We start from the raw sequence: 288,358 nt of genomic DNA on the forward strand, positions 1-288,358 counted from the left end.
TACATCATAACTTCCAAACAACTGAGAATCATGGCCTGGCCAAGTTGACACCCAACCTTAATGATCACACTACTCATATTACATTAAGGCCCACTCTACTTCAATGTGATCACATGTTAACTGATAACAAATTTAAAGATCCTAATTCAAACAAGGTCACATTCTTGGGCACCACAGGTTAAGACTTCAACATATATTTTTGAGGGACACAATTTAATTCATAACTGCTGGAGATGGGCCACCATCTCTTTCTCTTCATGTTGCCTCTTTACGTGTCTAGATTTTACTTCCTCATGACTTGGCTATCCAGAATATTTGTATTTCTTACAAGATTACCAGCTTCATCCACTAAGCTTTCTAAGACACACGGAGAGAAATCGCAAGACATCTTATGACCTTGTCTCAGAAGTCTTTTTCACCACGTTCTATTTTTACACAAAGCCAGGCTATTTCGACTTTGGAGAGAACTGTACAGTGGTGTGGAAACCAGAAGGCGTGGTTTGTTGGGAAGTTATTTTGGATGTTAACTACAACAATTACTTTTTAATGGGATTAATAACAGTGACTATAAAAAAATAATAATAGTTATTAAATGGAGGTAATTTTCTATAAACTATTTCATGAAAAAATATATCATAAGAATAGAATTCACACTGGCATAAATAGGTTTTATCTAGTTGTTAATGAAAGACTGAGTAGAAAAGTGTGTACATTTTCTTTTATGCTATTGATAACAACAACACACTATAAAATCAGAACAGTCACTAAGGTATTGCCCTTCAAGCACCCATACGTCCCATGTGAAGATGTCACATACCATTAGCAAGAAGCCTAAATGTGCCAGTCATTCAGTTAGACTCTGAATAAATTATCATATCCTCACTAAAGTCATGAAGTAGTTTTTATTATGCTCTTTTTACTGATGAGAAAAGTGAAAAGAGGAAAGACTAAATAATTTACTCTAGTATGTATAGCTAGTCTATGTCAAAGCTGGGATTTAAACGTGTATTTTGATGACTCTTGAGCTCTGGTGACACAGTGGTTAAGAGTTGAGTTGCTAACCAAAAGGTCAGTAGTTCAAATCCACCAGTCACTTCTTGAAAATCCTATGAGGGCGGTTCTACTGTGTCCTAGAGGGTCACTATGAGTCAGAATCTACTCCACTACAATGGTTTTGATGTGTATAAAATATATATATATATATACACGCACACACACACACACACACACATAGTTATGTATATATACACATATATTCCATAGCCATAAAGGTTTTCATTGGCTAATTCTTTTCAGAAGTAGACTGGTGCTTCTTCCTAGTCTGTCTCAGTTTGGAAGCACAGCTGAAACCTGTCTGCCACAGGTGACCCTGCTGGTATTTGAATACTGGTGAGATAGCTTCCAGCATCACAGCAACACCCAAGCCCCCTCAGTACGACAAATTGACAGACGCATGTGGGATTACACAGATGGAATACACAGGAATCAAATTGACTACATCTGTGGAAAGAGATGATGGAAAAGCTCAATATCATCAGTCAAAACAAGGCCGGGGCTGACTGCAGAATAGACCATCAACTGCTCATATACTAGTTCAAGCTGAAGCTGAAGAAAATTAAAATAGGTCCATGAGAGTCAAAGTACAACAATGAGTATATCCCACGTGAATTTAGAGATCATCTCAAGAATAGGTTTGATGCATCGAACACTAATGACCAAAGACTAGTTGTGGAATAACATCAAGGACATCATACATAAAGAAAACAAGAGGTCATTGAAAAGACAGGAAAGAAAGAAAAGACCAAAATGGATGTCAGAAGAGACTCCAAAACTTTCTCTTAAACGTAGAGCGGCTAAAGCAAAAGGATGAAATGATGAAGTAAAACAGCTGAACAGAAGATTTCAAAGGGTGGCTCGAGAAGACAAAGTAAAGTTTTATAATGATATGTACAAAGATCTGGAGATAGAAAACCAAAGGGGAAGAACACGCTTGGCATTTCCCAAGCTGAAAGAACTGAAACAAAAATTCAAGACTTGAGTTGTAATACTGAAGGATTCTACAGGAAAAATATTGAACAACTCAGGAAGCATCAAAAGAAGATGGAAGTAATGCATGGAATCACTCTACCAAAAAGAGTTGGTCGATGTTCAAACATTTCAGGAGGTAGCAAGTGATCAGGAACCAATGGTACTGAAGGAGGAGATCCAAGTTGCACTGAAGGCATTGGCAAAAAAAAAAAAAAAAAAGTCTCCAGGAATTCAGGAATTGAGGGAATACCAGTTGAGATATTTCAGCAAATGGATGCAGCACTGGAAGTGCTCACTCGTCTATGCCAAGAAATTTAGAAGATAGCTACCTGGCCAACCAACTGAAAGAGATCCATATTTATGACTGTTCCAAAGAAAGGTGATCAAACTGAATGTGGAAATTATTGAACAACATCATTGATGTCACACACAAGTAAAATGTTGCTTAAGTTCATTCAAAAGTGGCTGCAGCAGTATATCAACACAGAATTGCCAGAAATTCAAACTGGATTCAGAAAAGGATATAGAACTAAGGATATCATTGCTGATGTCAGGTAAATCCTGGATGAAAGCAGAGAATACCAGAAAGATGTTTACCTGAGTTTTACTGACTATGCATTCAATTGTGTGGATCAAAACAAATTTTGGATAACATTGAAAAGAATGGGAATTCCAGAACAGTTAATTGTGCTCATGAGGAACCTGTACATAGATAAAAAAGGCAGTCATTGGAACTGAATGAGGGAATACTGAGTAGTTTCAAGTCAGGAAAGGTGTGTGCCCGGGTTGTATCTTTTCACCATACTTACTCAACTTGTATGCTAAGCAGATAATCCGAGAAGATGAGCTATATGAAAAAGAATGTGGCATCAAGATTTGAGGAAGACTCATTAACAACCTGCATTATGCAGATGACACAACCTTGCTTGTTGAAAGTGAAGAGGACTTGAGTCACTTATTGATGATCAAAGACCACAGCCTTCATTATGTGTTACGCCTCTATATAAAGAAAATAAAATTCTTAACAGCTGAACCAATAAGCAAAATCATGATAAAACCAAACCTATTCCTGTTGAGGGGAATCTGACTCACAGCGACTCTACAGGACAGAGTAGAGCTACCCCACAGGGTTCCCAGGTTGCAGCTGGTAGATTCTAACTGCTGACATTTTGGTTAGCAGCCAAGCTCTTAACCACTATGCCACCAGGGCTCCAACATCATGATAAATGGAGAAAAGATAGAAACTGTAAAGGATTTAATTTTCTTGGATCTACAATCAACATCCATGGAAGCAGCAGTCAAGAAATCAAAAGATGCATTGCATTGGGCAAATCTGCTGCAAAAGACCTCTTTAAACTGTTGAAAAGCAAAGATATTACCTCAAAGACTCAGGCACTCCTGACCCAAGCCATAGTGTTTTCTACCACCTTATATGCACAGGACATCATTATTCTTTAATTTGTCATTCTTAGCTTTTTTAGCACAGTAGGCTATATGATTGCCCAATTCAAAATTGCCAATACCAGTTAATTCCAGCTAATTAATGCTTGGGATACCAATCTTTATGCTTTCCATTTCATTTTTGACAACTTTCAATTTTCCCAGATTCATATGTCATACATTTCCCATTCCAATCATTAATGGTTGTTTGCAGCTGTTTCTTCTCATTTTTAATCATGCCATCTCAACAATGAAGGCCCTGAAACCTGTACTAGATCCATGTCATTAACGTTGACTCTACTTTGAGGAGGCTGCTCTTCCCTAGCCGTACCTTGAGTGTCTTCCAACCTGAGGGGCTCATTTTCTGGCACTGTATCAGACAGTGTTCTGGGGCTATTCATAAGTTTTTTCCAAGCCATTTTTTTCAAAAGTAGACTGCCATGTCCTTCTTCCTAGTATGTCTTAGTCTGCACGTGCCTCTGTATCCTGTTACCATGGGTAACCCTGCTGGTATTTGAAATAATGGTGGCATAGCTTTCAGCATCACAGTAACACAGAAGCCTCTTCAATACAACAGACTGATAGATAAGTGGTGGTTTTTGAAGTTAAAAATTTTAATTGAAAACTTTCATCTTATATCACTTCTTCCTTTCTTCCCTCTTTGCTTCACTGGTTGCTTACCAGTGAAAAGAATTACATTAATTAAGTTCAAAAGACTCGATTTCATTTAGGAGTTAGAGTAAAGAAATGTTGCCCCATTGCAGTAATAAATGCTTAAACCAAACCATGTTACCAAGATTATTTTGAGTTTTTTGACTAAATTTGATGTACCGTCCAATGCTACTATAACATCGACAACCTAACAACAGTTCAAAATATGCATTTTAAAGTTTTTATCATTCTGTTTTTCATTAGTTTTAAAATCCTCCATGCAGAAACACTTCTAACAGAATTAAGATGAAACAAATTGACCAAAGGAAGACTTTTTTGACTTTTAATTAATGTGTTTACTTATATTCTGTTTTGTTTCAAAATGAATCTAAAAAGACTCTTCAAATGGCTTAATCCCTCCTCAGTGTAATGCTTGAATATACAATATTATTACCTGGCCTTGAGTACAAAGCTAATATCTGTAATTGAAAACAATAATTAAAACAATAACAAAAAATGACTATCTAGATATACTGATCTTGTTTAATTGTTAGGAGAAAATATCCTGTTAATCAAAATTGGAGAAAGGACCCTAATCCAACACTTTATCTCTTGGTATTCTGGGTAGGAATGACTGGGTGTTAGATTTTCAAGAGGAAGTGGATTTCACAGCATCCCTAAATAACTCATTCTAATACTTAAAAGTCTACTGTCAGAATATATTGGTTAAGCAAAGTTGAAATCCATTCTGTTGGCTTCTTGGCTCTGTTCAATCCTTAACTAGAGAGAAGCGAGACAGAAGGAATGTACTGTTCATGTTCATACAATGTCCTTGCATGCTACTCAGGCAATATAATTCCATCAACTTTTGAGTCTCTAGATTCCCTGTGTGGCATTGTGATGAATGAGGCTTCAGATATCTCCCTATCTAGGGAAGAATGTTTGTCAGAGCCACGGACATACTTCCTAAATCAGTATGAATACATACATTAAACATTGCTCCAAAAGAGTGTAGGAAAAAAAAAAATGTGATCTGTATCATTCTTAAATACTCTTGTCATACTCATATATCACATTTCTGCAGTTTTACAAAGCATATATATATAGTTATATGCAATCACCATCTAGTTTGAACATATGTAATTTTTTTTTTCTTTCTCTTGGTATTTGTACTTATTTCTGTGGACACTCACTGTGTGGGTTTTTGAAAGTTTATAGCAACACTGTCTGAAGCACACATATATAGCCATAGAACTTCGGTCCACTAAAGCGGAATTATTGCTGTGAAGGCTTAAAAAGAGCATGCACTTTACCTTCAAAGATTTACAATTAAATTAGGGAAATTACATGAAGTCATCAGAGAACTCTTTAAAACTATATGGGCTTAAGTGATCCATTGTTTAGTACGCAGCCCTGTGAACACTGGAATTCTGAGAAGGAGATAAATGAGACAGTTTTCCTTTTTTAAAGGAAAAGCTCTTTGCTGCTAGGTAGCTGATAGAAGATAGCCTTCTAACCAGTGATAAGCTGATGAGTTTGGTTCAAAAATGTAAACCTGGAAGGGCACATTTTTACTCCATTTCTGGAAAGATAAGCATGACAAGGTAGATCAAAACAAAATAAAAAAATACACAAGAGGAGATCTTTGAAACTAAACAGATCAGAGATTAAAACATGACATCAGAAAGGGCCACATACACCAGAGGCTACATCAGCTGAGACCAGAAGAACTAGATGGTGCCCCAGTTACTACCGATGACTACCCTGACAGGGAACACAACAGAGAATCCCTGATGGAGCAGGAGAACATTGGGATGCAGACCTCAAATTCTCATAAAAAGACCAGACTTAATGGTCTGACTGAGACTAGAGGGACCCCAGAGGTCATGGTACCCAGACCCTCTGTGGGCCCAAGACTAGAACCATTCCTAAAGCCAACTCTTCAAACAGGGACTGGACTATAGGACAGAAGATGATACTGGTGAGGAGTGAGTTTCTTGGCTTAAGTAGACACATGAGACTATGTGGGCAGCTCCTGTCTGGTGGTGAGATGAGAAGGCGGGGGGACAGAAGCTGGTTGAACGGACACAGGGAAGAGCAGCTAGGAGTACATAGTAAGGTATGTATAAGTTTTTGTATGAGAGGCTGACTTGATTTGTGAACTTTCACTTAAAGCACAATTAAAAAAATGACACTGTCACTTCTTAGCTGTATGGCTTTACACAAGTCAAGGAAACACTTGCATACTCAGTATCTTTAACTGTAAAATGAGTATAATGTTCTTTTAAAGGGCTTATATAAGGATTAGAGATAAACATCAAACTCTTTGTCTCTCAAGGAGAAGTCACTCAGTACATAATAACTATTAAAAGTAATTATCACAATTATTATGGAAGTCACACATACACAAGCTGTTGTTCTTGGTTGCCATCATGTAGGCTCAAACACATGGCAACCCCATGTATGATAGGATAAAATGTTGCCCAATACTTTGCCATCTTCATGATTGTTGGTATGTTTGAGTTCATTGTTATGGTCATTGTGTCAATTTGTCTCTTCGATGATTTCCCTCGTCTTCGGTGGACCTCCATTTTACCAAACATGATATCCTTATCCAGTTATGGGCCCCTCCTGATGACATATCCAAAGTAAGCTAGTCAAAGTCTTAGGCAATATTCTGTGATCCATTGGGTTTTCATTGGCTAATTTTTGTAAGTAGATCGCCAGGCCTTTCTTCCTAGTCTTCTTAGTCTGTAAACTGCTGAAACTTATTCACAATGAGTGATCCTGCTGGTATTTCAAATACCAGTGTCATAGCTTCCAGCATCATAGTAACATGAAAGCCCCCACTGTATAACAAACTGACAGATGAATGGTGAAATACAAACTGTACCAACACAGAATTACCCAAACATCCATTCCTAAATAAAAGCATCCCTGTTCATGAGACACAGAATTAGTGCCAGTGTTGGAAAATACATGTGGAACAGGTAAGTTCCATGTTAGACAAAGGTATGATACTAATGGCCTTTGAGATTTATCCTTAACAGTAAAAGACTAATAAGTCAGGCAGAATCAATAAATTCAGAGTTCTATGACAGGAGTAACTTTTGTTGTTGTTGTTCTGAACATTTTTGACAGGAGAGTTTTAAATCCTAGACAATAGCATCTTTTGGAGTGGCCCTTAGATTTCTCTAATGTCTACTGTATAGGTAGAAAGATCTGGGATATATTCCAAGGAAAAAAATAGTAGTTTGGCTTCGTGGGCTTCTCACTTCAGGTCAGGGGATTTAAGTGAATAATGATGGGGACATTTAGGGCCTAATTTAGTGACAGAAATGCTTGACTGAATACAACTCTGCTATGATCTGAGTTTCATTTATTGAAGCTGATGAATCACGCAATAAGGAAATGGCATTATGCTGACAACAATTTAAAGCCGGAATCCCTGTGTATGAAAAGGATAAAATTTCCCTTAGTGGAAACACAGATGGTGAGTCCTAAATTCTGCTTACCAATCTCAGTGAACCTACACAGAGAGATCCATATTTTCTTGCATTTTTATGAACTGAACACATAACATGCACTGGATTTGTCCCAATACCCTGACTGATCCATTATGATTTTCTAGGCTTTATACTTGCAATTCTGAGGCAAGTTCTAGCTCAGATTTCAGAGTTGCTGAACATAAGGCACAACACATCTTATGTCTCAGTGACTTCAATTAAGCCAAGTACTAGCCTTCTATAAATGTCCGTTCTGCTCCGTCTGGGGTACCAGACACGGATACAGGTTTGAGTACTATAAAATTCCTATTCTTTTCAGGGGTGGGTATAGCAGGATTTTGAAAATGAGCATGAGGAAAGATGAATCAAAGCAAGAAATGGTTGCCCCCAGTTGATGCAAATCTCCTCTAGAACTTCCTATCTGTATATTTTACAAATCGAAGTGCTTGTTTCAGCTGCTGAAAAGTGATCACAACCATGTTAAAGCTTCTGGAAAAAATGAAGATGTGAGAGTAAGTAGCAGAGTCAGCTGTCAGAAGTCAGAGAAGTTTAGATTCGTTGTTTCCATGTTTCCAAACTTTTACAAAGTTACTCTACAATAACATCAACAAACGATGACCTGAGGTCCAAACCTGGCCTGCTATCTATTTTTATAAATCTAGGTTTATTGGGATTTGCAGTTATTTGGAAGAGCATCAGGTTATCACATCTTTCCACTCTGAACCATTTTTTCAATCTTATCAATCCATGTTTTTATCCATTTTATTACAGAGAACAACAGACATTTTGGACACTGCTGTCTTCATAATGGAAACTCAGGTGGTGTAGAGGTACAGAGTATAGAGTATAGTAAACATATAAGAATGTTATTTATTTCCCCTTGTATGTGTGGGCCATGTTAAAAATCAAAGCCAAATTCTTATAAAGCAATCACAAAATGTGACCTAATTCACTGAAATAATTACATTTTACAGTTGGTATTTTCATTCGACATCTGGCCCAAGTCAGGAATGACTCACAGGTCACTACAAATAAAACTGCGAAAACTGAGGGCAAGATGGAGGAAAAACTCATCCATCATCTTCAGTCGAGAAACCAATGTGATATGGATTTGTCCTGAGCTAAACCTAGAATGCAACAAATTTCTTGTTGTTTTGTAATCATAGCACAAATTTAAGTCTGCGGGACTTTGGGTAGATTTCCAGAAAGATTTCTGCTTAGATGGTGTCTCAGCTATAGGTTGTGCCATCCCAGGTAATTTGTATTCCTTTAATCCTTCTGATTCCCACCTATTGCTTTATGTAAGAGGGATCATAAAGCTTTACCTTTATGAAGCAAGAGTTAAACACCACAGTCACCAGACATTACTTCCAGATATGAGTTGAATATGGAAGGTATTCATGAAGAATAAAGCCAGTAGTCATTTTATATTCGCTCTGCAGACCAGAACATAAAAATGAGGAAACTCTATGTCCTGTGAAATCTCAGGAATATTAGCTGGCAGTTTTTGCTGCTGCTTTAACAAGACAGAAAAAGGTCCCTGGGTGGCACAAGCACTTTGCAATTGGCTCCTAACCTAAAGGTTGTCAGTTCAAACCCACACAGCTATGCCACAAAAGAAAAGCCTGATGATCTCGTTTTGTAAAGATTACAGCCAAAAAAGCCCTATGGAGCAGTTCTACTTTGCACACATGGAGTCACAGTTAGTTGGAACTGACTCAATGGCAACAGGTTTGGTTTGAGTTTTTGTGGTTAATAAGAGAGAAAAAAACACACACATGATTAAGTTTGCTTAAATGATTGATTAGGCCTGTTCATATAAATGTATCATTGTCAGGATTTCTCAAACTAGGTTCCTTAAAATATCAGTTGTGGCAGCCATGGAAATGCACCATATGGGTCTCATATCAAGAAGAAATTTAGGTGGCAAGGAGTGCAGTTACCTGATAGCTTCCAGCAATTAATGCCTTCAAAATCTGCCCCAGCACTCAAGCCAAGGCCATTCTTCTTGAGCAACTCCCAACCAATTACTGATCATGGGGGCACTGAGATAAGCCCACTTTTCCCCATTATGGAACTCTTCTAGCAGGCAGTTTTTGTTCCAGACATTCCTGGGGTTTGGTGAAGACTCTGTCATATTTTCATCACAGTTTAACACACTCCCTGTCTCCCTGTCTGATCTTGCTATTTCTGCTTTTTTTTTTTTTCCTTTCCCACAAACATTTCTCCTAATAAAACTCTTGTACTATTTTTTTTTTTTTTTTTTTTTACTATTTACTCTACCTCAAGATCCACTTCCTGGAGGACCTGACTGACACACAGATGTTTGATGAGATTTTAGAATGTTTCTTGAATAAATAGTCCTAGTGCCAAAGAAATTGATTTCACACTTTGTTATTGTTAACTTCCATTAAGTTGATCCCCTACTAATGGCAACCTCATACACAATGGGATAAAAGGCTTCCTAGTCATATACCATTCCCATGATTCATTGTGGATGGGACAACTGTGATTCATAGGGTTCTCATTGGCTGATTCTCAGAAATAGATCACCAGGCCTTTCTTCTCAGTCCATCTTAATCTGGAAGCTCCACTGAAACCTGTTCAGCATCATAGCAACATGCAAGCCTTCACTGACATACCACTAGTGGCTGCTAATGAGGTATAAATCAAACCCAGATCTTTGGCATGGAAGGTGAGAAGTCTACCACTGAACTACCACTGCCACTATTGATTTCACATACATATTCAAAAATACACATTAGTTTTGTAAAATTTCTGAGAAGTCCTGCAGCATTACATTTGCTGAACTTTGTTTTAGCCTGTATTCCTACACTTACTTAACAGCATAAGGCTTTTTGTAAAATTTTCCTTTCAATATCTCTAGTGTTCTACAGAGCTAATATTTGATATAATGTTGCTTCAAAAACTTTTAATGTCAGATAGAAAGAAAGCTCTCTCCTGTCCTTCTTCATGCCACCATGCCTCACATTCTCAAACTTTGCTTCTTCAAAAGGAATTGGTACAGGCCCCAGATAAGTAAAGCATTACTGAAAAAGGAGAACAAAGTTGGAGGACTCATGCTATATGATGATAGAACATATTATACTGCCACAGTAGTTAAGACAGCCTGATACTGGTACAACATATACATAAACCAATGGAACAGAATTGAGAATCCAGACATAAATCCATCCACATATGAGCAGCTGATACTTGACAAAGTCCCAAAATCTATTAAACGGGGAAAAGACAGTCTCTTTAACAGATGGCGGTGGCATAACTGGATATCCATCTGCAAAAAAAAAAGAAAAGAAAGAAAACCCATACCTCACACCATGCACAAAAACTAACTCAAAATGGATCGAAGGCCTAAAAATAAAATCTAAAATGATAAAGACCATGGAAGAAAAAATACCGCCAACACTAGGGGCCCTAATACATGGTATAGACAGTATAGAAAACATTACTAACAATGCACAAATGCCAGAAGAGAAACTGGATAACTGGGAGCTCCTAAAAATCAAATACCTATGCTTATCCAAAGACTTACCAAAAGAGTAAAAAGATTACCTATAGACTGGGAAAAAGTTTTTAACTATGACATTTCCAATCGGCGTCTGATCTCTAAAATCTACATGATACTGCAAAAGCTCAACAATAAAAAGTCAAATAACCCAATAAAAAATGGGCAAAGGATACGAAAAGGCACATCACTAATGAAGACATTCAGGTAGCTAACAGATACTTGAGGAAATGCTCATGATCATTAACTATTAGAGAAATGCAAATCAAAACTACAATGAGATTCCATCTCACCCCAACAATGTTTGCGTTAATCCAAAAAGCACAAAATAATAAATGTTGGAGAGGTTGTGGAGAGACTGGAACACTTGAACACTCCTGGTGGGAATGTAAAATGGTACAACCAATTTTGAAAACGATTTGGTGCTTCCTTGAAAAGCTAGAAATAGAACTACCATATGATCCAGCAATCCCACTCCTTGGAATATATCCTAGAGAAATAAGAGCCTTTACACAAACGTATATATGCACACCCATGTTTACTGTAGCACTGTTTACAATAGCGATAAGATGGAAGTAACCAAGGTGCTCATCATGGCTGAATGGATAAATAAATTATGGCACATTCACACAAAGGAATACTATGCATCGATAAAGAACAATGAAGAAACAATGAAAAATTTCATAACATGGAGGAATCTGGAAGGCATTATTCTGAATGAAATTAGTTGCAAAAGGACAAAAATTATATGAGATTACTACTATAAGAACTCAAGAAATAGTTTAAATGCAGAAGTAAATGTTCATTGATGGTTACGACGGTTGGGAGGGAGGGATAGAGAGGGGTATTCACTAACTAGATAGTAGACAAGAACTACATTAGGTGAAGGGAAAGACAGCACATAATAGAGGTGAGGTCAGCACAACTGGACTAAACCAAAAGCAAAAAAGTTTCCTGAATACACTGAATGTTTTGAAGGCCAGAGTAGCAGGGGCGGGGGTCTGGAGACCATGGTTTTCAGAGGACATCTAGGTCAATTGCCATAACAAAATCTATTAAGAAAACATTCTGCATCCCATTTTGGTGAGTGGTGTCTGGGGTCTTAAACGCTAGCAAGTGGCCATCTAAGATGCATTAATTGGTCTTAACCCACCTAGAGCAAAAGAGAATGAAGAACACCAAAAACACAAGGCAATTATGAGCCCAAGGGATAGAAAGGGCCACATTAACCAGAGACTACATCATCCTGAGACCAGAAGAACTAGATGGTGCCTGGCTACAACCGATGACTGCCCTGACAGGGAACACAACAGAGAATCCCTGATGGAGCAGGAGAGGAGTGGGATGCGGATCTTAAATTCTCGTAAAAAGGCCAGACTTAATGGTCTGACTGAGACTAGAAGGACCCCGGAGGTCATAATCCCCAGACCTTCTGTTAGCCTAAGACAGGAACAATTCCCAAAGCCAACTCTCCAAACAGAGACTGGACTGAACTATGAGATAGAAAATGATACTAGTGAGAAGTGGGCTTCTTGGCTCAAGTAGACACATTAGACTATGTAGGCAGCTCCTGTCTCAAGGGAAGATGAGAGGGCAGATGGAGACAGAAGGTGGCTGAATGGACAAAGGGAGTACAGGGTGGAGAGAAGAAGCTTACTGTCTCACTAGTAGGAGAGCAACTAGGAATATATAGCAAGGTGTAACTTTGTTAATGAGTCTCCCTCCAATCTTGATGCCACATTCTTCTTCATATAGTTTGGCTTCTCAGATTATTTGCTCAACATATAGATTGAATGAATGAGGTGAAAGGATACAACACTGATGCACACTTTTCCTGAATTTAAGCCAGATCTGGGAGGGGTCCTTGTTTGAGGCTTCCATTGTCCCCAGGATCATACCACCCTCCTGAGAGCAAATGTTCTCAAAGACCCAGGAAGCCTCATTAACCTCCCAATTCAGTACCTTTTATTGGTTTTATTACATAGACATGACTGATTGAATCATCAAATATGCATGATTGACTAAATCATGCCCCCCTCCTTTCCTAAGTTTAGCTGACCAGGTGTGGCCTCTGTGACCCCTACTCATTTGCACAGATTTTCTTGTGTTGCCCAACAGTTTTAGATAACAAAGACATCTTGGTTACTTGGAAAATTCCAAGGGTTATCTTTTAGGAACCAAAAACAAAGGCCAGATCTAATTTTTTATCTCACATAAAGACACTATTATTTTTCAACTGACTTTTTCCACTCTTACTTATTCAAAAGGAACATGTTGACACAGAGCAATAACGAGAGATACGGCGTGACAAATTCAGAATATTTTACTTAGGGAACTTTGAAACCCAGTCATATTTTCTGAGATTTATACCATGGCTTTGGTGAATAGGTCCTGAAAATGTACACTAAAAACTAAGGTCTCATTCAAAATTCTCTTATAACATCAGTATTTGGGTTGATATCTCAAATATGCTACCTGAAGGGCAATTCTTACAATAATTACAGAGATGGAAGAAAATAAAGTAATATGACAGATATCCCATGATATCTGTATCATCCGAAAACATCAGTTAAAATTTTTTTTCACCTTTCTTATTTGTGGATACCTCTTCCAATTTGCCTGCTGTGGGCACCATATAGTCATAGAATGAGCTTCCTAAATGGGGAATTAGTGGGTCCTAAGGTAATTCTTGGGAGTCCCTAGGTGATATAAGTGGTTAATGTGCTCAGCTGCTAACCAAAAGGTTGGAAGTTTGAGTCTACTCAGAGGCATCTCAGAAGAAAGGCCTGATTATCTACTTCAGAAAAATTATCCACTGAAAATCCTACGGAGCACATTTCTACTCTGACACACATAGGGTTGCCTTGATTTGGGGTCTACTACCGGTTTAAGATAATAGTTATAGAGATTGTAAGGTGCTTATTAAGGCAAATTTTACAGACCATTAAGCTTATTATCAGCAACTCCTTGGAAACCCTATGGGGGAGATTTACTCTGTCTTATAGGGTCACTATGAGTTGGAATTGACTGGAAAGCAATGGGTTTGGTCTTGGTTTCAAGCTTATCACAAAAACAGAAACCAAGCCCATTACCATAGAGTTGATTTTGACTCATAGGGACCCTATAGGACAGAGTGAATTCGAACTGCCAGCCTTTTGGTTAGCAGCTGAGCTCTTAACCACTGTGCCACCTGGGCTCCTGAACCTTATTATATGTGATATCAAATTAAGGACAGAAGTCAGAAAAATCTGAGTTAGTTCCTAGCTCTACCTCTTATTCCCTATGAGAACTTGACATAATGATTAATCTCTCTGAAATTCATTTTCCTCACTTTGAAAATGGAATGATACCCTTAATCTGCCACAGGAATGATAAGAATAGCCAGATTTGAAAAAGTATAAAAAGTACTTTGTAAACTGGGAAGCAGTGTAAAAAGTGAAAAAGGTTTCTAGGTGGTACAGTTTACGCTCAACTGCTAACCTAAAAATTGATATTTCAAACCCATCCAGTAGTACTGTGAAAGAAAAGGCTTAGCGATTTGCTTCTGTTAAGATTACAGTCAAGAAAACCCTATGGAGCAGTTCTACTCTCCACACGTGGGGTTACCATGAATTGGGATCAACTCAACAACGATTAACAACAACATAAAAATGAAAATGGAAAATCTTGGGATAAACCTCTGGCAAAGGTTGTAAAGGAACTATTTTTGTTGTTTGTTCTTGTTCTCAACTTTCACTGTAGGCATCTTAAACTCTCTCTGGCCATCTACGATCTCTCTGGTAGTAGGCAAGATGTGGTAAACACAGTTCTAACATGACTCTGAAGATCTCTGTCCACTGTGACATGCTTCTAACCAACAGAATATTGCAAAGATAATGGGGTGTCACTCCTTTGATTAAGTTACACTGTGCAGAAAAGGTGATGGGATGTCACTCCCATGATTACATTGTGTTAGGTAAAACTCCCTCTACACAGACTGGGACTACAGAGACTATTCTAGTGGCCTTCAAGAAGCAAGTTGTCACTACATGAACTCCCTATGGAGGGCTATGGGGGGTCTCTAGGGGCTGAAGACATTAATTCTACAGCCACAGGAGCTGAATTCTGCAAAACAAGCACATAAGATTGGAATAGGACCCAGGGCCTCAGACGAGACCACAGCCCCAGCTGACACCTTGATTTCAGCCTGTGAAACTAAGCAGAGGATTCAGCTAAGCCATGCTCAGACTCCTGATCCATGAAAATGTGATTTAATTAATGTGTGTTTTTTAACTGTAAAGTTTGTGATAACTTGATGCACAGCAGTAGAAAATGAAAACACCAGGTTGTTAGCCTTTCCTCTCACATTCAAACTCAACTGTTTGGTTTTCCAAAATTAATCTGATCTGTGAATTAAAACTGTGCCAATAGTTCAATATTTTTTTTTTTCTTTCTAGTTGCTATACATGAATGGGTCTGAAAATGCCTTAACTGGATGGTTTTCAAAATGAGTTACTCAGAACCTTAGAAAGGTTTCATGTAGGTGGCTGAGGTTACAGATGGGTAAGTATAGAAGAGGAACATGCAAAAATAGTTCCATGTCCTGACCCTACGTCTCTGCACAAATACAGCAACTCTTTCGGTAGTACAAGTTAAAAACCAATTTAAAAAGAGTTAGTTCTTAGAATATTAAATATACCGTGGACTGTCAAAATGAATAAATCAGTCTTTGAGCAAGCACAGTCAGAGTGCTCCTTAGAACCAAGGATGGCGAGACTTGGTCTTGCTTACTTTGGACACATCATCAGGAAAGACCAATCACTAGAAAAGGACATCATGTTTGGTAAACTGGAGGGTCAGCGAAAAAGAAGGAAATCCTCCACTGACAAAATAGCTATGTCAATGGGCTTAAACATACCAATGATCATGAAGAGGGCACAGGACCAGGTAACATTTTTTTCTATGATACATAAGATCGCTAAGAGTTGGCAGCAACTAAAAACAACAACAATCATAAATATTTGAAAATGAGCATTTAATGGATGATGTGGAGTGTGAGGAAGGGCACGTCATCAGAATTCCAGTTCCCAGCATTCAGTAAAGAAAAAAAGGATAAAAGAGAAAAAGAAAGAAGAGAGGACACAAGGGAGGAAGAAAGAGAGGGAGGAGAGTAGAAAGAAGGAAGGAAGAAAGAAAGGAAGGAAGGAGAGGAGAGGAGAGGAAAGGAATGGAAGTGAGAGAGAGAATGAATTAATACATACAAAAGCCTAGGCTCGTAGTAGACACTTAATAAGTGGTAGATTTAAAATAATTTATTTTGTACACTTTTAGAATTATTTTCTCAAAAAAATGCACAAATCATGTGAAACAACAATATCTACCTTTTTAAGGGAAAAGGCATTAGCAGGATTAGAGAGCAAGCTACTTTTTTTTAGTTTAAAGGTGCTGGAATCAAATTACGGTGATGATAGTCAATGGATAAAACAAATTATTTTTATACTTTGTTTATATAAAGAAGGAATTGATGATATATGAGTGAATTACTCAACATAAGAATCTTTGATGACTGTTGACCGTCAGACTTTACATGTGTGCTAAGACCATGCACTTTGACCACTGAACACAGTGCTCACTAAAAGACATATTCAAAGGGATGTGAATTTGTTTTCTAACTCATTGGACTAAGAGGTAAATGCATTAGAAAATCTAAAGCAATTCAAGAAGTTCACTTGCGCTCACTGATTGAGATGCTTTTAGATAGCGACTAGATTTCAAAAGGCAAAATGGAATTCAAGTTCCTATGAAGGCAGAGAAGTAATTCCTGGCATGTCAGCAGCGTACAAGTATAAGGCAGCTCTGGAGATGGGCTGCAGTTTTTACGTAAGTTCACAAACCAGACCCACTGAACTCATTATAACATTTTATATTAGTTACAGGGCTGGAAATAGCAAAGCACTTAAATGTGTCAACTCCTTTTATCTCCAGCATGTGTAACCTGGAAACAATGGAAACCTACCCACTGGCTTTTATCTAATACACTTGCCCGTGTCTTCAAACATTGCCTTTGACATCTTTGCTGTTAAGAAGCCAGGAACTTCTGTAAGTTGAAGACTTGTGGAAATCTATTTTTTACTATTCAATCAAGTATGACAATGCTTTAAAATGTACAGGAGATTTTAAGCCTCTGAAAAACAAATAAGGATTTTTCTCTTTCAGGCTGCTAACTCTTAAGATTTTACTTGCCAACTTTTATACTCTTTTCTAACTATATTTTTAAAACCAAGCTGTAGGGAAATTATTTATGTCAGTGTTCATGACTATATGAATTTTAGGAATTATTTAATAGGATCTTATGCATGAGTTGATGTGTACAAATTTATGCTGTAGACAGTTCAGTGGTAAGAGATGATAACAGAGCCAAAGGCTGGTTCAGGGAAGCTATATAGGTCACTTATAATGTTCATGACTCATTTTGAACAAAGAAAAAAAAAATTACATGTTCAATTATTTCTGTCCTAGAAAATTAGTGAGTTAAAGGAATTTCTATAGAACACAAAAGTAGAGAGTCATTGGAAAATAACTCTAACTGTTATGAAAAGTCAAATATAATTGTGGTGGCCACGGAGGTGTACTGCTCAACCTTTTCATCAAGAGAACATGCTGTGAAGAGTGTATTATTGGCTGACGGTCTTCAGCTGCTGCACCTTGGAATGTGCTTTGGCATTAACGCTGAGGCCATATGCACCTCTGGGCTGCTCCCAGCCACTGATTAAGCATGGTGGGGGTACTATTTCTTCCAAATGCTAAGCCCCTCTGTTAGTTTACTTTAGTAAACTAAACAGAGTGGATTGCTTATAAGAACAGAAATTTATTTTCTCACATTTCCAGAGGATATAAGTGCAAATTCAGGGTGTCAGCAGAGCCATGCTCCCTGAAGGCTCTAGAGGAAGATCCTTTCTTATCTCTGCCAGCTTCTGGTGACTCTCAGCTATCCTTGGCATTACTTCTTTTGCAGCTGCATTCGCTTCCATCATTACAAGGCATTCTTTCCTCTGTGTGTCTGTATCTCTTCTCTTCTTTCATAAGGACACCAATCATACAGGATTAGGATTCACACAACTCCATCCAATATGACCTCATGTTAAAATAGTGGATGATATCCTCAAATACTCTATTGCCGAACAAAGTCACGTTTACAGGTACCAAAGTTCAGGACTTCAACATATCTTTTTTGGGGGAGGGGAGGAAATAATTTAATCTATAACACTTTCTAAAAAGTAATATTTTCTAGGAGACTTACTCCCATCATCCTGGACGATATTTTCTCAGACCTGTTGATTCCTTTTATCTCTTTTGTGTCAGCAGAAACTCTGTACAGAGGACATACATGATTATAATATTGAATTTATGGTACAGACGTGCAGCTTTACTTTTCCATAATTTATTGAAATAAACACAACACAGCAGCAGCATTGGTGTTCTGGCTGCCAAAGGAGTGATGTTTAATTTCGTTGTTGTTGCTTAGTTTGCTTTTTTTTTTTAAAAAAAATAAATGAGAAATCCTAGTACACCATTAGCCAGGGCATCGGTCTTAGTGAAGGTGGACATGAGTTATTGCATTAGAAATAAGAATGGCCAGTGCTGGATGGCCTGACTAGAAAATAATGTGAAATACTTTCTTAAATCCTGCCATTTCCTTGTACAGTGTTCTGAAATTGACAGTTCCTTTTGCTACAACAATGGTGGGTCACTCTTTTTGTAAGCTTATAAGGGTGAAAGAGTGCCTTCATGCCTTTCCTGCTTTAAATATATGACTGTCTTTTGAACTGACAGATCCAACAATTTCTTCTTTGGTGTTTAGGATGCTTTTCAGTAAAAATCAACTTTATTTTATATTTGAACAGTCATTACTTTCCATAGTTCTGTTATACATTATTCCAAAGAATACCGTACAGATGGCATCTGTTTCATGAATACTAAGCAAAATTGTATTGATTTCAGTTGCACTTTGCCTACTAGCATTTGCATCATAAATGAAAAGCTTAGATATCACACAATGAGATGGGAGGGAACACACTGATGCTTCAACTCCACCAAATGACAGATTTAACAGCTTCATTTACATTACTTTGGGTCTAAAGAAGCAGAATCAGTAGTTGGAAAATATGGCCTTGGTGATTGAATCATATGATAGAATTTTGCAAGACCAATGACCTATTATTGGAAATACCTTTTTTTCAACAATATAAATGGTGACTATGAGTGCACCTTGCCAGATGGAATACACAGGAATCAAACAGACTGCATTTGTGGAAAAAGATCATGGAGAAGCTCAATATCATCAATCAGAACAAGACTGGTGCCCACTGAGAAACAGACTATCAATTGCTCATATGAAATTTTAAGTTGAAGCTGAAGAAAATCAAAACATGTTCATGTGAGCCAAAGTACAAACTTGACTATGCCCCACCTGAATTTAGACACCATCTCAAGAACAGATTTGATGCACTGAACACTGATGGCCAAAGACCAGGCAAGTTATGGGATGACATCAGGGACATCATTTATGAAGACAGAAAAAAATCATTAAAAAGACAGGAAAGAAAGAAAAGGCCAAAACAGATGTCAGAAGAGACTCTGAAAGTTGCTCTTGAACATAGAGTAGCTAAAGTGAATAGTAGAAATGATGAAGTAAAAGAGCTGAACAGAAGATTTTTGCCCAAAAAGACAAAGTAAAGTATTACAACGAAATGTGCAAAGACTTGGAGTTAGAAAACCAAAAGGGAAAAACACACTAAGCTTTTCTCAGGCTGAAAGAACTGAAGGAAAAATTCAAGCCTCAAGTTGCAATATTGAAGGACTCTGGGCAAAATATTGAATGACATAGGAAGCATTAAAAGAAAATGGAAGGATTACACAGAGTCACTGTACCAAAAAGAATTGGCTGGGGTTCAACCATTTCAGGAGATCGCATATGATCAAGAACTGATGGTATTGAAGGAAGAAGTCCAAGTTGCCCTGAAGTCATCAAAAAAATATAAAATAAAATAAAATAAGACTCCAAGAACTGACAGAATACCAACTGAGATGCTTTAGCAACGGGTGCAATCCTGGAAGTGCTCACATGTCTGTGCCAAGAAATTTGGAAGACAGCTACCTGGAGAACCAACTAGAAGAGATCCATATTTGTGTCCATTGCAAAGAAAGGGGATCCAACAGAATGCAGAAATTTTTGAACAATATAAATAATATCATATTTAAGTAAAATCTTGCTGAAGATAATTCCCAAATGGTTGGAGCAGTACATCCACAGGAAATTTCCAGAAATACAAGCCAAATTTAGACAAGGAAATGGAATGAGGGATAACATTGTTCACGCCAGATGGATCTTGACTGAAAGCAGAGAATACCAGAGATACTTAACTGTGTTTTATTGACTATACAAAGGCATTTGACCATGTGGATCATAACAAATTATGGATGACATTGCAAAGAATGGAAATTCCAGAACACTTAATTGTGCTCATGAGAAACCTGTACACAGACCAAGAGACAGTCAATTCAAACAGAACAAGGAGCTACTGCATGGTTTAAAATCAGGAAAGGTGTGCATCAGTGTTGTATCCTTTAACCATATTCATTCAATCTGTATGTTAAGCAAGTAATCTGAGAAGCCAAACTATATGAAGAAGAATGTGGCATCAGAATTGGAGGGAGACTCATTAATGACCTGCAGTATATAGATGACACAACCTTACTTAAAGAAGACTTTAAGCACTTGCTGATGAAGATCAAAGACTAAAGCCTTCAGTATCAATTACACCTCAATACAAAGAAAACAAAAATCCTCACTACTGTATCAATAAACATCATAATAAACAGGGAAAATATCGAAGTTGTCAAGGATTTGATTTTACTTGGATTCACAATCAACATCCATGGAAGCAGCCATCAAAAATCAAAGGACAGAAGATGGCAGAGTAGTCAGATGCTTCCAGTGATCCCTCTTACAACAAAGACAAAAAACAAGTGAATTGATTATATATGACAGTCTGGGAGCCCAGATCATCAAAAACAAAGTTGAGGAATCAGACTGAGTGTCATCGGGAGGGAGAGATGACTCAGAAGCAGAGAGGAGTTGCCAGAACTGACCCAAAAGGAACCAGCACCCTGCAGATCGGATCAGCCAGTGTGTGCGGTGAGGCAAGCAGTGGCATTTGGGAAGTGTTTTCCACATTGGGAAAGACCAAGTGGCAGATGGTCTACTCATGCCTTCAGAACCAGTGAAAAGCAGTGGTCAATTGGCAAAAAATAAGTAAATGCATCTAACCTACCATGCAGATCAAAAAACATTCCCTTTGGGAAGAACATCTGTCCCATTTACCTGCTCCCTCCCCACTCTGCACCAGGTCCCAGGTCAGCTTCAGAGATTGCCACATTCCCCGGGCCTGAACTAAGACCTGTCACATATCCTGAGCCATTTTCCAGGCCTTGGAGAGGGAACAAATTAACAAACAGGAAAAAAACAATCTGCCAGCTCCCCAAAGCCAGGAACTCAGGGCAGGCACATCTTCTTCACCTAGACACAGGCATAAGGGGTCCATGGACTTTGAATGCCTTTCACCCCTGCATAGACTTGTGTGGGCCCATTTTAACAGCATAGGCCCGCATTAGCACCGTAACACAGGGTATGTACCTTAAGTCTAAATTCACTGTATCAGCTGTATGGTGGAGTGGCAAGTTCATGAGATTTGACACTGTTCTGCCTCTTAAGCAGGGTCCTCACCTACCCACATCAGTTCAATCCATGACAGTGACTGTCTTTTGAGATCTACTTTATGTGGGGTTTGATGAGCATCTTCAATAGGTATCTTCTTGTCTTCCACGATACTGGGGAAGTTTTCTGCCAAGAAACCTTCAACAATTCTCTCTGTATTTTCTGTTATCCCCTCCCCTCCCCATCTGGTACTCCAATCACTTATAGCCTATTCCTATTGATAGAGTCCTACATGATTCTTAGGGTTTCTTCATTTTTTAAAATTCTTTTATCTGATTTGACCTCATATAAGTTGGTGTCAAGTGCTTTATCTTCTGTCTCACTAATTCTGACTTCCATTGCCTCAATTCTGTTCCTATGACTAGAATAACCCTGATACCAAAACCAGGTTAAGACACTACAAAGAAAAAGAAAATTACACACCTATATCCCTCATGAGGAAACCCTGGTGGTGTAGTGGTTAAGTGCAACGGCTGCTAACCAAAGAGTCGGTAGTTCGAATCCACAAGATGCTCCTTGGAAACTCTGTGGGGTAGTTCTACTCTGTCTTATAGGGTTGCTATGAGTTGGAATCGACTCAACGGCCCTGGGTTTGGGTTTTTTCTTGGTATCCCCCATGAACATAGAGGCAAAAACCCTCAACAAAATTCTAGCCAGTAGAATCCAACAACATATTAAAAAATAGTAATTCACTATGACCAAGTGGGATTCATACCAGGTATGCAGGGACAGTTCAACATTAGAAAAACAATCAATGTAATCCATTACATAAACTAAAGGCAAGAACCCTGTGATTTTATCAATTGATACATAAAAGGCATTTGACAAAGTCCAACACCCATTCATGATTTAAAAAAAAAAAACTCTCAGCAAAATAGGAATAGAAAGGAAATTCCTCAGCATAATAAAGGGCATTTATACAAAGCCAACATCATCCTAAATGGAGAGAATGTGAAAGGCTTCCCCTTGAGAACAGAAACCAGACAAGGATGCTTTTTATCACCACTCTTATTCAGAATTATGCTGGAGGTCCTACCCAGAGCAATTAAGCTAGAAAAAGAAATAATCATCATATTTGGTAAAGTAGAATGTCAGTGAAAAAGAGGAAGATGCTCAAGAGACAGATTGACACAGTGGCTGCAACAATGGGCTTAAATATAGCAATGATTGTGAAGATTGTGTATGATGGGGCAGTGTTTCGTTCTTTTGTAAATAGGCTGTCTATGAGTCAGAACCAACTCGATGACACCAACAACAACAGCTCTAAAAACCTGAGTGTTGATGTCCTGAGATTTTGAATCTATTTCTTTTGTTTGTAGTATTGGAAGGGATATCTTCGATGTGAACATGAAAATTATGAAAATATGATATCAAATGATTATTTTTTATATTTCTAGAATTTTAAACAAGAGGCATTTGTCTCTTGCACCTAAATACACATCTGCAGGTGTTTACCTGTGTTTTATTGATTATGAAAAGGCATTCAACTGTGTGAATTATGGATTATAACAAATTATGGATAACATTGCAAATAATGGGAATTCCAGAACACTTAATTGTACTTATGAGGAATCTTTACATAGATCAAGAGGCAGTTGTTCAGACAGAACAAGGAGGTACTGATTGGTTTAAAGTCAGGAAAGGTGTGCGTCAGAGTTGTATTCTTTCACCATACCTATTCAATTCTGTATGCTGAACAAATAATCTGAGAATCTGGACTATATGAAGAAGAACGGGACATCAGGATTGGAGGAAGACTCATTAACAACCTGCGTTATGCAGATGACACAACCTTGCTTGCTGAAAGTGAAAAGGACTTGAAGCACTTACTAATGAAGATCAAAGACCACAACCTTCAGTATGGATTGCACCTCAACATAAAGAAAACAAAAATCCTCACAACTGGACCAATAAGCAACATCATGATAAACGGAGAAAAGATTGAAGTTGTCAAGGATTTCATTTGACTTGGATCCACAACCAACACCCATGGATCCAGCAAACAAGAAACCAAAGGACGCATTGCATTGGGTAAATCTGCTGCAAAGGACCTCTTTAAAGTATTGAAGAGCAAAGATGTCACCTTGAAGACTAAGGTGCACCTGACCCAAGTCATAGTATTTTCAATGGCATCATATGCATGTGAAAGCTGGACAAGGAATAAGGCAGACAGAAAAACTGATGCCTTTGAATTGTGGTGTTGGCGAAGAATATTGAATATACCATGGACTGCCAAAAGAACAAGCAAATCTGTCTTAGAAGTACAACCAGAATGCTTCTTAGAAGCAAGGATGGCGAGACTGTGTCTTACATACTTTGGACATGTTCTCAGGAGGGATCAGTACCTGGAGAAGGGCATCATGCTTGGCAAAGTACAGGGTCACAGGAAAAGAGGAAGACTCTCAATGAGGTGGATTGACACAGTGGCTGCAACAATGAGCTCAAGCATAACAACGATTGTAAGAATGATGCAGGACCGGGCAGTGATTTGTTCTGTTATGCATAGGGTCACTATGGGTCAGAACTGACTCGATGACACTGAACAACAACAACAGGTTTCCAGTTAAGACCTCCAGGGTCTTCCATCGAGGAGCATGGCCTCATTCTGGGGCTATGACCATGTGATTCACCCCTGTGTTATGGTCACATGGAGATAGCTTGCCCACAAAGATGAGCTCAGTGATAAGGTATATTCTGGATATTTTCATCTCAAATTATAAGTTTTATGACAGTCAGATTTCATACTCTAGCATTTTCTAATCAGTGTCTATTTTGAGAAATAGTAGTAATACTTGAGAATGAACATTCCTCCACCCACATAGCTTAACTATTAGGAATAAAACTTTGTTCCAGAAAATTCTTGCTGATAGATAAGGCTATGCCCATAAATTACTTCATTCAATGCTTTAGGAATTTACCAGAAATCAATTTATCTGTACAATAGTCCACTAACACAATCACCTTCTCAGGACAATAAATCACTCAGCTGGAAAGCTACCTGCTCATCAAACAACTATTAACTAGTCAGCACTCAAATCCTTTCATCCCTGTGTCAACAAATCCTGTGCTGTCACTAATTTTGACCAACCCCAATTAGATCCCAATAAGGAAAGCCCAACCTTAAACCACTGAATCAAAGACATTAAATTCCTTTAATTATCTAACCCTACTCCCCTTTCTGAGGTACTACTGACTCTCAACCTGAAATAAGTTCAGCTTTGCATGATCAACACATTATTCTGATGTTCTTTTAGTGGAGTCTGTAGTCACTATATTGCTTTTACATTCTGATAATAAAGCATTTACAAATTGCTTACATATACATCATCTTCTTTATTTCTAAGTCAGTCCCTGTGAACTCTGTTTTCATATCCACATTTTACAAACAGGGAAACTGAGGAACACAGAAATATATGGCTTGGCCAAAGTCAAATAGATTATAACTGGCTTTAATTCCAGGTTTTTTTTTAGCAAGATTACATGTTACATTTGTGTGTTCTGTGTAGGGATGGCTATATAAATTGTACAGCCCAGTGAAAATGAAAGTCACCTTGTTCAAAAAGCAGACAAAAGTGCTATTAAAGCTACTAAAATATAAAGTTTTTTCTTTAAAAAATACAAGAGTTTGCATGTGGGTAGTTTATTTGGGATGTGGGCCTAGTAACTCAAAGGGAGGCATCAGTAGCAGTAAAACATGGGAGGAAAAGCCAAACAAGGATGTGACATTTAACTGACAACCACTACAGGAAAGTGGGAGTCTCTGGTGGTACAGTTAATACACTTGGCTGCCAACAGGAAGTTTGGAGGTTCGAATCCACCCAGAGGTACCTGGGAAGACAGGCCTGTTCTGAAAGGTCACAGTCATTGAAAACCCTAGGGAGCACACTGCCTTGTGCTGGGTTCTCCAGAGAAGCAAAATCAGTAAAGTGTATAAATATGTATAGAGAGACATTTATGTCAAGGAAATGGCTCACGTGGTTGTAGAGGTTGAGACATCCCAAGTTCATGGGTCAGGATAGAGGCTTCTCCTGATTCACATAGCTGCAGGGGTTTTCGAACTCAAGATCGGCAGGTCAGAGAGAAGGATTCTTACTCACAGGCTGAGAAGATACATAAATTCCAAGATAGTCAGGCAAGACCATAGGTAAGCTGCTAGTTCAAGTCCCAAGAACCCAAAGTCAGATGAACAGGAGCCAGGTGCAGAATCCATAGCAAGAAAAGCCCCCCAGCCTTGTCAGAATGTCCACTTATATTCAATGAAGGCCGTATGCTCAAGGAAACTCACTTTCAACTGATTGGCTGCTCAGAGCAGATACCATCATGGAGGTGATCACAACATTATATGACTGCCAAACCACTGAGAATCACGGCCCAGCCAAGTTAACATACGACCTTAACCATCACAAGCACCACTCTACTCTGACATGCATGCTGTTGCCATGAGTTGGACTCAACTCTATGGCAACTGGTTATGGTTTACAAGCAAGTAGTGATTGATCCATTTTATTACTTATAAAACAATAGGAGTAATAGTGATACATGGGGGGCAATATAAATTTACAAATTAAAAAAGTTTTGGCATCGATTTTATATAATACAATAAATTAAAAAAATAAAAATATGTTACTAATGTGCCATCTTGATTGATCATAAGGTTTTTCTGGCTAGCTGTTCTGAAAATTCATTTATTAGATGATCAAAATTTATATTTTTAGAAATTTCATTTTATTTTAAATAGATAAATGAGACAATGTCGGTCACACTTAGCAAATGAAAAGTCACAAAAATATATATTTTTTTTTATTAACTTTTACTAAGCTTCAAGTGAACGTTTACAAATCCAATCAGTCTGTCACATATAAGTTTACGTACATCTCACTCCCTACTCCCACTTGCTCTCCCCTTCTTGAGTCAGCCCTTTCAGTCTCTCCTTTCGTGACAATTTTGCCTGCTTCTCTCTCTCTCTATCCTCCCATCCCCCCTCCAGACAAGAGTTGCCAACACAATCCCAAGTGTCCCCCTGATATAATTAGCTCACTCTTCATCAGCGTCTCTCTCCCACCCGCTGACCAGTCCCTTTCATGTCGGATGAGTTGTCCTCGGGGATGGCTCCTGTCCTGTGCCAACAGAAGGTCTGGGAGCATGGCCGCCGGGATTCCTCTAGTCTCAGTCAGACCATCAAGTTTGGTCTTTTGATGAGAATTTGGGGTCTGTATCCCACTGATCTCCTGCTCTCTCAGGGGTCCTCTGCTGTGCTCCCTGTCAGGGCAGTCATCGATTGTGGCCGGGCACCAACTAGTTCTTCTGGTCTCAGGATGATGTAAATCTCTGGTTCATGTGGCCCTTTCTGTCTCTTGGGCTCTTAGTTGTCATGTGGCCTTGGTGTTCTTCATTTTCCTTTGCTCCAGGTGGGTTGAGATCAATTGATACATCTTAGATGGCCGCTTGTTAGCATTTAAGACCCCAGACGCCACATTTCAAAGTGGGATGCAGAATGATTTCATAATAGAATTATTTTGCCAATTGACTTAGAAGTCCCCTCAAACCGTGTTCCCCAGACCCCCGCCCCTGCTCCGCTGACCTTTGAAGCATTCATTTTATCCCAGAAACTTCTTTGCTTTTGGTCCAGTCCAATTGAGCTGACCTTCCCTGTATTGAGTGTTGTCTTTCCCTTCACCTAAAGCATTTCTTATCTACTGATCAATCAATAAAAAACCCTCTCCCACCCTCCCTCCCTCCCCCCCTCGTAACCACAAAAGTATGTGTTCTTCTCAGGTTTACTATTACTCAAGATCTTATAATAGTGGTCTTATACAATATTTGTCCTTTTGCCTCTGACTAATTTCGCTCAGCATAATGCCTTCCAGGTTCCTCCATGTTATGAAATGTTTCACAGATTTGTCACTGTTCTTTATCGATGCATAGTATTCCATTCTGTGAATATACCACAATTTATTTACCCATTCATCCGTTGATGGACACCTTGGTTGCTTCCAACTTTTTGCTATTGTAAACAGAGCTGCAATAAACATGGGTGTACATATATCTGTTTGTATGAAGGCTCTTGTATCTCTAGGGTATATTCCCAGGAGTGGGATTTCTGGGTTGTATGGTAGTTCTATTTCTAACTGTTTAAGATAATGCCAGATAGATTTCCAAAGTGGTTGTACCATTTTACATTCCCACCAGCAGTGTATGAGAGTTCCAATCTCTCCGCAGCCTTTCCAACATTTATTATTTTGTGTTTTTTGGATTAATGCCAACCTTGCTGGTGTGAGATGGAATCTCATCGTAGTTTTAATTTGCATTTCTCTAATGGCTAATGATCGTGAGCATTTTCTCATGTATTTGTTGGCTGCCTGAATATCTTCTTTAGTGAAATGTGTGTTCATATCCTTTGCCCACTTTTTGATTGGGTTGTTTGTCTTTTTGTGGTTGAGTTTTGACAGAATCATGTAGATTTTAGAGATCAGGCGCTGGTCTGAGATGTCATAGCTGAAAATTCTTTCCCAGTCTGTAGGTGGTCTTTTTACTCTTTTGGTGAAGTCTTTAGATGAGCAGAGGTGTTTGATTTTCAGGAGCTCCCAGTTATCTGGTTTCTCTTCATCATTTTTGGTAATGTTTTGTATTCTGTTTATGCCTTGTATTAGGGCTCCTAGGGTTGATCCTATTTTTTCTTCCATGATCTTTATCGTTTTAGTCTTTATGTTTAGGTCTTTGATCCACTTGGAGTTAGTTTTTGTGCATGGTGTGAGGTATGGGTCCTGTTTCATTTTTTTGCAAATGGATATCCAGTTATGCCAGCACCATTTGTTAAAAAGGCTATCTTTTCCCCAATTTATTGACACTGGTCCTTTGTCAAATATCAGCTGCTCATACGTGGATGGATCTATGTCTGGGTTCTCAATTCTGTTCCATTGGTCTATGTGCCTGTTGTTGTACCAATACCAGGCTGTTTTGACTACTGTGGCTGTATAATTGGTTCTGAAATCAGGTAAAGTGAGGCCTCCCACTTTCTTCTTCTTTTTCAGTAATGCTTTGCTTATCCGGGGCTTCTTTCCCTTCCATATGAAATTGGTGATTTGTTTCTCTATCCCCTTAAAATATGACATTGGAATTTGGATCGGAAGTGCGTTAAATGTATAGATGGCTTTTGGTAGAATAGACATTTTTACTATGTTAAGTCTTCCTATCCATGAGCAAGGTATGTTTTTCCACTTAAGTATGTCCTTTTGAATTTCTTGTAGTAGAGCTTTGTAGTTTTCTTTGCATAGGTCTTTTACATCCTTGGTAAGATTTATTCCTAAATATCTTATCTTCTTGGGGGCTACTGTGAATGGTATTGATTTGGTTATTTCCTCTTTGGTGTTCTTTTTGTTGATGTAGAGGAATCCAAGTGATTTTTGTATGTTTATTTTATAACCTGAGACTCTGCCGAACTCTTCTATTAGTTTCAGTAGTTTTCTGGAGGATTCCTTAGGGTTTTCTGTGTATATAATCATGTCATCTGCAAATAGTGATAACTTTACTTCTTCCTTGCCAACCCGGATGCATTTTATTTCTTTGTCTAGTCTAATTGCCCTGGCTAGGACTTCCAGCACGATGTTGAATAAGAGTGGTGATAAAGGGCATCCTTGTCTGGTTCCCATTCTCAAAGGAAATGCTTTCAGGTTCTCTCCATTTAGAATGGTATTGGCTGTTGGCTTTGCATAAATGCCCTTTATTATGTTGAGGAATTTTCCTTCAATTCCTATTTTGGTAAGAGTTTTTATCATAAATGGGTGTTGGACTTTGTCAAATGCCTTTTCTGCATCAATTGATAAGATCATGTGGTTTTTGTCTTTTGTTTTATTTATGTGATGGATTACATTAATGGTTTTTCTGATATTAAACCAGCCTTGCATACCTGGTATAAATCCCACTTGATCATGGTGAATTATTTTTTGATGTGTTGTTGGATTCTATTGGCTAGAATTTTGTTGAGGATTTTTGCATCAATGTTCATGAGGGATATAGGTCTGTAATTTTCTTTTTTTGTAATGTCTTTACCTGGTTTTGGTATCAGGGAGATGGTGGCTTCATAGAATGAGTTGAGTAGTATTCCGTCATTTTCTATGCTTTGGAATACCTTTAGAAGTAGTGGTGTTAACTCTTCTCTGAAAGTTTGGTAGAACTCTGCAGTGAAGCCGTCCGGGCCGGGGCTTTTTTTTGTTGGGAGTTTTTTGATTACCGTTTCAATCTCTTTTTTTGTTATGGGTCTATTTAGTTGTTCTACTTCTGAATGTGTTAGTTTAGGTAGGTAGTGTTTTTCCAAGAATTCATCCATTTCTTCTAGGTTTTCAAATTTGTTAGAGTACAATTTTTCATAATAATCTGAAATGATTCTTTCAATTTCATTTGGTTCTGTTGTGATGTGGCCCTTCTCGTTTCTTATTCGGGTTGTTTCCTTTCCTGTATTTCTTTAGTCAGTCTAGCCAATGGTTTATCAATTTTGTTAATTTTTTCAAAGAACCAGCTTTTGGCTTTGTGAATTCTTTCAATTGTTTTTCTGTTCTCTAATTCATTTAGTTCAGCTCTAATTTTTATTATTTGTTTTCTTCTGGTGCCTGATGGATTCTTTTGTTGCTCAGTTTCTATTTGTTCAAGTTGTAGGGACAGTTCTCTGATTTTGGCTCTTTCTTCTTTTTGTATGTGTGCATTTATCGATATAAATTGGCCTCTGAGCACTGCTTTTGCTGTGTCCCAGAGGTTTTGATAGGAAGTATTTTCATTCTCGTTGCATTCTATGAATTTCCTTATTCCCTCCTTGATGTCTTCTATAACCCAGTCTTTTTTCAGGAGGGTATTGTTCATTTTCCAAGTATTTGATTTCTTTTCCCTAGTTTTCCTGTTATTGATCTCTAGTTTTATTGCCTTGTGGTCTGAGAAGATGCTTTGTAATATTTTGATGTTTTGGACTCTGCAAAGGTTTGTTTTATGACTAATATGTGGTCTATTCTAGAGAATGTTCCATGTGCGGTAGAAAAAAAAGTATACTTTGCAGCAGTTGGGTGGAGAGTTCTGTATAAGTCAATGAGGTCAAGTTGGTTGATTGTTGTAATTAGATCTTCCGTGTCTCTATTGAGTTTCTTACTGGATGTCCTGTCCTTCTCTGAAAGTGGTGTGTTGAAGTCTCCTACTATAATTGTGGAGGTATCTATCTCACTTTTCAATTCTGTTAAAATTTGATTTATGTATCTTGCAGCCCTGTCATTGGGTGCATAAATATTTAATATGGTTATGTCTTCCTGATCAATTGTCCCTTTTATCGTTATATAGTGTCCTTCTTTATCCTTTGTGGTGGATTTAAGTCTAAAGTCTATTTTGTCAGAAATTAATATTGCTACTCGTCTTCTTTTTTGCTTATTGTTTGCTTGATATATTTTTTTCCATCCTTTGAGTTTTAGCTTGTTTGTGTCTCTAAGTCTAAGGTGTGTCTCTTGTAGGGAGCATATAGATGGATCGTGTTTCTTTATCCAGTCTGTGACTCTCTGTCTCTTTACTGTTGCATTTAGTCCATTTACATTCAGGGTAATTATAGATAAATAAGTTCTTAGTGTTGTCATTTTGATGCCTTTTTATGTGTGTTGTTGACAATTTCATTTTCCACATACTTTTTTGTGCTGAGGCGTTTTTCTTAGTAAATTGTGAGATCCTCATTTTCATAGTGTTTGACTTTATGTTAGTTGAGTCGTTACGTTTTTCTTGGCATTTATCTTGAGTTATAGAGTTGTTAAACCTTTTTGTGGTTACCTTATTATTTACCCCTATTTTTCTAAGTAAAAACCTAACTTGTATTGTTCTATATCGCCTTGTATCATTTTCCATATGGCAGTTCAATGCCTCCTGTATTTAGTCCCTCTTTTTGATTATTGTGATCTTTTACCTATTGACTTCCATGATTCCCTGTTATGTGTATTTTTTTTTTTTAATTAATCTTAATTTGTTTGTTTTTGTGATTTCCCTATCTGAGTTGACATCAGGACGCTCTGCTCTGTGACCTTGTGTTGTGCTGATATCTGATATTATTGGTTCTCTGACCAAACAATATCCTTTAGTATTTCTTGTAGCTTTGGTTTGGTTTTTGCAAATTCTCTAAACTTGTGTTTATCTGTAAATATCTTAATTTTGCCTTCATATTTCAGAGAGAGTTTTGCTGGATATATGATCCTTGGCTGGCAGTTTTTCTCCTTCAGTGTTCTGTATATGTCGTCCCATTCCCTTCTTGCCTGCATGGTTTCTGCCGAGTAGTCTGAACTTATTCTTATTGATTCTCCCTTGAAGGAAACCTTTCTTTTCTCCCTGGCTGCTTTTAAAATTTTCTGTTTATCTTTGGTTTGGGCGAGTTTGATGATAATATGTCTTGGTGTTTTTCTTTTTGGATCAATCTTAAATGGGGTTCGATGAGCATCTTGGATAGATATCCTTTCATCTTTCATGATGTCCGGGAAGTTTTCTGTCAGGAGTTCTTCAACTATTTTCTCTGTGTTTTCTGTCCCCACTCCCTGTTCTGGGACTCCAATCACCCGCAGGTTATCCTTCTTGATAGAGTCCCACATGATTCTTAGAGTTTCTTCATTTTTTTTAATTCTTTTCTCTGATTTTTTTCCAGCTATGTTGGTGTTGATTCCCTGGTCCTCCAGATGTCCCAGTCTGCATTCTAATTGCTCGAGTCTGCTCCTCTGACTTCCTATTGCTTTGTCTAATTCTGTAATTTTATTGTTAATCTTTTGGATTTCTACATGCTGTCTCTCTATGGATTCTTGCAACTTATTAATTTTTCCAGTATGTTCTTGAATAATCTTTTTGAGTTCTTCAACAGTTTTATCAGTGTGTTCCTTGGCTTTTTCTGCAGTTTGCCTTATTTCATTTGTGATGTCTTGAAGCATTCTGTAAATTAGTTTTTTATATTCTGTATCTGATAATTCCAGGATTGTATCTTCATTTGGGAAAGATTTTGATTCTTTTGTTTGGGGGGTTGGAGAAGCTATCATGGTCTGCTTCTTTAAGTGGTTTGATATGGATTGTTGTCTCCGAGCCATCACTGGGAAACTAGTTTTTCCAGAAAATCCGCTAAAAAAAAATGCAGTCAGATTCCTATCAGAGTTCTCCCTCTAGCTCAGGCTATTCAGATGTTAATGAAGCTGCCTGGGGAGGGTGGGGGAGGGAACAGAGAGATAGGAGAGTAGCACCTCAGAATATAGCCAGAGTTGCTTGTCTTGCTTGGAATGACTATTATATCTGAGATTCCCACGGGGCGCGTCGCCTATGTGTGCTGGCTGTATGGAGATCGCCCCCGGGGGGTCTGAACCGCTGGAGTCAAGGTCAGATCTTCCGCTTCCAGCCCCACGCCCAGCGTCAAGGCTCCCCTACTGGGACGGTGCACTCTGAACTCCAAAATCAGTCGCTGCCTCCTGGGGACTTCTCGTCCCTCCAGCCGCTTTGCCGTGCAGCCTCCGCAAACCATTTGGGCCGCCTCCCGGGGTTAGTTCAGGTGGGTGGAGCAGCTCCCTGAAAAGTCACAAAAATATTTTATGAGAAGGATTTTTCTGCTGATGCAACTGTTACTGGAACTTTTAAGAGTATTTTATAATTCTATGACAATACTGGAATAAGTTTCTAATAAAGATTTTGAAATACACATTTTAGTACACTTAGAACTAATGATGAGCCTGTTACCGTCGAGTCAATTCCAACTCATAGATAGTACCACGAGAACTAATGCTGGAGCCCTGGTGTTGAAGTGGTTAAGAGCTTAGGCTGCCAACCAAAAGGTCAGCAGTTTGAATCCATCAGCTGCTCCTTGGAAACCATATAGGGTAGTTAGTTCTACTCTGTACTGTAGGGTTCCTATTAGTCAGAATTGACTCGACGGCACAGAACAGCAACAGAACTGATGATTCTCATGGAATGATTTTTCTAAAATTATTTAGCTCCTTAAAAAAATCAGTTTTATGAAAGTCTGAATTTAATTATAAACGTAAATTTTACAGTGGCATTTTAATGTTTTCTTTGACATTTCTTGTAACTTGTGGAGGTCTTACGAGAAACTGAACTTGGCTTCGGGATTTGTATATAATTCAAAATGCCTGTTTATGTATTTATAGGTGTATCGTCTATTAGTACAAAAACATTGATTTTTAAATTGTCTTCTTTGTTAAGAATTAGTTCATCCAAAGCTTTATGGAAAATCACGGTCTTTTCTCTGGAGTGCAGTGATCTTTATATTTAATTTTAATTTTTAAGCCTGTAGATATTTACTTTGCAATGTCATGGTAGTTTTTTTTTTTTTTTTTTAAACAGAGACTCTCAACTTTTTGAAGAATTCTAATAAGGCCTTATTGCAATGTCCATGTGCATGCTTTAATTTTTTAAAACTTTACTGGCAAAGTTTACTGTCTGACAACCAGCACTCTAAGACAGTATTTGTGTAGATGCCTTGGAGATCCTAGGTGTTGCAAACAGTTAACTCTACTGGCTGCTAACCAAAAGACTGGAGGTTTGAGTTCACCTAGAGGCACCCCGGCCAGGCAATATATTTTAGAAAAATCAGCCATCTAAAATCCTATAGAGCGCAGTTCTGCTCTGACACACATGGGCCACAATGAATCAGAATCAACTCTAGGGCATCTTGTAGTAGTGCTGGTACTACAGACATCTCAGGGATGAGTGCCTTCAGAAGAAAGTCCTGGGGATCAATTTCTGAAAGATCACAGCCATTGAAAACACCACGGAGCTCAATTCTACTCTGAAACACCTGGGATCACCACGAGTCAGAATTGACTCGATGGCAAATGGTTTGCTTTGTGTTATTAAATTGAATACTACTACAGGGAGTATATTGTCAGGTCCATCGGGAGGGTGGGCTTCCTGCCTAGTTCTAATAGTCACACTGTTTTTGATTCTAAAATAACCAATAATGGCACTACTTCAACATAGTTTTTAGGGTTCTTCAGTTCTTCTAAAACACTTACAAAACACATTTTTTGGTGTCTTAAAATAATCCAGAGAAAGTGAAGTGGTAAAGAATACTATTGCAAGGATTCTTTCTCAGTGTACACTTTCCAAAGGAACATGGTTGCAAAAACATTTGCCTGGGAATGTTTACAGATATAACAACAGTGCTATTTGCCATTTATTTCCAGGACCCCGTTTCTTCTGGAGCTTGTTCACAATGCCCCATATCATCTGGTAATGTGTCCAGAGGCAGCAGACTTTCCCAATAATTTCTTCAAATCCTGGCCTTCCTGTAACCCCAAGTTAAGAAGTGTCTTTTCCAACCTTTGGTTTTTGTCTTCAAGTATTCTGAGTGTACTTTTTTTACTTCACACACTTCCTTCTTGGGTTTTTCAAAAGCTCTTTTCACAAATGCAAGTTGTTATTCAAATTCCAGCAAAGTTTAACTTATTGTACCTCATTTCTTTGGACACCATTTCCAGCTTCAGGTTGGTCTGCTCATGAACTTGCTATTTTTCAATCTTTCTAACTAAGAGTACTCCCCAAAAGAATACCAAAATCCATTGCCATCGAGTCAATTCCAACTCATAACAATTCTATAGAACAGAGTAGAACTGCCCCATATGGTTTCCAAGGAGGGGCTGGTGGATTCAAACTGCTGACCTTTTAGTTAGCAGCCACAGCTCTTAACCACTGTACCACCAGGACTTCATACCAAAACCAAACCAAACCCACTGCCATCAAGTCGATTCCGACTCATAGCGACCCTGTAGGACAGAGTAGAACTGCCCCATAGAGTTTCCAAGGAGCACCTGGTGGATTCAAACTGCTGACCTTTTGGTTAGCAGCCGTAGCACTTAACCACTACGCCACCAGGACTCCATAGGGCTCCCCAAATGCTATGCTGTCAGGACAATAGGTTTAAGTCAGCCCCCAGCTGAAAGTCTTTAAGCCATGATCCCTCTAGCTCCACAGCACACTGAGTCATCGGAACTGTCTCTGAACACTTCTGAGAATTAGGGGATCTTCAACATTCGGTTTAGATACCCATGAACACCTTGTAGTGAGGCAGCAAACTCTTCCTTCATGGTAAACATGGACTTGGCTTCCCCATTGCAAGGCACATTTCTGTCTGTGCTAGTGGCTGCAAATTTTCCCTTTTTGAATAATGATGCTGCACTTTATTTGATTCTGGTTGTTCTTTCAGCCCTGTTTCCTGGTCTTTCACCTGTTTAATGGAATGATTTTCTTGTGGCCACACAGGAAGGGTCAGTGTGATGACTTCTTCCCTTGCTGGCTGTTAGGGTACAACTTGGAGCCAGGGACATGGCCAGCATCAACCTATTCAGGAGGCAGAGGGAGGCTCTCACTTGCTGTAGCCTCATTCTCAAATTTTCAAAGAGTAGTGTGGTTTTGAGGCCCTCTGAACTGGTCTGAGGCATTTCACATTAGCTACGTAGCAGCTATGTGCACAGTGGCTACCTGGCCCAGACAGTGGTGCGGGCAGCCCTAAGCAGATCAGGACTGGGAGGTGCATGCTAGAAGGTAAGACCCTGGGACTAGAAAAGTGGTCCCCAGGCAAGCAGGGGTCCAGGGGTATCTGAGTGAAGGTTCTGCTGGTTGTTCTTTGCTGAATGGTGCATAAAAGGTGGAAGCCTTGGATTTTCGGTTTACTGGAAAACAAACTCAAAGTGTGTGTTGCCGGCTTCCATTGGGTGTGCAGGGATTCCAAGGTGGAAAGCTCTGATGTATTAACTGCAAGCAGTTGTGAATTCAGAGGATCTTGATTTTTGATTGGCAGTTACCCTTTGTTAAGGTGGGAGGGAGTAATGAAGGAAGAGGGTGAGGATGAAGGGGCTGCAGTAGGGTGGTTGTCCATGGGCATCTGAATGTTTGTCCTCAGCTGTTCCTGGATGAGTGCAGGGTCTAGGGTGGGAAAATTCTATGGTGGATCCACAGTCAGGCAGGAGTCCAACAGACATAGAGTGGCTGAACATGAAGTCCAAGGCTGAGAGCTCAAATACAGGGTTCCCAAGCTGGCGCAGGTATAGTGGATGCTGAATACTAGATGGTAGCTGCCTTTTTTAAAGCAGGATAATGAAAAAATAGATAGAGGATAAAAGCATCGTAGAGAGAGGAGGTCCAAGGGCTTTTGAAAACTGCTCTTCAGCTGTCTTTGGTTGAATGGGGATCCAAAGAGGAGGTTGGATGTGGACACCACAGATGAGCGAGGGTACAGAAGACATGAGTGCAGGTGGTCAGCTACCCTTTTTTAAGCAGGGGTATGTGGGTTAAGGGTTGGGGTGGAGGCATGCAGCAGTGCAGGGGCCCATGCACCTCTGAATGCTCTTATGAGGCTGCCCTTGGCTGCTTGAGGAATCCAGAGTGTCCAAAACCAGGCAGAAAATTCCAGAAGATGCTGAATGAGGGTTGGTGACTTTCCTTAGCTGAGCTTAGAGGCCAAGGATATGGACAATACAGTTAAGTGCTGGCCCAGGGGAAGCTGAGTTCCTGTTGGCAGCTGCCATGTTTTAAGCAGGAGCTAAAGGCAGAGTTTGTGAGTAGAGGAACTGCACTGGAGTGGGAGTCCATGGGCCTCTGAAATCGAGTCCATGGCTGGTCTTGGCTGAGTGGGGACTCGAATACAGAGAGCTTGGAAATAAGATCTCAAAAAGGGCACACTTCCAGGGGAAGCTGAGAGCTAGTCAACAGTTTCCCTTTACTAACCAAGGGGATGGAAGCAGATGGTGGGGGTGAAGGGGCTGCAGTGGAATGGGAGTCTGTGGGAATCTGAATGCCTGGTTGTGGCTTCCCTTGGCAGTTACATTAAATGCAAGTTCCACAGGTGAGCGCATGTCCATGGGCCCCTCTGAATGTAAGATCATGGCTACCCTTGGATAATCGGGGAGTCTTGATGAGTGGTAGGTAGGTGGGTGTCCAGGGGATGCTGAGTGAGGGTTAGTGAGTGCACTTGGTTAGTCATACAGTGCAAGGCAGAAATATTAGATGGGCAGTTCTCAGGTAAGTGCAGATCCATGGGTCTCTGAACACAGGATTGTAGCTTACCCTGGCTAATTGGGGAAGTCAAGATGATCTGCAGGTAGGTGGGAGTCCAGGGGATCCTGAATGTGGGTTAGTGAGTGCCCTTGGTTAAGCATGGTGTCCAGGGAAGATACTTTGGGTTGGGGGTCCCCAGCTGAGTCCAGGTCCATGGGCCTATGAATGCAGGTTCATGGCTGCCCTTGGCTGACTGGGGAGTCCAAAGGAACAACTGGCATGTAGGAGTCTAGAGTAAGCCGAATGAGTATTGGTGACTGCTCTGGCTTAAGTGTGGAGACAAAGTGGTTAGGATGTAGACTCTACAGGTGAGCTCGGGTCCAGGGCACACTTAGTGCTTTTCAATGGCTGCCATTTTTTAAGCAGGGAGATGAAGGAGGATGGTGGGAATTGAGGGGTTGCAATGAAGGTGAGGGGTCATTCATGGGCCTCTGAATGTTGGTCCATGTTTGCCCTTGGCTGAGCTTGGAATCGAAGATGGAGAGAGTGGATGAGGACATGGGTCCAGGGGACACTGTGCTGGCTGATGGCTGTCATTGGCTAAGCTTGACATCCAAGGCAAAGATATTGGATGAAAGATCCACTGTTGAGTGTAGGCCGATTGGGCTTCTTAATGTTGGATTGTGGCTACCTTTGCTAATTCGGAAGTCCCGGTTCCTCAGGCAGGCAGGATTCCTGGGGATATTAGTACTGGTCTAAGACCTCCCTAGGGCTAGCAGTCCAAGGTGGAAAGCTTGGATGTAGGATCTTCAGATTGGCACCAGTATGAGAGAAGTTGAGTGCTGGTCTGCAGCACAGAACTTGATTGAAATGGAGCCCAGCAGACTTTCGATGCACATCAGCCCTTGTTCTTTTCAGAGAGGAAAGTCAGAAGTGGAGACCTTCAAATAATGTTCTACCAGCAAGCCAAAGTCCAGCAGACTCGAAATGTGAGTTGGTCGCTGCCCATGAGTGAGTTCAAAGTCTTACAGGTAGAGCTCGTATGAAGGATGCTGAAACATGTCTAGGCTAAGGGGGTTTTGAATGTGGGCACAAAGCTGTCCATTGCTGACTGGGGCAGAGAGTTTAGATTAAGTGTCCAAAGACAAAGGTCCAAAGATGAAGTGGTAAAGGCAAAGGGCGGACTACAGGTGGGCATGGTTTCAGGTGACTTCCAGTGCAGATTCTGGTTGCTGGTGGATGAGCAGAAGTTCAAAGATGGTGGTTTGGGATAAGGGCTCCTCAGACTAGTGGGAATCCAGGGACTCAAAGAGGGGTGAATGTGTGTGCGAATGCAAGCTGAACAGTAGAGTTTGGGCAGGGGTGCAGGGAGAGAATGAGTGGGTGAGGGGAGACTTCTCAGCAGAGAAGAACAGAGGGGCCTAGAACAGGAATGTCAGCAGCAGTGTAGTTGTCATCTCTCCTAGCTCAGCTTCTGTGTTTAACCTTATGCCCTGCAACAGGCCTTTCGTCCCTTCCTTCCACCCGCTCTGGCTGCTCCTGGCTATTCCTGCCCTGGGCCGATCAGTCCCCAAGACAGTCTTTTCCTCCTTCCAACCTCAGTCTCTCTCCTAACAGATCCTAGAGTACAGATGTAACAACCTGAAATACACATACGTGTAGCCCATGGACCCTTCGCTGAAGCTCTGCCAGCAGAATTTGGTGTTTCCTAAAGCTTGAATGCACAGAGATCCCCAGGGACCTGAGAAATGGGCAAAGGCAGGGCTTCTTTGTCCTGTGGTGTGAGTCTATCTCTGGGACCCTGCCCTCTGCATCATCTCCGCCCCCTCCTAAGCCCCAATTCCACTAACTGCCGCCAAGGCCTGGTGTTTCCATGGTGACCATAAACCAGCTTGGTGCCCTCATGCTGCACACTCTCCCTTTGCCACTGCTGCTTCTGAGGCCTGACATCTGTGTCTGAGGATATGGGACTGCAGTTAAAGGGGTACCGAGTGCAGGGGTGAGTGGGTGCAGGAGGCCTAGGCAAGGACAGAGAGGCAAGACTCCATGATCAGACAGGGGCTTAAAGCTGACAGACTAGGATGACAGGAACCAGAGGGACAGGGGAGTAGGCTGCTCATCTGAGATCATGGAAATAGCCGGTTCCTTCACGGCACCTGTCACCCTCCTGTGCTTTGGTCTGCCCTCCTTTCCATCACCCCCATCATCAGTGAAGACTTCAGCCCCAGCTGCTGGGCCACTCACTTCTCTGTAGTCAATTTCAGTGACTTCTACATCCACAAAGACTATCCATTCTATATCTGGACATTTGGGTCCTTGACCTCCTTGCTACCTATTAAATTGTTGGTATTTTTCTCCAACAGCCATTTCTTTATTTTTCCACACTAAATAATAGTCATGATAAAGAGGCAACGTGCTTAGAAAGCAGGCTAGTCCCCAGGCAACGAACTGTGGCTGGAGGAAACCAGACACTGTCCTCCTGGTCCTCTTTGTGGGGGACAGTTGACCTAGATTAGGACAATATGACCTGAAAGGAAGTTGGTTATAGGAAGCTGGTGGTATTTCCTTCTTTAACCAGAGAAAAGTATATGGTAAGAATGAATCTTCACTCTGCCTTTGACCTGGTAGGGTGGATAAGTGAGGTTTAGAGCTATAGCAGCCAATGTGAAACCATGAGGAAAGAGGTCAAGAAAATACTGGAGAAGCTATCACAAAGGCCTGTCTTTGCTGAGCAGTCAAATTAATCAACCCTGGAAACTCTTGCCTCTGGACTTTTTGTTGCGGAGGTTAAAACCACCTGTGTTCAAGTCACTCTTGACCAGATATTATGTTACATGAATCTGAAGGTAACTTAGCTTATCTAGCACATATCTAGAAAAATCTAAACACCTAAATGTCTCATGTGCCCATCCCACTTTCTTACTACCAACATTTGCATTTATCCTGAGGAGATGTGGGCCTTTTTAAATCAAAGTCAAATCTCATGAACTTTGTATCCTCCTGTCTCCTAGCATCTTGCTCACTCTGTGGTCAGTGCTAAAGGTGTGGAATGAATAAAAGTGAGCAACAGAACATGGCCCTTCACACAAATATCTCACTAGTACCAAAAAAGGAAAAAGAATCTGAAAGATTCAGTGTAATCCTTGTGGTCACTGTTGTGAAAGTAAGTCAGAGGGCAAATCAAGGTTTGGCCCAGAGGAGTGTGGATTCAGAAGATGGCAGGGGCTGAGCCTCTCAGTCCCTGCAGCGAGGGAATCTACATGCAGACCATGAATTCATCTATGGGCCAGTCACATGAGCTTCTAGTGGAATAAGCCAGTAACCTGCTGGTGGTTTTAAAATAGTTTCTGTTATCTTTATGTCCACTCACTCCTTTTCCATAACAAAAAGAATTTATTGTGGGCAGCCAGCACTCATCTACGAAAGATATATTTCCTTAGCTCCCTTGCACCCTGGTGTGGCCACAAGATGACGTTTTAAAAAAAAGAAGGGCAGTGTAGGATTTTTGGAGAGTATCTGAAAGGAAGGAAGCAGCCCCTGCACTGCTGTAACTTCTTCCTGTTAAATGCCTGGAAGGTAGATGTGACGGCTGGAGCTCCCCAGTCATCATGGAGCATAAGGTGACTTGATGATGGAAGCCACATGGAAGATGGTGGAGCAGAAAGATGGAGATAGCGTCTCTAATGTTGTTATTGAGTACCCAGACTTCTTTTACATGAGATAGAAAAATTTTGCTTTCTTTTTTCACAACCATTATTCGTTTCTTTGCTACAACAGATGCACTGATTGCCAACCAATTAGGAGATCTTTCCCTACAAAAAAGCTTCTCAGGGATGAGGTCTTCCTGACCTATGTCTCCTGATCAACTGCTACAGTCCCAGGAATGGGGCTGCTCATGTCCCCTCTCTCGCAACTTCTACATCACCCTCCTCTTCAATCTTAATGACTCTTAATGACTTTTTTTCCAAATGCTAGAATGGACTCAACTCCCTTGCACCACTGAACATCTCCGCATGTTGTTCCCTCAGCCTCCGATGCTTAACCACCTGTTTGCATATTATAGCCATGTCCTCTGAGGTGCTTTCCCTGGCCCCACCACTAGTGTATAGATGCCCTTGACCTCTTCACAGTTCTTATCACGATTGTCATGAAGCACTTAACTGTCTGATTCATGTCGGTGCTTCCCCATGAGACTAAGCAAACTGAAGGCCAGGCAACCCGTTCTTCTTTCACCTTCATATCCCCAGTCCTGAGCACAGTATTTGTGTGTGGAAGCAGCTCAAATATGTTCAGTCATTGCATTATGAACCATGAGATGCTTCTCTTTCTATGAGATTGAGATGTGCCATACCTGGACTGGCGACACCAAGCAAGGGTTTTGGAGTCAGATGGATCTTATGCTCAAGCACTTTCTTGCTGTGTAACTTCAGGCAAGTGACATCTGCAGCTCTCAGCTTTCAACTTTGGAAATGGGGTGGATGAGAGAACACAACTCACGGGGCTATGAGGAGAAATCCAGGAGATGTGCATGAGAAGTGCTTGGGTACACATCTGGCAGAAGCCACTCACTCATGCATTATAGCCAAAGGAAACACAGAAGTAACTCTAGATTCCCTTTCCCCAGGTCTGTGGTAGCTTGAGGACATTATTTTACTTTCCAAACTCAGAGGTGCCTGATGATGAAGGTCATGGCAGTCCACCAGCTCCCCAATATTGAGCAAAAGATGGAGGGACACACAATGACTGCACCCCACCTTCCTGTCTGCTGGCTGGAGATACCACCCCTGCTTAAGAAGACACAGAGTAGAGATCTTGTGGGAATGGACTCTGGATAAGTGAGCAGACCCATCTGTACATGGGGCTACTAATTGAGTCACTGAGCTTTGGATGGGTGGAGATGACTGACAGATATGGGAGGATGGCACAGGAAAAGCTCTTGAGTAGCACAGACTTTGGGAATCAGTGAGGAGACACAGGTGCAGGAGCACCATGAGCAGGATCTGATCTCTACCCAGTCGGTTTGACGATTAGTTTGTGGGTGGGGAAAGCATCAGGAATTGGTAGGTGGTCTCTAAATGCTGTTGGTGTGAGTGGACTCTGGGAGGGAGACTGGAGGTAACTGGGCAGCACTACAGGTTTTAAGGTGAAGGAAGACAGAGCCCTGGGGTTTAGTGAGGGCTGACAAGAAGGCAGAAGAAAGGAAGCATGTGTGGTGCTTCCTTTGGCATTTAAGATATTTCTAGATTGGATCTCCCTTTCACTCAGATCCTCCTCCTGCTCTCCCAATCCTATGCCTTCCAAGGATATAAGTACCATCCTGTTTTGACGCCAAACTCTTCAGCTGGGAATTCAAAGCCTTAAAAGATCAAATATCCACCATTCCTTCCATTGTTCCTGCTCCCTTGATGTGTTGGGAGAGACATTGTAATCTCCTATTTCAATCAACCCATTCCACCCAAACAACCACACATCTGTCAATTTGTCTTATTGTGGTGGCTTGCATGTTGCTGTGATGCTGGAATCTATGCCACTGGTATTCAAAAACCAGCAGGGTCACCCATGGTGGATAAGTTTCAGCAGAGCTTCCAGGCTAAGAAAAATTAAGAAGAAGGATCTGGCAGTCTATTTCTGAAAAAGGTGGCCACTGAAATCTTTATGAATAGCATCAGAACATTGTCTGATACAGTGCTGGAACATGAGCCCCTCATGTTAGAAGGCACTCAAAAGACAGCTGGGGAAGAACTGCCTCCTCAAAGTAGAATGGACCTTAATGGCATGGAAGGAGTCAAGCTCTGGGAATTCGCTGATGTGGTATGACTCAAAATGAGAAGAAACAGCTGCAAACATCCATTAATAATCAGAACATGGAATGTACAAAGTATGAATCTAGCAAAATTAGGAGTAGCCAAAAATGAAATGGAAAGCATAAAGATTGATATTTTAGGCATTAGTAAGTAAAATGGACTGGTATTGGCCATTTTGAATCAGACAAGGAATGACTATGCAAGGAATGACAGACTGAAGAGAAATGGTGTCACATTCATTATCGAAAAGAACATTTCAAGATCTATCCTGAAGTGCAAGAAATCGAAAGACGCATTGCATTGGGCAAATCTGCTGCAAAGGACCTCTTCACAGCGTTGAGGAGCAAAGATGTCACCCTGAAGATTAAGGTGCTCCTGACCCAAGCCATGGTATTTTCAATCGCATCATATGCATGTGAAAGCTGGACAATGAATAAGGAAGACCAAAGAAGGAGAATTGACCCCATTGAATTGTGCTGTTGGTGAAGAATATTGAATATACCATGGACTGCCAAAAGAAGGAACAAATCTGTCTTAAAAGAAGTACAACCAGAATGCTCCTTAGAAGCAAGGATGGCGAGACTGCGTCTTACATACTTTGGACATGTTTTCAGGAGGGATCAGTCTCTGGAGAAGGACATCATGCTTGGCAGAATACAGGGTCAGTGGAAAAGAGGAAGACCCTCAACGAGGTGGATTGACATAGTGGTTGCAACAATGAGCTCAAGCAGAACAACGATTGTAAGGATGGCTCAGGACTGGGCAGTGTTTCGTTCTGTTGTGCATAGGGTCGCTATGAGCCGGAATCAACTCGACGGCACCTAACAACAACAACAACAACAGCCTGAAGTGCAACACTGTCAGTGATAGAATAACATCCAAATGCCTACAAGGAAGACCAGTTCATACAACTATTATTCAAATTTACAAATCAATCACTAATTCCAAAGATGAGGAAACTGAAGATTTTTACCAACATCTGCAGTCTGAAATTGATCAAACATGCAATCAAAATATAATGCAATAAAATTGCTGGTGATTGGAATGAGAAAGTGGGAAACAAAGAAGAAGGATCTGTAGCTGGGAAATATGGCCTTGGTGATAGAAACAATGCTGGTGATCAAAACCCCAAAACCAAACCCAGTGCCGTCGAGTCGATTCCAACTCATAGCAACCCTATAGGACAGAGTAGAACTGCACCATAGAGTTTCCAAGGAGCACCTGGCGGATTTGAACTGCCGACCCTTTGGTTAGCAGCCGTAGCACTTAACCACTACGCCACCAGGCTTTCCATGCTGGTGATAGTATGATCAAATTTTGCAAGACCAACAACTTATTCATTGTAAATACCTTTTTCAACAACATAAAAGGCGACTACACACGTGGACCTCACTAGACGGAAAACACAGAAATCAAATTGACTACATCTGTGGAAAGAGATGATGGAAAAGCTCAATATCATCAGTCAGAACAAAGCCAGGGGCTGACTGTGGAAAAGACCATAAATTAGTCGTATGCAATTTCAAGCTGAAGCTGAAGAAAATTTAAAAAGTCCACGAAAACCAAAACACGACCTTGAGTATATCCCACCTGAATTTAGAGACCACCTCAAGAATAGATTTGAGGCACTGAACACTAATGGCTGAAGACCAGATGAGTTGTAGAATGATATCAAAGATATGAGGTGAACAAAAGGTCGTTAAAAAGGCAGGAAAAAACAAAAGACAAATATGGATGTCAGAAGAGACTCTGAAAGTTGTTCTCGAACTTAGAGTAGTTAAAGCCAAAGAAAGAAATGATGAAGAGAAAGAGCTAAACAGAAGATTTCAAAGGGCAATTCAAGAAGACAAAGTAGCGTATTATAATGAAATGACAAGCACCTGGAGATAGAAAACCAAAAGGGAATAATATGCTCAGCATTTCTCAAGCTGAAAGAACTGGAATAAAAATTCAAGCCTTGAGTTACAATTTTGAAAGATTCTATGGGCAAAATGTTGAATAACACAGGAAGCAGAAAAAGAAAATGGAAGGAATAAACATAGTTATTGTACCAAAAAGAATTGGTCAACATTCAACCATTTCAGGAGATAGTATATGATCAAGAACCAGTGGTATTGAAGGAAGAAATCCAAGCTGCACTGAAGGCATTGTCAAAAAACAAGGCTCCAGGAATTGATGGAATGCCAACAGAGAAATTTCAGCAAATGAATGCAGCATAGGAGGTGCTCACTTGTCTATACCAAGAAATTTGGAAGACAGCTACCTGGCCAACTGACTGGAAGAGATTCATAGTTGTGTCCATTCCAAAGAAAGGTGATCCAACAAAATGGGGAAACTATCAAGCAATATCGTTACTTTCATAATCAAGTAAAATTTAGCAGAAATAATTCAAAAAGGGTTGTAGCAGTACATAGACAGGAAAGTGCCAGAAATTCAAGCTGGATTCAGAAGAGGATATGGAATGAGGGATATATTTGTGCACTTCAGATGGATCTTGGCTAAAAGCAGAGAATACAAGAATGATATTTACCTGTGTTTTATTGACTATGCAAAGGCATTCAACGGTGTGGATCATGACAAATCACTGATAACATTGCAAAGAATGAGAAATCCAGAGCACTTAATTTTGCTCATGAGGAACTTTTACATAGATGAAGAGGCAATTGTTCTAACAGAACAAGAGGATACTGCGTGGTTTAAAATCAGGAAAGGCGTGCATTGGGGTTGAGTACTTTCACCGTAATTATTCGATCTGTATGCTGAACAAATAATCAGAGAAGCTGGACTATATGAAGAAAGCAGAATCAGGATTGATGGAAGACTCATTAACAATCTGGGATATGCAGATGACACAACCTTGCTTTGCTGAAAGTGAAGAGGACTTGAGGCACTTCTTGATGATGATCAAAGACTACAGCCTTCCGTGCGGATTACCCCTTAACATAAAGAAAGCTAAAATTCTCACAAATAGACCAATAAGCAACATCTGGGATCACCATGAGTTGGATAAATGGAGAAAAGATTGAAGTTGTCAAGGATTTCATTTTACTTGGATCCACAATCTACCCCCATGGAAGTAGAAATCAAGAAATCAAACTACATGTTGCATTGGACAAATCTGCTGCAAAAGTCCTCTTTAAAGTGTTGAAAAGCAAAGATGTCAGTTTGAGGACTAAAGTACACCTGACCCAATCCATGGCATTTTCAATCACTTCATGTGCACTTGAAAGCTAGAAAATGAATAAGGAAGACCAAAGAAGCATTGGTGCCTTTGAATTATGGTGTTGGTTAATAATACTGAATATACCAAGTACTGCCAGAAAAAGGAACAAGTGTGTCTTGGAAGAAGTATAGGCAGAGGGCTCCTTGGAAGGGAGGATGATGAGACTTGGTCTCATGTACTTTCAACATGTTATTAGGAGGGACTAGTCCCTGGAGAAGCACATTATACTCGGTTAGGTAGAGGGTCAGTGCTAAAGAAGAAGATCTTGGAAGAGGTGGATTGACATTGTGACTTCAACAATGGGCTCAAACACAGCAACTATTGTGAGGCTGACATAGGACTGGGCAGCATTTTGTTCTGTTGTACATAGGGTTGCTACAATTTGGAACTGACTTCACAGCACCTAACAACAAGAACCAAAAAAAAAAAAAAAGCTGAACCCATCGACAATAAGAAAAAGCCCTCCAAAATGAAAGCATATCATTATCTCTTTTTCATCAAACCATGTTTCTTTCCCAAACCTCCATGTGGTGACATTGTCGTAATCTACATTTTTCTATCAACTACTTTACCCTCGTAAATTCCCATGGGAATTAATTTATTATACTATGTTCTCCATACTCCATAAACTCTCTTCACCCTCCCAACCACGCAAGGGGAAGGCATATCCTACTCTTCTTTACTTAGCAAACTATATCTTACTCCCAACCCTCTATGGGGTGGAATTGTAATAATATACAGTTTCAATCAACCCACTTTACCCTCTCCACAACTCATGGGGAAGGCATATTATAACATTCATTTTCCATCAACACACTTCATCCTCTCCACCACTTAAGAAAATGGCATTGTCATAACCCTCATTGTCATAACCGTCATATTCTCTTAACCCTCTTCACCTTTCTATACCTGTGAAGTAAGTGCTGTTACAATCTCCTTTTTCGATTAACACACTTCACTTGCCCAACAACCCACAGAGATCAACCCACTTCATCTTCACACCATCCATTAGAAAGCGATTGTTATAACCTCCATTTTCAGTGAAGCCACTTCATCTTCCCAATCAAAGAAGATGCTGTCATATCTCCATACTCTGTCAACCTTCTTAGCTCTCTTGACAACTCACAGAGAATTTACATCATAATCTCCTTTTCCATCAAACAATTCACCCTTACAACCACCTCCAAAGAAGGTACTATCAAATCTCCATATTTTCTTAAACTTCTTCACCCTCCCAACCACCCACTGAGAAGGCATGACATCATCTTCATTTTACTTCAATTCTCTTAATTTCCAACCACCCATGAGGAGGTGCTGTCATAATCCAAGTGAGAAAATGCAGGCACAGATAAGTTAAACTTCTGGCCTCACTCATCTAGCTGATAAGTGGTGTCTTTAAGATCAAATCAGGCATCTTGTTCCAGAGCCCACGCTTCATTGCCTCCTAGTGACAGATGGGCTCCAAAAGAACACCTAAGAGAAAACAGATGAGTTGGAAAAAATACCCGATAAAAATCTGGAAAAAAAAGTATTAAATTATCTGAGCAAAGCCTGGGAATTGGGAATGAGAGCAAGAATGGACAGTAAGAGTTCTAAATATCTCATAGCCAAACAGGGGGTGGGAGAAGGGGAATGTTTTCCAAGCATTTCATTCTGATGTAGGGTTTGGTGGGGGGAGAGTCACACATGAACTCCTGCTTGTCTGTTGAAAATGACCACAAGGATGGCTGTTTCCAATCACCTGACACCCTAAAATTTACACACAGCCTGAAGCCACCTGAGGATGATGCCAGGAACTAAAGAGCTTGCTGGTGGCCACACCTCTCCAAGGTTTTTCTTAGGAAATTTTAGCATAATCAGTGGTCCCTGAGTTATAAACATCCTTTTAGGTCAAAATGTTACTCACTACTGGACAAAAGTCCCAGGATATCTGGGGAAGCTTCCTTGACATTCCTGGAAAGTTTTCATGAGCTGGAGACATTTTCTTTCCTGAGTTTGTGGATTCATTCCTTGGCCTATAAAATTGCCTATGTGTGGAAGCAGATGACTCTCTTTGTCCTGTTCAGGCCTGTAATTACTGTCACAGGATATTTGAGTGCATTCCTTCCCCACAGTTTATATTTGAGGATTTGAGAGAAGAACTTCTTTGCTAAGTGAGAAAAGGCTTCTATCTACTCCTCACTTCCTCTCCCAGAACAAACTCAATGATCTGGAGGCCCTTTCCACCCTCTTTTTCATTTTTGCCAAAGTTTGACCTGCCATCAGCCAAGCACCACAAGCCTGGCCCTCCATTAAAATAAAATAAAAAAAAAAGAAGAAGTAGAACATGAAAGAAAAACTGAAGTTACTCCAGCATCAGTGTACTAGGTATGCTTCAGGTAGGTTGGAGAGCAGATAGAGGGCACTATCTGAAGGAACAATACCAGAAATTTCCAAGTCATGATTGGCAGATTGATATGACCTGACCACTGCTGTGCAAGGTAAATTAACATAAAGAAAAGAGACAGCTCTACTTCGATACATTTTGATGAGATCTCCTTCCAAGAGTGTTCTCCTCAGATCTTTGCAAGGTTACATTGCTTACTTCATTCAGAGTGCTCCTCAGAAATGTCTTCTCACATTATCTTGACTTCTTTTTGGCACCTTTCCCTGCTGCCTTTTCTTTATGACACTTATCACTGCCTAGCATTATATTATTTATTTTGTTTATTTTTTTGTGCCTGTGTCCCCTGTAGATTGTCCAGCCCCCTGAGAAGGACTATGACTTTTTTGTTCACCGCACCAATATCTACAGCAGATTCAACCCACAGTAGATTCCCAATGAATATTTTTAAGTAAAGGAATGAACTAATGAATAGATGTTCCATATTAAGTCTATAAAAAGCCACCAAATATAAAAGTTACATTGCCTACAAATGAACAGTAATGCCATTGTCAGAAGCCTTCTTGTTAGCAATACTGAATACAACGGAGCAATATTTCCAAGTGCTTAGGAAAAAGAACATGAAGCTAGAAGTCTATACCCAGCCAACCTATCATTCAAGGGTGCATGGGAAATAAATATATTTTCCAACACGCAAAGACTTTAAAAGTTTATAAGCAGTTTATCTGACAAAATGTATTAAAGGGTACACTCAGCGAGAAGAAAAACAAATTTGGGATGTAAAAATCACTGGTGAGCAAAGAATTTACTGAAGTTTACAGTTATATCTAAAGGGTATGTTAGTGAGCTGAATGATGTAAAACTTTTTTTTTTTAAGTACTATTTGTAACCTTAATTTTAAATGATATCAACATAGAAGGGGCATGTGAGCAAATTAGCATGCGGTGAAGGGGAGTAGGGTGACATCTCTTAATACAGAAAGGGACTAACAGCAGTATATCTTGTTCAATGTACCCATGTAGTGGCCAGGCAAGGAGCCCTCTCGGTTGGCAGTTCAAACCTACCAGCTGCTCTGTGGGAAAAAGACGTGGCAGTCTGCTCCAGTAAAGATTATAGCCTGGGAAACACTATGGGGTATTCTACTCTCCTATAGGTTTGCTAAGAGCTGAAATCAACTCATGGGCAGTGGGTTTGGTTTTGGTTTGAAGAGGCCAGGCTAAGCAGCAATTGAATCGTCCTGTCAGTGCTCATGCTCTGATATCTCCACACCTGCCAATCATTGGTGCATTGCAGAATAGGGGGCAGTGATCATCTCCTCTATTACCTTGCAAAGTTATGGGAGGAGATGGGTGAGATGAGGAAGCAACAAAGATCAGATATATTTGAACCCAAACCAGGTTAAGATGATTTTTCTACCAGGATTTGAATCAGAGAAATAGTATACTGGATCCACTTACCATGGAGAAAGAGGGACTTCCATGGGGAATTTTCCCGTGAATAATTATCTACTTCCAGGGCTGTAATGGACTATCATTAGGGTAAACGTTCTTGGGAATTGTTTCCCAAGACTCACTAAGTTTCTTTAAATATGTTTAAATAGTATTGATTTTATAAAAATGATGCAATTGTATGATAAAATTGTATGAAATATAAAAAAGTACAAAAAATAATAAATCATTCACTTTTCTACCATTCTTATTTCATCAGGTCATCTCTCAATAAATGATACAACAACTAAAAATCAGCAAAGATACAAAAGAACTCAACCATACCATCAACCAATAAGTCCTAACTGCATCTATACAACACTCCGCCCAACAACCACAGAACACATGTTTACAAAAGCTGATGGAACATTTACCAAAATAGACCCTATCTTGACCCTTAAAACAAAGCTCAAAACATTTAAAAGGAATCAAAATCACACAGTGTCTTTTCCAATCACAATGGAATTAAACTAAAAGTTAATATAAGAAAGACTATAAGAAAATCTCCAAATACTTGGAAACTAAACACCACACTTCTAAATAATATATGGGTCAAGGAGCAAGTCTCAAGGTAGATAAATATGGAGCTGAATGATAATGAAAATACAAATAACAAAATCTGCGGCATGCAGCGAAAGCAATGCTGAGAGGAAAAATCATTATCTTTAAATTCTTGAAAAAGGAAAGAGGAAGGGTCTCAAATAAAAAAAATGTAAACTTCTACCTTAAGATACTAGAAAAACAAGAACAAAATAAATCCAAAATGAGCAGAAAGAAAGAAATAATTAGAGCAGAAATTAATACAATTGAAAAAAGGAACAATAGTTAAAATCAATGAAACAAAGATTTGACTCTAAATCAAAAAAATTGACAAATTTCTAGCAAAACTGACAAGGGAAAAAAAGAAAAAAGATACAAATTATCAATGTCTGGAATAAAACATAGGTTATCAATTCAGACACTGCAGATATCAAAAGAATAATAAGGAAATACTAAGAACAACTCTAAATACATAAATTTGACAACTTAGGTGAAATGGACCAATGTCTGGAACAACACATACTCCCAATATGAAATAGAAAAATTGAAACTCTTATACCTATTAAAGAAATTTTACAGGTGAAGGAAAGGTTGATCATCTCTGGATCACCCTCAGGTTCCTGGCCCTTTTCTGCATCCAGGAGGCTGATGTTCCTGGGTATGACGGTGTAGGGGTCTATACAACTGATAGGAGGGATTCTTGGTATCACTTTGTAGTTATCACAGTTGTACCCACTCTGTTCTCTGACCCCACCCCTCAGAACTCCACCCAGTGCAGGAGGCTGGGGTTTCCAACCTGACATGAAATGAGTCTGAAATGCTTCCTCTGCCTAGTTGGGAGTCACAGCCCAGATGTCCAAGTGTAAAAAGTGGAAAGTCATTACTGTGATGTTCAGCCCCACCTACTTCAGGTTGTCTCCAAATATTCCTTTTCAGTTTGTACCTTCCTCCCTTTTCCTCTTCTTTCCTTTTCTAATTTTCCCCATAAACTTTATCAACATCTGACGTTATGCTATTGTATCACTATATACTAATCACATCAGCATCACCTCTGAAACCAGGAGTTCACCTTGGCTGAACTGAAGCTTGAATATAAAGAGCTTGAGTGGGGAGTCTGCAGGCAGGTGAAGGCCCAGGGGACTATGAGTGCTGCTCAATGCCTACCCTTTTATAAGCCAGGTGACAAAGGCAGGAGATGGGGATGGAGAAGCGCCAGTTTGGTGTGGGTCCATAAGACCCTCAGTGTTGATCCATAACTTCCCTTGACTGACTGAATGGGAAATCCAAAGTTTGAAATTTCGATTGGGATCTGCAGACGGATGACATTCCAGGGTAATTTCAGTGTATGTCAGCTGTTGCTCTTTGCTGAACATGGAATCAGCGATGAAACATTGGATTTACAATATGCCAGAAGGCAAGTGTTCAGTGGACTCAAAAGGCAAGTAACTAGCTACTCTTGGGTGAGTGAGAGTTTGAAGGTGCAGAGCTTGGATGGAAGATCCCAAGGTGGGAGGCAGTCTAGGAAATTCACAGTAGGTGTCCACGGCTGCCCTTTTTTAAGCAGTATGGCAAAGGCAGAGGGTGGGAATAGAGGGCTTGCAGGTGAGTAGGTGTTCATGGATCTCTGAGTGCTGATCCATGACTGAGTAGGGGCTCCAATGTATAGAGCTTCAAATGGGGAATCCAAATTTGGTGACATTCCAGGGGATTCTGAGTGTGGGTCTGCAGCTGCCATTTTTTAAGCATGGTTATGAAGGAAGAGGTTGGGGATAGAGGAGCTTCAGTGGGGCAGGGTTCCAGGGACCTCTAAATGCTGGTCTGTGGCTTCTAATGTACAAAGCTTAGATTTACAGTCCATAGGCTGGAGAGGGCCCAGTGGACTCCAATTACAGGCTGGTGGCTGCCCTTGGGTGAGCAGGGAGTACAAGGCAAAGATATTGGATTGGGAGATCTACAGTTGAGTACAAGTCCATAAGCCTCTAAATTCTGAATCTTGGCTTCCCTTGGCTGATTGGAAAGTCTGAAGAGTCTTAAGCCAGGAAGGAGTCTAGGAGATGTTCAATACAGGTTGAGTGACTACCCTTACTTAAGCATAGAGTCCAAAGTTGATATAGAGTTCGAAGACGGATGATCCAGGAAATGTTGGGTGCTTGTTGGTGGTTTTTCTTTTTTAAGTTGGTAGAGAAGGAAGAGGTTGGGGGTGGAGAGACTGTAGTGGTGGTTGGGGCCCATGGGCCTCTGAATGATGATCTGTGGCTGTCATTGGCTGAGTGGGGGCCGGAATGCAGAGAGCTCAGATGTAGGATATGCAGGAAGATGGAGGTTCTGATAATGCTCATTGCACTTCAGTGATTGGTCTTTGCTAAGTAGGAACATAGAAGAGGAGACCTTGGATTTGAGGTCATTAGTTGGGCAAAGGTTCAGTGGATGCTTGATATGGATTGACGGATGCCCCTAGAGTGAGTGGGATTTCGAGGCAAAGGTGTCAGATTTGGGTTCAGCAAATGATTGCATGTCCTTGGGCCTCTGAATTCTGAATCTTGGATGCCCTTGGCTGATTAGAGAGTCCAGAGGATCCTCTGGCAGGTGCAAGTCCAGAGGACAGTAAACACAAGTTGGTGACTGCCCTTGGTTAAATGTGGCATCCAAGGTGGGGAGCTTGGATACAGATTTTGAAGGTAGACAATGATCCAGGGGATGCTGAATAGAGAAGACAGAGGTTGGGGGTAGAGGGACTACAGTGGGGCAAGAGTCCACGTGCCTTTGAACGCTGGTCTGGGGTTGATTTTGGCTGCGTTGAGACTTGAAAGCACAGATCTTTGATGGGAGTTCATAGGTAGGTAAGGGCCCAAGGAACGCTGAGTGATAGCAGCTGCCCTTGTATAAATGAGGTGGTAAAGGCAGAGGTGTGAATGGAGGGGCTGCAATTGGGTAAGTGTCCTTGGGTCACTGAATGCTGGGTGGTGGCTCCCCTTGACATGGGTGAGAAATCCAAGTTGGAAAGCTTGAAAAGAGGTTATGCAGGCAGGTGAGCACCCAATGAACTCTCAGTGGACATCAACAGTTTTATTTTCTATGTGAAGAGTCAGAGGTGGAGATGTTGTTTTTATGGTCCATAGGTAAGCAGGGGTCTAGTGTACTCAGAATGATGGTCAGTGACTGCGTTTGGCTGAATCAAGGGTCCAAGGTGGAAAGCTTGGTTGTTTCATATGCAGATGAAAGGGTATTCAAGGGACAATGAGTGCTGGTCAGTGACTACACATGTAGGTCAAAGTAGATAGCCTGGATGTTTGGTTTAAAGGCAGACAATGGTTCAGGTGAGGCTGAGTGCTGGTTAGCAACCAACCTTTTTTAAGTAGGGTGGAAAATGTGAGGGTGGAGAAGGAGGGACTACAATGGGGCGGGGATCCATTGGACTCTGAATGCTATTCCACTATTGACCTTGTCTGTGGCTACCTCACCCAGACAGTTGTGCTGACAGCCCCAAGCTTACCAATATTAGGAGGTGCAGGCTAGAAGGTAAGACCCTGGGGTAGGAGAAGTGGTTGATCTTGCTGGTGGGTGGGATGCTGAGGAGTATCTGAATGCAGATGCCTGGCTACCCTTTGCTGAGTAGTGTCTAGAAGGTGGAGGGCTGAGATGGAGAGGCCACAGTTGAGGGGGGAGGCAGGTCTAGGGACTCCAAGTGCATCCAATTGCTGCCCTTGGCTCTGAGTGGAGTCTAAGGTGGGGAGCTTAGATTTTGGACACGCAGGTTGGTGAGCACCAGGGAACTCTCAGTGTACATTAGCAGCTGCCTTTTGCTGAGCATGGAGTCAGAGGTAGAGATAGTGGATTCATGGTCTGCAGGTGGGTGAGGATCCAGAAGACTCAAAAACGCTGCTGGTTTGTGGCTGCTCTTGGGTGGTCTGGGAATCCAAGGTGGAGAGCTTGCGTGTATGGTTCACAGGTGAGCACTTGTCTAGTAGACACTGAGTACTGTGAGGCAGCTGCCCTTTTTTTAAGTGGAGTGGTGAAGGAAGAGGGTATAAATGTAGGGGCTGCAGTTGGGCTGCATCCACTGTCCTCTGAATGCAGGTCCTTAGCTTCCTTTGGCTCAGCTGAAATACAAGGTGGAAAGCTTGAATGTAGCATTTACAGGTGGATGAGGGTGCAATGGACTATCGGTGCGCATAAGTGGTTATTCTTTGCTGAGTAGTGAGTCAGAGATTGGGGCATTGGATAAAGTACAGGTGGGTGAGAGTCCAGTGAACTCAAAGTGTACATCAGCAGTTGTTCTTTGGAGACTTTACAGACAGTGGCCCATGACTTCGTATGTATTTTCTAACATAACCATCCCAATATAATTCTGAAGGATGCGCTATTATTACATAGATCAGCTGGCTAAATATCTATTCTAATTTTCTTTTATTTTGCTTTCTTTGGGGAGCTAAAAAGTTAATTTTTTGGGAGCCTGTTTATAACTGAATTTCTGGATATTCTTGAGGCTTTGCTATTATGATGTACTTGCACATGACTAGAATTTGAAACAAAGTTAGGTGGATGGAGAGACAAGCTATAAGGCATCTATATTCATCACCATATGGTCCTGTGGCCAAAAGCTTCTTGATTCCATGACTTGCTATGGCTATGTGTCAGTTTTAGAGATTATAAAAAAGGAAAAGAGATTCTGGGGTCTGAATGTTGTTCCTTGAAGCTCAACCTAATATTTATTCTTTTGTTCATTTAATGGATTTTGTAAATACCTAAAATCTTTGTGTTTCAACTAACTAGAGGTTTTCTTTTTGTCTTTAACAGAAAATTTAAGGATGCACTTATTAGTTCTCTATTTCCAGAGATGAAAATGGAGCTTAGAGACCTCAAGTAAATTACCTCATTATTTCATTAGTAAACACTAGATCTCAGAAATGGATTATGTCTGCTTACAGAACCAAAACCCAGCCTTTGCCCTATATCCAATTATTTATTTATTAATAATAGACAATTATTTATAGAAATTTCCCAGAAATTACAGCAGGTTTGGACAAAAATTATCCAGAAAATAGAGTTCCATGTATTCCCTTTGTCCCTTGCACACTCTTTTATTACTAACACCTTCCATTTGCAGGGTACTTTTGTTACAACTGATGAAACACTACTGATGCATTATTATTAACTAATGTCATAATTTAGTTAATACTAGTCATAACACTCTTAGTGCTGTACAATCCTGTGTGTTTTGCTAAATGTATAATGCTGTGCCCACTAGACAGCATTATACAGACCAGTTTCATCACTCTAAAAAATGCCCTGTCTTTCAACTATTCATTCTTCCCTTTTCCTCCCCGAGCCCCTAGAAACTGCTGATCTTTTTACTGTCTTTAATTTTGCCTCTACCAGAATGACATATAGTTGGAATCATTCCGTATGTAGCTTTCATACACTGGCTTCTTTCACTTAGCAATATACAGTTAAGGTTCTATGCCTTTTCCCAGCATGGTAACTCATTTCTTTAACACTGAATAATATTCCATGGTATGGATATACCACAGTTTGTTTTTCCTTTCACCTGTTGAAGGATATCTCAATCACTTCCAATTTTTGGCAATTATTAACAAAGCTTCCTGTGCAGGTTTTTATGTGCTCATACACTTTCAACTTCTTTGGGTAAATACTTAGGACTGTTACTGCTGAATGATAAGCTAAGCCTGTATTTAGCTTTGTATAATACTGCCAGGCTGTCTTCCAAAGTGACTGAACCATTTTGCAGTTTTGCCCACAACGAACAATAGCTCTTTTCACTCCACCTCCTGGTGAGCATTTAGTGTTGTCAGTGTTTTGGACTTCTCCATTCTGTTTTTTTTTTTTTTTTTTTTTAAGTTTCCTCTATTGCTTTATTTGGTATTTTATACAAGTGACTAAAATTGAGTAAGAAAGGCATCTACATGGCCCCAAATACCCCAGCTTCCTTTGACACTGTCTGGGGTGACCAGCCCCCTTTTTCCTCCCAGGGTACCACCAACAGCTTGCTATCCCCCACAGGGTAGCGCTGACTGGGTGACTGAAGTGCGAGGTCACACTTCTGGGTTAGAAGAGGGGGCCAGAAGATGGAGATTCTTCATACAGAAGAGGAATTATCTAATTGTACTCAGGTGCAACCTGTACATAGAACAAGAGGCAGTTACTCAAATAGAACATGGGAATACTGCATGGTTTAAAGTCAGGAATGGTGTGTGTCAGGGTTGTATCCTTTCACTATGCTTATCCAATCTTTATGCTAAGCAAAAAATCCAAGGAACTGGGCTATATGAAGAAGAATGCACCATCAAGATTGGAGAAAAACTCATTAACAACCTTTGATATGTGGATAAAACAACCTTGCTTACAAAGTGAAGAGGACTTGAAGCACTTACTGATGAAGATCAAAGACTACAGCCTTGAGTATGGCCTATACCTTAGCATGAAGAAAACAAAAATCTTCACAACTGGACCAATAAGCAATAAACAGAGCAAAGTTTGAAATTGTCAAAGATTTTGTTTTACTTGGATCCACAATCAATGCCCATGGAAACAGAAGTCAAGAAATCAAATGACATGTTGCATTGGGCAAATCTGCTGCAAAAGACACCTTTAAAATATTTAAAAACAAAGATGTCACCTTGAGGACTAAAGTTTCCCTGATCCAAACCATGGTTTTTTCAATCATCTCGTGTGAACGCAAAAGCTGGACAATTAGTAAGGAAGACCAGAGAAGAATCGGTGCTTTTGAATTATGGTGTTGGTGAAGAATATTGACTATACCATGGACTGCCAGAAATGAACAAATCTGTCTTGGAAGAAGTACAGCCAGAATGCTCCTTAGAAGTAAGGGTGGTGAGATTTTGTCACCTGTACTTTGGACATGTTATTAGGAAGGATCTGTCCCCAGAGAAGGACTTCGTGCTTGGTAGAGGGTCAGTGAAAAAGAGGAAGTCCTTTAATAAGATGAACTAACACAGTAGCTGCAACAATGGGTTCAAATATAGCAGCGATTGTGAGGATGGCACAGGACAGGTCAAGGGTTCATTCTCTTGTACACAAGGCCGCTATTGTTGTTGTTAGGTGCCTTCCAGTCACAGTGACCCTATGCACAACAGAAGAAACCACTGCACAGGCCTGCGTCTTCCTCTCGTTGTTGCTATGCTTGAGCCCATTGTTGCAGCCACTGTGTCAATCCATCTAGTTGAGGGTCTTCCTCGTCTTCACTGACCCTCTACTTTACCAAGCATGGTGTCCTTCTCCAGGGACTGATCCCTCTTGATGACATGTCCAAAGTATGTGGGATGTAGTCTCACCATCTGTCATGAACTATGTCCTCCCAAAAATGTATGTATCAATTTGGCTAGGCTATGATCCCCTGTATTGTGTGGTTGCCCTCTATTTTGTGATTGTAACTTTACATTAGAGAGGATTAGGGTAGAAATGTGAGTTTATGTTAAAGAGGATTAGGGTGGGATTATAACGCCCTTACCAGGTCACATCCCTGATCCAATGTCAAGAGAGTTTCCCTGGGGTGTGGTCTGCAAGACCGTTTATCTCTCAAGAGATAAAAGGAAAGGAAAGCTAGCAGAGAGTGGAGACTTCATGCCACCGAGAAAGAAGCACCGGGAGTGAAGCGCATCCTTTGGACCCAGGGTTCCTGCACAAAGAAGCTCCTAGTCCAAGGGAAGATTGACGAGAAGGACCTTCCTTCAGAGCCAACAGACAGAGAAAGCCTTCCCCTGGAGCAGATGCCCTGAATTTGGACTTTAAGCCTTCTTTACTGTGAGAAAATAAATTTTGCTTCGTTAAAGCCATCATTTGTGGTATTTCTGTTATAGCGGCACTAAATAACTAAGACACCATCCTTGCTTCTAAGGAGCATTCTGGTTGTACTGCTTCCAAAACAGGTTTGTTCATTCTTTTGGTAGTCCATGGTATATTCAGTATTCTTCACCAATGTTACAATTCAAAGGTGTCAGTTCTTCTTCGGTCTTCCTTACTCATTGTCCAGCTTTCCAATGCATATGAGGTGATTGAAAATAACATGGCTTGGGTCAGTCAGGGCACTGTAGTCCTCAGGGTGACATTTTTGCTTTTCAGCACTTTAAATAGGTCTTTTGCAGCAGATTTTTCCAATGCAGTGTGTCTTTTGATTTCTTGACTGCTGCTTCCATGGGTGTTGATTGTAGATTCAAACAAAATGAAATCCTTGACAACCTCAATCTTTTCTCCATTTATCACTATGTTGCTTATTGGTCCAGTTGTGAGTATGTCTGTTTTCATTATGTTGAGGTGTAATCCATACTGAAGGCTGTGGTCTTTGATCTTCATCTGTATGTGCTTCACTTTCAGCAAGCAAGGTTGTGTCATCTGCATAACGCAGGTTGTTAATGAGTCTTCCTCCGTTCCTAATGCACTGTTCTTCTTCATATAGTCCAGCTTCTCAGATTATTTGCTCAGCATACACATTGAATGAATAAGTAAAAATACACAACCCTGGCGCACACCTTTCCTGACTTTAAACCTTGCAGCATCCACTTGTTCTGTTCAAATGACTGCCTGTTGATCCCAGTACAGATTCCTTATGAACACAATTAAGTATTCCAGAATTCCCATTCTCAGCAATGTTATCCATAATTTGTTATGATCCACACAGTCGAATGCCTTAGCATAGTCAAGAAAAAACAGAGAAACGTCTTTCTGGTATTCTCTGCTTTAAGCCAGGATCCATCTGACATCAGCAAGGATATGCTTGGTTCTATGTCCTTTTCTTAGAAACCCTGGTGGTGTAGTGGTTAAGTGCTACAGCTGCTAACCAAAGGGTTGTCAGTTCAAATCCACCAGGCGCTCCTTGGAAACACCACGGGGCAGTTCTACTCTGTCTTGTAGGGTCACTATGAGTCGAATCTACTCAACGGCACTGGGTTTGGTATTTTTGGTTTATGTCTTCTTCTAAATCTGGCTTGAATTTCTGCCAGTTCCCTGTCAATATACTGCTGTAGCTGCTTTTGAATGATCTTCAGCAAAATTTTCCTTGCCTATGATATTAATGATATTGTTCAATAATTTCTGAATCAAAAAGGTGATTAAGTTGAATCACCTTTTTCGGGACTAGGCATAAATATAGATCTCTTCCAGTCAGTTGGCCAGGTAGCTGTCTTCCAAATTTCTTGGCATAGATGAATGAGCACTTCCTGCATTGTATCCGTTTGCTGAAACATCTCAATTGGTATTCCGTCTCTTTTTTTTTTTTTTTTCAGTGTAGCTTGGACTTCTTCCTTTAGTACCATTGGCTCCTGCTCATATGCTACCTCCTGAAATGATTGAATGTCGACCAGTTTGTTTTGGTATAGTGACTCTGTATATCCCTTCCATCTTCTTTTGATGTTTCCTGCATCATTTAATATTTTCCCTGTAGAATACTTCAGTATTGCAACTTGAGGCTTAAATTTTTTCTTCTGTGTTTCAGCTTGAGAAATGCTGAGTGTGTTTTTCCCTTTTGGTTTTCTATCTCCGGGTCTCTGCACATGTCATCATAATACTTTACTTTGTCTTCTCGAGCCATCCTTTGAAATATTCTGTATAGCTCTTTTACTTCATCATTTTTTCCTTTTGTTTTAGCTACTTGACGTTCAAGAGCAAGTTTCAGAACTTCTTCTGACATCCATTTAGGTCTTTTCTTTCTCTCCTGTCTTTTCAATGACCTCTTGCTTTCTTCATATATGATGTCTTTGATGCCATTCTGCAACTTGTCTGGTCTTTGGTCATTAGTGTTCAGTGTTCCAAATCTATTCTTGAGGCGGTCTCTAAATTCAGGTGGGATTTACTCAAGGTTGTACTTTGGCTCTCGTGAACTTGTTCTAATTTTCTTCAGTTTCAACTAGGACTTGCATATGAGTAATTGATGAATCTGATCCCCTGGTCTTGTTCTGATTGATGATTGATGATACTGAGCTTTTCCACTGTCTATTTCCACGGATGTAATTGATTTAACTCCTGTGTATTCTATCTGCTGAGGTCCATGTGTACAGTTGTCATTTATGTTGATGAAAAAAAGTATTTGCAATGAAGAAATCATTGGTCCTGTAAAATTCAATCATGTGATCTCTGGCATCGTTTCTGTCACCAAGGCCATATTTTCCAGCTACCAATCCTTCTTTGTTTTCGACTTTTGCATTCCAATCACCAGTAATTATCAGTGCATCCTGATTGTATGTTCAATCAATTTTAGACTGCAGAAGTTAGTAAAAATCTTCAATTTCTTCATCTTTGGCCTTTGTGGTTGGCTCATAAATTTGAATAATAGTCTTACTAACTGATCTCCCTTCTAGGCTTATGGATATTATCCTATCACTGACAGCATTGTACTTCAGGATAGATATTGAAACGTTCTTTTTGACGGTGAATGCAATGGCATTCCTCTTCAAGCTGTCATTCCTGGCATAGTAGACCATATGACTGTCTGACTCAAAATGAACTATACTAGTGCATTTCAGCTCACTAATGCCCAGGATATTGATCTTTATGCATTCCATTTCATTTTTGACGATTTCCAATTTTCCTGGATTCACACTTTGTACATTCCATGTTCCAATTATTAATGGATGTTTGCAGCTGTTTCTTCTCATTTTGAGTCCTGCCACATCATCAAATGAAGGTCCCCAAAACTTGACTCCATACACATCATTAAGGTTGACTCTACTTTGAGCAGGCAGCTCTTCCCCAGTCATCTTTTGAGTGCCTTCCAGCCTGGGGAGCTCATCTTCCAGCACTATTATCAGACAATGTTCCACTGCTATTCATAAGGTTTTCACTAGTTAATTCTTTTCAGAAGTAGACTGCCAGATTGTTCTTCCTAGTCTGTCTTAATCTGGAAGCTCAGCTAAAACTTGTACACCACGGGTGACCCTGCTGGTATTTGAATACCGGTGGCATAGCTTCCAGGATCACAGCAACACACAAGTCCCCACAGTATGACAAACTGACAGACGCTTTAGGGGTGGGTCACTATTAGTTGGAACCAACTGCATGACACTTAATAACAATAATATGTGCTCAATGGTATTTCACATTTTTTTAATTTGCAATTCCCAAATGATGTATGATGTTAAACATCTTTTCTTATGCTTATTTGTTATCTGTATATGTTCTTTGGTAAGGAGCCTATTCTGATCTTTTGACCATTTTGTAACTGAATTGTTCAGTTTTAAGGGTTCTTTGTATATTTTGGATACAAATACATTATCATATATGTGTTTTGGAAATATTTTCTCCTACTCTGTGGTTCATCTTTTGATCCTCATAGCAGTGTCTATCTATCCCAGAAGTTTTTTTTTTTTTTTTTTAAATGAGGTCCAACTTATGAATTTTTTATTTTATGGATTGTGCTTTTGGTATTGTATCTAAAAAGTCATTGCCAAACCTTAGGTCACCTAGATTCTGTCTTATATTATCTTCTGTAGGTAATATAGTGTTGCATCTTATATTTAGGTCTATCATTAATTTTGAGTAAATTTTTGTGAAATATATAAAGTCTAGATTGAGATTATTATTTATTTATTTTGCAGGTAGATGTCCAATTGTTCCAACACTGTTTGTTGAAAAGACTGTCCTTCCTCCATTGAAATGCCTTTGCTCCTTTGTCAGGGATCAGATGACTTCATTTGTGTGGCTCTATGTCTGTGTTTTTATTCTGTTCCACTAATCTATTTGTCTATTTCTTTCTTAATACCACACTCTCTTGATCATGGTAGCTTTATAATAAACCTCAGAGTTGGGTAGTGTTGGTCTTCCAACTGTGTTCTTCTTCAGTATTATGTTAGCTCTTCTGGGTCGTTTGCTTTCCATATGAGCTTTAGAGTCAGTTTGTCAATATCTACAAAATAACTTGCTGGGGTTTTGATTAGGACTGTGCTTTTACTAAAGGTGTACAGGAAGGCTGTGTATTCCTAAGGACTGACATTTTGAAGTAAACAATAGTTAAAGCAAACAATTAAGAAGATGGTGAGGAGTAGAAATGTGATGTTGAAATGCTGAGCAAATAATCATTTGCAACTGGAGATTTTTCTTCCTACATCAATCTTAGAAGAATCTAAATTTTGCTTTTTTAGTGGATTCAGTTTTCTATTACATTGTTGTACTCCTTACTTGAGATAATGGTATTATGGTTGGGGTATTATGCCTGTCTTCACATACAATGTTAATAATTCAAGAACTTTTATATTTGCCTCTATTAATATTATTCTGAATGGGAGAAGGCCAATGATGCAAGTCAATGTATTATATTTATTTAAACTCTCCTAAGTTAGGCAGCCACCACCTTTCTGTTTGTCATACTGTGGTGGCTTCCATGCTGCTGTGATGCTGGAAGCTATGCCATTGGCATTTTAAATACTAGCAGAGTCTTCCATTATGAACAGGTTTCAGCAGAGCTTCCAGACTAACACAGACTAGGAAGAAAAGGCTGTCAATATCAAAACAAATTAGCAGATAAAAACCTTATGGATCACAGCAGCACATTGTTCAACTCACTAGCTTTGGACTTGTTATAAGGAAGGATCAATTGTTAGAGGAGGATATCCGGTTTGGTGAAGTAGAGGGCCAGAAAGGGCGAGGGAGACCTTCAGTGAGGCGGATTGGCACAATAGCCTCAATGATGGACTGGAACATACAGGCAATTATGAAGATGATACAGGCGGGGCAACATTTTGTTCTGTTATAGGTAGGATTGCCGTGAGTCAGTGTAAACTCCATGGCAGCTTATCTACCTATCATTTATCATCAATCTAATCTATCTTATTTATCTATCTATCTAAATGGACAGAAGGGAGAGTACGTTGAGTGGTTTAAAGAGGATGATATGTGGAGTTAGAAACTTGAGTTCTGGTCCCAAATTCACCACTTACAATATCCAAAATCTAAGTCATCACTTAATTTCTTTGAGAATCAGTTTTTTTTTTTTTACCTATAAAGTAAAATAATGGTGTTGTCTACCTCTGGGATGAGATGCAAATCATATAAGGTGGTATGTAGTCAAGTGCTTTATAAACTGCAAGGCCTTCTCTATGTGCTCACTCTTGCCAATATTTAAAAGATTCAAGAAAGTATAAAATTATCCATTTACAATAAATCTAGTCTTGCTGGATTCTTATAAAAGAATGTTTATTAAATTCTCTCGTTCCTTCTAAGGCCATATTTTGTGTATTAAGATATAAATTATAGGATGGTGATTTTAAATGTATTTGCAATACTGAAGACATAATGATTATCAAATTTTAGACATTAGGTACACACATGAAAAATAAAATTCAGAATTCAGAGGAGGCAGGGCCAAGATGGTGGAGTAGCTAGACACTTCTGGGAACTCTTTTACAACAAAGACCTGAAAAAACAAGTGAAACAACTGCATTTATGACAAACTAGAAGCCATGAACATCAAAGACAAAGTTAGAAAATGGACTAAGTGGCAAGGTGAGGGAGAGAAGGCTCAGAAGAAGAGAGAAGTTGTTGGACCTGAATCACCAGGATTCTCCATGCAACATACCTGGGAGCAACTGCAGCAGGCTAGTGGTAGTGTTCTGCCACAGTTTCCTCAGGGAGAAACAGCCAGCCACACAGCCTACTCACATCTCCAGAACCAGAGACGGAACGGCGCTGTCAGCAAAAGCTAAGTACTTGCGTATGTTTTACTATGCCTCCCACCCACAGGCTGGCTTCAGTGGCTGTCAATTTCTCTGGGCCTGAGATAGGTCCTGTTGTGCACTCTGAGCCATTCTCCCAGCCTTGGAGAAGGAATAAATTCACATCAGGGGGAAAAGATAATCTGTCAGCAATACTAACCTGGGGAGCTCAGGACAGAAACGGCTCCTGTCCAGACATAAACGAGCCATGGACTTTGAATAACTTCCTCCCTGCATGGACCTGTTTGGGCCTATTTCAGGAAAATAGGTCCTTGTTGGCAGTCTGCAACTGTTTCAGCTGTGTGATGGAGAGGTGGGTGTTTCATATTTGACACTGCTTTTCCTATTAAACAGGGTCCTCACCTACCCACATCAGGGGTCTAAGGACTGGTGGCTCCACTCAGGTCACCCAGCCACCCACAACAGGGGTCCAAGGAAAACTGGTGTCTCCCAGGCTTACAACCAAAAGCACTGGGTGCCCAAGGTCTGTCTGCAAAACCCACCCACCTGTGCACTCTAGGGAACAGGGATGCCCTTTCCTCACAGACACTCAGGGATGTTTGTCAGCCAACTGCCTTGTTCAGAGCGTGACCCCATGCTGCAACCAGATACCTGTACCTACACCAATCACCCTGCCTCTCTAAGACTGTAGGACAGAGCCTGTATCACACACTTCATGACCAACTACCTGGACACCTGAGCTGAATCCATACAAGAAAAGTGAATGGACTTCTAGGCTGATATACTTGAAAACAGCTCTAGCCATCTGGTGACAGGACATTAAAGCTTCAAAGTCAAAAATAATCAAGCTAGCTCACTCAAGCAACCTATTTGGGCATATCAAAACAAAACAAAACAAGAAGCTAGGATACAGTAAACAAACAAACTAATACAATAACTTATAGATGGCTCAGATACAACAGTCAATATCAAATCACACAAAGAAGCAGGCCACGATTGCTTCAACAGCCTCTCAAAATAAAGAATCCAGGGATCTTGTGGATGAAGGTGCCTTCCTGTAATTACCAGGTGCAGAATACAAAAAATTAATATATAGAACTCTTCAAGACATCAGAAACAAGATCAGGAAGGAGATCAGGCAATACGCAGAACAAGCCAAGGAACACACAGATAAAGGAGTTGAAGAAACTAAAAATGTTATTCAAGGACATGATGAAAAATTTAATAAGCTGCAAGAATCCATAGAGAGAGAGCAATCAGAAATTCAGAAAATTAACAATAAAATTACAGAATTAGACACCTCAATAGAGAGTCAGGGGGCAGAAATGAGCAAGTGGAAGGCAGAATTGGTGAGGCTGAAGATAAAGCACTTGGCACCAATATATTTGAAGAAAAATCAGATAAAAGAATTAAAAAAAAATGAAGAAACTCTAAGAATCATGTGGAAGTTTACCAAGAGATAAAACCTATGGGTGATTGGAGTACCAGAATAGGAAGGGGTAAGAGAAAATACAGAGAAAATTGTTGAAGATTTGTTGGCAGAAAACTTCCCTGATATCATGAAAGATGAAATGATATCTATGCAAGATGCTCATCGAACTCCATATAAGGTAAATGTTAAAAGAAAGTCACCAAGACATATGATAATCAAACTTGCCAAAACTAAAGATAAAGAGAGAATTTTAAGAGCAGCTAGGGATAAAAGAAAAGTCACCTACAAAGGAGAGTCAATAAAAATAAGCTTGGACTACTTGGCAGAAACCATGCAGGCAAGAAGGCAATGGGATGACTTATACAAAGCATTGAAAGAAAAAATTGCTAGCCAAGTATCACATATTGAGCAAAACCGTCTCTCAAATATGAAGGCAAAATTAGGACATTTCCAGATAAACAGAAGTTTAGGGAATTCATAAAAACCAAACTAAAACTACAAGAAATAATAAAACTGCAAGTTCTCTGGTTAGAAAATCAATAATATCAGATATCACCCCAAGAATAGAACACTGGACAGAGCAATCAGATGTCAACCCAGATAGGGAAATCACAAAATAAATCAAGATTAAAAAAAAGTTCAAAACAGGGAGACAGTGATGTCATTATGTAAAAGAAGACAACATTAAAACAATAAAGAGGGACTAAAAAATGTAGTTATAGAACTTTCATATGGATAGGAAAACAAGGCAATATAAAGAAATAAAAGTTAGGTTTAAACATAGAAAAATAGGGGTAAATGTTAAGGTAACCACAACAGAGACTAACAACCCTACTCATCAAAATAAGATACAATAAAAAAACAGAGACTCAGCAGAAACAAAATCAACAACAATGAATAAGAGGAAAAGACAATATATAAAGATAAACCACTCAGCACAAGAAATTAAGTAGGAAAAAGAAACCGTCAACAGCACACACAAAAAAAGGCCTCAAAATGACAGCACTAAACTCATAAAAAAAAAAAAATACCTATCCATAATTACATTGAATGTAAATGGACTAAATGCACCAATAAAGAGACAGAGAGTGGCAGAATGGATTGCAAAACATGATAAATCTTTATGCTGCCTACAGAAGACACACCTTAGACTTAGAAACACAAACAAACTAAAACTCAAAGGATGGAAAAACATGTATCAAGCAAAAACAATCACACAAAAAAAGCAGGAATAGCAATATTAATTTCTGACAAAATAGACTTTAAAGTTAAATCTACCACAAAGGATAAGGAAAGACACTATGTAATGATTAAAGGGACAATATACCAGGAGGATATAACTACATTAAATATTTATGCTCCAATGACAGCAATGCAAGATACATAAAACAAACTCTGACAGCACTGAAAACTGAGATAAACACCTCCACAATAATAATAGGAGACTTCAACACACCACTTTTGGTAAAGGACAAGACTTCCATAAAGAAGCTCAATAAAGACAAGGAAGATCTAAATGCCACAATCAACCAACTCAACCTTATAGACATATACAGAACACTCCACCCAACAGCAACTAAGTATACTTTCTTTTCCAATGCACATGGAACATTCTCTAGAATAGGCCACATATTAGGTAAAAAATCAAGCCTCAGCAGAATCCAAAACATTGAAACATCACAAAGTATTTTCTCTGACCATAGTCCGTAAAAGTAGAAATCAGTAACAGAAAAAGCAAGTAAAAAAATCGAACACTTGGAAACTGAATAATACCCTACTCAAAAATGACTGGGTTATAGAAGACATCAAAGATGGAATAAAGAAATTAATAGAATCCAACAAGAATGAAAACACTTTCTATCAGAACCTTTGAGACACAAAGAAAGCAGTGCTCAGAGCTCAATTTATATCAATAAATACACATATACAAAAAGAAGAAAGGGCCAAAATCAAAGAATTACCTGTACAACCCGAACAAATAGAAAGAGAGCAACAAAAGAAACCTTCAGGCACCAGAAGAAAGCAAATAATAAAAATTAGAGCAGGATTAAATGAGATAGAGAACAGAAAAACAATTGAAAGAGTTAACTAGACCAAAAGCTGGTTCTTTGAAAAAATTAAGAAAATCGTTAAACCATTGGCCAAACTGACAAAAGAAAAACAGGAGAGGAAACAAATAACCTGAATAAGAAATGAGATAGGCGATATTACAACAGACCCAACTGAAGTTAAAAGAATCATATTGGATAACTATGAAAAATTGTACTCTAACAAATTTTTCATAGTTATCCAATATGATAACTATGAAACAATTTTTCATAGTTATCCAATTCATCCTAGAAGAAGAAATGGATGAATTCCTAGAAACACACGACCTACCTAAACTAATACAACAGAGGTAGACCAACTAAATAAACCCATAACAAAAGAAGAGATTGAAAAAGAAATAAAAAAAATTCCCAATGAAAAAAAACCCTGGCCCTGATGGCTTCACTGCAGAGTTTTAACAAACTTTCAGAGAAGAGTTAATACCACTATTACTAAAGGTATTTCAGAACATAGAAAAGGATGGAATACTCCCAAATTCATTCTATGAAGTGAGCATATCCCTGGTACCAAAACCAGGTAAAGATGCCACAAAAAAAGAATACTACAGACCTATACCCTTCATGAACATAGATGCAAAAATTCTCAACAAAATTCTAGCCAATAGAATTCGACAACACATCAAAAAAAAAAAAAAAAAAGATTCACCATGACCAAGTGGGATTCATACCAGGTATGCAGGGTTGGTTCAACATTAGAAAAACAATTAATATAATCCATTATATAAAAGAACCACATGATCTTATCAATTGATGCAGAAAAGGCATTTGACAAAGTTCAACACTGATTCATGATAAAAACTCTCAGCAAAATAGGCATAGAAGGCAAATTCCTCAATATAATAAAGGGCATTTATACAAAGCCAACATCATCATAAATGGAGAGATTCTGAAAGCATTCCCCTTAAGAATGGGAACCAGACAAGGATGTCCTTTACCTCTACTCTTATTCAACATTGTGCAATTAGGCTAGATAAAGAAATAAATGGCATCCAGATTGGTAAGGAAGACGTAAAAGTATTCCTATTTGCAGATGACATGATCTTATACATAGAAAACCCTGAAGAATCTTCAAGAAAACTACTGAAACTAATAGAAGAGTTCAGCAGAGTATCAGGATGCAGATAAACATACAAAAATCAGTTGGATTCATGTACACTAACAAAAAGAACATTGAGAGGAAATCACCAAATCAATACCATTTACAGTAGCTCACAAGAAGATAAAATACTTAGGAATAAATCTTACCAGAGATGTAAAAGACCTATACAAAGACACCTATAAGACTACTACTGCAAGAAACCAAAAGAGAACTACATAAGTGGAAAAACATACCTTGCTCATGGATAAGAAGACTTAACATTATAAAAATGTTTATTCTACCAAAAGCCATCTATAGATACAATGGAATTCCGATCCAAATTCCACTAACATTTTTTTAATGAGGTAGAGAAACAAATCACCAACTTCATACGGAAGGGAAAGAAGCCCCAGATAAGTACAGCATTACTGAAAAAGAAGGACGAAGTGGGAGGCCTCACTCTACCTCATTTTAGAAGCTATTATACCTCCACAGTAGTCAAAACAGCCTAGTATTAGTACAACAACAGATACATAGATCAATGGAACAGAATTGAGAATCCAGACATAAATCCATCCACATATGAGCAGGTGATATTTGACAAAGTCCGTTAAATGGGGAAAAGACAGTCTCTTTAACAAACGGTGCTGGAATAAATGGATATCCATCTGCAAAAATATGAAACAAGACCATACCTCACACCATACACAAAAACGAACTCAAAATGTATCAAAGACCTAAATATAAAGTCTAAAATGATAAAGATCATGGAAGAAAAAATAGGGACAATGTTAGAAGCCCTAATATGTGACATATACAGTATACAAAACATTACTAACCATGCAGAAAAGAAACTAGATAACTGTGAGCTCCTAAAAACCAAACACCTATGCTCATCCAAACACTTCACCAAAAGAGTAAAAAGATTACCTACAGACTGAGAAAAAGTTTTTAGCTATGACATTTCCGATCAGCACCGGATCTCTAAAACCTATATGATAGTGCAAAAACTCAACTACAAAAAGACAAATAACCCAATTAAAAACTGGGCAAAAATATGAACAGACACTTCACTAAAGAAGACATTCAGGTAGCTAACAGATACATGAGGAAATGCTCACCATCAGAAGTCATTAGAGAAATGCAAATCAAAACAACAATGAGATTCCATCTCACTCTAACAAGGCTGGCATTAATCCCAAAAACACAAAATAATAAATGTTGGAGAGGTTGTGGAGAGACTGGAACACTTATACACTGCTGATGGGAATGTAAAATGGTACAACCACTCTGGAAATCGATTTGGTGCTTTCTGAAAAAGCTAGAAATAGAACCACCATAGGATCCAGCAATCCCACTCCTCGGAATATATCCTAGAGAAATAAGAGCCTTCACATGAAAAAACATATGCACACGCATGTCAGTGCAGCACTGTTTATAACAGCAAAAAAATGGAAGAAACCAAGGTGCCATCAATCGATGAGTGGATAAATAAATTCCACACAATGGAATACGATGCATAGGTAAAGAACAATGATGAATCCATGAAACATTTGGTAACATGGAGAAATCTGGAAGGCATTATGTTGAGTGAAATTAGTTGCAAAAGGACAAATATTGTATGAGACCACTATTATAAGCACTTGAAAAATAGTTTAAACAGAGAAGAAAATATTTTTTGTTGGTTACGAGAGTGGAGAGGGAGCAAACGAGAGGGGTTTTCACTAATTAGATAAGAGCTAGTTTAGGTGAAGGGAAAGACAATATACAATACAGGAGAGGTCAGCACAACTGGGTTAAACCAAAAGCAAAGAAGTTTCCTGAGTAAACTGAAGGCTTCGAAGGCCAGTGTAGTAGGGGCGGGGGTTTGGGGACCATGGTTTCAGGGAACATCTAGGTCAGTTGGCATAATAATATCTATTAAGAAGACATTCTGCATCCCACTTTGGAGAGTGGCGTCTGGGGTCTTAAATGCTAGCAAGTCGCTATCTAAGATGCATCAGTTGGTCTCTACCCACCTGGAGCAGAAGGGAATGAAGAACACTGAAGACACGAGGTAATTACGAGCCCAAGAGACAGAAAAGGCCACAGAAACTAGAGACTATGTTAGTTTGAGACCAGAAGAACTAGGTGGTTCCTGGCTTCGACCTATGACTGCCCTGACAGGGAACACAACAGAGAACCCCTGAGGGAGCAGGAGAGCAGTGGGATGCAGACCCCAAATTTTTGTAAAAAGACCTGACTTAATGGTCTGACTGAGACTAGAAAGGCCCCAGGGGTCATGGTCCCCAGACCTTCTGTTAGCCCAAGACAAGAACCATTCCCAAAGCCAACTCTTCAGACAGGGATTGGACTGGACTATGGGATAGAAAATGATACTGTTGCGGGAGGAGTTAGTTTCTTGGATCAAGTAGACACATGAGACTATGTTGGCAGCTCCTGTCTGGAGAAGAGATGGAACGGTAATGGGGGTCAGAAGCTGGCCGAATGAACATGAAAATAGAGAGTGGAGGGAAGGAATGTGCTCTCTCATTAGAGGGAGAGCAACTAGGAGTATATAGCAAGGTGCATATAAGCTTTTGTATGAGAGACTGACTTGGTTTGTAACATTCACTTAAAGCACTATAAAAATTAAAGAAAAAAAAAAAAAAGCAATACAGCTCCAGAAGCACTTTGCACCATTGTTGGCTTCTAGTAAACTAGTTGAATAAATTGTAGCTATCATCATCAAAAAAGTAAAATAATAAGAATAAAAATAAAATTCAGCATATGAGACAAAAAAAATGCAAAGGAAATAAATTTATACTGGAATTCAGAAATCTGTCAATGAATGTGCAAGTGGCTTCCAGACTGTGTAAAATATTTTTGGCAGTTCCTTCAGTCCAAATATAATGAAAAAATCAGCATTTAATTGTTCACAAGTTAGGTACTATACTGTTAACACTTAAGCAAAATGACTATTGTTGCTTCCGGTTTGTTGTGCATCAAAAATAAACTAGATTGAAATCATACATGAGCTGATGTGTCTTTTTGTCTGAATGTGTTAGATGAAACAAATAGGACAATTATGTAAAAAGGCATTCAAGAGAGATATAATGATTCCATTTTTCAAACAGCCCAGGATGTAATTATTGGAAGTGATTAAACCTTGCTTTATTACAACTAATTATCCTGAATATGCTTCTGGTAATTTAGGGACATGTTTCAGGTTTTCAATAGGAATGACTCATTTTCAATGAAAATCATTAAACATCAATTATCCAAAGAAAGAATAATTTTATGAAGCTAATTCAGGGGTAAGGAATAGGGAAGAAGGAGTCTAATATTTATTTATGACTTACTGTGTGCCTAACTTTGGGGCGAGTACTTTACATATATTATGTCATTTAAGCGCAAACTGTTAAGAAACTCCGTCATTAAGTGAAAGGTTGGGGGTTCGAATCCACCCAGAGACACCTCAGAAGAAAGGCCTGACAATCTACTTTTGAAGAATCAACCACTGAAAACCCCTGGGAGAGTAATTCTACTCTGACATGCATGGGGTTGCATGAGTAAGAATCTACCGGCAACAGGAAAAAAACATCTCATTTAATCCTCACAATAACCGTTTAGAGTAGACATTAATTAAGCCATTTATGAATGAGGAAATTGAGACTTAGAGTGATCAAAGAAAGGTTTTTAACTAGGTCTCTGGTTCCAAAACCTTATTCTTCTTTCCACAGAATTCAGCCTCTCAGAATGGGAGGAGGTTCAATAGAATTTGAAATGAATTTATGGAAGAATATGACCATACAACATTTCCAGTGTAGTAACCTCAAAGTTCATTGCATCAACTTAACATGTTTTCATAACAAAAAAAAACAAAACTAAACTAAAGCTTTTAGAGAAAACATAAGGAAAAAAGGTCTAGGAAACATCCACACTTAGTACCCTCTTCGTTTACAGAAGAAGAAACATACAGGTACTAAAACATTCACTCAGAAAATTTTCATGCTGGACTCTCCCAAAAATGAAGATGTTTGAGTCACAGAGACAGTCATCAATAAAAGGCTAAGAACCAAGCCTTTATGTCTCTGGCCCTGGGTGCTTTATTTATTTATCTGCATCAAGCTGACTCAGCACATAGTGAATACCTATGTCTCCTAAAGACACACCTATGCAGTGCATTTTTAATACATGCAAACTAGTAGGTGCAGTATTTTATAATGCAATATCCTAATTTTGTACACAATCATTTGATACTTAAAATGGACTGTTTGGTTTCTGAAGGAAAGCCATCATGAAAGCTGGTCAGCTATTTTAAATTAGCAATCCAGGTGATCAACTTTATTTTACAAAAACAAAATAAGTTTTTAGAATCCCCAGTGATCATTTAAAAAAGAAAAAAACTAAACCCATTGCCATCGAGCTGATTCCAATTCATAGCGACTCTATAGGACAGAGTAGAACTGCCTCAGCGGTTCCAGATCAGCTGGTAGATTCGAACTGCCGACATTTTAGTTAGCAGGTGTAGTTCACCGTAGCTCTTAACCACTGTGCCACCAGAGTTCCCAGTGATTATGGCAAATATTTATTAAATCATAATATATAATATATATAGGACATAAGGAAGCCCTGGTGGGGTAGTGGTTAAGAGCTAGGGCTGCTAACCAAAGGTCGGCAGTTCGAATCCACCAGGTGCTCCTTAGAAACCCTATAGGGCACTTCTACTTTGTGAATCCACTCGAGGCAATGGGTTTTTTTTTTAATGATATAATATCTACATTAATGAAAATTTACCACTCGTATTTTCTCCTTAGATATATTGAGTCATTTACACATACATGCAATGTTTATGAATATTTTTTAGTAATATATCTGTTAACCATAGAATTGCTCATTTATTCAACATTCAACAAATATTTATTAAGGACCAATATGTGTCAGGTACTGTTCTAGGTATTTGGAATAACTCAGTGTACGAAACAGACAAAGCTTTTCACCTTTGTGGGACTTATATTCTAGCAAGGGAAATGCATAATAAATAACAAACATAAAAATTTGTAAATTATGTAGGGAGTTAAAAGGAGAAAAGCTAGAATACAAAATAAAAAATAAAGCAGGGTATGGAGGGTTATAGGTCTGGCTGAGGGATGAGGTTGTAATACTCCTAGGTGGTAAGTTGGAATTAAAAAAAAAAAAGTCCAAACCCATTGCCATCAAGTCAATAACAACTCATAGCGATGAGAATAGCCCATGCAAATTCTTCAAGGAGGGAGCAGCCCTGGCATAAATGATAGGTAACATTATGAAGTGTAAAAATTCAAGTCCATAAATTTTGACTATAACTATGAACACGGGTATATTATGTCCATATTCCTACCCTGAAGTTATTGCAGGTAAAATCGAAAGCAGTATCACTATTCATAGACAACACAAGCACCTTTTATGCATTTTGGAACAATAGCAAGCCAAATGGCCTCATGGCACCATCTGCTTTCTAATGACTTAACTCACTTTATTACTTTTGTTTATATAAAAAAGTCACAATATTTTAAATCAAAGTATGAATAAAATACTGCGAAGCAATATTTGAAATTCTGCCCTTCATTAAGTTCTAACATTTGTACAAGACATTACCATCTTAAAATGTTTTGGACATTTTCCTGTATAACAAATCAGGCTTGTGCATTTTAACTGTCTCACATCTAGGAAGTGGGAGAGTACTGACTCAAGCCTCGGTATGTCGATCCCAAGTCCTTTGTTTTTTCCACTACATTAAGAGAAAGATCTCTTTTTATACTTTCTCCAGAAGCATTATGTTTGCTCTTTTTATGTATTTGTTTTTTCAGAGAGTACATTTGGTCTCCAAATACCTTTCCAAATGTGATTAGAAACCAAAAAGAGGAAACAGATGGTGCTTTCTTCCTAATACACTAGCTTTTCAGATTATGTCAAAAGCATCAGGAGCTAATATCCAGTATGCTCTATATCTATATAAAGCATCCATTTTAAAGACTTTTCATAATGTTCCATTCTGAGTTTCTATTTCCCCAAGTATCCTATAACAGAAAGATGGCTCACAGAGTAGCAGGGATGGGGGTCTGGGGACCATGGTTTCAGGTGACATCTAGGTCAATTGGCGTAACAAAATGTATTAAGAAAATGTTCTGCATCCCACTTTGGTGAGTGGCATCTGGGGTCTTAAATGCTAGCAAGCAGCTATCTAAGATGCATCAATTGGTCTCACCCCACCTGGAGCAAAGGAGAATGAAGAATACCAAAGACACAAGGTAAATATGAGCCCAAGAGACAGAAAGGGCCACGTAAACCAGAGGCTCCATCAGCCTGAGACCAGAAGAACTAGATGGTGCCTGGCTAAAACCGATGATTGCCCTGAGAGGGAACACAACAGAGAAGCCCTGGGGGAGCAGGAGAGCAGTGGGATGGAAGCCGCAAATTCTCTTAAAAAGACCACACTTAATGGTCTGACTGAGACTAGAAGGACCCCAGAGGTCATGGTCCCTGGACCCTCTGTGAGCCCAAGACTGGAGCTGTTCCTGAAGCCAACTCTTCAGACCAGGATTGGACTGGACTATAAGACATAAAACGGTACTGGTGAGGAGTGAGCTTCTTGGCTCAAGTAGACACATGAGACTATCTGGGCGGCTCCTGTCTAGAGGTGAGATGAGAAGGCAGAGGGGACAGGAGCTGGTTGAATGGTCACAGGGAATACAGGGTGCAGAGGAGGAGCGTGCTGTCTCATTAAAGGGAGAGCAACTAGGAGTGCATGGCAAGGTGTGTATAAGTTTTTGTAAGAGAGACTCACTTGATTTGTAAACTTTCACTTAAAACACACATACACTCGCACAAAAAGAAACGTAGCTCAGGGGTGTTAATTTAGATAGCAATAGCTAACTTGTTGTTATTATTGTTAGGTGCCCTCAAGTCGGTTCCCAGTACAACAGAACCAGATACTGACAGTCTTGAGCCATTCTTGCAATTGTTGCTGTGTTTCAGCCCATTGTTGCAGCCACTGTGTCAATCTGTCTCATTGAGCGTCTTCCTCTTTTTCACTGACCCTCTACTTTACCAAGCATTATGTCCTTAATTGCATATTCTTTGTGATAGTTACTATGGTTTGTAATTGGGTTTTTGGGATACAGATTTTTTATATATATATATATAAATGTCATGGCTCTTGAATCTTAAAAAAAACGAAAACCAAACCCACTGCTGTCGAGTTGATTCTGACTCATAGCAACCCTATAGGACAGAGTAGAACCGCCCCATAGAGTTTCCAAGGAGCGCCTGGCGGATTCTAACTGAAGACCTTTTGGCTAGCAGCTGTAGCACTTAACCACTATACCACCAGGGTTTCCCTTAAGTCTTAAGTCATACTGAATTCTAGTCCAAAAAAATTGATATATTCTTTTTTTTAATGTGGTTAACTTTATTTTTAGGATGGCAGTGATAATACCCATTGCCATCGAGTTGGTCCGGATTCATAGTGACTCTATAGGCAGAGTGTAACTGCCATATAGGGTTTCCAAGGAGTGACTGGTGGATTCAAACTGCCTACCTTTTGGTTAGCAGCTGAGCTCTTAATTCAAATCAATTGTTTTGATCCATCATTTATTTTAACTTGTATCAATTAGGATGCTTTCAGCTATGGGAGATGAAAATCCAGCTTAAAACAGCTTATACATAATAAAAAAGTTATATAACTTCAGTTTCAATACTGGCTAAGTGAGTAACAAATAACGTCAACAAAAACCTGTGTTCTTTTCATTTACTTATGTGTTTACTTTTTCCTAGCTCTAGTCAGCTGTCAGCTGACTCCTTTCACAGTGATGAAATGGGTTTTACAGTTCCAGATATCTCATGGTCACGAAACAATGGCCATAGCCAGAAAAGTGACTGTCTTCTCTCTGTCTGTTTTTGTCTCTCTTTCTCTCACTGAGGTACAAATTACATACGAGGAAAGACAGAACAGGTATTAGTTGTGCACATGGGCTCTGATAAACCTGTATGTTTATATAACTAATAGGATATAGAACCTAGCCATCTCCTCAAAAAGTTCCCCATGTCCACTTCCAATCAATCGCTGCCTCATTATTTCTATTATTTTCTTCTTATCTATCAAATTTCGATTCATTATTTCTACCTATAACTATAATTAATAACTACTTATTACCGCTAACACTATAGGAAGTGTTATTATTTCAATCACCAAAGCTAAGTTTTACTTGTTCTTGAACTTCATATTAATGAAATCAAACATTATGAACTTTTTGCATCTGATTTCCTTTGTATAACATAGTATTTTTGACATTAGTCCATGTTGTATATATCACTAGTATGTTCCTTTTTATCATATATTCTATGAATATACCAAAATTTTTATATTCATTTACCTATTGATTTACATTTGAATTGTTTCCAACCTGAATCTTAAATGGTTATTATAAAGAAATATACTCTAAGTATTCTCATACAAATCATTTTGTAGACATATGTTTAAAACTGTCTTATGTAAACACCTGGAAGTGTAATTACTGGGTTATAATTTTTTTTTTTTGAGCAAGGTATATTGAAATTTGTAAGAAAAGGATGGTTAAGCTAATTTTCAAAATGATTTTATTACTTTATACCCCTATCAACAATGTATGATTAATTTTGGCTGCTCAGAATCTTTGCCAACCTTTGTCGTTGTTAAGATTTTTTAAATTTTTGTTGACCTAGTGGCTTTTAAATGATATCCTATTGTGGTTTTAATTTGCATTGCTCTGATAATTAATAATGTTGACCATCTTTTCACGAACTTGACAATTAAGTGTATCTTCTTGAAGTGTCAGTCTTTTGCCCAAATTATTGTGTTGTTTGTTCTCTTATTATTGATTTGTAAGAGTTCTTTTTACATTTTAGATGCAAATCCTTTGTCAGACACTTGTATTATAATTTCTCTCAGCCCGTGGCTTGAATTTGCCTTTTCTAATCATTGTCTTTTAGCGAGAATACAATTCCTTTTCCTATCATTTATTTGTATTGCTTTCTCTTTTCTAAGAAACCTTGCCTACCGAAAAGCCATGCGACTATTCTTCTATATTTTCTACTGGTAGTGGTAGAGTTTTTAAAATTTAGCTAAATGGCCCACCTTAAATTAATATTTTTAAGTATGGGGTGAGATAACTATCAAAGTTTATTTTTTTCAGTGTTCCAGCCCTATTTGCTGAAAATACGTTTTTCCCCCCAATTGCCACATCTTTGTCAAGATTAATGGAACATATACGTGTTGTTATATGTCCAGACTGTTTATTATGTATCATTAATTTATTTGCCAATAAATTACTTATAAAAACACCACACTATCTTAAAGGTAACTGATATAAATCAAGTTCTTCAATTTTATCTTTAGTTTTCAAATTTATTTTGGATATTCTAGATTCTTAGTATCTCCTTATAAATGTAAGATGACCCCCAATGAACAATGCCCTTGTACAATCGACACCCCTTGAATATTTATGGGACCTATAAATATGAAGGGCTATCACTTCCATGATTATGTGATATAGTAGAGATGAAGAAATTTTACTGGGAGCCCTGGTGGCATAGTGGTTGAGTTCAGCTGCTAACCAAAAGGTCAGTTCAACCAGCTGCTCCTTGGAAACCCTATGGGACAGTTCTACTCTGTCCTATAGGGTCACTATGAGTCGGAATTGACTTGATGGCACTGGGTTTGTTTCTGTTTTTTATTTCATTTTTTTAATCAGTTTACTTTGAGTTAATCAAAAAAGGGATTATCCTGGTTGAATCTACCTAATTAAGACAATCCTTTAAAAGAGGACTGATCCTCCTTCCCCCTGAGTTGTGAGAGAGTTTCTCATGCTGGCATAGAAGATGCAAGCCACAATTAGTTCCACGGCTGAAAGAAAATTAATGCTGGCAATTATCACATGAACCTGGAAAAGAACCCCTAGCCTCAGATGAGGCTGTAGGCCCAGCTGACACTTTCATTGCAGCTTTGTGATATACTGCACGGAGAATCTAGCTAATCCATGCCCAGAGGCTGACCATTTATATAAAGTAAGAGACAGATTGAGGTTTGTATTTTGCCCATATTCGCCCATGTGTATGCTCAGCATTTCTCAATCTGAAAGAACTGAAAAAAAAAAAAAATTCAAGCCTCAGGTTGCAGTAATGAAGCAGGAAGCATCAAAAAATATGGAAGGAATACACAGAGTCATTCTACCAAAAAGAATTGGTCGATGGTCAAACAATTTCATGAGGTAACATATAACCAGGAACCGATGGTACTGAAGGAAGAGGTCTAAGCTGCACTGACAGCATCAGCAAAAAACAAGGCTCCAGGAATTGACAGAATACCAACTGAAATGTTTCAACAAGTGGGTGCAGCCCTGGAAGCCCTCACTCATCTATGCCAAGAAATATAGAAGACAACTACCTGGCCAACTGACTAGAAGAGATCCATATTTGGGTGATCCAACCAAATTCAGAAATTATCAAACAATACCATTAATATCACACACAAGTAAAATTTTGCTAAAAATCACTCAAAAGCAACTGCAGCACTACATCGACAATGAACTGCCAGAAATTCACCCCGGATTCAGAAGAAGGCATGGAACCAGAGATATCATTCCTGATGTCAGATGGGTCCTGTCTGAAAGCAAAGAATACCAGAAAGATATTTACCTGTGTTTTATTGACTATGCTAAGGCATTCAACTCTGTGGATCATAACAAATTATGCATAACTTTGTGAAGAATGGGAATTCGAGAACACTTAACTGTACTCGTGAGGAACCTGTACATAGACCAAGAGGCAGTGTCATTCAAACAGAACGAGAGGATACTACATGGTTTAAAGTCAGGAATGGTGTGCGTTAGGGTTGTATCCTTTTGCCAAACTTATTCAATCTGTATGCTGAGCAAGTAATTTGAGAAGCTGGATCGTATGAAGAGAAACAGGGCATCAGGATTGGAGGAAGACTCATTAACAACCTGTGCTATGAAGATGATACAACCTTGCTTGCTGAAAATAAAGAGGATTTGAAATGCTTACTGATGAGGACCAAAAACTACAGCCTTAGTATGGACTATGCCTCAACATAAAGAAAAGAAAATTTTTCACAATAGGACCAATAAGTAACATCATGATAAACAGAAAAAAATGAAGTTGTCAAGGATTTCCTTTTATTTGGATCCACAATCAACACCCATGAAAACAGCAGTCAAGAAATCAAACAAGAAACGAAGCATTGCATTGGGCATATCTGCTGTGGAAAAAAAAAAAAAAATTTTTTTTTTTAAGACACCTATAAATTGTTAAAAAGCAAAGATGTCACCTTGAAGACTAAGGTGCACTTGAACCAAGCCATGATGTTTTCAATTGCCAAATATGCATGTGAAAGCTGGTTAATAGATAAGGAAGAACGAAGAAGAATTGATGCCTTTGAATTATGGTGTTGGCAAAGAATATCAAATATACCATGGACTGCCAAAAGAATGAATGTATGTGTTGTCTTAGTCATCTAGTGCTACTATAACCGAAATACAACAGGTAGATGGCTTTAACAAAGAGAAGTTTATTTTCTCACAGTAAAGTTGGCTAAAAGTCCAACTTCAGGGTGTCAGCTCCAGGGGAAGGCTTTCTCTCTCTGTCGGCTCTGGAGGAAGGTCTTTCTAGTCAATATTCCCCTAGACTAGGAGCTTCTCTGCACAGGAACCCTGGGTCTAAATGACGTGCTCTGCTTCTTTCTGGGTGGTATGAGGCTGCCAACTCTCTGCTTGCTTCTCTTTCCTCTTATCTCTTGAGAGATAAAAGGTGGTGCTGGACCCATCCCAGGGAAACTCCCTTTACATTGGATCAGAGAAGTGGCCTGAGTAAGAGTGGTATTACAAGCCCACCCTAATCCTCTTTAGTATAAAATTACAGTCACAAAATGGAGGACAACCATACAATACTAGTAATCATGGCCTAACCAAGCTGACACACATTTTTGGGGAGATACAATTCAATCTATGACATATGTTTTGGAAGAAGTACAGCCAGATTGCTCCTTAGAAGCAAGGATGGCAAGACTACATCTCACATACTTTAGGCATGATATCAGAAGGGATCAGTCCCTGGAGAAGGACATCACTCTTGCTAAAGTAGAGGGTCAGTAAAAAAGAGGGAGACCCTCAGTGAGATGGATTGACACAATGGCTGTAACAATGGGTGGAAGCATAACAACAATTGTGAGGATGGTGCGGGACTGGGCAGTGTTTCATTCTGTTGTATACAGGGTTGCTATGAGTTTGAACCAACTTGATGGCATCTACAACAACTAAATGTTGTTTTAAACTTTTAAGTTTGTAGTAATTTGTTAGACATCAGTAGAAAAACTATACAAGCATGGATTGTCCTAGGGAAACAACAGGAATTTTTAAATTCTAATAGCCAGGAAAAAGGTTCCATCAAAGGAACTTCAATCAGTAACAGGAGTGAGAGGTGCACTTCAGAAACTGAACTAGTTGACCTTTTCATATAGAGGAGTCCTGGTCCTCCAGTGGTTAAGCGCTGGGCTGCCCATCAGCTCTGCAGGAGAAGGATGTGGCAGTTTGCTTCTGGAAAGATTATAGCCTTGGAAACCCTATGGGGCAGTTCTCCTCTGTCCTGTAGGGTGGTTATGTTGTTGTTAGGTGCTGTTGATTTGGTTTCGATTCACAGCAACTCTATATACAACTGAACGAAATACTGTCTGGTCCTTCGCCATCCTCACAATTGTTATTATGCTTGAGCCCATTGTTGCAGTCATTGTGTCAATCCATCTCATTGAGGGTCTCCCTCTTTTTCGCTGACCTCTGCTAAGCATGATGTCCTTTTCCAGAGACTGGTCCGTCCTGATAACATGTACAAAGTATGTGAGATAAAATCTTGCTATCCTTGCTTCTAAGGAATATTCTGGCTGTACGTCTTCCAAAACCAGTATTTTTATTCACAGAAACGTAAAATGAGGGTTAGAATTCAGGTGGAATCACAGAGAGAATTGGGAGAAAAGAACAAGGAAAACTAATGAGATAATAGCAGTAAATAGGGTAACTGGCAAATTAGTTAAACAACTAATTAGATAGAGGCCCAGGCACTCTGGTATCTCTGTATCAGATAGACTCTAACATAGACATGAAGAGTGCAGGTATCAATCTTTGAGTATGATCAGGTCAGGTTTTACAATGGAAATAGCAAAGTCTGCTTAAGAAAATTACTCATGAAATAACACTATGGCAGAGGGAGTCAGAGGAATAGAAAACATCATACCTAACAGACACTTGGAGAAACAATTAAAAAAGTTCCCAAAAAGGTAGAAAAAACAATGTCCAAGAGGTAGACAACAACGAAGAGCTGGAAGAAATAGACAACAGAATTCCAACATGTTGATAGTATGGTTTGCCTGAGAAAGGAGGCCCACACAGACAAATCAGACGCATGATAGAAGAACACTTTTAGGGTTCTTTAAAGACATGAGTTTACAGGATATGTCATGAAAGATTGACTATAAAAAATTGTTTTATGAAATTCTCTCATATAATGTTTGAATTTCAAACATAAAAAAGGAATCCAGTAGGTATCCAGGAAGAAAATCCTATGTTATCTACCAAGAAAATTACTGAGATTTGTTTCAATCTTCTTCTTAGCAAAATTAAATATTGCTGGGGGAGGGAGATGAAGAGCATTTTTATTCTGTCTCTGCACCCAATTGTTAGATTGGAAATGTAGGGAAAGAGGTTTATTTTTGTTCTTTCTTCCTATTTTGTATTGAAAGGAACACGTTTTTCTTCTAATCCGCTCAATCATTTGTTCTTGCACAAAAAGAGAATTGTGAATCTTAATTGTCAGAACTTGCTATTCATCCTTTTTTATACCGGTTGAGTTGCTGCATATTAAAATGAGTGCTCATAAAAACAAAAACTTCTAGCCCTCTTCTTTGTGGATGCTGAATGAGAGCCTGGCCTTTCTGAGTAAACTGGCACTTCATAGTGCCTGAAATTGCAAATGACATTCATGCTTCTGTCTCCTTCAAGATGAAAAGGACTAGGGTCTTTGCTTACTGCCTACTGCTACCGCCCCTCACCAAGGCCTAATCACAACAGGAGCAGAGGCTCAGAAGCCTTCTTCCTGCTGCCTTTTACCTAACCAAACAGATTAGGCCACACGGGCCAACACGTAGCTTTTGTTTTTAGTTGCCTTCGGGTTGGTTCCAACTCATAGTGACCCTATGTGCAACAGAAGGAAAAACTGCCTGGTCCTGTGCCATCCTCGCAATCATCTTTATGCTTGAGCCCTTTGTTGCAGCTACCGTGTCACTCTATCTCATTGAGGGTCTTCCTCATTTCCTTTACTTTATCAAGCATGATCTCCTTCTCCAGGGATTGGTTCCTCCTGATAACATGTCCAAATTAAATGAGACAAAGTCTCACCATCCTTTCTTCTAAAGAGTATTCTGGCTGTATTTCCTCCAAGACAAACATATGGCTAGTCAATATTAAATAGCTCAGATGACATGTGGGTATAAAGTTTTTTTTTTTTTTTTTGCTGTCTATCTGTAACTTTCTGCTCTGACACTATCTGCTGTTGTCAGGTGCCAACGAGTCGGTTCCAGCTCGTAGTGACCCTATGTACCACAGGAGGAGACACTTCCCTGTACTGCACCATCCTTACCATTTAGATTGACTTAAAAATACTATATATGTATATACGTATGTATGTATTACATACATATATGTATTTATGTATTACATATATATATATATACACATAATAGATGATATGTTCACTTGGTTCACAATTCAAAAATCACAAAGGTATTAAAAATGAAATGACAACTACTCACCTCAGCTGCTCCGTTATTCAGTTCTCCTTTACAGAAACCAATGATGCTATTAGTGTCTTTTTTACACTATCAAAGATATTTTACACAAATCCAAGTAAAAAATACCTGCATATAATTTTTACCTCTTTGTTTTTCAGATTATAGCTCACTATGACACTCTTCTTTATGGTGTTTTTTTTTTTTTTCCACTTAAACACACACACATACAAGTTGGTTTCTTTATGAATTCATGAAGAGTTTCTTCATTTGTTTTAATAGCATGTAGTGTATCTGTACACAATTTAACCAGTCCCTTAAATTAATATTTAGATTATTTTCAAGCTTTGTTATAACTAAGAAAAATAATTATTAACATAATTTCACACATATGCAAATACATTTACAGGATAAATTCTTATAAATGGAATTGCCAGGTAAAAGCTATTTGTATTTGTAAGTCTGATAGACCCTACCAGATTTTTCTTTCCATAGAAACTGTACCAATTTGTACTTTTAACTCCAAAAGCTATACTTTTTTACCCCTACCCTTGCAAACATAGTTTTTTGTTTTTTTTTTTTAATTTTTAGCAATCTAATGAAAGGTTTTATTTCAATGTAGTTTAATTTGTATTTTTACTCTCAGAATCGATGTTGATTTTTTGTTTTTTTATGTATCTAAGAGCTAATTACACTCCTTTTTCTCTGAACCATTCTTCGCCAATTCTGTCATTTATGCTATTAATTTGTAGGGACATTTTATATATTAAAGATATTGCTTCTTTATCTGTAATATAACTAGTATTTTCCCAAATTATCATTTGTCTTTTTAATTTGCATATTGTGAGTTTTGCAATTTTATTTAATTCAGTCAAATTTATATGTCTTCTCTTCTATGATTCCTGACTGTTTTGTCATATTTTGCACCATACCCTGGGGTTACAAAAAGGTCTCCCACGGTTACTTCAAACATTGTTATGGTGTCAGATTTTACAATGAAATTTTGGTCCATAAAAATTTATACTCATATTAGTTGTGAAATAAACCTCCAAATTTACTTTTTTAGCTTGAAATAGCTACTTTATTTATCTAATAGAATTTCTTATATAAACCATAATTTCCCCATTTATTCAAAAAGATACTATTCACACATTAAGTATAAATCACAGCTACTTCTAAACTCTATTCGGTTCCTTTGATCTGTGATATATCTACACCAGAACCAAACTGCAAATATGGCTTTTCCATGAAATTGCTTATTTATCTGAACCCACCCTGCTTCTCAAAACCCCAAGTGGATTACAGACACTTTCAACCGTCAGCCTGGGGTTTTAAAAAGAAAATTTAGGAGTTTTATTTCAAGGTGTGTGTCTTGCTTTCTAGAAAAATACTTTGGTAACCTTTTCTGAAATCTGTAGCTGTGGAATGCCCTTTCTGTAATCACTTGCTCTTCTCTGGCTGATTGTCATTTCTTTTGCTAGCAGCGCTAGTCCTTCCAAGTACTTAATTGATTAAGGTTTCATCTATCAACTAGTTTTATTGAGAATAATTTTGCACATTTTTCTCATGTTCCATGTTGATTTTGCATTATTTCTCAAATAGGAAGACATGATGGTTTTATGCAGTATCTGCACACCAGGGGTGCTACGAATTGACCTATCTTCTCACCACGATTGTATGTTCCCACTTTCAGTTTTTGGATGATAAAATAGGCATAAGCCCAAAATGTAATCTTTAAAATGTAAGTTCTGGCACTTTGAGATGACAGTACCAGCTGTGACAATAGATGCTGAGCTGGGATTTGGCTTTTAAAAATTAAGTTTTTTTTTTTTTTAATTCTAGGTGAGGTTCTCCCCAAAGCATACCACTTTTTTTTTTTTTTTTCAGGTGGAAAAGGGTACATGGCCTGTAATATAAAGAACACTTCTGAAGTTAGAAACTCAGGAAAACCTAAAAAAGACACAAACAGTCAAACAGAGATCACAGTAGCCAACAACAGAGTCCAGGTTTGAGTGTGACTTTGAACTTAGAGAATAATGGCTTCAGCATGGACTTAGCCCACTAGGGAAGGTGAAAATGGTTAGCTTTGTTTAATCAATGGGCACTTTGGCAGACCAAAAAGTGATTGTCTTCTTTTCTCCCACTAGGAAGAAAAATCACAAGTTGAAATCTACAGGAGAGTGTTAGGAGAACATGTATGTATCTTTGACGAGAAATCAAAGAGAAAAATAAGGCATTGCAGACACTCTGATCCAGGAAGCAGTGTTATCCATACATAATGTAAAGGAACAAGTACATCTTAGCTAAGAATGTTACAGTTTTATAGTTCTAATTCTCAGCTCTTCCTGGGCCTACTCATAAGAAGAAGTAAACCATAAGAGGCTTCCCACTTCCTCATGGAAAAATAAGATAAAGAAATAAATATTTCAGATTGCAATAAAAAACTTCAAGTAACTTGACAGAATATTTGGGGAGAGCTACATGGGAGGAGACATATTAGTCCTTATTAATCACTCAGGGCAAGGGAATCGAAAACACTATCAGCATATTTATTTCAAAAATCTCTTACAGATTATTCCTCAGGTTTGAATGCTTTGAGCTCCAAAGTTAAAATTCAGCTTTAAAAGTTTCACACAGACATTGAATAGCATTCCTAATATGATATTTATTCCCCTCCATGTCTTTCTTACGTATTTTAGAATGATGGGTATTTTGATAATAATCTAAAGTCAAATAAAATCTAAGGAATTTGTGACTTCCCATGACTACTCTATGGTCCTGCTTTATGGCACATTTTACCTTTAATTAAAACTAAAAAAACCCCACTGCCGTCGAGTCGATTCCGACTCATAGCGACCCTGTAGTACAGAGTAGAACTGCACCATAGAGTTTCCAAGGAGTGCCTGGCAGATTCGAACTGTCGAGCTCTTGGTTAGCAGCTGTAGTCCTTAACCACTACGCCACCAGGGTTTCCTACCTCTAATTAGCTTCCCAAAATTCTGATTTTTATTCTGATGAGATATTCTTTTTATAATCTCCTTTTATATCTGTAATGGAAACCCTGATGGTGCAGTGGTTAAGTGCTACAGCTGCTAACCAAAAGGTCGGCAGTTCAAATCCACCAGGCGCTCCTTGGAAACTCTATGGGGCAGTTCTACTCTATCCTATAGGGTCACTATGAGTTGAAATTGACTCTACAGCGAGGGGTTTGGTTTGTTATTTTAATATCTGCAATATTTTAAGTGTGGATAATCTTACTCTTTTGGATAATGTGGGGGAGTTTCCTAAGAATTGGTGCTTATGTTTATTCTGATACAATCCATCATATAAGCAGATGTTCTGGAAGTACCAATACACCTGTACCTAGACAATGCCTTTGAGGTACCTGGGAGTTAAGAAAATTGACTGGATTCAGACTATTAGCCATGTTATCAGGAGGTAATTACATCATTACATAGCTGCCAAACTACATCATAATGCCAAACCACTGAGAATTACTACCAAACTAAGTTGACACACAACCTTAACCATCACAGTCCCTAACCAGCCCATCATTTCTTCCATGGCACTCTATTGGACAATACATCTCACCAGGTAAACCCAGATTCAGGGACTGAGAAAAAGGTTCCAACTCTTCATTCAAGGAGGTGCAAAGTCATATTGCTAGAGGGTGGAAATGAATAATTGCAATCATTTTAACAATCTAGGTAATACGGTCACACACCTATTGCTAAAAACTGTGCATGCATCATATCCCAAATTTGCTTGAGAATATTTCATTGCACTTACTGAGTTGTTGTTGTTGTTTTTTTTTTAATTACCCTTCCCTCCAGGAATATAATGAGTAGAATCAGTTACATATATATAGATATATATACAAATATAGATTAAAATATAGGTATAGGTATAGATACAAATACAGATATATAGAAATAGAGATAGCAGAATTGTATGTTTTACAAATCACCAAAAAAATACGGAGTAAAAGTCTCTATTATATTATTGATACTATGTTGTACATTATACAAGTTATTATAATAAACTCCTACAAAAAAGTAAAAACAACAAAAAGATTAGACACTGAATCACTTCTTTATGGGTCAAATAGAGCTTAGGTTAAAACTCCTAGCAAGGGGGCGGTGGTCCAAGATGGCAGAGTAGTCAAGTGCTTCATAATGTCCCTCTTACAACAAAGACCCAATAAAACAAGTGAGATATAGATGATAACTTTTTCCTGAACATCAAAGACAAGGCTAAAGAATCAGACTGAGTGCCAAGTGGAAGGAGAGACAGTGTAAAAACAGTGACAATGGGGAATTATGGATCATTGGTGCTCTGCTAGCTGAACCTGCACAGTGTGGCCATATTGTGACAAAGCAAGCAGCTTCTACCAGCAGAAACACCCATCATGTCCAGAGCCAGGCAGGAGTGGTTTCCACCTTGTGAGAGTTAAGTACACACATCCCACTCACCGTGACCACCTCAGCCTCTACATGCCAGAGGTTCTCTCGCCCATCCCCTCCCTACCCATGATTGTAGTCTGACGGTAGCTACCAAAGCCATGCTACGGACTGGGGGACCATGGTCCTGTAGTGCCTCCTATAGTGCAGCAGATGCCTTTGTCTCTCTCCAGCCACTCACTCCAGGGGCCTGAGGACCAGCTGCACAACATCCCCTGGGACATGCTATAGCAGACAGGAGAATACCCTCCAACCAGGCACCTGTGGACAAACAACATCCCTCCTGACTCACCCCCCACATCACACTCTCACTACAACTGGAGGCTTCTGCTCACACTAAACACCCCTGTGCAGCCCTGCCTGCCCGGGACCATCAGAGATTCTGTACCACCTACCCCATGACTGATTACCTGGGCTTCCCCACCCTGACCACCCAGCTATCAGCATGCAGCACACACAACAGCTAACCCAGGTATCAGGGAGAATGCCCACTGGACTCATGGCTGGGTGACTGGCTGGATAAGTATACTGCCTCACCAGAAATGCCAACTGCATCCTCAGCAGCATTGCAAGACCAGTGAACATATAGGCCTGCATTCACACCCAGCCGCTGCCACCCACCCAAAGAGAGGAGGTGGGAGCTTCAAGAGAGCCTAATGAGCTACCAGAGTTGCACCACACTCAGCCTACTGAGATATATCAAAACAAAACAAAAATTCAGCATACAGCAAACATTCAATAAACAAATAAATACAATTACTTCTTGATGCCTTAGAGACAATAGACGGTATTGAATCACATAAAGCAGCAGGACAAGATGGCTCCAGCAAGTGACCAAAATAAAGAAACAGAAAAACTTCCAGTGGAAGAAATGGCAATGGAACTACCTGACAAAGAATTCAAAGACTAATATACAGGACTCTCCAAGAGATCAAGAAAGAACTCAAGGAAAGCACAGACAAAACCAAAGCAAACATAAGCAAAATCAAGGAACACACAGGCAAAATCAAAGAAAACAGACAAAACAATAGAAGAACTCAGGGAAAACAGCACAAGGACAAAATAAATAGACAATTAGAAACCAGACAAAAAGGGCAACTAGAAATCCAAGGGATTAACAATAATATTTCAGAAATAGACAACTCAATAGAAAGATATGGAGTTCTGATGGCACAATGGTTGAGAGCTTGGCTGCTAACCAAAAGGCTGGCAGTTCAAATCCGCCAACCACTTCTTCAAGGCCCTATGAGGAAGTTCTATTCTGTTCTAAAGGGTAGTTATGAGTTGGAATCGACTCGACAGCAAAGGGTTTGGGTTATTTATTTTTTTTAAGAAGGCTATTTTTTTTTTTCTTTTATAGAAGCAGGATTGAAACCATGGGAGACAGAATCAGCAGAATTGAAGACAAATCCCTTGACACCAATTTGTTTGAAATAAAGTCAGGAAAAAGAATGAAGGAAACCTAAAAACTATGTTGGATACTACCAAGAGGAAAAATTTGAATGTGATCAGGGTTCCAGACAGAGGGAGACAATGGAAACACAGAATTGTCGAATATTTACAGCAGAAAACTTCCCTAATACCATGAAAGATGAGAAGATATCCAATCAAGAAGCATAATGAACTCCATAAAGGATTGACCCCAAATGAAAGCTACTAGGACATATCATAATCAAACTGCCAAAACAAGTGACAAAGAATGAATCCTGAGAGCAGCTCAGGAAAAATTAAAAGTCACCTGCAAAGGGGAACCAATAAAGGTAAGCTTTGATTGCTCTGGAGAAACCATGCAGCCAAGAAGGCAATGAGATGACGTACACAAACCCTTGAAAGAAAAAGAAAAAAAAACTTCCAGCCGAGAATTATATATTCAGCAAAATTTTCTCACAAATGTGACGGTGAAATTTAGACATTTCTGGATAAACAGACATTAGGGGAATTGTAAAAACCAGACCAAACTTACAAGAAATATTAAAGGGAGTCCTTCAGGTAGAGAATCAACAACATCAGACAACGACCTGAGATTAGGACACAGAACAGCACCAACAAGAGAGCAACCCAGATAAAATATTCTCAAAAATAAAACAAAGCTAAAAGGCTGAAAACTGGGAACAAGAAGTGTCAGTCTGCAAATGATGACAGTATCAAAATAAAAAAGAGGGAATAAACAGTACAGTTACAGAACTGTCATACGGAGACAGTCAAGGCAATATCAAAAATAAAAGAATGGTTTAAGCTTAGGAATATAAAGGTAAATTTCAAGGTAACTACAAAGAAAGTTAACAAAACTGCTCATCAAAATAAAATAAAGATTCAGCAAACACAAAATCAGCAACAATGAAAGAAATGAAAAAAAAATCAACAAACAAAAATAACTCAGCACAGAAAATTAAACAGAATAAAGAAACCATCAACACCACAAAAAAAAAAAAAAAAAAAAAAAGGACTACAAAATAACAGCAGTAAACTCATACCTATTGGTAACCACACTTAAGGTAAATGGCTTTAAGGCACCATTAAAGAAACAAAAGAGACAAAGAGTGGCAGAATGGATAAAAATAATATGACCAGTCAATATGCTGTTTACAAGAGACACACCTCAGACGCAAAGACATAAACTAAAACTCAAAGCATGGAAAATATAGACCAAACAAACAATAACCAAAAAAAGAGCAGGAGTGGGGTTATGGATTGAATTGCATCCCCCAAAAATGTGTGTCAACTTGGCTAGGCCATGATTCCCTTTAAGGTAAAATCCACTATAAAAGTAAGGCAGGACATTATGTAATGATTAAAGGACCAATCCGCCAGGAGTCCGTAACCATAATAAAAATATATGCATCCAGTGACAGAACCCCTGAGTACATAAAACCAACTCTAACAGCACTGAAAAGACAAATAGACAGTTCCACAATAACAGTAGGAGACTTCAGCACACCATTTTTGGTGAAGGACAAAACATTCATAAAGAAACTCAACAAGTTACTGAAGATCTGGATGCCGTAAATCAACCAACTCTACCTTATAGACATATACAGAACACTCTGCCCAAGAGGAGCAAAGTATGTATTCTTTTCCAACACACGTGAAACATTGTCCAGAATAGACCACATTTTAGACCACAAACCAAGCCTTAAGAAAACATCGAAATAATACACAGCATTTCCTCTGATCACAATGCCATAAAAGTAGGAATCAATAACTGGAATAATTAAGGAAAAAATCAAATACATGGAAACTGAATAACACCTTCCTTAAAAACCACTGGGTAATGGAATCAAAAAGCTCCTAGAATCAAATGACAGCGAAAACACTTTTTTTTTTTCCTTTTTTTAAATAATATTTTATTGTGTTTTTGGTGAAAGTTCGCACAGCAAGTTAAGTTCCCCTTTGACAATTCCACACAAGTTGATCAATGACATTAGGTACATTTTTCATATTGTGTCAACATTCTCATTATTTGTGTTCTGGTTGTTTCACTTCCAGTGGGCTAGATTCCCTACCCCCTTATCTTCTCATCTTTGCTTTGGGATTAAATGTTGACCTTTTGGATTCATACAGTTTTTTTTTTTTTTCTTTAAGTAGAGCACCAACATAATGGGTAATATCCTTTATTTTGTGTGCCACTCTGTTTTTCCATTAAAAGGTGATCTCAAGGGGTAGTTTTGGCTCTAGGTTTGAAGACCATTTCAGGGCAATCATTTCAGGGAGTCCTCTGGTCTCAGTGGCCCAGTTAGTCTGGCTGTTTTTATGAATTTGAGTTTTTTCTGCATTTTTCTCTCATTCTAGCCAGGGTCATCTCTTGTGGCCCTGGTCAGATTGGTCAGTGGTGGTAGCCAGATATCATCTAGTTCTTCTGGTCTCAGGGTAGTTGAGGTCGTGACTCACGTAGTCTATCATACTTGTAGACTTGTTTCTTGTCTGTGATTTTGGTTACCTTCTTACTCTTTTGCTCCTGACAAGTAGAGACAAGTAGTTGTATCTCAGGTGGCCACACGCAAGGTTTTAGGACCCAGACACTACTCACTTCACTAGGATCCAGAATGTGAACTTTGTGAGCTATATTGTGCAATTGGCTGAGTTGTCCCATGAGACTAAGATCCTAACTTTCAGACCTCGAAAACCAATCTTCCAAGGTATTTGATTATGTCTGAGGAGTATCTGTAATTTTGTCTTCTATGAATTCCTTAATGCCTGCACACACACAGCTGTACGTACAAGTACGTATAGATACTTCTGTCTGTGCACACTTATGTATACACCTGTACCTACCCATATACCTATATGCCTATACACATACATATGTGATCATACACAGTCATTTTTTTGCCATTGTTGGTGTTGTTGCCAAATTATATATGTTAGATTCTTTACCATAAGCATCCTTTTCTCTTGAGCACTTCTTAGTGACGTCATTTACCTCGGTCAAGACGTACTTACTACACTCACATTTGGTGCCACTTTTCCCATCAACAAAAATAACAAGTATTTATGATCTAGGGCATGCTTCCCCCTCTCTTGTCTCCTCCCCCTGGTAACCATCATTGAACATTGGTCTCTTTATATGTCTATTCTTGTCTTCTTATAAAAGAGGGGTCACACAATATTTGTCCTTATGTGCTTGATTTATTTCACTTAGCCTTATGCCCTCTAGGTCCATCCAGCTTATGATATGTTTTGCAGACTCATCATTGTTCTTTATGGTTGCGTAGCAGTCCATTGTATGTATGTACCACATTTTGCTTAACCATTCAGCAACTGATGGATGCTTCAGTTGATTCCATTTTTTGTTGTTGCTGTTGTTTTCATGAATGAAGTTGGAATGAGCATCACACACACACACACACACACACCTGTTGCTGTCGAGTCAGTTCCAACTCATAGCGACCACATCGGACAGAGCAGAACTGCCCCATAGGGTTTCCAAAGAGCGGCTGGTGGGTTTGAACTGCTGATCTTTTGGTTAGCAGATGTAGCTCACCATAACTCTTAACCAATGCACGAACACAGGAGCACATATATCTGTCTGTGTCACTACTTTTAGGTCTGTAAGGTATATCCCTAGAAGTGAGATTGCTAGATTACAGGGTAGTTCTATTTCTAGTTTTGCATATCAAGCCCATTTTCCAAATCCCATGTATGATGGGCAGGATTTTAAGATGTTGTCCCAGATCTCCCCTTCTCCTGTCATACACGCGCCCTGTATAATCCTTGGGAGTGTGAATTTGATAGATATTGCTCCCCTGATTATGTTGTATTATGTGGTACAGTTGACTTTAAGAAAGAGATTATCTAGGTGGGCCAAACCTGGTCACACAAGCCCTTTAAAAGCAGAGGTTTTTTTTTTTTTTTTCCTGACTGATAGCAGAAAAAGAAGTCAGAGAGGTTAGAAGGATGAGAAGGATTTGACACAGTGCTGCTGGCTTGAAGATGAAGGGGACCAACTGAAACAGACCTGAGAATGGCATGTAGGAGCTGGGAGCAACCTTCAGCCAATGACAAGCAAGGAAATGGGGTCTTCAGTCCTGCACTGAAAGGAACTGAATCCTGCCAGCGAGAATGAGCTTGGAAGGAGGTCCTTTCATAAAGCCTCCAGACTACAACTCAGTCCGCCAAACACCTTGATTGCAGCCTTGTGAGGCCCTGAGCGGAGACTCCACTCACACCATGAAGGGCTTCTGAACTGCATAAAATTTTTTTTTAATAATTTTTATGGTACTTTAAGTGAAAGTTTACAAATCAAGTCAGTCTCTCACACAAGAGCCCATATACACCTTGCTACACACTCCCAATTGCTCTCCCCCTAATAAGACAGCCCACTCTCTCCCTCCACTCTCTCTTTTCATGTCCATTTCGCCAGCTTCTAACCCCCTCCACCCTCTCATCTCCCCTCCAGGCAGGAGATGCCAACATAGTCTCAAGCATCCACCTGATCCAAGAAGCTTCTCCTCACCAGCATCCCTCTCCAACCCAATGTCCAGTTCAATCCATGTCTGAAGAGTTGGCTTCGGGAATGGTTCCTGTCCTGGGGCGACAGAAGATCTGGGGGCCATGATCACTGGGGTCCTTCTAGTCTCAATCAGACCATTAAGTCTGGCCTTATGAGAATTTGGGGTCTGCATCCCACTGCTCTCCTCCTCCCTCAGGGGTTCTCTGTTGTGTTCCCTGTCAGAGCAGTCATTGGTTGTAGCTGGGCACCATCTAATTCTTCTGGTCTCAGGATGATGCAGTCGCTGGTTCATGTGTGAAAACATTTCTTACCAAAACCTTTGGAACACAGCAAAGCAATCCATAGAGGTCAATTTATAGCAATAAACACAAACATCAAAAAAGAAGAAAGAGTCAAAATGAAAAAACTAACCCTACAACTCAAGCAATTAGCAAAAGAGCAGCAAAAGAAGCCAACAATCATCAGAAGAAAGGAAATAATAAAGATTAGAGCAGAAATAAATGAAATGAAAAAGAAAAAAACAATAGAATCAGCAAGACCAGAAGTTGGTTCTTTGAAAGGATCAACAACATCGACAAACCATTGGCCAAACTGACAAAAGAGAAGCAGGAAAGGAAGCATATAACCCAAACAAGAAATGTGATGGGTGACATTATAACAGAACCAACAGAAATAAAAAGCGTCATAACAGAATACTATGAAAAATTGTACCCCATGCATTTGAAAACCTAGAGGAAACAGACAAATTTCTAGAAACATACTACCCACCCAAACTATCAGAAACTAAGGTAGAACAACTGAACAGATCCATAGTAAAAGAAGAGAATGAAGATGTAATAATAAAAAAAAAAACTTCCCTACCCCTCCCCCCCCAAAAAAAAGCCCTGGCACAGATGTCTTCACTGAAGAATTCGACCAAATATTCAGAGAGAAGCTCACACCAGTACTATACAAATTATTTCATAGTATAGGCAAGGAAGAAATACTCCCAAATTCCTTCTATGAAGCAAGCATAACCCTGATACCAAAGCCAAGAAAAGAACACAAAAACATCCTTGCTTCTAAGGAACATTCTGGTTGTACTTCTTCCAAGACAGTTTTGTTCAGTCTTCTGACAGTCCATGGTATATTCAATATTCTTCGCCAACACCAAATTCAAATGCTTCAATTCTTCCTTGGTCTTCCTTATTTGTTGTCCAGTTTTCACATGCATACAAGGTGACTGAAAATACCATGTCTTGGGTCAGCCTCCCTTAGTCCTCAAGGAGACACCTTTGCTTTTTAATGCTTTAAAGAGGTCTTTTGCAGCAGACTTGCCCAGAGCAATATGTCATTTTTTTTCTTGGCTGCGGCTTCATGGGCGTTGATTGTGGATCCAAGCAGAATGAAATCCCTGACAATTTCAATATTTTCTCTCACAAACAGGGAAAAAAAATTCTGGCTATGACATAGCTGACAAGACCCTAATCTCTAAACTTTACAGAAAACTTCAAAACAACAAATGATCCAATTAAAAAATGGGCTAAGAATATGAACAAACACTTCACCACAGAAGGCTTTTGGGCAACTAACAATCACAAGAGGAAACGCTCGCGATCATTAGGCATTGTTGTTGTTAGGTGCCATCGAATCCGTTCAGACTCACAGCGACCCTATGTACTACAGAAGGAAACACTGCCTGGTTCTTTGGCCATGCTCACAACTCTTGATGTGCTTAAGCCCATTGCTGCAACCACTGTATCAGTCCATCTCCTTGAGGGTCTTCCTCTTTTTCCCTGAGCCTGTACTCTACCAAGCATGATGTCCGTCTCCAGGGACTGATCCCTCCTGATAACATGTCCAAAGTATATAAGATGCAGTCTTGCTATCCTTGCTTCTAAGGAGCATTTTGGTTGTACTTCTTTAAAGATAGATTTGTACATTCTTTTGGCAGTCCAGGGTATATTTAGTATTCTTCACCAACACCACAATTCAAAGCATCAGTTCTTCTTCCAACGTCCTTAATCACTGTCCAGCTTTTGCATGCATAAGATGCAATTGAAAATACCATGGCTTGGGTCAGGCACACCTTAGTCTTCAAGGTGACATCTTTGCTTTTCAACACTTTAAAGGGGTCTTTCACAGCAGATTTGCCCAACACAGTGCTTCTCTTCATTTCTTGAGTGCTGCTTCCATAGGTGTTGATCGTGGATCCAAGTAAAATGAAATCCTTGACAACTTCAATCTTTTTTCTGTTTATCATGATGTCAACTATTGGTCCAGTTGGGAGGATTTTTGTTTTCTTTATGTTAAGGTGTAAGCCATACTGAAAACTGTAGTCTTTGATCTTAATCAGTAAGTGCTTCAAGTACTTTTCACTTTCAGAAAGCAAGATTGTATCATCTGCATAATGCATGCTGTTAATGAGTTTTCTTCTAATCCTGATGCCCGTTCTTCTTCACACAGTCCAGCCTCTTGGATTATCTGCTCAGCATACCGATTGAACAGGTATGGCAAAAGGATACAACCCTGAGGCACACCCTTCCTGACTTTAAACCACGCAGTATCCCCTTGTTCTGTTCTAACAACTGCCTCTTGATCCATGTACAGATTCTTCACGAGCACAACTAAGTGTTCTGGAATTCCCATTCTTCACAATGTTATTCATAATTTGTTATGATCCACTCAGTCGAATGCCTTTGCATAGTCATTAAAACACATTTAAACATCTTTCTGGTATTCTCTGCTTTCAGCCAGAATCCATCTGATATCAGCAATGATATCTCTGGTTCCGCTTCCTCTTCTGAATCCAGCCTGAACATCTGGCAGTTCCCTGTCGATATACTGCTGCAGCTGCTTTTGAGTGATTTTCATCAAAATTTTACTTGTCTGTGTTATTAATTATATTGTTTGATAATTTCTGCTTTTGGTTGGATCACCTTTCTTGGGAATAGGCATAAATATGGATCTTTTCCAGTCAGGTGGCCAGGTAACTGTCTTTCAAATTTCTTGGCATAGAAGAGTGAGCGCTTCCAGCACTGCATTAATTTGTTGAAACATCTCAATTGATATTCCGTCAATTCCTGGAGCTTTGTTTTTTGCCAATGCCTTCAGTGCAGCTTGGACTTCTTCCTTCAGTACCATGGGTTCCTGATCACATGTTACTTTCTGAAATGGTTGAATGTCAACCAATTCTTTTTGGTATAATGACTCCTTGTATTCGTTCCATCTTCTTTTGATGCTTCCTGCATCATTTAATATTTTCCCCTTGGAATCCTTCATTATTGCAACTCAAGGCTTGAATTTGTTCTTCGGTTCTTTCAGCTTGAGAAATGCCAACTGTGTTCTTCCCTTTTTGTTTTCTATTCCCAGCTCTTAGCCATTAAGACCAGACCAGACCCAGTGCCATCGAGTCGAGTCAATTCCGACTCATAGGACAGAGTAGAACTGCCCCATAGAGTTTAGTGAGATACAAATCAAAACTACAGTGAGGTACCATCTTATCCTGACATTACTGGCACCAAAAAAAAAGCTAGAGAGGCTGTGGGGAGATTACAATGCTTATATACTGCTAGTGGGAATGTAAAATTGTACAACCACTACAGAAAAGGGAATGGTGCTCCATTAAAAAGCTAGAAATACCATATGTCACAGAAATCCTTCTCCTAGGTATATACCCTAAAGAATTAAAAGCCGTGACATGAATATACATATGCACACCCACGTTCATTGCAGCATTATTCACAACAGCAAAAATATGGAAACAACCTAAGTACCCATCAACAAATGAATTGATTAACAAACTGTGGTACATACACACAATGGAATAGTGTGCAACCATAAAGAATAATGACGATCTGTGTAACATCTCACAACCTGGATAAATTTGGAGGACATTATGCTGGCTGCAATAAGTCTATCACAAAAGGACAAATATTGTATGAGTCCAGTATTATAAAGAAACAAGGAAAAGTTTACACACAGGAAAAAAAAAATTTTTTTGATGGTGTTTTAATTATCTAGTGCTATTTTTACTAAAACAGAAATGTCATAAGTGGTTGGTTTTAAAAAACTGAAATTTTTTCTCTCACAGTCTTGGAGGCTAGAAGTCTGAATGAATTCATCATGATAACTCCAGAGGGAGGATTTCTCTCTCTGTCAGCTCTGGGGGAAGGTCCTTGTCATCAATCTTCCCCAGTTGAAGAGCTTCTCAGCACAGGGACCCTGGGCCCAAAGAACGTGCTCTGATCTTCAGCAAAATTTTGCTGGCTATTGATAATTCCTGCATTCAGTTGGATCACCTTCCTTGGGAATAGGAAAAATTATGAATCTCTTCCAGTCAGTTGGCCAGGTAGCTGTCTTCCAAATTTCTTGGCATAGCCAAGTGGGCACTTCCAGTGCTGCATCCGTTTGTCAAAACATCTCAGTTGGTATTCTGTCAATTCCCGTGGCCTTATTTTTTGCCCATGCCTTCAGTGCAGCTTGAACTTCTTCCTTCAGTATCATTGATCCCTGATCATAGGTTGCCTCCCGAAATGGTTGAACGTCAACCAATTCTTTTTAGTATAGTAACTCTGTGTATTACTTCCTTTTTTTTTTTTTTTTTTTGATGATTCCTGAGTCATTTAATATTTTCCCTGTAGAATCCTTCACTATTACAACTTGGGACTTGAATTTTTTCCTCAGTTCTTTCAGCTTGAGAAATGCTGAGCATGTTCTTCCCTTTTGGTTTTCTATCTCCAGCTCTTTGCATATGTCATCATAATATTTTACTTTCTCTTCTCTAGCCACCCTTTGAAATCCTCTGTTTAGCTATTTCACTTCATCATTATTTTTCTTTTATTTTAGCTACTCAACTTCCAAGAGAAAGTTTCAGAGTCTCTTCTTACATCCATTTAGGTCTTTTCTTTCTCTCCTGTCTTTTTAATGACCTCTTGTTTTCTTCATGTAGGATGTCCTTGATATCATTACACAACTCGTCTGGTCTTTGGTCACTAGTGTTCAGTGCATCAAATCTACTCTTGAGATGGTCTTTAAACTCAGGTGGGATATACTTAAGGTCATACTTTGGCTGTCATGGACTTGTTCTAATTTTCTTCAGTTTCAACTTGAACTTGCATTGGTAGTCTGATTCACAGTCGGCCGCTGGCCTTGTTCTAACTGATATTGAGCTTTTCCATCATCTCTTTCCATAGATATACTCAATTTGATTCCTGTGTATTCCATCTGGTGAGGTCCAAGTGTATATAGTGGTTATTTATGCTGATGATAAAAGGTATTTGCAATGCAGAAGTCATCGGTCTTGCAAAATTCTATCATGCAATCTCTCTGGCATCATTTCTATCACCAAGGCCATATGTTCCAACTACTGTTCTTTCTTTGCTTCCAGCTTTGGCATTCCAATTACCAGTAATTATCAGTGCATCCTGATTGCATGTTGGATCAATTTCAGACTACGGAAGTTGATAAAAACCTTCAATTTCTTTATCTTTGGCCTTAGCATTTGGTAGATAAATCTGAATAACAGTTGTATTAACTGGTATTCCTTGCACGCGTACATATATCATCCTATCACTGACAGCGTTGTAGTCAGCTTTGTAGAACAAAATGTCAAATTCACAAAAAAAAAAAAAAGACTTACTGGTCTGACAGAGATTTGAGGAAACCCCGAGACTACAGCCATAAGATACCCTTCTGAGCTGGAACTGAAGTCATTCTCAGAGACCGCTTTTCAGTTAAACCATCGACAGGCCCATAGAATAAACAGTAACGCCTGAGAGGAACATGCTCCTTGGAACAGTCAATTATGAAAGATCAAAGGGCAACACTTGCCCAAAAGCAAAATAAGAAGGCAGGAGGCAATAGAAAGTCAGGATGCAAGGAACCAGGAACATAGGAAGGAAACGAGGAGAGTGCTGCTGGCACATTGTAAGGAATGAAACCAGTGTTGTGGATCTCTTTATGTACAAACTATTGAATGGGAAGTTAATTTGCTCTGTAAACTTTCACCTAATGGACAATAAAACTTAAAAAAAAAAAAAATCCTAGCAGAAATATGTCCAGAATTGTTTAGAAATATAATTTGAAATTAGCCAAATGGCTTTAGTGACATTTCAAAATGTCATTTTGAACAAGCTAAGGAAAAGTGGTTATTAACTGGTAGAGTACATGCCTAATGAGTCGACCAGTGTGCTACTATGTTTATCTATTAAAATACAAATCTTTAAGAACTAGGAAAAAAAATATGTATTACCAGGCAGTTTTTTTTTTTTTTTTTTTCTGTTTTATTTCAACTGTGGCTGAATAGATTGTGCCTTTCAGAGACGAGGGCTTCTAAGAAGAGCCAGAGAGTCATTTACCTTGCAGGGCCACTTCTCCAAATACCATCAGAATGTTCCTGATATAAAATCTCTCCTTTTCATGGACTGTCTCCACCTCCTTATTTTCTTCCATTTCCTTTTTATAACTTAACCAATTACCTTCAAGTTGTTTCTGATTCATGGCAACCCCATGTGTGTCAGAGTAGAGCTGTGTTCCATAAAGCTTTCACTGGCTGATTTTTCAGGAGTAGATTGCCAGGCCTTTATTTCAAGACACCTCTAGGTGAACTAAAACCCCCAACCCTTTATTTAGCAGCCGAGTGAGTTAACCATTGTACCACCCAGGGACTCCCTACTTAGTGACTTGTAAAGCTTGAGGTGTGTGGATTTTAGATATGGCACGTGTCGGAGAACTGATAAGACTAACAATAAGCTCATGAATATTCTGATGGGGAAAAAGTTTGGCACTGTCTCTTCCTTTCGAAATCAACAATACAAAAAAAAAAAAAAAGAATGAAAGAAATTCAAATGGAGCATGTCATAGATTGAATTGTGTCCCCCCAAAATATCTGTCTACTTGGCTAGATCATGATTCCCTTGTATGATTGTCTACCACTTTATCTTCTGATGTGATTTCCCTAAATGTTTTAAATCCTATTACTATGATGTAATAAAATGGATTAGTGGCAGTTATATTGATGAGGTCTACAAGATTAGGTAGTGTCTTAAGCCAATCTCTTTTGAGTAGTGCCAGGAGCAGAGCATGTCCTTTGGACCTGAGGTTCCCGCACTGAGATGCTCCCAGACCAAGGGAAGACTGATGCATCACAAGTACCTTTCTTCAGATTTCTCCTGGAGCCAGTGCCCTGAATTTGGACGTCTAGCCTACTGTACTGTGAGAGAATAAACTTCTCTTTGTTAAAGTGATCCATTTGTAGTATTTCTGTTATAGCAGCACTAGATGACTAAGATTACAAGGGAAAAAGTAAAAATGATCATTTATTTTATTACAGCAGTTGATAAAATCCCTTCTAAAAAGTAGTTTTGAACTTCCTTTAGGATCACTTTCAAGTTGGAGGCACATAGTTGCTTGTAAAGCTGAATAGAGTCTACTTCTCTTTTCCCCAACTCCTTGTTACACACCATCTGCAGTAAAGAAGTGACAGATCTATGAATTGTGATCTTATCAAATCCTTGCCGATGCCAATCACACTTCCCAATAGAAGATCTTGTCATCTCATTGTCCAGTGAGAAACCATAATTTTGATTTATTCGCCTGATTTTGTCTTAGACATTTAACACAATAAAGAAAAAAAGGGCCATTTTAGAGTTCCTTTGTCTGTTTTCTTTTTTTTTTAAAGACTACCGCAAAGTCACCAAAAATGTTGCATAGGTATGAATATGATCCATAACTTCATGAAAAAAATTGTTTGCTTTTACCTTCTATTTCAGATATGTCATGTTTAATTTTTCAACCAAAGGTGTAGGCCTTTATGTCACGCATTACAGTTCTATTTCCACAATCTGTGTAACACTATGTCATTTATAAGCCATGAAATGTATATATAGAATGTCAACAGTTTTAATCATATTAATACATGACTTGAGTCTAAAAGAAACAAAAACAAAAATAAATCTTAAAACTGAAGAAATATCTCGTGTTCTATCGATCAGTAAAGTAATTTTACAGTGGGGAACTTACTTAAAATTTTCATAAAACCTAGTGAAGCAAAACATTTCAGCTAATCAAATTAGTTGCTGAAAGTGCTGAAGCAACTTAATTGAAACAGAATCAAGTAATTTGCATAAATCAAATCATCAAATGTTTTTCTTGAAATCTATTTAGTTGTGATTTGTATAAAGAGTAAGCACTCAAAAATATTAACAGAACAAGGGCCTCTGAAATTCATTGTATTATTATGGAACATTTGTAAGTGTATCATTACTTAATTAGATTTAATATTTTAATACTTTTGTACAATTTAATGTTATCTATTTTGAAAATATTAGGTCTAAATTTTCTTGCCTCCAATGATTTGCTGAGCAAGAAATCTGTTAATGAAATGTGTTATTTACCAAACAACTAAGTAGATTAATTTTAATGCATTAAAACACGTCATGTTACTTGTTAGACTGATCTACATATTTGTAAGACTAAATCATTTTCTTACTTCATTACACATGATTTGTTCTTCAGAAATGTTTAACTTTTTCTTGTAAAATATGTCTGAATATTCAAAGAATACATAGAAAACCAGTATATAATATGTATTAACATACTGATATGTTGCAATATATCAAGACATTGTGATATCATAATATTGACATCTCTATACATAGATTGGTTTAAAATATATCTTTAATTAAATGTGCATGTATGTACATATATCTGCATTGAAGTATTAAATGTTGTTTATACAAATCCAAATGTTAAGCCATACAAACGTATTTTTCCTTTGTAGACTGTCTTCAATCAGATATTAAAACCAGTTGCTGTTGCATTGATTCCAACTCATGGTGACCCCATGCGCGTCAGAATAAAACTGTGCTCCGTAGGTTTTTTAATGGATGATTTTTTTGGAAATAGATCACCATGCCTTTCTTTCAGGGGCCTCTAGGTTGATGCAAACCATGAACATTTTAGTTAGCTGTGAAGGCCGTTAACCATTTGCACCACTCAGGGACTCCTCACCCAGATATTACTCAGAATTAATTTATATTGTTGGGAATGCGTCACTTCGTACATCTTGGGAGGAAGTGAGAACATCACTAAGATAATGTTGGGAGAACGGTTTGCCTCTACAATTCTCATCTGGGCTGCCTAATCGAAACATTATCTGATAAGAAGGCTGGGAATTGGATCTCTGTCTCTCAGTCCCTTCTTATCAGAGAAGTTTTTCTCCCTGTTCTGAGCTCAAAGTAATGTTCTCTGTCTCTTACTTTATGTGGGCACCTTATGGCACATATGGTCAACCCCACTATCTTCATGGCTACAGTAACATCAAATAATGTGTCCCATGGGGAACTTACACCTTGTTTTTTTTTTCTAACCCACTGTACATTAATCAGAAAATGCAAGCTTACAAAATTAATCTTGCAACTAGAGGGAGACAAATGTTCCTTCTGGTTATGCACCTTGCTCACAGGAGAGCTATGCTGTGTGCACCTAAACAAAAGACACACCTCTGGTAACAGGATGGCCAGGCCAGCTGCATCTGAACAAAGACACCTTCCTCTTACCCCCTTTTACCTTTCCCAGATGTCCAGCACATATACCCCTTTGGTTTATGCAATATAAACCTCAGACCCGAGTTCTCTTTTGTTTCCTTTCCCATGACACATGGAGGGACATGCATGGGGGTGATTAAACACTTCACCCTTATGGGGGAAATTTGCTTGAGATAAACTCTACTATGTTTATTGTCATCCTGATTACTATGTAAGTAATAAATACTGTGACCATGTTAGTGAGTAGTGTAATTATCTATTCTGATCCAAAGAGCCCTGCACTGTCTGGTTTATTTCACTTGGCATATTACAATAAGCTTTCACTGAATCTCCTTCCCTGCATTCTTCTCTACTACTTTAATTATATTTATTACAAAATATGTAAAACATCAAATTATTTATGTAATGCCTATGTAAAGTACAAACAATAACAATAATGAAATGAACACCACATACCCACCACCCATTTTAAGAAAAGTCTGTTATTAATATCTTTGAAACCCTTGTGACTTTTCTAATTTTATTCCCTGTCCCACCTCCAGAGGTTGCTACCATCCTGACTTTTGTTTGTCATTTACTTTATTTCCTTGTGTTTAAGCCATAGTCATGGTTATTGCTAAACAATAAATTGTTTACTTTACTTTGATTTTTTTAAATTGACATACATGGAAATGATTTGTTTGCTTATTCAACAAATAGTTTTTGAGTACACATTGTGTGCCAGGAATATTTTAAACAATGGAGATACAGCAGTGAACAGAACAGACACAAATCTCCCAAGTACAAGAAGCTTACATTCAAGATCAATGAAAAAAGAAAATGTCTCAAATATATTAAGAGTACTTAATAATACATGCTAGAGAGAAAATAGAACACAATTGTGTGAAATAGTGGAAGGTTTTGTACTTCCGATGGTCAGGAAAGGCCTCACTGAGAGAGTGACCTTTGATTAAATACCTGAAAGAACTGAGTGAACTATATGCAGTGAACTATACGCAGATATGTACAGATAGGAAATAGAAATTTTACAGTCCCTCATGTGTGCGTCTGCCTTGAGCAAGGGGAGTCAAGAAGAGGGATGTGGCTGCAGCAGAGTGATCAAGGCAGAGAAAGAGGGGGGATGTGAGATCATAAAGGTGATAGTAGTCATATCATGTTGGCCTAGTAAGGGCTTTGGCATTTTCTCTGATAGAGAAGGAAAGCCATTGGTGGATTTTGAGCAGAGGAGTGATATTACCAGCTCTACAATTTCACAAGATGCTCTGCTCCTGTGTTATGAATGGAGTATAGGGAGTTAAGACAATGCAAAAGCAGGAAGATCAGTTAGGATTTTATGCAAAAGTCCAGGCAAGAAATGGTGCCAGTTTATACCAGGAGGACTAAAGTGTTGGTAGAAGTGGACAGATTCTGTATATGTTTTAAAGTAGAGCAAAAAGGATTTGTTAATGAATGCAGGGTGTGAGATAAGTGATTCAAGGCCTGAATAACTAGAAGAAGCAGTGTCCCCACTGAGATGGGAAAGGCTGTAGGAGTAGTAGGTACTGGGAGGAGGGGTATGATAGTATCAGTATGGTTAGTGTACGAATGAGAGACACATTAGTCATGGATGTGAATATGCCAAGTAGGCAATTGGAAATACAGGTTGGAAGGTCGAGAGAAGGGTTTGGTTAGAGATACAAATTTGAGAGTCATCAACATATAGGTGATTTTTATTAATTCTTATAGGTATTTGAAGCTAGAATCTTCATCTGAGCAGTTTCTCAGTTTTACCCAAAAAATTCAGATATATACTTATATATTATATTTAAATTATTGTTGATTCCTAAAAAATCCTCAATTTAAATATGTATCTAACCCTTTAATACATTCTTTTTAAACAAATGGGAGAATGTAATTTTATTTTATTTTATTATAATTAGTTTTATTGAATTTATTTGTATTATTTTCCACATTTTCTGAAGTGGTTATACCAATTTACAATCCCATACCAATTTACAACATTAAGTGTATTTTCCATGTTTATTTTTAATAAAAATTGCCAATCTCTTGGGAATTAAATGGAATCACACTACATTTTAACTTTGCATTGCTTTATTAATAAGTTCGAGCATCTCTTAATAATAATAATTACAATAATAAACACCAGGAATTCGAATGTGAGAGGCTTTATTCTATGTGCCCTTGAATGAATTAACTCACTTATTTTATCTTAATGTCCTATGAATTAGGCATTATTACTATCTACACCTTAAAGATAAGAAATTGGAACATAGAAAATTTTTCTAATAATGCACAACATAAAAGTGGTGGAACCAAGACTTAAACTGAAAGAGTGTTACTCGAAGGATCATGCTGTGGACCCTTATGAGAAATTGCCTGAATTTTGTCCCTCCAAAAAATGTGTATTAATTTGGCTGGACCATGGTTCCCAGTATTGTGCGGTTGTCCTCCATTTTGTAATTGGTATAATTTTCCTTTGTGTTGCAAATCTGGAATCCCTGGTGGCGTAGTGGTAAAGTACTGTGGCTGCTAACCATAAATGTCAGCAGTTTGAATCTACCACGTGCTCTTTGGAAGCTCTAAGGGGCAGTTCTACTCTGTCCTATAGGGTTGCTATGAGTCGGAATCGACTGGACAACAGTGGGTTTGGTTTGGTTTTTGGTTGCAAATCCTAATCCCTGCCTGTGGTTAATGAGGCAAGATTAGATTATGTTAAAGAGGATTAGGGTGGGATGTAACACCCTTACTCAGGCCACATCCCTGATCCAATGTAAAGGGAGTTTCCCTGGGGTGTGGCCTGCACTACCTTTTATCTTTCAAGAGATAAAAGGAAAGAGAAGGGGGCAGAGAGTGCGGGACCTCATAAGTCCAAGAAAGCAGAGCCAGGATCAGAGTGCGTCCTTTGGATGCAAGGTTTCTGCGCAGAGAAGTTCCTAGTCCAGAAGAAGATTGATGAGATGGACCCTCCTCCAGAGCCGACAGAGAAAGGAAACCTTTCCCTGGAGCTGACACCCTGAATCTGGACTTCTAACCTGCTGAGCTTTGAAAAAATAAATTTCTGTCTGTTAAAGCCATTAGCTTGTGGTATTTTGTAAAAGCAGCATTAGATAACCAAGTTATTGCCCCTCTCATTCGCTGTCTATATGTTATTCAGCCATTTGTCATTGTTGGAAATTCCTGCTCATAACTTTTGGTTGTTTTTAATTAATTTTTTTTCATAGAATCACAAGGATTTTTTACATTGTCAAGATACTAATCCTTTGTTGTTTTTACATATGGCCAGTAACTTCTCTTTCTGTCTTAATGTCTATTTTACATGATATCACTACAGGTGCATCAGTTTTTTTTTTGTCGTTTAGTTTTTACCTTTTGTGCTAAACCTTTGTTTTTTGATTCTTCAGGTATGTTTTCTTAAATAGCATATAATTGATTTTTAAAAATAGTCTGTTAATTTTTGTCTTTTAAAGAGAGGTATTATTCTATTTCCATTGAGCTTGGTTATTCAAATATTTGGATTAACTTCTAATGTTTTATTCTGAATTTTTTCTTTGTTCATTTTTTTCTAGTTTTGCTCCTCAAGTTTCATTTATTTCGATTGAGCTCTTTTTGTCTCTTTCTTATACTTTTTTCTTATTAATCTGAAATGTATACTCTGTTCTTTTGACATTGTTGTTGTTAGGTGTCATTGAGTCAGCTCCGGCTCATAGTGATCCTACGTAAAACAGAATGAAACACTGCCTGGCCCTGTGCCATTCTCGCAATCATTGCTATGTTTGAGCCCATTGCTGCAGCCACTGTTTCAATCCATCTCATCGGAGACCTTCTTTTTGGCTGATCCTCTACTTTACCAGGCATGGTGTTCCCTAGAGACTGACAGTTATCTCAAAAGTTTAATATTTTATCTTAAATTTGATTTAAAAAAGTATACCCATTTCTGAAATAATCTGAGGACCTTGTTGTTGTTGGGTGTTGTCAAGTTGATTTTGACTCATAGAGACCTCATGTGGAAGAGAAGAACCGTCCCATGGAGTTTTCTAGGCTGTAACCTTTATGGGAGCAGATTGACAGCAGATTGGGTTTGGAAGCCAATCTTTCTGTTAGCAGCTGAGCGCTTAACTGTTGTGACATCAGGGCTCCTGCAAGGACCTTAGAATACTTCAACTCAAATACCCTTCATAATTCATGCATTTTTTGCTAGTATTTTAATCTAATCTCTTCCTAACTTCCCAAGGTAAACATTATTGTTTTTACAAAGAATATTTACCTACATCTATACCATTCATTACCTTTTTGTATATTGGAGTATCTAGGAACATTTTTCTTCTCTCTATGTGCTTCCTTTACATGTTCTTCTAATACAGAACTTCTGGTAACTGCTATTTTTAAAAATGTCTTTATTTCACCCTCATTTTTGAAACTTAGGTTTCCAGTACATTGAAGTCTAAATGGAAATTAATTTTCTTGCAGCAATTTGAATGTGTTATTCCAATTCATTACGACTTCCATTCTTACCATTGAAAAGTTGGCTGCTGGTTTTATTTTCATTCCTTTATAGAAGATTTTCTTGCCTCTGTAGCTGTCTTGGAGGTTTTCACTTTACCTTTGATGTCCTGAACTTTTATTGTGATTAGGTGTAAATTTATTTTTCTTTATCATATTTTTTACTCATTAGACACAAATGACCAATGTTTTTTCAAAAAAATCAGAAAATTTCCCAAGTAATATTCCTTCAAATATTGTCCTTCTTATATTTTCTCTTTTATCCACTTTTGCAAACATAACTAGATGTATGTTAGCTTTTTCTTATTCTGTACTCTTCATTCATTGTAAAACTTCCATCATTTTGCTTTTTTTTTTTTTTTTGGCTATATTTCATGTATGTTTATTTGGTCTTCAATGTCACTAATTTTCTTTTTACCTTTGTGAAGTCAATCTGCATTTTATTCCATCCATTGAGAATTTTACTTCAACCACTGTGTATGTACATATATAAAACTCAAAAAGCCCTTGGCTGTCAAATCGATTACAACCCTCAGCAATCCTATAGGACAGAGTGGAACTGCCCCATGGGGTTTCCAAGGAGCAGCTGGTAGATTCAAACTGCAGACCTGTTGGTTAGCAGCCATATCACTTAGCCACTACGTCACCAGGGCTCCATTTTATATACATAAGGATGTACATATATGCATATATATGTACATATATATTTTAAACTTTCTAAGAGTTTTATGAGTTGTTCTTTATTTAAATCCTCTTGGTCATATTCTTAGTCTCTTATGGTCTTCCAAGATTTTAATTTTATACTTCATTTTTCAGAAAATTATTAATTTATTTTATCTTTTTTCTCTGATAATTTTAATGTCTCCAGTCTTGGCACAAATGATTTTTCAAATCATTTGATTTTTCAAATGATTTTTTGAATGATTTTTCTTGTATCATTTCCTTTCTGCTTTGTTCAAATTGTCATGATCATGATCATTATCAATATTTCCTGGCTGTTATTGATGGTAGCTTATTTTCTCTCTTTTTTTTTGAGTTTTTTTAATTTTTATTGTTTTGTTCTTAGAATTTTATCTGTGAAAAACCTGGAGACCCTATTTTACAATGTATACTTCTTTATAATGCAACACCATTACTCTTCAAGTTGTCATTCCTGGCGTAGTAGACCATATGATTCTCTGATTCAAAATGGCCAATACCAGTCCATTTCAGCTCACTAATACCTAGTATATCAATGTTTATGTATTCCATTTCAGTTAATATGACATTATTCAAATTTACACACAAACCACTAAGGTCAAGGAAAAATAAATTGAAAATTTTAACCAAACTTCAGTCTGAAATTGGTCAAACCTGTAATCAGGATGCATTGATAATTACTGGTGTTTGGAATATGAAAGTTGGAAACAAAAAAAGAAGGATCAGTAATTGAAAAATATGGCCTCGGTGTTATAAACGGTGCCTGAGATTACATGACAGAATTTTTCAAGACCAATGGCTTCTTCACTGCAAATACTTTTTTAAACAACATAAACAGTGAGTATACACATGGATCTCACCACATGGAATACATAGAAATCAAATCAACTACATTTGTGGGAAGAAATGATGGAAAAGCTCAATATTATCAGCCAAAACAAGGCCAGGGGCCAACTGTGGACCATACTGTCAATTGCTCCTATGCAAGTTCAAGTTGAAGCTGAAGAAAATTAGAACAAGTCCACGAGAGACAAAGTACAACATTGAGTATAGCCCACCTGAATTTAGAGACCTTCTCAAGAATAAATTAGACTCCTTTAACACTAATGACCAAAGACCAGGTGAGTTGTGAAATGACATCAAAGGTATCATAGATGAAGATAGCAAAAGGCCATTAAAAAATAGGAAGCAAAGAAAAGACCAAAATGGATGTCAGAAGAAACTCTGAAACTTGCTCTTGAACACAGAGTAGCTAAAGCTAAAGTAAAAGGAAGAAATGAAGAAGTAAAAGCTGAACAGAAGAGTTCAAAGGGCATCTGGAGAAGAGAAAGTAAAGTATTATAATGACATGTACAAAGACCTAGAGATAAAAAATCAAAAGAGAAGACCATGCTCTGAATTTCTCAAGTTGAAAGAACTGAAGAAAAAATTTAAGCCTCAAGTTGCAATAGTGAAGGACTCTACAGGGAAAATATTAAAAGACACAGGAAGCACCAAAAGAAGATGGAAGGAGTACACAGAGTCACTATACCAAAAACAATTGGCCGATATTCAACCGTTTCAGGAGGTAGCATATGATCAGGAACCTATGGTACTGAAGGAAGACATGTAAGCTGTACTGAAGGCACTGGTGAAAAACAAGCCTCTATGAATTGACAGAATACCAATGGAGATGTTTCAACCAAATGAATGCAGTGCTGCAAGTGCTTACTTGTCTATGACAAGAAATTTGGAAGACAGCTACCTGGCCAATCAACTGGAAAAGATCCATATTTATGCCTATTCCCAAGAAAGGTTATCCAACTCAATGGAGGAATTATCAAACAATATCATTAATATCACACACAGGAAAAATTTTGCTGAAGATCACTCAAAAGCAGCTGCAGCAGTATATTGACAGGGAACTGCCAAAAATTCAAAGTGGATTCAGAAGAGGACAGGGAACAAGGGATATCATTACTGAAGACAGATGGATCCTGGCTGAAATTAGGAAATACCAGAAAGATGTTTACCTGTGATTTATTGACTATGCAAAGGTATTCAACTGTGTGGATCATAACAAGTTATGTATAACATTGCTAGGAGTTGGCATCCCAGAGCACTTATTTATGCTCATGAGGAACCGTCCATAGATCAAGAGGCAGTCATTCAAACAGAACAAGGGAATACAGCATGGTTTAAAGCCAGGAAAAGTGTGTCAGGGTTGTATTCTTTCACCATACTTATTCAGTCTATACGTTGAGCAAACAATTCATGAAGGCTGACTCAAGCTAGGATGGGGAGGCTATGTTTCACATACTTGGACATGTTGTCAGGAGGAATCAGTCCCTGGAGAAGGACATCATACTTGGTAGATGGTCAGCTCAACCTGATTCAATTTTGGACTGCAGAAGTTGGTAAAAAATCTTAAATTTCTTCATCTTTGGCCTTAGTAGTTGGTGCATAAATTTGAATAATAGTTGTATGAACTGGTCTTTCTTGCAGACATGTGGATATTATTCTATCACTGACAGATTTGTACTTCAGGATAGATCTTGAAATGTTCTTTTTGACAATGAAAGCAACACCATTCCTCCTCAAGTTGTCATTCTCAAGATAGTAGACCATATGATTATCTGATTCAAAATGATTAATACCAGTCCATTTTAGCTCACTAATGCCTAGGATATCGATGTTTATGCCTTCCATTTCATTTTTTATTTCCAGTTTTCCTGGATTCGTACTTTGTACATTCCAGGTTCTGATTATTAATGGATGTCTGCATCTCTTTCTTCTCATTTTGAGTGGTGCCACATCTGCAGGTGAAGGTCCCAAAAGCTTGACTCCATCCACATCATTAATGTAGACTGTACTTCGAGAAGGCAGCTCTTCCCCAGCCGTATTTTGAGTGCCTTCCAGCCTGAGGGGCTCATCTCCCGGCAGTATATCAGACAATGTTCTGCTGGTGCTCATAGGTTTTCACTAGCTGATTCTTTTCAGAAGTAGACTGCTGGGTCCTTCTATCTAGTCTGTCTTAGTCTGGAAGTTCAGTTGAAACCTGTCTGTCTTTGGTGTCCCTGCTGGTATCTGAATACCAGTGGCATGTCTTCCAGCATCACAGCAACATAAAAACCCCCACAGTATGACAAACTGACAAATCTTTGGGGGAATTACTAGTTTAGACACTTTGAATATTTTCTCATTTCTCTTATGATAATTTGTAAACTTCTTATGTGAAAAATGTGCAGATGACATTGTGAAAATTCATTTATTGTTATTGAAACTTGGGTTTCAGGAATGATGGAGGTTTCAGACTGTCTTTTGAAGGCAGTGGCATTGCTAGGGACTCATGTTTTCTAGAGTTAGATGCCTGCGTTCCTATCCTAGCCCTGATATCTTCTATACGACTTAGAAGCTTGTTTTAAATTTCTCTAAACCTCAGTTTCATCTATCTATCTCTAACATATTTGTTGGTATGGATTGAATTGTGTCCCCCCAAAATATGCACTGTTATAATCCCATTTGGAAATGGGTTGTCTTATTAATGAGACAGAATTAGTGTATGATGTGTCTTAAATCAATCTCTTTTGAGATATAAAAGAGATTGACCAAGCAAGCAAAAGAAGCAGAGGTGGAGGAAGAGAGAGGCCAAGCCACATGAAGATCTCCCAGGAGCAGAAGCTCAAAGAGGCAAAGACCTATCTCCAGAGCCAAAAGAGAGAGAAAGCCTTCCCCTTGAGCCAAAGCCCTAAATTTGGACTTTAGTCTAGTAAAGTGTGAGAAAATAGGTTTCTATTTGTTACAGCTATCCACTTGTGATGTTTCTGTTACAGCACCACTACATAACTAAGACAAAATTTGGTACTGAGAAGTAGAAGTGCTGCTGTAACAGATAGCCACAATGCAGAAGTGGTTTTAGAATTGGGTAATGGGAAGAAGGCCCTCAACAAGATGGACTGACACAGTGGTTGCAATAATGTGCTCACACATAGTAACAATTGTGAGGATGGTGCAGGACTGGCCAGTGTTTCATTCTGTTGTACATGAGCTGGAACTGACTTGACGGCACCAAACAACAACAATGGGTGGAGGCTTGAAGAGTTTTAAGGTGCCTAATAGTAAAAGCCTAAAATGACTTGGAGAGACTGTTGTTAGAATTATGGATGTCAAAGGCAATTCTAGTTAGGGTTCAGAAGGAAGTGTGGAGAGCTATAGAGAAAGTCTTTACCCTCTTGGTGCCAGCAACAGAATGTTGTTTGAAATGTGGATGTTAAATATGCTTCTGGTGAGGCTTTAAAAGAAAGTGATGAACACGTGACTGGACAATGAATGAAGGCCAATGTTTCTATGCAGTGACAAAGAACTTGTATGAATTATGTTAAAATATTTGGTGGAAGGTAGAATTTGTAAGTGATGAACTTGGATATTTGGATGAGATATCTAAGCAAGATCTTAAAGGAGGCACATGGTTTCTCCTTGCCACTTATAGTAAAACGTGAGAGGAAAGATATATTAACCTGTTGCCGTCAAGCCAATTCCAACTCATAGTGACCCTATAGAGGAAAGATATGAACTTAAAAATGAACTATGCAAGAGGCGGGGCCAAGATGGCAGACGAGGTAGATGCTACCTCGGATCCCTCTTGCAACAAAGACTCGGAAAAACAAGTGAATTGATCACATACATAACAATCTACGAACCCTGAACAACAAACGCAGACTTAGAGACGGAGAACGAACAAATACGGGGAAGCAGCGACTGTTTTCGGAGCCTGGAGCCAGCGTCCCAGTCAGGTAACCTTGGCGCCGGACTTAGGTCTGGACCCAGGGGAGCTGAACTCAAAATCTTGTGACGGCGCAAAAAAGGGGCACAGCCCTACCCCCCTGAACTGACCCCAGGAGGGGGCCCAGCCAGTCTGTGCGGGCAGTGTGGTGACGTTGCTGGTGGGAGAAGTCCCCGGGAGGCAGTGACTGGATTTGGAGCCGGGAGTGCAGCGTTCCAGCTGGGGAACCTTGGCGCCAAGCTTTTGACTGGGCGTTGTCACGGCGCAAGCACGGGGCATAGCCCTACTCCCCTGAACTAACCCCAGGAGGGGGCCCAGCCAGTCCGCGGGAGTGGCGCGGCGACACAGCTGGCGGGACAAGAAGTCCCTGGGAGACAGCGACTGATTTTGGAGCCGGGAGTGCAGCATTCCAGCAGGGGAACCTTGACGCTGGGCTTTGGACTGGCAGCGGAGGATCTGACCGCAGATTCAGCGGGCCAGATCCTCGGGGACAATTTCCACACAGCCAGCACACAGAGGCGACACGCCCCTCAGGAATCTCAGATAAAATAGTCATTCCAAGCAAGATAAGCAACTTTGGCTATATTCCGGGGGGCTACTCTCCTCTTTCTTTGAACCCTCCCCCACCCTTCCCAGGCGGCTTCATTAACATTGGAATTTCCTGAGCCAGAGGGAGAACGGCTCTGGCTCCGCGGCTGCTTTGCTTCCCCCCCCTTTTTTTTTTTTTGGTCTTTTCCTAACCCATTCTTTCAGCCTGAGAGAAGGAACCACAAAAAACCCAGGGACCAAAAATCCATCCCTAACTGGACTAAAAACACAGAACCAGCTACAGCCAAGCATATATGATCCAAATCTCGGACTTCCATCCTTACAGGGAAAAAGGTGGCAGTTATAATCCAAAGGCAGTTCTGATAGGGATCAGACTGCATTTTTTTTTTGTGGATTTTCTAGAAAAACAAGTTTCCCAGGTCTGATATCTCGGCTTATTCAACAGAGCCCTAACTGACCCACAACATGGAACTGAGAGCTGAAGCTCCCCCCAGACCACCTAGCCTCTTGTCTTAGGGGTCTAAAGAGGGTGACACCTAACAATCAGTAGAGGTACTTGCATTGGGAGCCTAAGGTACAGCTGCAGTGCCTTCCCACCAAGGTGCTACAGGAATAGAGACACACCTACCTCACTGACACTTGGGGGAAGCCTGTCAGCATCCTGCCCCCCCTGGAGTGTGAACCCCAGCTGCTAATAGAATCTGGTGCACACAACTATCACCACTACTTCTCGAGGTGGATAGGTGTTAGGGTGCAGCACACACTTGATGACCCAAAATCAGATTCTACTCAAGAATAGTGAATAGACTCAGGCATATATATCTGTAAACAGCCCAGACCAGCTGGTAATAGGTCATAAGTAAGTCAAGGGCTACAAAAAACAAGACAGCACAATCTAGTAGCCCATCCACGTATATTGAAAGAAAACAAAACAAGATAAGACTCAGTGAGCAAGTACAGAATAAACCACTACTACATCTTTTTTTTTTTTTTATATCTTAGTGATGGCTCGGAGACAGCAGTCAATATCAAACCACATAAAGAAGCAGACCATGACAGCTTCTACAACGCTCCCAAAAAAGAATCAAAATCTTTCCCAAATGAAGATACAATCCTGGAATTATCAGATACAGAATATAAAAAAGTAATTTACAGAATGCTTCAACACATCAGGGATGACCTCAGAAACAAAAGAAGGCAAACTGCAGAAAAAGCCAAGGAACACACTGATAAAACTGTTGAAGAACTCAAAAAGATTATTCAAGAACATAGTGGAAAAATTAATAAGTTGCAAGAATCCATAGAGAGACAGCATGCAGAAATCCAAAAGATTAACAATAAAATTACAGAATTAGACAACTCAATAGGAAGTAAGAGGAGCAGACTTGAGCAATTAGAATGCAGACTGGGAAATCTGGAGGACCAGGGAATTAATAACAACGTAGCTAAAAAAAAATCAGATAAAAGAATTAAAAAAAATGAAGAAACCCTAAGAATCATGTGGGACTCTATCAAGAAAGATAACTTGCGTGTGATTGGAGTCCCAGAACAGGGAGAGAGGACAGAAAACACAGAGAAAATAGTTGAAGATCTGCTGACAGAAAACTTCCCTGACATCATGAAAGACGAAAGGATATCTATCCAAGATGCTCATCAAACCCCATTTAAGATGGATCCAAAAGAAAAACACCAAGGCATATTATCATCAAACTCACCAAAACCAAAGATAAACAGAAAATTTTAAAGGCAGCCAGGGACAAAAGAAAGGTCTCCTTCAAGGGAGAATCAATAAGAATAAGTTAAGACTACTCAGCAGAAACCATGCAGGCAAGAAGGCAATGGGATGACATATACAGAACACTGAAGGAGAAAAACTGCCAGCCAAGGATCATATATCCAGCAAAACTCTCTCTGAAATATGAAGGCGAAATTAAGATATTTACAGATAAACACAAGCTTAGAGAATTTGCAAAAACCAAACCAAAGCTACAAGAAATACTAAAGGAAATTGTTTGGTCAGAAAACCAATAATAACAGATACCAGCACAACACAAGGTCACCAAGCAAGGTCACAACACAAGGTCACATCCTGATATCAACTCAAATAGGGAAATCACAAAAACAAATTAACATTAATTAAAAAAAAATGTGTATAACAGTGAATCATTGAAGTCAATATGTAAAAGATCACAATAATCAAAAAGAGGGACTAAATACAGGTGGCATAGAACTGCCATATGGAGAGTGATACAAGGTGATATAGGACAATACAAGTTAGGTTTTTACTTAGAAAAATAGGGGTAAATATTAAGGTAACCGCAAAGAGGTATAACAACTCCATAACTCAAGATAAAAGCCAACAAAAACATAACGACTCAACAAACATAAAGTCAAACACTATGAAAATGAGGATCTCACAATTTACTAAGAAAAACGTCTCAGCACAAAAAGTAAGTGGAAAAATGAAATTGTCAACAACACACATAAAAAGGCATCAAAATCACAACACTAAACACTTATTTATCTATAATTACACTCAATGTAAATGGACTAAATGCACCAATAAAGAGACAGAGAGTCTCGGACTGGATAAAGAAACATGATCCGTCTATATGCTGCCTACAAGAGACACACCTTAGACTTAGAGACACAAACAAACTAAAACTCAAAGGATGGAAAAAATATATCAAGCAAACAATAAGCAAAAAAGAAGAAGAGTAGCAATATTAATTTCTGACAAAATAGACTTTAGACTTAAATCCACCACAAAAGATAAAGAAGGACACTATATAATGATAAAAGGGACAATTGACCTGGAAGATATAACCATATTAAATATTTGTGCACCCAATGACAGGGCTGCAAGATACATAAATCAAATTTTAACAGAACTGAAAAGTGAGATAGACACCTCCACAATTATAGTAGGATACTTCAACACACCACTTTCGGAGAAGGACAGGACATCCAGTAAGAAGCTCAATAGAGACACAGAAGACCTACTTACAACAATCAACCAACTTGACCTCATTGACTTATACAGAACTCTCCACCCAACTGCTGCAAAGTATACTTTTTTCTTAGCGCACATGGAACATTTTCTAGAATAGACCACAGATTAGGTCATAAAACAAACCTTTGCAGAACGCAAAACATGGAAATATTACAAAGCATCTTCTCAGACCACAAGGCAATAAAACTAGAAATCAATAACAGAAAAACAAGGGAAAAGAAATCAAATACATGGAAACTGAACAATACCCTCCTGAAAAAAGACTGGGTTATAGAAGACATCAAGGAGGGAATAAGGAAATTCATAGAATGCAACGAGAATGAAAATACTTCCTATCAAAACCTCTGGGACACAGCAAAAGCAGTGCTCAGAGGCCAATTTATATCGATAAATGCACACATACAAAAAGAAGAAAGAGCCAAAATCAGAGAACTGTCCCTACCACTTGAACAAATAGAAAGTGAACAACAAAAGAATCCATCAGGCACCAGAAGAAAACAAATAATAAAATTAGAGCTGAACTAAACAAATTAGAGAACAGAAAAACAATTGAAAGAATTAACAAAGCCAAAAGCTGGTTCTTTGAAAAAATTAACAAAATTGATAAACCATTGGCTAGACTGACTAAAGAAAAACAGGAAAGGAAACAAATAACCCGAATAAGAAACGAGAAGGACCACATCACAACAGAGCCAAATGAAATTAAAAGAATCATTTCAGATTACTACGAAAAATTGTACTCTAACAAACTTGCAAACCTAGAAGAAATGGATGAATTCCTGGAAAAACACTACCTACCTAAACTAACACATTCAGAAGTAGAACAACTAAATAGACCCATAACAAAAAAAGAGATAGAAACAGTAATCAAAAAACTCCCCCCAAAAAAAGCCCTGGCCCGGATGGCTTCACTGCAGAGTTCTACCACACTTTCAGAGAAGAGTTAATGCCACTACTACTAAAGGTATTTCAAACCATAGAAAATGACGGAATACTACCCAACTCATTCTATGAAGCCACCATCACCCTGATACCAAAACCAGGTAAAGACATTACAAAAAAAGAAAATTACAGACCTATATCCCTCATGAACATAGATGCAAGAATCATCAACAAAATTCTAGCCAATAGAATTCAACAACATATCAAAAAAATAATTCATCACGACCAAGTGGGATTTATACCAAGTATCCAAGGCCGGTTTAATATTAGAAAAACCGTTAATGTAATCCACCACATAAATAAAACAAAAGACAAAAACCAATGATCTTATCAATTGATGCAGAAAAGGCATTTGACAAAGTCCAACACCCATTCATGATAAAAACTCTCACCAAAATAAGAATTGAAGGAAAATTCCTCAAGGTAATAAGGGGCATCTATACAAAGCCAACAGCCAACATCACTCTAAATGGAGAGAACGTGAAAGCATTTCCCCTGAGAATGGGAACCAGACAAAAAGATACCCTTTATCACCGCTCTTATTCAACATTGTGCTAGAGGTCCTAGCCAGAGCAATTAGGCTAGACAAAGAAATAAAGGGCATCCGGATTGGCAAAGAGGAAGTAAAATTATCTCTATTTGCAGATGACATGATCTTATACACAGAAAACCCCAACGAATCCACCAGAAAACTACTGAAAATAATAGAAGAGTTTGGCAGAGTCTTAGGTTATAAGATAAACATACAAAAATCACTTGGATTCCTCTACATCAACAAAAAGAACGTCGAAGAGGAAATAACCAAATCAATACCATTCACAGTAGCCCCCAAGAAGATAAAATACTTAGGAATAAATCTTACCAAGGATGTAAAAGACCTATGCAAAGAAAACTACAAAGCTCTACTACAAGAAATTCAAAAGGACATACTTAAGTGGAAAAACATACCTTGCTCATGGATAGGAAGACTTAACATAGTAAAAACGTCTATTCTACCAAAAGCCATCTATACATACAATGCACTTCCGATCCAAACTCCAATGTCATTTTTTAAGGTGATAGAGAAACAAATCACCAACTTCATATGGAAGGGAAAGAAGCCTCGGATAAGCAAAGCATTACTGAAAAAGAAGAAGAAAGTGGGCGGTCTCATTCTACCTGATTTCAGAACCTATTATACAGCCACAGTAGTCAAAACAGCCTGGTATTGGTTCAACAACAGGCACATAGACCAATGGAACAGAATTGAGAACCCAGATATAAATCCATCCACATACGAGCAGCTGATATTTGACAAAGGCTCAGAGTCAGTTCATTGGGGAAAAGATAGTCTTTTTGACAAATGGTGCTGGCATAAGTGGATATCCGTTTGCAAAAAAATGAAACAGGACCCATACCTCACACCATGCACAAAAACTAACTCCAAGTGGATCAAAGACCTAAACATAAAGACGAAAACGATAAAGATCATGGAAGAAAAAATAGGGACAACCTTAGGAGCCCTAATACAAGGCATAAACAGAATACAAACCATTACCAAAAACGACGAAGAGAAACCAGATAACTGGGAGCTCCTAAAAATCAAACACCTGTGCTCATATAAAGACTTCACCAAAAGAGTAAAAAGACCACCTACAGATTGGGAAAGAATTTTCAGCTATGACATCTCCGACCAGCGTCTGATCTCTAAAATCTATATGATTCTGTTAAAACTCAACCACAAAAAGACAAACAACCCAATCAAGAAGTGGGCAAAGGATATGAACACACATTTCACTAAAGAAGATATTCAGGCAGCTTAAAGATACATGAGAAAATGCTCTCGATCATTAGCCATTAGAGAAATGCAAATTAAAACTACGATGAGATTCCATCTCACTCCAACAAGGCTGGCATTAATCCAAAAAACACAAAATAATAAATGTTGGAGAGGCTGCGGAGAGATTGGAACTCTTATACACTGCTGGTGGGAATGTAAAATGGTACAACCACTTTGGAAATCTATCTGGTGATATCTTAAACAGTTAGAAATAGAACTACCATACAACCCAGAAATCCCACTCCTCGGAATAGACCCTAGAGAATAAGAGCCTTCACACAAACAGATATATGCACACCCATGTTTATTGCAGCTCTGTTTACAATAGCAAAAAGCCGGAAGCAACCAAGGTGTCCACCAACGGATGAATGGATAAATAAATTGTGGTATATTCACACAATGGAATACTATGCGTCGTTGAAGAACAGTGACGAATCTTTGAAACATTTCATAACATGGAGGAACCTGGAAGGCATTATGCTGAGCGAAATTAGTCAGAGGCAAAAGGACAAATATTGTATAATACCACTATTATAAGATCTTGAGAAATAGTATAAACTGAGAGGAACACATACTTCTGTGGTTACGAGGAGGGGAGGGAGGGAGGGCGGGAGAGGGTTTTTTACTGATTAATTAGTAGATAAGAACTGCTTTAGGTGAAGGGAAGGACAACACTCAATACATGGAAGGTCAACTCAACTGGACTGGACCAAAAGCAAAGAAGTCTCCGGGATAAAATGAATGCTTCAAAGGTCAGCAGAGCAAGAGCGGGGGTTTTGGGACCATGGTTTAAGGGGACTTCTAAGTCAATTGGCCGAATAATTCTATTATGAAAACATTCTGCATCCCACTTTGAAATGTGGCGTCTGGGGTCTTAAATGATAACAAGCAGCCATCTAAGATGCATCAATTGGTCTCAACCCACCTGGAGCAAAGGAGAATGAGGAACACCAAGGTCACACGACAACTAAGAGCCCAAGAGACAAAAAGGGCCACATGAACCAGAGACCTACATCATCCTGAGACCAGAAGAACTAGTTGGTGCCCGGCCACAATCGACGACTGCCCTGACAGGGAGCACAACAGAGAACTCCTGAGGGAACAGGAGATCAGTGGGATGCAGACCCCAAATTCTCATAAAAAGACCATACTTAATGGTCTGACTGAGACTAGAGGAATCCCGGCGGTCACGGTCCCCAAACCTTCTGTTGGCACAGGACAGGAACCATCCCCAAAGACAACTCATCAGACATGAAAGGGACTGGACAGTGGGTAGGTGAGAGATGCTGATGAAGAGTGAGCTAATTATATCAAGTGGTCAGTTGAGACTGTGTTGGCATCTCCTGTCTGGAGGGGGGATGGGAGGATAGAGAGAGTTGGAAGCTGGCAAAATTGTTACGAAAGGAGAGACTGGAAGGGCTGACTCCTTAGGGGGAGAGCAAGTGGGAGTACGGAGTAAGGTGTATATAAACTTATATGTGACAGTCTGACTTGATTTGTAAACGTTCACTTGAAGCTCAATAAAAGTTTAAAAAAATTGAACTATGCCAAATGAAAACAAAACTTAAAATTTGGAAAATTCTATTGAATAAACTATTGACATGTGTTCTAGGATTTTAACCAAGGACATAGCTACATGATCTTTTGTTAAAGAGATGAAGTTTGTGATGGATGGATCTAACCAACAGCAGAAAAGCCATCAGCTTAGACCAAAAAATAAAAAAAATAAAAAATGTGATAAATAAATAAGAAAGGATAAGAAAACTGTCTGTCTCTTGGAATTCTACATGCGGGAAACAAGCCAAAGGAGTTACATCTGTTGTCCTTCAAGAAAAGGACCACCCCTGGAGCAGCTCAGACATCAGCAGAACTGGTGGAAGGAGCACGGGAAGCAGGGCTGCATCATTTTCAAAGCGTGAAGTCATGGCCTCCTAGGTTTAAAAGAGTTAGATCTTCAGCAACTAGATTCTAGAGTGTGGGGCTGCCATTCACTAGTGCCAGGGGGATGGAGCTGCTGCCAAAAGCTGAGGGAGTGGGGCTGCCATGCCCAAGAAGCAGAAGAACTGGGACTGCCGGGGTCTGGGAGGCAGGGTTGCCACTCAGATGGACTAGGGAAATGGGCAACTTGAAGCCAAGGGAGCAGATTTGTCATCTCAGTGGGGCTGGAAGGTAAAGCTGAAGCCCAGGGCTGAGGGTCCTCTACCCAGAATCCAGAAGGGAGCCAACATCCAGAGTCTGGAGGGCAGGGACATTGCTCAGATGATCTCAGAGATACAGAACATTATTGTAAAGCCTTGAGAGATAATGTAAATTGTTCTGCTGGGTTTTGGATCCGCTTGGTGCCTGTTACCCCTTCTTTCCCTCCAATTTCTCCCATTAGTAATAGTGGAACCTTGTGTGTGTTCCACTATTGCACTTTGTAAACAGATAATTTGTAATCTAGATCACAGGTTCAATGATGAAGAGCAATTTTGCCCCAGGATGGAATACACTTGAAGTGTCACCCCATATTTTGATTTAGATGATTCAGAAGATGAGATTTTGTACTTGGTGTTTATTCAAGACTTTTGGAATGATGCAATGGGGTGAAGGTGTTTTACATGTGGGAAGAATATGAATTTTGAGGGCTCGAAAGCTGGAATGTTATGGATTGAATTGTGTTCCCCAAAAACATGTGTTGTATATACTAATCCCTGTGTCTATCGTTATAATTCCATTTGGGAATGGCTTGTCTTTGTTATCTTAATAGATAGGATTAGCTTAGAGTGTGTTTACATCATTCTCTTTTGAGATATAAGAACAGGCGAAAGATTAAACAAGCAAGTGAAAGAAGCAGAAATAGGGGAAGAGTGATGCAAAGCCATATTAAAATCACGTAGGAGAAAAAGCACAAAGAAACAAGGACCGTCCTCTGGAGAAGACAGAAAGAGAAAGCCTTTCCCTGGAGCCAACACCCTGAATTTGGACTTCTAGTCTTCTAAACTGTGAGAAAATAAATATGTGTTTGTTACAGCCACACACTTGGGTTATTTCTTTTACAGCAGCACTAGATAACTAAGACATTTGTAGTAAAATAAGGGAAATAATTCATATAAGTCATATTCAATTTCTTATAATTCTTTAAATGACCTATGCTCTTTACTTATTCCCTTACATTTTATTTACGGAGTTAGATCTGCTTAGAGATGTCTTAGAATGCCCATGTAGATTCCCATTTGTGAAATAACCTTCTATGTCTTCCAAATCCTCAATTGTATGACTACTTTATTTTGCCTTTCTAAAAATCTCTTCTTCACCTTTTCAAGGCAGTGTCTCACTATACTGCAATGTTCAATTACACGTTAACAAACCTCCACTCCACAAACTCTTGACTTTCTAGAAATTGAGAAGTCTGTAAATGAATTATTATGTATCTAGTATTTGGCACAAATTATGTGCTTAATAAATGGTAAATTAATGAATAGATATCCCGATGAATTTTGACATTATTTTGTGGAGCAATGTATTGGCCTATCCTCTCTAGTGCCTTTAATTTTCTGTAGTTTAGATGATCTCAATCACCTCATATGCGTGCAAAAGCTGGACAATGAGTAAGGAAGACTAAAGAATTGATGCCTTTGAACTGTGGTGTTGGAGAAGAATATTGAATATACCATGGACTGCCAAAAAGAACGAACGCATCTGTCTTGGAAGAAGTACAGCCAGAATGCTCCTTAGAAGCAAGTATGGTGATACTATGTCTCACATACTTTGGACTTGTTATCAGGAGGGCTCACTCCCTGGACAAAGACATCACGCTTCATAATGTAGAGGGTCAGCAAAAAAGAGGAAGACCCTCAGCGAGGTGGATTGACACAATAGCTGCAACAGTGGGCTCACACGTAACAACGATTGTGAGGATGGTGCAACACAAGGCAATGTTTCCTTCTGTCGTACATAGGGTCGCTATGTGTTGGAATCGTCTCAAGGGCACCTAACAACAACAACAGATGATTTCAACTCCACTGCTGGTGCTTAATCCTCAACATACTACATTGCTATTTATTTTTTATATATACCTTGAGTCTCCTTTACTAGTTAGTAAGATACTTGAGGCAAGATTTGTACTTTATTGTACTGCCTTGGCCAGATACTGTTGACATTTGGCCTTTTAGGTAATATTCACTGCAAGTGTGGGGCTACCACTAGGGCTTGAAAAAAAAAGCCTATAATTGTCTCATCTCTATGTTCCCTTCTCCTTCTCCCTCAAGTTCTCTGTTACAAAAAGCATGGTTCTCAAATATTTAAGCCAAGCTTGCCCCATCCTTCAGTGTTACCCTTCCTTTCTAAACTGCATTTCAATAAAAAGGACTATTTCCTCAGCAAAGTATTATAATATTGTATATTAAACATTCAAAAAATAAACATTAATTGAATAAAATTTACTTACTGTGAAGTATAACAGGCTCAATTCTCTTCATCCTTTTAAAATGTTTATTTAGCATATAACATGGATCTTTCCCTATAAGCCAGTTTCTATGTTCTATGTGCTATATGTATAAAGGAAACCCTGGTGGCGATAGTGGTTAAGTGCTACGGCTGCTAACCAAAATGTTGGTGGTTCAAATACACCAGGTGCTCCTTGGAAACTCTATGGGGCAGTTCTACTCTGTACTACAGGGTAGCTACGAGTCAGAATCAACTCGAGGGCAGTAGGTTTGGTTTTGGTTTTGTTTATGGATATAAAATAATTTTACATAATTTTCTGGTTTCATATTATTCAAGTATAAGGCACAACTTTTGGCAAATAATAAATATGATGAATTAGACACAGCATAGAATGATGCTTAAGTTAGAAGAGAAAATCAGTGACTCAAACTAATTTCTAGTTTCAAACACATATGGAGGGATATTTATGAAGGGTGGGAGTACCTTCCACATGACTCTTTCAACTGGAGCCTCATGGCAGTCTCTCTTATCTCTGTACAGGATTATAAACATAAGAGAAAGCAAGGTATTTCAAAGGTTTGTGTACTTCTAACATGCTGCTGAATTCTACTCTAGTCCTTGGACAGGCCATTAAGAATAAATGGACCATGCTCTGAATTTCCAGTTATTAAACTGCATATTAACTTATATTCTTTTAAGCTACTTCTTTATAGGAAACATGCTCATTGCTATTGTTAAAGCTGAATATTAATATGTTCCTTTATTGCTTTAATAATACAGATCAGTAGCTTTCAAATTTGGCTTAGAGGAGAAGCAAGGATTTCATAGAACCTCCCCAAGGATTTATCTGATGAGAACTGCAAAGGTAAGCAAAGTCATCCCTTAGAAAATCTGTTTTGCATACTGGATTTCCTCATAAGAGCATGACAGAAACACATCAAAGTGGCATCTGATATAATCTCATGAGGTTCAAGGAAATCCTTCCAAGTAAAATAAAATATAAATTGATAATGAAATTATGAGAAACAAGATTTCATTTTAAAATTGAGTTTCATGACATAAAGAGGTATGAAAAATTCTGCAATGCATCATGTTATTAAGGTAAAAGATATTTTTTCTTCAGGATCTAGCTCTCTTCCAGCTCTACCTCTCCTCTGCCTTCACCAAGGCTTTGAGAAAGTTACGTGTAAGTCTTCTCTCTCAAATTCCTTCTATTTAATATGGGTGTGAGGCTAAATTATTATCCAAGTTGATTTATATGACCACAATTTCCTGTGATTCGCTCTGTCTAGAAGAGGCAAAATAATAAGCTCAGGGGATTTCCCACTCAGGTTAACGTCATAGAATTTACATTTAAATAAAAAATAAAATAGTCTCAGACTCTGGGAAGTACTGCACTGGGAAATTTTCTGGCTTTCAATAATTTAAATGTGTTTTATTTAATATAGCCACTTCCCCTTGGGTTTTAGGCAAAGAATCAGATGTGATGCCTCATGTAAATCACAAGACAATTTTCTGTACAGGATGATTGACCTGAAGCCTGAAGGCAATTTTATGACTAGGAAATATAACAGCCCATGTGTTCTATGCAAGACTATTTGTATCACTTAATTTATGTAAAGAAATCCTGAGGCATATGTGCCTCTGGGCACCAAATACGTGACAAATAATTAATTGAATGTTCTAAAAAGCAATATACAAATAATACCCTTGTCATATATTGATATGGGAATCACTATTAATAATTGATAATAATGTGTACTCTCTACTTTGTAGAAGACTGTTTAAACCAAAGTACTTATTTCTACAGGCTTCAACTGCAGTTCTAAGAAGCGATAACATTTTCAACAACATCTGTAAAGAAAGGTCTGCACAAACACAATATAAAAGCTTGAACCAGTGACATCAAAGAAAGCAAAACTGTTTCTCTAGATACCTTTTCAAGTTTTTCAAAGACACACATTGTGAAATTAAAGCACTATTGGCCTGCTTTGAGTTGGATATATTAAGTTCATTTTACATCACTCTGTAGGTGTCACAAACAGCTTAGTGCTCAGCTACTAACTGAAAGATTGAGTCTTTGAACACACTCGGGCAGCTCGGAAGACAGACCCTGGCTATCTATTTCTAAAAGGTTGCAGCCTTGAAAATCCTATGGTGCAGTTCTAGTCTGGGCACATGGTGCTGCCGTTAGTCAGAATCTAACAATAACTAACAACAACAATACAGGGAAAAGTCATCATGGCCATTTACCACATGGATCCACCAAATCTTTTTTAATTTTTTGTATATATTAGTCTTTTTATAAATAATTTACAGAAGTAAAAGTGAAGTGAGAATGAAAATCACTTTGCTAGAAAAAAATTAAACTTTCATGTCTTGAGCTAAGGAGCCCTGGTGGTGCAGTGGCTAAGTGTTTGGCTGCTAACCAGAAGGTTGGCAGTTAGAATCTACCAGTCACTTTGTGAGAGAAAGATGTGGCAGTCTGCTTCCTTAAAGATTTACAGCCTTGGAAAGCCAATGAGACATATGCAGTTGTAAGAAATAATATAGAGAGACCCTGTATACGCTTTATTCATTTTCCCCAAGGATAAAATCTACAAAATTATCACAAAATACCCCAAACAGGATATTGATACTGATAAAATCAAGATACAAAAACTTCCTATCACCGGGCCAACATGGTGCCATAGACAGAAGCACTGTGTCATCCTCCACAGCAAAGACCTGAAAACTAAGTAAAACAGAGACAAACATCATTCCCAGAACCTGAAGTGTCAACTGAAGAGTTAAAGAACTCAGTCAAACACGGAATGGAGTAAGAAACTGACAGAGGACAGAGAGCGAGAAGAGGTAACATGCGGAGGTCTCTTATCAGCTAATGCATCACAGATTCGCCATCTTGGGCTCCTGTCAGGAATTGGTGGACAGAGAGCTAAGGTAAGCAGCTTAGCAGAGCTCCCAGCGGGAGACGGAGCACCTGGTAACCAGCGCATACACTTTCCCACTCTGCATACTCTCCCCACTGCTCTACCTCTGAGCTTCCTGGTTGGCTGTGGTGGCTTGGCTGTCTGGAAGTGCAGAATCTGTGTCACTTGAATTTGCCCCACCCACACTGCAGATCAGAAAACAGGGAGTAAGGGAAAGAAGCTTCCCAAAGTTTCCAGCAGGAGAAAGAGTACCCAGTAACCAGTGATATACACCTTCCTAACACCTTTTTTTTTTTTTTTTTTTAACACCCATCCTTCTTCTCCCCTCCCGCAGCCTCTTCTGCTTTCTGCCAGCTGCAGTTTCTTGGCCAGGAGGCAACTGCTTCTGCCCTAAGCTGCTTAGATTCACCCTGCACACACTGGCTGGGTCCCTGACCTGGTGTTGCTTCTTTCCATCTCTTGTGGTATCTTCCGTGCCTACCATGAACTCCCCCTCCTTTCTCTTGAACACATTGCTCCATGTGCACTCTTTCCTTCTTCTTGAAAGGCTGTGAAGCCCCACTTGACTGGGGAACCACTTCTCTGGCCCACGGCACCATGCTGGTGGGATCTCTGGGGCTTTTATTTTTTGTTTGTTTTGCTTTGTTTTGTTTGTTTTCTTTCTCTTTTCACACTTGGGAGCCCATTCTAGCTGGGCTGCACCACAAGGCTTAGGAGCCACTCCCTCCAATCTGTACAACCGTGTAGGAGGGATCCCTGGGGGCATTTCTTTCTCTCTCTCTCTGTCTTTTTCCCTTTCTGTCTTTCTTCATTTGTCCCTAGTTGTCTGTCTATACTTACCTTCTTATCCTGTCTCCTGAATACCTGGTGCTCCATGACACTTAACCCCCTCTATCCAGGCTATGCTGCCCAGCTTGGGAGCCACTTGCCTGCTCTTTTCAGCCACACTGGTGAGACCCCTGGGGGCATTTCTTCTTCTTTTTTTTTTTTTTTCCAGATTTTTACCTAGTTGTTTGTTTTTCTTTTTCCCTTTTACTTTTTTTTTTTCCTTTTTGATTTTCTCCATTTCTTGGTCTCTCATCTCTCCACTCCAATAACAAGCTCCTGTAGCACTCTCTTTTTTCCCTTTGTTTGTTTGTTTCTTTTTGGCTCCTGTTTCTCTCCCTACCCTTTCCCATACCCATATTAGCTCCACATATCAAAACCTCCCCCTTCTTTTCTGCCTACCTGCACCACGTGCTGAACATCACACTCCCAAGCAGCACAGGCATGGCCTAGCAGAACCTGGCTGGCACTGATTCTTCTCCCACCCTGTTGGCCCTAGTGTGTGCCACAAACAACCCATCCTAGCCCCTCCACTTCAGCTGGCCCTGCCTTGCTGCACCATAGCTGAGTGACTGGCCCCACCCATTGGACAAGGAGGTGAAAAATATCCCAACTACAGAAGAGCAAACAACAAAGAGTGCACAGCCTACCTGCTCAGACATAACCAAATAAAATGAACAAAACCCAGGACAAAACAAACAAATCCATAATCAAGAAATGAACTACTGAATGTTCTGAAGATAGCAGATAATATCAAAACATATAAAAAAACAGGACAGGATCGTTCCAGTAGGCATCCAAAATAAAACACCAGATGACTTTCCAGTAGAAGAAAAGGTACTAGAACTATCTGACAAGGAATTCAAATTTCTGGTATTCAGAGCTATCCAAGGTTTGAAGCAAAAAACAGAAAAGTGAGGAAAAAGTAGAAAAATTTATGGAAAAGGTAGGCTAAGTCATGGAAAATACAAACCCAAAAATGGAAAAATTCAGGAAAATAATACAGAAATAAAATGCCAAAATAAATTCATAACTAGAAATCATATAAAAACAATAATCAGAAATCCAAAAGATAAACCACAAGATTTCAGAAGCAGACAGTATCATAGAAGGGCTGAGGAACAAGTTTGAAATGATGGAAGACAGGATCGGTAAAATCGAATACAAACTCTTGGATACAACTCTGTTTGAGAAAAAAATCAGAAAAAAGAATGAAGAAAAATGAGGAAACCATGAGAATTATGTGGGATACAATCAAAATCAAAACTGTGTGAGTGATTGGAGTTCCAGAACAGAGAGAAAATGGAAAACACAGAGAGGATCATTGAAGAATTGCTGACAGAAAACTTCCCTAATATCATGAATGATGAAAAGTTGACCATCCAAGAAGCTCAATAAACCCCATATAAGATAGACCCCAAAAGAAAAACACCGAGGCATATCATAATCACACTCCCTAAAACCAAAGTCAAAGAAAAAATCCTGTGAGCAGCTTGAGAAAAACAAGAAGTCACATACAGAGGAGAAGCAATAAGATTAAGCTCTGATTATCTGGCAGAAACCATGCAGACAGGCAAGCAATGGGATGACATATATAAACTTTTGAAAGAAAAAAAATTGCTAACCACGAATAACATGCCCTGCAAAACTTTCTTTCAACTATGGTGGTGAAATTAGGACACTTCCAGATAAACACAAATTAAGGGAATATGTAAAAACCAAATGAAACTTACAAGAATTATTAAAGGGAGTCTTTTGGTCTGAGAACAAACAACACCAAACTGCAGCCTGAATCTGGGATGCAAGATTGTACCAGCCAGATACCAACCTAGGAAATTAACTCTCAAGGACTATCCAAAACCAAAAGAATTGCAACAGGGAACCAGAAAGGCTAATCTGTAAATGACAACAATGTCGGAACAATAAAAGAGAGAATAAATGGTGTACGTATAGAACTTTCTAATAGGGAGGAAGGTAAGGAGATACCAAGTTATAACAGAACAGTTCAAACCTAGGAAGATAAGGGTACATTTTGAGGTAACCACAAAGAAAATTAACAAACCTACTCATCAAAATAAAGAAGAAAAAAGGTACAGTCTCAATAAAAACAAAATCTACAAAAACAAAAGAAATTAAAAAGAAATCCACAAACAAAAGGAACTCAGCACAGGAGAGTAAGAGGAACAAAGAAAATGTTAGCACCCCCCAAAAAAAGCACTACAGAATGACAATAAACTCAAACCTATCTGTAATTTTACTGAATGTAAATGGCCTAAATGCACCCATAAAAAGACACACAGTGACAGAATGGATAAAAAACAGGATCCATCAATATGCTGTCTATAAGAGACACACCTTAGAAACAAAGACATAAATTTATTAAAAAAATCAAAGGATGGAAAAAAATATATCAACCAAATAACTACTAAAAAAGAGCAGGAGTGACAATACTAATCTCAGATAAAATAGACTTTAAAACAAAATTCACCATAAATGACAAAGAAGGGCACTATATAATGAGCAAAGGCACAATCCATCATGAAGACTTAACTATAATAAACATATATGCACCGAATGACAGGGCTCTAAAATACATAAAACAAACTCTAAAAGCACTGAAAAGAGAAATTGACAGTTCCACAACAATAGCTGGAGATTTCAACACATCACTCTCAGTAAAGGACAGAACATCTAGAAAGAAACTCAACAAAGATACAGAAGAGCTAAAAGGCACAGTCAGCCAAATTTTCATCATAGGCATATATAGAACACTCCACCCAACAGGTGCAAAGTACACATTCTTTTCCAATGCACGTGGAATGTCCTTCAGAATAGACCACATCGTAGGCCACAGAGCAACCCTCAACAAAATCCAAAACATTGAAGTAATACAAAGTATTTTCTCTGACCACAATGCCAACAAAGTAGAAATTAACAACAGGGAAAGTAAGAAAAAAAAATTAATTGCATGGAAACTGAATAACATTCTGCTTAAAAACTACTGGTTAATAGAAGAAATCAGAGATGGAATCAAAAAATTACTAGAATCCAGCTAGAATGAACCTTTGGGACACAGCAAAAGCAGTCCTCAGAAGTGAATTTGTAACAATAGATGAACACATCAAAAAAAGAAGAAAGGCAGGAGGTGGAGCCAAGATGGCGGACTAGGCAGACGCTACCTCGGATCCCTCTTACAACAAAGACACGGAAAAACAAGTGAATCGATCACATACATAACAATCTACGAACCCTGAACAACAAACGCAGATTTAGAGACAGAGAACGAACTAATACGGGGAAGCAGCGATTGTTTCCAGAGCCTGGAGCCAGCGTACCAGTCAGGTACGGCACAAGCACAGAGAGCTGCTCCACCCCCCTGAACTAACCCCGGGAGGGGGACCAGCCGGTTCCGCGGGTGGCGTGGGACGCAGCCGGTAGGAGAAGTCCCCGGGAGGCAGTGACTGGTCTTGGAGCAGGAAGAGCAGCGTCCCAACCGGAGAACCGTCCTGCCGGGATTTGGACTGGACGCAGGTACGGCATAAACACAGAGAGCTGCTCCACCACCCTGAACTAACCCCGGGAAGGGGCACAGCCGGGTCGTGCGGGCAGCGTGGGACGCAGCCGGTAGGAGAAGTCCCCGGGAGGCAGTGACTGGTATTGGAGCGTGGAGAACAGCATCCCAGCCGGGACACTCGGTCACGGCACAAGCACGGGGAGCTGCTCCACCCATCTGAACTAACCCCGGGAGGAGGCCCAAATGGTTCGTGGAGGCGGCACGGTCACGTGGCTGGAGGGATGAGAAGTCCCCAGGAGGCAGCGACTGATTTTGGAGTTGAGAGTGCACCGTCCCAGTAGGGGAGCCTTGACACTGGGCGTGGGGCTGGAAGCGGAGGATCTGACCGTGACTCCAGCGGGCCAGACCCCCCGGGGGCAACCTCCACACAACCAGCACACATAGGCAACGCACCCCATGGGAATCTCAGATATAATAGTCATTCCAAGCAAGACAAGCAACTCTGGCTATATTCTGAGGTGCTACTCTCCTATGTCTCTGTTCCCTCCCTCACCCTCCCCAGGCGGCTTCATTAACATCTGAATAGCCTGAGCCAGAGGGAGAACTCTGATAGGGATCTGACTGCATTTCTTTTTTAGCGGATTTTCTGGAAAAACTAGTTTCCCAGTGATGGCTCGGAGACAACAATCCATATCAAACCACTTAAAGAAGCACACCATGACAGCTTCTCCAACCCCCCAAACAAAAGAATCAACATCTTTCCCAAAGGAAGATACAATCCTGGAATTATCAGATACAGAATATAAAAAACTAATTTACAGAATGCTTAAAGATATCACAAATGAAATTAGGATAACTGCAGAAAAAGCCAAAGAACACACTGATAAAACTGTTGAAGAACTCAAAAAGATTATTCAAGAACATAGTGGAAAAATTAATAAGTTGCAAGAATCCATAGAGAGACAACATGTAGAAATCCAAAAGATTAACAATAAAATTACAGAATTAGACAATGCAATAGGAAGTCAGATGAGCAGCTCGAGCAATTAGAATGCAGACTGGGACATCTGGAGGACCAGGGAATCAACACCAACAAAGCTGAAAAAAAATCAGAGAAAAGAATTGAAAAAAATGAAGAAACCCTAAGAATTATGTGGGACTCTATCAAGAAGGATAACCTGCGGGTGATTGGAGTCCCAGAACAGGGAGGGGAGACAGAAAACACAGAGAAAATAGTTGAAGAACTCCTGACAGAAAACTTCCCTGACATCATGAAAGACGAAAGGATATCTATCCAAGATGCTCATCGAACCCCATTTAAGATTGATCCAAAAAGAAAAACACCAAGACATATTGTCATCAAACTCACCAAAACCAAAGATAAACAGAAAATTTTAAAAGCAGCCAGGGAGAAAAGAAAGGTTTCCTTCAAGGGAGAATCCATAAGAATAAGTTCAGACTACTCAGCAGAAACCATGCAGGCAAGAAGGGAATGGGACGACATATACAGAACACTGAAGGAGAAAAACTGCCAGCCAAGGATCATATATCCAGCAAAACTCTCTCTGAAATATGAAGGCAAAATTAAGATATTTACAGACAAACACAAGTTTAGAGAATTTACAAAAACCAAACCAAAGCTACAAGAAATACTAAAGGATATTGTTTGGTCAGAGAACCAATAATATCAGATATCAGCACAACACAAGGTCACAAAACAGAACGTCCTGATATCAACTCAAATAGGGAAATCACAAAAACAAACAAATTAAGATTAATTAAAAAAAAAAAATACACATAACAGGGAATCATGGAAGTCAATAGGTAAAAGATCACAATAATCAAAAAGAGGGACTAAATACAGGAGGCATTGAACTGCCATATGGAGAGTGATACAAGGTGATACAGAACAATACAAGTTAGGTTTTTACTTAGAAAAATAGGGGTAAATAATAAGGTAACCACAAAAAGGTACAACAACTCTATAACTCAAGATAAAAGCCAAGAAAAACGTAACAACTCAACTAACATAAAGTCAAACACTATGAAAATGAGGATCTCACAATTTACTAAGATAAACGCCTCAGCACAAAAAAGTATGTGGAAAAATGAAATTGTCAACAACACACATAAAAAGGCATCAAAATGACAGCACTAAAAACTTATTCTTCTATAATTACCCTGAATGTAAATGGACTAAATGCACCAATAAAGAGACAGAGAGTCACAGACTGGATAAAGAAACACGATCCATCTATATGCTGCCTACAAGAGACACACCTTAGACTTAGAGACACAAACAAACTAAAACTCAAAGGATGGAAAAAAGTATATCAAGCAAACAATAAGCAAAAAAGAAGAGGAGTAGCAATATTAATTTCTGACAAAATAGACTTTAGACTTAAATCCTCCACAAAGGATAAAGAAGGACACTATATAATGATAAAAGGGACAATTGATCAGGAAGACATAACCATATTAAATATATATGCACCCAATGACAGGGCTGCAAGATACATAAATCAAATTTTATCAGAATTGAAAAGTGAGATAGATACCTCCACAATTATAGTAGGAGACTTCAACACACCACTTTCGGAGAAGGACAGGACATCCAGTAAGAAGCTCAATAGAGACACAGAAGATTTAATTACAACAATCAACCAACTTGACCTCATTGACTTGTACAGAACTCTCCACCCAACTGCTGCAAAGTATACTTTTTTTCTAGCGCACATGGAACATTCTCTAGAATACACCACATATTAGGTCATAAAACAAACCTTTGCAGAGTCCAAAACATCGAAATATTACAAAGCATCTTCTCAGACCACAAGGCAATAAAACTAGAAATCAATAACAGAAAAACAAGGGAAAAGAAATCAAATACTTGGAAAATGAACAATACCCTCCTGAAAAAAGACTGGGTTATAGAAGACATCAAGGAGAGAATAAGGAAATTCATAGAATGCAACGAGAATGAAAATACTGCCTATCAAAACCTCTGGGACACAGCAAAAGCAGTGCTCAGAGGCCAATTTATATCGATAAATGCACACATACAAAAAGAAGAAAGAGCCAAAAGCAGAGAACTGTCCCTACAACTTGAACAAATAGAAACTGAGCAACAAAAGAATCCATCAGGCTCCAGAAGAAAACAAATAATAAAAATTAGAGCTGAACTAAATGAATTAGAGAACAGAAAAACAATTGAAAGAATTAACAAAGCCAAAAGCTGGTTCTTTGAAAAAATTAACAAAATTGATAAACCATTGGCTAGACTGACTAAAGAAATACAGGAAAGGAAACAAATAACCCGAATAAGAAATGAGAAGGACCACATCACAACAGAACCAAATGAAATTAAAAGAATCATTTCAGATTATTATGAAAAATTGTACTCTAACAAATTTGAAAACCTAGGAGAAATGGATGAATTCCTGGAAAAACACTACCTACCTAAACTAACACATTCAGAAGTAGAACAACTAAATAGACCCATAACAAAAAAAGAGATTGAAACGGTAATCAAAAAACTCCCAACAAAAAAAAGCCCTGGCCCGGACGGCTTCACTGCAGAGTTCTACCAAACTTTCAGAGAAGAGTTAACACCACTACTTCTGAAGGTATTCCAAAGCATAGAAAATGACGGAATACTACCCAACTCATTCTATGAAGCCACCATCTCCCTGATACCAAAACCAGGTAAAGACATTACAAAAAAAGAAAATTATAGACCTATATCCCTCATGAACATTGATGCAAAAATCCCCAACAAAATTCTAGCCAATAGAATCCAACAACACATCAAAAAAATAATTCACCCTGATCAAGTGGGATTTATACCAGGTATGCAAGGCTGGTTTAATATCAGAAAAACCATTAATGTAATCCATCACATAAATAAAACAAAAGACAAAAACCACATGATCTTATCAATTGATGCAGAAAAGGCATTTGACAAAGTCCAACACCCATTTATGATAAAAACTCTTACCAAAATAGGAATTGAAGGAAAATTCCTCAACATAATAAAGGGCATCTATGCAAAGCCAACAGCCAATATCACTCTAAATGGAGAGAACCTGAAAGCATTTCCCTTGAGAATGGGAACCAGACAAGGATGCCCTTTATCACCTCTCTTATTCAACCTGGTGCTAGAAGTCCTAGCCAGGGCAATTAGGCTAGACAAAGAAATAAAATGTATCCGGATTGGCAAGGAAGAAGTAAAGTTATCACTATTTGCAGATGACATGATTATATACACAGAAAACCCTAAGGAATCCTCCAGAAAACTACTGAAACTAATAGAAGAGTTTGGCAGAGTCTCAGGTTATAAAATAAACATACAAAAATCACTTGGATTCCTCTACATCAACAAAAAGAACACCGAAGAGGAAATAACCAAATCAATACCATTCACAGTAGCCCCCAAGAAGATAAGATACTTAGGAATAAATCTTACCAAGGATGTAAAAGACCTATACAAAGAAAACTACAAAGCTCTACCACAAGAAATTCAAAAGGACATACTTAAGTGGAAAAACATACCCTGCTCATGGATAGGAAGACTTAACATAGTAAAAATGTCTATTCTACCAAAAGCCATCTATACATTTAACGCACTTCCGATCCAAATTCCAATGTCATATTTTAAGGGGATAGAGAAACAAATCACCAATTTCATATGGAATGGAAAGAAGCCCCGGATAAGCAAAGCACTACTGAAAAAGAAGAAGAAAGTGGGAGGCCTCACTTTATCTGACTTCAGAACCTATTATACAGCCACAGTAGTCAAAACAGCCTGGTACTGGTACAACAACAGGCACATAGACCAATGGATCAGAGTTGAGAACCCAGACATAGATCCATCCACGTATGAGCAGTTGATATTTGACAAAGGACCAGTGTCAATTAATTGGGGAAAAGACAGCCTTTTTAACAAATGGTGCTGGCATAACTGGATATCCATTTGCAAAAAAAATGAAACAGGACCCATACCTCACACCATGCACAAAAACTAACTCCAAGTGGATCAAAGACCTAAACATAAAGACTAAAACGATAAAGATCATGGAAGAAAAAATTGGGACAACCCTAGGAGCCCTAATACAAGGCATAAACAGAATACAAAACATTACCAAAAATGATGAAGAGAAACCCGATAACTGGGAGCTCCTAAAAATCAAACACCTATGCTCATCTAAAGACTTCACCAAAAGAGTAAAAAGACCACCTACAGATTGGGAAAGAATTTTCAGCTATGACATCTCCGACCAGCGCCTGATCTCTAAAATCTACATGATTCTGTCAAAACTCAACCACAAAAAGACAAACAACCCAATCAAGAAGTGGGCAAAGGATATGAACACACATTTCACTAAAGAAGATATTCAGGCAGCCAACAGATACATGAGCAAATGCTCTTGATCATTAGCCATTAGAGAAATGCAAATTAAAACTACGATGAGATTCCATCTCACACCAGCAAGGCTGGCATTAATCCAAAAAACACAAAATAATAAATGTTGGAGAGGCTGCGGAGAGATTGGAACTCTTATACACTGCTGGTGGGAATGTAAAATGGTACAACCACTTTGGAAATCTATCTGGCAATATCTTAAACAGTTAGAAGTAGAACTACCATACAACCCAGAAATCCCACTCCTCGGAATATACCCTAGAGATACAAGAGTCTTCATACAAACAGATATATGCACACCCATGTTTATTGCAGCTCTGTTTACAATAGCAAAAAGTTGGAAGCAACCAAGGTGTCCATCAATGGATGAATGGGTAAATAAATTGTGGTATATTCACACAATGGAATACTACGCATCAATAAAGAACAGTGACTAATCTGTGAAACATTTCATAACATGGAGGAACCTGGAAGGCATTATGCTGAGCGAAATTAGTCAGAGGCAAAAGGACAAATATTGTATAAGACCACTATTATAAACTCTTGAGAAATAGTAAACCTGAGAAGAACACATACTTTTGTGGTTACGAGGGGGGGAGGAAGGGAGGGTGGGAGAGGATATTTATTGATTAATCAGTAGATAAGAACTGCTTTAGGTGAAGGGAAAGACAACACTCAATACATGGAAGGTCAGCTCAATTGGACTGGACCAAAAGCAAAGAAGTTTCCGGGATAAAATGAATGCTTCAAAGGTCAGCGGAGCAAGCGCGGGGGTCTGGGGAACATGGTTTGAGGGGACTTCTAAGTCAATTGGCAAAATAATTCTATTATGAAATCATTCTGCATCCCACTTTGAAATGTGGCGTCTGGGGTCTTAAATGCTAAGAAGCGGCCATCTAAGATGCATCAATTGGTCTCAACCCACCTGGATCAAAGGAAAATGAAGAACACCAAGGCCACACGACAACTAAGAGCCCAACAGACAGAAAGGGCCACATGAACCAGAGACCTACATCATCCTGAGACCAGAAGAACTAGTTGTTGCCCGGCCACAATCGATGACTGCCCTGACAGGGAGCACAGCAGACGACCCCTGAGGGAGCAGGAGATCAGTGGGATACAGACCCCAAATTCTCATAAAAAGACCACACTTAATGGTCTGACTGAGACTGGAGGAATCCCGGCGGTCATGCTCTCCAGACCTTCTGTTGACACAGGACAGGAACCATCCCCGAAGACAACTCATCCGACATGAAAGGGACTGGTCAGCGGGTGGGAGAGAGACGCTGATGAAGAGTGAGCTAATTATATCAGGTGGACACTTGAGATTGTGTTGGCAACTCTTGTCTGGAGGGGGGATGGGAGGATAGAGAGAGAGGGAAGCTGGCAAAATTGTCAAGAAAGGAGAGACTGAAAGGGCTGACTCAAGAGGGGGAGAGCAAGTGGGAGTAGGGAGTGAGATGTATGTAAACTTATATGTGACAGACTGATTGGATTTGTAAACGTTCACTTGAAGCTTAATAAAAGTTATAAAAAAAAAAAGAAGAAAGGCACAAAATCAAAATTTTATCTCTGCAGCTTGAACAAATAGGAAGAGATCAGCAAAAGAATCCACAGCCACCAGAAGAAAGGAAATAATACAAATCAGAGCAGACATAAATATAATAGAGAACAGAAAAACAACAGAAAGAATCAACAAAACCAAAAGTTGGTTCTTTGAAAGGATCAACGAAATTGACAAACCACTGGCCAAATTGACAAAAGATAAACAGGAGAGGATGCAAATTACCCAAATAAGAAATGAAATGGGGGACATTACAACAGACCCAGCTGAAATAAAAAGGATCATAACAGAGTATTATGAAAAAGTGTACTCCAACAAATTGGAAAACCTAGAGAAAATGGACAAATTTCTAGAAACACTACCTACCCAAATTAACACAAATTGAAGTTGAAAATTTGAAGAGACCCAAAACAAGAGAAGAGATTGAAAAGGTAACTAAAAAAAAAAAAACTCCCAACAAAAACAAGCCCTGGCCCAGATGGCTTCACTGGAGAATTCTACCAAACATTCAGAGAAGAGCTTACACCATTACTACTCAAACTATTTCAGAATCTAGAAAAGGAAGCGATACTTCAGAATTCATTCTATGAAGCCAGCATAGCCCTGATACCAACACCAGGCAAAGACACCACAAAAAAAAAACTACAGACCAATATCTCTCATGAATATAAATACAAAAAAACTCAACAAAATTCCAGCCAATAGAATTCAGCATCATTTCAAAAAACATAATACACCACAGCCAAGTAAGATTCATCCCAGGTATGTAAGGATAGTTCAACATTAGAAAATCAATCAATGTAACCCACCACATAAATAAAAGGGAAGAAAAGGATCAAATGATCATCTCAATCGACTCAGAAAAGGCATTTAACAAGGTCCAACACCCATTCCTGATAAAAACTCTCAATAAAATAGGTATAGAAGGGAAGTTTCTCAACATAATAAGGGGCATCTATGTAAAACCAATGACCAACATCATTCTGAATGAAGAGTGGCTGAAAACATTCCCCTTGAGAATAAGTACAAGACAAGGATGCTCTTTATCACCACTCTTATTTTACATTGTGCTGGAAGTCCTAGCTAGAGCAATAAGGCAAGAAACAGAAATAACCAGTGTCTGAATTGATAATGAAGAAGTAAAACTATCCCTATGTGTGGATGATACATAGAAAACCCAAAAGACTCCACAAGAAAACTACAGGAACTCATAGAAAGATTCAGCAGACTAGCAGGATACAAGATAAATATTCAAAAATCAGTTGGATTCCTATACAGCAATTAAGAGGAGGATGAAACGGAAATCAAGAAAACAATACCATTTATAATAGTCCCTAAAAAAATAAAATACTTGGGCATAAACCTGCCCAAGGATGTAAAAGACCTATACAAAGAAAACTATAAAACACTACTGCAAGAAACCAAGAGATCTACATAAATGGAAAAACATACCAGGCTCACAAACAGGTAGGCTCAACATTGTGAAAATGACAATTCCACCAAAAACAATTTACAAACACAATACGATCCCAATCCAAATACCAACAACATTTTTTAAAGAGATGGAAAAATTATCATTAACTTTATATGGAAAGGGAAGAAGCCCCAGATAAGTAAAGCACTATTGAAGAACAAAGTAGGAGGACTCCCACTACCTGACTTCAGAGCTTACTATACAATTACTGTAGTCAAAACAGCCTGGTAAGGGTACAACAACAGATACATTGACTAATGGAACAGAATTGAGAATCCAGATGTAAGTCCGTCCACCTATGGTCACCTGATCTTCAACAAGGGCACAAAGTCCATCAAATGGGGAAAAGACAGTCTTTTTAACAAATGGCGCTGGCAGAGTTGGGTGTCCATCTGCAAAAAAATGAAACAGGAACCATACCTCACACCATATACAAAAACTAACTCAAAATGGATCAAAGACCTAAATATAAAGCCAAAAATCATGAGGTTCATAGAAGAAAAAATAGGATCAATGCTAGAGGCCCGAATACACAGCATTAACAGAATACAAACCACAACAAACAACACACAAGTTCTAGAGGATCAGGTTGATAAAGGGGATCTTCTAAAAATTAAACACTTATGCTCATGAAAAGACTTCACCAAAACAGTGAAAAGAGAACATGTAGCCTGGGGAAAAATTTTTAGTATTACAAATTAGACAAAGGTCTAACCTCTAAAATCTACAAGAAAATTCAACACCTCTACAACAAAGAGACAAATAATCCAATTAAAAAATGTGCAAAAGTTATGAACAGACACTTCACCAAAGAAGACATTCAAGCAGCCAACAGACACATGAGGAAACACTCTCACAATCTGTAGCCATCAGAGGAATGCAAATCAAAACCCCAAGGAGATACCATCTCACCCCAGCATTACTGGCACAAATCAATAATACAGGAAATAACAAATGTTGGAGAGGCTGTGGGGAGATTGGAACTCTTATGCACTGCTGGTTTGAATGCAAAATGATACAACCATTTTGGAAAATGATATGGAGCTTCTTTATAAAGCTAGAAATAGAAATACCATATGATCCTGCTATCACACTCCTAGGAATATATCCTAGAGAAATAAGAGTTGCCACACAAATACACATATACATACCCATGTTCATTGCAGCATTGTTCCCAATAACAAAAACATGGAAACAACCTAGAGGCCCATCAACAGTTGAATGGATAATCAAACTGTGGTACATACACACAATGGAGTATTATGCAACAATAAAGAATAACAATGAATCTGTGAAGCATCTCATAATGTTAATGAATCCAGAGGGCATTATGCTGAGTGAAATAAGTCAATCACAAAAGGACAAATGTCGTAAGAGACCACTACTGTAAAAACTCATGAAAAGGTTTACATACAAAAAGAAACAATCTTTGATGGTTACGAGGGAGGGGATGGGAAAACACTCAATAGACAAAGATAAGTTGAAACTTTGGTGAAGGGTACGATAGTACTTAATACTGGGAAAGCCAGCACAACCTGTACAAGGCAAAGTCATGTTAGCTCCATAGACACATCCAAACTCCCTGAGAGACCAAATTGCTGGGCTGAGGTCTGGGGAGGGGATCATGGCCTTGGGGAACATCGAGCTCAATTGGCATAACATAGTTAATAAAGAGTATGTTCTACATTCTACTTTGGTGAGTAGCGTCTGGGGTCTTAAAAGCCTATGAACAGCCAACTAGGATACTCCACTGGTCTCATCCCTTCAGGAGCAAGGAAGAATGAAGAAAACTAAAGCTACAAGGGAAAGATTAGTCCAAACTACTAATGCACTGCATCTACCCTGGCCTCCACCAGACTGTGTCCTGCACAACTAGTTGGTACCCAGCTACCACCACTGGCTGCTCTGACAGGGATCACGATAGACTGTCCCAGACAGAGCTGGAGAACAATGTAGAACAAAATTCTAACTCAAAAAGAAAGACCAGACTTGCTGACCTGACAGATACTGGGGAAAGCCTGAGAGTATGGCCCCTGGACACCCTTTCAGCTCAGTAATGAGGTCACTCCTGAGGTTCACTCTTTGGCTAAAGATTGAACAGGCCCATAGAACAGGGCAAGACTGGAGTGGCACACCAGCCCTGGGGCAGGGACTGAAAGACAGGAGGGAACAGGAAAGCTGGTAATAGGGAACCCAGGGTTGAGAAGGGTGAGTGTTAATGTGTTGTGGGGTTGTTAACCAATCTCATAGAACAGCGTGTGTACTAATTGTTTTGAAGAGAAACTAGTTTATTCTGTAAACCTTCCTCTAAAATACTATTAAAAAAATATCTTTAGGGAAATGCAAGTCAAAGCCACAAAGAGATAGCACTTCATTTCCACTAAGATGGCTATGGTCAGAAAACAAGTGTTGGTGAGGATGTAGAGAAATTGAAAGGCTCATCTAGTGCTGGTGGGACTATAAAATGGTGTAGCTGCTGTGGAGAACCATGTGGCAGTTCCACAAAGAGTTAAACATAGAATTAAAACCCAAACATAGAATTAAATTACCATCCCAGAAATCCCAGTGCCGTCGAGTCGATTCCGACTCATAGTGACCCATTAGGACAGAGTAGTACTGCCCCATAGAGTTTCCAAGGAGCGACTGGCGGATTCGAACTGCAGACCCTTTGGTTGGCAGCCATAGCACTTAACCACTACGCCACCAGGGTTTCTAAGACCCATCCAGCAATTCCTTTCCTAGATGGAATGTCAAAAGACTTGAAAGTGGTATTATTCTCAATAGCCAAAATTTGGAAACAACCCAAGTGTCCATCAACAGATACATGGATAAACAAAATGTAGTATATCCATACAATGGAATATCATTCAGCCGTAAAGAGGCCTACATACTATGGCATGGATGAACCTTGAAAACATTATGTTGAATGAAAGAAGTCAGACCCAAAAGGAAAAATATTGAATGATCCAAATTATATAAAATACCTGGAAAAGGCAAAAATGTATCAGCTTCCCAACAGCCCCTGCTCTGCCCTCAGCCCTGGCAATCACTAATCTGGTCTCCATTTCTTGAATTTTGTCATTTTAATGTTATGTAAATGGGGTCATACAGTATGCAACATTTTGAGATAGGTTTTTATTTATTTATTCATTTTTCACTCAGCATAATTCTCTGGAGCTTCGTCCAGGTTATATGTGTATCAATAGTTTATTACTTTTTAGCAGTAAGTAGTATTCTATGGTATGGATGTACCACATTGCGTTTATCTGTTTACCCATCGAAGTGCATCTAGATAGTTTTCAGTTTTGGGCTATTATAAATACAGATGTAACAAACATTTTCATACAGGTTTTATTGTGAAAAAAAATTTCATTTCTTTGAAATAAAAGCTCAGGAGTATAAACGATGGGTTCGATGGAAGTTAACATGTTTTGGTTTTTAAGAAACTGCCAAGGTGTTTTCTAGATTTGCTGTACCATTTTACATTCCCACCGACAATGCACGAGCGCTCTAGTTTCTCTAGATTCTCATGTGCATTCAGCATTGTCACCGTTTTATTTTAGCCGTTCTGATAGGTGTATAGTTAACCTCAATGTAGTTTTGATTTGAATTTCCCTAATAGTCAATGATGTTGAATAGCTTTTCATGTGCTTATTGCCAGGCATATATTTCTTCAGTGAAATGTCTCTTCATGTCTTTTGGCAATTTTATAATTGGATATTTTTTAACTGTTTTGCTTTGAGAGTTCATTATATATTTGAAGCACTGCCCTTTGATAGATTTATGATTTGCAAATATTTTCATGCCGTATTCAGCTTGTCTTTTTTATCCTTTTAATAGCAAAACCTTGTGATTTTGATGAAGTTCAATTTACAGATTTTGTGGTATGAATCGTGCTTTTGGTGTAAGTCTAAGGGGAACTCAGCTTAGAAATAGATCATACATACTTTCTTTTTCTAAAGTTTAAAAATTTTAAACTTTCCATTTAAGTCTATGATATATTTTAATGTAATATCTTTATGAGATGGAAGACAGGGTAAGGTTCATATTTAGCTTATAAACGTCCGTTTGCTAAAACACCTTTGATTGAAAAGGCTTTTTTCCTTCTACTGAATTGCTTTTGGCATCTTTGACAAAAGTGAGTTGGAAAGAGCTCCAAGTTTTAGCCCAGTCATGGGCTTGGAAATTATCGTTCCATACTTACAATAAAGAAGAGTTGAATAAACTGAAAATCAGTGACTTTTCTTGGACTCCTCAGTTCTCTGAGATTACAGTGCAAACCACCACCTGAAACCCAGAAAGACAAATTAGTCCAGAGACCACAGTTTAGATTTGCACACCTGCAATATAGAAGCTGCCTACCCTCCCACCCACTGCTGTCAACTCGATTCTAACTCATAGTGACTCCACAGGACAGAGTAAAACTGTCCCACAGGGTTTCCAAGGAGTGCCTGTGGGATTCGAACTGCTGACCTTTTGTTTAGCAGTCATAGCTCTTAACCACTACACCACCAGGGCTTCCCATAAACTCCTAGTAGCATTTAAATGGTAATTTAGATTAAATTCTGGAGGCTGAGTGTGGAAATTACTTGAGAATTTACTGGGGGGACTGCAGTTTTCTGAGTTTTACCTCCAGGAGCCACATCTTGCTCTCACAGTGAAGATCCAAAAAGATCCCGTTATGGCATTGGCAGCGGGAGGAGAAGAGTAAACACTATGAAATATGCTCAGATCATTCTCCATAAAAAAAGTCCAGTCTTTATAGAAACAGACTTTACCCAAGCCTCATCCAAGCATTCCTCCCACTCTAGGTTCCCTAGCCTTCCTGTCTCACCTGTCGGGGGAGGGGGACTAGGGCACTGGGTAAACACTTATGAAAGTTACAGCCCAGAGACACAGACACACTGCAAGCCTTATGTGTATTCATAGGATTATAGAAAGCTTTCGCTTCCCCACAAATGACCACCACATCAGCAGGGCTCCAGTACAATAATGGTGGAATATAGCTGAAAGACCTATAAGATGCAAACTCTGAGGAGTAGTACCCAGGGAAGCTCAGAGTCAAGGAGTAGACAAATACAACGACAGAAGAGAAATATAAGGACAGAAGAAGGCTCTAGCACCTACAGCCATAAAAAAAAAAAAATATAGCAAACATTAAACATAGCCAAACTCTTGGCCAGATTAACATAAAACTCCACATTACAGGCCCATTTACCTCAGTTCCTACTGCTGAGCTTAAGATTGCAATTGTTTCAAAAATTATATTATTATATTTTTCATATCTAAATTTTCACTTGGTTCTTTACTATCTTCTATTTCTTTGATAATACTATTTACTTGCTCAAGCTTTATTTTTTCATTTGTTTTAAGCTTTTTGTAATTGCTCATTAAAGCTTTTTTATGATGGCTGCTTTAAAATCTTCGGTAATTCTAACATCTCTGTCATCTCAGTGTTGGAATCTGTTGTCTTTTTCTGCATTCATTTTAAAATCTTTCTGGCTTTTGGTATGATGAATGATTTTCTATTGAAGCCTGGACATTTGGAGTATTATCAGACTCTGGATCTTATTTAAACATTCTACTTTAGCTGGTTTCTTCTGAAACTACTCCAGCAGGGGAATAGGTGTCACTGCTTCATTACTGACAGGCAGAGGTAGAAATAGAGATCCCTCACTTAACCTCCATTGATGTTCAATGGAGGGAGGCTCCTCATTACTACCAGGTGGGAGTGGGAATTATGGCTAACCATTAGGCCTCCACTGATAACAACCTAGCGAGAAGAAGTAGGAGAGACTCTTTTTGCTCCTTACATGGTTTCCACCGATGCCGGGGTTAGGAGTGGCTCCATTACCACTGGGTGCTAGTGAAATTCTTGACTCTTCATTAGAACTTCTCTGTTACCACCTCAGCAGGGACGGGGAGGAACCCTCGGATACTGCAACTGGGAGGAGAAATCCAGCCTCACCATGTGGTTTCTACTGATGCTGTGGTTTGGGGAGTGGGAAGGTCATTATTGCTCAGTTGTAATGAAAGTCTTGGCTCCCCATTTGGCTTTCTTTGATACCACCCTGGCAGAAGAGTTGAGGTGCCTTGTTATAGCCTGGTGATGTTGGAAATCTAGGCTCCCCACTAGGCCTTTGCTGGCATGGGTATAGGTGGAGCCACAGTTTATTTTCTCTTGTGTTTGGCTGGAAAAGAATAGTTATTACCTAAAAGTTCTTTTTAAAAGTTCTATGTTTTGTTAGGCTACCCTTTTCCCGGTGCTTTGGTCAGGAAGAACAGGCTTCACGGGGGCTTTTTTTGTTTGTTTGCCTTCTTTGACATTTCCAGATTGTCAGTTTCTTCAGTTCCATATCTAGGATATATGAGGAAAAAAGAAAATCCAGGAACTCACCACCGTGTTCTTCTTTCATCTCCGAGTTGCCTTCTTTCCATGTTTTAGGGTATTTTTATGTAGTATTTAGTGGGAGGAACAGGGAAAAGTACATGTTCTCCATTGCCCTAGAAATGGAGGTTCAAACAAAGTTATAACGGAAAATGGCTTTAGTAGAAAGTTTAAAAATAACCTGAACATAGAGAGCCCATTTTTTCCCTGTTTTTAGGGCTTTGAAGGTATATACACCTGAAATGGGCAGCATCTGTAAATGCAACCTACTGTTCTACAATCATAATGCTGAAAACTGGATTTTATCCATCTTGTACATACAGATTTCAGATACATCTACAGCAAATTCTAGTTTATCATTACTTCTGTTCCTTCTTCTTGAATTATCAAAATGCAGAACTGATGCCAGGTTTAAATACATTCCTGACAGATTCTAGGTTTTCATTACTTCTGGCTCATCTTCTTGCACTTCATTGTTAGACTGCAACATTAAAGAAAATTTCGACTTCATAATTTTGTTGGAGAGATGAGTCTTTTTTACTTCATAATTTCAACATCATTTTTATATTTGGATTATATACATGAATTCAAATGATAAACCCATGATTTTTTTTATTTTTAAATTACATATTTCCTCCCGATCACCTTTGTATATAAACCTACCTTCAACATTTTGTCCATTAATCCACCATATCAAGGATCCCTGGTGGTGCAATGGTTAAGCGCTCAATTGCCAACCAAAGTGTTGGCAGTTCGAACCCACCCAATGGCTATGCAGGAGGAAAGACCTAATGATCTGCTGCCATAAAGATTTCAGCCTAAGAAACCCAATTGGGCAGTTCTACTCTGTCCTATATAGGGTCACCACGAGTCAGAATCAACTTGATCGCTCACAATAATGCACCATATCAAGTGCATTTGGGGATGCAAACATCATAAAAGATGAAAGGATGCTATCTACATATCCTTTTAGCAAAGGAAAAACAAAAAAATAAACAGCTGAAAGAAAATCATACACCTTTTTTGTCCTTAGAAATATATCATTCATTAAGTTATTCTTGGTTTTGAGAAAATTCATCTAGGATATTTTCATTTGAAGACTAATATTCTGAGATATGATAATTTCACCATCATTGATAGAGTCAAGAGATATGCTACCCACCTCTCTGCATTCATCTTCTGATTCATCTAATAACTGTGAAATGTCCTTCTACATCGGTTTTCTTCTCTTTTTTGTTATTTGGACATAAAATGGAAAATTCTGACTTCATGTGCCCAAAAAAGACTATGAAATATTTTTACCAGGTTTCTTTAATACCTTCTTGAAAGATGATGCAGTCATCCTCACTATCACTATCATTCAATTTTCTTATTGTATTGCCCAGAATATATACATATGCTTTCTTCACTATTTTATTTCTGTTCTCTGTCTTTTGATAGATGTACATGTATCTGCATTTAGGAATTTTATGTTTTTTTAATGAGTATACTAATATTAATATATTTATGTAATGTACTTAGTCCCTCCCTTTTTTATGTCTCTACTATAGGCAATATTAAAATTAGCTAGAAAGCTTTTCTTTCCATTGTCCTCCTTTCTCAACATAACATTTGATGTAATATCTTTTTATTCCAAGTTAGTGCCCATATGAAAATCAGGAAGCTTATTCTATTTTCTCATACTCTTCCCACTAATCCAATATTTTTAATAATTGTATTTATATTGTTTGAGCATAAAATTTTTGCATACTATACTATATCATATACTATCATTATTAATTCTGATTTCTACAGGTAATAATGTACGTAATATTTATTTTCAATCCTTATTCCAATGTCCCTCTAGTCAATTAATTTTAAGATAATTTTCTAATAGGTTCTCCAAAAAAGTTGAAACAGTCCATAAGTTCTTCTGTGTTCATAATATTCCCTCTGTGACCTGACAGGAGGAACTTTAAAGTCATATAGGTGCTTTGCCAGAAGTAATGAGGCTGAAGCAGGGCCCAGGGGCTAGAATCCATATTTATGTAAAAATTTGTTAAAAGATTATGGTTAATGCTAGAATCCTGTTTGTGTGAGCCTTTGTTAAAAGTTATATTATGAGAAATTTCAGGAAGAAATGAGAGTACAAGCTGAAAATCATTGATTAATTGCTTTCCCTGCCTAGGGGAGGAAGTATATTTTATCTTAACCAATGAAGAGGCAATGCAGCAGAGAAGTTAAGCTCTCACAAAGGCGCATATTGCTATTTCCTTGTGACTGACCTGAGAACTTGTTGCAAGTTACTAAGCCAAGAGCAAATGTTGCTTGGTCATTCCCAAGAAACCTCTCCATAGCAATTAAATGCTATCTAGCCAAAAAAGAGTCTTTAAATTGATCATATATTACCACATGTTATGTTTCCCACCTTTGACAATGATAAATGATGAATAACCAATCAGAATTTTTTTAACTTTGCTTCCTTCTGTTACAATGTATTAGAGACTCCCTGATTTTGATTCAGTGGATTTAGCTAGTCACTTGTGCAGCTCCTTTATTGCAATGATTGCCTTTGTCTCAACTTAATAAAAATCCATTTTGATTAAATTTGAGTCTGGGGTCTTTTTCCCCATGCTATTTTGGCGGCAGTGGTATTCCAAAGCCATCTTCTTTCAATGGCACCCGCGAGGGGTCAAGGACCAGAGCAGGCCAGCACATGGCCCTTTGTGCCCTACAGTTTCCATGAACACTGGGGGACCCCACCAAGGTAAGTGTCCTTGGATTTGAAGCTCCTAATTTACAGGGCAGTTCTCCAAGATTTTTTTATTAAGACTTTTGTTGTGTTTTTCTATTATGATTCTCTTGGATGTCTTGGTATGCCTTTTATTATGTTTTTCTGTTCAAGTTCTCTTGCATGTATTGGTAAGTTTTTACTTGTTTGTCTTGTTTAAATTTGAGCATCTCAGCCAGCACAGAGGCAAATATATTTTAAAAGAATATTTCTCGTGGTTTGAGAAAAGCTGACAGCAATTCTCTGTACAGGTGGTTTGTCTCTAAGATTGCTGAAAGATGAAGTTTATGTACTATCTGGTGCTGCCTGGTTGTATCTGCAGATTTCTAAGTTGCGTGTGCTGAAGCTCTGGTAAGATGAGGGAGTGTCACTTATGGGCCACATTAAAACAGCATGCATTTGCCAGAGATAGACTTTCAGGCCAGTGGCTGGCCTGGAAAATTTTGAGCTCAGTAAAAATTAATTTTTCTGCATAGTGGACTGGGGAAAAAAAAAGGAGGCTCTGAAATAATCAGCGAAGTTAAGTTTTCATGCACCCAGTAAAAATTTCCTCTGCTTCTTTGTCAGCCATTTTTTTTTTCTCACTACCTTTCTCTACTTGAACCTAAAAACACCTTTAAATCTAAACTTTCATCCTTAGTAAGGAAAGTATCAGCTTAACTGAAAAATCACTCCTGCTTCCAAGCCTGACAGGTTGGGGCTCACGAACTAGCTCAAACCATAGAAACAAACAACAAAAGAAACAAATTAATGACTTTGTAACCACAATAACCACAAGCACAGCCAAGTGGGAAATACACACAGGCTGAAAAGATGCGCAGACCAGTCTTACTTTAAAAATGGATGGCTGAGGGGGCGGAGCCAAGATGGCGGACTAGGCAGACGCTACCTCGGATCCCTCTTACAACAAAGACACGGAAAAACAAGTGAATCGATCACATACATAACAATCTACGAACCCTGAACAACAGACACAGATTTAGAGACGGAGAACGAACTAATACGGGGAAGCAGCGATTGTTTCCAGAGCCTGGAGCCAGCGTACCAGTCAGGTACGGCACAAGCACAGAGACCTGCTCCACCCCCCTGAACTAACCCCGGGAGGGGGACCAGCTGGTTCCACGGGCGGCGTGGGACGCAGCCGGTAGGAGAAGTCCCCGGGAGGCAGTGACTGATCTTGGAGCAGAAAGAGCAGCATCCGAGCCGGGGAACCGTCCCGCAGGGATTAGGACTGCACGCAGGTGGCTTCATTAACATCTGAATAGCCTGAGCCAAAGGGAGAACTCTGATAGGGATCTGACTGCAGTTTTTTTTTTAGCGGATTTTCTGGAAAAACTAGTTTCCCAGTGATGGCTCGGAGACAACAATCCATATCAAACCACTTAAAGAAGCAGACCGGGACAGCTTCTCCAACCCCCCAAACAAAAGAATCAAAATCTTTCCCAAATGAAGATACAATTTTGGAATTATCAGATACAGAATATAAAAAACTAATTTACAGAATGCTTAATGATATCACAAATGAAATTAGGATATCTGCAGAAAAAGCCAAGGAACACACTGATAAAACTGTTGAAGAACTCAAAAAGATTATTCAAGAACATACTGGAAAAATTAATAAGTTGCAAGAATCCATAGAGAGACAACATGTAGAAATCCAAAAGATTAACAATAAAATAACAGAATTAGACAACGTAATAGGAAGTCAGAGGAGCAGACTCGAGCAATTAGAATGCAGACTGGGACTTCTGGAGGACCAGGGAATTAACACCAACATAGCTGAAAAAAAATCAGATAAAAGAATTAAAAAAAATGAAGAAACCCTAAGAATTATGTGGGACTCTATCAAGAAGGATAACCTGCGGGTGATTGGAGTCCCAGAACAGGGAGGAGGGACAGAAAACACAGAGAAAATAGTTGAAGAACTTCTGACAGAAAACTTCCCTGACATCATGAAAGACGAAAGGATATCTATCCAAGATGCTCATCGAACCCCATTTAAGATTGATCCAAAAAGAAAAACACCAAGACATATTATCATCAAACTCACCAAAACCAAAGATAAACAGAAAATTTTAAAAGCAGCCAGGGAGAAAAGAAAGGTTTCCTTCAAGGGAGAATCAATAAGAATATGTTCTGACTACTCAGCAGAAACCATGCAGGCAAGAAGGGAATGGGACGACATATACAGAACACTGAAGGAGAAAAACTGCCAGCCAAGGATCATATATCCAGCAAAACTCTCTCTGAAATATGAAGGCGAAATTAAGATATTTACAGACAAACACAAGTTTAGAGAATTTGCAAAAACCAAACCAAAGCTACAAGAAATACTAAAGGATATTGTTTGGTCAGAGAACCAATAATATCAGATATCAGCACAACACAAGGTCACAAAACAGAACGTCCTGATATCAACTCAAATAGGGAAATCACAAAAACAAACAAATTAAGATTAATTAAAAAAAAAAAATACACATAACAGGGAATCATGGAAGTCAATAGGTAAAAGATCACAATAATCAAAAAGAGGGACTAAATACAGGAGGCATTGAACTGCCATATGGAGAGTGATACAAGGCGATATAGAACAATACAAGTTAGGTTTTTACTTAGAAAAATAGGGGTATATAATGAGGTAACCACAAAAAGGTATAACAACTCTATAACTCAAGACAAAAACCAAGAAAAACGTAACGACTCAACTAACATAAAGTCAAACACTATGAAAATGAGGATCTCACAATTTACTAAGAAAAACGCCTCAGCACAAAAAAGTATGTGGAAAAATGAAATTGTCAACAACACACATAAAAAGGCATCAAAATGACAGCACTAAAAACTTATTTATCTATAATTACCCTGAATGTAAATGGACTAAATGCACCAATAAAGAGACAGAGAGTCACAGACTGGATAAAGAAACACGATCCATCTATATGCTGCCTACAAGAGACACACCTTAGACTTAGAGACTCAAATAAACTAAAACTCAAAGGATGGAAAAAAGTATATCAAGCAAACAATAAGCAAAAAAGAAGAGGAGTAGCAATATTAATTTCTGACAAAATAGACTTTAGACTTAAATCCACCACAAAGGATAAAGAAGGACACTATATAATGATAAAAGGGACAATTGATCAGGAAGACATAACCATATTAAATATTTACGCACCCAATGACAGGGCTGCAAGATACATAAATCAAATTTTAACAGAACTGAAAAGCGAGATAGATACCTCCACAATTATAGTAGGAGACTTCAACACACCACTTTCGGAGAAGGACAGGACATCCAGCAAGAAGCTCAACAGAGACACGGAAGATCTAATTACAACAATCAACCAACTTGACCTCATTGACTTATACAGAACTCTCCACCCAACTGCTGCAAAATATACTTTTTTTTCCAGCGCACATGGAACATTCTCTAGAATAGACCACATATTAGGACATAAAACAAACCTTTGCAGAGTCCAAAACATCGAAATATTACAAAGCATCTTCTCAGATCACAAGGCAATAAAACTAGAGATCAATAACAGAAAAACGAGGGAAAAGAAATCAAATACTTGGAAAATGAACAATACCCTCCTGAAAAAAGACTGGGTTATAGAAGACATCAAGGAGGGAATAAGGAAATTCATAGAAAGCAACGAGAATGAAAATACTTCCTATCAAAACCTCTGGGACACAGCAAAAGCAGTGCTCAGAGGCCAATTTATATCAATAAATGCACACATACAAAAAGAAGAAAGAGCCAAAATCAGAGAACTGTCCCTACAACTTGAACAAATAGAAAGTGAGCAACAAAAGAATCCATCAGGCACCAGAAGAAAACAAATAATAAAAATTAGAGCTGAACTAAATGAATTAGAGAACAGAAAAACAATTGAAAGAATTAACAAAGCCAAAAGCTGGTTCTTTGAAAAAATTAACAAAATTGATAAACCATTGGCTAGACTGACTAAAGAAATACAGGAAAGGAAACAAATAACCCGAATAAGAAATGAGAAGGACCACATCACAACAGAACCAAATGAAATTAAAAGAATCATTTCAGATTATTATGAAAAATTGTACTCTAACAAATTTGAAAACCTAGAAGAAATGGATGAATTCCTGGAAAAACACTACCTACCTAAACTAACACATTCAGAAGTAGAACAACTAAATAGACCCATAACAAAAAAAGAGATTGAAACGGTAATCAAAAAACTCCCAACAAAAAAAAGTCCCGGCCCGGACGGCTTCACTGCAGAGTTCTACCAAATTTTCAGAGAAGAGTTAACACCACTACTACTAAAGGTATTCCAAAGCATAGAAAATGACGGAATACTACCCAACTCATTCTATGAAGCCACCATCTCCCTGATACCAAAACCAGGTAAAGACATCACAAAAAAAGAAAATTATAGACCTATATCCCTCATGAACATTGATGCAAAAATCCTCAACAAAATTCTAGCCAATAGAATCCAACAACACATCAAAAAAATAATTCACCCTGATCAAGTGGGATTTATACCAGGTATGCAAGGCTGGTTTAATATCAGAAAAACCATTAATGTAATCCATCACATAAATAAAAAAAAAGACAAAAACCACATGATCTTATCAATTGATGCAGAAAAGGCATTTGACAAAGTCCAACACCCATTCATGATAAAAACTCTTACCAAAATAGGAATTGAAGGAAAATTCCTCAACATAATAAAGGGCATCTATGCAAAGCCAACAGCCAATGTCACTCTAAATGGAGAGAACCTGAAAGCATTTCCCTTGAGAACGGGAACCAGACAAGGATGCCCTTTATCACCGCTCTTATTCAACATCGTGTTGGAAGTCTTAGCCAGGGCAATCAGGCTAGACAAAGAAATAAAAGGTATCCGGATTGGCAAGGAAGAAGTAAAGTTATCACTATTTGCAGATGACATGATTATATACACAGAAAACCCTAAGGAATCCTCCAGAAAACTACTGAAACTAATAGAAGAGTTTGGCAGAGTCTCAGGTTATAAAATAAACATACAAAAATCACTTGGATTCCTCTACATCAACAAAAAGAACACCGAAGAGGAAATAACCAAATCAATACCATTCACAATAGCCCCCAAGAAGATAAGATACTTAGGAATAAATCTTACCAAGGATGTAAAAGACCTATACAAAGAAAACTACAAAGCTCTACTACAAGAAATTCAAAAGGACATACTTAAGTGGAAAAACATACCTTGCTCATGGATAGGAAGACTTAACATAGTAAAAATGTCTATTCTACCAAAAGCCATCTATACATTTAACGCACTTCCGATCCAAATTCCAATGTCATATTTTAAGGGGATAGAGAAACAAATCACCAATTTCATATGGAACGGAAAGAAGCCCCGGATAAGCAAAGCACTACTGAAAAAGAAGAAGAAAGTGGGAGGCCTCACCTTACCTGACTTCAGAAACTATTATACAGCCACAGTAGTCAAAACAGCCTGGTATTGGTACAACAACAGACACATAGACCAATGGAACAGAATTGAGAACCCAGACATAGATCCATCCACGTATGAGCAGCTGATATTTGACAAAGGACCAGTGTCAATTAACTGGGGAAAAGATAGCCTTTTTAACAAATGGTGCTGGCATAACTGGATATCCATTTGCAAAAAAATGAAACAGGACCCATACCTCACACCATGCACAAAAACTAACTCCAAGTGGATCAAAGACCTAAACATAAAGACTAAAACGATAAAGATCATGGAAGAAAAAATTGGGACAACCCTAGGAGCCCTAATACAAGGTATAAACAGAATACAAAACATAACCAAAAATGATGAAGAGAAACCCGATAACTGGGAGCTCCTAAAAATCAAACACCTATGCTCATCTAAAGACTTCACCAAAAGAGTAAAAAGACCACCTACAGATTGGGAAAGAATTTTCAGCTATGACATCTCCGACCAGCGCCTGATCTCTAAAATCTACATGATTCTGTCAAAACTCAACCACAAAAAGACAAACAACCCAATCAAGAAGTGGGCAAAGGATATGAACACACATTTCACTAAAGAAGATATTCAGGCAGCCAACAGATAAATGAGAAAATGCTCTCGATCATTAGCCATTAGAGAAATGCAAATTAAAACTACGATGAGATTCCATCTCACACCAGCAAGGCTGGCATTAATCCAAAAAACACAAAATAATAAATGTTGGAGAGGCTGCGGAGAGATTGGAACTCTCATACACTGCTGGTGGGAATGTAAAATGGTACAACCACTTTGGAAATCTATCTGGCGTTATCTTAAACAGTTAGAAATAGAACTACCATACAACCCAGAAATCCCACTCCTAGGAATATACCCTAGAGATACAAGAGCCTTCATACAAACAGATATATGCACACCCATGTTTATTGCAGCTCTGTTTACAATAGCAAAAAGTTGGAAGCAACCAAGGTGTCCATCAACGGATGAATGGGTAAATAAATTGTGGTATATTCACACAATGGAATACTACGCATCGATAAAGAACAGTGACGAATCTCTGAAACATTTCATAACATGGAGGAACCTGGAAGGCATTATGCTGAGCAAAATTAGTCAGAGGCAAAAGGACAAATATTGTATAAGACCACTATTATAAGATCTTGAGAAATAGTAAACCTGAGAAGAACACATACTTTTGTGGTTACGAGGGGGGGAGGGAGGGAGGGTGGGAGAGGGTTTTTTATTGATTAATCAGTAGATAAGAACTGCTTTAGGTGAAGGGAAAGACAACACTCAATACATGGAAGGTCAGCTCAATTGGACTGGACCAAAAGCAAAGAAGTTTCCGGGATAAAATGAATGCTTCAAAGGTCAGCGGAGCAAGCGCGGGGGTCTGGGGAACATGGTTTGCGGGGACTTCTAAGTCAATTGGCAAAATAATTCTATTATGAAATCATTCTGCATCCCACTTCGAAATGTGGCGTCTGGGGTCTTAAATGCTAACAAGCAGCCATCTAAGATGCAGCAATTGGTCTCAACCCACCTGGAGCAAAGGAAAATGAAGAACACCAAGCCCACATGACAACTAAGAGCCCAAGAGACAGAAAGGGCCACATGAACCAGAGACCTACATCATCCTGAGACCAGAAGAACTAGTTGGTGCCCGGCCACAGTCGATGACTGCCCTGACAGGGAGCTCACCAGAGGACCCCTGAGGGAGCAGGAGATCAGTGGGATGCAGACCCCAAATTCTCATAACAAGACCAAACTTAATGGTCTGACTGAGACTGGAGGAATCCCGGCGGCCATGCTCCCCAGACCTTCAGCTGACACAGGACAGGAACCATCCCCGAAGACAACTCATCAGAAATGAAAGGGACTGGTCAGCGGGTGGGAGAGAGATGCTGATGAAGAGTGAGCTAATTATATCAGGTGGACACTTGAGATTGTGTTGGCAACTCTTGCCTGGAGGGGGGATGGGAGGATAGAGAGAGAGGGAAGCCGGCAAAATTGTCAAGAAAGGAGAGACTGAAAGGGCTGACTCAAGACGGGGAGAGTAAGTGGGAGTAGGGAGTGAGATGTATGTAAACTTATATGTGACAGACTGATTGGATTTGTAAACGTTCACTTGAAGTTTAATAAAAGTTATTATAAAAAAAAAAAAAAAAAAAAATGGATGGCTGAAGAAATACCTCAAAAAGTCCGGGAAAGGCAAAAGACACATGCTTAATAACTCAAGAGGATCAAAAACTTAAATAGAACCAGCAGGTTTAAAGAATCCAAAAAAGGGTTCGTTCTTAGGGCTAGGTACAACAGGTATGGATTTACTAAATCCTCAGAAATTTACTGAAAATTTTATAAAAATGTAATCATTTCCTACTTCTAGAACATATTAGATTGTTTAAAAACAGTAAGCTAATCTTCTTCTAGACATTACCCCTAAATTTTTTTCAAGAAAAAGTAATTAGGTAAAACTCAAAATTGCACACAAAAATGAACTGTTTAACTTACATTTACCTTTATATTTAGAAAGAAAATAATTATCTTATTAGAAAAATACTGGCAAAGAATTTTTAAAAAAAACCTAGCAGCTATTCTGTGTAACTTCTCATTGTTCTGACTGCCAAGAGAAAAGTAAAGCAAAAATAATTTTTACCAAAACAATGAAAAAGACAATAAAACTGCTATAAAATTGTTACTTTTATAAGACAGTGTAATAGAAACTATCCTAATTTATTCATGACCTACAATAACCTTACTGAAATAACTACAAATAGCCTTAAGACTAATTAGCAACTGGCTCAAATAAATAAGCAAAAAGACTAGGAAAAGGAAGGCTGTTCTCAAGATCCTGATACAAAATTATAAACAAAGCCAAATAGCAAATTAGTTTTAGCCAAACATTAGCATGTTCCCATGCTTCAATCTCTACATGATGGCTCCCATTAAAGAAAGATACCGGTAGTGAAGGCGCTTTTATAAAGCTGCTAAACAAGTGGCTCCTCAATGTCCTATTTGCTTTCAGTTTAATTCAGACAAATTTTTTAAAGCTTCTCCTAGGAGATTTTTTCATGCCTTCAGGACAAATGCTTAAATGGAAGCTAGGTTTCATTCAATTTCCACCCTCAAATAATTCTATATTATTGATAATTTTTAGATTTTCCCATTCATTATGTTAAGGCTTTCTCTGCCATAATACTACTGCCATTTTTATCACCAAGAAACTGTTTATGATAAACTTAATTCTTTTTTTTATTTTGCACTCTAGCAGACACTTTTTTTTTCTTCTTTTTTTTGTCTGCTGTCTCGAAGGTAATCTTGGTCCAGGAAACCAGCTTTAAAATTTGTTAACTTAGATTTTGTGCACACTGATGGGGGTTGCTACAAAGCAACTCAGAGTACTTTAACTGAGAAACTGAATGCAAGGCTTCACTGCTGCTGTCTGACTTTTCGTGTGCACGGTTGGTTGAAATCACCAAATCTTGAAAGAAAATATATAATGCCAGTGGGAGCCCTTGACCTGTTTTGTGCTAAATATACTTAAAGTTATTTAAAATATCAGTGTACGCACTGGCAAAAGAAATTTTCATCTTCTATAGATTGTTTAGAAACACTGGTGGCATAGTGGTTAAGTGCTATGGCTGCTAACCAAAATGTCAGCAGTTTGAATCCACCAGCTGCTCCTTGGAAACTATGGGGCAGTTCTCTTCTGTCCTATAGGATCACTATGAGTCAGAATAGACTTAACAGCAACAGGTTTGCTTTTTTTGTTTTTTTATACATTGTTTCTTTTTAATTGGTATAATAAGGACTTAACAAATTATAGTAAAATTGTTTTCTTTAAAGGATACTATGAAACATGCAAAAAAATACAGTATTAAAGAATATAACAGTTTCCTACATCTGGGTTGTATTATTAAAATTACATTATAATATTTCCTCAAAGAATTTACTCTAATTGTTTTAATATAAGTGAGCACTTACATAAGTTTAAAAGTCCAAATATTTCCAAGAATTAATAAAGGTGAGTATGTTCTAATAAAGATTTTTATATTTTGTAATATGTCAAACTTAAAAGCAAAACTTTCTAAGCAATTTATGCTAAGTATTTGATTACATGGAATACGTTTTATTTGGGGGAAAAAGAATAATTTTATTAATTCCAGAATAAGAAGAAAGTTAAGCTGCTTACAGTAATTATATTTTGTAATATATAAACTTAAATTGCAGATTAAATTTATAGACTCCTACTTGTATGCCACAGAAAAATAATATATATACATATTTAAATTTGACAATAAATATATATACATATTTAAATTTGATAATAAACAGTTATAAGAATATGCAACAAAGACAAGAAATTTGAAAAATTTATTAAAGATTTTTGTTTAATATAATCAATGCTCTAGTTTAATGCAATATGTGTTTAATGAGTTAATTCATAAGAATTTTTAAGAGCTTGACGTCAAATAGCATATAAAACTAAGCTTTGGATTTCTCCATGTTTAGGTAACAAAATTTTCCTTAATTACTAGGATGAAACGTTGATTTTATTCTATATTAAATTTGACTTGAAGGCAAAAGCTCAACAAAATAAATTCCTGAATCAAAAACTAAGTTTTTTATCTTTAAAATCTTTGCTTTAAGTAACTTAAATATTAAAAAAAAAATTATCTTTAAAATCTGTGCTTTAAGTAACTTAAATATAAAAAAAATTTTTTTTTTTTAATATTACTTCCCATAAATTCCTGGCAACTTCGAAAATTTGTAGAAAGCCACAAAAATGTGTTTGTTTTGTAAAAGAAAAAAAATGCAAAATATAATTTACGTAATATGTTATGATTACATACAATACTTATTCAATCTGTATGCTGAACAAATAATCAAAGAAATTGGACTATAAGAAGAAGAAGGTGGCATCAGGATGGGAGGAAGAGTCATTAACAATGTGCAATATGCAGATGACACAACCTTGCTTGCTGAAAGCAAAGAGGACTTGAAGCATATACTGATGAAGAATAAATATGACAGCCTTCAGTATGGATTACACCTCAACATAAAGAAAACAAAAATCCTCACTACTGGACCAATAACCAACATCATGATAAACTGAAAAAATATTGTAGTTGTCAATGATTTCAATTTACTTGGATCCACAATCAACAGCCATGGAAGCAGCAGTCAAGAAATCAAATGATGTATTACATTGGCAAGTCTGCTGCAAAAGACCTCTTTAAAGTGTTGAAAAGCAAAGATGTTACTTTGAGGACTAATGCCGGAACCAAGCCGTGGTATTTTCAATTGCCTCATATACATGCAAAAGCTGGAAAACGAATAAAGAAGATTGAAGAAGAATTGATGCCTTTGAATATACTGTTGGTGAAGAATGCTGAATATACCATGAACGTCAAGAAGAATGAACAAGTATGCCTTGAAAGAAATATAGCCAGAGTTCTCCTTGGAAGAGAGGATGGCAAGAGTTCATCTCACATACTTGAGACATGTTATTAAGAGCAACCAGTCCCTGGAGAAGGAAATCACACTTGGTAAGGTAGAGGGTCAGCAAAAAAGAGGAAGGCCTTCAATGAGGTGGACTGACACAGTGGCTATGACAATGGCCTTAAACATATCAACAATTGTGAGAATGGTGCAAGGCTGGGCAGTGTTTCATTCCATTGTACGTAAATGTTGCTATGAGTCAGAACAGACTCAAAGGAACCTAACACCAAAAACATTGTCAACATCAAGAAAATAACAAACTCTTTAAATTAAAAAAAAGTTATATGTCAATAATGTTTATGTAATGCTGGACAATGAGTGCATAATATTATGTCAGGTTTTATTATTTATTTTGCTAACTTGGTCATAACTTTGTTTCCTTTAAATCTAGCATTATCAAAGACAATAGGTTCAACTAATGAACTCACGCTATTTACCCATAAAGTTTTTATTACCATTCGAATATTTAGCTTAATATGTTCTTGCTATATCCTAACTATATAATACCATCTCTCAAGATTATTAAGTGTTGTATCTGAAGTTCTTTGTAAATGAGGAAAATCATTATGCTTAAAGACATTTTTGTCTGAAGTCTTTATCTGACTTTATTTAGCTTTGCTTTACTTTTGTAATTAGTGCCCATCAAGTCTTTTCATTTTTAGGAATTATTATAAATTAACGTAGCCATTTTGAAGTTTATCATTCACAGATATATTTTACCTTGCTAACTCACTGAAAATGCAACAAAGTGGACTGTATCAGACTTGTAAAAAAGGATGACAATATTTTGAACCTAAACACAATTGGATTAAATCAAGATTTTAAAACTCTCAGAGAGAAACTGAAGGAGTTTTTCAAGTTGCTCCTGTTGTTAAGTTGTTAGGTGCCACTGAGTCAGTCCCAACTCATGGTGACACTATGAAACTATATACAAGAGAATTAAACTCTGCCTGGGACTGTTGCTGTGGAACCAAAATGGGCTACATGGGATTAATTAACCTAAAAGAATTACTATAAAATTTATATAAGAATATTGCTGACATTCAATGTTCTATTGTCTAATATAATATAAAAAAAAAAAAAATTCTTTTTCTTTCTTTTCCCTTGTTAGTTCAGATCTGTATTTCAATGGTGCAACCATTTAACTTCTGTTTTTTTTTTTTTTTTGTACCTAAAATAGGATTAGATGATATCATAGCACATGTAAAAATTCTGACTAAATATATTCAGAGTGTTTTAAATAATTCTTCCCATGGACTCCAAACTACGAATACTGAAATGACTATAGTGGGAAAAGTAATTATTCAAAATAAAATGGCTCTCCCTTATGTTACTTATATCTTCTCTAATATTGTTAAATATTGTAAATTTTTACTCCAATACTCTAAGAAATGTTTTTACAGGTTAAAAGGGCTTTTGACAACCAAAACCCAAAATCTGCCTATTATTGTTCCAGGGGGCTATACATATATTAGAAAAGACATCAGTTAAAAAATTCCTTGGAGTCTTGTTGAAAAGGACCATATGTAGTTTTCTTTGCCAATTCTTACACTGCTAAATTACTGGGAGTAAAACCCTGGGTACATCTTTGCCAACTGAAGAAGACTTCTATTCCCGTTTGGATGGTAGAGTCTGCTGGAGAATTAAAATTGGAATGTAAGAAACACCCAAGAGATGAACCTGGCATCCGGATACAGATTCCTGAGGGTTCCAGATCATCAGATCAGGCCTGTGAAGATGCCCCACACTGATATAGCTGGACTGTTCATTGCTGTACTTTTTACTGCTGCTGTTCTATACCTTTTTTAGGCTTTGGTTTTTTCAGAAGTTTTTGATTTAAAGGTAATGATAACAGTGTACTAATTCTACTCATTCTGACAGGATATATTTTGTACTACACTTATTTTGTGTAAAATGTCTTTTCTACTGTTCTTACCATTCTCTACCTTTTCACCTGCCTAGTACTGGAGGGAAGACACCTTTGTAAAAAAACACCTTTGTAAAACTAGCCAATCAGTCATCAGTGTAGGAAATTTAACAAGTTGCTGGATTTGTTATCAGAATTCTCATTCAGTATAGGAAAATTCTGACCCAGAGGCTGCTCCTGTATTAAGCTATCATGTTATTCCCCCACCAGTTATTAATTCTAGTTCAGGACTTAGAAGAGCCATTAGAGTTCAACCTTGGCATCCCCCATAACTATCTGCATCCTTGTATACCATGTTTTATTCTGACTGAACTTAGAATTATATGATTGTAAGGGAGCAAAAGAAATGAATCCAGAAGTCCCATGTAAGGGAGAAGAATTCTGTGGACAATATATGAAGACTCCCTGAGATTATTTTTCATGGCATACAGCATGTTTAATGGGATTGTAAACTGCCTACCTTAAATATAATGATCTCAGTTATCTCATTTGTCACAGTTCCTGTCTACAAAATCACACTAAATTGGAGTTAAAATTTGGGAGATTACCTATTTGAAATAAAAGTATTGTTGAGACCTGGCTAACACATATAAACTTCTCTCTTCCTGAACCACAGACCAAGAAGTTAATCTGAACACGTATGTGTTTCTCTGTGGGGGATTAAATTATAATTATCTTTTCAATCCATTCCCGCATGATGGTCCTTTTGCTTGGGCTATTCTTTGTATAAATGGTTGGAGAATAAGGTGGCAGTCTACTCTAGGATCTTTAGGAGTTCCACTTCATATTTATACCCATAATGACAGAAAGAATTGGATAAGTATCATTAAAATATCAACTGTGTCAAATAGAGATGCTTATGTAAAAGAAAAATCTATTGTTGAATGACCAGTATGAGGATGCTCTTTTTTAAGGGTTCTTATTCCAACCTATGGTATAGTAGAACTAGAAATGTTTCTTAGAAATTTATCTGCCTCTGTGGCACAGAGTAAAGCCCTGGTAGCACAGTGGTTAAGAGCTATGGTGAGCCACAGCTGCTAACTAAAAGCTCAGCAGTTCAAATCCACCAGCCGCTCCTTGGAAGCTCTGTGGGGCAGCTCTACTTTGTCCTATAGGGTGCTATGAGCCAGAATTGACTTGACGGCAATGGGTTTACGGCACAGATTGCTAATGATGTGGCTGATGGAATGATGGCTGATGGAATGAGTTTTGGATAACATAATAGCTCTAGATTTCTTATTAGTTCAACAAGGAGGCATATGTGCTGTAGCCAACACCTCCTATTGCTCTTGGATTAACACCATCGAAGAGGTGTAGGAAGACATCCACAAAATACATCAATAAGTGGTTTGACTTCGCTCTATTTCCCCATGGTGGTGCCATCCTGCTATGATCTTTTTAATTGGTTACCCCAAAATATTGGATCATGGCTATGAAATTTGTTACAAATAGGAATAATAGTTTTAATTTTAATTGTAATAGTCATCAGAGGTGCAAAGTGTGCTACAAAATGCATTTCTAACCTAGGTACTTGCTCTAAACCTCCTCCAAAGAAAATTTTGCTCATAGATTCAGCTTATTTCTGTAATAACACTGATGGTTCCTACACCCTTAATTAGCCTCTCAAAGTGGTAAAGTTATTCCTGAAATTTGGCCTAAATCTCCTAAAAGTCCCAGACAAGATCACTGAAGACAGCTACTTACGACATAGCATAATGAAAAACTCTGGGGTGTAATGCAGAAAACCAGAACTGCCTGGCAACTAAGGAACTGGTGCCACCTTCGAGCAGCACATCATAAAAAGTCTAGCCCATGCAGAAGAAAACATTCAGGTACAACACATAGTCCCTGCAAAAGAAAGTATGCCTGCAAGGGCAAAGGATATTCCATGGAAATCTTTGATCAAAAGGAAGGACTAACATAGGGGACCTTAAGAATCATATAGGTTCTTGGCCAGAAGTAGTGAGGTTGAAGCAGGGTCTAGGGGCTAGAATCCATTTTTTACATAAAAGTTTGTTAAAAGGTTATAGTTAATGCTAGAATTCATTTTGTGTGAGCATAAAGTTATGGTTCATTACTAAGAAAATTTCCATAAAGAAATGAGAATACTAGCTGAAACTCATTCTTTCATTGTTTCTGCTACCTCGGGGAGGAGCGTTTCATGAAGGGTACTTTATCTTAATCAACAAAGAGGCTGTGCTACAGGGAAGTTATGCTCTCATAAAGGAGCGTATTGCAGTTTCCTGATGGTACAGTGGTTAAAACTCTCAGCCGCTAACTGAAAGGTTGGTGGTTCAAACCCACCAGCCACTTGCCTGGGGAAAGACATGGCAGTCTCCTTTTGTAAAGATTACAGCCTTGGAAATTCTATGGGGTAGTTCTATTACTCCCACTATATTCTGTATGGATATAATTATCCATATTAGGATGCAATATTTAACATTAAAAAATCATTTTTCCCCTTGGTTTTCCTGAAATGAACAGTTTGCTTCCAGTTGCTAAGGAAACAGATCTTTGCATAGATGTAGTGCAACATTGATGTTGAAGTAAACCACTAAAGAGAAAATCTTTAATGTCTCTCAACCTCTTGAGAGTACACAGTTTGCTCTAATCAAAATGAATTCAAAATTATTCTGGTCATGTACAAATGCAGTGTTTTAGAAGCACATTTCTGCTAGTAAGCACTTGTTTTGTTTATCCAGTTTGTTTGCAAAATCAACATAAAGTATTTTAATATCTGCTTGCTTATGTTACATACTACTTTATGTATGCTTTTTTATGATCCCAATTTAATAATTTTTTATTAAAAGTCACTTTAACAAAGAAGTAGTTAAGAACAATAGAGATGATTTAAACACCAAAGAATTTTCCCTCTGAAGTGTCCTAGTGTTATTTAAAAGAAAATAGGTAAAATTGCATGACAGGATTTATCCTTTATTTACCTGGCTCTATTTTTTTTTTTTATTTTTCTTAATAAAACTGAAAACTAAAAGTCGTCCAGATACTTGGAGAGCAGAATGGCTTAGCACGGTAGTAGGAGTGTCTTTTTCTTCCATAAGGCTCAATTCAGGAAAAATGAAATTAATAGTATATAAGCAACACTAACCCGGTGCCCTCGGGTTAATTCCGACTCATACCAAACCTACAGGACAGAGTAGAACTGCCCCATAGGCTTTCCAAGGAGTGGCTGGTAGATTCAAACTGCTGATTTTTTTTTTTTTTTTTTTTTTGGTACTTAATAGATGAAGTTTTATAGAGCAAACTAGCTTCACATTAAGCAAATAATACATATATTGTTTTGTGACATTGATTGCTAACCCCGGGACATGTCAACACTCTACATGTCAACACTCTACCCTTCTCACCTTAGGTTCCCCATTACCAGCATCCCTGTGCCCTCCTGCCTTCTTGTCTTTGGCCCTGGGTTGATGTAACCATTTAGTTTTTTTTTGTTTTATGGGCCTGAGGTTCATCCTTTGGCTGAAGGATGAACCTCAGGAGTGACTTCATTAATGAGCTAAAAGGGTATCTGGGGGCCATACCTTTGAGTTTCTTCAGATTCTGTCAGTAAGTGTGTGTGTGTGTGTATATGTGAGTTAGAATCTTGTTTTGCATTTTTCTCCAGCTCTGTCCAGGGCTCTCTATTTTGATCCCTGTCAGAGCAGTCAGTGGTGGTAGTCTAGTTGTGCTGGACTCAGTCTGGTAGAGGCTGTGGTAGTTGTGGTCCATTAATCCTTTGGACTAATCGTTCCCTTGTGTCTTTGGTTTTCTTCACTCTCCCTTGCTTCAGGCTGGGCGACAAAAACTGCTCACCTTTTGGTTAGCAGCTGAACTCTTAACCCCTGTGCCACCAGAGCTTCATGAGCAACATTTCATTTTTTATTATCAGTATTTGTAAGCCACTAAAAATGTTACTTCTTTGGCACTTTGGAGAAGTAGCAACATGGTAGCAGCTTATAATTGCAAATAAGATCCAGGATATGTGATAAAATGAACTGTCCTCTTTAATGTGTAGGTCGCTCATTCACTGGCTTAGAGGTTTATAAGAGTAACAGGTGATTGAAATAGATCCTTTCTTTTAAGGGCATCTTCTTTTCTCAGGATCACGGAATGGTAGAAAGTGCCTGTGGCTTCCCAGTAGTGAGCTAAAATATTTTTAGAGCCACACAGATCCCCACTAGACTGAATCAGTTACAATTATAGCAGGGCCACTGCCCAGCAGCCTGGGAATGGGAAACTAAAGATCAGGTTGCATCTGTGCGAGACTTGGGGAAAAGTCATGCATTTACTTGGCTTGTGGGAGATGTTGCAGTGAGGCTTATGTTTTTTCCAGATTCAGGAGAACCCGAGGTCTAATTGTAAGATTAACAGTTTTGGGAACCGGGGAAGCTGGATTTAAATTTTATATATTTAATTCTATTGTATATTAAAGTTTGTAGTTTATACACCTGGCTCTTGAGATCACACAGGTTTTACCTGTACCTTTCTTATGGTCTTTGTCATGTTCAACACTTGACAGTACTCCTTTCTGTCCTGTCGGCAATACAATGCTGTAGAACAACAAAGTGATTTTTATACCTCAACATGCTTACACCAGTATTATGTCCTATACATATCAGGGTTATTATGGTTGTGCTATAAAATTAAGATGCTTTTATAACAAATTTGTGTCAATAATTTTCTGCACATTTTGTTGCGTTGTGTGCCGTTGAGTTGATTCTAACTTATAGCATTTATAGTTGAGGTAAATGATGTGTGTGTGTGTTTATGTTATTGCTTCATTTCAGATAATTATTTTGGAGAAAACTTAATGACCAAATGGGCTGAACAGATCAATTACGCATCAAAGTGTTGCTAAATGAGCTACAGAATATTGTTTTTAAATTCATATTCAAAGGCATTGTACAGACAAAATATATCTAAGAAAAAAATTACATTTCCTATACAGACCTGCTGTTATAAACATGAAGTAACTAAAAATCACATAGACCGCTTCTGCGTTTTTCCTCTTGAATCATTACAAAGTTAGTCTGTGTGAATTCTCCCCCAAATAATTATTGTTTATGAGCTTTTAGTGAAGATATTGAGATCGAGAAAAATGCCTTAAAATAAGAAAATTATATATATACACATATGTGTGTGTATATATATATTGCAGGATTTGGGTACTCGCAGGCTTAAAAAGAACATGTAGAAGAACAATTAATAGGCTTGGTTGCTTAGTGAATCTCTGCTGTTCCATCTCTGCCCTCGCACACCCACGTTTCTCAGGGAATGTTTCTGGAGTGCTACCCCTTCATCTATGCTGTTTTTCATTTACCCTTCCGCATGGTCTCTTTCTTTAGGTGTCATTCTTCCTTCTCCTCTACCTGTATCCCAGATCACAATATAAGCTGCAGGGCTGGGCAGCGGGAGCTAAAGAAACCTTACTCTCATCAAACAGGCAGTTGGTTTGAAACCTAACTTCCTAACTGCTTAACCCTGAATATGCCACCAAAACCCTCAGAGCCTCTACCTTCTCATTTGTAAAATAAAAATAAATAAATAAACTTACCTGCTAAAGTTATCCAAGACAACATTAGATATGATGCAAAGCCTGGCTCAGAATGTTTAGCACATAATTAAATGCAATAAAAGATAGCTATGGTGATGGTTTTTTTTTTTTTTTATGGTGTTGGTTATGATGGTCTATGCATAGAGAAAGAGACCTCCTAAATAGATCAAAGAGTTTTGAAATCCTGGCATTAATTCCTAAGTGAAGGATTAAAATGAGAAAAAGAAATTACTGAAAGGGATTAAGATAAAATCATCTAAAACTGATTTTAGGGACTAGAGCTTTCTTATTCCAAAAAAAGAAAAGTTATTGAATAATGTTTCGAAGGTTATCAAAGACAAAGAGCACAGCAAGCTTCTAATTTAGTTATTCCAATTATGAGATTAGTGTACTAGGTGAAGACATTTCATCCTTATCTGGCAGCTAAAGACCATTTCTATTTAGTACCAGGCTACACCACAATATTTACCCATACTTCAATCATGTCAGTAAATCCAGAGCTTGAAAAGTATGTGTACCAAAATAGGCCTTGCCTTAATGATATTAGAATTACAGAAATATTTAGATTGGGCAGGGCAATTTGACAGGAGGATGTTTTGATCGAAAGAATAAGAAAAATACTTTCAAATATTTTCAAATTAACAAAAGAAGATTTTTTTATGCCACAAAGGGTATTCTGCCTATTAGCGTGCAATGTCTGGTGCTAATAATGCAGTTATGTCCTTGGATACCAACCTTGTTATATTCAAGTGCATTTTGAACGAATAGTAATAGCTATGTATATATACATATAAAGAGAGAGAGAGAGGAGGGTAATATGACCAAAACTAGAATTAGCATTCAAATAAACTAGTAGAGTATAATAAAACTGAAATATGTACCGATGGAAAACTACCTACAGACACTGTGCATTACTTTGACAATGAAATTTTTATCCTTTTCATTATGGACACATTAATATACAGTAAAACTATCCATAAAGCAAGATTTATTTTATTATTTTCCATGAGCTAAAATTGACAACTGATTTTTAAATAATTTTAAAGGATTCTAGAAATCATTTTAATTTGCTCACTGAAAATATTTTCTTTTTGCCACTTACATTAGGATTTGAAATCTGTTTCCATAGAAACCACTTCATCAGGCAAAAGCTTGAACTTCTTTTATTTTTTTCATTTTAAACATAAAATGGACTTGACCATCTCTCTTCCTATAGTGGTATAAACAAACTAAAATAGCATATAAACCATTTTAAAATGTAGGCTAATGTTTATAGAGCAACCCCTGTGGTCATTAGCCAGAAAGTTCATGGTCTAGTCCTTTGTTGGTATGTCTGTCTAATTCTTAGACTAGAGGCAGCAACAACAATGTTCATTTTCTTTCTCCCTTCCACCCTTTCTCCCTCCTTGCCTCCCACCCTTTCTTCCTTCCCTTCCTTCATTCCTCTATCTTTTTTAACTAGCTTTAGTTTTCATTATTTTGTGACATTAGGGGCTTAAAATGGCCATAAATGTTTATTATTATATAATGTGATTTTGTTAGAAATTATTTTGACTTTGAGTGCACATCAGATTAAACTTAGTATATAAAGCTAAAAAGTAAAATAAGATGCTCGAATATGATTAGCATTAAGAGTCTAGATCTGAATTGCCAATTACTATCCATTAGAACCCCTCCAGCAGTTATCTGTGACTGTCCCTTTCCTTGGCATTTCATCAATCTTGGATATACAATTTTCATTGTTTTCCAATTAAATAATCTAAAATGCTATTTCTTTGTTGTTATAAAATCTTTTCTTTGTTTTACTATCAAGATGAACTTTCTTTTTTGCGATTTTATATCTGTTGTGATTGTCTGTTCGTATCCTTTGTGTGTTTGTGTATTTGTTGAATTTTTTCCTTATTGACTTGCAAAACATTTCAGGTTAAGGATTAAGATTATTAAACCTCTTGCTACTTGGTGTACAGAGTATTAAACTGTAAATTTTAATGTCTTCAGTTAAAAGTTCCTATGTTTTTTTTTTTAAGAAAAAAAATTTCTCACCTTTAGCCATTTTTAAAGCTGGAAGTATTATTAATGATTATGTGTCTATATTATAAAATAGATGTATTGTTTTAAAGTGCTTTTTTTCTTCATGAAAGGAATATTAAATGCTCTGTGACACTGAAGGTGATTTAATTGCAAATTATTAAAAGTATATTATAAAGGAGGTATACTTACACAAATTACAGTTCACATGGATTATTCTTATATGAATACAATATGGGATTCTTACAAAGCCTGTGTGTGCTCAAGACTATGTAGGGTGGTTATAAGTAGGATGGCAGCGATCTTTATTCCTTATTCATAATTATTCTCTTATTAGTCCCTCTGAACCCCTTCCAGTCACATTTTCAGAACCACCTCCCCACACCCACACATACTCAATGTCCATATTGCTATTTGCGCTTGGAGTTTGGCCTTATGGGTGGGTGACTGTGGTGGCTCAAGGCTGACTCAAACACAGAGCCTGGGCACATGTGGGAGCCAGGTCCTCTCATGGATCTGGTGGAGATGCCTAGCCCTCCCCACTGCTGTCATTCGTGTCCCCTGAGCAAGTCATCTCATTATACAGTGTCTGACTGAAATGTTACTTTCTCAAGAAGTCCTCTCTAATGCCTCTGACTCTCATGCCCCACTGTTCTTTCTCAAAGCACATTATATTTCATCATAGACCATCAAAATTTTAATTACATTTTGTACAAAATTCCAGTTTTCATTTGATTTACTCACATTACTCTAGGCACTTCTCACAGGTGTAGCTCATAATAGGCTACAAAAGAACATTTGTTAAGTAAATAGAGGACATAATTTTGAGATGGAGTCCCTGGGTAGCAGAAACAGTTTAGTGAAACATTGGCGATGGTTCGAGCCCACCTGGAGATGCCTTGGAAGACAGGCCTAGTGAGCTGCTTCTGAAAGGTCCCAGCCTTGAAAGCCTGATGGAGCAGTTCTACTCTGCACACATGGGATTGTGATGAGCCTGAATTGTTTTGATGACAACTGATACCAACAATTTTGAGATACATGATTCGATTTAATTTTAACCCCATAGAATTTTCTTACCATTAGTATTTTTTTTTAATTGGGTATGCTTGTTTATTAAATAGAATCCACGCTACATATATATGTTAGGTTTTGAACATAAGCAATAAATTATCATAATAATTTTTACAGCATGCAGAATTTCACAGTTGCATTGTTAATCCTTCAATAAAATTACTCTGTTTACAAAAATAAAATGTATTTCATGAAAACACTGAAATGGAAAGAAATAACAGGCTTTTAACTCACTTTCGCATGTTAAAAAATATAAAGGAAAAAATTGTAATAGGTGCACAAAAATTACTTTTATATTATATGAGATGTCTAATATGTAGAAAAATTCAATATTATTTAATACAAATCAATTATCACATGCAGTATAATAAAAAATATTGTTGGATTTTATTTTTCAGCAAGTCTTTCTCTATTTTTCCTATAATAAAGGATAAGCTCTATAGTTCTCATTGGTCAAGAAAAATGGGTTTATGATATAGTTATTGCACTTTGAATATTTCACAAATATTTGATATAGGGAATGTTAGGGGAAAAATAGGCCACAATTCTGGATGTCAATTACTTGGAGAATATATTTTTGAATTATTGCATTAGTCTTTATAGCCCAAAACGTACTAAATGTCACCCGTATCTCAGTGTGTACAGAAAAATGTAATAATTTTATATCATTTAAACCTCCCATTAAATGGAATAAAATTGTTCATTTAATGAGATGAAGTAATATAGTAGCAAACAACCTAGATTTCGAAGTAAGATGCACTTTAATTTTACATCCTGGCTCTGACCAGTAATACTTTTGTGCAGTTAGGAAAATTAAACACATTCTCTAACACTTACTAGGAGTCCCTGGGTTGTACAAACATTAATGTGCTTGTCTGCTAACTGCAAGGTTGGAGGTTTGAGTCCACCCAGAGGTGCCTCAGAAGAAAGTCCTGGCAATCTTCTTCAGAAAATAAAAGGGTAGACCAATTGAATGCCCATCATGGGGCTCTTTAGCATTTTGAATGAGAGAAGGCTCAATGATAAACTCATCACCTGGGACAAAGGCACTTAGCAAAATTAGCTTTAAGAAAGCTTCAAAAAAAAGTTACTGATACCATGCCTAAGATTTACATAGTTTAGCAAGATTTTTTTTCTACCTACTTAAATTTTCTGCTTGTTTTGAAACGGTTTGAGGACATTTATGAAATATTAAAACTTATAAATATTACTGAACTCTAGAGTCAATTCATAGTGTGGTAAAGTGTATCCCAAACATTTATAAACTGGGATGCGCAGAATCAATGAGAGTCTTGCTAATCAAGTTGCCACATTTATCACACATGTATGTCCAAGTTTTAAAGAATTAGAATTATGCCAAAATGTTCATAAAAGATCTCTTCTACAGAAAGTGTTTCTTTGTTTCAGAAATTATCTCAATGATGCATATAATATAAAGGAAATAAAAGTTACTATTTCCCATTGGTAATTGATAGGAAATCAATCATTCCTTTTTAGATGAGCCAGGACATGCTAGTTTAGCAAGAAACTTGACTAATCAAATGGTATAAATAGAAACTTTTTTGCATTTTAATGTTTATTGTTAAGCTTTGTCTTCCTGCATAATTTCTATCATTTATATAATCTTTCATTGCATAGACATGTATTCTCATAAGCAGTCTACAAAGAATTCAAGAATACACAATTGTATGTCTATATATGTGGGTGTACACACACACATAAAATTTTTAGATTTGAAATGGTAACATTCAATGTTGTTGTCGTTAGTAGCCCTTCAAACAATTCTGACTCATGGTGATTCCATGTGACCTTTCAGAAGCAGATCACCAGGCCTGGCTTCCAAGGTGCCTCTGGATGGTTTGAACTGCCAGACTTTTGGCTAATAGTTGAGTGCTTAACTGTTTGCACCATCCAGACAAATCCCATAAAAAATGATGAAATGAGTACTATAGTACTAGATGAGTGCTTGCTGAACATAAACTCACAGAAAATATGATCTTTAATAAGGTTAAAACAAAAACCTTGAAATGCTCCTATATTTCACTAATGCTGTCATGTCCAATGAAAAACGTTCCATTAATATTATGCCTTATAGACTGATCAAATTACTCATACTCTTTTCTTTTGGACAGCAGACTAAGTAGTTATGGATAGTAACTATATTATTCAAGGACAGTGGAAAACTGAAGATTTATAATCAGCTTACCTTGGGGCAAGGTAAGAGAAGGGAAATCACTTTTATGTGGGTAGTTCATGTGCATTAAATTCTAGATTATTAAGGCATTCTGATCAATTCACTTTTGAGCTACTTTAGAATTGGGTCAAGGAAATTAAAAAAGTTATGTTCATAAGAGAAGAGTCAAGAAACGATTGAAAATATTTGTTCATCTTTTTGGATCACGTTTCTTGGGAGAGGAGTGTCAAGCTGGACAAGTAAATGCAGGCTTGTACTTGTATATAGGGATCTCCGATGTTAACATGAGAAACAAAGCCTCCACATAGCTTTCCACCAGGCCTTCTATTCACACTGGGAATCTGTTACTAAATACAGTGGCATTACTAGGGGAATGTAGGAGGTGCGGACCACAGCCCCTGACACTGTCGGGGGAGGGGGGTGACACCAAGATGATTCCAGCATCCACGGTGGAGGAGGCAGTGGGTAAAGGGGTAAAGTGGGAGTGAGGGGTTGAGTGGTCCTGACACCATAAGCTATCGCACTGGGTGACACCAGACAGCAACCTTAGTGATGCCACTGAGCAGGTACATACTTTGCAACTCACTGTTGGTAAAAAAAAAAAAAAAAAATTGTTTTGATAGGACTCTCTAGAATTTACTATGTTTACTATCATTGGAAATATAATACAATATGCTTGAATTTAGAGAGCACGTGCTATTTTGAAATAAAATAACAATTCACAGGAAGTCACTGGTTATCATTTCAATAGATGATTTTTATTTTATTTTTTACCTCTTAAATTCAGTGCAACAAGTGCTTATTGGTTCCTAAGTGCTATGACTTAGTACTGGCCTGAATAGACAGTTAAACATGCTGTTAAATCTTCAGGAAATTAATAAGAGATTAAAGTGTACAGTTCATAATATTTGTTCTATTTTTGGCTTATACTTGTAAACACATCTATCTAGTCATATGTCACAGAAAATGATCATAACCTGAATGACTAGGAAATAAAATTTAGGATCCTACACCACTTTGGTCAAAGATTTTTTTTTCCTTTTTAATTTATAACTTTGCCTTAATCATCTAGAGTATCATCTGTGTTTAAATAAGAATGTCCCTGGAATTTATAATATGTTTTAATTTTGCTAAGGTGATTTCCTATAATGCTATATGTAATTAGAGACACAGTAACCTAAGTAAGTTGTTAATATTCATAACAGAAGCATGAACAAAGCAAACAAACCACTGATTTGTGACTTTATTATTCTCTATTTCTTGCTGAATACATTATCTAAAGAATTAATATACTCAAAATACTCAACATATAGCTAAACCAAATGCATCATTGACTGGGTTATTACCAATACTAAGGTCCAGAATCTGGTCCAAGAAGGAAGTGGTAAATTCTTCTCCAGAAAAAAAAAAATTATAAATAGTGATTAATTGAAAAATTTTGGAAGAGTACTGGGTTAAATTTTTTTTTTACACCCTTTTCCTAAAATATTCTAAATTCTAGAGAACTGATCAGAATACCTTAATAATCTAGAATTTAATGCACATGAGCTACCCACATAAAAGTGATTTGCCTTCTCTTAACTTGCCCCAAAGTAACCTGATTATAAATCTTCAATTTTGCACTGTTTTATGAATAATATAATTATTTTTATGAATAATATAATTATTACCTAGCATAACAACAATTGTAAGGACGGCTAAGGACTGGGCAGTGTTTCATTCTGTTGTGCGTAGGGTCGCTATGACTTGGAACCCACTCGATGGCACCTAACAACAACAACAAAATTATTACCCATAATATTCTGTCTTATTTTCCTGACTATGGAAATTTCTTTCAGGAAAATCTAGAATTTAACAAAACAGAAAAAGACATGAAATTCATTCACTCAGCAAACAAATATCATTAAGCATCAAGTATTATTGGACACTATTCTGGGCTATAGGAACACTAGGGTGAAAAATATAATAATTCCTTTTTCCACAGAAGCTCAGTAAATAGACAATTGGTGCCCTGGTTAAGAGTGGTTAAGAGTTCAGCTGCTATCCAACAAGTCAGCAGTTGGAATCCACCAGGCAGCCCTATGGGGCAGTTCTACTTTGTCCTATAAAGTCACTGTGAGTTGGAATAAACTCAACAGCAACAGGCTTTGGTTTTACATAGTTTAATAACTGCTAAGATTGGGAGATTTTGCGTTGTACTATTGAAACACGCATGAGTAAGCCCCATTAAGAATCATTGGTCAGGAAAAGCATTGCAGAGTAAATGACATAGCATTCGAGACCTGTACGGTGAATAGAATTTAGTATGATGGAAAAAAAAAAAATGAGGGTTGGGGGTGACAGAGACGCTTGTGTTCAAACGAAAAAGAAGGTACAAAAGTATAGGGAGGAGTAATGGCATACCTTCGTCTGGTATTCTCTTCAGGGCTAAGACAGTAGATGGGATATTCCCAGTTGATGGGAATATCTACTGCTGATATCTCTAATCTCTTTTCCTTACTAGTAATTTCTATCCTCGACAGAGAACTGTCCCCTGAAGTAAGTGCTGTCCCAAGGGGCAGCACATAGCCAATGACATGTGATTAGTTGATGTGGTGACACAAAGGTTTGGCCACCTTGCCTCATTTGAGGCAATCTAAACAGCCATTTTAGCTCCAGAGCTCTCTATGTGATTTGCTGAGACCTCAAATGCCACTGCACTGCTAGTCAGCTTGTCTTTGTCTGGTATTGTTAGCCTCACCTTCTGTCGTGAATTTAATTGTATCCCCCCCAAAATTTCTGTCAACTTGGTTAGGCCATGATTCCCAGTCTTGCGTGGTTCCCTACATTTTGTAATCTGATGTCATTATTGTATATGTTGTAAATCCTAACCTGTATGATATTAAAGAAGCAGGATTAGAGGCAGTTATGCTAATGAGGGAGTACTCAATCTACAGGATTTGGTTTATCTTGAATCAATATCCTTTGAGATATAAAACAGAGAAGTGGGCAGAGAGGAAAGGAACCTCATATCACCAAGAAAAAAGAGCCAGGAGCAGAGAGCATCCTTTGGACCCAGGGTACTTGCACTGAGAAATTCCTAGAACAGGGGAAGTTTGATGACAAGGACCTTTGCCCAGAACCAACAGAGAAAGAAAGACTTACCTTGGAGCTGGTGCCCTGAATTCAGAACTTCAACCTACTAAAATGTGAGAGAATAAGTTTCTATTTGTTAAAGCCATCCACTTATAGTGTTTTTCTTATAGCATCACTAGGTAAGTAAGATACCTCCTTATAGAATTATCCTCCTAGAACACTCCCCAATAAACCATCAGCATGCAAGTCTCTATCTCAGTACCTATTTCCAGAGTACTCAATCTAAGCAAGTATAAAAGTAGAAGATAACATGGGTGGCATCTTTGAGAAACTTAAAGTAACTAGTATGACTATGGATTGGAATATTTGGAGAGGCAAAAATATGACTAGAGAGACTAGAATGAGTCAGCCTATGTTGAAAAGTTATATAAGCAACTGAAATTTGTTGGAGAGTGTTAAGTAGCGGACTTACATGGTGAAATTGGAATTTCATAAGGTCACTGTGGCTGCTGAATGGATAAAGGTTTAGAAGGGGACAAGCGTAAAGGCAAAGAGACCAATAAAGAAGTTGCTGCATTCATTTTGGGAGGTCTTTGAACTAGTGTGGGGGCAGTGGGAAGAAAGATAAATGGATGGATTTCAGCTATATTCTGACAGGAATGAGTGATTGATTGGATATGTGGGAGGACTCAAAATGTAGAACTTTAAATGATGACCGTATTTGTGTCTCTGTGGTTAAATGATGGTGCCATTTATGGAGATAGATAGGAGTAGTCACTGTTATCCTTAGAAATAAATTTTATTTCTCTAAACGTAACAGGTATATTTATTTTAATTCTCTCTACCTTGTAAAGGTGAGTGGGCCTGGATTAGCCTAGAACATAAATTCTAAGTGGTAGGTTTGGGTATAAAAGATTAGACGTAAAGGAGGCTTCTGGTTAATAAACGGATCAAGCAACTTGAAATTCTTTGGGGAAATGAATGAAAAGAAGAACAGCAGATTATCCAGTGAATTAAAAAGTCAGTGTTTCATTACAAATAACATAGATTGAACTAGACTAGCTTAAAAATTGGATATTAGTTTTCTTATACGATACAGAGTCTGGAGGATTTAAAATGTTATGGCTGTCAGTTCTGTAATTCTTCTGGCCCTCCTCTCATGATTAATGACTCATGGTTGGAGGAAGACTGTTGCAACATCAAAAATCATGTCTGAGTTCAAACATCATGTCTGGGTAAAGGGTAAGAGATATCCTTTATTTTATTATGATTTAATCAGAAGGTACATACTTTTCTCCACATACTTCTTTTTATATTACCTTGGCAAGAATTATGCAATATGTGGTTACTTCTAACTGAAAAAGAACAGGCATTTAACTACTGCAACCTTAATAATTGAGGCAGGCAAGGAGGGAAAGAGGCTGGGAACAGGATGAGGTCAGCAGTCATCCTACAGTGTCTTCCAGAGTATGCCATTTGTCTTCCCAACTTCCAGACATTCTCTATCTCTCTCATATATAAAATGAAAAACACTCCCTTACATACCACCCAGTTATTTCAACAATCTTGAGGTCTAGAATCAGAATTAACCATCTAAAAACTGAAACAAGCTCTTTTCCCCAGTACTGCTTAATATAAAATGATAGACAACCCCGGACTCTTAATTGGATTTTTACCAAGAGCTCTTCCCCTTAGTCTGACAAAAAGCATGTAAAGCCTTTGATGTCCCATATGAAGTCCTGATAAGGTGGTTGATCCTCTAATATTTGCTTCAACTTGAGTTACAGAATAAGCTGAATTTTGAGGCTTCAAATACAAAATTATGTGACTTTTATTCAACTCTGACTGCTAAAAGCAAAGTGCCTTTCTTTACTAAACTCACATCATATTTCACACCTTCTTTCAGGCTAGCCATTCCTTTCTTGGCTGGAAGTAATCAAAAAGAACCAAGACTCTGTAATATTCTATATTTTTTCTATCATTTTCACGAGTACCACAGCCTTGGTTAGTACATGGCCCGGATTCATGCCTAGAGCAGACCATAATGGAACCAAATATTTCACTACATAATAAAAGTATTCAACATTTAGACAAAATTGGTTGGGTCTTCATTAAACAAAACTATATCTCCTTCACTTAGTCTGTTATATGTATGCAACATCTTGTAGACATTGCTTAAAGGTTTTGTGTATTTCTAGTTGGATTTATTTATAGATGATTAATTATCTTGCTTATTACATGAATGGAATCTAGTTTTCCTATTTGTATTTTCTAATTAGATATTGCTGGTCTGTATAAAAATGCCTGAATGTTCATCATGTATTTGGCCCTCTTGTTCATCTTGTTGAAATCTATTGTTAATTTCAATAGTATGATTATTTGTTTTCTTGTGTATTCCACATTGAATATAATCCCTGATAATAATTCTTGGAGGAATGCTAGTTTTCTAAAGAAACAATGTTTATCTGTACTTCTTCATGCTTTCTACCTTGAATCTTATTTTGGCTGATTTAGCATTATTTTATATATATATATATATATATTTTAATAATTTGGTAATTATTTTTGTTTCTCAATTTTTCACCTTTATCATTTTGGCTTATATTGACTTGTATTATTTTTTAAATATAATCTGAGTCTCTCCTTTTATAGTTGAATTTACCTTATTCGCAATTATTGAAATTACTGATAGATTTGAATACTGCTTCTGTTCTCTATTTTTTATACTTTTGCTTTGTTTTTCACATTATGAACTCTGATGAAATAATATTGTTGTTGTTAGGTGCTGTTGAGTCAGTTCCAATTCATAGTGACCCTATATACAACAGAATGAAACACTGCCTGGTCCTGCACCATTCTTACAATTGTTGTTATGCTTGAGCCCATAATTGCATCTACTGTGTCGGTCGATCTCATTGAGGGTCTTCCTCTTTTTTGCTGACTCTTTACCAAGCATGATATCCTTCTCCAGGGACTGGTCCCTCCTGATAACTTGCCTGAAGTATGTAAGACAAAGTCTCAACATCCTCAATTCTAAGGAGTATTTTGTTTGTACCTCTTCCAAGACAGATTTGTTCATTCTTTTGGCAGTCCATGGTATATACCATATTCTTTGCCAACAGTTGAAATAATAGTTTGCCTGTTTTTATTTTTCTCTGTATTGGATTGAAAAACATATATTTCACCATTTCTAAAACCCAAATATTTTTAACACTGCTGAGATACTACTGGAAGTCAAAGAAAAGTCATGAAAGAGCTGTCCTTACATTTTTTGCAAGAGTTTTGTCGTATAATTTTATATCATTGTCACCTCAATTGTGTAATGTCCATCATTGGTACCACACAGGTTATATTCAATTATCCTTAAAAATATCTACAAAACATGCAATATGATTCCTATTGAGATGAAAAGTTATTTTAGAAGTTGTCATGGAAACAGAGCAGAGGCGAATGACTTTGACATTAGTGCAGCAAAATATATTTTTGGAGGAATGACAATGATTTCATATTTTCTTGCTGAACAACAAATAAGTGCTTTATGGGATCTAAAAAAAATATGAAACCTCAAAATGTTTTCTTTTTGAATTGAGATACATAAGCATAACTGTAACCAACACCAAAAAATCAAACCTTTTGCCATGGAGTTCTTTCTGACTAATAGCGACCCTATGAGACAGAGTAGAACTGCCCCATACAGTTTTCAAGGAGTGCCTGGTGGATTTGAACTGCTGACCTTTTGGTTAGCAGCCATAGCTCTTAAACATAACTGTAGTACATGCCAAAAAAAGAAAACACCAACATCAAACTTGTAGAATGGCCACTGGACGCTTGGAAGGAAATCCTGGAGATAATAGTGGATCATGTTTGTAATGTTGCATCAACAATGCTCATAATGCCACGAAGATGCTCTTATGTGGAAGAGAAAAAAAAAAAAAAAAACCAGGACTGAGGATTCAGGGCTCTGTTGTCAAAAGTTATCTGAATGAATTGGACTTTAAATGTGAAAAAAAATTAAGACAGAATGTTGTCTTATATCTTTCTTTTTGTGCTTGAAGAAGAAGATTATGATATATGTGCACCTAAATAATTCTAAAATATTTCAATACATATAAGTGAAAATTATAAGAGATAAGAATACACTGTAATTGGCAGTATATTTTCCTTTATTAATATACATTTTGTTTTGGAACTGATATACATTAAAAAAAAAAAACTATATTAAATGCCAAAAAAGAAATCACCTGCATCTCAAGTGAAGACTAACAGAAACAATGAAATATATGTAAGTGTAGACATGTCTCCTGTATATATAAATGTATATGTGAAAGAGCCCTGGGGGCACAGTGGTTAAGCTCTCAGTTGCTAACTGAAATGTTAGCAGTTGGAACTCACCAGCCACTCTGTTGGAGAAAGATGTGGCAGACACCGTCTGTAAAGGTTGTTGATGTTGTTGTTAAGTTCTATCAAGTTGGTTCCAATTCATGGTGACTCTATGTACAACAGTACAAAATGCTTCACAGTCCTGTGCCATCCTCACCATTGTTGCTATGTTTGAGCCCATTGTTGCAGCCACTGTATCACTCCAACTCATTGAGGGTCTTCCCCTTTCTCATTGGCCCTCTGCTTTACTAAGCATGATGTTCTTCTCCAGGGACTGGTCCTCTCCTGATAATATGTCCATAGTACATAAGACAAAGTCTCACCATTCTTGCTTCTAAGGAAAATTCTGGATGTACTTCTTCCAATGACACTACATGGTTTATTCAATATTCTTCATGAACACCATCATTCAAATGCATTAATTCTTCTTCAGTCTTCCTTATTCATTGTCCCAGCTTTTGCATGTTTATGACCCTGATTGAAAATATCATGGCTTGAGTATGGAGCACCTTAGCCCTCAAAGTGACATCTTTGCTTATTAAAGCTTTAAAGAGGTCTTCTGTAGCAGATTTGCCTGATGCAATGTGTTGTTTGCTTTCTTGACTGCTGCTTCCATTCTTGACAACTTCATTCTTTTCTCCATTTATTATGATGTTAGAGCCTTGGAAATCTCATGGAGCAAGTTCTACTCTGTCCTATAGGGTTGCTATGAGTCAGAATCAACTAGATGCCACACAACAACATACATATATATTATTTCTATACATATATACACACACATATACACAAATACAAACATATATACACACACACTTGTGTGTGTATATGTGTGTGTGTATAAAATCAGCTGCTGTCAAGTCGATTTTGACTTGTGGTGATCCCGTGTGTGTCAGGGTAGAACTGTGCTCCATAGAGTTTTCAATGGCTGATTTTCAGAAGTAGATTGCCAGTCCTTCCTCAATCTCTCTCTATCTATATATTGTTGTTGTTGTTAGGTGCCATAGAGTCGGTTCCGACTCATAGCAACCCTATGCACAACAGAACAAAACATTGCCTGGTCCTGAGCCATCCTCACAATCGTTGTTATGCTTGAGCTCATCGTTGCAGCCACGGTGTCAATCCACCTCATTGAAGGTTTCCCTCTTTTTCGTTGATGCTGTATTTTGCCAAGCATGATGTCCTTCTCCAGAGACTGATCCCGCCTGACAACATGTCCAAAGTATGTAAGACACAGTCTCGCCATTCTTGCTTCTAAGGAGCATTCTGGTTGTACTTCTTCTAAGACAGATTTGTTCATTCTTTTGGCAGTTCATGGTATATTCAATATTCTTTGCCAACACCACAATTCAAAGGCGTCAATTCTTCTTCAGTCTTTCTTGCTCATTGTCCAGCTTTCACATGCATATGATGCGATTGAAAATACCATGCTTGGGACAGGCACACCTTAGTCTTCCAGGTGACATCTTTGCTCTTCAACACTTTGAAGAGGTCCTTTGCAGCAGATTTACCCAATGCAATGCATCTTTTGATTTCATGACTGCTGCTTCCATGGCTGTTGATTATGGTTCCAAGTAAAATGAAATCCTTGACAACTTCAAACTTTTCTCTGTTTATCATGATGTTGCTCATTGATCCAGTTGTGAGGATTTTTGTTTCCTTTGTGTTGATGTGCAATCCATACTGAAGGCTGTGGTCTTTGATCTTCATTAGTAAGTGCTTCAAGTCCTCTTCACTTTCAGCAAGCAAGGTTGTATCATCTGCATAACGTGGGTTGTCAATGAGTCTTCCTCCAATCCTGATGCCCCATTCTTCTTCATATAGTCCAGCTTCTTGGATTATTTGCTCAGTATACAGATTGAATAGGTATGGTGAAAGAATACAACCCTGACGCACACCTTTGCTGACTTTAAACCAATCAGTATTCCCTTGTTCTGTCTGAACAACTAACTGCCTCTTGATCTATGTAAAGTTTCCTCATGAGCACAATTAAGTGTTCTGGAATTCCCATTCTTCGCAATGTTATCCTTAATTTGTTATGATCCACACAGTTGAATGCCTTTGCATAGTCATATTATATACATATTATATATATATAACCAAAAATCAAAGCAAACCCATTGCCATCGAGTTTGTTCCAACTCATAGCAGCCCTACCGGATATAGTAGGACTGCCTCACAGGGTTTCTAAGGAGCAGCTGGTGGATTCGAACTGCCAACCTTTCGGTTAGCAGCTGAGCTCTTAACCAGTGAGCCACCAGGGTTCCATCGCTCTCTCTCTCTCTCTCTATGTACATATATAATTTATTTTAAAGGAAATTATTTTTGGACTCTAATTTATTCTTTTTCTTATGAAATGAAATAGCTGTTTAGAATCTAAAATAAGAAAACAAAGAGCAGTGCTACACGGTCCTCCCTATATTTTGTTTCTACTTTATGAACAAAGTGAATTTTCCCCACTATAATGATTTTTCAGGATAATTTTCAAAACTTACAGATCATATAATAAGTACATATTAGGAATGTATAAGTCGTATACAAAAAACCTGATTTTTCATCATTTTCATGATGGATTTCAGCCATTTGGCACATATTAAAATCAGAAAATGTTCTTTCAGAGAGACATGCAAACTGATGTGTTCATATTAAATGTTGAGCTTATGATTAATTAATTATTTTAAATTAAGTCCTATAAACTCATTTAGTAATATTAAATCTTTATTAATTTTAAGAAGCTATATTGTTTGTTTTTTAATTTAAAATAAGTGAACAAAATAATTAACTTTCTTCACTTTTTATATACATTTTTTATGCATGGAAAAACAGATCTTGAAAAAGACATGGATTAATGTAGTTATAACTGTGTTGTGTTTGTTTTATTCATTATAAGAACTTTTATGTAGGTTATCTTGTGCCACATTTGTGAAAGCTAGGCAAGTTAGGAAGAATATGTCTTAATATCCTGATTTTGAGTGAGACTTTTTAGTATGATGGAATGTGAGAACGTTATTTTATAAGACAGTTGGGATTTTTCAGATGTGGTTAAGAACTCTTAATTAGTTGACTTCGAGTTAATCAAAAGAAAGATTATCCTGGGTGAGCTTCACCTAATCAGGTGAATCCTTAAAATAGATCAGAATGATTCAAAGTAGAGATACTCTTCTGTTCTCCTTGAAGAAGAAAACAACCATTTTGTGAATTGTCTGTGGAGAGGATCACATGGCAAGGACCTGAGGGCAGGTTATAGAAGCTGAGAGTAGTTTTTAGCTAACATCTTACAACAAAACAAGGACTTGAGTTTTAGAACTACAAGGAACTCAATTCAACCAATTACAAGGAAGCTTGGAAGAGGGCCCAGAGCCTCGAGACTTCACTTAACCTCGTGAGACTCTAAACAGAGACCCAGTTAACCTATACTCAGACTCCCAATTCATAGAAACTATGAGATAAATTCATAGACATAGATTTGGGCAAATATGCTGAAAAAGACCTCTTTAAAGTGTTAAAAAAGCAAAGAAGTCACTTTAAGGACTAAGGTGCACCTGACCCAAGTCATGGTGTTTTCAATCACCTCATAAGCATGCAAAAGCTGGATAATGAATAAAGAAGACTGGGAAGAATTTATGCCTTTCAATTATTGTGTTGGCAAAAAATATTGAATATTACCATGGACTGCCAGAAGAATGAACAAACTCTGTCTTGGAAGAAATATAGCCAGAATGCTCTTTAAAAATAAGGATAGCAAGACTTCATCTCACATACTTTGAACAGGTTATCACAAAAGACCAGTCCCTGGAAAAGGACATCATGCTTGGTAGAGGGTCATTAAAGAGAGGAAGGCCCTCAATGAGATGGATAGACACAGTGGTTGCAAGAATGGGCTCAAGTATAACAACAAATTGTGAGGATGGCACAGGACCAGGCCGTGTTTCATTCTGTTGTACATAGGGTTGCTATGAGTCAGAACCAAGCTCAGTGGTACCCAATGACAACAACAACATGAGATAATAAGTTTTTGTTGTTTTAATTCAAGTTTGTGGTAGTTTATTATTCAGCAACAGAAAACAAATTAAATTGGTAAAACTCTACATGGTCCTTATATGTGAGTGAATAAGCAGTGTGTGCGTGTGTTGTATGTGTGTGTGTAAGTTGCCATGTGTTTCTAATAACAGAGCCAAAGTTATGAGTTAGGACAAAATGCCCAGTTTTTCTGTTACTTCAATTTCTGAAAAAGTTTCCTTGGTAATTTTCTATCTATTTCTATTGAGGCTGGTGCACCATGAATAATTTATTACGTATTTTCTGTACAATGGTCTCATAACTTCTGGTATTCCTTTGAAATCAATTGTGAATGAAAGCTGGAATTCCTCAGGGGAATCACCACTAAGATAATTTTCTTTTGTGTCATTGCCATCATCTTAAAATTGACAGAATATTCTGTGAACCAAAGGTCATTTACTCCAATTTTATTATCAGTTAAAATCTAATTTATTCCTTAAAAGAGTAAAAGTATAAAGTATAAAATATGAGGCTGGCAAAAACTTAGTAAACCAGATTAACCTCTCCTTGTGTTAAGAACAGAGTGCAAAACGGCCACTGAAAAAGGCATTGTCCGTTTATAAATGATCAAGCCTTCCTCTGTAGCAGCCATCATTATAAACAAAGCTCTGTACTTAAGAAAACTGAGAAAATGTAAAATGGAGCATGGCAGGTATCAGGTAACTAGTACTAGATGCAAATGCAGTTCTATCACTTTAGCTCTATATTTGGCAAATCCTAGAAAATATAAATTTGTTGCTTGTTAGTTTCCACTGAATGGGCTTGCACTAATGGTGAACCCATGTAAACCAGAACGAAATACTGTCTGCTCTTGTACCATCGTCACAATCATTAGTATGCTAGAGTTCATTGTTGTAACCACTGTGTATTTTGAGTGCCTTCCAACCTATGGAGGTCAGCTTTCAGCACTATATCAGACTATATTCTGTTGTTATTATCCATAGGGTTTTCATTGGCTAATTTTCAGAAGTAAATTGCTAGTACTTCGTCCTAGTCTGCCTTAGTCTGGAAGCTCCACTGAAACCTCTCCACCATGAGTGACCTTTTTGGTATTCGAAATATATCAGTGGCATAACTTCCAGCATCACAGCAGCACACCAGACACCCCAGTAAAATCAACTGACAGATGGGTGGTGGGAAAGTATATAGTGAATCTCATTTAAACAGATGCATTTTCATTGCTTTTCTAATTGTCCTGTGACAAAAGCACGGCTGAGGGGATTTTCTAAGTTCAATCAAGCGAAGAAAAATACACAGAACAACTGGAATTGCGGAGTCTGTGATATGACCATGTCTCCATGCCCAGCAAGGAGCCTGGTTCTGGAACAGAGTAAGTGCTTTTTTTTTTTTTCTTCTTTAATGAGGTAATAATGAGACATGCATAAAAGGATGCATAATTAATGCACAAATGAATAAATAACAAACATGGTATCCTTGTTCAATTTATATCCAGTGAGATTCAAATTTTTTTTCTCTAAGTGGGTCATAACAAATTGTGGATAATATTGTGAAGAATGAGAATTCCAGAACACTTAATTGTGCTCATGTGGAAGCTGTACATAGACCAAAAGGCAGTCATTAGAGTAGAACAAGAGGATATTGCGTGGTCTAAAATCAGGAAAGATGTGCTTCAGGGTTTTATCTTTTCACCATACTTATCTGATCTGCATGCTGAGTAAATAATATGAGAAGCTGGACTATATGAAGAAGAGCGTGGAATCAGGATTGGAGGAAGAAGACCCATTAACAACCTGCAATATGCAGATGACAAAAATTTGCTTGCTGAAAACAAAGAGGACTTGAAGCCCTAATTAAGATTAAAGACTACATAGAGCCTTCAGTATGGGTTACACTTCAACATAAAGAAAATAAAAATCCTCACAACCGGAAAAATAAATAACATCATGAAAAATGGAAAAACTGTTGAAGTTGTCAATTATTTCATTTTACTTGTATCCACAATCAGCACCTATGTAAGCAGAAGTCAAGAAATCAATCAGCGCATTGCATTGAGAAAATCTGCTGCAAAAGTCCTCTTTTAAGGGTTAAAAAGCAAAGATGTCACTTTGAAGACTAAGGTGTGTCTCACCCAAGCCATGGTGCTTTCAATCACCTCATATGCATGCAAAAGCTGGACAAAGAATAAGGAAGATTGAAGAAGAATTGATGCCTTTGAATTATGGTGTTGGTGAAAAATATTGAATGGACTGCCAGAAGAATGAACAAATCTATCTTGGAAGAAGTATAGCCTGAATACTCCTTAGAAGCAAGGACATGTTATCAGGAGGGACAGCCCCTGGATATGGACATCATGCTTAATAGAGAGTCAGTGAAAAAGAAGAAGACCTTCAATGATATGGATTGGCACAGTGGCTGCCACAATGGGCTCCAACATAGCAACTATTGTGAGAATGGCATAGGACCTGGCAGCGGTTTTTTTTCTGTTGTACTTTAGCTCCGCTATGAGTTGGAACTGACTCAAAAGTACCTAACAGCAACAACAACTCTATCTCCATTTGCTTATTGTATATCACTTTGAAAGATAGTGACTTGTCTATTTTTAGAACCCTGGTGGAACATTGTTTAAGAGCTTGGGTGCTAATCAAAAGGTCTGCTGTTTGATCTCTCCAGCCACTTCTCATATACCCTATGGGGCAGTTCTGTTCTGTCATATAAGGTCACTATGAGTCAGAATCGACTTTACAGAAAATTTTATTATTATTATTGTTATTATTCTGAAAACAAGAAGTAAAATGTAATTGACTTTTAATGCCATATTTTCTTTGAGCATGTTTTGAAATCACTCTCACATTTCAGTAGGATCACAGCTATTTGGTCACTTTCCAACCTTTGCTCAAGTTGTAAACTGAAAAAATGTGAGAAGTAAAGCTACCCCTTTACTCAGTGTTTCCTGTATTTTTACAGGATAGTGCACTGAACTAACTCCCTAGAAAGCAGTAAGACCATAACAAATGGTTTTTGATAATCTCAGGATTAAATCATCTTTTAAAAGCAGTATTATATAATGCCACCAACCCTTTGTCACTTTGATATACCGTGGCTTTCATGTTACTATGATGTTAGAAGCTATACCACTGGTATTTCAAATACCAGCAGGATCAGTCATGGTAGACAGTTTCAGCAAAACTTTCAGAATAAGACAGATTAGGTAAATGGTCTGGTGATATTCTTCTGAAAACTAGCAAATGAAAATCAATGGATAACAACAGAACATTGTCAGATATAGTGCCAGAAAATGAGCTCCTCAGGTTGGAGGGAATCAGAGTATGATTGAGAAAGAGCTGCTTCCTCAAAGTAGAATTAATATTAATGGTGCAGATGGAGTAAAGTCTTCTGGATCTTTTCTTGCTGATGTGGCATGATTCAAAATGAGAAGGAATAGCAGTAAACATCCATTAATAATTGAGACATGCCAAGTACAAAGCATGAACCAAGGAAAATTGGAAGTTGTCAATAATGAAATAAAAAAGTTGAAGATCAGCATCATTGGCATTACTAGGCTGAACTGAGCTGCTATTGGCCATTTTGAATCTGACGATCATATGGTCTACTATGCTGGAAATGACAAATTGAAGAGGAACAGCGTTACATTAATAATCAAAAAGAACATTTCCAAGGTCTACCCTGAAGTATAATGCTGTCCGTGATACGTTAATATCCACAGGACTACAAGGGAGACCATTTAACACCCGTATTATTCAAATTTACACACCAACCACAAGTGGCAAAGATGAAGAAATTGAAGATTTTTATAAAATGCCACAGTCTGAAATTGATCAACCATGCAATCAAGGTACATTGACAATTATTGGTGATTGGAATAAAAAAGTTAGTAACAAAAAAGGAACAGTATTTGGAAAACTTGGTCTTGATGATAGGAATCATACTGGAGACAATATGATTGAATTCTGCAAGAATAATGACTTATTCATAGGCAATGCTTCTTTTTGTTTTCCCCAACAGCATAAATTACTACTATACCTGTGAACCTCACCAAATGAATTACACAGGAATCAAATCGACATCTGTGGACAGAGATGAAGCTAAAGAAAATCAAAACAAGTCCGACAAAGTACAATCTTGAATACTTCCTGCCCAGATTTAGAAACCACTTCAAGAATAGATTTGAAGCACTGAACACTAATGATTGGAGACCAGATGAGTTGTGGAATGACATTAAGGACATCATACATGAAGAAAGCAATAAGTCATTAAAAGAGAAGGAAGAAAAACCCACAATGGATGTCAGAAGATACTGTGAAAGTTGCTCTTCAGTGCAGAGTAGCTATTGCAAACAGAAGAAACAATGAAGTAAAAGAGCTGAACAAAAGATTTCAAAGGGTGCCTCAAAAAGACAAGGTAAAATATTATAATGACATGTGTAAAGGCCTGGAGCTAGAAAACAAAAGGAAAGACCAAGATCAGCATTTCTCAAGCTGAAAGAAGTGAAGGGAAAATTTAAGCCTCAAATTTCAATATTGGAGGACTCTTACAGACAACAATCGACTCAAAGGCAGTGGGTTGGTTTGGAGTTCTAGGGACAAAAAATTGAATGACATCGAACGAATCAAAAAAAGATGGAAGGAATACACAGAGTCACTGTTCCAAAAAGAATTGATTCATATTCAAGCATTTCATAAAGCAGCATATGATCAAGGAATGTTGAAACCGAAGGATGAATGTCAAGCTGCACTCACCAAAAAATAAAATTTTCTAGCAATTTATGGAATACCAATTGAGATACTTCAACAAACGGATTCAAAGCTGGAAGGGCTTGCTCATCTATGTCAAAAGATTTGGAAGACAGATACTCGGCCAATGGACTGGAAGAGACCCATGTTTGTGCCCATTCCAAAGAAAGCCGATCAAATGGAATGTGAAAATTATGGAATAATTCCATTAATATCATATGCTAGCTAATTTTTTCTGAAGATAATTCAAAAATGGTTGTAGCCATATATTGACAGAGAACTGCCAGAAGTTCAAGCCAGATTAAGAAGAGAACATGGAACACACAATATCATTACTGATATCGGATGGATTTTAACCAAAAGCAGAAAATATCAGAAAGATTTTTACTTATGTTTTATTGACTATGCAAGGGCAGTCTATTGCATGGATCATAACAAATTCTGGATGACAATAGAAAGAATAGGTAGACCAGAACACTTGTGCTTATGAGGAACCTGTACATAGATCAAGAGGTAATAGTGCAAATAGAAAAAGGGGATACTGCATGGTTTAAAATTGACAGCGTTTCAAGGCAGGGTTGTAGCCCTTCACCTTACTTGCTCTATCTGTATGCTGAGCAAATAATTCAAAAAGATGGACAGCATGAAGAAGAACACAGCATCAGGACTGGGGGAAGACTCATTAACAACATGTGATATGCAAATGACACAACCTTGCTTGCCGAAAATGAAAATGAAGACTACTTGAAGCACTTACTAATGAATGTCAAGGACTATGGCCTTTTGCATGGATTATGCCTAAAGGTGAAGAAAACAAAACTCCTCACCACTGGGCCCATAAACAATATCATGATAAATGGTGAAGAAATTGAAGTTGTCAATTCTTTTTCTTTCTACTTGGGTCAGCAATCAATGCCCATGGAAGCAGTAGTCAAGAAATCGAACAATGTATTGCATTCAGCAAATCTGCAGCAAAATATCTGTTTAAAATTTTAAAAAGCAAAGATGTCTCTTCGATGCCTAAGGTGTGTCTAACCCAAGTCATGGTGTTTTCGATTGCCTCATAGTCATGGAAAAGCTGGGCAATGAATGAAAAAACTGAAGAAGAATTGATGCCTTTGAATTATGGTGTTGGTGAAGAATATTGAATATACTATGGACCGCCAGAACAATGAATAAGTCTGTCTTGGAAGAAGTACAGCCAGAATGAATGCCCCTCAGAAGCAAGGAAAGTGAGACTTTGTCTTCCATACTTTGGGTATGTTATTAGGAGGGACCAGTTCCTGGAGACGGACATCATACTTGGTAAACTGTGGGTCAGCCAAACAGAGGGAGACCCTCAATGAGATGGAACTGATGCAGAGGCTGCAACAATGGCTGCACAAACATACTAACGATTGCGAGGACGGTATCGGACCAGACAATGTTTTGTTATGCTATATATAATGTCCTATGAGTTGGAGCTGATTCAGACACTTAAAAATGATAATTCAACCCATTACTGAGGAATGAGAAGAACGTGCATTTCTCGGCCCCTCTATTTTTTATGGCGTCCTGGTGGCACAGTGGTTAAGACCTGGGCTGCTAACCAAAAGGTTGACAGTTCAAATCCACCAGTTGCTCCTTGGAAACCCTATGAGGCAGTTCTACTCTGTCCTGTATGGTCACTCGGAGTGATATTCACTTGCTAGCATTGGGTTAGGTGGTTTTTTTTGTTTGTTTGTTTATTTGTTTGTTTTTTAGTGACCTAAATGAGGAGTGGAGTGTATTTTTTTTTCAAAATTTCTTGTTTTGTTGCTTGCAAGGAATTACATTTTTTTGTGATAGTATTAAGGCTATAAATGCAGTTAATTATAATTACACAATTTACAAATAATTATCTCACTACAGAATCTATACAAACAAGTACCCGTATCATTTTTTACTTAAAAAGAGTGAAGAAATGAATTCATACTATTATTTCATTAATAAAAACTTCTCAAAATGTACCTTATGTTTTGAAGCTGTTTGAGAAATATATTACCATTAGTGATCAGGTTACACCAAAAACCAAACCAAACCAAACCCAGTGGTTATACCAAAATCCAAACCAAACCCAGTGCCGTCGAGTCAATTCTGACTCACAGTGGCCCTATAAGGCAGAGTAGAATTACCCCATAGAGTTTCCAAGGAGCGCCTGGTGGATTCGAACTGCTGACCCATTGGTTAGCAGCTATAGCACTTAACCACTATGCCACCAAGGTTTCTGATCAGGTTATACTTATGTTATGACCGTATAAAATTTACTTGACGTTGAATTGAGCTTCATTCATTGGAGAGAAGATTTCAAGTGTGCACTTCCTCCTGTTTATATGCTACATGGAGACTCCTGATACTTCCCTTTATAACTTTGCGTAAATCTACATCTATTTGTAGCCTGTACGTACTGTTATCTAAATTGTTTCATTTTCTCCAGCTGAATTAATAAGCAATTTCATTATATTATAATTTCATTATAATCCATCAGGACGGCTGCCTATATGAAGTACCTATGAGTTGGAATCAACTCAACAGCAATGAGTTTTTTAATGGGACTCATTAAAATGTTTAAAAACAGCAAAGTGACAATTTTTCAATTTTTTTTATTTTGGTATTACCTCTGTAAACTCTTCTAATTTCATTTCCATCTGTGGGGATCTGCTGATTTACACAGCTTGTAATCCATTTTTTTTATTTCCTATTCTAACAATATAATTACTGTAAGATATATTTGGTCTGACAATTTTATAAAATAAAAGCAGAATTTTGCATCACTTAAAAAATCTCGCCAGGTGATCAAGTATTTAAACTTTTTAAAATAAAGAATTATCTAGAGAATGATTGTTCTAGTATTTTGTAATACAAAATTAACTTGTCCGTGGGTATGTGTATATATTGTGTATATATATAAGTACATATGTATGTACATGTACATATATGTGTATATACATGGGAAAAAGATGTGGCAGTCTGCTTCTATTAAGATCACAGCCTTGGAAACCTTATGGGGTAGTTCTACTTTGTTCTACAGGGTAATTAGGAGTTGGAATCAACTTAGCAGCAACGAGTTTGGTTTTCGTTTATATATATATATATATATATATATACATACACAGAGACAACACTAAAATTTTGTGATTATTGGTTAAGTAACTATGTAGAAATTAAAACATGAAGAGATACTCGCACAAACCAAAGATATTTATATATTTGTATTATATTACTTTTATACTTGACCTTTTTTTTTTTTTATAGAATATCATGTTGTTGCTTTGTGACAGGAAGTTGATTTATTAATTTCTCTGAGACACTGTACCAATGTGAGTTCAATCCTTTTTTAAGTGTTCAAACTACTGGAGTCTGTACTGAATATCCCGCCTTCATTATTGCTGAGAACACTGAGGTTATTTGAAGTGAATCTCTTTAAATTTTCTCATTTATCTCAAAGTATCTCTATTTCACTATTTTTTTTCTTTGAAGAAGTGTCCTCCTCTGATCTCAAATCAATTTCTTTATCATAGTCATGATTTTACTCAATTTTTTTATTATTTAATTAGTTATCTGTATGTCTGTTGGATCTTCTTTTCCATAGTTTTCTTCTTCTATTTTAAATATGTATATCATCATTAATTCCATTTTTTCATCACACATTCATTTTTTTCCTTCTTGCAGTCTGGCTTCTGACACCCTAATTTATGTGTAGAAGCTCTAGTGGTGCAATGGTTAGGCTCCTGGCTGCTAACCAAAAGGTCAGCAGTTCAAACCCACCTTCCAGTCTTTGGGAGACAAGACCTGGCGATTGTCTCCAGTAAAGATTACAGCCTAGGAAAATCTATGAGGCAGTTCTACTCTGTCCTGCACGGCCTCTGTGACTCAACAGCACACAACAACAACAGCAATTTAAATATAGTGCTACAGTGGACTTGTTGTTGTTGTTAAGTGCCATCATGTTGGTTGCAACTCGTAGTGACCTTATGTACAACAGAACAAAATACTACCTGGTCTTATGCTGTCCTCACAATTGTTGTTATGCTTAAACCTACTGTTGTAGCCACTGTGTCAATCCGTCTCATTGAAGGTCTTCCTCTTTTTCTTTGACTCTCTACCAAGCATGATGTCCTTCTCCAGGACTTGGTGTTATAATATTATGCTTGTTAATGAAATAGACCTACTATTCAATCACAGGCATTATTTGTCAACTGCAAGCCTCACTGCCCTGTTAACAGCCTACCTTCCTAAGTTTACCCCACAGTGGAGCAGGAAATATATGTGTACTAAGGACAGGCTCTTCCGAGAGCCTGTCGCAGAAGAAGTACAATGAGAACGCTCCTTAGAGGCAAGGATGGTAAGACTTTGTCTGGCCTACTTTCTACAGGTTGAGTGGAGGGTCAGTGAAAAAGAGGAAGACCCTCAATGAGATGGATTGACAGAGTGGCTGCAAGAACAGACTCAAGCATACATTTTGAGGATGGTACAGGACCAAGCAATGCCTCATTCTGTTATATATAGGGCCTCCATGAGTTGAAATAGATTCAATGGCACCTAACAACAACAGCAAGGACAGATTGGCTCTCAAATGAGAGAGGGCCCAGAAAAAGGTTGATACAGACCTTCCATAAACTCATTAATCAGATACAAAACTCTTTTTCCTGTGAGTGAGAGGTAGGATGAAAGCAATAACATTATCAATCTATTCCATTCTCTAAATAAAGAGACAGCAAGTCCATGGGATTTAGAACAAACAAACATACAAATAATCAAAATCAAATAAGATGAAAACCACTTAACCTCTTTAGTTATTTTCCCATGAGTAACTCCTAGGTTAAATACTGTAGTTTTTTTTTTTTTTCATAATCATTTATCATTTTTCTCTTTTAAGAATAAGTTTATGTTCTTTGGAATTTAAATCAAAACTCTCAATTTTCTTTTCATAACTTTCATTTAGCTTATTATTCTCAGAGTTTGTGTCTGATACATTCAAATAGCCATTAGGAATGCCACAAGTAGTAAAACATAAAAATCCCAGGATGAAAATTTCAGAGCCTAGTACCAATTCTACTCTAAAATGCTTATCACCGAAAAAATCCACTACCGTTGAGTCAATTCCGACTCATAGTGACCTTATAGGACAGAGTAGAACTGCCCCATAGAGTTTCCAAGGAGCACCTGGTGGATTCAATTGCCGACATTTTGGTTAACAGCTATAGCTCTTAACCACTATGCCACCAGGGTTTCCAAAATGCTTATTAGTGTTGGCTAAATTATTTAACAATTTGTGTTCATGTTAGGTTTATGTAACAAATTAACAAGATAGCTAACTTTCATTCTTACTATGTAATTTTTTTTAATTTAAACCAAATCTACATATAAGAAATAATTGAAAATTATCCATTAACATTTATTTATTGAATATGTGTGTAGATAGTACACCTGTTGGAGGGAGAGTGAAATAAATGAGTTGAACTCCTGACCTCAAGAACTCATATTCTAGTTATGTGAAAAACTAGAACATTAGATGATACACATAATAGGTGACTCCAAGTAAAGAGAAAAATGTGGGCCAAAATAATCAGAGAAAGTGCTATGAATGAGGTAGAAATGGTGTTGATTTTCAAAAAATTGAGTACCTATTTGGTATCAGTATCTTTTACATATTGAAAAAGGACAAAAAAAAAATCTGTCATTAAGAAGCTTTTGCTTTGGTAGGGGAGAGAGAAAAACTGCAAGCCTCCATATATGATGTATTGATATATTTATATCGTATGCATTGCTGTAAGGTGCCCTGGTGTCACACTAGTTAAAGCCCTCAGCTGCTAACTGAAAGGTCAGCAGCCTGAACTCACTAGACCCACTGAGGGAGAAAGATGTGGCAGTCTGCTTCTGTAATGATTATAACCTTGAAAACCCTATGGTGCAGTTCTACTCTGTTCTATAGGGTCACTATGAGTCGGATTAGACTCTACAGCAATGGGCTTGGTTTGGTTTTATAATATATGTTAAATGTACCATAAAAGCAGGATAGGGATATACAGAAGACCAGGTTGGAGTGCTGGGCTGGGTATGAGGGCAAGAGCACAGGCTGTGGAAGCTTCCAGGATATATGAAAATGCCTATGTGATATCTAGAAGTCAGTCTGTGCTGAGAATCCCAGGATGAGTGGGAGATAACCAGGCAGAGATTGGAGTCTATCATTAATATAATTAACAAAATCAGTGAAATTACACATGGGAAAAGTAGAATATAGATTGGCACCTAAAACATTTTTCTTTAAAGTGTGTGCAAACATTCCCAAAGGTTCCATGAGACACAGGACTGTAGCAACAGGACCTGGGCCTTTAATTACAAGAATAAGGGGATTAATCTTCCCAATGCCCTTCTTTCATAAACTTATGCGAGGTGTCCCATGATAAACTGAAAATAACCTTTACTCAAATATACTTGCAGCCTATTAGGCTGGGAATGGTTAAATATTTACATTAGGACCCATAAGCTATAATTAGAATTACCAACAGGCAAAAATAGTCTACACTGATGTATAGTCAAGTAAGTCATGAATTAAATGATTTGTGATTTGTCAAGCAGTTTTTTATCTCAGATTTGCTATGCAATTGACTCCACCAACCCGGCGAATAATGGAGCCAATATTTTATTAAATTATGTGCAGATCTAAAGTTCCCCAACAAGTGTGTGGAGTGTATCCTACATTCTCATGATTAAGTTATACATTTCATGTCGTCAACAACAAAAACAATTACTCAGTTGACCAAATGATGAGTATACACAGGTCTTCTCAATCAGTAACATGAAATAATTAGCTAATGATGTCAAATCTGAACACAAGGAAGAAAAAATAACACATTTAGTTAAACAAGCTCATGGCAAATCCAGTTAATCATATTTCTGGTCCTCTCAGGAGCAATGAGATATGAGGAAGTTATTTACCTTTTTGGGTGATTTGTTAAAATAAAGCATGATATCCATTTTTCTCCCATGAATAAAACTTAATATATAAAAAAAATAAATGGATATATGCCACAGTTAGTGTGACAGCCGTAATTACAAATCTGCTACAGGCTTTCAACTTAACTGAAAGCCAATTTCTGGTGTCTAATTCTTGTACTTCTATCTTTGGCTTTTTATCAAGGATTCAAAACTTTTTTTTTTTTGTAACGGATTTCTGAAATACAAGGCAAAGGAGCAGTAGTTCAGAAAATATGAATTATTACTATTTAAAATAATTAATTTCACATATTAATAACTGATAAGGTATTTTTTAACAAGTAGGCAAGTGTGTCCACTCAAGCATAGTATTGGCTTAAATTTTAAATACATTCTCGTAGGTAGGGTCTTCTCTGAAGAAATGCACAGAGCAACACAGAGGGTATGATCCCCTCTGATTTAATTTGGGCTTTATTTTTATACTATTCTTTTAATTAAGATTTATATTTGGATCTAATTCCACATTTTTCCTTTCAGCTATGGTTGTAGTTTCTTAGAGTTCTTTTGAAAATTCTCTCGAAAGTCTTGTATTATATATATATATATATATATATATATATATATATATATATTTATTATTGCCCTCTCAAATTTCTTTGGCTAGCATATCGATAAATCTAACAGTCCATGAAAATACTATTTATGTATATTCTTTCTTCAATTTATATTTAATTGAATAAGAAAAGAAATTAAATTATAAAGTAAGCAGGGTAAACATGTGCTGCTTATTTGATGAAAAGGGCTACTTGTTATCCTGATATGAACTTACCTAAAAAAAAAGGCTCCAGATTTTTGTTAGTGATATCTCCCGTTAACTCAGGCTTGAAAATTACCCTTCTCCCTCACTCTTATTCAAAACTACAGTCATCTAGTCTGTCCACTATAGGGTCTCTGTGAGTTGGAATCAACTGGACAGCATACAACAACAATAAGCCTATTAACTTCTACTTATATATATCAATTTTACTCCTCCCATTTCCACTAATCTAGTTTTTTTTTTTTAGTTCAATATATTAACCAAGCACTATCAGTGGGAGGTTGAATCACTCTTAATCTCCTGACTTGCCCTCTTGCATTCATTCTGGCTTCCTCCAATTCACTTTGAACAGCAATGCTGTGTTAATATTTCTATAACATCATGTTTTCATGTTTGTCATGTTATTCTCCTGCCCAGAACACATTAAAGGTATCTCAAATTTTACATGATAATCCTTATATTACTTATTATGTCATGCTATGCTTTTTCTGATGATTTCATCCTGTCATACTAGTCTACATTGTTCATTCTTTTGGCCAATTACTATAGTATTTATCTGTGCCACTCAGTCGGAAAACCGAAAGAATGAATAGAGAATTACAGTATTTATATATTTCACTTATCTAATATTTCAGGTCTGTGACTAGGTTTTGTTGCTTAACAGCATCTTGTTTAGTTAGCTGCTCAGTAAATAAATAATAAATTAATTAATCAATATCCTATCAAATTGTTCTTATATTAACATTTATTTTACTTGACATAAACTTTTTTCCAACTCCAGTATATTTCCATATTTTGGAACAAAAGCTACCCAGTAATTAGGTAAAGGAAAAAAAATCTAAATATTCACAGTCCTCATGGTGTTTGATCACACAAATACTGAAAATAGACCAAGACTAGATGAAGGGGTATTGAGCACTAGATCTAATTTCTTATGAAACTTTGGAATAAGTTATTTTCTTGGTCCTTGCACAGTATGATAATTCAACAGTTTCCAGAAAAATAAAAGTTAGTTCTCTGGATTTCTAAGTACATAAGCATTTATTATCATTACTTGTCTTTGCTATTTTTATCATTGTTATTCTTATATTTTAGTTATAACAAAGCTTTTCCTTGAAGTCTTATTTCCAGTAGATTTGACTTGGCAAAGTCCATTATTGTGTTTTCTGTTATTTTTAAAACAATTCTGATATGTTGTATGTCATCACTTTTATTAGTCTAGTTTTCCAAAGCCTAGTTTTATTTCTTCCCTCCCTTTCTCAAATATATGCATATTTAAGTAAATAATTTTTATTGTTTTATTATGGAAAATTTCTCAGAATGTTATCCTTATAGAAAAGTTTAATCTTGATCCCATTGTGCCCTAATTGCATGATCATGAATTATTTAATATTATAGAACTGTATTTTCTTTATATTTAGAAGAAAGATGATTTCTTTTGAATATCGAACAGATAAATTGGCTGAGTGCTTGAAACATAGTAAGTGCTCAATAAAGGTTTTCTTTCCTTCAAGTCACGTTATAATTGTAAGCATAAAAATTCACAATTATCACCTTGCTACACTAGTCCCTACCCAGCAATTCTCCAAGCACCCTACATCCATCAAGACACCCTGCACTCAGATGATATAACGGACATGGGCATAGTGATGGTGGCCAGGCTTGTGCTGTAGCTGCTGCTTCTGGCACTGCTCCCACCCAAGCAGATATTTCAACTCAAACTACTGTCATAACACTTTCAAGTAACTCTTCTCAGCATACCAAGGCTGCCCCAAATCCAGCTAATGCCTCCATTGAGGGAGGCGGCAATGCCTGGGGTCTACAGACATTCCCATATTGGTCTCGCTCTGGCTTATATATCTCCAATGCTGAGACACTCAGGACAGGAAATATCTATACTTCCCCATAATCTAAATCCAGTTCAAATGGTACCTAGTAATCCAATGTGACAAGGGAAAAATATATCTTCATTGAATCTATTAATTCTAGACCTTAATTTATTGATAGGAAATTTTGCCAATCTCAAATTTTACTGTTTTGAAGAAAATGTGAAGAGTTTGACTAGATGATGAAAGCCAATTTTAAATCTGCTGGAATTTCATGTACAAGTTGAACAGTGATAACATCTAAAATTGAGATAATTTCCTTAACAGTGGCTTAAAAAATATGAACACTTAAAACTCCTCCTTGAAAAAAAAGAATAGAGTTTATCTTGTCTAGAAATAAAGGATAGGGTATGGAATTCAGTTTTTATTTTGTTCGTTAAATGTATGAGGCCAGGAGACAGAGCCAACATGGTGCTATTGGCAGAAGCACCACGCTGTCTCCCCAACAGGGAAAAACTAAGTATAACAGAGACAAATATCAGTCCTAGGACCATAAGCAACAAATGAAGAGATAAAGGACTCAACCAAGCACCAAATGGAATAAGAAACTGACAGAAAAGAAAGCAAGGAGAGTTACAAGCAGAGGTCCCCTATCAGCTAACACAGCACGGATCCACCAGCAGGCTGTGTCCACAGCATAAGAGGTGCTGGTTCCTTGCCATATGGATTCACCCCATCCACACTGGCCAGCTTCTTCACTGCCATTTCTTTGTTACTGGTGTTCCTTTTTTTGGCCTCTTTTGGTTTCTTCCCTGCCTTGAACCTCCTCACTGTACTTTCTCTCAAACACCTGACTCTGTGTGCCATTTGCTTCTTCTTGACAGGCTGTGAATAGCTATTCACCTGGGGAATAGCTTCTCCGGTCCGAGCCACCACATTGGTGGAATCCCTGGGGGCCTTTTTCTCTTTTTGGTTTCTTTGTTTTCCCTTTCCTTTTTCCTTCCTTTGTTTCTTCATTTCTTGGTTTCTTGTATCTTTCTACTTACCTTTTTTTCCTGTCTTCTGAATACCTGGGGCCGTGTACCACCTTCACCACTTCTAGCTGGGCCACATTGTGCAGCTAGTGTGCCGCTTCCCCAGTCTGCTAAGCCGCATGGGTGGGATACCTGGAGGCATATTTTTTCCTTTTTGTTTTTCTTCATTTCTTGATTTCTTGTCTTTCTACTCCAATGGAAGTCTCCTTCAGCATTTTTTTGTTACTGTTTATCTATTCATAAGGTTTTCACTGGGTAATTCTTTTCAGAAGTAGACTCCTAGTCCTTCTTGCTATAGTATAATATCCATGTGCCTACAAAGAACACCAGTTAATACAACTATTATTCAAATTTATGCGCCAATCACTAAGGCTAAAGGTGAAGAAATAGGAGATTTTTATCAGCTGCTGCAGTCTGAAATTGATCAAACATGCAATCAGAATGCATTGATAATTACTGGTGATTGGAATACAAAGTTGGAAACAAAGAAGAAGGATCAGTAGTTGGAAAGTGTGGCCTTAGTGATAGAAACAATGCTGGAGATCGAAAGATAGAATTTCATCATTGCAAATACCTTCTTTCACCAACATAAACGGCAACTATACACATGGACCTCACCAGATGGAACACACAGGAATTAAATCGATTAAATTTGTGGAAAGAGATGATGGAAAAGTTCAATATCATCAGTCAGAATAAGGCCAGGGGCCAACTGTGGAACAGATTATCAATTGTTCATATGCAAGTTCAAGCTGAAACTGAAGAACATCAGAGCAAGTCCACGAGAGCCAAAACACAACCTTAAGTATACTCCTGCCTGAATTTAGAGACCATCTCAAGAATAGGTTTGATGTGCTGAACACTAGTGACCAAAGACCAGATAAGTTCTAAAATGACATCAAGGAAATCATACAGGAAGAAAGTGAGAAGTCACTGAAAAGAAGGGAAAGAAAAAAAAAAAAAGGCTAAGATGGATGTCACAGGAGACTCTGAAACTTGCTTATGAATATCCAGCAGCTAAATCAAAAGGAAGAAATGATGAAGTAAAAGAACTGGACAGAAGCTTTCAAAGGGCGGCTCAAGAAGACAAAGTAAAGTATTATAATGAAATGTTCAAAGAGCTGGAGATAGAAAACCAGAAGGGAAGAACACACTCAGCATTTCTCAGGCTGAAAGAATTGAAGCAAAAATTCAAGTCTTGAGTTGCAGTAGTGAAGGATTCTATGGGGAAAATATTAAACAATGTGGGAAGCATCAAAAGAAGATGGAAAGTATACACAGAGTCATTATAACAAAAAGAATTAGTCTTTTTGAAATATTCAATGTTCAAATGTGAAATGTTCAACCATTTCAAGAGGTAGCATATGATCAGCAACCAATGGTACCAAAGGAAGAGGTCCAAGCTGCACTGAAGGCATTGGCAAAAAACAAATTGATGCAGCACCGGAAGTGCTCACTTGTCTATGCCAAGAAATATGGAAGACAGTTTCCTGGATAACTGACTGGAAGAGGTCCATATTTATGCCTATTCCTAGAAAAGTGACCCAACCACATGTGGAAATTATAGAACAATATCATTAATATTACATGCAAGCAAAATTTTGCTGAAGATCATTCAAAGACAGCTGCAGCAGTGTATCGACAGGGTAGTCTCAGAAATTCAGGCCAGTTTCGGAAGAGGATGTGGAACCAGGAATATCATTGCTGATGTCAGATAGATCCTGGTTGAAAGCAGAGAATACCAGAAGGATGCCTACCTGTGTTTTATTGACTATGCAAAGGCATTTGACTGTGTGGATCATAACAAATTATGGATAACATTAGGAAGAATGAGAATTCCAGAACACTTAATTGTGCTCATGAAGAATCTGTACATAGATTAAGAGGCAGTTGTTCAGAGAGAACAAGTGGATACTGAATGGTTTAAAGTCAGCAAAGGTGTGCATCAGGGTTGTATCCTTTCAGAAGACCTATTCAATCTGTATGCTGAGCAAATAATCCAAGAAGCTGGACTACATGAAGAAGAATGGGGCAACAGGATTGGAGGAAGACTCATTAACAACCTGCATTATGCAGATGATACAACCTTGCTTGCTGAATATGAAGAGGACTTGAAGCACTTACTAATGAAGATCAAAGACCACAGCCTTCAGTATGGATTGCACCTCAACATAAAGAAAACAAAAATCCTTACAACTGGACCAATGAGCAACATCATGATAAATGGAGAAAAGACTGAAATTGTCAAGGATTCCATTTTACTTCCATCCACAATCAACAGCCATGAAAGCAGCAGTCAAGAAATCAAATGACACATTGCATTGGGCAAATCTGCTGCAAAGGACCTCTTTAAAGTGTTGAAAAGTAAAGATGTCACCTTGAAGACTAAGGTGCGCCTGACCCAAGCCATGGTATTTTCAATCGCATCATATGCATGTGAAAACTGGACAATGAATAAGGAAGACCAAAGAAGAATTGATGCCTTTGAATTGTGCTGTTGGCAGAGAATATTGAATATACCACGGACTGCCAAAAGAATGAACAAATCTGTCTTGGACGAAGTACAACCAGAATGCTCCTTGGAAGCGAGGATGCTGGGACTGTGTCTTACATACTTTGGATATGTTGTCAGGAGGAATCAGTCCCTGGAGAAGGACATCATGCTTGGCAAAGTACAGCATCAACTGAAAAGAGGAAGAAACTCAGTGAGGTGGATTGACACAATGGCTGCAACAGCGAGCTCAAGCATAACAATCATGGGGATGGTTCAGGACCAGGCAGTGTTTCTTTCTGTTGTGCATAGGGTTGCTATGAGTCGGAACTGACTCAATGGTGCCTAACAACACAACACTGTTTCTCTCACCTCTTCTTCTTTTCCATACCCAATGTAGCTCCACACATCACAACCTCCCCCTCCACCTGCCTCCTGCTTATCTGCACCATGTGCTGAACATTGTACTCCTGAGCAGCACCTGCCCTGCACTGACCCCTGGCTCACCTTGTTGGCTCCATTACTTCCTCAAATAACCCATCCCAGCACCCCCCCTTCTGCTGGACCTGCCCTGCTACACCATAGACAAGAGACTGGCCCTGACCATTGGACAAGGAGGTGAAAGATATCATGCCCACAGATAAGCAAACAACAAAGAATGCACAGCCCTCTTGTTCAGACATAACCAAAGAAAAAGAAAAAACAGGAAGAAACAAACAAATCTATAATCAATAAATGAAGAAAATAACTACTAAATGCCTAAAAGATAGCAGATAATATCAAACATATATTAAAAAAAAAAAAAAGGACAGAATAGTTCCAGTAGGCACCCAAGATAAGACACCAGATGACTTTCCAGTAGAAGACAAGGAACTAGAACTACCTATAGGGAACTCAAATCTCTAATATTCAGTGCTGTCTGAGAATTGAAACCAAAAGCAGACAAAAATGAGGAAAAAATAGGCAAATTCATAGAAAAGGCAGTCAAAACAAGAAAAGGAAGAATCCACGAGAATAATACAAGAAAAAAATGCCAAAATAAATTCACAACTAGAAATCATGCAAAAACAACAACTAGAAATCCAGAAGATAAACAACAAGATTTCAGAAATGGGCAGTGTCATAGGAGGGCTCAGGAACAGGTTTGAAACTATGAAAGGCAAGATCAACAAAATTGAAGACAAACACTTGGATACAACTTTGAGGAAAAATCAGAAAAAAGAACAAAGAAAAATGAAGAAACCCTAAGAATTATGTGGGATACAATCAAAGGCAAAAATTTGCAGGTGATGGGAGTTCCAGAACAGGGGAGAAAATGGAAAAAACGGAGAGGATCATTGAAGAATTGCTGACAGACACTTCCCTAATATCATGAAAGATGAAAAGCTCACCATCCAAGAAGCTCACAAAGCCCCGTATAGGATGGACTCCAAAAGAAAATCACCAAGGCATATAATCACACTCATTAAAACCAAAGACAAAGAAAAAATCCTGAGAGCAGCTCAAAAAAAAAACGAAAAGTCACACACAGAGGAGAAACAATAAGACTAAGCTCTGATTACTTGGCAGAAACAATGCAGACAAGATGGCAATGGGATGACATACGTAAAACATTGAAAGAAAAAAATTGCCAACCAAGGATAATATATCATGCAAAACTCTCGTTCAAATATAGTGATGAAATTGGAACATTTCCAGATAAACAGAAATTAAGGGAATATGTAAAAAGCAAACCAATCTTACAAGAATTATTAAAGGGAGTCCTTCGGTTTGAGAACAAACAACATCAGAGGACAGTCTGGATCTAGTACACAAGATCACAACATCCAGACACCAACCTAGGAAATGAACCCTCGAGGACTATCCATAACCAAAAGACTTAGAAAAGGGAACCAGAGAGGTTAATCTGCAAATGACAACAATGTCAGAACGATAAAAGAGAGAATAACTGGTGTAGGTACAGAACTTTCTAATAGAGAGGAAGACAAGGTGATACCAAGTAATAATAGACTTGTTCAAACCTAGGAGGATAAAAGTAAATTTCAAGGTAACCACAAGGAAAGTCAACAAACCTACTCATCAAAATAAAGAAGACAAACACCAAGTCTCTGTAAAATCAAAATCTACAAAAACAAAAGAAATGAAAGAAAAATCCACAAATGAAAGGAACCCAGAATAGAAGAGTAAAAGGAACAAAGAAATCATCAGGACCACAAAAAAAGCACTACAAAATGACAACAATAAACATACTTGTCAATAATTACACATGAATGTAAATGGCCTAAACGCACCCGTAAAGAGACAGAGTGGCAGATTGGATAAAAAATGAGGACACACCAATATGGTATCTACAAGAGGCACATCTTAGATACAAAGACATAAATTTATTAAAAATCAAGGATGGAAAAAAATGTAATAAGCATAATAACCACCTAAAAAAGAGCTGGAGTGGCAATACTAATCTCAGATAAAATAGATTTTAAAAGAAAATTCACCGTAAAAGACAAAGAAGGGCACTATATCATGATTAAAGGGATGATCCAGCATTACAACCTAACCATAATAAATATCTAAGCACTGAATGACATGGCTCCAAAATACATGAAACAAACTTCAACAGCACTGAAAAGAGAAATTGACAGTTCCAGTACGATAGTAGGAAACTTCAATACACCACTCTTGGTAAAGGACCTAACATCTAGGAAGAAACTCAACAAAGATACAGAAGATTTAAAGGCCATATTCTGCCAAATTAACTCATAGGCATATACAGAACAATCCACCCATCAGCTGCAAATTACACATTCTTTTCCAAGGCGTATGAAATGCTCTCCAGAATAGGCCTCATCTTAGACTACAAAGCAACCCTCAACAAAATCCAAAATATTGAGATAATACAAAGTATCTTCTTTGATCACAATGCCATCAAAGTAGAAATTAACAACTGAAAGAGCAAAGAAAAGAAATCAACTCCATGGAAACTAAATAATAACCTGCTTGAAAACCACTGGATAATAGAAGAAACCAAAGATAGAGTAAAAAAATTCCTAGAATCAAATGAGAATGAAAACACATCATACCAAAACCTTTGGGATATAGCAAAGGCAATACTCAGAGGTCAATTTATAGCAATAGATGCACACATCAAAAAAGAAAAAACGGGATAAAATCAAAACATTGGCTCTACTACTTGAACAAATAGAAAGAGAACAGCAAAAGAAGCCCACAGCCACCAGAAGAAAGGAAATAATGAAGACCAGAGCAGAAATAAATGAAATAGAGAATAGAAAAAACAATAGAATCAACAAAACCAAAAGGTGGTTCTTGAAAGAATCAACAAAATCAACAAACCACTAGCCAAACTAACAAAAGAAAAACAGGAAAGTTTGCAAATAACCCAGATAAGAATGAAATGGGGTACATTACAAAAGACCCAACTGAAATAAAAAAGGATCATAACAGAGTATTATGAACAACTGCAACAAATTTGAAAACCTAGAGTAAATGGACAAATTTCTAGAAACACATTACCTGCCCTAACTATCACAAACTGATGTTGAAAACCTGAACAGACCCATAACAAGGGAAGAGACTGAGTAGGTAATAATAATAATAATAAACTCCCAAAAAACAAAACTCTGGCCCAGATGGCTTTGCTGGAGAATTATACCAAACATTCAGAGAAGAGATTACACCAGTACTACTCAAATAATTTCAGAACATAGAAAAGGAAGCGATACTTCCAAATTCATTCTATGAAGCCAGCATAACGTTGATGCTAAAACCAGGCAAAAACACCAAAAAAAAAAAAAAATTGCAGACCAATATCTCTCATGAATATAGATACAAAAATTCTCAATTAAATTCTACCCTCTAGAATTCAGCATCATATCAAAAAAAAAAAAAAATACACCACAACCAAGTGGGATTCATGTCATGAAGGTATGCAAGGATGGTTCGATATTAGAAAATCAGTCAATGTATCCATGACATAAATAAGAGAATCCCATGATCATCTCAATCAATGCAAAAAAGGCATTTGACAAAGTCCAACACCAATTCCTGATAAAAACTCTCAATAAAATAGATATAAAGGGGAAATTTCTCAACATAATAAAGGGCATCTATAAAAACCAACAGCCAATATCATCCTTAATGGAGAGAGGCTGAAAACATTCCCCCTGAGAACAGAAACAAGACAAGAATGTCCTTTATCACCACTCCTATTTAACATTGTTCTGGAAGTCCTAGCTAGAGCAATAAGGAAAGAGAAAGAAATAAAGGGCATCCAAATTGGTAGCGAAGAAGTAAAACTGTCCCTATTTGCAGATCATATGATACTATATATAGAAAACCCAACAGACTCCACGAGAAAACTGCTGAAACTAAGAAAAGATTCAGCAGAATACATGATAAACATACAAAAATCAGTTGGATTCCTATACACCAATAAAGGGAATGATACAAAGTAAATCAGGAAAAAAATACCATTTATAATAGCCCATAAAAAAATAAAATACTCAGGAATAAATCTAACCAAGGATGTAAAAGACATACACAAAGAAAACTACAAAACACTACTGCAAGAAACCAAAAGAGTTCTATGTAAATGGGAAAATATACCATGCTCATGGAGAGGTAGACTCAACATTGTGAAAATGATGATTCTACCCAAAGCAATCTACAATGCAATCCCAATCCAAATACCAGCAACATTCTTTCAAAAGATGGAAAACACAATCATTAACTTTATATTGAAAGGGAAGAGGCCCTGGGTAAGTAAAACATTACTGAAGAAGAATAAAGGAGGAGGACTCATACTACCTAACCTCAGAACCTACTCTACAGCTACAGTAGTCAGAACACCTGGTACTGGTACAATGTCAGATACATAGACCAGTGGAACAGAATTGAGAACCCCGATGTAAATCTACCCACTTATGGACACCGATCTTCGACAAGGGCCCAAAGTCCATCACATGGAGAAAAGATAGTCTTTTTAACAAATGATGCTGGAAAAATTGGATGTCCATCTGCAAAAAAATGAAACAGGACCCATACCTCAAACCATATACAAAACTAATTCAAAATGTATAAAAGACTTAAATATAAAACCAAAAACTATGAACATGATAGAAGAAAAAAGAGAATCAATGCTACAGACCATAATATACTGCATTGACATGATACAAACCAAAAAAAACAACATACAAACTCCAGAAGGTAAGCTAGATAACTGGGATCTTCTAAAAAATAAAGACTTATGCTCAACAAAAGAATTCACCAAAGGAGTAAAAAGAGAAACTACAGACTAGGGGAAAAAAAATTTAGCTATTACAAATCCTACAAAGGTCTATTCTCTAAAATCTACAGAAAATTCTAACATCTATATGACAAAAGGACAAATAATCCAATTAAAATATGTGCAAAATAAATGAACAGACACTTCACCAAAGAAGACATTCAAGGGGCTAGCAGACACAGGAGGAAATGCTTGCGATTGCTAGCCATCAAAGAAATGCAAATCAAAACCACTATGAGATAACATCTCACCCCAACATCCATGGCAGGAATAAAAAAAAAAAAAAAATAAGAGGCTGCAGGGAAATTGGAACTCTTATGCACTGCTGGTGGGAATGCAAAATGGTACAACCATTTTGGAAAACTATATGGCACTTTCTTAGATAGCTAGAAATAGAAATACTATATGATCTAGCAATCCCACTCTTAGGAATATATCCTAGAGAAATAAAAGCCATCACACAAAAGGACATACACATACCCATGTTCATTGCAGCATTGTTCGCAATAACAAAAAGACGGAAACAACCTAGATGCCCTTCAATGGATGAGTGGAAAAACACACAGTGAAATACTACCCAATGGTAAAGAACAGTGATGAATCTGCAAAGCATCTGACAACATAAATGAATCTGGAGGGCATTATCCTGAGTGAAATAAGTCAATCACAAAAGGACAAATATTGTATGGACCACTGCTCTGAAAACTCATGAAAAGCTTTACACACAAAAAGAAATGATCTGTGATGGCTACGAGGAAGGAGGGGTGGGGGTGGAAAAACACAAAATAGACAATAGACAAGTGGTAACTTTGGTGAAGGGTAAGACAGTACACAATACTGGGGAAGCCAGCACAACTTGTTCAGGGTAGGGTCATGGAAGCTCCATGGACAAATCCAAATTCCCTTAGGGATTGAATTACTAGGCTGAGGGCTGTGGAGACCATGGCCTCGAAGAATATCTAACTCACTTGGTATAACATAGTTTATAAAGAAAATGTTAGACTTTTTACTTTGGTGAGTAGCGTCTGGGATCTTAAAAGCCTGTGGGTGCCATCTAAAGTACTCCACTGGTTTTACCCCTTCAGGAGAAAGGGAAAATGAAGAAAACTAAAGATGCAGGGAAAGTTTAGTCCAAAGGACTAATAGACCACAACTACCACGGCCTCCACCAGACTGATTCCAGTACAACTAGATGGATCCTAGCTACCACCACTGACTGCTCTGACAGGGATCTGACAGAGCTTGAAAAAAATGTAGAACAAAATTCTAACTCAAAAAGAAAAAAAAAAGACCAGACTTACTGGCCTGACAGAGACTGGAGAAATTCCGAAAGTATGGCTTCCAGACACCATTTCGGCTCAGTAATGAAGTCATTCCAGGGTTTCACTTTTTAGCAAAAGATGAGACAGACCCATAGGACAAAATGAGACTGAAGGGGCACACCAGTCCAGAAAGGGGACAGGAAGGCTGGTAACAGGGAACCCAAGGTTGAAAAGGGAGAGTGCTGACATGTCCTGGGGTTGTTAATCAACGTCATAAAACAATATATGTACTGTTTAACGAGAAGCTAGTTCTGTAAATCTTTATCTAAAGTACAATAATAAAAAATATATATAAGGTCATAAAATGATTGGGTAAAATAAAAAGCTTCCATGATTTTATTCATATGTGCATTAGAAGGAACCTCCAGATGTTACCATAAATCGTTCATGTGTTGTTTCAGCAATACTAATTTAACATTACATAAAGTTTTTGCATTTTCAGACTATCACTTTCCTTAGGAACTAAATGCTTTCTCCTCTGAGGCTTTGGATTTCACATTACATTTAACTTTTTATGTAGAAATTAGCATGTCCTAGAGGATGATGGGTTGAGATCTACCCCAAGTCCAAGCATAGTGACTATATTTTTCTAATAAACTTATAAAATCAAATGGTAAGCATTTCCCATCAGTTATTCCCATTCAACAAGAATGTCAGATTCATTTAGCTAAACTGAATTTTTAAAACATGATGCTTTGAGGATGAAATGGACAAATCTTGAAATTAAAATAAGAAAAACATGTTAAGGAGGCAAAAATAATGTAACTCAAGCATCCGCTGGTGAAGAGTGGAAGCTAGCCTGCATTAAATTCACAAAATCTTTTTATGCTTTTTCTGCAGATACTATTTTGTTTGTTTAACTCAATGAATCAGAATAGGCATATTTGTAACATAGTTTTATCAGTCAATATATTTAGATAGAACCTCATGCTCCGCCTAAGGTGGGCTTGAATCTGGAAAGTAAATCTTTTCCAACTGCCTTGATGCACAGAAATGTTTTTAAAAAATAGACTCTCCATGAACTATTTTATTCACAGTCACACACTAATGCTTAAACGTTCCAGTATCTAATACCAACACAATAGTCTTGATTACCAAAGACTTTTTTTTTCCGTCTTTAGAAATGTACATGAGAACAATCAGATCCAGTAGATCTGAAGCTACTGTGTGCGAATGGACACTCCCTTTTACTTTCTGTCTGAATACTGTACATCTGTTTTGGATTGTATGTTTGTTCATTCTTTTGACAGTCTATGGCAAAGTCAATATTCTTCACCAGCACCATAATTCAAATGCATCAATTCTTCTATGGTCTCCCTTATTCATTGTGCAGCTTTCACATGCATATGAGGTGATTGTAAATACTATGGCTTTGGTGAGGTTATAATGTAGTTTGGAAGTTATGTAATGATGTAATTACCTCTACAATGAGATCTGTTATAATGTAATTTCCTCCATGATTAGATCTTCTTTGAGCAGCCAATAAGATGAAAGGCTGTTTCTTTAGGGGTATAGCTTGCATCCAATATATATGGACTTTCTGGCAAAGCTTCCTTGCTTTTGCTCCACTCTGCATCTTGTATTTGGTTCATCATCATCTGAACTCTGGCTCTTGGGAATTGAGCCAGCAGCGTGCCATCTGACCTGCCAAACTTGGGTTCATTAGCCCCTGCAGCTATGTGAGTCAGAAGAATCCTCCAGTCTGATGCTTGACCCGCGGACTTGGGGACTTGCCAGCCTCTACAACCCCATGAGCCATTTCCTTGATATAAATCTCTCTCTCTGTCCCTCTGCGTGAGTGTGTGTGTGTGTATATATATATAAATATACAAAATGAGCTTTCCTGGTTTTACTTCTCTAGAGAACCCAACCTAAGACACTTATGAAAAAAATTTTTTTTAATTTTTTTTAATCAATATGATAAATGTGAATGGAGTAATTGTTTTCTGTTTGTTTTGTTTTTGATCAGAGTAAAACAAGGATATATAAATTCATTCCAAGTAATTAGAATAATTATCTAATACTGAGAAAAATATTATATAAATCAGAGTTTTAAAAGAATTCCCAGATGATAGATTTTAGGTAAATATTAATTTATTGTAAGATGTACTTTGCAATAAACAAAAATCAACAAAACATCTGCTGCAATGGCTAGTATGAGTGAGTGCCGATTTATGTTTACTGAATGAGTGCATGGATATTTATTGAATGGATGAATTCCTGAATAAATAGTGGGTGCAGAATTTTGTTCTAAATTATTAATCAATCATTATACATTGTTTAACCCTTTTTAGAGAAGCCATTCTGTAGCTGCCAACAAGAAAAAGAGCAAATTCACTGTAATTAACATTTATTACCACTTTTTTTTTTTTTTTACCACAGTATAAGCTCTCCAAATTGATGACATTTATGAACTACCTTTGTAAAGATAGAGAAAATGCTCCCAAAATAATAAATAATATTAGATGGGAGATATAAAATAAAATGTGTCTCCCATTTGGGAGATCAATATTCATATATTTCTAACCAGATGTTTTAAATTTCTCATTTAATAATGTTCTTAATACTGAGGGAAAAAATTTCTTAAATCTTACTGGAAAATGACAATACATGGTTATAATCAAATCATATTGCCGTCACATAAACTCATTCTACATACAAGGTAGATTTTTACTTAAGTAACACTAGATTAAAATGTGGTTTGTTATTGCTATATAATACAGCATATATAATAGAAAAGTTGATTATTCCTACAAATTTCTTATTCACTTTCTTAATGAGAGAAATTCTGACTTGACCCAGGTAATGACAACACTTCTCAGCCTATCCTGCAACTCCATGAGGCCATGTTATTAAGTTCCAGCCAGTGAGATGCTAGTGAAATTGTAACAATTACAGGTTATACTACCTAAGAGGTGTGCTTGTGAATTTACTGGCTATTCCTCTTCTCATTCACTGCGTGTTGAAAAAAAAATCTGAAACAACTTCTTCAGAGCTAGGGGTAGATCCCATATGGTGAAGACATCTGAGTAATTCTGCCCAAGTCGGCTTCTATGCAAAGAAATAAACGGTGTATAGATCGGGAAGGAAGAAGTAAGTCTGTCTTTGCTCACATTTCACAAAACTAACCATGTGGAATATCCCCTAATTTGACAAAAAGGGCTCTTAGAACTACAAAGTGGGTAAACAAAGGCATGTTGTGGTGGTTGTTAGGTGCCAGCACATCAGTTCCAATTCAAAGAGCCCTACATACAACAGAATGAAATACTTCCCGGTCCTGCGCCATCCTCACAATCATTGCTATGGTTGAGCACATTTTTGCATCCACTGCATCAACCCATCTTGTTGAGGGTCTTCCTCCTTTTTGATGACCCTCTACTTTACCAAACACTATATCCTTCTCCAGGGACTGGTCCCTCCTGATAACATGTCCACATGAGGTCAAACAAAGTCTTACCATCATCTTACCTTCTGTGGAGCATTCTGGCTGTACTTCCAAGAGAGATTTGTTCATGCTTCTAGCAGTCCACAGTATATTCAATATTCTTCATGAACACCACAATTCAAAGGCATCAATTCTTCTTCGGTCTTCCTTACTCACCTTGCAGCTTTTGCATGTATATGAGACCATTGAAAATACCATGGTGAAACTGAGTGACATCTTTGCCTCTTTTTTAAATTATATTTTAGGTGAAAGATTACAGCACGAATTAGCTTCTTATTAAAAAAATTTATACACAAGTTGTTTTGTGACAATGGTTGCAATCCTCTCATTGTATCAGCACTCTCCCCTTCTCCCTTTCCATTCCTGGTTCCCTGTGTCTATTCGTCCGGTTTTCCTATCCCTTCCTGCCTTCTCCTCTTTGCTTTTGGGCAAGTGTTACCCATTTGGTCTTGTATACTTGATTGAACTAAGTAGCATATTCCTTACATGTGTTGTTTTGTTTGTTTGTTTGTTTTACAGCCCTGTCTAATATTTGGATGAAAGGTAGACTTTGGGAATGGCTTCAGGTCTGAGTTAGCAGGGTGTCTGGGGGCCATAGTCTCAGGGGTTCTTCCAGTCTCTGTCAGACCAGTAAATCTGTTTTTTTGTTTTGTTTTGTTTTTGTGTGTGTGTATATGTGAATTTTGTTCTGCACTTTTCTCCCACTCTATCCGGGCTCTTCTACTATAATCTCTATAACAGAGGTCAGTGGTTGTAGCTGGGCACTATCTAGTTCTTCTAGGCTCAGGCTGGTGAAAGCTGTGGTTTAGGTGGTCCATCAGTCCTTTGGACTAGTATTTTCCTTGTGTCTTTGGTTTTCTTCATTCTCTCTTGCTCCCAACCTGATGGGAACAATAGATGTATCTTAGATGGCTGTTCGCAAGCTTTTAAGTTTTCAGACGTTACTCACCAAAGTAAGATGTAGAGCATTTTCTTTATGAACTGCATTATGCCAATTTCCCTAGATGTCTCCCAAGGCAATAGTTCCCAGCCCTCAGCCCCAACCCAATCATCAAGGTGTTTGGATGTGTCTAGGAAGCTTCTATGACTTTGCCTTGGTCAATTTGTGCTGTTTTCCTCTATATTATGTTTCTTTCCTTTCTCCAAAGTTAACACTTGTCTACTATCTGATTAGTGACATCCCTTCTCCAACTGTTTTTCCCTTGTAACCACCAAAGATTGTCCCCTTTCATTTTGTCTTTTTTTCTGTGTGTAAAATTTTCTCCCCCATGCATCTGTCAGTTTTTCATACCATGGGGTCTTGTGTGTTGCTGTGATGCTGGAATCTATGTCACCAGTATAAAAATGGCATCAGGCTCACCCATGGTGGACAGATTTCAGCTGAGCTTCCAGAGTAAGGCAGACTAGGAAGAAGGACCCAGCAGTATACTTCTAAAAAGAATTAACCAGTTAAACCCTTATGAATAGCAGTGGAAAGTTGTTTGATACAGTGTCAGAAGATTTACCCCTCAGGTTGGAAGACACTCAAAAGACTACCTCCTCAAAGTGGAGTTGACCTTAATGGTGTGGATGGAGTCAAGCTTTCAAGACCTTTATTTGCTGAGATGGCATGACTCAAAATGAGAAGAAACAGCTACAAACATCCATTAATATGAAGTATGAATCCAGGAATATTGGAAATCATCACAAATGAAATTGATATCCTAGGCATTAGTGAGCTGAAATGGACTGGTATTAATCATTTTGAATCAGAAAATCATAAGGTCTACTATGTCAGGAATGACACCTTGAAAAGGAATGGTGCTGCTTTCCTCATCAAAAAGAACATTTCAAGATCTATCCTGAAGTACAACACTGTCAGCGATAGGATAATATCCATATGCCTACAAGGAAGGCCAGCAAATATGACTATTATTCAAATTTATGCACCAACCACTAAGGCTAAAGATGAAGAAATTGAAGATTTTTACCAACTTACGCAGTCTGAACTTGATCGAATATGCAATCAGATGCACAGATAATTACTGGTGATTAGAATGTGAAAGCTGGAAACAAAGAATCAACAGTTGAAAAATATGGCCTTGGTGATAGAAACACGCCAGAGATTGCATGATTGAATTTTGCAAGACCAATGACTTCTTCATTGCAAATACCTTTTTTCACCAACATAAATGTGACTATACACACAGACCTCGCCAGATGGAATACACAGGAATCAAATCAACTACATCTGTGGAAAGAGACAATGGAGTAGCGCAATATCACCAGTCAGAACAAGGCCATTGGCTGAACAGCAATTACTTATATGCAAGTTCAAGTTGAAACTGAAGAAAATTAGAACAAGTCCATGAGAGCCAAAGTATGACCTTGAGTATATCCCTCCTAAATTTCGAGACACATCTCAAAAATAGACGATGTGTTGACCACTAATGACTGAAGATCAGAAGAGTTGTGGAATGACATCAAGGACATCATACATAAAGAAAGCAAGAGGTCATTAAAAAGGAGAGAGAAAAGACCTAAATAGATGTCAAAGAAAACTCTGAAACTTGTTCTTGAATGTCAAGTAGCTAAAGCAAAAGGAAAAATGATGAAGTAAAAGAACTGAACAGAAGATTTCAAAGGGCAACTCGAGAAGACAAAGTATTGTGATAACCTGTGCAAAGACCTGGAGATAGAAAACCAAAAGGGAAGAACACACTCAGTATTTCTCAAGCTGAAAGAACTGAAGGAAAAATTCAATCCTCGAGTTGCAATACTGAAGGATCCTGCGGGAAAAATATTAACCAAAGCAAGAAGCATCAAAAGAAGATGGAAGGAATACACAGAGTCACTATACCAGTGTGAACTGGTCGATATTCAACCATTTCCTGAGGTAGCATACGATCAGGAACCAATGGTACTAAAGGAAGAAGTCCAAGCTGCACTGAATGCATTAGCAAAAAGCAAAACGACGGAATACCAATTGAGAAGTTTCAACAAACGGATACAGTGGTGGAAGTGCTCACTCATCTATGCCAAGAAATTTGGAAGAGAGCTACTTTGCCAACCAACTGAAAGAGATCCATATTTATGGCTGTTCCCAAGAAAGGTGATCCGACTGAATGTGGAAATTATCAAATAATATCATTAATATCACATGAAAGCAAAATTTTGCTGAAGGTTATTCAAAAGCGGCTGCAGCAGCATATCAACAGGGAACTGCCAGAAATTTACGCCAGATTTAGAAGAGGACTTGGAATCAGGAGTATCACTGCTGATGTCAGATGGATCCTGGGTGAAAGCAGAGAATAGCAGAAAGATGTTTATCTATGTTTTATTGACTATGCTAAGGCATTTGACTGTGTGGATCATACCAAACTATGAATAACATTGCAGAGAATGGGAATTCCAGAACACCAATTGTGCTCATAAGGAATCTGTACATGGGTCAAAAGGCAGCAGTTGGAACAGAACAAGGGGATGCTGCATGGTTTAAAGTTAGAAAAAGTGTGTGTCTGGGTTGTATCATTTCACCATACCTATTCAATCTGTATGCTGAACAAATAATCCAAGAAGCTGGACTATATGAAGAACAAGCAATGGGGCATCAGGATTGGAGGAAGACTCATTAACAACCTGTGTTGTACGGATAATCCAACCTTGCTTGCTGAAAGTGAAGAGGGCTTGGAGCACTTACTGATGAAGATCAAAGACAACCGCCTTCAGTATGGATTACAATACTTCAATACAAATAAAAGAAAAATCCTCACAACTGGGCCAAAAAGTAACATCATGATAAATGGAGAAGAGACTGAGGTTTTCAAGAATTTTGTTTTACTTGGATCCACAATCAACACCCACGGAAGCAGTAGTCAAGAAATAAAAAGACGCATTGCATTGCGTAAATATGCTGAAAAGATTTAAAGTGTTGAAAAGCAAGGATGTCACCTTGAGGACTGAGGTGCGCCTGACTCAAGCCATGGTGTTTTCAATCACCTCATATGCATTCAAAAGCTAGACAATGAATAGGGAAGACTGAAGAATTGACACCTTCAAATTGTGGTGTTGGCAAAGAATATTGAATATACCATGGACTGCCAAAAGAACGAACAAATCTGTCTTGGAAGAAGTACAATCAGAATGCTTCTTAGAAGCAAGGATGGTGAGACTATATCTTATACTTTGGACATGTAATCAGGAGGGATCAATCCTTGGAGATGAACATCATACTTGGTGTAGTAAAGGATCAGCAAAAAAGAGGAAGACCCTCAACGAGATGGATTGATACAGTGACTGCAACAATGGGTTCAAGCATAGCAACAACTGGGAGGATGGGAGGGCAGTAATTCAGTATGTTGTGCATAGGGTCGCTCTAAACCTACTGGACTGTACCTAACAATAAATAAACGGTATTGTTTTCCTGATTTCCTTTTCGTAATTCTCTTTGTTGGTGTTTAATAATCCAACTGATTTTTGCATGTTAATATTATATCTTACTCTTCTCCTGAATCTTTCTATCAGTTCTAGTAGTTTTTTTTTTGTGGAATCTTAGAGGTTCTCTATGTTTAGTACCTTATCATCTGTGAACAGGGATAGTTTTACATCTTCCTTTCCAGTTTGGATATCCTTAATTTCTTTTTCGTGCCTTATTGCTCTAGCTAGAATTTCCAGTATAATTTTAAACAGGAGTGGTGATAAAGGGCATCCTTGTCTTGTTTGCCTTCTCAAGGGTGTTCTTTCATCCTGTCTCTGTTAAGAATGATGTTGGCCAGATGCCCTTTATTATTTTGATGAATATCTCTTCTATTCCTATTTTATTGAGAGTTTTTGTCAGGCATAGGTGTTGGACTTTGTTGAGTACTTTTTCTGCATCAATTGAAATGATCATGTTCTTTTATTTTATTTATGGGATGTATTACATTGATTGATTTTCTCAATGTTGAATCACCCTTGTATTCCAGTTATGAGTCCCACTTGGTTGTGGTGTATTATTGTTTTGATATGATGGGGAATTCTATTGGCTACAATTCTGTTGAGAATTTTTGCATCTATGCTCATGAGAGATATTGGTCTGTAATTTTTTTTTTTTTTTTTATGGTGTCTTTGCCTGGCTTTGGCATCAGGGTTATACTGGCTTCATAGAATGAATTTGGGAGTGTTCTTCCTTTCCTATGCTCTGGAATAGTTTGAGTAACACTGGTGTGACCTCTTATCTGAATGTTTGGTAAAATTCTCCAGTGAAGCCATCTGGGCCAGTGCTTTTTTTGTAGTCGTTGGGAGGTTTTGTTTGTTTGTTTGTTTAATTACCTGTTCATTCCCTTTGCTTTTATGGGTCTGTTCAGATTTTCTATCTCAGTTTGTCTTTATTTATGTGGTTAGTGTATTTCTAGAAATTTATCCATTTCCTGTAGGTCTTCAAATTTGTTGGAGCACAATTTTTCATAGTATTCCATTACAATTCTTTTAATTTCATTTGGGTCTATTGTAATGTCCCCCATCTCATTTCTTATTTGGATTATTTGCTTTGTCTCCTGTTTTTCTTCTGTCAGTTTGGTCAATGGTTCTTTGATTTTGTTGATCTTTTTGAAGAACCAATTTTTGTTTTTGTTGATTCTATTCTCTATTTTGTTTATTTCTGCTCTGATCTTTATTATTTCCTTTCTTCTGATGCCTGTGGGCTTCTTTTGCTGCTCTCATTCCATTTGCTGAGTTGTAATACACTAATGTTTTTATTTTTGCCTGTTCTTCTTTTTTAATGTTTGTTTTTATTGCTATAAACTGCCCTTTGAGCACTGCTTCTGCTGCGTCCCAAATGTTTTGGTATGATGGATTTTCATTCTAATTTGATTCTAGGAATTTTTTTATTCTGTCTTCTTTTTCTTCTATTGCCTAGTGTTTTATTTATTTATTTTCTTTTAAGGAAAATGTTATTCAGTTACTCCGTATTTGATTTTTTTTCCCTTGATCTTCCTGTTTTTAATTTCTACTTTTATGGCATTGTGATCAGAGAAAACACTTTGTATTTTATTACTGAGAGGTCTTTGCTTACATTGGTGTCTGACTGATGCTGTCCTATGTCCTAAACTCAGGTTGTTACCTGATATTTTTTGTTTTCATTTAGTTTTTATGATTTCCCTTAATTTCTGTTTATTTGAATATGTCCTAACTTTGCTACAGTATTTGAGAGGGAATTTTACAGAATCTATTGTTCTTGGTTGACAGTTTTTTTCCTTTCAAGGTTTTATATGTGTCAGTTCATTGTCGTCTTTCCTGCATAGTACCTACTGAATTATCAGAGCATACTCTTATTGTTTCCCCTTTGTATTTGGCTTTGTGTTTTTCTCCAGTTGCTCTCAGAATTCTTTCTTTGTCTTTGTTTTTAGCAAGATGATTATTATATGCCTTGTTGACTTCCTTTTGGGGTCTATTCTGTATGAGGTTTGTTGAGCTTTTGGATAATCAGATTTTCACCTTTCAAGATATTTGGAAAAATTTCTGTTAGCAAATCTTCAACAATCTTCTCTGTGTTTTCCAGCTCCCCCTCCTGTTCTAGAACTCCAATCATGTGGAAATTTTTGCTCTTGATTGTGACCCTCATAATTCATAGCTTTCTTCATTCTTCTTTCATTTCTCTGCTTTTTCATCAAACAAAGTGACATCCATGGATTTGTCTTCAATATCACTTACTCTGTCTTCCATTGCTTCAACCTTGCCCATAAAACTCTCCGTTGAGTTTTTCATTTCTGAAATTTTGCTATTTATGTTTTGGACTTCTATTTAATGTTTTTGTGTGATTTCTAATTTTTTATTTATTTTGATGTTTTGATCTTGTGTTATTTTTCTGAATTCTGTTTTTGCTTTGTTTGTATTTTCCTTGAATTTGGCTGGGTTTTTCTTGTCCCCCCCCCCCCCCGGTGTTTTCCATGATTTTGTTTATTTTTTTTTTGTCTTATTTTATTTTATTTTATTATCTCTTTCCTAATCTCATGGAGAGCCTTAACCATTAGTCTTTTGAATTCTATATCAGGTAGTTACACTGCTTTTCTTCTACAGGAGGGTTATCTGATTCTTTGTTTTGATCACTTGCTGAAGCCATCTTATCCTACGTGTTTGTATGTTTTGATATTGGCTTCTTTCTCTGAAACAATAAAGTCTATTTTTTTTTTAATTTATTGATTGTACTTTCATTTTTTACCCTGCTTTTTTGTTTTTTTTTGATATGTCAGGCTGGGCGTGGCAGGTGTGCTTTGCTGTTTGCTCATTTGTGGGAATGTTAGCTCTCACCACCTTGTCTGGTTGTGCAGGCCAGCAGCAAGAGGGATGAGCCTTCTCTGTTCACTGACTTAGTGAGGCCACTGAGGTCTCTCTCTGCCTCCTGATGTTGGTCCAGTGATGTAGGAGCATTCACAGTCTCTCAACAGATGAGCACGGTGCAAATGGTGAATGGTATGTGCTTGCTTCCTACCATCCAGCAGCGGTTGGGGGGTGAGAAAGGCCAATGCAGACCCTGTGTGGCAACAGGCCTGAGCACCAGGGATGCATTAGTCATGGCAGTGTGGCAGAGCCAACAGGAATGAGGTGGAGGTGGTATATGGGGCAGAAGAGTGAAGGGTGAGAGAGTGTGTTTCTCTGGTTACCCAGTGCTCTGTCTCCTGTTGGAGCTTTGTGAAATTGCCTTCCCATACTCCTTGTCTGGGTTTTGCTGGCTGCTTACCAAGATACCATGTATAGTTGCCATTTATATTGTTGAAAAAAGGTATTTGCAATGAACAAGTCAGTGGTCTTGAAAAATTTTATCCTGCAATCTCTGCTGTTGCTTCTATCGCAGAAGTCATATTTTTCAACTACTGATCCTTTTTTGTTTCCAACTTTAACAGTCTAATCAGCAATAATTATCAATGAATCTTGATTGCATGTTTCAACAATTCCAGACTACAGAAGTTGGTAAAAAACTTCTTGGTCTTCATCTTTGGCATTAGTGTTTGGTGCATAAATTTGAATAATAGTCATATTAACCGGTATTCCTAGTAGAAGTAAGGTTATTATCCTATCACTGACAACATTGTACTTCAGGATAGATCTTGAAAAAACAATTTTTGATGATGAATGCAGTGACATTCCTCTTCAATTTGTCATTCCTGGCATAGTAGAGCACATGATTGCCTGATTCAAAATGGCCGATACCAATTTTAGCTCACTAATACTTAGGATATCCACCTGTATGCATTCCATTTCATTTTTGATCACTTCTTATTTCCCTAGGTTCATACTTCTTACAGTCTACATTCTGATTATTGTTGGATTCTTATAGCTGTTTCTTCTCATTTTGATTCATGCCACATCAGCAAAAGAAGATTCCAAAAGCTTTACTCCATCCATGTTTCGAAGGTTGACTCTACTTTGAAGACTCAGCTCTTCCCTATTCATATTTTATAGTGCCTTCCAACTGAGGGGCTCATCATCTCGCACTATTTCTGTGCTCTGCTGCTGTTCATCAGCTTTTCACTGGCCATTTTTTTAAGAATTAGATTGCAAGGTCCTTCTTCCTAGTTTGAGTTAGTTTGTAAACACCACTGAAACCTGTCCACCACAGGTGACCCTGTTGGAATTTGAAATACCAGTGTCATAGCTTCTAGCATCACACCAACACACAAACCACCAGAGTACAACCAACTTACAGGTGAGTAGTAGTAGCAAGGCAGAGGATACTAGATTAATACACTTAAGTCAGTTGCTTTTCTATAAACCAGCAATAGAGAATTGAAATTTGAAAATAAAACCACAGACCCATTTATGCTAGTACAGAAAATGAAACATTAAGTACAAACCGATATAAAATATGCACTCTTTATATGTGAAAAACTACCAAGCCATCATGAAAAAAATCAACAAAAATATAAATAAACTGAGAGATATTAGGTGTCCATTGATTGAAATATTCAATATTGTTAAGATATCAATTCTTCTCAGCATGGCCTATAGATTCAAAACTATCCCAACTCAAATCCCACAAACTATTTTGTATGTATTGACAAAGAGATTCTAAAGTTATATGAAAATGCAAAAAAAAACAGTGCAGCCAACACAATATTAAAAAGAAAGTTGAAGGACTAAACCGGACAAAACTCAATGTCAAGATTTAATGTAAGTCACAGCAACTAAGACAGTGTTATCTTGGTGACTACCCAGAAGTAGTCAACAGATTCTTGATGAAGGAGCAAAGGCAATTCAATACAGAAAAAATAATCTTTTCAACAAATGCTGCTGGAAAAGTGGAATGTCTAAAAAAAAGAATCTAGACACACACACAAAAAAGAACAGGTCTTACACATTTCACAAAAATTAACTAAAATGGATCATAGACCTAAATATTAGATGAAAGAATATAAAATTTACAGAAGAAAATATAGAAGATCTAGATGGCCTTGAATTTGGCAATAATTTTCTGAAAAAATGTCAGAATTTTCACCCATGAAATGATAAAATTTCAAGTTCAATTTTATTAAAAATAAAAGTACTTCTCTGTGAATAACTCTGTTAAGGGAATCAAAAAACAACCCAAAGACTGGAAAAATATTTCCAAAGCATGTATCCAATAAAGGATTTTTATCAAGAATACGCAAAGAATTCTTAAAATTCAGCAATAAGAAAACAAATAACCCAATTAAAGAGTGGACAACAGATTCAAACAATGAATATATTCAGAAGGTAAATAAACTTATGAAATGATTCTCAACATCATTTGTCATTAAGGAATTATGAATTAAAACAATGAAATATATACTAAAATAGCTAACTGCTCTTATCTTAGGCTGGGTCCTCCAGAGAAGAAAAACCAGCAAATCATATATATGTATGTATATTTATTTATATAGAGGAAATGGCTCATGGAGCTCTTAGAGGCTGAATGTCCCAAGTCTGTGAATCAAGAAATAGGATTCTCCTGACCCAAGTAGCCGCAGGGCTGGCAAACCCAAGACTGGCAGGCCAGAGAGCAGTGCCCCTGCAGACCGTGAAGGTGAAAGAATCTCCAGTTTGGCAGGCAAGACAGCCACCAAGCTGTCAGCCCAAGTTCCAAGACCCATAGGCTGGATAAATGGGAGCAAGCTGCAGGACCTGGATTAAGCAAAAGCGGCAGCAAGGTAAGCAGGAAGGAAGTAGGCAAAGGAGTGCAGAAAGATGAAGGCTAAGGAGATGGTAAACCACAGGCCTTGCTCCTGCCAGTACCACTCGGCACATTCCATCATGATGGTGATTACGTATCAGATTTCAACAGAGAAGTTATTATAACATTATACAACTGGCAAAACTCTGAGAGTCATGGCCCAGCCAAGTTGACACACAATCTTAACCGTCACAGTCCACCCTTGTCAACTTGGCACTTGTACACATTTCTCCAAACTATGCATAATCTCTGAATAAAGACAATTCCAAAGTCATACTTGTGCTTAACATGATACTGCTAATACTCATACAACCAAAAATGCACTAGCCCAGTTTACATCTTATATTTTATGTGAAGAAAAAATATTTGATGCACACATATAAAGCAAAAATACTCATAAGAACTATAGCCCTCATTTTTGCAACTGGTCACGTGGCCATAATTTTTATTTAGAACTACCTTCTTCCACTGTCAATTCCATGTTCCCTTTGTCCTTAGCAAGCACCTCAGCTGGTCATGGTTCTTTGCCTGGTGGGGTGACCCAAACCTTCATTCCTTAAGGGTCTGAACCATTAGTAGTCATGTTGGAATTGGGTTGCTGCAGTTTCCATTGACTTTAATTATAGGGCACGGTAGTACTGAGACACCGTAATGCATCTCCTGCATGCCATACATACTCTTCTTTACCTCCGTAATGTAATATCAGTCTGATTTCCTCTTGGTAATCAGGATCAATCACACCAGCCAGTATGGTAAGCCCTTCCTTGCCTGTTGATCCAGAGACATAAGAAGCCCAAAGTGGACAGATGGTATTCTTACTTTCCAGTTCAATAGAATGAGTGATGTGTCTCTAGGTGGGAACATTTGTCCCTTTGGAACTAAGACCTCTGGACCAGCAGAGCATGAGGTTGCAGGGACAGGAAGCAAAATTCTTGCGAAAGAGTCACTAGGGGTAATAGCGAGTGGTACCACTCCCATTTCCACCCCTTATAGATAAGCAAGGGGAGGAGAAGGAGCCCCTGTGGCACAATGGTTAAGCTCTCAAATGCTAACCAAAAGTTTGATGGTTTGTACCTATCTAGTGGCTCTGTGGAAGAAATACCTGGCAATCTGCTTCCTTAAAGATTAAAACACAGAAAACCCTATGGGGCAGTTCTACTCTGGCACATGGGGTCCTTATGAGTCAAAATCGACTCAACAGCACCCAACAAAAACAAGGAGAGAAGGCCAGAATGATCCATGAGGTAGTGGGTTGGAGTTGGAAACATCATTATGAACTCATGTTTAGCTTAATATGAAACAAATTATTACATATAACAATATTTATAGATAGGTATATTTGGACAGTTTAGTATACAAGCACATACCGTATTTTTACACAAATAATGGGCTTTCTGCATTTGTCTGCTGTCCATGCTCTTCCCCTACCCCACAAGTCACCCTCACAAGTGCCACCATTCCAATCCTCTTCCACATGTTGCTGTAAAAAAAATAGCATAGTGTCCTTATGAAAATACCTCACGGAGAGGGGTGCACAGCTGACAAACAAATGCAGAAAGCACATATTTGTGTAAAAATATGGTATTTTCTTACTCTGTCAGCTGGAGAGTCCTAAAAGAAATGACACCTAAGTAGCAATGAGCACACATTTTAGTGCTAGAAACATTTTGGTTTCTCATACCATTCTCCATTAAAAAGGACCAGGGTTCATTGGGGTAGTGGCTTATTCTAGGCCTGGAGAAGTAAATACTCAAGATAGACCTGGAGCATCTTATAGTGCCAGAAAATAAGGAAGTGCTCAAAAGAACAAATAACTGACTAGGTAGCTAACAAACAAGTAAGCAAACAAAGAAACAACATTGATGAGGGTACACAAATGTCAAAAGAACTTAGGAGACAACTGAAAAAGCTTCTAATAAGCAAAGCTAGAGCAAATCCGCCAGGCGCTCCTTGGAAACTCTATGGGGCAGTTCCACTCTGTTCTACAGGGTCGCTATGAGTCGGATTCGACTCGACGGCACTGGGTTTTTTTTTTTTTTTTAGATCAATTTGATCAAAAAAGGTAAATAAGGTAGTGTTTGGCTATAACTCAATATTTAAAATAAATACCCATGAGTCCAGAGTGACATAAAAAATAATTAAATAAATGAATAAGTTAATAAATAAATAAATTGAGGAAAAGAGACAATCTCTGTGAAGAATTCCAAATAATTCACATCAATACTGTGCCTCAGGAAGGATGAATATAAATTCCTACATCATAAGAGTGAGTCTGTGGTTGTTGTTAGATGCCATTGAGCTGGCTCCCACTCACAGTGAGCCGGTACACAATAGAATGAAACACCGTCTGCTCCTGTGCCATCCTCACAATTGTTGCTGTGCTGGAGCCCATTGTTGCAGCCACTGTGTCAATCCATCTCATTGAGGTCTTCCTCTTTTTATCTAATCCTCTACTCTAGCAAGCATTATGCCCTTCTCCAGGGACTTGCCCTTCCTGAGTACATGTCTAAAGTATGTGAGACGTAGTCCCGCCATCCTTGCTTCTAAGAAGCATTCTGGCTGTACTTATTCCAAGCCAGATTTGTTCATTCTTCTGGCAGTCTATGGTATATTCAATATTCTTTACCAACACCATAATTCAAAAGCATCAATTCTTTTTCAGTCTTATTTATTGTCTAGCTTTCACATGCATATGAGCCATTTGAAAACACCGTGGCTTGGGTCAGGGACATCTTAGTCCTTAAGGAGACAGACATCTTTGCTTTTTAACACTTTAACGAGATTGTTTGCAGCAAGTTTGCCCAATGCAATGTGTCATTTAATTTTTTGACTGCTGCTTCAATGGGTGTTGATTGTGGATCCAAGTAGAATGAAATCCTTGACAACTTCAATCTTTTCTCCATTTATCATAATGGTGCTTATTGGTCCATTTGTAAGGATTTTTGTATTCTTTATGTTGAGGTATAACCCATACTAAAGGGTGTATGGCCTTTGATCTTCATCAGTTAAGTGCTTCAAGTCCTCTTAACTCTCAGCAAGCAAGGATGTGTCATTTACATATCGAAGTTGTTAATGAATCATCCTCCAATCCTGATGCCACGTTCTTCTTCATGTAGTCAGCTTCTCCAATTATTTGCTCAGCATATAATTGAATACATATGGTGAAAGGATACAACCTTGACACACACCTTTCCTGACTTTAAACCACGCAGTATCCCCTTGTTCTGTTTAAATGACTGCCTCTTGATCTATGTACAGGTCCTAATGAGCACAATTAACTGTTCTGGAATTCCCATTCTTCTCAATGTTATCCATAATTTGTCAGGATTCACATAGTCTAATGCTTTTTCATAGTCAATAAAACGCAAGTAATCATCTTTCCAGTATTCTTTGCTTTCAGCCAGAATCTGACATCAGCAATGATATCCCTTGTTCCACGCTCTCTTCTGAATCTGGTTGAATTTCTGGCAGTTCCCTGTTAATATACTGCTACAATCCATTTTGAATGGTCTTCAGCAAATGTTTACTTGTGTGTGATGTTAATGATATTATTTGATAATTTCCACATTCTGTTGGATCACCTTATGTGTGAGCTGCACCTAATAAATTCCTTTTAAAGAGTATAGAAAGTGGGAGTGGTAATAACTTTACAGTGGAGAAACTTGAAAAATACTACCTCAACAAGGTGATCATAGTCGATATCAAGTGTGATATATCATGTTGACAGCATATTCCTTTGAAGTAATATGATCAAAATCACACTTCAGCTGTATGGTTGTAGTCTCAAAAACCTATAACCTCAGCCTAATCCTGAGAAAACGTTAAACAAATTCAAATAGAGGGTATCCTACAAAAGAGTTGACCAATGCTCAAAACTGTCAAGGTCATCAAAAAGAAGGAAACTGCGAGAAACTGAAACAGCCAAGAAGAGCCTAAGAATACAGAAGTAAAGGTAATATGGTATCACGGATGGGATACTGGAACAGAAAATGACATTATGTAAAACCAAGGAAATCCAAAAAAATTATGGACTTCACTTGAAAAAAATCAATATTGGTTCATTAATTGTAACAAAGTTTCCATACTAATGTAAGATGTTAACAATAGGGAATGAGGTATATGGAATGTCTACGAACTACTTCCCCATTTATTTTCTATAAATTTAAAATTGTTCTAAAAACATGAAGTCTATTTTTTAAAAACAAGTGCAAATAGTGTGTCCAAGAAATGTTACTCAGAGAAGGCAACTCTTGAGTAAATGTCTAAGGGATATTAGGCATTTAACTTTGTGCATATCTAGAGAATGAGCATTTCAGATAGATGAATTATCAAGTGCAATGATCCTAAGTCTAGACTTATCCGATTTGTTTTAGCAATGATTAAGAGGCTAGTGTGGCTAGAATGTGAGAAAGCGATGTACATGAAGTAGTAGATGAAGTCAGAGAAATAATAAGTGTAATAGCATAGCAAATTATGTAACCATGTAGGTCTTTTAAGGAGTTCAGCTTTCACCCTGGATGAGATGGGAAATTCTTTGAGGATTTTGTGCTGAGCAATGGTTTGATTTTCCTTAAAATTTTTACACAAATGCTTTTTATATTCTGTTGTGAGTAGGCTGAAGGCAGAAGAGTAAGACACATAGTATGGCAATAAATTAGGAAATTACTGAAATAATTCAGGAAAAAGGAAACAGTGGCTTAAATCAGGGGGTTGGTAGTGAGTGTCATGAGAAGTAGTTGAATTTTTAATACATGTTGAATGTAGAACTAACAGGATTTACTGCTTGATTAAAAAAATGGAGAGAAAAAAATAAACCAAGAAGAGCATGACGGTTTTTCATGTGACTAATTGAAAAAGTAAGGTATCCATTTACTGAAATTAGGAAAACAGCAAGAAAATCTTATTTGGGTACTAGAAGGGGTTGGAGTGGGGCTATACAGTGAATATATGGGTATGGAATTCAAGAGAGAGGTCTAGGCTGGAGACTCAAATTAATGATATTTCAGGTCATAAGACTGCATGAGAAAATACAGATATAAAATAAAACAAAAAATTCAAATAGAAAAGAGAACAGGTCCAAAGACTGAGTCCTGAAGACTTAAATATTAAGGGTTGGGGGGATGACTAGAACCAGCCAAGATACTGAGAAGATAGAGGAAAACTATGTCAATATGAAATCCAAGTGAGGGACAAAATGGTAAGCCATTTCAAGCACTGGTGATAGGTCAAGGTGAGGACCATTGCATTTCAGTTGGATAAAGATTCCTGAGTGGCACAGTTTGTGCTTGACTGCTAAACAAAAGGTTGGTGGTCCAAACTCACCCAGTGGTGCCATAGAAGAAAGGTCCGGTAGTCTGCTTCTGCAAAGATTACAGCCGAGAAAACCCTGTGGAGCTGTTCAACTATGTAACACATGGGGTTGCCATGAGTCAGAATAGACTTGATGGCAGTAGGTGTGGTATTTTTGGAAAACGCAAGAGAGTCCATAAGGAGCCTAAGAGAGGTAGAGGTTTCAATCTAAGATTAAATTGAACAACTGTAGCGAATTTGGCAATTGAATCCAGCTTTTTGCAAATACTTCAACTGAAATTTTCATTCTGCCTTCTGCTATGAAACAGGATTTTAGATTCTTTAGAAACTTAAGTGTATTTTTCTAAAGAGCGGAAGTCCTATACTATAGCAGAGACAGAACTTGGAATATGTTACTTCGTGGTCATTTTGTATATCTGTAGGGAGGTCTTTGAGACCTTTGAATATTGACGTGGCCCTCCAGAACTGGGTGGGCTTCACTCACTATTCAACTTCCACTCTGCTTCCTTGAGGTACTAGCGAGATGCCAGGCGATGATGACTACTCACTTATATCCTCGTCCTGCATATCCTTTGCACCATGTGTTCTAGTTTAGTAATAAGCTGAAGAGAAAGCAACTCGAGCATGATTTGGCAAACTGCCATCGAAACGTATGAAAAATTTAACAAATATGTATTGAATTGGTCTAGACTAAATTGAATCATTTTAAATGAAAGACTGCACATAGGCCCTGAGGAACTATAGACCACTGTGCATCACATCCATAAATGACAAGTTGTAAAATGTATAATGAAATTTAGATCCCTTTCCACTTGAGCAAGTGCCCTACTACAAGAATTATAAAACATATACAGGAAATCATGTTTGACTAATCTACCAGCTTCATGCAGAATGGTCAAATGTTAACACTTCTTTGGAAATTTTTTACGCATGACAATTTTGCATGCATAGTTATGGAGATGAGAATAATGATTTACTATAGAAATCTCTCTTAGACACACAAAACAAGAGATATAAAATTTACTTAAAGCAGTGCTGTCCAAGAGAAGTATAATGTGAGGAATATATACCATTTTTAATAGTCTGGTAGCCATGTCAAAAAAAGTAAAAAAAAAAAAAAAAAGTGCAATTAATTTTAATACATTATATTTAAACCAATGTATTTGAAATATTGTTAATATAAAACGTATGAATGGGATATTTTTGTTCCCTTTTTTTTTTTTTAATAGGTCTTTGATGTCTGGTGTGTATTTTAGGGCACATCTCAATTTGAACTAAGCACAAATTTTGTGCTGACTAGTTACGTGTGACTAGCATTTATTGCATTGAACAGTGGAGAATTATAAAAATATGTGCAAGAAACACTATGTATGGCTGTTATAGATTGAATTGTGTCCTCCCAAAATGTATGTCAACTTGGATAGGCCATGATTCTCAGTATTGTGTGATTGTCCACTATTTTGTGATCAGATGTGACTTTCCTATGTGTTGTAAATCCTCCCTCTATGATGTTACTGAGGTAGGATTAGAGGCAGTTATGTTAATGAAGCACGGTTCAATCTACAAGATTAGGTGGTGTCTTCAGTCAATTTCTTTTGAGACATAAAAGAGACAAGCAAGCAGGTAGACAGGGGAGCTTATGCCACTTAGAATGAAGAACCAGGAGACCAGGAGGGGAGCACGTCCTTTGGACCTGAAGTCCTTACACTGAGAAGCTCCTAGACTAGGGAAGATTGATGACAAGGATCTTCCCCCAGAACCAACAGAGACAGAAAGCCTTCCCCTGTAACTAGCACCCTGAATTCGGACTTCTATCCTCCTAAACTTGTAGTATTTCTGTTATAGCAGCACTAGATAACTAAGACGAAAGGCATTCTAGCATATATGAAAAGTTGTGACTAACAGTAAGCTAACAGTGCATCTGATGCCCCATGTAGACACAAAAAATCAACAATTGTTTGCTTAACTAGTTATATGCTGAAGTCTCCATGAACTTGAAACCTGTTGCCCCTATAGGATGGAGTAGAACTGCCTCATAGGGTTTCCAGGGAGCAGCTGGTGGATTTGAACTGTTGATATTTTGGTTAGCAGCCAAGCTCTTAACCACTGTGCCACCAAGGCTCTTAAGTCTTCATGGGGGTACATATATTCTGTTCAACCCATGGCTCTCAAAATATCTGCTGAATGAAGGACAAAAAAAAGAGCCAATCTTTGTTCTCTTTTTTTTTTTTTTTTGACTTGGCAGTCCTTACTCCAAGTCTTCAGTCCGATTTGGACCAATATGCCTGTTCTCAGCAACGTGAGAATGGAGACTCCCTCCTTCTGATTCACTGAGATTGCCAATCAAAAGTTGAGGAGACTCCTGGAGGTGAAGGGGGCTGTAATTCTTTAGATTCCTGGACCTAGATATTTTTGGAGCCCTGATGGTGCAGTGGTTAAGGACTCAGGCTGCTAACCAAAAAGTCAGCAATTGGAATACACCAGCTGCTCCTTGGAAGCCCCGTGAGGCAGTTCTATTTGTCCTACAGGGCTGTTATGAGTTGGAATTGATGATGAAAAATATCCAGACTAAAAACCTGTTGCCAACAGGTTTTTAGTTTGGATATTTTTCATCATGCTTGGGCTATTTCCTGCCCAATACCATTATGGGGAGAAAGTAAGAAGAGCACAAATATAGTGATAAGAACAAAGAAATGGGATGAGAGAAGAAGAGAATCAATAGCAAAGTGAGAGGACTATACAAAAGGAGTAAAGCAAAAGATAAAGAGGAACTAAAATAAATGAGGAAGAGAGTAGAAGGAAACAGAGCCATCTAAGTGAAACTTTTTCTGATGTTGTTGTTGTTAAGTGCCATCAAGTCGATTCTGACTCATAGCAATTCTGTGTCCAACAGAATGAAACATTACCCGGTCCCTCACCATCCCCACAATCGTCGTTATGCTTGAGCTCATTGTTGCAGCCACTGTGTCAATTCATATCATTGAGGGTCTTACTTTATTTTGCTGATCCTCGAGTTTACCAAGCATGATGTCCTTCTCCAGGGACAGATCCCTCCTAATAACATGTCCAAAGTTTGTGATACAGTCTCACCAACCTTTCTTCTAAGGAGCATTCTGGTTGTACTTCTTCCAAGACAGATTTGTTCGTTCTTTGGGCATTCCATGGTATATTCAATATTCTTCTCCAACACCACAATTCGATCTTCCCTATTTATTGTCCAGCTTTCTCATGCATATGAGGCGATTGAAAACACCATGGCTTGGATGTTTTGGATGTTTTCTGATAGAAAGGTGAAATAATTCCTCTTCCTTCTTTGGAAAAGAACACACCAGACTTCTTCACCTGCACCGCTCATGATTCTCTCCTTAACCAAGCAGTCAATTCTTGATGTTTAAACTCTATAGCCATTTTAAACATTGTTAACTTTGTTTAAGAAGTTTGGTTTTCAAGTTAATTAGATAATATCAAGGATAATGAAATCTGAACATCAGTTATAATGTAAGTAAGACAGACAGCTTTGTAGATTATTTCCTCTAATTGTACAATATATTACTGTTAATAATAATAAAGATATAAAAATTTACCAGGCGTAAGCAGGAAGTTCAAAGAAATAAAAACTGCCACTATGCCACTTGAAAGTTACTTTACACCATCTTGATATTCTTGTTTCTAGAATTGAGGATAGATGTAAAGATCTTAAGTACAGTCTCCTACACTGAACTTAGACGATGTTACTCATGGTATAATTTGACTGAGCTCAGACCCAATGTTATTCATAGTATTACTAACAATGTGTAAGAACAGGTATTGTTAGACAAAAAAAAAAAAAATGGTCTTTTGTACAGAACATTAGCCAAAACATAAATATGCAGATGCACTTGATGAAGCAAGGTATGAGCACATACTTTGATAGTAGGAATGGGACATAGACTTGTTTCCTTACAGATTTATATTTCTCCCTGCAGCTTTGAGGCTCTACCTCAGTGGTGTTTGTAGAAAACTCTAAGATCACCATCATTGCTGAGGTTCTTTCCTGTTCTGAAAAAAGATCTAAAAAAATCTAGTCTTCCCTCACAGCAGAAATGATGAATTATTTAAGAAGAGTTAAGGCACATACTTTTTCATGGTAAGCTACCAAACTTAAGGAATGAAAAGGGAGACCTGAGGCAATAAATAGAAAAGAAAGCCAAAATTCTTTTGCTTGGTGTTCTGAATATTGATGAGGGATTACAGTTTCAGAGACAATGAATATTGTATACTCAAACATTTGTCAAATTCTGGAAAGAAAGGGTTAGGGAGCTCCCAGCTTCTTCAATCACTATTGATCATAACAGATATAGTTGTCAAAAGAGTTTTGTCTACTATTTACAATTTCTAAGGATCGATGATATACTTGCTGCATACCTCTCTGATCCCTTGAAAATGAATCTCAGTGTGCTGATGGTCTATGGTTGCTGTCATGGACAGAATTGTGTCCCCTCAGAATATGCGTCAACTTGGTTAGGCCATATGGTGTGGTTGTCCTCCATTTTGTGATTGTAATTTTATGTTAAAGAAAATTACAGTGGGATTGTAACATCCTTACTAAGGTCCCATCCCTGATTCAATGTAAAGCGAGTTTCCCTAAGGTGTGGCCTGCACCACCTTTTATCTTACAAGAGGTAAAAGGAAAGGGAAGCAAACAGAGAGTTGGAGAGCTCGTGCCACCGAAAGAGCAGTGCTGGGAGCAGAGTGTGTCCTTTGGACTTGAGAATCCTGGGCTGAGATGCTCCCAGACCAAGGGAAGACTGATGCATCACAAGGACATTTCTCCAGAGCTGACAGAGACAGAAGAACTTCCCCTGAAGTTGATGCCCTGAATTTGGACTCGTGGCCTACTTGGCTGTGAGAGAATAAACTCTTTGTTAAAGCCATCCACTTGCGGTATTTCTGTTATGGCAGCACTAGATGATTAAGACAGTTGATCTCCACTACCTGAAATGCTGTTAAGCTATTTGTATAACTACTTGCAATTACAGATTCACTGATCATGTATAATTATCACTGTTGGCAGTTCGTAAAGTGTTCCTATTTGTTGTGTATAATATCTATTCTTATGGTCTTACAAAACCTTGTTCTTTATTTTAAAACAATGTCCTGTATAAAACATAATTCGTTAAAAATAAAAGAATGACACCTCATGTCTCATAGAGCAAGTCTGGATTATTCACTGAAGGATAAATCCTGCAAGAACTGGTTCCACTTTATACTGTGCTTCTTTATTTGTAAATCCTCAAAATAACTTTCTTTCTCATTTCAGGATAATTTTGAGTATTCTGATATAGTAAAAAAAAAAACAAGTAGAAATCACTTGGTAAATTCTTGAAGAAGGCATTCAAAATAAGAAGCTGAATAGGATTAATGAATTATTTACATCTATACAATGGAATTGTCTTGGAAGAAGTACAACCAGAAAGCTCCTTGGAAGCAAGGATGGAGAAACTGTGTCTCACAAACTTTGGACATGTCGTCAGGGGGGATCAGTCCCTGGAGAAGGACATTATGCTTGGGAAAGTAAAGGGTCAGCAAAAAAAGAGGAAAACCCTCAATGAGACAGATTGACACTGTGACCGCAACAGTGGGAGCAAACATAGCAACAATTGTGAGGATGGCTCAGGACCCAGCAGTGTTTTGTTCTGTTGTGCATAGGGTTGCTATGAGTTGAAACTGACTCAACGGTGCCTAACAACAACAACAACATACAACGGAATAAAATGTATTATGAAAAAAAATTTGGTCATTAAAGGGACCTATAGGGAAAAATTTTCAAAATATGTTAATGAAAAGGATGACATAAAATCTATGTATACAGACTGCACTGCAAAGAAAAAAGAATGTGTGTGTGCTTGCAATGATGATATTCTGAATAAATTGACATTGCATACAAAAAAAAAAAACCACTTTTAATGCCATCTGAGATTATCCAGCCACTAATATTTTGACAAAATATCAAGAGTATTTAGCCATTCAACTTTTATTTATGTTAAAAAAAATATTATCCAGGAAAAATAGGAGTATCTGGAAGGCATAAATGGTTAAGTGCTCGACTACTAAGTCTTGGAAGAAAAGGCCTGTCAATTGGCTTCTGAAAGATCACCACTTTGAAAACTCTATGGAGCAGTTCTACTTTGCATATGTGGGGTCACCATGAGTTGGAATTGGCTCAATGGCAACCAGCAACAACATCCAAGATAAACGTTATGGATTGAATTGTATCCCCCAAAAATGTGTGTCAACTTGGCTAGGCCATGATTCCTGGTATTGTGTAGTTGTCCACTATTTTGTGATCTGATGTAATTATCTTGTGTGTTGTTAATCCTAACTTCTATGATGTTAATGTTGGAGACCTGGTGATGTAGCAGTTAAGAGATCAGCTTCTAACCAAGAGGTTGGCAGTTCAGATCCACCAGCTGCTCTTTGAAACCCTGTGGGGCAGTTCTATTCTGTCCTATAGGGTCATTAAGAGTTGGAATAGAGTTGATGGCAGCTAACAGCAACAAAAACAAAGTAATGTTTATGAGGCAGGATTAGAGGCACTTATGTTAATGAGTCAAGATCCATTCTACAGGATTAGGTTGTATCTTGAGTCAATCTCTTTTGAGATATAAAAGAGAGAATCAAGCAGAGAGGAGAGGGGCCTCATATCACCAAGAAAGAAGCACTAGGAGCAGAACTTCTTTGCACCTGGGATTCCTAGACTGAGATGTTTCTAAACCAGAGGAAGATTGATAACAAGGATCTTCCACCAGAGCCGTCAGAGACAGAAAGCCTTCCCCTAGAGCTGGCACACTGAATTCAGACTTCTAGTCTCCTAGACTGTGATAGAATAAATTTCTCTTTGTTAAAGCCATCCATTTGTGGTATTTTGTTATAGCAGTACTAGATAACTAAGACAATAAATTTTACTTTAGTATAGAATAACAATAAAATATTGTGTGGAAAGTGCTTAAATGTTTTAAAATGTTCAGTAGAATTTAAAACTTGATGCTATTAATTATGATTCAAGAGCTGGTATCAAGAAATTACTCCATTTGTATGATATGCCACAAAAGTCAGAAAAAAATATGTTGAAATTCCCATGAATAAATCCAGGTTAATGAAGTATAATTGCATTTTTACACATGGATATCAGAATATACAAACTATGGAACAATTTTCCCTTGTTTTAAACTTATCAGAAAATCTCTCAGGTATACAAAGCAAAATTAAGGTTTGCTTACAGTTTTGAGCTATATTAGACATGAGATTATCTAATCCACATTAAATAATATGATAATTGAAAAAGTTTTCTTTTGAGTAAGTTTGGAAACTTAAATTCACTGAGGTCCTAGAGCTTGAAGTATGAAGAGATCAAGTGATTCTTTAAAGCTGTATTATGAAACAGAATGTCACTATCAATGTAACAGATTTTACTGACATTTTGTAATACAATAGTGGTCACAGTTGGTCTGTTCATTAGTATTCATTACTTAAGTGTAAAATTTCCTTTTTTATGTATACAAAGAATACGGCTATGTGGTTCTTTGCCATTATAAGAAGTAGCACTACTTCCCTGAATGGAACAATGAAAATATTTATCAAATTTATATTTTATAACTAGTTTTTTTTTTTTTTTTTTTTTTAAGGCACAGGTAATTGAAATAATGGAGTCTTAAACATATGTTGCCCATTTATGGCTCAAATGATATGGTAAAATATTTGCAAACAGCTTATTCTCTATTCTCAGCTATGTGGATAGTTGTTAAAAGAACAGAAAGGAAGAAATGCCATCAGCTTTGTCACTGATAGCATTTTTCATTATTTTTTAGTGCACAGACATGTGGAACCCAGTAATAAACTGAGCTAGCAGAGCACCCATATGATTGTGTAATCTGTATAACTTGATACTTCCCTCGCCCCGATTTTACAGTTCTTAAAAAAATCCATGAATGAAACAAGAGGGTAATTATAAGTGCATAAATTAGTATGGAGAAAGTAAGTTAAAAAATAAATTAAATGGAATTTTATTGAATCAGATTAAATAGGTTAATAAAGTTAAAGACTATTAACAAATTATCACTGGATAAAATTGCACTCTCCAGTACTTATTTCATTATGCTCATTTAAATTAGTTTTCGTGTGATATTGTTGGGTTATCCAATCACTTACTGCAGGTAAAGTCTGCACTAACTTTTTAAATTGGAATTTTTCTAGTATGAATATGAGAAATCTGATGTAGAGAAAATTCAGTGAATGGCATATAGTTCTGCTTCCATTCAATGCCAATTCAGAGATCAAGGAAATAGAAATTCGGTAGTCATTTCATTAAGTCCCTCACCCTAAATATATCAAAAATGAAAGAAAGCAGTGTTAATGCAATGTATACATAGTAAGTCAAAGACGTTCTTAAATCTTTTTTTGGATGGTACTGATTTTTTACTTTAAAAGCCATGATCAATGGAAACAACAAACTAGGCTATTTTGAAGAAAGATGCAACTATTTAGAAGAAAAGAAAATTCTTGATTCTTGGGTCAATAGTTTTGTGTCACTGAAAATGTTGAATTATAGTTTGGCAAGTTCATAGATTTAAATGGAACCTGACAAAGGGTTTCAAGTTCAAAGTATTAAAATCGAATAATTTTCTTTCAAGCTCATCATGGTCCTAACAAGCCAGGTTTGTTAGTTTTAATGTAAATGGGAGTCTTTTGTCAAAATAGTCTGCAACCTCTATTTAGTTATGTAATGGTAATAACGTGATTTACAAATTCCACATATCAAGGGTGTGACATTGTTGAAACCTATACATTGTATGACTATTGAATAAAATATACACTAATGCTTTTAGGATATATGATTAAAGTTAAATCAGGTGAATGCACTGAATTTTCTTTCTGTAACTGGAAAATCTTCCACAAAAACCAAAACAAACCAATCCCATTGCTGACAAGTCAATTCCAACTCTTAGTGACGCTATTAGACAGAGTAGAACTTCCCCATGGTGTTTCCAAGAAGCGGCTGGTGAATTTGAACTGCTGACTTTTGGTTAGCAGCCCAGCTCTTAACTACTGTGCCACCAGGGCTCCTGGAACATCTTAAGGGATCAAAAATTATTTCAATACTCCTGACCATCAAGACAAAAGGGATTTTGAAAACATTTTTAAATATATCCAAAATGATGTAATAAACGTTTAGAGCACAGAATACAATAAAACTCCAGTTCCTATTCTAAATTTTTCCAAAACTTCAGCTATTAATAGAAACTCTTCATTCAAATGGAATTTATGCATAGACATCTGCTCACCTACCATACATTAACCAGATTTATTTTACAGCTATAGTATTCAAGGCACAGAAAAGCCAGAGAGTTGTATGAAATATGTGTATAGACATCAGTTCATCCATTGTTTCACTCATTGAACAAATTTGATTTGATATCTATTATAAACCCTGGTGGTGTAGTGGTTAAGTGCTACAGCTGCTAACCAAAAGGCTGGCAGTTTGAATTTACCAGGTGCTCCATGAAAACTCTCTGGGGCAGTTCTCCTTTGCTTTATATGGTCGCTATGAGTTGGAATCGGCTTGATGGCAACGTTGGTGTTGGTGTTGGGTATATACGTATATAACCCCACTGTGGTTATGTACATATATACCACAGAAGGGCTAGAAATGTTGGTTGGTTTGATTTTTGAAGGGCCAAGTTTACATTACTTAGTAGCATACTTTTACCAAAACTCTGGAATAAAGAATTCAGTATTCAGGTGTCCTGCTGGGTGGTGAAAATGGTTTCCACTCCACTGTTAACCTAAAGGTTGGCAGTTCAAACTCACCCACCAGTACCACATAGAAAAAGTCCTAGCCATCTGCTTCCATAAATATTATAGCCAAGAAAACCCTGTGGAGAAGTCATACTCTGCAACCCATGGGGTCACCATGATTTGGAATCAACTGGACTTTAACCAACAACAACAACATTTTTTGCCTTAGCTCTTAAGGTCTGAACTCAGACTCCTTCCTTGGTCCCCAACTCCAGAGGATTTGATTGCCTAACACAGAATTAGGGTATTATATTAGTGAAGTTAGGCTATCTTGCAGTAAAAAAACTTGCCCCAAATCTCAGTGACTTAAAACCACAACAGTTCATTTCTTGGTCATGCTACATGTCCATCAAGGGTCAGGTGTGGATGCTATTCCACATTGTTGTTGTTGGGTGCTGTCAAATTGATTCCAACTCATAGTGACCCTAAGTACAACAGAAGAAATGCTGCCCATTCTCACAGTCCTTGCTATGTTTGAGCCCATTGTTGCAGCCACTGTCAATCCATCTCATTGAGAGTCTTCCTCTTTTCTGCTGACCATCTATTTTACCAAGAATGATGTCCTTCTCCAGGGACTCATCCCTCCTGATAACATGTCCAAAGTATGTGATATGAAGTCTTGCTATCCTTGCTAATGAGTATTCTGACTGTACTTCTTCCAAGACAGGTTTGTTTATTCTTCTGGCAGTACATGGTATATTCAATATTCTTCACCAAGATCGTAATTCAAAGACATCAATTCTTCTTCAGTCTTACGTATTTTTTGTCTAGCTTTCACATGCATGGCTCGAGTCAGGCACACCTTAGTCCTTAACATCACAACTTTGCTTTTTAACACTTTAAAAAGATCTTTTGCAGCAGGATTTCCCATTGCAATATGCACTGTCTGATTTCTTAACTGCTGCTTCCATGGGTGCTGATTGAGGATCCAAGCAAAAGAAAAATCTTGACAACTTCAGTCTTTTCTCCATTTATCATAATGTTGCTTATTTGTCCAGTTGTGAGGATTTTTATTTTCTTGTTGTTGAGGTGTAATCCATACTGAAGGATGTGATGGATTTTGATCTTCATCAATAAGTGCTTCAAGCATTTTCACTTTCAGCAAGCAAGGTCGTATCATCTGCATATTGCAGGTTGTTGATGAGTCTTACTGTAATCCTGATGCCTCATTCTTCTTCATATAGTCCAGTTTCTGACATTACTTGCTCAGCATACAAGTTGAATAAGTATGGTGAAAGGGTACAGCCCTGATGCACACCTTACCTAACTTTAAACCATGCAGCTTTTCCCTGTTCTGTTCAAGTTACTGCCCCTTGGTCTAAGTACAGGTTCCTCATGAGCACAATTAAGTGTCCTGGAATTCCCATTTTTCGCATTATTATTGACTACATGCTGGGAGGAGTGCTGGAGGTGCAGTGGTTAAGAGCTCAGTTGCTAACCAAAAAGTCAGCAGTTTGAATTCACCAGCCACCCCTTGGAAACACTATGGGGCAGTTCTACCCTGTTCCATAGGGTCTCTATGAGTTGGAATTGTCTCAAAGACAACTACTTGGTTTATGTGCTGGGATTCAGGCTAACATAGGAACCACTCTCTCAAATATCATTGGTCCTTGTGGCAGAGGGGGAAATAAAACAAAAAGAAATAATTCTCAATAGACAATTTATGATAGAGTCACCAACTAAATTATTTGTGTGTGATACAAAGATGAGGAAGTGGAAAGAAGAATAGTTATTACAAGGGCATCTAAAGTAAGATGTCAGAGCGGGGCTAAGATGGTGGAGTAGTCAGGCACTTCCTGCGGTCCCTCCTACTACAAAGATCTGAAAAAAAAAAAAATGAATTGATTATGTATGACAATCTAGGTGCCCTGAACATCAAAGGCAAAGTTGAGGTATCGGACTGAGTGGCAGCGGGAGGGAAAGACTGTTCAGAAGCAGTGAGAAGTTGCCAAACCTGACCTGGAGGGGACCGGCACCCCACAGGCCAGATCCACTGGTGCAAATGCAGTGAGGCAAGCAGTGGGGTTCAGGATACATCTTCCACATTGGGAGAGACTGAGTGGTGGAGAGTCCACTCATGCCTCCAGAATCAGTGAAAAGCAGCATTCAGTGGGCAAAAGTATGTGTGTCCAATCTACTAACAGGCAGACCAAAAAAAAAAAAAAAAACCCTTTGGGAAAAAAAGCTCATTTACCTGACCCCTCCCCACCCTGTGCCAGCTTCAGTGATAATTGCTTTCCCTGGGCCAGAAGTAGGACTTGTTGAATCTCCTGAGCCATTCTCCCAGTCTTGGAGAAGGAACAAATGAACAAACTGGGGAAAAATAATCTGCCAGCTCCCCTAAGCCAGGAACTCAGGGCAGAAACAGCTCCTTTGCCTAGGCACGGGTGTAAGGAATCCATGGACTTTGAATGTCTTTTACCCCTGCATAGACCTGTATGGGCCCATTTCAACAGTTTAGGCCCTCATTAGCTGAGTACAACAGGGTATATACCTGTAGTCTAACTTCACCTGTTTCAGCTACATGGTGGAGAAGCAGGTTGGTGATGTTTGACACCAGTCTACCTATTAAGCAGGGTCCTCACCTACACTTTTCAGGTGCCTGAGGACTGCACCTGTTACGGGGTCAAAAGATAAATGGTGCCTCCCAGTCCTTAAAGCCAATGGCATTGGGTGCCCATATTTTGGCTGCAAAATCCACCCACTTACATGCTGTAGGGAACAGGGACACGCATTCCTCACAGACACTCAGGGGGGGTTGTCAGCCCCCTGTCTTGCTCAGCATGTGACCCCCTACTGCAGCTGGATACCTGCGCCTACACCAATCACACTTGCTCATCTAAGACTGTAGGTGAGAGCCTGCAACACACAATTGGTGACTGACTACCTGGACACATGAGCTAAATCAATACAAGAAAAGTAAACAGATTCCTGGGCTCATATATCTGGTAACAGCTTTAACCGCCTTGTGACAGGACATTAGAGCTTCAAAGGCACAAATAGTCAAACTAGCTCACTCTAGCAGCCTATGTGGGCATTTCAAAACAAAACAAAACAGGAAGCTAGGATACAGCAAGCAAACATAAAATAACTTAACGATGACTAGGAGACAACAGTCAATGTCAAATCACATAAAGAGGCAGACAATGACAGATTCAGCAAGCTCCCCCCTCCCAAAAAAAAGAATCAAGAAATCTTCCAGATAAAGATAATTTCCTGGAATTAGTGGCAACAGAATACAATAGATTTATATACAGAACTCTACAAGAGATCAGGAATGAGATCAGGCAAAATGCAAAACAAGACAAGGAACACGCAGACACAACACTAGAAGAACTTAAGAAGATTAGAGAAAAGCATAATTACAAATTTAATAAGTTGCAAGTATCCACAGAGAGACAGTAAACAGAAATTCAGAAGATTAACAATAAAATTTCAGAATTAGACAACTCAATAGAAAGCCATAGGAGTGGAATTGAGGAAATGGAAGTCAAAATCAGTGAGTCTGAAGATAAAGCACATGACAACAATGTATGTGAGGAAAAATCAGTAAAAAGAATTTAAAAAAATGAAGAAAGTTTAAGAATCACGTGGGACTCTATCAAGAGAAATAACCTACTAATGATTGGAGTACCAGAACAGGGGAGGATAACAGAAAATACAGAAAGAATTGTTGAAGATTTGTTGGCAGAAAACTTACCAGATATTGTGAAAGATGAACAGATATCTATACAAGATGCTCATCCAACACCACACAAGGTAGATCCCAAATGAAAGTCACCAAGACATATTATAATCAAACCCACTCACCACTGCCGTCAAGTTGATTCTGACTCATAGCGACCCTATAGGACAGAGTAGAACTGCCCCGTAGAGTTTCCAAGGAGTGCCTGGTGGATTCGAACTGCTGACCATTTGGTTAACAGCCATAGCACTTAACCACTACGCCACCAGGGTTTCCTTTATTATAATCAAGCTTCCCAAAACTAAAGATAAAGAGAGAATTTTAAGAGTGGCTAGGGATAAACAAAAAATAACTTACAAAGAAGAGTCAATTAGACTAAGCTTGGACTACTTAGCAGAAACCACACAGGTAAAAAGGCAATGGGATGACATAAAAAAATGCCTTGATGGAAAAAATAAAAAAAATTGCCAGCCAAGACTCAAACATCCAGCAAAACTGTCTCTCAAATATGAAGGTGAAATTAGGACATTTCTAGATAAACAGAAGTTTAGGGAGTTTGCAAAAACCAAACCAAAATTAAAAGAAATACTAAAGGGAGTCCTCCTGTTAGGAAATCAATAAAGTCAGGTAACAACCTGAGACTAGAACACAGGACAGAGCAACCAGATATCAACCCAGACAGGGAAATCACAAAAATAAATCAAAGCTAAAATTCTCAAAACATGGACACAGAGACATCATTATGGAAAAGGCAACAACTTTAAACAAAAAAGAGGAACTAAAAAATGTACTCACAGATCTTTCGTATGGACATGAAGTCAAGGAGATATAAGAAATAAAAGGTTTGTTTAAACTTGGGACGATGGGGTAAATATTAAGGAAACTAACAAGCCTACTACACATCAAAATAAAAAGCAAGAAAAACACGAATATTCAGCAAATACTAAAGCAACACCAATGAAAAAGTACAAAAGAAAATATATAAAGAAAAACGAGTAAGCACAGAAAATTAAGCAGAGAAAAAAACTGTCAACAAAACAAAAAAAAAGACATTAAAATGATAGCACTAAACTTATACCTATCAATAATTACACTGAATGTAAATGGACTAAACCCACCAATAAAGACACAGAGAGTGGCAGAATGGATTAAAAAAACTATCTGGCTATATGCTGCTGCAAGAGACTCACTTTAGACTTAGAGACACAAACAAAATAAAACTCTAAAGATTGGAAAAAAGTATATATCAAGCAAACAACAATCAAAAAAGAGCAGAAGTGGCAATATTAATTTCTGACAAAATAGACTTTAAAGTAAAATCCACCACAAAGGATAAGGAAGCACACTATATAATGATTAAAGTGTCAATATACCATGGGGATATAACCATAACAAATATTTACGTACCCAATGGCAGGGCTTCAAGATACATAAAACAAACTTAACAGCATTGAAAAGAGAGATAGACAGCTCCACAATAATAGTAGGAGACATCAACGTACCAATTTTGCTGAAAGACAGCACATCCAGAAAGTAGCTCAATAAAGACACAGAAGATCTAAATGTCACAATCAACCACGTTGACCTCACTGACATATATAGAACACTCCATCCAATAGCAGGCAGCTATACTTTCTTTTCCCATGCACATGGAACACTTTCCAGAATAGACCACATATTAGGCCATAAAGCACACCTTAACAGAACTCAAAACATTGAAATACTACGAAGCATCTTTTCTGATCATAAAGCCATAAAAGCAGAAATCAATAACAAAAAAGAAAGGAAAAAAACTCAAATACCTGGAAACTGAACAACACCTTGCTCAAAAACTACTGGGCTATAGAAGAAATTAAGGATGGAATAAAGAAATACATAGAATCAAATGACAAACAAAATATTTCCTACCAGAACCTTTGGGATACAGCAAAAGCAGTGTTTCAACGTCAATTTATACCATAATTGCACACATCCAAAAAGAAGAAAGGGCCAAAATCAAAGAATTATCCCTACAATTTGAACAAACACAAAGAAAGCAGCAAAAGAAGACCTTGGGTACCACAAGAAAGCAAATAATTAAAATTAGAGCAGAATTAAATGAAATCGAGAACAGAAAAACAATTGAAAGAGTTAACAAGACCAGAAGCTTGTTCTTTGAAAAGGTCAAAAAAATTGATAAACCATTGGCCAAACTGACAAAAAGAAAACAGGAGAGGAAGCACATAACCTGAATAAGAAATGAGATGGGCGATATCACGGCACTACCAACTGAAATTAAAAGAATCATAACAGAATACTATGAAAAATTGTACTGTAACAAATTTGAAAACCTAGAGGAAATGGACAAGTTTCCAGAAACACACTACCCACCTAAACTAACACAAACAGAGGTAGAACAACTAAATAAATCTATAAAAAAAAGAAGAGATTGAAAAGGTAATTAATAAACTCCCAACAAAAAAAGCCCTGGTCCTGACAGCTTCACTGGAGAATTCTACCAAACTTTCAGAAAAGAGTTAACACCACTAGTACTAAAAGTATTTCAGAGCATAGAAAAGAAGGGAATACTCTGAAGCACATTCTATGAAGCCCACAAACCCTGTTACCAAAAGCAGGTAAAGACACCAGAAAAAAAAAAAGAAAGAAAGAAAGAAAATTACGGACCACTATCTCCCATGAGATTAGACGCAGAAATCCTTAACAAAATTCTAGCCAGTAGAATTCAACAGCATATCAAAAAAATAGCTTACCATGACCAAGTGGGATTCATACCAGGTATGCATGGATGGTTTCACATTAGAAAAACAATCAATGTAGTCATCACATAAATAAATAAAAAGACAAGAATCACATGATCTTATCAATTCATTCAAAAAAGGCATTTGACAAAGTCCAACACACATTCATGATAAAAACTCAGCAAAATAAGAAAAAAGAAAAATTCCTCAACAAAATAAAGGGCATTTATACAAAGCCAACAGCCAACATCATCCTAAATGGAGAGAGTCTGAAAGCATTCCCCTTGAGAATGTTAACCTGACAAAAAAAAACCTGACAAGGATGCCCTTAATCACCACTCTCATTCCACATTGTGCTGCAGGTCCAAGCCAGAGCAGTTAGGCTAGAAAAAGAAATAAAGAGCATCCAAACTGGCAAAGAATAAATAAACGTATCTCTATTTGCAGATGATATGATCTTACACACAGGAAACCCTAAAGAATCCACAAGAAAACTACTGGATCTAATAGAAGAGTTCAGCAAAGTGTCAGGATTCAAGAAAAACATACAAAAATCGATTGGATTCCTCTACACCAACGAGAACATCGAAGAGGAAATCACCAAATCAATACCATTTGCAATAACCCCCAAGAGGATAAAATAAAAATAAAAATAAATACTTAGGACTAAATCTAATGAGAGACATAAAAGAGCTATACAAAGAAAACTATGAGACACTACTGCAAGAAACCAAAAAAGACTCCATAAGTAGAAAACCATACCTTGCTCATGGATAGGAAGACTCAACATTGTAAAAATGTCTATTCAACCAAAAGAAATCTATAGATACAATGAAATGCCGATCAATTTCCATGGACATCTTTTAATAAGACAGAGAAACAAATCACCAACTTCATATGGAAAGGGAGAGACCCCAGATAAGCAAAGCATTACTGAAAAAGAACCAAGTTGGATGCCTCACATTACCTTATTTTAGAATCTGTTATACCGCCAAGGTAGCCAGAACAGCCTGGTTCTAGTACAACAGATAAATAGACCAATGGAGCAGAATTGAGAATCCAGATGTAAATTCATCCACTTATGAGCAGCTGATATTTGACAAAGGCCCAAAGTCTGTTAATTGGAGAAAAGACAGTCTCTTCAACAAATGATGCTGGCATAACTAGATATCCATCTGCAAAAAAAAAAAAGAAACAAGACCCATGCCTCACACCATGCACAAAAACTAACTCAAAACAGATCACACACCTAAATATAAAACCTGAAACAATAAAGATCATGGAAGAAAAAATAGGGATAACTCCAGGAGCCCTAATACTAGCATAAACAGTATATAAAACATTACTAATTATGCACGAACACCAGAAAATAAACTAGATAACAGGGAGCTCCTAAAAATCAAACACATATGGTCATCCGAAGAGTTCACCAAAAGAGTAAAAGGACAACTTACAGACCAGGAAAAAATTTTTGGCTACAACAAATCCAATTAAGGTCTAACCTCTAAAATATATATATATATATATATTTAAGATACTGCAAAACCTTAACAGCAAAAATACAAATAACACAATTAAAAAATGGGCAAAGGATATGAACAGACACTTCATCAAAGAAGACATTCAGGCAGTTAACAGATACATGAGGAGATGCTCATGATCATTAGCCATTAAAAAAAAAAATGTTTTGGTGGGGGAGATATGCAAAACAAAACTACAATGCAATATTTTCTCACCCCAACAAGACTGGCCCTAATCCAAAAAAACACAAAATAATAAATGTTGGAGAGGTTGTGGAGAGACTGGAACACTTACACACTGCTGGTGGGAATGTAAAACGGTGCAATCACTTTGGAAATCGATTTGGCGCTTCCTTAAAAAGCTAGAATTAGAACTACCATATGATTCAACAATTCTTGGAATATATCCTAGAGAAATAAGAGCCCTCACATGAATAGATATATGCATAACCATGTTCATTGCAGCACTGTTTACAACAGCAAAAAGAAGGAAACAACCAAGATGCCCATCAATAGATGAACGGATAAACAAATTATGGTATATTCACAAAATTAAATACTACACAACAATAAAGAACAACGATGAATCCGTGAAACATCTCATAACACGGAGGAATGTGGAAGACATTATGCTGAGTGAAATTAGTCAGTTGCAAAAGGACAAATATTGTATGAGACCAGTATTATAAAAACTCAAGAAAAGTTTTAAACACAGAAAAAACATTCTTTGATGGTTACGAGGGTAGGGAGAGAGGGAGAGGGGTATTCACTAACTGGATAGTAGGCAAGAATTATTTTAGGTGAAGGAAAGGACAACACACAATACAGGGGAAGTCAGCACAACCGGACTAAATCAAAAGCTAAGAAATTTCCTGAATACAGCCAAACACTTTGAGGGACAGAGTAGCAGGGGAAGGGGTCTGGGGTTCCATGGTTTCAGGGGACATTTAGGTCAATTGGCATAACAGGTGTATTAAGAAAAGGTTCTGCATCCCACTTTGGTGAGTGGCATCTAGGGTATTAAAACTAGCAAGTGGCCATCTAAGATGCATCAATTGGTCTCAACCCCCCTGAAGCAAAGGAGAATGAAGAACATCAAAGATAAGGAAAATATGAGCCCAAAGGGACAGAAAGGGCCACATAAACCAGAGACTATGTCAGCCTGGTCCCGGAAGAACTAGATGGTGCCCAGCTACCACCAATGACTGCCCTGACAGGGACCACAACAGAAAATCCCTGCTGGAGCAGGAGAGATATGGGATGCAGATCTCAAATTCTAGTAGAAAGGCCAGACTTAATAGTCTGACTGAGACTGGAGGGACCCCAGAGGATATGGCCCCTGGACTCCCTGCTAGCATAAAACTAAAACCACTCCTGAAGCCAACTCTTCAAAGATTAGACTGGATTATAAGGCATAAAATGATGCTGGTGAGGAATGTGCTTCTTAGCTCAAGTAGACGCATGAGAGTATGTGGGCATCTCCTTTCCAGAGGTGAGATGAGAAGGCAGAGGGGGCAGGAGTGGGTTGGATGGACACAGGAAATACAGGGTGGACAGAAGTGTGCTGTCACATTGTAGGGAGAGCAACTAGGGTCACATAACAACCTGTGTATAAATTTTTGTATGAGAAACTGACTCGAATTTTAAACTTTCACTTAAAGCACAATAAAAAAAGAAAATAAATTTGTAAAGTAAGATGTCAAACTCCTTCCACACTTGAGAAAGTGTGGAACTTCTGTAAGAATTCAGTGAAGTAAAATTTTTGTATTTACCACTCTGATGTTTTAAAGCACTCTGAATATGACTCATTTGGGGACATCAAAAACAACTGAAGTGGAACAGTATGAGAGGACACTCACTGACTTCAAACCAAAATCTGCCGTAACTTTAAAATAATCACACAGCTCTTTTCAAAAAGCCAAATTCCAGAAGATGTTATGCGTTTTGAAACATTACCATCTGAATATCAAGGATATTTCTTTTTCAGATTAATATGCATAATGGAATGAGTAAAATTGAACACAGGAATTGATTGGAAATTTTAGTATTAGTCTATATGTTATGCCTACTAAAATTTTTGCTGTGTATTTGAAGAAGTAAGGATTTTATTTAAAAAAAAAAAACATTAACATTTACCCTTTGTTGAAAAAGATTTGCAGGAACATAAGATTGAACGTGAATCCATCTAGAGTGCCTAAATACCTACTGTAGAAACTTGAATTATCCCCAAACCAGCTCTGGAGCCCAGGCAATCAGTCAGCCAAAATAATGTGCTGTAGCCTCCTTTTCACATTTGAAGTGCTTTTCACAGGCCTGCTGGAGGGGAAAATGAGAATGAACAGCTGGTTTTATGAAAACTTAATGCATTCATCTACGTCAACATTCATCCAAGCAGAAATTCCAATTATTGTAGCACATACCTAGGTACTATCATAAAATGGCTTAAGAAATAGTTAAATTGTTGTTGTTGTTGTTAGATGCCATCGAGTCGATTCTGACTCATAGCGACCGTATGCACAACAGAACGAAATTAATATCCAACAATTAAAACCAGCGATTTTGTGGTGGAGCCAACATGGCGTTGTAGACAGAAACATCACAGCATCCCGCCACATCAAAGACTTGAAAAACTAAGTAAAATATAAATGAATGTCAATCCTGGAACCCTAAGCTTTAAACGAAGAGATAAAGAACCTGAACAGAATAACAATCTGAAGGAAAAGAGAGAGGAGAGATACAGGTCCCTATCAGCTAACGCGGCATGGATTCACCATCTTGAACTCCTAAGCTGCGGAAATCAGGCAGGTAGAGAGTACAGGAAGGCAGCTTCATGGAGCTTCCAGCAGGAGACAGATTACCCAGTAACCAGCAATACACACTTTCCCACCCCAACTCTTCCTACCCCTGGTGGGCCCCGTTTGCTTGGTTGGGGAGGCACTGGATCCTTGCCGTTTGGATTCACCCAGCCCATGGGGTCAGCTCCTTCAGTAACATTTTCTTGACGCTGTTGTTTTTTTCACCTTCTTTTTGATTTCTTTCTCTCACTGTGTGCCATCTCCACCCTTTCTAGGCAGGCTGTGCAGTGCCTACTGGCTTGGGAGTCACTTCCCCAGTACAGGCTGCCAAGCCAGTGGGCTCCCTTGGGGATTTTTTTTCTTTCTTTCCTTTTCTTGATTTCTTGTCTCTCTTTACCATCTTTCCCTTCCTTTCTTTGGAACACCTGGCACCATGTGCCATCTTTGCTCCTTCTAGAGGTTCTGTGCAGTTCCTTGTGGCTGGGGAGACCTTTCCTTGGTCTGCACCACCACACAAGTGGGCTCCCTTGGTGCATCTTTTCTTTTCTCACTTTCTTGTTTCCCTCTACCTTCCTTCCGTTCCCTTCTCCTGAACCTCTGGTGCCATGTGCCATCTCTGCTCCTTCTTGATGGGCTGTGTAGTGCCACTTGTCTGGGGACCTGGTTCTTGTTGGCTCCCTTGGGGCATTTCTTCCCTTTAATTTCCTTCTTTTTTTCTCAGTTTCTTGTCTCTCTCTACCTCCCTTCCTTACACTTCTGAACACCTTGTGCATTGTGCCATGTCTGCTCCTTCTGGATGGGCTGTGCAGAACCACTTAGCTGGGGACCCGCTTCCAGTGGGCTTCTTTGGGGCATTGTTTTCTTTCTTCTTGTTTTATTCTTGTTTTTTTTGTCTCTCTCTACGACCCTTTCTTTCCTTCCTCCCAACCACCTGGCTTTTTTTCCTTTCTTTCTTTTCTTTCCTTGGTTTCTTGTCTCTCTCTACATTCCTTTCTCTCAACCACCTAGCCATGTGTGCCTTTTTTGCTCTTTTTTAAAATCTATTTTCTTATCTCTCTCTCCCTTCCTTGCTTTCCTTTCTCCCACCCATGTAGCTGCATGTGCTGTATCTGTCTCTTCCTGATGGGCTGTGACTCAATGCCTGGCTAAAAAGCCACCAGCATTTGGCTTTCCCAGGCCTGTGCCACTCCAATGGCAGGATCACTCTGCACTTTTTTGGGGGGCTTCTCTTTCTCTTCTTTCCCACATCTACTTAGATCCAAACATCACAAACTCCTCCCTTCTTCCTGCCTATCAGCACCACGTGCTGAATATCACACAACAGAGCAGCACATGCATGCATGGTCTACTGGGATGTGCCTTGCACTGACACTTGGCCCTGCCCTGCCAGCCCCAGTACATGCCACAAAGAACCCATTCCAGCCCCTCTCCTTCAGTTGGACCTGCCCTGCCTCACTATAGCTGAGCAGCTGGTCCTGCCAATTGGACAAGGAGGTGAGACGTATAGTGCACACAGACAAGCAAACAGCAAAGAACCCACAGCCCACCCGTTCAGGCATAACCAGAAAAAAAAAAAAAAGACAAAGCAAAAAAAAATCTGCAGTCAATAAACAGAAAACACAGAGGATCATTGAAGACTTGCTGACAGAAAACTTCCCTAATATCATGAAAGATGAAAAACTGACTATCCAAGAAGCTCAACAAACCTCATATAGGAGAGATCCCAAAAGAAAATCACCAAGGTATATCATAATCACACTCCCTAAAATCAAAGACAAAGAAAGAATCCTGAGAACAGCTAGAGAAAAACAAAAAGTCACCTTCAGAGGGAAGACAATAAGACTAAGCCCTGATTACTTGGTAGAAACCATGCAGACAAGAAGGCAATGGAATGGCAATCATAAAACCCTGAAAGAAAAAAAAAAATTGTCAGACAAGAATAATATATCCTGCAAAATTTTTGCTCAGATATGATAGTGAAATTAAGACATTACCAGATAAACAAAAATTAAGGGAATATTTAACAACCAAATCAAACTTACAAGAATTATTAAAGGGAGTCCTTCAGTTTGAGAACAAACAACATCAGATGATGGCCTGAATCTAGGATGCAAAACCACATCATCCAGATAACATCCTAGGTGATGAACTCTCAAGGGTTAATCAAAACTAAAAGATTTACAACAGGACCAGAGAAGTTAATTTGTAAATGACAATAGAGTCTGAACAATAAAAGAGGTAATAAATGGTATAGGTATAGAAATTTATAAAGGAGAGGAAGACAAAGAGATACCAAGAAATAAAAGACTGGTTCAAACTTAGGAAGATAAAGGTAAATTTCAAGGTAACTACAAAGAAAGTTAACAAACCTATTCATCAACAAAAACAAAAACAAATAAAAAAAAACCCATGAAGTCTCAGTAAACACAAAATCTACAAAAACAAAAGAAATGAAGAAAAAAAATCCACTGGGAAAAAGAAAGGAATTCAGCACAGGAGAGTAAAAGAAACAAAGAAAACTTCAGCACTGCAAAAAAAAAATCACTACGAAATGAAAGCAATAAACTCACACCTATCAATTATTACACTGAACATAAATGGCCTAAATGCACCCATAAAGAGACAGAGAGTGAAAGAATGGATACAAAAAGAAAAAAAACAGGACCCATCAATATACTGTCTATAAGAGATACACCCTAGAAACAAAGACAAAAATTTATTAAAAAATCAAAGGATGGAAAAAATATATCAAGCAAACAGCTACCAAGAAAAGAGCAAGAGTGGCAATACTAATCTCAGGTAAAATGGTCTGTAAAACAAAACCCACCGTAAAAGAAAAAGAAGGTTATTACATAATGATTAAAGGGACAAACCATCATGAAGACATAACCGTAATAAATACCTACACACTCAGTGATAGGGTTCCAAAATACATAAAACAAACTCTAATGACACTGAAAAAATAAATTGACAGTTTCACAATATTAGTAGGAGACCTCAACACACCACTCTCAGTAAAAGACAGAACATCTAGAAAGGAAGTCAACAAAGGTACAGGAGATCTAAAGGCCACAATCAGCCAACTTGACTTCATAGAAGTATGTAGAACACTCCACCCAATAGCTGCAAAATACACATTCTTTTCCAATGGAAGCAGAATGTTCTACATAATAGACCACATCTTAAGCCACAAAGCAACACTCAACAAAATCCAAAACACTGTGATAATGCAAAGTATCTTCTCTGATCACTACATCATCAAAGTAGAAATTAAAAACAGGAAAAGCAAGGAAAAAAAATCAATTACATGGCAACTGAATAACACTCTGCTTAAAAACCACTGGGTAATAGAATAAATCAAAGATGGGATAAAAAAATTCCTAAAATCAAATGAGAATGAAAACACGTCGGTCTTAGTCACCTAGTGCTGCTATAACAGAAATACCACAAGTGAATGGCTTTAACAGAGAGAAGCTTATTCTCTCACAGCCCAGTAGGCTAGAAGTTCGAATTCTGGGCACCAGCTCCAGGGGAAGTCTTTCTTTCTTTGTCGGCCCTGAAGGAAGGTCCTTGTGATGCATCAGTCTTCCCTTGGTTTGGGAGCATATCAGAGCAGGTACTTCAGGTCCAAAGGCCGCATTCTGCTCCTGGAACTACTTTCTTGGTGGTATGAGGTCCCCATGTCTCTCTGCTCGCTTCTGTCTTTTATATCGCAGAAGAGATTGGCTTAAGACACTATCTAATCTTGTATACCTCATCAATGTAAGTGCAGCTAACCTATCTTGTTACAGCATAGTGATGAGATTTACAACACATAGGGAAATCACAACAGATGATAAAATGGTAGGCAATCATGCAATCATACAAGGGAATCATTACCTAGCCAAGTTGACAGGTGTTTTGTGGGGACACAATTCAATCCATGACAACATCGTATCAAAAGCTTTGGGACATAGCAAAGGCAGTACTCAGAGGTCAATTTATAGTAATAGACACACACATCAAAAAAAAGAAAAGAACAAAATCAAAATATTAGCTACACAGCTCAAAAAACTAGAAAGAGAACAGCAAAAGAAGCCCACAGCCACCAGAAGAAAGGAAATAATACAGATCAGAGCAGAAATAAATGAAATAGAGAATAGAAAAACAATAGAACCAACAAGACCAAAAGCTGGTTCTTTGAAAGAATCAACAAAATTGACAAACCACTGGCCAAACTGACAAAAGAAAAATAGGAGAGGATGCAAATAAGAAATTAAATGGGGGACGTTACAGCAGACCTAACTGAAATAAAAAGGATCATAACAGAATACTAAAATTTTTTTTTATGAAAAACTATACCTTGACAAATTTCCTAGAGGAAAAGGACAAATTTCTAGAAACATACTATATTCTCAAACTATCGCAAATTGATGAAAATCGGAACAGACCCATAACAAAAAAAGAGATTGAAAAGGTAATAAAAAGTCTTCCAACAACAAAAAAAAAAGAGCCCTTGCCTAGTTGGCATCACTGGAGAATTCTATCAAACATTCAGAGAAGAGCTTACACTAGTACTACTCAAACTATTTCAGAACATAGAAAAGGAAGAGATACTTCCAAATTCATTCTATGAAGCCAGCACAGTCCTAATACCAAAACCAGGCAAAGACACCCCCCCCAAAAAAAGAAAATTACAGACCAATATCACTCATGAATATAGATGCAAAAATTCTCTACAAAATTCTAGCCAGTAGAATTCAGCATCATATCAAAAAAATAATACACCACGACCAAGTAGGATTCATACCAGGTATGCAAGGATGGTTCAACATAAGAAAATCAACCAACGTAATCCACCATATAAAGAATCACAAAGTCATCTCAATCAACACAGAAAAGACATTCAACAAAGTCCAACACCAATCCTGTTAAAAACCTCTTAGTAAAATAGATATAGAAGGAAAATTCCTCAACATAATAAAGGCTATCTATACAAAATAAACAGCCAACATCATTCGTAACGGAGAGAGGCTGAAAACATTCCCCCGAGATCAGGAACAAGACAAGGATGTTCTTTATCACTACTCCTATTTGACATTGTGCTGGAATCCTAGCTATAGCTACAAGGCAAGAAAAAGAAATAAAGGACACCTAAATTAGTAAGGAAGAAGTAAAACTGTTCCTATTTGCTGATGACATTATACTATACAATGAAAACACAAAAGGCTCCACTAGAAAACTACTGGAACTAATAGAAAGATTCAGTGGAGGGGCAGGATACAAGATAAACATACAAAAATCAGTTGGTTTCCAATACACCAATAAAGAAAACAACGAAAAGGAAATCAGGAAAACAATACCATTTATAATAGTCCCTAGAAAAATAAGATACTTAGGAATAAATCTAACCAGGAATGTAAAACGATTTGTACAAAGAAAACTATAAAACACTACTGCAAGAAACCAAGGGTTCTAAGTAAATGGAAAAACATACCATGCTCACAGATACGTAGACTCAACATTGTGAAAATGTCAATTCTACCAGAAGCAATCCACAGATACAATGCAATCCTGATACAAATGCCAACAGCATTCTTTAAAGAGATGGAAAAACTAATCACTAACTTTATATGGAAAGAGAAGAGGCCTCAGATAAGTAAAGCACTATTGAAGAAGAAGAATAAAGTAGGAGGACTTGCACTACCTGATCTCAGAACCTACTACACAGCTACAGTAGTCAAAACAGCCTGGTACTGGTACGAAAACAGACACATTGACCAGCAGGACAGAACTGATAGCCCAGATGTAAACCCATCCACCTATGAACACCTGATCTTCGACAAGGGCTCAAAGTACATCAAATGAAGAAAACACAATCTTTTTAACAAACGGTCTTGGCAAATTGGATGTCCATCTGCAAAAAAAAAAGAGAGAGAGAAAGAAACAGGACCCATACCTCACACCATACACAAAAAATAGTTCAAAATATATAGAAGAACTAAAGTAAAACCTGAAAATATAAAGATCGTACAAGAAAAAATGAGATCAATGCTAGAGGCCCTAATACACAGCATTAACAAGATACAAACTATAACTGATAACACACAAACTCCAGAAGATTAGCTAGATAACTGGGATCCTCTAAAAATCAAACACTTATGCTCATCAAAAGACTTCACCAAAAGAGTAAAAAGAGAAACTACAGACAGAAAAAAAAAAAAAAATTGGGGTATGACAAATCCAACAAAGATCTAATCTCTAAAATCTACAGGAAAATCCAACACGTCTACAACAAAATGACAAATAATCCAATTAAAAATGTAAATGAACACTTGACCAATGAAGACACTCAATCTACTAACAGGCACATGAGGAAATGCTCGTGATTACTTGCCATTTGAGAAATGAGAATCAAAACTACAATGAGAAACCATCTCATCCCAGCATTACTGGCACAAATCACACACACACAAAAAAAAGAACAGAAAATAACAAATGTTGAAGAGGCTGTGGGGAATTTGGAACTTTTATGCACTGTTGGTGGGAAGGCAAAATGGTAAATGGTACAACTGTTTTGGGAAATGATATGGTGCTTCCTTAGAAAGCTAGAAATAGAAATATTATATGATCCAGCTATCCCACTCCTAGAGAAATAAGAGCTGTCTGGGAATAGAGATATGCACACCCATGTTCACTGCAGCATTGTTCACAATAGCAAAAAGATGGAAATAACCTAGATGCCCATCAACAGATGAATGAGTAAACACACTGTGGTATATAAAAACAATTCAGTACTACACAAAGATAAAGAATAATGATGATTCTGTGAAGCATCTTACAACATGGATGAACCTGGAGGGCCTTATGCTGAGTGAAATAAGTCAATCACAAAAGGACATATATTGTGTGAGATCACTTCTGTAAAAACTCATGAAAAGGGTTACACACAAAAAGATACAATCTTTGATGGTTATGAAGGAGGGAGTGGGTGGGGATGGAAAAATTCTAAATAGACAATAGGTAAGTGGTAACTTTGGTGAACGGTGAGACATTACACAATACTGGGAAAGCCAGCACAGCTTGTACAAGGCAAGGTCATGGACACTCCATAGACACACCCAAACTCCCTGAGGGACCGAATTATGGGGGCGAGGGCTGGGGCCATGGTCTCAGGGAACAATTAGATTAATTGGCATAACATAGTTTATAAAGAAAATGTTCTACATTCTATTTTGGTGAGTATTAGTGTCTGGGGTCTTTAAAGCTGGTGAGCAGCCATCTAAGCTACTCCACTGATCTCATGCCATTGGGAACAAGGGAGAATGAAGAAAACCAAAGATAAAAAGGAAAGATTAGTTCAAAGGACTAATGGACAAGTACTACAGACTCCACCAGACTGAGTTGAACGTAACTAGATGGTGCCTGGCTACCACTACTGACCGCTCTGACAGGGATCAAAACAGAGGGTCCCAGACAGAGCTGGAGACAAATGTAGAACAAAATTCTGACTCAACAACAACAACAAAAACCCAGACTTGGTAGCCTGACAGAAACTGGAGTCACTCCTGAAGGTTCGCCCTTCAGCCAAAGATTAGACAGGCTCATGAAACAAAATGAGACTTAAGGGGGACACCAGTCCAGGGGCAAGGACTACAAGGAAGGAGAGAAGAGGAAAGCTGGCAATAGGGAACCCAAGGTCAAGAAGCGAGAGAGTCGACATGTCATGGTGTTGGTAACCAATGTCACAAAACAATATGTGTACTAATTTTTTAATGAGAAGCTAGTTTGTTTCGTAAGCCTTCATCTAAATTACAATTTTAAAAAACAATGATTTTTTTTGTACAATAGGACTAAAAATTAGTTTTCATAAAATGGATTACATTAATGTATATATAGTAAAACACATGCCTTTGCTTCAAAAAAATGATGCACCCTGAAATTTTTCCCTCCGTCACGCCGAAACTAAAGTGCCAAGAAGAGCACAACCAATACAAAGGTAGAAATATACATTGAATAATGGTCATTTTCTTATCCACAAAATTTACTTTCATTTCTTCATAAACCCAATCCCCCAGGCTCCTGAACTATCTTTTAATCAGTTTTAGTCTTTTACATAAATACTTGATGAAGTGTCTGACTCAAGTTGCAAATCACCTACCGAACCATGAAGAAAATGTTAACAACTTAGAAAAAGTGTCTTTACATAAGTTTCCAACACTGTCCTCCTTCTCACAGCATGTAAGAAGGCAGTGTGTAAGGCAATGTGTCCAAAATTCGAATTTGAATTAAATTAATATACAGTTACATAAATTTGCATTATAAGATGAAGGAAGGAAGGAAGGAAACTAAGAAAAACAGCTTAGAAAGAATAAATAGAAAAAATTTTAAAAAAGCTTCACGGAACTTAAATTTTTGATACCATGCTATTGATGGACAATTTTATGTAGAAGGTTTACTTTCCATAATATAAATTCTATAATAGCTCCTTTGAATCTATGGATGGTGGCCTGTGTGTTATTGTTCACTCTCACTTCTGTATTGCTGTTAGATAATTTAATACCCTTGACCTGTGGATGTGACTTGCCATACTTCGTTTTCTTGATCCATTTTTAGGCTTGGCCACAGGATTTTCTTTGGCTAATGGAGTGTACGAGACCCAGAAAAATGCCATATCCAAATAGAACCTTTAAATTTATATGAATTGGTTTGTTAGGTTTCCTGTACCTTCTCCCTATCACTCCTAGTCTTGTAAGGAGGAGAAATACAGAGACAAATCCATAGCCACAAAAACCATAGCTAACTCAGAACCCACATGTAACTTGAGCGAGAAATGAATGTTTATTGGTGAGTCACCAAGATTTGGAGGGTTACTTGTTATGCAATGTGACCCAGCACAAATCACTAATGCACTAAGGCAGTATTCCAATTGTTTATATTCTTGCTTAAAACATAGGTCTCTTCTCAAGACACAGCACTATCTTTGTATATTGTCTTAGCCACTTTTCAGATTTTTTTGTCCATAAATAACACCTGAAGCATATTTGTTTAAACTATAGATTCCAGAGACCATATTACGCATTTTTTTTATGGTGTGCTCCTGAGATCTATATTTTTAATAAAAATCCCAATAGTTTCTCATGTTGGTGCTCTGAGGACCTAAGTTTGAGACTATGGTCAAGATTTTATTTATGCTCATTATAAACGCTTATTTCCATGATATTGCCATACTTTATAAATTTAGAATAAAATGGATCCTGAAAATAACCTGTGTTTTCTTAAATGAGTATTAACCATGGTTACCTTAGGTTTATGAGTATTAACAAAAAAAAATTAGTATTAGTAGGGGTGTTAAAATTCTGTTAATTTCATCAGCTTTTTTCATATTATAACCGTGCATATATTGTATGAAAATTGATAACAAACTGCTCAGCAACATTTAGAATCACAAATAGCACCTGATTTCTCTTCAATTTCACTTCCCCAGTGAAAACCACTAATAATATTTGAGTGAAGACTTTTCGCTTACATTTTCTATGTGTAATCAAAAATCAGGAGTTCTCTCACTTAAAATCTTGCTCCAAGGTATATTGATTCTAATCTATCTATCTATCATCTATCATCTATCTATCTATCTATCTAATCTATCTATCTATCTATCTATCTATCTATCTATCTATCTATCTATCTATCTATCTATCTATCTATCTATCTATCTATCTATCTATCATCTATCTATCTATCTATCATCTATCATCTATCTATCATCTATCAATCATCTATCACCTATCTATCTATTTATCATCTATCAATCGTCTATCTGTCTATCTATCTATCTATCTATCTATCTATCTATCTATCTATCTATCTATCTATCTATCTATCTATCTATCTATCTATCTATCTATCTATCTATCTATCTTTATTTGTCTCAGTTATCTAATTTTGCTTCAACAGAAATATCACACATGGATGACTTTAACAAACAGAAATTTATTCTCTCACAGCCTAGGAGGCTAGAAATCCTAATTCAGGGCACCAGCTCCAGGTGAATTCTTTCTCTGCTTGCTCTGGGGAAAGGTCCTTGTCATCAGTTTTCCCCTGGTCTGGGAGCTTCTCAGTGCAGGTCCAAAGGACAATGCACCAGAGGGGTACAGAAGATATGCTGTGCTCCTGACTCTGCTTTTTTGGTAGTGGGAGGTCCCCATGTCTCTCTGCTCACTTCTCTCTTTTATATCTCAAAAGAGATTGACTCAACATACAATGTAATCTTACTGATTGAGCTCTGCCTCAGTAACATAACTGCTTCTAATTCTGCCTCATAGGTATGATTCACCACACACAGGAAAATCACATCAACTGACAAAATGGTGGACAATCACACGATACTGGAAATCACGGCCTAGCCAAACTTGACACATATTTTGGGGGGACACAATTCAATCCATAACACTGTCTACCAATCTTTTATCAATCCACCTACCTATCTCAACATTTTCTCTTTAAATGGACCAATACCGTGGGCACTGTCCTCTATCTTGCTCTGCTCATTAAACAAAGTCTTGTGGATATTTTCCATGTTAGTAGCTGTAGAAATTGTCACAGTTTTTAAAAACACCAACATGGAATTATATTTTGTGGATATGTTGTGGTTAATTCAACCAGACAATGACGGATATACGTTTATTTCCAATGTCATATTGATAATTCTGGCGGCCTAGCGGTCAAGAGCTAAGGCTGCTAACCAAAAGTTCGGCAGTTCAAATCCACCAGGCGCTCCTTGGAAACCCTATGGGGAAGTTCTACTCTGTCCTATAGGGTCACTATGAGTTGGAATTGACTCTTCAGCAATGGGTTTTGGATTGGATATTGTTACAAATATCGCCAAATGAAAGTACACACACATACACCTATGGATTGCATTTTCTATTGAAGAGAAGATGACTACTGAATATCACTTGTCTGTCTCATTTATTTCCTACTTTTATACTTCAACTGACTTAACATCTGAAAATTCACTAAGTTTTCAGAATCATCTTGGCAAATATGAGTATATGGTAAGAGGACTTGCTATTTGAAAAAGAAATTTAAACACTAACTAAATTGATATTTGAAAGGTCTCTCATTATTGTTAAATGATGAACTTTGCTATTTTTGATTGAAAATAGATTGCAATCATTATGCAAATATGGCTTCTTTTTTCCATCACAATATCATGATATATTCACTTCTTTGCACATATTACTTTCTTGATGAGATTACTTTTCATTAAAGTGAGACTTAAGAGTGACCTCTATAACATACTCTGATAATAAAATCTCTTCAGACTCTTTTTTTTTTTGGTCTTTATTGTAAGTTTTGATTGTATTTTTGACGAAGGTTCATTTACTTTTTCTAGTCTATGCTAATGGTTTAGGACTTTCTTTTAAATTTCTGTAGTGAACATATGACCAAGCATTGAATTACTAGCAAGTAGGAATTAGACTTTATTTTTTTCTTTGCTCAAGGAAAGGAGAAGAAATAAGTGCTTTCTTTTTAATTTTCTGATTATTTGAAAAGTATGCCTTTGTGTTGATGGTCTTTCAGCTGTAAAAAGAAGTGTATTCTTCTCTGGAGTGAGAGACCCTCTCTTTTCACTATTCTTACTTCTCTACCTATACCTACGTGTAAAGACAGATTAAATCTGAGTGGTAGGCTTAGTCGACTTTCAGTTTTGGCCAGGGAGGTGGTAGATAGTACATTATTACCCTTTTAGATTGAAACTCCATCCCTTACCAGAGAGTCTTTGTCTGGGTGATTTTGTGAAGTTTTGCTGGCCACTAATAACGCTACCATTCCTTTTATAAGAAAGCTATGTCTTGGCCCTGAATTCCTAAAATTTTTGTTCTTATACAGCCTGAGATCTTCACGGTCTTCATCAGGAGACAATAAATTGATCCTATATTTTCATTTATTTTGTTCAAAACCACAAAATAGTTGTTTACTTCATTTACATAAAACTAAACATTCCACATAAATGTGTCTGTTGCACATTGTAGAAAGTAGATTAATAATTCAATTTCCAATTAAAAGAAAGAAAAATTATGCATCTTATCTGTACACACACGTATCATAACTATACAGAGAAAAGTTGATATTTAATAAGGAAACAGATATTTAATGTTTCCAAAATGGTAAATTTAACACTTTAAAAAATCCTCCTGCTGTTTCCAAATCTTTTGCTTTTTAACCTCTTTCAAATGAATTGCAGCCTAGTTTTGTTGATTACACATTTATTGAGATTCAAGTATAGTGAATATTCTATTCTTTGTGTGTGTGTGTGTGTAACTATTCTCTCCACTTTAATTCATAAATTTTAAGTAAGGTTTGAAGGGGGATGTGATGGTTAATTTTATGTTCCAACTTGGCTAGGATACAGTGCCCAGTGGTTTTATTAAACACTAGTGTAGATATTGCTGTGAAAATATATTGTTGATATGATTAACATTTACACTCATTGAGTCTAAGTAAAGAAGATCACTCTCAACAATGTGGGTGGCTCTGATCTAATAAGTTGATGGAATTAAGAGCAAAAACTGAGGAATCCCAAGGGAGAAGAATTTGATCTCAAGACTGTACAATAGATCATAGATACCCATGCTTGACCTACTGATTTCAGACACAAGACTGCCACAGTTTCCAGCCTGCCAATCATGACAACTAATTTCTTAAAGTAAATCCCTCTCTATATAGACGTATATATAGAAAGAGACCCCTGACTAATACACGGAATATTGATTGTCTGACTTTAGTTTCAAGAATGTCAATGTAGAATCTAATAGGCCATACCTAAGCTGTTTGTTTCTACTCATAAGATAGGAATTCAAAATATCTTGTTGTGAAGTGCCATCGAGTGGGTTTCAAGTCATAGCAACCCTATGTACAACAGAATGAAACACTGCCCAGTCCTGCTCAGTCCTCGTAATTATTGCTATGTTTGAGCCCATTGTTGCAGCCACTATGTCAATCCATCTTGCTGAGTGTCTTCCTCTTTTTTGCCGACTCTCTACTTTACCAAGCATAATGTCTTTTTCCAGAGACTTGTCCTGCTGATAACATGTCCAAAGTATGTGAGATGAAGTCTTACCACCCTTATTTCTAAGGAGCATTCTGTTGTACTTCTTTCAAGGCAGATTTGTTTGTTTTTCTGGCAGTCCATTGTCTATTCAATATTCTTCACTAACACCATCATTCAAAGGTGTCGATTCTTCTTCAGTCTTCCTTATTCATTGTTCAGCATTTGCATGCCTATGAGGCAATGGAAAACACCATGGCTTGGGTCAGGTGCACCTTAGTCTTTAAAGTGATATCTTTTTTTTTTTTTTAAACACTTTATAAAGGTCTTTTGCAGAAGATTTGCTCAGTGCAATGCATCATTTGATTCCTTGACTGCTCCTTCCATGGGCGTTGATTGCAGATCCAAGTAAAATGAAACCCTTGACAACTTCAATCTTTTCTCCATTTATCATGATGTGGCTTATTTGTCCAGTTGTGAGGACTTTTGTTTCTTTATGTTGAGGTGTAATCCATACTGAAGGCTGTAAGGCTGTAGTCTTTGATTTTCATCAATAAGTGCTTTATATCCTCTTCACTTTCAGCAAGCAAGGCCTGCCAAGAAATAACCCCTAAACAATGGAAGTGAATCACATACTTACAATGTCTATTTTGTATTAAGTATGTCACATTGAGAAAGGTGCCTGAAAGCCAACATCTAGTAACTGCACTGTCAAATGTAGCAAAGCCCCAGTGGCACTATGGATAAGAGCTCAGGCTGCTAACTAAAAGGTCAGCAGTTCAAGTCCACCAGCTGTTCCTTGGAAACCCTATGGGGGCAGTTCTACTCTGTCCTATACTGTCGCTATGAGTTGAAATCGACTCGACAACAATGTTTTTTTTGTTTGTTTTTTTTTCGAGTCACCTTAGATATCATCTAACCTGTTTCTGAAATATGATAAATTCAAACCCCACAAATATGGAAAAGATAGGCAGAGAATTATAATTTTGTATAGTACAATTGCGACAGCATACTGAAACAGTGTCTTCCAAATTTCAAGTAAAATATTCCTGAAGGCAAAATGGAAAGACAAAAACTTAAAAGATAAACACATGCAAAGCCCTAAAGACAAATTATTTCCAAAATTTGAATGAAGTTTCCATTAAATCAAAATCAGCAAACTTTTTCTGAAAAGGGCCAGATGGTAAATATTTTAGACTTAACCTGTTGCAACTTTTCAGCTCTGCCATTACAAATCAAACACAGCCATGAATAAGTATGGTTGTGTTCCAATAAAACTTTATTTACAAAAAGGGCAGTGGGACAGATTTGACCTACAAGTCATATTTGACTTGTAGGTTGTAGGTTATAGGTCATTTCACTAAATATGAGGCCCACTGGACTGAATTAAGGAGAAAAAAAGAAATGTTTATATTTTCTCTCAAGCAACAAAGTAATCATGTCTGCCAGAAAGAAAGAACAGGAAAAAATTTTGTCCCTTCCCTAAAACCAGCCCCATACCTCAGAATTTCTTGACTTCCTGTAGGGTTCAGACAATCAAGTCAAAGGAGAATGAGATCAGGGTATTTCTTTCCTTTATACCCTTTTTGCTGGCTGACCACAATTTGCCTGCTTTGCTTTACAGTAGACCAAGCCTCCTTTTGGGAAGCACTTTTCTTCCAGCTACCCTTTCTGTGTTCTGGTAATTACTCCTTCTTCTTGGCTTTTGAGCCATTGGTATGGTAATAATTCTTTAGGTCCCTGGGGTTGCACAAATTTTTTGCACTCTACTGCTAACTTCCCACTCCCCACTGACGTGGAGAACTTAAAGGCTGGCTATTAAAACCCACCCAGTTGTACCATGGAGGAAAGTCCTAGTGATCAGCTTCTGTAAAGATTATGGACAAGAAAACCTTGTGCAGCGGTTCTACTCTGTAACACATAATATCACCGTGAGTCAGGATGGACTGTATGGTAATGGCTTTTTTGGGGGGGACGGTGGGGGGTAGAGGGGTATTACACTATCACTTATTAGGTTTTCTAACCCTGATTTGACTTTGTAAATAGCCTCATTTTAAATGTTTCCTAAATTATTCAGTATGATCTACTGTCATTAATTGAATTGCATCCCCCCAAAATATATATTATCAATTTGGCTAGGCCATGACTCCCAGTAAAGTGTAATTGTTCACCATTTTGTCATCTGATATGATTTTTCTGTGTGTTGTAAATCCTAACTTTATGATATTAATGAAGTAGAATATGTTAATGAGTTAGGACTCAATCTACAAGACTGGATTATGTCTCTTTTGAGATATAAAAAAGAGAAGCAAACAGAGAGACAGGGGGACCTCATACTGCCAACAAAGCAGAGCTGGGAATATCCTCTGAACCAGAGGTTCCTGCACTGAGAAGTTCCCAGACCAAGGGAAGATTGATGACAAGGACCTTCCTACAGAGCCGATGGAGAAAAAAAGAATTCTCCTGGAGCTGATGCCCCAAATTTGGACTTATAGCCTACTAGGCTGTGAAAAAATAATTTTGTCTTTGTTAAACCCATTCACTTGTAGTATTTTCATTACAGCAGCACTAGATGACTAAGAAAACTGCCTTCTGAATTCTGCCCATATCCTGACTGATATTTAAGGGAAGAGGATCCTTTCATCTTTGTCTCAGAATCTGAGATTTCCCCACTGCACGTATATCTCACACACTGCTAGATGAGAACAAAAACAGAGTTTTTCCAAACCTATTCTGGTATATTTTAAGTAAAATATTAATAATACTTTGATTAAAATAATTTAAGAACCTGTGATAAAATAAAGCAGATAACCAGCTCTTTCTCCCATGGAGGCAGCTGGGTGGATTTGAACCACGAATTTTTCATTTAGAAGCCAAGTGCTTAGCAGTGATGGATGCTTGTTCTTGTTAGGTACCATTGAGTCGGTTTTGACTCATAGTGACCCTATGTACAACAGAGCAAAACCTGCCCAGTCCTGTGCCATCCTCACAATTGGTGCTAATTAAGCTCATTGTCATAGGCACTGTGTCAATCTATCTCGTCAAGGGTCTTATTCTTTTTCGATGGCCCTCTACCTTACCAAGCACGATGTCTTTCTCCAGGAACTAGTCCCACCTGATAATACTCCAAAGTATGTGAGACGAAGTCTTGCCATCCTTGCTTCTAAGGAGCATTCTGGCTGTACTTCTTCTAAGACAGATTTGTTCATTCTTCTCGCTGCCCGTGGTACATTTTATGTTCTTCACCAACACTGTAATTCAAAGGCACCAATTCTTCTTTGGCCTTCCTTATTCATTGTAAAGTTTCCACATGGATATGAGGTAATTGGATACACCATGGTTTGAGTCGGGTGCACCTTAGTACTCAAAGTGACATCTTTGTTTTTCGACACTTGAAAGAGGTCTTTCACAGCAGATTTGCCCAACACAATATATTGTTTGATTTCTTGACTGCTGCTTCTACGGGCATTGTTTGTGGGTTCAAGTAAAATGAAATTGTTGACAATTTCAATGTTTTCTCCATTTATCGCGATGTTGGTTATTGAACCAGCTGTGAGGATTTTTGTTGTCTTTATATATATATATATATTTTTTATATATTGAGGTGTAATTTATACTGAAGGCTGTAGATCACGGATGCTTAGATCATTCATTTTTGTTGTTTACTCTTTTTTAACATAAACATTTAAGATTATAATTATTCCTCTAGTTACTGCTTCAAGTATGGTATGTTATATTTACTTTTCAGCTCAAAATATTTTCTACCTTCCATTGTAATTTCTTCTTTGAACTATGTGATAATTAGAAGTTTAATGTTTGGAAATTTTCTATTAGTTTATTTTTTGTACTGATTTCTGACATAAAAAAACAAAAAAACCCAGTGCTGTCGATTTCTGACATAGATCCCCTAATATTAGAAACCATACTCTACATGATTTCAAGTCCCTTGAAATTCGTTGAGACTGGATTTTGGTTCCAGCATTATGTAGAATTTCATTAATATTATGTATGGTGCCCTTTGAAAAGTAATTTATTCTGCAGTTTTAGTTGTTAAGCTTTATACATGGCAATTTTGTTACTCATGTCATCTAAATTTCCTCTATCCTTTATAAATGTGACAACTACATTTTTATCTGTTACTTGGAGAAATGTCTTAAAATCTTACAATATGACTGTAGCTATGTCTATTTTTCTTTCTTTGTTGTGGTTATTTAAAGTTTTTTCCTTTATGTATTTTGAGACTATTCTAATAAATTTAGAATTAAAACTGTTTCTGATGATTTGACCTTGTATTATTATAAAATTTCTTCTTTATCTGTAAACTATTAGTATAGATACACAAACTTGCTTTCAATCCCTCTTTTTTTTTTATATATATACCAAGTTATTTTTAGTTGAGTGGCATAATTGTAAGAAATTATAGCAAGAATTTGACATTGTTTATTTTCTCCCAAAGAGCATTCGCTTTTGCTCTCGGCAAGCTATTGTACGAGAGGTAGAGCATGTAACTTTAACCAGAATTTAAAATGACTTAAAGCTAAGTGTCAGCCCCCTGAGAGAGTTGCTATATTTCCAAAGATACTTATTTGGTAGGAAATAAGTAGGAAAGCTTGGGTAGCTGGCTGTCATTATAAAGTACCAAAAACTGAGTGGCTTAAATAACAAAAAAGTATTCCCTCACAGTTCTGAAGGTTAGTAGTCAGAATTCAGGGTGTGATCAGGGTCATGCTCTCTCTGAAAGCTCTAGGGAAAGATACTTCCCTGTCTCTTCACAGCATCTGGTAGCCCCAGACACTCACTGACTTGTGGTAGCATAACTCTGCCTCCATAGCCACATGAATGTCTTCCCTCTGTTTCTCTCTCTGTGTCTTTTCTTCTCTTTCTGTGTGGACACTGGTCTTATCAAATTAAGGCCCACGTGACTTCAGTATGACTTCATGTTTATGTAACAATTATACTTACTGTTGTTGTTTTTGGATACTGTCAATTCAATTCTCACTCATAGCAATTCCATGTGACAGAGTAGAACAGCCTCATAGGATTTTCTTGGCTATAATCTTTACAGAAGTAAATCACCAGATATTTCTCCCTTGGAGTGGGTTTGAAGAACCACCCTTTAGCTTAGCATCCAAGTGCTCAACCATTGTGCTACCTAACCAAAACCCATTGCCATTAAGGCAATTCCTATTCATAGTGACCGTATAGGACAGAGTAGACCTGCCCCCATAGTGTTTCCAAGGAGCGCGTGGCAGATTTGAACTGCTGACCCTTGGTTAGCTACCATTGTGCTACCAGGGCTGCTTAAAATACACTAACCCACCAAAGCCAAACCCAGTGCGGTGGAGTCGTTTCCAACTCATAACGACCCTAGAACAGAGTAGAACTGCCCCATAGAGTTTCCAAGGAGCGCCTGGCGGATTAGAACTGCCAACTCTTTGGTTAGCAGCTGTAGCACTTAACCACTATGCCACCAGGATTTCCTAAAATACATTAAAAAAAAAAATCAAACCTGTTGTGGTGGAGTCAATTTCGACTCATCGCAACCCCACAGTACAGAGTAGAACTGCCCCATAGGATTTCCAAAGGGCAACTGGTAGATTTGGACTGCCGACATTTGGTTAGCAACCATAGCTTTTAACTATTGTGCCACCAGGGTTTCAAATTACACATACAAGGCTCTATTTCCAAATAAGTTCACATCCACAGGTACAAAAAAAAAAAAAAAACCCACTGCCATTGAGTTGATTCCGACTCATAGTGACCCTATAGGACAAAGTAGAACTGCCCCATAGAGTTTCCAAGGAGCGCCTGGCAGATTCGAACTACTGACCTCTTGGTTGGCAGCCGTAGGACTTAACCACTAGCCACCAGGATTTCCTCCAGAGGTACAGGGCACTAGAATTAACATATCTTTTTACAGGACACAAATTAACCCATAACAGTGCCTAACATAAATCTTGGGATGTTTATCAGGGTTTTTCCTCCTTCGATGGTCTTCAACTTAAAACTTTGTGCCTCAGTTTTATAAGTTTGTCATAAGTTCTGCTCACCATGTTAGCCTCTTAGTAATAGCTTTCTGCTTAGCTTCTCAACTTCTTAGTTACTACACTGACATCAGAATTACCTGAAGGAGAGTAAACAATATAAAATATTGACTTGCCCCTGTGGTCTTTAATTTTCTCTAGGGAACTGGATCCATAAACCATTGCTGCCTCAGTAGCTCATCATGGACTTGAAAGTGATATTATTTTATTTTGTCTCTCTTTATAGATGTTTCAAGCAATAAGTTTGCCCTAAAACAAGCTAGTACATCATTTTTAGGTGTTTTAACACTTAGAAGATGTGCTTGGGCACCAACCACAACAGACACAGATGTAGCACTAAATTAGAGTCTTTAAGTCCCTTGATAGACCAGGCGTTACCTCTTTAACTACTGCATCTCAGGAGGTCATTTGAAAGTCTTAAGTGGCTATTTGCCAACCTATGAAAATATTACATTTTTAATACCAGGTAGCACCATACTCACCAGATGGATTGACACAGTGGCTGCAACAATGGTCTCAAGCATAACAACGATTTTGAAGATAATGCAGGACCAGGCAGTGTTTCATTCTGTTGTGTGTTCGCTAGGTGTCAGAACCGACTCAACACAACCTAACAACAACAGCACCAAACTTATGCATACCAGCTAAATATCAGCCTTTCTAGTACTTGCAGTGCTGACTCGGGGTCTAAGTACAAAAGAAGCCTTACTCCTCTAAAAGCCAAAGCTTTAATTATAATCAATTGCGATCTCTATCTATGGTTTTTGGGTGATCAAGGAAATTAGTTGAACCATAAAAATGTAAGGATGTATCTCTAGGCTCAGGTAATTCTAGATCTGTGCCTTTTAAACTACTTTTTTGTATAGACTTTTCTAATTTTTATGTAATCACTTTCACAGAAATGAACGAGAACAATTTTTTGAGTAAGAGTTTCATCATTTCTCACCACAAACTTGGAATTCTAAAAACAACCCTCTGCTTGACTTTTTGTGCTTAAGAATACAAGCTGTAATATGAGTCAGAATATTGTTGCTTCTTTTACGGCAATTATTTCCAGTGATTGACACACCGTCTCTGAATACTTTGTCAGGAAATGATCTCTAAACAATGGAAGTGGATCATGTACTTACAACAGAAATGGATGATATATTTACAATATCTATTTTGTATTTCTCATATTGAGAAAGATGCCTGAAAGCCGGTATCTACTACTTGCACTGTTAAATGTGTATAGGTAAACATAAGCATCCCAAGGCAATAATCACAACTGTATAAGCATAATTTTGTGGTTGTTCTAATACAATCCATCCCTTGAACGGATCTGTGCTTTTCTATTTTGGTATTTAAATAAGCACAACCTAAACAGTTTGGTAAATATCAAACGAAGGTCCCGAAAGCTTGACTCCCTCCACGTCATTAAAGTCGACTCTACATTGAGTAGGCAGCTCTTCCACAGTCATATTTTGAGTGCCTTCCAATCTGTGGGGCTCATCTTCTGGCACTATATCAGACAATGCTCCTTGCTATTCAAAAGCTTTTCACAGGCTAATTCTTTTCAGAAGAATTAGTTCTTCTTCCTAGTCTGTCTTAGCCTGAAAGCTCAGCTGAAGCCTGTTCACCATGGGTGACATTGCTGGTATTTGAATACTGGTGGCATAGCTCCCAGCATCACAGCCACACACAAGCCCCCATAGGACAACAAACTGACAGATGTGTGGGGGATCTTTAAATAGATGCTCCAACCTTCTATTAAAAAAAAAAAATTACAATTCTACTTTTATATTTCTGCTATTTTTAAGACACTCTTAATGAGAAAAAAGCAATGAAAGGAATGATTAGTCCACAGAATTTTGTTTTTCTTTCTTTGCTAACTCTTTAATGAAAGAGCACTTGCCATTTTCTGTCTACAAATGTATCTAAACAAAGTGATAAACGGTTCTAAAAAATATTTCAAACTAAGATTAATTTAGAGCATAAGTAAACCTGCTCCCTTTAATGGAAATCTAAACCATACCTATGATAAAAGGTCCAGTTATATTTTTCCATTGGTAGAATTTTCAACTATTTTGTTACTTAGTTTCCAGTAAAAACACAGATTACCAGTTCAAACATTTACTTTTAAAGCACTCAATACAATAACAAAGAGTAAATTTAGGAATACAACTGCAAGCATATTATTAATTATACTGGATACTAAACAAAGTGAAAATGTTGACTCTGTTAAAGAAATATTGGAATAATTCCAGGAAAGCGGTTTCCTAAATCACTCTGCAAGTAGGTGGATGTGGCTACACACTAAAGTGGATTTCCCTTTCAAATAGATTTTGCTCTAAAATTTAATTCTCTTATGAAAAATGTACTTTCTTTCCATGGACTCAAAGATTTTTACAGCTAATAGAATAATCTTGCAATCAAAAATATTTTAAAAATCAATAATGATTTTAGTTATGAGGTTCTGCAAACTAAAAGCGTTTTACTCTGTAAGCATTTGTAGAACTAAATAAAGAGCTAAAGATAGATATAAAGAAATGTATCCAACTGCTTTTCAACAATCCCACATGGAAAGATAACCAAAGGATATTAAAGTTATAGGAGTTAATCAATATGATGATTAAGTTTACATATTACTTTGGCCTAGACAAAAATAGTCCTTTTTTTCCTTTTACCTCCAGAATCATCTTTTTTTTAATTTTTGCTCTGCTTTCCAGACATAATCAGTGTTACTATAATCAATGAAACCTTATGATTTATTAATTAAGTAGTAGTAGCACAATGGTTAAGCATTTGGCTGATAACTGAATAGCTGGCTGTTCAAATTCACTAGCTGTTCCGCAGGAGAAAAGGCCTGTCAACCTGCTCCTGTAAAAATTTTAGCCTAGGAAACCGTATGTTTCATTTCCACTCTGTCACATAAGGTTACTATGAGTTGGAATCAATGCACACAATAACAACAATGAGCAGAAAAAAAAGGCTTAAAAAGAGAATTTGGGCACATTAGGTAATTTCTTTAAAATTAGGCTAGTAAGATTATCTATTATGTTCAATGTGTGTGTATGTGTATTTGTGAATATGTGAGTAAATGTGTATGTTTCTGTGCCTGAGAGTGAAAGAAACAGAGCTTCAGCAAGAGGATATGCATAGGAAATCCTATAGGGCACTCTATCATACAGGGTCACTATGAGTTGGAGTCAACTAGATAGCACAAAATAACAAAATGAGTGTTCATTGATTTTCAAACTCATTTTGTTTTAGACAGTCCCATACCTTACATTTCAGCAACAAGTAAGATATTTTCACACTTTGTCTAGTGCATTGCCGTTGTTGTTCGGTGCCGTCGAGGTTGTTCCGACTCGTAGCGACCCTATGCACAGCAGAGTGAAACGCTGCTGGTCCTGGATCATCCTCACAACTGTTGCTATGCTTGAGCCCATTCTTGCAGCTACTATGGCAATCCGTCTCGTTGAGGTTCTTCCTCTTTTTTGCTGACTCTCTACTTTACCAAGAATGATATCCTTCTCCAGGGACTGATACCTCCTGACAATATGTCCAAAGTATGTGAGATACAGCCTCTCCAATCTTGCTTCTAAGTAGCAATTCTGTTTGTACTTCTTCCAAGATAGATTTGTTCATTCTTTTGGCAGTCCATGGTATATTCAATATTCTTTGCCAACACCACAATTCAAAGGTGTCAATTTTTCTTCAGTCTTCGTTACTCATTATCCAGCATTTACATGCATATGAGGCGATTGAAAACACCATGGCTTGGGTCAGGCGCACCTTAGTCCTCAAGGTGACATCTTTGCTTTTCAGTACTTTAAAGAAGCCTTTTGTACCAGATTTTACCAGTGCAATGCGTCATTTGATTTCTTGACTGTTGCTACCATGGGTGTTGATTGTGGACCCAAGTAAAATGAAATCCTTGACGACCTCAATCTCTTCTCCATTTATCATGATGTTGCTTCTTGGACCAGTTGTGAGGATTTTTGTATTCTCTATGCTGAGGTGTAATCCATACTGAAGGTTGTGGTCTTTGATCATCAATAAGTGCTTCAAATTGTCTTCACTTGCAGCAAGCAAGGTTGTGTCATCTGCAGGTTGTTAATGACTATTCCTCCAATCCTGATGCCCTGTTTTTCTTCATATCATCCAGCCTCTCTGATTATTTGCTCAGCATACAGATTGAATAGGTGTGGTGAAAGGATACAACCTTGACGCACACCTTTCCTGACTTTAAACCATGCATTGTCCCCTTGTTCTGTTCAAAGGATTACCTGTTGATCCATGTACAGTTTCCTCGTGAGTACAATTAAGTGTTCTGGAATTCCCATTCTCCAAAAAGTTATCCATAATTTGTTATGATTCACACAGGTTAATGCATTAGCATAGTCAATAAAACACAGGTAAACATCTTTCTCCTATTCCCTACTTTCAGCCAGGATCCTCTGACATCAGCAATGTAATCCCTGGTTCCAAGTCCTCTTCTGTAGCTGCTTTTGAATGATCTTCAGCAAAATTTTGCTTACGTGTGATATTAATGGTATTGTTCAATAATTTCTTTATTCAGTTGGATCACCTTTCTTGGGAACAGGCATAAATATGGATCTCTTCCAGTCAGTTGGCCAGGTAGTTTTCTTCCAAATTTCTTGGCATAGATGAGTGAGCACTTCCAGCACTGCATCTGTTTGTTGAAACATCTCGATTGGTATTCCATCCGTTCCTGGAGCCTTGTTTTTCATCAATCGCTTCAGTGCAGCTTGGACTTCTTCTTCAGTACCATCGGTTCCTGATCACATGCTACCTCCTGAAATGTTTGAACATTGACCGATTCTTTTTGGTATAATGACTCTGTGCATTCCTTCCGTCTTCTTTTGATGCTTCCTGCATCTTTTAATATTTTCCCCATGGAATCCTTCACCACTGCAACTTGAGGCTTGATTTTTTTTTTTTTTTTTTCTGTTCTTTCAGCTTAAGAAATGTTGAACATGTTCTTCTCTTTTGGTTTTCTATCTCCAGGTCTCTGCACATGTCATCATAATACTTTGTCTTCTCGAGTTGCCCTTTGAAATATTCTGTTCAGCTCTTTTACTTCATTTCTTCCTTTGGCCTTAGCTACTCGATGTTTCAGAGCAAGTTTCAGGGTCTCTTCTGACATCCATTTAGGTATTTTCTTTCTCTCCTGTCTTTTTAATGATCTTCTGCTTTCTTTGTGCATGATATCCTTGATGTCATTCCACATCTCTTCTGGTCTCTGGTCATTAGTGTTCAATGCATCAAATCCATTCTTGAGGTAATCTCTAAATTCAGATGGGATATATTCTAGATTCTACTTTGGCTCTGGTGGTCTCGTTATAATTTTCTTCAGTTTCAACCTGAATTTGCATATAAGTAATTGATGGTCTGATCTGCAATCAGGCCCTGGCCTTGTTCTGATTGATGATATTGAGCTTTTTCATGGACTTTTTCCATAGATGTAGTCGATTTGATTCCTGTGTATTCCATCTGGCGATGTCCATCTATATAGTCACTGTTTTTGTTGGTGAAAAAAGGTATTTGCAATGAAGAAGACTTTGATCTTGCAAAATTCAATCATGTGATCTCTGGCATTGTTTCTGTCACCAAGGCCATATATTCCAGCTACCAATCCTTCTTCTTTGTCTCCAACCTTCAAATTCCAATCAGTAGTAATTATCAGTGCACCCTGATTGCATGTTGGATCAATATTATAGTGCAGAAATTGGTAATAATCTTCTATTTCTTCATCTTTGGCCTTCGTGGTTGGTGCAAAAATTTGAACAATAGTCATATTAACTGGTCTTGCTTGTAGCCGTATGAATATTATCCTACCACTGACAGCGTGTTTACTTCGGATAGATCTTGAAATGTTCATTTTGATGATGAATGTAATGCCATTCCTCTTCAAGTTGTCATTCCTGGCATAGACCATATGATTGTCCAATTCAAAATGACCAATAGCAGTTCATTTCATCTCCCTGTTGCTTCGGATATCGATCTTTGTGCATTCCATTTTATTTTTCATGATTTCCAGTTTTCCTAGATTCATACTTTGTACATTCCAGGTTCTGATTATTAATGGATGTTTGTAGTTGTGCCCCATCAGCAAATGAAGGTACCAAAAGCTTGACTCCATCCACGTCATTAAGGTCGACTCTACTTTGAGGAGGCAGCTCTTCCCCAGTTTTGAGTGCCTTCAAACCTGAGGGGCTCATCTTCTGGCACTATATCAGACAATGTTCCACTGTTATTCATAAGGTTTTCACTGGTTAATTCTTTTCAGAAGTAGATTGCTAGGTTGTTCTTCCTAGTCTGTCTTAGTCTGGAAGGTCATCTTAAACCTGACCACCATGGGTGACCCTGCTTGTATTTGAATACCTGTGACATAGCTTCCAGCTTCACAGCAATACAGAATCCCCCACAGTACTACAAACTGACAGACACATGGGAGTGTCTAATGCATAGCCACTGATATTTAGAGATACAACGGATAAGCATAAAAAGTGAATAATAACAGGTATTTAAAATGGCTACCTTCTAAAGAACATAATTTTTTTTTTCTTCCAGTACTTTTTATTGTGCTTGAGGTGAAAGTTTACAGCTCAAGTTAATTTGTCATTCAAAAATTCATGCACATATTATTTTATAACTTTGGTTGTAAGACCCACAATATGACAGCATGCTCCCCTTTCTACTCCTGGTTTCCTTTGTCCATTTGTCCAGTTCTTTTGATCAATTCTGATGATTGAAAAGCAGTATAACATCTGAAAGGGAGATTTACCTAGGAATTTAGAGATACAAGCTCTAGTCCCTACTCTGACACTGTCTTGTTCTATGGTTTTGTATAAATAACTTCACCTCCCTGGTTTCAAATTCATTGCATATGTAAGATAAGAAATTTGATGTCAGTTGTTGTCTATGGATATCAGAGTTAGAACTAATTTTAAAATTCAGATTTTAATTATTTGAATAAATATATCTAATTTACAGGGTTGTTATAAAAATTAGCAATATATCATTTATAAAATATCTTTAAAATTATAATAACTATCTTGATTTAAAAATTAGAATTCCAATAAATCCAAAGTATAATTAAAACCTTAACAAACAACAACAAAGTATTGGCATATTTATAGATTTTGACAAATGGAGAAATTGTCTTTTCCAATAAGTCTCAGTCTATTCTGGTATAATATTCTATAAAAATTTACCTAAAAATGATACTAATTATCATTTCAGGGAAAACATAACTACAAAATATAACATTACATGTAATTCGCAATTTTTTTGTGAATGCATTTCTATATATGAATGCATTTCTTTTTTCCTCTTTTTTTTTTTAACATGACGTTTCCTTATGCAAGTTGTGCTGACTTCCCCAGTATTGTGTACTGTTTTACCCTTCACCAAAGTTTCCACTTACCTATTGTCTATTTAGTGTCTCCTCTTGTAACCATCAAAGATTGTTTCTTTTTGTGCATAAACCTTTTCGTGAGTTTTTATAGTAGTGGTCTCATACAATATTTGTCCTTTTGTAATCGACTTATTTCACTCACCTTAATGCCCTCCAGATTCATTCATGTTGTGAGGTGCTTCCCAGATTCATTATTGTTCTTTATTATTGCATAGTACTCCATTGTGTTTATGTGCCACAGTTTGTTTAATCATTCATCGGTTGATGGACATCTAGGTTGTGTCCATCTTTTTGCTACTATGAAAAATGCTGCAATGGGCATGAGTGTGCATTTATCTACTCCCGTGACAGCTCTTATTTCTCTAGGATATACTGCCAGGAGTGGAATTTCTAGATCACATGGTATTTCTGTTTCTAGATATTTCCAGCTTCTAAGGAAGTGCCATATCGTTTTTGAAAATGGTTGTACCATTTTGTATTCCCACCAGCAGTTATAAATGAGTTCCAATCTCCCCCCAGCTTCTCCAGCATCTGTTATTTTCTGTTTCTTTGATTCACACCAGTAATGCTGGGGTGAGATGGTATCTCATTGTGGTTTTGAATTGCATTTCTCTAAATGCTAGTGACTGAGCATTTCCTCATGTGTCTGTTAGCCCCTTGAATGTCTTCTTTGGTGAAGTGTCTGTTTATTTCCTTTGCCCATTTTTTAATTGGATTATTTGTGTTTTTGTTGTGGAAATTTTAGATTTTCCTGTAGATTTTAGATACCAGACCTTTGCCAGGTTTGTCATACTCAATTTTTTTTTCCCAGTCTTTAGGTTCTCTTTTTACTCTTTTGGTGAAAAGTCTTTTGAAACCAAACCCATTGCTGGCAATTTTGGCTCATAACGACTCTATATTTAATTTTTAGATGATCCCAGTTATCTAGCTTATCTTCTGGAGTTGGTGTGTTCTCATTTATGGTTTGTATCCTGTTAATGCCGTGTACTAGGGCCTCTAGCACTGATCCTATTTTTTCTTCTGCGAGCTTCATAGTTTTTAGTTTAATTTTTAGGTCTTTGATTCACTTTGAATTATTTTTTGTGTATGGTGTGAAGTATGAGTCCTGTTTCATTTTTTTGCAGATGGGCATCCAGTTTTGCCAGCACCATCTGTTAAAAAGACTGTCTTTTCCCCATCTGATGGACTTCGGACCCTTGTTGAAGATCAGGTAACCTCAGGTGGATGGATTTACATCTGGCTGTCAATCTTATCCATTGGTCAGTGTATCGTACCAGGCTGTATTGACTACTGTAGCTGTATAGTAGCTTCTGAGGTCGGGTAGTGTGAGTTCTAATACTTTATTCTTCTTCTATAGTGTTTTACTTATCTGGGAACTCGTCCCTTTCTTTCCATGTGAAGTTAATGATTTATTTTTCCATCTCTTTAAAGAATGTTTTTGGTATTTGGATCTAGGCTCATTGTATTGTAGATTGCTATGGGTAGAATTGTCATTTTCACAGTATTGAGTCTACCTATTCATGAGCATGCTATGTTTTTCCATTCATGTAGATCTTTTTTGGTTTCTTGCAGAAGTGTTTTGTAGTTTTCTTTGTATAGGTCTTTTACATCCCTGGTTAGATTTATTCCTAAGTATTTTATTTTTTTAGGGGTTATTATAAATGGTATTGTTTTCCTAATTTCCTTGTTAAAAGATCTTAGCTCACTGTCTGAAACATGCTAAGTGGTAATTGAATCTTAGCTGTTAAAAAACATATTCTCTGTATGTAAAGATGTTCTTAAAGAATTACTTATAGTTAAAAATAAATAAGTAAAAACACCAAGCAGACACTGTTTAACAATAGAGAAATTATACAGTAAATTTCAATGATTCCTTTCAAGGTGATTTTATGAAGGCTTTAAGGATGATAAATATAAAGACAGGAATTTAAGATAAAAAAATCTTTATATTTGTAAAAAGAAAACTGAGCTCACTCTTAAGCCCAACACAGTAACCTAACGACTGCTTTCATTTCTTTTCCAACATTAAAACATTAATCATAAGTAAATTCATTTTATACAAGTGTAATTATGTGTGTTTGTGTATGTTTGTGTGTATAGACTTTGTTAGTTTTTTTTTTTTTCACAGAAATTCGCACCCAAATACACGTAATTACAGTTGTTTAAAATGAATTTACTTACTATTCATGTTGGGAAAGGAATCAAAAGAAATGAAAACATTTGTTTAGATTACTGTGATGGGCTTAGGAGTGAACTCAGTTTTCTTTCTACAAATGTGTTTTGGTTCACTAATATTTTTAATGATTTAGGGTGTTATAGTATGTGAACCAAGTAATAGTATCAAGTAGCATATTTTTAAGTCAATGGCTTTGTCTAGATAGATTAATCATTTGTGCTCATGTGTATTTGTTTTAGGGTTTATCCAATGAAAAATAGACATAATCAAAAAGGAGTTGGCTGCTTATCCTGAATATCCAAATATCGAATTTCACTAACTCTGAAAATCAAAGCCAAACAAAATAAATAAAACAAAATCTTGCTATGTCTCAGAAGGACCCTTCTCTGTCAAACTGTTATGCAACTAAACTTTCTCCAATTGTATATGGATTACTTTTATAGTGATGAATCTTGAAAAAATAAAACAACAATCACGCACAGCTAGGTGATTCCCCTATTTAACATTTTTAAATATTTTAATTGTAGGATTAGAGTTTTCATATTTCCTAAATTCTAATTAAATGTATGTGAATCCTTTAATTCTTCAGGTATTACAGAATAATTGGGGTCACATTACACCTATCTTGTTAAAATTCTCACCCATGTTGTGAGTTCTCAATACCAAAAGGAAAAATAAAATGGATGGTAGAGTAACTCCCACTGAGACAAGGCAAATGGCTTATTTGTTTCTGTGCTTTTTAGCTTGTTCTATAATCGTCACTCGCCTTTGAGTCAATTCCAACTCAAGGAGACCCTAAGGTGTGTCAGCATAGAACAGTGCTCCATTGGGTTTTCAGTGGCTGATTTCTTGGAAGTAAATCAGTAGGCTTTTATTTTGAGGCACCTCTGAGGAACCTCTAACCTTTTGGTTGGCAGTCAATTGCATTAACCATTTGCACCACCTAGGGACTCTTGTCATGTTCTATATGCTTGTCTTAATACCTTTGTGTCTTTACTTTTCCTAATACTTAGTTCTTCCCCTTTATTCAGTAGGATATTTGTGTTCAAGAAACAGAAAAACTCTGACTGGTGATGTACTTCTGCTTTCAATGGACCTGGTGTCTATGGAAACATTATGGAGTTAAGTTAAATTCCTAGTCATTCTACGATGTGTCCACAGCTATATATTTTTTAATATACTACTTTTCCAGGTAATTGTTTGAACAATTCTCCACAGCAGCCTAAGTCTACCCCATTATCACACACAAATCTCAGCTTGGTTTTAGGAAACGTGTCACCAACATAGAGGTCAAGTTTTATAGCGTCACCTTAAGGTTTTCTACAGTTTTACTACAATTTATACTTAGAGCCTTTTTCTTACAATTCATTCAGATCTTATCTTGTAGCTAATTTCTAGTAATCATTTATTTTTTCTAAATGCATTGCATGTCTCCACCATTTTACTTTTGTTTACTTGATTCACCCTGACTATGCCCCTCCATTTGTGGAAAGTATTTTTAATGGATGAGCTAAAATATCAACTATTCCATGAAGCTGATCCTGATTCATCCACAGAAAATTGCTCTTTCTCTCCTTTGAATTCTCCTATTATTTATGACAAATGGAGATAGGAGTATTTGAATTAGATGAAACTAAATTAATAATAGATTAGCCAGGTAAGGTACATTAATGTGTGTGAATCGGGGCAATCTTAACCTTAAGTAGAAAAATTACATTTGAAAAACATAGATATGGTCAAATTGTAAGACAAAGTATAGAAGAATGCACTGAGGCTGTCTTCTGGCCTCTAATTTTTATTCTGACAATGTGAAAATGTTGGAACCCTCATGCACCTTGGTGGGAATATAAAATGGTTCAGTCACTTTAAATAACAGTCTTTTAGCTTTTCAAATGGTTAATTGTAGAGTTATCATATACTCCTGATAAAATGAAAAAGTAAAACGAAAATCACATTTAAATTCCTCTTTGACTTACAAGATTTTTCCCCTAGTCACATGAAATTCATGAGTATATACAATTTATCTTGTTACCATATTTTTCAGATTTTCTATAACCCAGTTACAGCCCTCATTACTCACCAAAGTACCACTGCAGTAGAATGCTTTGTGATCTTCCTTTTAGCACCTGTCCTATCTTATCCATCCTATGTTGTTCAGTGTGAGTGTTCCTCAATTCTATTTTTGTTGCTGAATTTCCATACGTCTCAAAATAAACCTTTAATAAGGCCTTCAGAAAGGTCCCTGGGTGGCACAAAAGGTTTGTACTCAACTACTGGCCTAAAGGTTGATGGTTCAAACTCACCAAGTAGCACCATGGATGAAAGACCTGTTGATCTGCTTCCAAAAGATTACAGCTGAGAAGACCCAATGGAGCAGCTCTACTCTAACACATGAGGTTATCCTGAGTAAGAATCAACTAGACAGCCATAAGTTTGGTTTGCTTTTTTTAATAAGGCCTTTTAACAATTAAAAAAACTCTGTCTTTATCTCCTTTACACTCCAACTCCGCAAAGATAATGAAGACCTAATGTAGAGGAAGTAAAAGTCGTAACAAAGTTTCCGTAGGTGAACCTGCGGAAGGATCATTAACGCGAGAGAGTCGGTCGTCGCCGCCAGTGCGTGCGTCCCGGCCGCGCGCGACTCCCGCGCGGTGGCGCGGGAGGGCCGGCGCGGTGCCGGGTCCGCCGCGCCGCCAGAGAGAGAGACAGAGCGCGTCGTGTGTGCGTGTGTGTCGGTGGGGGGTCCTTTAACCACCTAAAAATAATGCATATGCTGTATCTGCTTTTTCTCATTCAAATTTTTATCCAAATCCTTAGAAGCAAGGTTTTACTGTTTTTTTTGTGTGTGTGTACTTGATCTGACATAGATTAATAGCAGTGTGTCAAAGACCCCTGCTATGACATTCAGTGAAAAAAAGGTGTGACTATTACATGTTTACTCAGAATTACAGCATTTATTAATATATAATGATCTTCATTTCGTATAATACCCTTCTTTGCCTTAAAAATTACTTCAACAGATGTTAAAATTGCACTCTTGCTTTACTTTCGTTATATTTTTCTGCTGCTTTTCTTAGTTACCACCTGTTATAGCAATTTTTACTCACATATTTTAGTCCTTATAAACATTTTAATTGAAATTTTAAAGAAGACAAAACTGCTACTATTAACTAGCCAAAGTCTTAACCCAGGAAATACATCCATATATTACATATTTCAGTGTGAGGTTTCTGACTCTTGTTTTACTCTCTGTAAGTTCTCAGCTTTTATATAAAAATGTCAAATCTACTATACATTTTTCTTCTTCACAGCCATATAATTCTATCATAACTAACCAAAGGGGAAAAAAAAAAAAACTTATGATACTTGTCAGAAAATATAAACTCAAGTTGTTTGCACTCCAGGACATATCAAAAGCTTAGAGGAGAAAAGTTATATTTAGAAAAGGTTGCATAAAGGTAGTGAAGTGTCCTTCTCATACTCTGTTACTTTCAGGCCTATACTGTCATCAAGTTACATCTCTGAACGTTGGTAAAGGTCCTCACTGAATCACCTCACATGAATCATATCTAATGGTGAGATCTTGACTTCCTTTGATTTTTACAAGGTATGGTCACATGAAAGCTACTTTTGGACTTGAAACAAAATTATTTTCAAAGGCATTACCTAAAGGCAACATGAGAAAACATCTCCCAATAATAATGAGAAAATTCATTTAGAAGTGAATCCTATAAAAAGATTTGTTCCCCGGGGACTTTATTTCTCTAATATGAAATGTTTAATATTTAATTTATGTTTTTTACTCTGGCTATGAGCAAACTTACAGCCAAACTTTATGTTTGGCCATTATGGTGAGAAGGGAATGTGTGGGTAGGGTGGAAGTTCCATAAAGCAAGCTAAGGGAGACTTTTTGACCCGGGGCCTTGGGTCTAAAGGATGCACTCTGTTCCTGGCACTGCTTTCTTGGCGGTATGATGTCCCCCATCTCTCTGCTTGCTTCTCTCTTTTGTACCCCAAAAGAGATTGCCTCAAAACACAACCCACTCTTGTAGATTGAGTCCTGCTTCACTAAAACAACTGCCACCCATGCCCGCTCATTAACATTATATAGAGGGAGGATTTACGACATATAGGAAAATCACTCAATAACAAGAATCATGGCCCAGCCAAAAGAATACACACATTTTTGGGGATACATAATTCAATACATGGCAGAGAGTGTTTTGAGTTGAACTGTGTCTCTCCACAATATGTATTTGGAGTCTTGACCCCTATATCTGTGAATGTAACCCCATTTGGGAATACAGTTTTCTTTATTATGTTAATGAGGCCATATCAGTGTAGGATGTACGCTAAACTTAACCATTTTCAAATGATATAAACTAAAGCACAGATACAGAGATAAGCAACCACAAATAGGAGGAAGGCAGACACTATTTGAGGAGGAATGGAGGCAGATAAATCTATAAGTCCATGAACCACAAGGAATATCAGCTTCTAGAAGATGAAGGAGGCAAAGAAGGGACTTCCCTCTGGAGCCACAAACTGAATTAGGGCTATTAGCCTTCTAAACTGTGAGAAAATAAATTTCTGTTCATTAATGCCACCCAAGTGTGGTATTTCTTTACAATAGTATTAGGTCACTAAAACAGAGAATATCAAAACCAAACCCATTGCTGCAGAGTCAATTCCAACTCACAGTGACTCATAACAATGCTATGTACAAAAATGCATCCATTTGTTGAAACTTCTCAATTGGTATTCCATCGATTCTTGGAGCCTTGTTTTTTATCAATGCCTTCAGTGCAGCTTGGACTTCTTCCTTCAGTACAATCAGTTCTTGACCATATACTACCTCCTGAAATGGTTGAACATCGATCAATTCTTTCCGGTGCAGTGGCTCAGTGTATTTCTTCCATCTTCTTTTGATGGTTCCTGCGTTGCTTAACATTTTTCCCGTAGAATTCTTCAGTATTGCAACTTGGGGCTTGAATTTTTTTCTTCAGTTCTTTTAGTTTGAGACATGCTAAGCGTATTCCTCCCTGTTGGTTTTCTAACTCCAGGTCTTTGCACATTTCATTATAATACTTTAGTTTGTCTTCATAAGCCACCTTTTGAAATCTTCTGTTCAGCTCTTTTACGTCATCGTTTCTTCCATTCATGTTACCTGCTTTATGTTCAAGAGAAAGTTTCAGTGTCTCTGCTGACATACATTTTGGTCTTTCTTTCTTTCCTATCTTTTTAATGATGTTTTGCTTTCTTCGTGTATGATGTCCTTGATGTCACCCACAACATGTCTGGTCTTTGATCATTAGTGTTCAATGGATTAAATCTATTGTCGAGATAGACTCTAAAATCAGGTTGTACTTTGGCTCTCATGGACTTTTTAAAAATTTTCTTCAGCTTCAACTTGAACTTGCATATGAACAATTGATGGTCTGTTCCACAGTTGGCCCCTGCCTTGTTCTGACTGAGGGTATTCAGCTTTTCCATCGTCTCTTTCCACAGATGTTGTCAATTTGATTCCTACGTACGACATCTGGCAAGGCAAAAAGAAAAAATATCTCTTAGTGGTCTGAAATTTCCAGCCACTGAGGACAGGAGAAAAAAAAAAAAAAATTCTAATTGATTTGTTAATGTTGAGCAGTTTTGAATTTCCCTCTTGTGACTATAAAAATCATTTAAAAAATGAAGTTCAATAGTTTTGTTTTGCACTATTCTACTTTTTATATTTGCTAAAATTTTTAAATATGAGATATTTTATAATCTACTTTTAAAGTCCAAAGAGAAAAAATTATTATTCCCATTAGATTAGAAAAGTCATTATGAAATACATTAGGGAATTCTAGTACCTGCTAACGGCAAACTACAAAACAAGGGGATGGAACTAGATCTGGCCAAATGGGAAATACAATGGCATTAAAAAAAAAAAAAAAAAAGAAGAAGACGTAACATTATGTTACGTAAAAATGGGCCACTATGTCCAACCAATCTGTTTACTTGATAAGTTTTAGCAGTATTTTTGAGTTCTTGCTACAGCTTTATCAGGTGTCCATAAAGAAGTATGAGTCATCTCTTTACTTCTGAACAAGCCCAATCTTGATTAAAACATGAAGTATGGTCGCTTATAAAAAAAAAAAATTAAGAGGAATAAATCCTCATGAAAAGAGAATGATTTAAAATAATAGACAAAATCCTGATATAAAAGGGGGTGCTGATTTGGAGTAAGATTTAAAGTTTGAAACACAGGTTAGGGAAATTCAGGGCCCTTTAAACCCAGCGATTTATTTTCTGGGATCCAGCAAGATATTGCTTATAAGCAAAAGGGGGATCAATGGTCTATCCTCAGTCAATATTTACTTATTTCACTCCTTCCTAGTCCTTTAGTTCAGAAATTAAGTGATTTATATCTATCTACAGATCATTTCAAACTCCACAAATAATTAAATATCAGAAAAATTAAGAACATACTTTAAGATAAACATGAGCAAATACAAATTAGCAGATAGAATATTAAAAAAAAAAAAAAAAAAAAGATAGGACATAACAAGATAAAGTCCAGACAATCTGGTGAGGGAAGATTGAGTGATGTAAGTGAAACTTCAGTCAAATTGGATCATAGTAATTTGGTGTCAATAGATATTTGAATGATGAAACTCTTCTGAATATGTTTTTAATTAAGATTTAAAATTACAGTAATATTGATATATTTATGGGAGGTTGTAAAAACATATCAATCCAAAAAGCCCTGATTGTTCATGAGAACAATTCTGGTCATGGAATACTTTAAGTAAAAGCAATAAAGGAAGTTACAAAGAAGCATCTCCTTCCATGTGTCATTCAGAGCTTCTAAAGGGAGATGTCCCAAATTGTCTATGTGACAGAATTATACCTGAAATACATTGACTTCTTACCTTCTCCAAAAGATATTGTTCTCTCCAAAAAGCTTTAAATAGAGCTTTTTTAGTAAAGCTTGGCTACTCAGGAGAAATTAATAAGAATAACTTAATAGGAAGATCTCAAGGAGCCAATGTCTTGCTTTGTCTCTGTGGCACTTGCTCTGTCAAGAAAGAGACAAAATGACAGATAATTACTTATTGGTTTTGGAATTAAAAAACACTTCAAAGTCACAATAAGACTCTGAATTAATTAATATAAAAGTAATTTCACCTCCAGTTCTGGGATAAAAGAGCTTGTTGCCAACAGATATACTCTAAAAAAATAGTGAAAGAAAGTTCATAAAACACAGAGGGAATGATAAAAGAATTTTGAAACACCAGAAAAACGGAACAATGACAAAAGTGAAAACCTTGGTAAATACAATAGGCTCATAAGTTTTCCAAATTATGTTTGACAGTTGAAGTAAAAATCATAACATCGCCTGATACGATTCCAAAGTATCTAGATGAAAATATTTAGGGCAATTATTTATAAATGGTGGGAGGTAAAAGGATTTACAAATTTCTACAATTAAATAAGCTGGTCATCACTAGAGAATAAATTATGCATTTATAATGTAATACCGAGAACAACCCTGGAAACATCTATACAAAGAGATATATTTATTAAATAAATAAATAAATTTTTAAGAAGGTACAAATAATGCACAGGAAAACAGGAAAAAAAACAGAAATTAAAAATAAAAGGAACAAAGATAATTACAGTAATATCAGTAATTACAGTAAATGAAAAAACCCTAAATACATTAATTAAACAGCATATTGGCAGAGTGAATTACAAAAACAAAACAAAACAAAATGAAAATATAAAAACATGACCCAACTGTGCATGAACTTGAACTCTGTACCAGCAACTCACTTCAAATAATGATACAAGTGATGTTGATGTGACATCTGAATTTGTTAGACTCAACAAATAATAGAAGCATGACAAAACATTTCTTCGTGTTGGGTAGAATTACATACCAATTCATTCTATTTTTATTACTTCTTCATATATTGTAAATGTGGAAGTTATCAAATACCATTAATATCACTCACAAGTAAAATTTTGCTGAAGATCATTCAAAAGCAGCTGCAGCAGTGTATTGATAGGGAACTGTCAGAAATTCAGGCCGGTTTCAGAAGAGGACATGGAACCAGGGATATCATTGCTGATGTCAGAGGGATCCTGGCTGAAAGCAGAGAATACCAGAAGGATGTTTACCTGTGTTTTATTGACTATGCAAAGACATTCGACTGTGTGGATCATAACAAATTATGGATAACATTGTGAAGAATGGGAATTCCAGAACACTTAATTGTGCTTATGAGGAACCTACACATAGATCAAGGGATGGTTGTTTGGACAGAACAGTGGGATACTGAGTGGTTTAAAGTCAAGAAAGATGTGTGTCAGTATTGTATCCTTTCACCATACCTATTCAATCTGTATGCTGAGCAAATAATCAGAGAAGCTGGACTATATGAAGAAGAACGGGGCATCAGGATTGGAGGAAGACTCATTAACAATCTGCGTTATGCAGATGACGCAGCCTTGCTTGCTGAAAGTGAAGGGAACTTGAAGTGCTTGCTGATGAAGATCAAAGACCACAGCTTTCAGTATGGATTGCAACTCAACATAAAGAAAACAAAAATCCTTACAACTGGACCAATAAGCAACATCATGAAAAATGGAGAAAAGATTGAAGTTGTCAAGGATTTCATTTTACTTGGATACACAATCAACACCCATAGAAGCAGCAGTCAGGAAATCAAAAGACGCATTGCACTGGGCAAATCTGCTGCAAAGGACCTCTTTAAAGTGTTGAAAAGCAAAGAAGTCACCTTGAAGGCTAAGGTGCACTGACCCAAGCCATGGTATTTTTAATCGCATCATATGCATGTGAAAGCTGGACAATGAATAAGGAAGGCCGAAGAAGAATTGACGCCTTTGAATTGTGGTGTTGGCGAAGAATATTGAATATACCATGGACTGCCAAAAGAATAAACAAATCTATCTTGGAAAAAGTACAACCAGAATGCTCCTTAGAAGCAAGGATAGGGAGACTGGGTCTTACATATTTTAGAGTTATTGTCAGGAGGGAACTGTCACTGGAGAAGGACATCATGCTTGGTAAAGTACAGGGTCAAAGGAAAAGAGGAAGACCCTCAATCAGATGGATTGACACAGTGGCTGCAATAATGGGCTCAAGCATAGAAATGATTGTAAGAATGGCACAGGACAGGGTAGTGTTTCGTTCTGTTGTGCACAGGGTTGCTATGAGTTGGAACCGATCTGATGGCACCTAACAACAATAACAACAACATTCCCCTTAAAAGTAAAATTCATACTGACTTAGTTTCCTAGGACTATCATAACAAAATACCACAAATGGGTGACTTTAAAGAACAGAAATTTATTTTCTCACAGATCTGGAAGCTAGAAGTCCAAATCAGGGTCTTGTTCATGCCTATTCCTTCCGGAGGCTTTGAAAGAGAAATTATTCCATGCTTTTCTCCTTTTATTTTTCTCCTAGCTCGTGGTGACTACATTGGCCATCCTTGGTATTCCTAATCTGTTTATAAATGTATCTGCCTCCACTGTCATATGGCTTCTGTCTTCTGTCTGTGTGTGACTCTGTTCCTTTATCTGTTCTCCCATTTTATAAAAAAAACACACAGAAAAGATTAGGATCCACCTTACTCTGGTATGACCTTGTTTGACTTAATTTACGGCTATGACTTATTGCAGTGAAAGGACACAAAGCAAAGGAAAAGGGTATCTGGATTTACACAGGAAGTGCTTAATTCCTCCAGCAATGAGCTATGAAAGCGTATGTAAAATATCGTCTACCAGGAAAATTCATTAGCGACTCAGTGCCCAGGGTGTTTATTGGAGGCTGGTGAAATAAGTAAACTTTGCCTAGCACATACCAAGTTCTCAGACTCCGAGGAGGAAAGCATATGGTCAGCATTAACCACACTGTTTGTACAAAAAGTTTGGTCATGTTGAGCAGGTCTGGGAATAGTAGGAAAACAAACAAACAAACAAAAAAACCAAACCCACCGCCAAGGAGTCGATTCTGACTCATAGTGACCCTATAAGACAGAGTAGAACTGCCCCATAGAGTTTCCAAGGAGCACCTGGCGGATTTGAACTGCCGACCTCTTGGTTAGCAGCCCTAGCACTTAGCCACTACGCCACCAGGGAATAGAAGGAACCTTCTCAAATTCCTGGTTCCCAGAGACCAGTCAAGGACCAACCTGGCAAGAAGTTTGGTAAGAATAGCAGTCTTAGACTTGCTATGTGAATTGTTTTCTGCACAGTGTGTGTGAAACACATTAATTTTACTTCTATTTAATTGAGAAAAAGAGTAAGAGGACAAATTATATGTACTCCTGGAAATAGCCAAACACCTGTTCCTTATACACCCATATGTTTTCACAGGTACTTAACTGCCGATGAACTACTCACGGTTCATGTTATTATATATAAACTATTCATGGTTCTTTATAAGGCCAACTTCTCTGCCTGTGGGCCACATTTT

This window comes from Elephas maximus, chromosome 5, assembly GCF_024166365.1.
Source record: "Elephas maximus indicus isolate mEleMax1 chromosome 5, mEleMax1 primary haplotype, whole genome shotgun sequence".
Lineage (NCBI taxonomy): Eukaryota > Metazoa > Chordata > Mammalia > Proboscidea > Elephantidae > Elephas > Elephas maximus.